This window comes from Nomascus leucogenys, chromosome 2 (assembly GCF_006542625.1).
Source record: "Nomascus leucogenys isolate Asia chromosome 2, Asia_NLE_v1, whole genome shotgun sequence".
Taxonomy (NCBI): Eukaryota; Metazoa; Chordata; class Mammalia; order Primates; family Hylobatidae; genus Nomascus; species Nomascus leucogenys.
Window position 1 is genome coordinate 146,748,516 of NC_044382.1, and position 288,358 is coordinate 147,036,873.

The following is a 288,358-nucleotide window of genomic DNA, read 5'->3' on the forward strand; positions in this document are numbered from 1 at the left end:
AAGATATGCACACATGTGTATTTGCATATGTAGGCATGTATGTATCTATCCATATAATCTCATATTTTAAAATAAATCTAATACACATATAATCTCATGCACAGGTGTAAAGTTCATTTAATCACTAAAAAGTGACAATGTGCCCAAAACTCTTCTAAGCATTCTATATATAGATAAAAATCTCATGTATATATGTATATAATCTTATTTAAATACATATTTCATATACTTGCAAAAATGTAATATACCTAACACACACATATACAAAAATCACATTAAGTCTTTAAATAGTGACTTTATGCCAACAACTGTACTAATAATTGTGTATAATAATGACATGTCATCTAATTTACATGACTCATAAAAAAGATCCTGCAAATATATATATATACATGAGAAAATCTCATTTAATCATTAAACAGTAACTATATGTTAGCAACTGTTCTAAATACTATATATACTCATTTATATATAAATCTCTAATGCAAATTTCATTTAATCATTAAAAATGACTGTAGGCCAATAACTGTTTTCTATATTATACATTATAATTTTAGATTTCAGCATCATTTATATACTTAAACTTTATATATATATATATATAAAAGTTCACAAATATACAGACACACAGACATATACACAGGTGTGTGTAACTCTGTTAACCCTTCGAAAAGTCCCTAGAGGCAGGCATAGTTATCCTCAAAGGCTGAGCAAAGCCAGACACTTGGCACCTGTGATAATCAGGTGTATTAGTCCGTCCTCACACTACTATAAAGAAGTACCTGAGACTGGGTAATTCATGAAGAAAACAGGTTTAATTGAGTCACAGTTCAGCAGGCTTAACAGGAAGCATGACTGAGAAGCCTCAGGAAATTTACTATCATGGTGGAAGGTGAAAGGGAAGCAAGCACCTTCTTCACATGGCGGCAGGATAGAGAGAGAGCAACTGGCGATGTGCCACACAGTTTTAAACCATCAGATCTCATAAGAACTCACTATCATGAGAACAGCATAGGGAAAACCACCCCCACAATCCAATTACTTCCTACCAGGTCCCTCCCCCAACATTGAGAATTACAATTCGACATGAGATTTGGGTGGGGACACAGAGTCAAATCATATTACCAGGTCTCAGCTGGGCTCCTGGAACTCACACTTAGACCTGCTCCCACGAATCCCAGAGGCACTCCTGCCTCATTTATGGGCAATTCTAGTTTTGCAGCTGCTTGGGCTCAAAGTCCCAGGCTCACCCTTGACCCCTCTCTCTGACTGACTCCACAGCCCATCCACCTGCAAATCTTTGCCTTCAAAACAGACTCAGGGTTTTGCTCCTTTTCACCACCTCAACCACCCCACCTCTGATTAAATTCAAGCCTCTGTCGAGGTGCAGATGGACAATCCCAAGGGTCTCATGTTACTGACCTTGCTCCTGCCATCACTGGCTTTTGTCTGTTTACATGGAGGAAATTTTTGAAGCACAAGTCAGCCCAGGCACTCCTCTCTGCACCCTCCAGGGTCTCCCATCTCACTTGGAGTGAAAGCTCAAGTCATTGTCACAGCCCACAAAGCCCTACAGCATGTCTGTCATATGGAGAATGCCACCACATTGAAATCACCACTTTCTAATGCCTGGATAATTTCTAGATGTAATTTGTGTATCTCACATTTATTAAGAAGGGTTTGTTAAGAGGACTCCATTAGAGAACTGTGCTACCCACTATTACACACACACAACCATAAAGCAAGAAAAGAGGTCTCCCCTTTCATCTCAGGTTGAAGGATGCGGCCTTACATATACCTCCCAAAACTTGGAGGACACAGTAGATTGGTGTCTGACTCATGCCTGAGAAATCCCTTGCATCAGTTTGGACAGATGATGCATGAGTGTTTCCCATGAACCACATGTGGTGTGGCATGGCAAAGAACTGGCCTGGGGACTGTCTTGCCCTAAAGGGGTCAACAGAGATGAACTGGAAAAGCTGACAGTGGACAACCAGACTCCTAGGGGCTGAAGGAATAGCTGATGACATAGGGTTCATCTGGCAATTATAGGGGACTGACCACCATCAACTGAGGGAGGTCACTAAAACCTCATACAATTTCACTATGTGAGAGAGTCAGGTATAAACACCTAAGAGGCCCAGAGAATGAAAAGCCCCATCTGTCAACAGCACCAGTCACAGAAGATCTTTCCTGCTTTTCCCAATGCAGAAAAGGCAGCAAGGATCAGAGACACTTTAAATGAAGTTGGGAGCAATGATTCTTATGTGGAAAATGGTCATTTTTGATTATTGAATTGAGACTGTGTTTGTGACTAGTAACTCTTACCTATGAATGAGAGAAAGCTCCTGAAACCCATCAAGATTTCATTCAGGGTTAGGGAAGGACTACTCCCATTAAACAGACTTAAAGGGACAGTGAGAGGCAAATCAAGTTGCTTTTGTGATTGCACTCCATTACTGCTTATTCAGTACACTGCTTCATCACTTAATTACTGATATATCTGATGGATGTGGGGTCTCAGCCCACTTCACTCTCTTTGTTCTTAACTTTCTTGGGGGAGGGGTTCTTTCAGCGTAATGTCACATCAAAGCTAGCAAGTGAGAGATAATTGAAATAAGGAGGGTTTGTCTTATAGATATTATACTCTGAAACATAAAAAAGACCTCATCCAATCTATTGGAGGGGCCATAAGAAGCTAGGAGCAAAGGACCCCTCAGCTATGACCTTCACTACTTAAGATGGAATCAGGTCTTTAGAGAAGGGGAAAACAGTCACACAAAACAACGATAACACCAAGAACAACAGAAAGCAAAAAGGAAAGGGGAGCCAGCAGAGGGAAAATCCTGAGCTCCATCCAATTCTGGCTTCCTCACAGACCGAAAAGTATGGAGAATATGAACAATTAATGTGGCACCATCTTCTAGACTTTCAGTGTTCCTAATTGTGTAAGATGCTCCCTCCAGCACTGTACCGTAGCCATGTCAAGAATCATGGCAGATTACCCACCCTTCTCACATTACTAGACTCCAAGCTCCTGTATGACTGGGGCTGTCTTGAGTAATCTCAAGATTCCCCAGCACCTGTGCAGCTCCTGAGACAGAGCAGGGGGCCCATTAGCCATTATTGAATGGATGGAAGAATGGATGAACAAACAGATAGATGGATGGATGGACGGAAGGATAATGTATGGATGAATGGAAGGATGATATACGGATGGATGGATGGAAGGATGGATGGATGGATAAAAGGATGACAGATGGACGATGGGCAGATGGACAGATAGGATGGATGGAAGAATGACAGAATGACAAGTGGATAGTTGGATTATGGACAGACAGATGAACAGATAGGACGGATAAATGGGTGGATAAATACAAGAATCACAGACGAATGGATGGTTGGATGATGCACAGATGGATGGATAGGATAGATGGATGGAAGGATGGCAGATGGACAGATGGTTGGATGATAGACAGACAGGTGAATCGACAGGATGGATGGAAGAATGGGTGGACAGATGGAGGAACAGAAGGATGATGAGTGAATAATGGATAGATGGATAGATAGAAATGGATGGATGGATAGACGGAAGAATGGCAGACACATGAATCGTTGGATGATGGACAAATGGACAGGATAGTTGGATGAGTGGATGGGTGAATGGATGGATGCGTAGATGGATGGGTATGGGTTGTAAAATGAATAAAATGATGGCAGACAGATGGTCAGATGATAGACAGATGAACAGATAGGACGGATGGTTGGATAATGGACAGCCACATGAATAGACAGGATGGATGGACGAATGGATGGATGGATGAATGAATGGGTGGACAAATGAACGAACAGAAGAATGACAGATGGATGGATGGTTGGATGATAGACATGGATAGGATGGGTGGATGGAAGGATGGCAGATGGACAAATGGTTGGAAGGACAGGCAGGTGAATAAACAGGATGAATAGAAGAATGGGTGGAGAGATGAACAGAAGGATGGTGGATAGATGCATGGATGATGGACAGACAGACGGACAGGATGGATGGATGGAAGAATGGCAGATGCATGGATGGTTGGATGCTGGACAAACAGGATAGATGGATTAATGGATGGGTGGATGGATGGAACAATGAATGGTTGGATGCTGGACTGACAGACTGATACGATGGATGGGGGGAAGGGTAGATGACCTTGTGTAAATCCTTTTCCAAGAATCCCCTATTACCACAAATCCCTGAAAGACTTCCTATCAGTCTTTTCAGCAGCCCTCACAATGTTTCTGAGGCCAGGCCCTAGAAACCAGGGGTCCTCACCAGGGTGCCACTCCTAAGAGCCATATTGTGATGATCAAAGCAATGAGAGCAAGTATGTGAAAGAACTTTGTGTAAGTCCATAGTGACAAACATGTGGCAGCTGGGATTGTCCAAGCTCGAGCTCCAGAGAGGTTTAACTGTAGTTGAGGAGGGAACCCCTGGTACAAGGAAACATTCTGGAAATATCAGGGAAGGGGTAAATGCTGATATCAACCCCCCAAAAAATCACTCCTGTGCCCCCAGTTCTGGGATCCTCTGGCATCAAGCTGTTGCTCCCACCTAGTGACTGTCTTCCTGAATAACTGAAGCCTCCTGGCTAAATCTGGGTAGTTTCTAGGGAGCAGAGGCACCAGATTCAGGTGCCTCTGCTCCCTAGAAACCCAGGCACAACCTAGAAATATCAGATGTCTCAACCCCTAGAAGGCCCCCAAAAACTTCTCTGCTCAGAAACCACAGAATCTACTCGTGAACTTTATGTGCAGCCTGCAAAAGGGGGAACACAAGCAAATGCAGACAAAGTTTCAACCTTTTTATTCAAAGCAGCTTCTCACAATGTATAAATACTGCATATTAGCACACATGAAAAATACAACTTCTAAGGCACCCAGAAATGTGTTCATACACGTTACAGGACCATTCACAAAGAGAGTGTACAATTTGTTCTAGACAGTCAGGATTTGATAAATCAGAAGATTATTATCCCTCAGTACTGCACCCAGTCTCAGTAAATATTTACAACATGGTGAGAAGGGGTCAGCTGTACCTGCTGTATAATTCTATGAAGTACTCAGACTTACAAATATTCAGAACTAGTTAAAGACTCTCCCATGATAATCTGGCAAAATAAAACAAGTAGCCTAATTTTGCAAAGGTCTCGGTGGATTTTGGTGTATGCTACATCCATGATCAAATCCAAACACTCCTAGGGTGGGCTGGATAAGTTTTTGGTAGCCTGCTTCATTATCAGAAGTTTGGTAATAAGCCTTACCAATAGAATACCACTTCTTCAGCATCAATCATTTCTCAACTGGTCAATGGATCAATGATTTCTTCATGAATGAGAATGGAGAGAGAACTGAAGACAATTCTTCTCACACCTAACAGGAATTAGAATGGGTCAATGAAGAACAAAAGGAGGCAGACATTTGGCAAGTGCAGGATTCCACTGTTCAGTATAGACATGTCTGAAAAATTCTTACCCTGGAGGTTCATATTCAGATGGAGGAGTCTACACTGGCCAGATAACCTGGAGGAGTACCAGGCCTCCACTTTTATGATACGGATACAGGCTTGGGACTACACAGCAGAAACACCAACCTGAGATAGTGAGCTTCAATTAGAAACTCATCTTTCAGAGCCTTTTCAATATGACAACGAATCCCCCTGTATGGCCAGCCACGGGGAGCATGAGGTTGGTGGAAGTCAGCAGTTTCTCTGCACCATCAAGCATGCACATATCTGTCTAGATGTGCCCACAATCCATGAAACTCAGGCTTTGTTAGAATAATGGAATTCTTTGGTCCTCGGTTTTATGAAAGGCAATATTGTCACAATCCTGTCAACATCAACACTGGCAAATGACTTCGAGCTGGGACTAATGGCACAGGGACAAATTAAATACTAGATGGGAAACTCTACACTCTCCAAACTTCTAAGAGTCAGCTTCAAGAGCTCCAGCATCAGGCTAGATATAAGAGCTCCAGCATTAGGCTAGATGTTGGATCAATGAGATAAGATTAAGCCATAAAAATGCCAGAGGTGAAGTTGAAAACTAGATATGGGTTTTTCTGACTGCCACACACACTGCAAAAATTTAAAGCAAGTCTCCATCTTAATGGCTGATAAGTTGACTTTATAAATACGTACCAGAAATGAACCAAATAACTTGATTTTAGCCATATGATGGCCCTGGACTACTTTATGTGGACAACCAAAAGGAATAATAATTTCTTTTTAAGTCTAAATTCTAGTTGGTTTTATTAAACTCCAAAAACAGTGCACACACTGTCAAGGAGCTCCATGATTTATGTTCTAGAAAAACAGTCCTGGATCGACATATTCAGTTGATATGTTATATTCTACATCTAGTTTGCCTTTGTCCTGCTAAACTCCAGTTTAGTATGGCTTGATACACATAGTTCATTGATAAGACACTGAGGACACATGGGAATGCTGATTGTGTAACTAAAATTGACTTCAGATTGTCTACACAGTAAGACTCACAGGTAAACTTTGTTAACATCTCTCAGGGAGTGCTGACCTTACCCAGAATGGGTGTTTCCAAGTCATCAACAAGGAATCTGGGGCCAACTGCCAGGGTCAGGAGCAGGAAATGCCATTTGTTCAGAACAAATGATGGACCAGCAGCCTTCCCTATGACCGTGTCTAAACCATGTTTACAGTACGAAGGTGGCTCTGGAAAACCTCTCCTTGGTCTATTCTTATGGCCAAAGACAATCACCAAGGTGTCTCTCTGGTCCCTGCCACCATCAACTCAATCAAACTCTTCGGATTAGCCATGAATTACAGACTGCATTCAGTCCATCAGCATGGCTTACGTTGCATGGAGGAAACAACCCGTATTACCCTTTTAAAATTTTTTTGCAACAAGCTTAAGGCTCTGTTCACAAACTCCATCAACTGCCACACAGCGAGAATTTACGGGGAGGTCTTAAACTACTTATGTAGTTGCAGTGTTGAAAAATTTACTGATCCTAATGGTAAGGCTTATTCACAAATTCAATACATTTTGAAATTATACTTCAAACGCAATTACTTCGAAAAAAGATTAACCTGCTCTCCAATAATATAAGAGTATTATATTCTAATGAAAAAAATTGGCACCAAACCAGTATGCTATTTTTCGAAAGAACAAGTGATATTAATGAAAAATATTGCCTAAAACGCATATCCTAACTTATCACAGAAATATAAAAGTTTATATTTTGAAAATATATACTGTATTAAAGTCTGTAAGCATTTCAACCAAAATTTGCAGAAATAACTAAGCAACACTTATCTACAACAAAAATATACATGCAAGACAACCCCAAATGGTTTCCCTTAAATATCTACAAAGGCAAAGTGTAGATTTTTAAAGATTATACAAAACCATTTACAGAGAATAAAATAAAATACTTAAGAAATCTCATTTAGAGTCTTAAATACTGTGTATATTAGTGAGAGTGTCTAGACTAATATATACAACAGATCTAAGTGTCTGAATACAGAAAAACAGAAGATAAGCAATTCTGCATTTTAAATATTCACTTAGGAAGATTTGAAGATGTTTCTATTTGTTTCTCTCTGTTAAAAAAATTTCCACAGAAACTAGATTGGAAAATTTCATGGATGTGGCTAAATTCCAAATAAAAAAAAATTACAAAATTTTTAAAACAAACAATTAATGGGAAATGCAATTCAGCATTCAGTGAAGGCTATTTTGAAATGTGGATATGCAGAGATACAGTTGCATTGTTCAAAGTCTATTGTGATTATTATTTTTCCATCTTTATACTAAACTTCACATGGGAAAAACATTTTCATGCTTCAGAGAGAACATTTCCTAGTTTAATCTATACCAAACAAGAATGACATTTTAAATCAATTCTCTGCTACTTTCTCATAGCTATCCAATGTCATTCTTACGATTTTGATGGCTGTTACCCAGACATTATTTCTATGCTGGAAGGAGCACGTTAAGTACATCAGCATTAGGCTGTGTCTTCCAAATGGTGAGGAGGTCTGACCACCCTAACAAAAGTTCTGCACAAAGTCCTCTTGGAACAGGGTTGTTAACTCAGATGGTCCCAGAAGATGCTGAGAATGAGCCATCATTGGGGTTGGGGCAGAGAGGGAAGGAGAGTTCTACTGCATGGCTAACAGGACCGGAGGGAGTGGATTGCTAGAAAGGTCTCTGACTAAAGAGGTGTCCTCAATTGCCCCCCCACAGCTATTCTTTCAAACCCAAAGGTAATTGCAGGACGGGGCTGCCAAAATGAGCTGCAATTCCTCAAAGACCTGCCCAGGCTCTTGGGAGTGACTTATGGGGGAAGGTAGGGGAAAATGGTGGAGAGAGGGGAGAAAGGATCCCATGGACAGAGAGGGGGCCCTGGGGTGGAAGATCAAAAATCAAAGTCTGAGCCATATCTCAGGAAAGCTATTAGGATAAACGCTGACACAACCAGAGGTCTGGTATTTTCCATCCCAGATTGATTTGCTATAAGTTACCTGGAATTCACCTACACAATATCAAAACAACTACCCAGAAAGTGAAAAATTCAGTCCACCTGCAGCAAACAGATTTCACCTGCTTTCACCCAATGGTGGAACTGACTGTATGCAAACAACCAAAATACAGACTTTCACCACCCCCATTACACCCAGGAACTGTGAATTAACAGCAAGAATTCCACCTTAGAAATGGTTTCACATTCCTACCTTAATCTTCAGAGATCCTTGAAATGTTTAGAAGTTTGAATTTGATAGTACATCCAAAGCTGAAGCATTTCTAGTTCTTTCAAGCAGGGAACGAAGGTGGACACCGATCTGAAGGAATTTCTAAACATCCCCTTCCATGTCCAACGAGAATCCTGACCCCACTTCAACCGATGCTGAATATAACTGCGCCCAATCAGAAGCTCAAAAGAAAAGAGGGGGCTCTTTCTAATGAGAATTTAGTAGCAGTGAAGACACTGTCTGCCACAATATATAAGAACCAGGGTCATCTAAGGGTTTTGGAAAGCTCACATTTGCTTTCTCAAAGGAGATAAGATCCAGGTAGAGCTGTGACAACAGGCATTTGGGCAAAAGCAGGTGTCTCCCTATAGTAACTCCCTATAGGACAGGTCTGCAGTCCTTACAGGATCCTACATGGACAAACGGGAGGGTACACGGGACTTCAATTCCATCCTCCTCTGGCTGAAGGAGAGGTTTCCCATCCTTCCTGACCCTCATGAACTCTTAAAGGAGACAGGCTTTCCAGGGAGGGAACCAAGGTCATCAGAAGGACCAGTAGTCCAGATTAACTTGAGGGTCACTGCTTAAAGGACCATGTCTCTAGATCTGGTGTAGACAATCAACGTGTTCTTTGAAACCCAAAGCTCAGGGCCACAAATACATTCCACCTGCCCTGCCCAGTGCACCTGATTGCCTGGAGAAGATAAAGGACCATATAGAGTTAGAGAACTGTCACCAGGACTCTCTCTTCTGATCCTGCCTCACCTCCACCAGCTGTGCCCACCTCTTGCTGCCTTATTCCACTCTCTTCAAAGAAGGGCCAAGAAAGGCTGGTGCCCAACAGGAAAAGGGAAGAAGGGGAGGGCCAAGGGCCTCCAGGAATACTCAGGGGCTGTGATGGAAACAGAAAAATCCCTCCATCCTGAGAATCTGAGAATCTAGCTTTCTCTGGGTGCTTGACCCATGGTTTAAACCTCACGCAGAACACACCCCTTCCACTTGTCTGCTCTCAACTTCAGGTTTGTACCTTTCTCGTCACCACTCAAAACCACAACCCCCAACCCCTCCTTCTCTGTAGTTAATCCAGGGACTTGAGTCTGATGGTCTAACAGAGCTGCTGGAGTCCCCTTGCAGCCCAGGGACACGGGGGCAAGGAGATCTCATCCCTGGTCATTGCTCCCTATGTACATAAAAAAACTAGAAAAAAAAGATGAGTCATTTCAGCTTCTGGGGGGAAAAGATTCAGACCTCCAGACAGCTCAGCAGAGTGGGAACTCTTCCCCAACCCCCTGGGAGGCCAATACCAGAAATCACTGATCACATGGAAGCAATAGACTGCAGAATCCAAGTTCAGTTATTTGCCCCAAAGAAAAAAGTCTTACTCTAGACAATACGCTATTCCCAGGTAGGGACTATCCCCACCCCCGCCCGACATGACACAATTTGGGACTGGGTCTGTTTCAGGATCATTCAGGCTGAGAAGGCCCTTTATCTCCTTAAAGACGGCAGAGGGAAGAAAAAACTCTCCCAAGATGTCCCCTAAGGACAAACCTAAGGAACTAGTATTCTATTATTATAGCTGAGAACCGTTTTACACAGAGGTGCAGCGCTATTCCTTTTGTCCACAGAAATCCTTCTGTTTCCATCTCTCTAAACTTTATTTCTACATGGTTCATTGCTAGAATGCACCAAACGGCATGAACCTTGTGTGGGATTTGGTCCAGGGCAGTATGAAAATAGTATCTGTGTGAACAACAGACATCACAATATATAAACAAAAATAAATAAATAAAATAAGTCCAAGGAAAGAAAAAACATTTCCCTAGTAGTTTGTTTTTGCAAAACTAGCTTTACATATAATACACATAAATTATCAGAATTTCCACTTACATTGTTTTAAAAATATATATTTAACAAAACATTTCTAAATGTACAATATCTGGGTTTCTAAATCACTCAATTGGGTTTTAAGACCAAGCCCTAATAGTCACACAGATTTGCGTCGGAGAGGAGACTGAAGCCAGGTGTGCACAATCATTTTGCTCATTGGTCTAGAAATTCCCTAAGATTGGTCGTCCTCTGACACCCGATCTAAACACAACCAGAGAGAGCCATGATGGCCAAGTCTCCAAGTCAGAGGCACTGTGTAGACACAGCCTGAGTCAGAAGAATGGGAAAGTGGTCTTCCCCTTCCTGGACCGCGATGGTGCATTTCAGCAAGTGGGGAAAGGACAGTGGCGCTTGGCGGAACCCTGGGAAGATAAAGCCCGGAGAGCTCTCTGGCCAGGTAGGGCAGGGAGGTGGGGGAGGCCAAGTATGCTGCGTTTTCCATCCATTACACAAAATCAAACCAAGAAGGAGCAACCAAAGGACACGAGAAAATGGACACAACCCTAGGCATAAACAGACACCTTGACAAACTCCTTGGCCGGGGCAGACACTGTGCTCTGGTTTCCGAAACACAGGGCAGAGCTGGAAGCTGGGGGCCCGTGAGCTGGGGCCCCTCAGACTTCATAAATTTTGTCCTGCAGGTAGCTGAAAAGGGAGTCAAGGCCTTTGGAGGAGCTCCAGAGCTGCTTGAGCATGAGGCATTCCTTCTCGTTCACGTCTTCCAGCACGGATTTCAGGAAGCTCCGCACAAGGCATTTGGACTCCTCTAACACCTGGAGGGAAACAGACAGGCCTGATTAGCCGGGCACCAGGGACTCTGCTCCAGAACTAGGTACCTGGCCCATGGGGCACTGGCCAACCTCCCATACTCACAGCCAGAGAAGGCTGCCTCCTCCATCCTGGGCCTTCCCAGTTCCATGTTTCCAGCACGGCTATGAACGGATCCCAGACGTGTCAAGACATGGAGCCCTGAGGCCCTGGGACGGCTCAGTGGGGTCCAAGTCACCCCAGACCACTAGAGGCTTGCCTGTTACCCAATGGTGACACAAACACAGAGTCCTTTTCTGTAAGTGTCATGAAAAAGTGTGGGAGACACTGTTTTACCCTCCTGTGATTCATTTTCATGATCTGTTGGCAATAACTCAAGGATCACTGAGAACACAGAACAAGACGATGAAATGAACGAATGGTTGTCACAGTATCCGTACAACCCGCACTAAGAGCAACGCCCCGTGTTCAGGCTACAATGTTAGTAATCATGGTAGTAACAACTAATAACACTCAAAGCTATCACCTTCATAATCATTATAGTAAGGAGTAAAAATCATAGGAATGAATAACAATTATCACACCCATAGTAATAATTGTAGTAATGAGTAATAATGATCTTAGTAATCATGGTTATAAATGTAGTAGCTGCTGTCCACAGCTACGATAAATGATCATAAATGATCTATGATTATTCATTATTACTAAAGTATTATGTATATACACATATTATGTATTATATACATTATATATACATAAAAACACATATGTATTTAGGTAAACACATGTATATATGTATATACACTATAATATATACATATATTATGTATATGTATAATATATAATTATCTGTATGTATTATATATTATATAATATATATATATTATGTATATATAGTATTAATCCTGCAGAGTTATTACTAAGATGATTACTACCATCATCATAGTAATGAGCAATAATCATACTAATGAGTAATAATCATAGTAATAATTGTCACAGCAAAGAGCAATAATCGTAGTAACAATAGTAATAATAATCACAGCAATGAGCAATAATCACAGTAACAATAGTAATAATCATAGTAACAGTAATCATATTAATGAGCAATAATCATAGTAATGGTGTTAGTAATGAGCAATAATCACAGTAACAACAGTAATAATCATAGTAGTGAGTAAAAATTCATAGCAGTCATAGTAATACTAATCATAGTAATGAGTAATGATTGTAGTAATATTTGTAATAATAATAATGCCACTATGATCACCATTATCCAACAGGATCTAACAGAAATACGTTTCCTGAATTCTTTCATTTACTTCTCATGATAACCCTGCAAGTAAGCAGTCTTTTGATCCCCATGTTACAGATGCAGAACCCAAAACTCCATGATGTAAAGTGGCCCAGAGCTGCCTGACTACTCAGGGGTAGAAGGAGCAGGAAAACCTGGTCTGGCTGATTCCAACAGCCATGCTGCAGCTGCCGCCCTCTGGCAGAGGTATGGCCAGAAGTGAGGCCTTTGCGCATTCTTTGCTGGCCTCCACCAGCCTCTCCTGAAATGCCTTCAAACAGAAAGAAGCAAGATGGCAGCTCCCTGGCTCCAGCAGACTGGGAGGGGCTGCACCCTCACTCCCCTGCCTGGGCTGGAGGCTGCAGGTGGTAGCATGAGCTGCCAGACCCAGCTGGCTCTTTCCCCCTGGAATGGCCTCAAAGAGCACCAACTCCCAGAGGCCATGGGCTTTACTCTGCTGGAGTAGTTCCATTCTTGGGAAACACCCCCTGCACTCCTGAATTCACAGCTGTTGGCAGCAGAGACCTCCTTGCAGTATTCCTTGTCCTAAGAGCCTGTCCCCTCAGGTGTCCTTCAAGAGTTGGTTTCACCTGAGCCTCTCTTCCCTGCCAAACAACAGGTCAAACCCCTCCCTGCAGCTTGCAGGCCAGTCTCCCACCCTCCTTTTCAGTCACATGTTTCCTAGCATCCCCGTGCCACCTGACCGCACACTGCTGCCTACACTCCCTGTGGATTTCCTGTCTTGAGTACCCTCACTCTTGCCACTTCCTCTGCTTAGAATTTCTACCTGTCTCTCCATGAAGTTAACCCCAGGGTGATCAACCACCCCTGTTTGCCCAGGACTAAGGGGCATATGGTTTGCCTGTGTCCCAACCCAAATCTCATCTTGAATTGTAGCTCCCATAATTCCCACATGTTGTGGGAGGGACCCTGTGGGAGATAATTGAATGACAGACGCAGTTTCCCCCACACTGTTCCCCTGGTAGTGAATAAGTCTCAAGAGATCTGATGATTTTATAAGGGGTTTCCCCTTTCGCTTGGTTGTCACTTCTGTCTTGTCTGCCGCCATGTAAGACATGCCTTTGGCCTTCCGCCATGATTGTGAGGCCTCCCCAGCCACATGGAACAGTGACTCCATTAAACCTCCTTTTCTTTATAAATTACCCAGTCTCGGGTATGTCTTTATCAGCAGCGTGAGAACAATGGGGTTTCCTAGGATGCAGGATTTTCAGTCCTCACACCAGGAGAGTCCCAGACAAGGTGGGACAAATTGGTGACCCTAGTCATTAGTAAAATTAAAAGAGAATCCACGTGAAGAGATCAGCAATGCCCGTGGCCCATGTGAGTGTTCACTAACAACCTGGGGGCTGCCACCCCCTACCGTCACCCTCACCCCACGGGCACTGTCTGTTCAGCTTGCAGGGGGCAGGGCTTAAACACAGTAGGTGTCAACAGTCACGGATGAGGCCCAGCAGGAGAAGCATGACAGCCGGGTGTGAATACAGGCAGAGGGAGACAAAGAAGGGAGGGGCAAGGGTCTGGCCCCAAAAATGCACACAGCAGCTCCCTGTTTCTCAAGCACAGAGCGAGTCCTAGAACCTCAATCTCCCAAAATGCCTCTCTCAGCTCCGGAACCGGCCCTGGGGCTGCAGGAGTGGCCTTGTCTCCACCTTCCCACAGGATATTCGCCTGCTGTGCTCTGAGTGACTGTTACCAGATAAAATCAACACTTAATTAAAAACCACTGCCTCTGTGGAGGTGTTATTTGTTTATGTATTTTTCAGTGCATCTTCAAACAGTGACATTTTAATGTGCCGAGCAGTTGGTGGACAAAAGAAATGAAATAGAGGCATGGTTTGTACAGCTTTCTCTAGTCATCTCTGGATGGGTTCAATACTTTTTGTCCCTACTTGCCTTTGCTTCTCATTTCTTTGAAAGCTACAGATGTTTTGCGCTTTTGCGCGTGTTTAGGACTTTATTTGAAAGCAGTGACGCTACCCTAGAGTATCCATCTCTCCTGTGGGGTTTCTCTGCCTGGAGATGATGGAGAATTTGTAATGATGCTGACTGTCTCCCTCTGATTGAAGCTGTCAATACTCAGAAAAGGCATGTGTTAAATTGCAAAGGGTCTTTTGCTTATTCCCTGTGCGACCTCTGGCAAGTCACTGAAGCCCTCTAAGCCTTGCTGTCCTCATCTGTAAAATGGGTCTATCATAAGGACAAGCACACAGGAGGCGCAGGAACTCACCACGGCACTGCAGGATGCCATCTCCTTGACCCGCAGCATGACCTCCTGGCTGAACGTGGTGGGCCAGAAGACCTGCGACACCAGCCCCCTGCTGCAGGCCTCCTGGGCAGTGAGCTTCCGCCCACAGAACAGCATCTCATTGGCCTGAAAAAGCAAAAGCAGGTGAAGACTGAGGGCCTGGAGGTTCACCCATGCCCCTCAGCTGGTCCAGGGCCTGCCACCTGCAACCATCTCAGTTCTGGAAGGCATCTCGCCTTCCAGATCCTTATCTTATTTTGGGGTCAGATAAGCTTTGGGAATTGCATGGAAATGTTTGTGTCCATGAGCAGAAGGTCCACAGCTTTCATTAAATTCCCCGAAGGAGCTGTGTATTTACTGTGACTCTGTATGCCCCACGCCCCTCCCCATTTCTGGTGGCAGACCCATGGGCATGGGTTGTGGGATGGGTACATTTCAGAGCTGATGACCAGCCGTGATGACATCATTGACACTGAAATGTACCCAGCCCACAACAGCCCAGGGATAAAGAGAGGCTCCCTTCTAGATAATAAAGCTCAAGTGGGGTTTCCAGCTGCAGGTGTGGCGGAAAAGTCTTTCTTCCTCTTTGACTGCAGGCTAACATCAGTGAGCCCAAGGACCATCCATGGCTGTGTCCCGGCCTGTGGAGAGGTGGGGCCACAAGGAAAGGAGAAATAGGGGAAGAGAGAGAGAGAGAGAGAAATATTAAGAGAAAGAGAGAGAGACCTGATGGTACTTGAATTCCCCAGCCCTGTCTCCCCAAGGGAACTGCCACTTCTGCTTTCCAGCTGGGAGAACCATTAAGCTCCTTTTTAAAAAATTAAACTGGTTAAAGCGCTTCCATCACTGGCAGCCAAAAAGGTCCTGAATGACACCACAATACCCAAGCAGAGATGTGCATCTCTCCCAGCAGCTCAGGGCTGGGCAAGGGCACTGCCCAGTCGTGAAGGGCAGACAGCAACCTTCCCTGGGCTCTGGTGACCTGGGATATCTCTGTACCACACTCCCCAGAGAATTTCCTTTTGCTTTGAAATTCACAGCTGTCATACAAGGTCTGGGAGGAGCTACATAGATAAGGTCCTAGGCACAGACAGAGAACATGATAGTAATAAGCTGCAACTGACAGACTGTGACTGACAATTAGGGCATAATGGTCAAATCCATGTGATAGGGTCCGCACGGCCGGCAACACCTTCCCCACCTGCTCTTCTCTCCTGCCTCTATGTGCTAGCTGCTCTTGGGTTGGCGTTGAAATGCCAGGCACTCTCAGGCCTCCAGAGCTATGCGTAAGTTCCCCCACTTAGTTCTGGTTGTCACTGATAGTTCATGATGACCCACAGGACAATCTTTCACACCAGGGTGGAGGGTAATCTTTTATGTCGATAGTAAGTCTTAGCATATGCTTGCTTGGTTCAAGATTTGAACATAAATGGAGGACTTGATGCTTTCTGAAGAACACCTCAGTCAAATGAACTCAGCAGAAGTTTGCCGGGAGAAGTGGCAAATGGCCATATCTGCTCCAATGAACCTGGATTCAGATCCACTGGAAGCTAATCCCTGGCAGGTGCAAGTTACAAGGCGAGGCCTCCATTCATACGGAAAGGCTCCTGGCCACCTCTCAGACACCATATCCTGCAGTGCCCTCTTCGAAGAGAGAACTTAGGGGTATTATACAGAAGCCTAAGGATTCAGAGAGAAAGGGGATTCTTGGGCAGAGGTAGGGTGTCCCTGCTGAAATTAACAAACAACCCACTCTAGAGCTAAGAAAACAAGAACATAAACAGAGTTTAGTCACTGATGTGTGACTGTGGGCAAGTCACTTAACGTCACAAAGTCTCAATCTTCTCTGCTGTGCAAGAGGCATCAAGACAGCACCAAGCTCCCAGCACAGAGGCAAGGTTAACTGAGAGGTGCTTAGAACAGGGCCTGGTATGTGCAGAAGGGGTAGTAGAGATTTGCTATTTTTGTTATGGTTGGTGATGTCATTTTCAAAACAGAACAAGGAGGAATATGAAGGAAGGAAAAGGGACACTGCTTTTCAGCCTCACTATTGTAACAAAAGCAGGACTTGAGAGATGAGAAGAATGGGCTTGCAGGCCCTCAGATGGAACAATGGGTGATGGAACTGCAAAGGAAGACAAGAAATCCAGTGTAAAAGCCCCTGCTCTTCCACAGGTGCTTGCCCAGGTGCAACAGTCACAGTCCTGAGAATGTGCAGACCTGCCTCAAGAGCATGAGAGTAATGTCAAAAGTGGTTGTTGACCTTCCGACAAAATCAAGATGTCAAAAGAAACATCCTGGAGTCTGTTCCTAAAAAGGAACAATTCACAATAGCCGTGGGGTCACAATGGACTGTTCTCTTTTGAAGAGAGAACTTAAGGATATTATCCAGAAGCCTAAGGACCCATAGAGAAAGGGGAATCTTGGGCGGAGGTAGGGTGTCCCTAGTGAAGACCCATAAAATTCACAAACAACCCATGCTAGAGCTAAGAAAACAAGAACATAAACAGAGTTTAGTCACTGGCATGTGACTCTGGGCAAGGCACTTAACGTCACAAAGCCACAATCTTCTCTGCTGTCCAAGAGGCATGATGACAGCACCAAGCTGCCAGCACACTTTGCAGGGCCGGGAGGCAGCACTCGGCCTTTTCTCTGGGGTTGCAGACTTTGGCCCTGTCACCTAAGGGGTGCTTCTCTAGCAGTTTTGTGGGTCTCCTGTGACCTATGGCATCTACTGGCAGATGCCCCCAGTGGACCCTGGGCAGACCTTTCTGAGACGGGCACAATGCAGAAGGCCCAGCACCCTCCCCGGCGTGCCAGGCTCACAGGAGCCAGTGCCATGGCCTCATCCCTCGCCCTCTCCCCACCATCCTCACCAGGCCCCAGCCACACTGACCTGACCACTCTCAACCCAGGGCCTGCCAGGCCCACTCCCTGCTCTGTTCTGCCATTCGTGCATCCTCTGCCTGGAATTCTTGCGTCTGTTCAAATGTCACCTGTTCAAAGGGGTCCTCTCTGAACAAGGTGGGACCTCCTTCGAAGACACAGAGCTGGGGAATAGAAGGTCTGAAGAGCAGGGTTTTTGTTCACCCCTGGACTCCTGGTGGGTGTGGCGAGTCGGGCACTTAGTGGATTTGCAGTATTTGAAGAAAGGGAGAGGAAAAAGGGAGCTGACTGGCTAGAGGGGGCTGGAAGGAGCGGACTCCCTGAGAACCTTCTGAGATCCAGCTGGGACCCGTGCTTATAAAATAAGGATTAGCCCATAAGAGCTGAGTTCAGAGCTCATGGCTGCTTTGAACAGCAGAGGCTGCCTGAGAGTCCACAGGCGAGGAGCTGTCATAGGAAGTCCAGACCCAGCAGCACGGCACCTCCAGCACCTACTCGGACCAGCTACACTTTCTGAACCCCTCCCTGGTCCTGACAGCTAATCTCAGATTAACCCCTCAGATGTGGGACCTATTTAATAAGAGGCTGGGTTCGGAGCACAGACAGTGGAACCAGCCAGTTCATGCTCAAATCCCACAACTGGCATTACCACTGCATGCCTTTAGACAACTCACTAAACCTCTCTAGCCTCACTCTCCATATCCGCAAAATGGGGATCACAGCTGTCCTGCCTCACAGGGGCGTGGACTGCGTTGACAGCCCAGCCCAGCACGCAGCAAGTCCTTCCTATGTGCCAGCTGTCATCACTGCTCTCCCCTGTCCAGACTTGCTTCTGGATGTTGGTGCAGAAACTGACCACAGCTTACAGTGGACTCTGCCGCCTCCGTTGGACAGTGGCTCTGTCTGCCCCACCTGGTGACACGACTTCTCTGAGCTTAACGTTCCATCTGTAAGATGGAAATCGCAACTGTTTCCACATGGGGTGCAGACTGCTTTGTGTTTACTGAATACCTTTCCCTCTTCTTGCTGGACATGCGCTGGGCTACGTCTCCCGGCCTCCCTTGCAGGCGCATGTGGCCAGAAGCTGAGTCACGGCCAATGGCACATGAGTGGAGGTGAAGATGCCCCTGCAGGCCTGGCCCATGAAGCCCTCCAGGGTGATGCTTCTTGCTCTCTCTTCTCTCCCATTGGCTGGAAGTGAGGGCACATTTACTGGATGGGAGACACCTGGGTCCCCAGATATTGTGGGTGGCTCCTACACCTATGCTGGACCACGCAAGAGTAAGAAGGCAAGTTTTGTTGTTAAAGCCACTGAGACTGTGGGCTGCTTGTTACAGCACCCAGCTAATCCTAAGACATGCCTTCAGGGGGTTGGAGTGAGGAATAATTGAGACACCATGCAGAGTGCATGGTCCATACACTGACATCATCGCCATCTTCTCAGGCCGGGCTACACCATCTGGCACTGAAGGCATGAAGGATATGAGGCAGCCAAGCCAATCCGCAGGCTGACAACACCCTCAGGTTTCTAGCCCCATGAAAAGCCCCTAAACCCAAGGCAGAGGAAGTATCCTGCTGGGACCCGAATCCAGGTATCACAGGAGGCTTACCAGTGCGACGCCCAGGATCTGGGGGAAGGTGTAGGAGGAGCAGCCAGCAGGCGTGAGGCGGATGGTGGCATAGGGCGTCTGGAACCAGGCCTTCTCACTGGCCCACACGATGTCACAGAGGGGTAGGATGGAGGCACCCAGGCCCAGGGCCGGCCCATTGATGGCCACCACGATAGGCTTCTTAAACTGGATAAAGGCCTTCACAAAGTCCCTGGGAGAGAAAGAAGATCCTCTTGAACAGGTGACTACAGCTTGCTAAGCCCCATTGGAACCCTTGACTCTCCCAGGTGCTGTGAGGAGCACCCTCAGGTCGTCAGAGGTGAGAGGTGCCAAGCAAGGGCCTCATTGCCTGGACATGGAACCACCAGCTGTCAGATTTTCTGAGGTATACTGATGGGGTCACTGCATGTCCTTGTTTGCTCAGATTGCCCCAGTTCATGCCCCATGTCCTAGCACTGCACCCAGTTACCACCTCCTTCCACTCTCAAAAGCCGTGGCTTAGACGGTAAGTTATATGGGTACCCTATATATTGACAGAATTTGCATGTATCCTAAGGAAGTCAATCTTAATGTTAAGGTGAAGAACCAGGACCAAAGGGAAGGTGTAACAGGGAGGCATATTTCAACTCAAAGAGAGAAAGAATGTTCTAACATCTCTGGCCAAAGGTGAATGGAGTGGCTTCGTGGGGTATCAATTCCTCATTCCTGAAGGCATTTGCATTTTAGCTCGATGATTATGCTGGGTGATGCTGTAGAGGGACTTCAAGCTTCAGATGGTGGGTACATGCTAGGATTGATGACATTTAAGATTTATTTCAAAAAGCACACCTAGGATGGTCTGATTCTGAATTACCTGCAGGGATGCCACACTCATCAAGGGTGGTTCTAAGATGCTGAATATGTTAGGATGGCTCTGACTAAAATTGGGCTCCCTGTAGGCAGGAGCTAGAATCATGGCTACAAGACTGGGCAATATTTTCTCTCCGTGCCCTTCTGCACTGAGCAAGGCATGTACCTTTACCAATTACACAGAGCCATCAGCAATGACCTCTATTTCCTTTGCCTCAGAAGGCTTTTTGCCTTTTCCTAGTTGCTATGTATGATCTATAAAATTTTAATATTCATCTGGACATGGAGGAAAGACACAAGATGTCTAGTAAAGTCTGCATCCTTCATTACTTTCAGAGGGAAGATTAGAAACTATAAGAACTCACGAGAATAAAATCCAAATGCCCATGACCTTGGTCTGACCTTGGCCTGCCTCAGCTTACCTCTCCAGGTTTCCCTCACATCACTCTTGCCCTTGCTCACTGTGCATGAGCCACATGGGCCTCTGAGAGTTCTTAGAAAACACCATTATCAAAATTTGCAATCACCGTAACTAATTATTTGCTTGTTTTTGGATTCTTCTTCCCCTTTAGCTCCTTAAGGACACCCAGAGGTCTGCTTGGGGCACTGCTTGGCTTCCATCAATATTGGAATTAGCACTCAGTAAACAGCTGTTGAGCAAATACATGAGTCTCCCAGAACAAGAACAAAGACTGCAGAGGTGTGGCAATGGTGAACCAGCTCTTTACCAAACCTGTTTTCCCTCTTCTTCCCAGGTCTGCTGGCCAGCCACATTTCCCATCTCCGACTGCATGTGGCTGTGGCCAAGTCACCAAGTGCTGGCCAAACAGGATGTGAGCAAAAACCCACCAGTACCACTTCCACGTGCACACCAAACCTCCCACCATGGCGTCCTCCAAGCCCATTCATCTTGTGAGCACAGTAGTCTTGGAAGACATTTCCCGAGCCACAGGATGGAAGAAGTATAGGTTCCTGAGTCACCACTGGGAAGACAGCCACAGGCTGATGGTGACATCTATTTTAGGTTTATGTATGTAGCAAGTACATTTCTATATATGAGGTTTACTTGTTACAACAGCTAATACTTAACTAATACAAAAGTCGAGGCTGGGCACGGTCATTCACGCCTGTAATCCCAGCACTGTGTGAGGCCGAGGTGGGCGGATCACAAGGTCAGGAGTTCTAGACCAGCCTGGCCAATATGGTGAAACCCCGCCTCTACTAAAAATACAAAAATTAGTTGGGTGTGGTGGCAGATGCCTGTAGTCCCAGCTACTTGGGAGGCTGAGGCAGGAGGATCGCTTGAACGCAGGAGGTGGAGGTTGTAGTGAGCTGAGATCCATGTATTCCAGCATAGGAGACAGAGTGAGACTCTGTCTCAAAAAAAAAAAAAAAAAAAAAAAAGTCGAGCTGATTTATCCGTTCTCAATCAATACTGTTCCTTCCCCCAACTCTTATCAAAAGTTGTGGACATCATCATGATATACTGGGATCAGATTCAACTGCGAGAAGTCTACTTAATGTTCTGCCGGGGTAGAAGGTATCTTACGATCTATGTAAGTCATCATGAAAGTACATGCCTCTGACTCATGCTTGAGGCATCGCACTCCCTGAGATGGTGGAGTTAGCTCTCAGTCCCTGCTGGCCCCCGAAAGGTACCACTTCAGACAGGGAGTTCTGGCTCCATGACTTCTGAAGCTTGGTATTCCAGTGGCCCATCTCCTGACATCATTCACTTCCTAACCCAATGGTGAGGTTTTAGGTTAGGTCACTGGTTTTTCCAAGTCCTTTTCACTGAAAGCAATCTGGGGTCTGCGGCGGATATGGACTTTTTTGTAGAATCCTTGGGGGTTTGGATGACTTTTGTCAAACATCCCATTTCTGAGTGACCTCATACAATTCCAGAGTCTTAGATCTCACAGGTGGGAAGGACTTTAGGACTCATGGGGCCGTAACTTCCACTCGGTGCAGAATTCCCTCCATAACATTCCAACAATGTATCATTCTGCCTCTGTTGGATGTTTTTAATAAAAGAGGGTCCACGTCTGTCAAGACAGCCTCCCTGCCGTGGGTCTCCTGTAAGCCTCCCTGATACTGTTGCCACATCAGCTCCATCAACCACATGACATCCTTCAGGAATGGACTGCAGCCCTTGTGACTTTCCAGAGCTTTCCTCTACAGGACCCCAGAGCCTTTCACTCTGTGTTTTCCAACCTGAGATCCGTGCAAGGGAATCAGGGACGCAAGAGAAAGGGGACAAGGCGTGCAGAGCTCTGACCCTCCACCCCAGCCCCTCCTGTGTCATCCAATCTGCCTCGCACTTCATTTCCTTGATATGAAAATGTCACCTGACATTTAATGAAGGCCACCCCCCATCCTCTTTCTCTCACCTCGGGCAGTAGATCTCTATCACTGGGAGCCAAGCAGCAAACAGGATATTGCATTACGGGCCCTGCAGCTCACATATCTGATCCTTCTGTGATGGTGGGGCTGCATGGGGAAGATTGTACGCCACCTTCCCCCACATCCAAGGCCATCAGGCTGACCTGACCCGCACATCTTCCTCTGCTCTACCCAAGCCCTGTGGCTTCTGCCTGACAAAGCTGCTGGGCTGCACTGACGTGGCAGAAGGAGCAAGAACTTCAGAATCTGAAAGAGTCAGAGTGAAGTCTCAGTTCTGCCCCTAACTAATGGTGAGACCTTGGACAGGGTGCCTGGTCTCTGGAGCCTCATGTTCTCCCTCTGTAAAATGGGAAAATCAATGATGTTGCCCCAGATAGGGAGTTGAATGAAAATCCAAGGAGACGGTCCATGCAGGGTGCTAGCCCAGTGCTGACATGCAGGGAGCACGCAATCCCTGCTGCTATTATTATGGGTAGTGCATCTGCTGGGGAGGGTGGACAGAGTCCTCATTCAATTCTCAAATTGGTCTGTGATCCATTCTCCTAGGCTACAGGTGACCCAGAAGCAAAATTCTGCTCACAGGAATGTCTCAATTTCCCCTGGAGCAATCGGCATTTCTCTTGTGACCCAGTTACCCACTCCCTTTAACGAGAGGCATGGAGGAGAACCCTCCCCCAGCCAAAGGTCAGAGCCAAGACAGCCAGTACAGGACCAACCAGTGACCACCATCCTGGGGCCCCCAGAGAGGTCCCCAGCAGGCCACTCCTTAGTCTCCAACCCACCCGTTAGTCCAGGCGCCCACTCCCTGGACTTATACTCAGCTTAGCTGTAAGTCATGGCTGGAACTACCAGCAGTAGTGACAACAACCGTAATAATAAGTCCAAGTACATATTAGTGCCAGGAATAGCCCAAGTGTTTCACATAGAATATCTTTTTATTCTTTATCCTAGCAACACACCAGTGAGGCCAGTACCATCATTTTGATTGGTCCCATTTTCTGGATGAGCTAATAGGCGCAGAGAGATCCATGATATACCCAAGGCTCCACCACCAGCAAGTGCAGAGGCAGCTTTGAGCTCAGGCAGCCTGCTTCCAGGGGCCACGTGGGCAGCTGCTAGCCAACATTTGAACGAGCCACCTTGTCACCTATGACAAGTTCAAAGGAGGCAGACTCTTTTCGGGATGGATCCTGGAGAGAGGCTTCTGAACAAACCACCTGAGCTCTCCCCAAATCTGCTAGTTCATTCATCAAACATTTGCAGAGTGATGAGTCCCAGTCACCCGTCTCGGTCACATGTATGCAAGTTTTCTTTAGGCAAGGATGAGGAGGGGGTGAGAGTACCGCTCACGGGGTGCCAAGGCCATGTGGCATGCCTGGTCAGCCCTACCAGGAGCATGTCCCAAGAGAAGAGATGGGGGCAGTTCTGTGTCCAAAAAACGTTTCGGCCCTGCTAGATTTTGAAGGAAGTTCTTTCACAAGAGATTTCTTGTAAATATGCTAATACAGCTAGAAAATCCACAGCAGCAGGCACAGAACTTGCAGTACGAATCAGGCTCCTTTCAATGACAGTGCGCTTCCCTCAGGACACCCCTCTGGAAATCCACAAAACGTTCTCTGCAGAATGCTTCGCTGCCTCCTTGTGTCCCCAACTCCAGAGTGTGGCCTCCGAGGCAGCACTCCCGAGTTGGGAGAGTTGGAGATGCCTTAAAAGAGTTTGGTGCTGATGGGCGAGCCACGGTCTCTTTCTAACCGCGGGAGCATCTGTCGCTACACAGCCACATCTTCTGCACCTCCATCCATCTTCACTCATGATTCTCACCTTTCTCATGCCTGTATCATCTCCCGCCTCACACTCATCCCCTTAATAACCACCTTTTCTCTCTTGCATCAAAATAAGAATCTTGTGTTTCTCTTAGTGCTCTCAATCGGTGGTGCAGAAATCTGGTTAGCACATGGTGGATGTTCTCAACCCTGGGTGCACCTGAGAACCACCAAGGATGATTGACATCCAAAGATGCGCTGGCCACACCTCAGCCTAAATAACTCATAGTCCCCTGGAGGTGTTGTCAAGCATCTCGGTCTTGGGAATGCTCCCTTGGGCCTCTCTATGCTGTCAGGGCTGGGAACCAGTGGTCCAGTGAACATCTCCTTTCCCACGCCCCCATCCTTGCCAGTTCATGAACTAGCAACTTCTGCTCCCTTTGAAGCATTGAGAAGAGTTCCTCCTGCCTCCACCATCTTGCCCTGTGCTCTGCCTAAGGGGAGCTCACTTGCCCACTGAGATGGCAAATGTCTGAATTTCACTGGCCATGTTTCCCCAGAACTACTCAGCTGGGAAAGTCAGGAGCCAGTTTGGGCCCCAGGCCCCAGCCATGTTCTCCTACAGCTGATGTTTTCAACCCCATCTGCCTCTGACACCTCTTTCTCCAAGAATTTCGTTCTCAAGAGTCCAGAGATGCATAGATATCATGCTGCAGACCCCAATGGGTAGATGCTACGGGGACAGGAGAAAAGGTTTTGCCCCTCAACTTTGATACATCTAAGACACAAATGCAGGGACAGGCCAGGGAGACACTTCCCTCACCAGAGAGACTGGGCGTGCAAAGCCACAGGAAGGAACCATTCAGTGGGGCTCCGGAGAAATCCGTCATGAGACCTGGCCTCCTGGGTACCCTGTTTCTGTTCAGCTTCCATCCCTTCAGCGACCCAGCTACGATACCTTATTTCTGCATGCAAGAAGGACCCCCATGCCCTCCTCACGCTGGGACAAGCCTCATCACCATCAGCCCAGGGCTGGCCTGGGGGTCCCATCTTGCCTGCAGCTGTCCGGGCTAATCTGTTAATGGACCCCATCCAGCAAAGGTGAACAGCTGCCCACCAGAAGGGCAGCCATTGAGGATACTGGGCGGAGGTCAGGATGGGCCCTTGCCTAAGAGGAGAGCCTGAAAAGATGGGGCTCTTTGAGCTGCTAATGATTTCCTTCCAGGCTGCATTGGTGTCCTAGGGAACAGTCACCACAAACTTGGGGGTTTAAAACAATCAAAAGGTCTTCTCTCATAGTTCTGGAGACCAGAATTCCAAACTCAAGGGGTTGGCAGGGCTGATTCCTTCTGGAAGTTCTGACAGAGAAGCTGTGTCAGGCCTCGCTCCCAGTGGCTGGTGGCTGCTGGCCATTCTTGGAGTTCCTTGGCTTGACACTGCATGACTCTAAGCTCTCCCTTTTCTGTCACATCACCTTCTCCTCAGCCTGTGTCCCCTCTTATGAAGTAAGTTCTCTCTGCGTCTGGAGCCCACACTCCAATCCAGGATGATCTCATCTCGGGACTCTGAACTTAATCACATCTGCACAGAGCCTTTTTCCAAATACGGTCACCTCCACAGGTTCCAGGGATTGGTACATGGACATATCTTTTGGGGGCCACACTTCAACTCACTACAAGGGGTCTGCATGCTAATGAGCTGCGCGTGCATGGAGTGAAAACTAGGGGCTGTGTCAGCCAGGATTCCCTGGGCTTCTGGAAATCCAGCTAATGCCTCCAGTGAAATGTGTAAACCAGACAAAGACCATGATTGACGCTCCACGGGTCACAAAAATGGGGACTCATTTCTCTGGATGGGCTCTGGTGGCCTCATGCATGAGGAGAGAAGCACGCTGAAAATCCTGTGGTCCCCCTTTGACACATGGAAAGGCAGTAGCGAGAGGGCATAGCTGGGACCAGACAAAGCGCAAACCGTGTGGGCACAGCCAGGAAGCCTGTGCCTCCCTAACCACATCGCCTTTCACACAACAGTGCTCAGGCTCGTCATGTCTCTTCTGGCAAGAACTCTGCAACAGGAAACACACGGGTATTTTGGAGCTGGGCCTCCAATGGCTGCTTCACCCTGAAGAGGGACTCAGAATTCCACACACAAGAGCAGCCAGCATCACCTCTTGGAGACAACGCAATCCCTCAAAGCCCCCTATAGCCACGTGGGAATCGGCCTCCCTCTGTGTGGCACTTCCACAGAACCATGGAGACTGGAGGCCCCAGAAAATCCTTGACTTGTGGCCTGAGGCTCCGTGACACCATGTGGAATAAGTGTTCCTTCTCATGTGACCAGGGACATTCCTGAATTGTGACTTGTCTGATTCCTAAGCAAGATACAGCAGCCCCCGCCAGGTGAACACTGGGTGACAGCTGTAAACCAGCTAAACAGCCTTAGTGTCTAGAAATGACACTCACTTGCTTTTGATATACTGATAAAGAATGGGGAAATAACTACCCTTCAGTGTCCCAAAAGGGTACTCATTGTTGGGACTGGATGTCACCCCCAGGATCCCAACTTTTGCACAGGGGCTATTAGAAAGGGGGAAATACTCTGTACCCCGTTGGGTCTGCAAATACACAGCTGTCCAGGGAACACCTCCATCAACCTCCCCATTGCTGAGCTACGGCAATGCTGGGACATACAAACAACCACACAACCAGAGACTCTCCCCGTCAGGCAAGGGGCGGGAGCAATGTGGATAACACATGGCCACTACCAGACTCAGGCCTTGATAGCAAATAAAAAATCTTTCTGACCAAAAGAATGAAAGTGGGATCTAACCTAGAGAGCAAAGCATCCCTAATTTTGGCAGGACTACGGTTATAGATAAAAATATAGGATGCCCAATAAAAATTTGAATTTCAGATAAACAACCAACATTTTAAAAACGTAAGCAGACCTTAAATATTGCACAGGATATACTTATGCTAAAAATAAAATTCCTGGTTGTTTGAAATTCGAATGTAACTGAGCAGCCTGTATTTTTACTTGGTAATCCTAGGCAGGACCCCAAGGTGTGGGAACAGGAGCACAGCTCACCTGATGGCTTCTGCAATCCGAGTGCTCTCCTTTCGCCGGTCGCTGGACAACCGGCCAATTAGGTAGGAATAATCCAGGCCGCTGCAGAACACGCTCCCTACTGCGCTGAGGAGCAGCAGTTTGCTGTCATCTGTGGCTGCGTTGCAGAGCGCTCGCCGGACTTCTTTCATGATCTGCCGGCAGAGATGAATTTGCAGGAATGTTAAGTGCCTATCCTGTAACCCTGGGGCTTTCAGACTGCAAGACAGCCAGAGGCCTGACCCCCTGAGGGTAGAGGCCAGGGAATCTGCTTCTGCCTGTGCGGGGAGCCTCCCCTGAGTACAAGCATGAGTCCAGAACAAGGAGAAAAACACTTATCATAGCCAAAGCCCTCCAGCACCATCCCTGGAGAAGGCAGAAGAGTGCTAATAAGGAGGCAGTGTGGTCACTGGCTGCAGATCTGGAAGCCTGGCCTGGAGTCACTCAATCCTTGGTAAATCTCTGCAAATCTTGTTCTGGCATTTGCTTATTTAGCCCTTTACAAGATGTGGAAAAAATCCGTGCACAGTCCAAGTGAGGGATGTAAGCCATCTCTAGATGACTCAATTTAATTATTATACATCCTAGCTCATCTTTCATCCAGCGCATACCCCGCATGGCTTGCAGATGCCACATGGCAAGTGGGCTTTGGCATCAGATCCAGGCCTGGGTTCAACGTCCTACTGGTGTTCCAAGCCCCTGGTCCAAATTCTGGCTCTGCAACTTACTAGCCATGGGACCTGAGCCATGCTGGTTATTCATCCTCAATGTCCCCATCTATAAGTGGGTGGACCCACTCTCAAGGCCTCCAGTGAAGAATAAATGAAAGGAAAGGTTATGCTATGGCCACCTGCAGGTTCACATTCCTGGGAGGTAGTGATGAACGGATAAAAGGCATTTTGTTCCTCCTCTTCATGCCAGTAAAGGTGCCATCTGACATGGAAGAACCGTGCTGGCCACCCTGCCATCATGGGACAAGTTCCCCTTATCCCCTGCGTGGGTATCCTGCATGTATGCCCTACGATTTTTAGGACTCTATGACCTTGTCTTAGGCAGGTGGAGGGCAGGACAGAATTTGGGAGACAGACACAGGTGCCCTCGGTAAGTGGTAAGACCAACAAGTGCTACCTTAGCAGTGAACATGTACTGCAGGCCAGGGACCCTGCTCCATGGATTCCAGCCTCCCCAGCACCAGTGAGTGGGCACTATTCTTACTTCCAGACTGGGGAACAGATGCCTAGAGAGGTCATGACACTAGTCTAAGGCCACACAGTTGGTAAGTGTTAGAGGTGGATTTGAGCCCTGGCCTGGCTCACACAATTCCTGGTCTATGCACTTTGACACTGCAAATTCCCATTGTCTGGCCATGGCCTTCCATTCATGGAGAAGGAGAGGAGTCAGCCCCAGAGCAAGCAGCCAGCCCAGTGGCGGACAGGCAGGGGTGGGGCAGCTAGGAGAGCCCAGAGCTCCCAGTTACGACCCTGCAGCCTTCTTTGAACATCTTACCTGGGCCAAGCTCATATTCACCTAATCACCTTTGCACGTGCCAATATCCCCACCCCTGGTGGGGTTGCCCAGGCTCCTTGATTCTGAAAGTCCTTCTATGACCCACCCTATTCTCCTCCCCCTATTTTCCCTTGCCCAGCACCCCCATTTGTTTTCTTCATTTATCATACATTTACCTGTCTAACCTACTACTTGTTTGTTTCCTGCCTTTTATTTGTCCACACTTGCTCAACTGTTATTTTAATAAAGACAGGAATGGAATCTCTCTTATTCCCCACTGTGTACTCAGAGCCTAGCACAGTGCCTGGGGTATGGTGGACACTCAATATCTGCTTGTTTAGTCACACAGAAACTCCCTCCTAGCCCTTTTTGTCACCTTCAGAGGAAATTAGGCAGGCTGCCTTCTCACCCACCTAGAAGCTTTTACAAAGCCAACTCAAAAGGCACCTGTGAAAACCATTTAAAAGACTGTAAAGAGTTTACCACCAAAAAGTTTGCACCCCATGAAGGCTAACTATGTTTACACTCTTCAAAGGCACACAGCCGGGCTGTTCAGCTCCTCATCACATGAGCAACTATTTGTGGATGAGCCTGAAGGTTACAGAGCACTTGCCCATGAGTACTTGCACCCCCAACCCCTTGTGAGGTGGACATTACTATTAGCTCCATTTTATACAAAGGGAAACTGAGGCTCAGGGAGAAAGGTGACTTTCTCAAGGAAACATGTCAGGAAGTGGCAGAGCCTGCGCCAACAAACTGGCCGGCTCAAAGCATCCTGCTGAGATGGTACAGGCTCTGTCTGCCCCAAGCACTTTCGAACTTCACTGCTCAAAGTGTGGTCCTTGGAACAGCAGCATCACACCCCTCAGGAGGCGGCCAGAAATGCAGAGTCTAAAGCCCCAGCCCAGACGTATTACAGGGGGTTCCAGAAGGTCAACATGGGCCTCTGGGGCTACAGTTGGGCAGAAGCTCCACTTCCTCCCCAAACTATCTTGGGTGTTCTGAGGTGAAATCATTAGCCTCTCCTGGTCTCCCTATTTGTAAAATTCAGAGCTAACTCAGATGAACCAACAAACAAGATGCAAGTAGACTGCTTAGTGCAGTGCATGGCACGTACCCTGCAAGATGTCCCCTTTTATATACTGACCCTACAGAACAGGTCAGCTTCTGCCCCAAGCACTTTCAAACCTCACTACTCAAAGTATGGTCCTTAGACCTTGAAGCAGCAGCTTCACATTCCTAGGAGCTGGCTAGAAATGACGAGTCTTGGGCCCCAGCCCAGACCAACAGGATGAGTTTCTTCATGTTCACGGGACCTGCAGGGAATTCATATGCATGTTATTGTTTCAGAAGTGCTGCTCTACGACGTGAACTCACTTAACCTTCTGGGGGAGTCACTTGTTCAAGCTCCATTTTATAAATGACAAAATCAAAGAACAGTGACTGTGAGAAGTTTGCAAGTACGGGGTGGAGCTAGACTAGGACTCGGGAAGTCAGAGTTTAGGGCCCATGTCCTTCACCGCAGGCTAGGCTGCCTCTCAAAGTATCAGGGCTTTTCATCTGAAGACCTCCACATGATAGCAGTGTGGCTATGGGAGCAGGAGGAAATGAGCTCTGTGGTGCCCAGGGGAAAGCAGATCTTATCCCCTCCCAGACCGTGTATTCTAGGATGGAGCCAGGGTCTGAAGCTGAGCTCCTCCCACATGCTGCGTTCTGAGGCCCAAGCATCATCCAGACCCTCCAAGTCTGTGTACTGACTGAACCAATCCCCCTCACAGCCGTGCACACTCCCCGACTCCTTCCAATCACAACCTTGCAGCAACACTGCGCATCTTGACTACACAATGTCTCCTGGGTGCCTGGTATTCGCAAGGACTCAAGGCAGTGTGGCCAGGCTGAAAAGGTATAGGCTTTGGAGACAGGAAGCCTATGATGGAATCGGCTTTACCACGAACACACTCAGCCCTTCTAGTCCTTCTGCTACCTGTTTGCCATACCACAGTCAGGACAAGCCACTCCAGCAAATAATTTATTTTTGCTGTAGGAAAACTCTCCCATGAGAAGCTAAAACTCCAAGCCTGCCCTGTATGTGGATTTCAAGTTCTGAGTTACCACACCCACATGGGGAAGAATCCACAAGATAAAAAAATTAACACAGAAATTGGACACAGGCTAGTAATATCCCTAAGGTGTCTGATGGAAATGAATGTAAAAGTACTCTGGGGAGAAACTGCAACCCAGACCGCATGGGAATTACACAGGAAAAAAAATCCTAGCAGAAGATGAGCTCACAATCAAAAATCACAAAACACTTGGGAAATACAAGTTGGCATACTCAGCAAATGAGTGGATTACATAACATGACTTCAAGTAACAGAAGGATCCAAAAGAGACTGTAAAATAGGGATGTTTCAAATAATCACAGAGAGGAAAAGAGACATGAACAATAAGGAAAGAACAGGAGAATATGGGGAAAAAAAAGATCTCAGGAGAAAAAGAAACTTCTGGAAATGAAAAACAAAGTCATGGACATCTGCTGAGATCAACAGCAGATTAGGTGGTGCTAAAGGGAGCATAAATTAACTGAAAGACCTGAACTAACTGACCAAAATGTAGCACAGAAAAACAGAGACGGAAAACATCACGGAGAGATTAAAGACAAGAATGTTAAGATTTAACATAGGTGCTGTAGAGATTCTATCAGGAGATCACAGAGGAGAAAGTCAGTATCAAAAGAGATAAAGGATAAGAATTTAACAGAATTGATGAAAGATCCACTAGTTTCCTATGGCTGCTATAAAAAATTACTATAAATTTGGCAGCTTAAAATAACATAAACTTATTATCTTATAGTCCTATAGGTCAGATGTCTGATGCAGGTTTACTGGGCTAAAATCAAGTTGTCAGCAAGATTGCATTCCTTTGTGGAGGCTCTAAGGAAGAATCATTTTCTTGCCTTTTCCAGCTTATAGAGGCCACCCACAATCCTTTGTTCATGGCCCCTTCCTCCATCATCAAAGGCAATAATGCCCAACTGGGTCTTCCTCACTTTCTCAGTTTGTGTCACTCTGACAGATTCTTCTGCTTCTCTCATCTACATTTAAAGACGCTTGTGACACTGAGCCCATCCAGGTAGTCTAGAATACTCTTGATTTTAAGGTCAGCTAACTAGAAGCCTTAATTGTATATCTGAAACCTTAATTCCCCCTAGCCATGGAACCTAGCATAGTCATAGATTCTGGGGATTTGGACATGAATATCTTGGGGAGAGAGCTTCTATCTACCACAGACTTGAATCCTAAAATTTAAGAACTACAACACAAAGCTAAGCAATAGAAATAACAATACATGCATGCACAGACATATCATATTTAAACTGCAGAACATCAAAGACAAAGCAAAACCTTAAATACATCCAGAGGAAAAAGAAAGCTTACCTACAGAGGGCAAATATTTGACTGGAGGCAAATTCTACATAGCAAAAATAAATTCCAGAAGGTAGCAGAATACAATTGTCAAGGTGCTGAGGAAAACAACTGTCAACAAATTCTTCACTCAGCTAAATTCACTTAAAAGGAAGGGTAAAAATTAGGCATTTTCAGTCAAAGGATGTTTACCATTTTTAGACCCTCACTAAAAGAACTAAAAAGGAATGTACTTCAAGAAAAAGAAACTATATTCAGAAAGAAAAACTGACGTGCAAGGAATAATAAGCAGCAAAGAAACTGGTGTCTCACACCTGTAATTCTGGTACTTTGGGAGGCTGAGGCAGGCAGATTGCCTGAGCTCGGGAGTTTGAGGCCAGGCTGGGCAACATGATGAAACCCCACCTCTCCTAAAAATACAAAAAAAAAATTAGCCAAGCATGGTGGTGCATGCCAGTGGTCCCAGCTATTCAGCAGGAGGATGGGAGGCAGAGGTTGAAGTGAAATGAGATCGTGCCACTGTACTCCAACCTCAGTGACAGAATGAAATCCCATCTAAAAAAAAAAAAAAAAAGAAAGAAATTGGTGAATGTGTTGTTGATATAAAAACTGACTATAAAAATCATAATACCGATATTCATTAATTTGAGGGCGGGGTTGGTACAGCGTAGAACTGTAGTAGCAGGCAATAATATTGTAGTGGATGAGAGGTAGGAATGACTCGAGTTAGAGCATGTCAAGGTTATATTCAGAAGTGGTGGAGGTAATTACTCTTAGCCTTTGCTATGTGTATATAATTTACGGATAACGTCTTAAAAATACATGAATTACAATGAATGCGGAGGAGGATAAAATACAGAACACCCAATCACTGGATCGCTAAAACAAGAGCAGAAAGTACATAGTGATAGAAAACAAGGCATGGTGTGTGCCTGGGTGAAGCTTAGAGTCTAACAGAGGAGATGATAAGTGAGCAAACTTCCAAAGGATCATTATTAAAGACTCCACAGGCATCATCACAGTGTATGGAAGTCAGGGGGATACCGGAAAACACTGTTTTTCAAGGTTAAACTTTTAAAAGAACTCCCATTTCTTAAGCACCTAGTAGTGCCAGGAATTGCACCAGGTAATTTCCATGTAATATTTTATTCCAAACAAAAATCTGGTAATGTAGGAGATGGTATCTCAACCTTGCAAGTGACACCATGAAGGCTCAGAGAGGTGCAGTAAGATGTCCAAGGTCACACCAACAGTAAGAGGCGGGACCCTGATTTAAATCTCATGTTAACCACCCTTTACTTTCTCCTACTTCACACTGTTGGATGATTTTTTTAAATGGATAGGATTTTAGTGTTTTTTCACAGGGCTAGATGTCAATCTCAGTTGAGAATCTCCAGGCCTGTGCCCTGCTGGAAGGATGGAATAAGCACATTCCAGCCTATCCGGATATAAGCAACAGATAGTCATTTTGAACATCAAAAAAGTTCACAGGCCACTATCTTGTGGGTCCTTTAATCCATCTGCCTCCAGAAATAGATATACTCTCACCTATATATGAACTCTATTTCTCTGAGAGGCAAATAAAAAAAAGAAACCCTATTGTAAAGAGGTGAACTGAAATTCTATAGATGACTCAGAGAGTAGCCACTCTAGCTAAGGCCATACTTACTTACTTGTCAATTCGTTAAGCAAAAATACATAAAAGACCAAACAAAACAGCCATCTCATTTATGAATTAAATTGAAAATAAATTTGCATTTTATTGATACAAAAAGTACAAACTATACTGTTTTTCATTTTTAAAAAAGTTATATCTAGTTTATATCTCTTTCCTTTTGGTGTTGGTAATTCAATTTGGACAGATGGCTAAGATTCTACCTTCTTGAAAGACCCCAAATTTTATAATGTAACTGGTTCATTTAAACTAAAATGTTCTAAAATTAGTCCACATTCTCTTTCCTTCTTAAACAGAATATACTGTATGCACATAACTACTTCTCAATGGTCACCTGCTGGCCTAAAACAGAAAATTCCTCTTAGAGCCTTCTGGGACGCGATTCTATAACAAACAGTCCCAGACTGCTATGCATTTTGAAGTCCTAAATATGTCCTATAAATTCATTGCCCTCATTATGCACTTCCTAGCTGCCACTTGCACCTGCTATTAGTTGTCTGCTGGAGAGAAAAGACTCCCCCTCTATGACTTCTAGCTTCGGATCTGGCGTGGGTTTACAGCCAGACAACCAAATTCATTAGAATGTAATGTAAAAGAGGAATTAACCAGGGTCCCTTTCTGTATACTTCATCTGTACCTGCTGAAATCCAGTCACACCAGGCCTATCTCAAATGCAACCACCTTCAAGGTAGATTTCCCCATACCCTAGACTAGATGCACACTCTCCCTTCTCCCAAAACCCTGAATACTTTAAATCCTTGTTGTGATTCTTCTGACAAACTCCCATGTAGAATGTGCACCTCCTTACTGTATCTTGCCTTCTGTGTGATTTAAACCCCTTGTATTCACACTCTTCTGTAACCCCCTACCCTCAAGAGAAGACTGGACCTAGCAACTGGCTTCAACAGAAGATGCCAAAAAGATGGCAGGTCACCTTCAGGAGGAGATTAGGTGACAAAAGGATCATCCTCTCTTGCCTGCTTTCTTGGAGTTCTTGCTCTGAGGGAATAAAGCTGCTTTGTCGTGAGTAGCCCTCAGAAGAGGCCCACATGGCAGGAAACAGATGCATCCGACAACCACGTGGGTGAGCTTGGAAGTGAATTCTCCTCCAGTTAAGCCTTCATGTGAGACTGCAGCCCCAGCCTCCATTAGACAGCAGCCTTGTAAGAGACCTTGAGCTGGAAGCATCCGGCCAAGCCATGCCCAAATTCCTGACCCACAGCAATTATAAGACAATAAATGTGTGCTGTTTTAAAATGCTAAGTTTAGAACAATCTGCTACACAGTTATAGATAACTAATATAATCCCACAAGAGCTAAAATAGTATACTTACCATCTTTATATCCCTTGTAGCACCTAGTCCAGACCCTTTCATATAAAAGAATTTAAAATATATTTACAGAGTTAAGAGAATGCCAGTCTTTACCCCCAAGAAGTTTACCGTCTAATGGAGGAGAGGGAGGATATCAGACATTTAATAAGTTACCCCACAAATACATGGAGACTAACAACTGTGATAAGACTTGTGGAAGTGATGGCCGAGCTGAGACCTGAAGGAAGAGCAAGAGTAAGTGAAGCAAGGAGGAAGAAAGGCCTGTTCCAGTCAGAGCACGTATAAAGGCCCTGGGGCAGGTGTAAGCATGAAAGCAAGCCAGGTGACTGGGGTAGAGGAGGACAGGTATGTGAGGTGGGCTGCATGATGAGGCGGGACTGCACCACACTGAGGGTTCTGACTATCAGCCAGGGTAATCAGGAGCCATTGACACATTTGGTTGGGGAGGGGTGTGCGTATAAAGGGTTGACTTGGCCACAGCTGCATTTCTGGAAGATCATTCTGCCTGCCTTATGCAGAATGGATTACAGGGCAGGAAGCATGAAAGTAGGCAGACTTATGAGAAGGCTAATTACAGTAGTCCAGACAAAATAGCCTAGTAGCGGACTATAATGGTTATGGTGGAAAAAGAAGTAAACATACCATACGAAAGAGCTATTCAAGAATAAAGGTGAACCAGCCTTGAGACAGGTTTGGACGTGGGGCCATGACAAGAGGGGTGTGAAAGGGGACTCCTGCATGTCTGCTGTGTTCCTGGGAGTGGTGGTAGGATTGTGGGCTGAGGCCAAAGGCACTGAAGGAAGACCTGGAGTCCTCTCCCAATGGGGAAGTGGATAAGCTTTCAATCAAGGAGACTGTGTCATCTGTTTCACTGACTCTTTCCTTAAGGGGCATTTCTGTTCATCTCCTGACTGCTGTATCTCAGACAGGAGAAATATTACAGCAAACCCACTAGCTTCATAATGCACACAGCAATGTATGAATTTCTGCCCATGAGGCAAATCCAACCAATGTCACATATACAACTAGAAAAAGCAATTTAATTATAACCATGAAAGTGGTCACTTTCTGGTTCCTCCATTCACAAGCAACGCAATGTCTGCTGGTGGATATTAAACGGCCTCTGCTTCACATTAACAAAGATAGGAAGATTTATTAGATACCTCCTGTATGCCAGGTACTTTGTGGGCCCCTTTGCATACATTATCTCTAATCTCGCCAGCAAAATACTGTAAAATTTCTATAAAGGAGGAAGCTCAGAGCAGCAAAGTAACTTCCCAAGGTAAGAGCATGGCAAGTTGAAGGCAGGATTGGAACCCAGGTCTGCTAGACTAAAACGTGTATTCCTCCTCTTGCACAGCCTCTTCATTTCAGTAGGACCTTCATTAGGGGCTGCTTTACCCAGTCAGCTGGCTCACCCACATACTCAATCTCCTTCAGTTGTTGAGACAGCTGAGAATACCAGATCAATAACTTTGACTGTTTTCCTCCTGTTCTGTAAGCGACCGACACTGATTAGGAAAGGAACCCCAATTAACCAAGCCCACAGCTAAGGAGGTGAGAACCTGTGCACCTTAAATTACTCGAGCACAGCATGTTTTCCATGACGAGTCCGCAACAGTTACCACCCAGGGCTGCTCCACAGAGGGAATGAACTGGAGACTTCACATGTGTTCAATTTGTTGAAAGAAAATGCAGTGCCTTTTTAGAACATGCTTTTAGAAAGTAGTGAAGCAGAAAGAATCTAGGAAAAACTGGTCTGTGTGCAGATGTCATGAAGAGCTTAAAATAATGAGGTTTCCAGGTGTATAAACACACGAAGAGCTGCTTTCGGGGCAGGCTGCAGGATCTGGGCTTCTTTGAACCCTACACAGAGGTCTACACAGCAGAGAACCCCAAGGATGCTTCTGTTATAGGCACAGGAGGGAGAGGCCCCCAAAACACCATGCTCAGAGAAGGGACAACACACAACCACCACCCCACAACCCCAAGGCTTTAGCCACAGTGCTTCCCTCACCACTTGTCAATCATTCCAGATGGCCACGCCCCCAACCCTGTAAAAGAATCAGGGTCGGGTGGAGCCAAGATGGCCGAATAGGAGCAGCTCCGGTCTACAACTCCCAGCCTGAGCAACAGAGAAGACGGGTGATTTCTGCATTTCTGTTTGAGGTACTGGTTTCATCTCACTAGGGAGTGCCAAACAGTGGGTGCAGGACAGTCGGTGAAGTGCACTGTGCGCGAGCCGAAGCAGGGCGAGGCATTGCCTCACTCGGGAAGCACAAGGGGTCAGGGAGTTCCCTTTCCTAGTCAAAGAAAGGGGTAACAGATGGCACCTGGAAAATTGGGTCAGTCCCACCCTAATACTGCGCTTTTCCAACGGGCCTGGAAAATGGCACACCAGGAGATTGTGTCCCGCACCTGGCTCGGAGGGTCCTATGCCCATGGAGTCACGCTGATTGCTAGCACAGCAGTCTGAGATCAAACTGCAAGGCAGCAGCGAGGCTGGGGGAGGGGCGTCTGCCATTGCCCAGGCTTGCTTAGGTAAACAAAGCAGCCAGGAAGCTCGAACTGGGTGGAGCCCACCACAGCTCAAGGAGGCCTGCCTGCCTCTGTAGGCTCCACCTCTGGGGGCAGGGCACAGACAAGCAAAAATTCAGCTGGAACCTCTGCAGACTTAAATGTCCCTGTCTAACTGACAGCTTTGAAGAGAGTAGTGTTTCTCCCAGCACGCAGCTGGAGATCTGAGAACGGACAAACTGCCTCCTAAAGTGGGTACCTGAACCCCGAGCAGGCTAACTGGGAGGCAACCCCCAGTAGGGACAGACTAACACCTCACTCGGCCGGGTACTCCTTTGAGACAAAACTTCCAGAGGAACTATCAGACATCTGAATTTGTGGTCTCACGAAAATCCACTGTTCTGCAGCCACCACTGCTGACACCCAGCCAAACAGGGTCTGGAGTGGACCTCTAGCAAACTCCAACAGACCTGCGGCTGAGGGTCCTGTCTGGTACAAGGAAAACTAACAAACAGAAAGGACATCCACACCAAAAACCCATCTGTACATCACCATCATCAAAGACCAAAAGTAGATAAAACCACAAAGATGGGGAAAAAACAGAGCAGAAAAACCGGAAACTCTAAAAAGCAGAGCACCTCTCCTCCTCCAAAGGAATGCAGTTCCTCACCAGCAACGGAACAAAGCTGGACGGAGAATGACTTTGACGAGTTGAGAGAAGAAGGCTTCAGATGATCAAACTACTCTGAGCTATGGGAGGAAATTCAAAACAATAGCAAAGAAGTTAAAAACTTTGAAAAAAAATTAGACAAATGGATAACTAGAATAACCAACGAGGAGAAGGGCTTAAAGGAGCTGATGGAGCTGAAAGCGAAGTATCGAGAACTACATGAAGATTGCAGAAGCCTCGGTAGCCGATGCGATCAACTGGAAGAAAGGGTTTCACTGATGGAAGATGAAATGAATGAAATGAAGTGAGAAGGGAAGTTTAGAGAAAAAAGAATAAAAAGAAATGAACAAAGCCTCCAAGAAATTTGGGACTATGTGAAAAGACCAAACCTACGTCTGATTGGTGTACCTGAAAATGACGGGGAAAACGAAACCAAGTTGGAAAACACTGTGCAAGATATTATCCAGGAGAACTTCCCCAATCTAGCAAGGCAGGCCAACATTCAGATTCAGGAAATACAGAGAACGCCACAAAGATACTCCTCGAGAAGAGCAACTCCAAGACACATAATTGTCAGATTCACCAAAGTTGAAATGAAGGAAAAAATGTTAAGGGCAGCCAGACAGAAAGGTTGGGTTACCCAAAAAGGGAAGCCCATCAGACTAACAGCTGATCTCTCGGCAGAAACTCTACAAGCCAGAAGAGAGTGGGGGCCGATTCAACATTCTTAAAGAAAAGAATTTTCGGCCGGGCACAGTGGCTCATGCTTGTAATCCCAGCACTTTGGGAGGCCGAGGCGGGTGAATCACGAGGTCAGGAGATCGAGACCACGGTGAAACCCCGTCTCTACTAAAAATATAAAAAATTAGCCAGGCGAGGTGGCGGGTGCCTGTAGTCCCAGCTACTCAGAGAGGCTGAGGCAGGAGAATGGCGTGAACCCAGGAGGCGGAGCTTGCAGTGAGCCGAGATTGCGCCACTGAACTCCAGCCGGGGTGACAGAGCGAGACTCCATCTCAAAAAAAAAAAAAAAAAGAATTTTCAACCCAGAATTTCATATCCAGCCAAACTAAGCTTCATACGTGAAGGAGAAATAAAATACTTTACAGACAAGCAAACGCTGAGTGGTTTTGTCACCACCAGGCCTGCCCTAAAAGAGCTCCTGAAGGAAGCACTAAACATGGAAAGGAACAACCGGTACCAGCCCCTGCAAAAACATGCCAAATTGTAAAGACCATCGAGGCTAGGAAGAAACTGCATCAAATAATGAGCAAAATAACCAACTAACATCATAATGACAGGATCAGATTCACACATAACAATATTAACTTTAAATGTAAATGGGCTAAATGCTCCAATTAAAAGACACAGACTGGCAAGCTGGATAAGGAGTCAAGACCCATCAGTGTGCTGTACTCAGGAAACCCATCTCACGTGCAGAGACACACATAGACTCAAAATAAAGGGAGGGAGGAAGATCTATCAAGCAAATGGAAAACAAAAAAAGACAGGGGTTGCAATCCTAGTCTCTGATAAAATAGACTTTAAACCAACAAAGATCAAAAGAGACAAAGAAGGTCATTACATAATGGTAAAGGGATCAATTCAACAAGAAGAGCTAACTATCCTAAATATATATGCACCCAACACAGGAGCACCCAGATTCAGAAAGCAAGTCCTGAGTGACCCACAAAGGGACTTAAACTCCCACACAATAATAATGGGAGATTTTAACACCCCACTGTCAACATTAGACAGATCAACAAGACAGAAAGTTAACAAGGATATCCAGGAATTCAACTCAGCTCTGCACAAAGTGGACCTAATAGACATCTACAGAACTCTCCACCCCAAATCAACAGAATATACATTTTTTTCAGCACCACACCACACCTATTCCAAAATTCACCACATAGTTGGAAGTAAAGCTCTCCTCAGCAAATGTAAAAGAACAGAAATTATAACAAACTGTCTCGCAGACCACAGTGCAATCAAACTAGAACTCAGGATTAAGAAACTCACTCAAAACCACTCAACTACATGGCAACTGAACAACCTGCTCCTGAATGACTATTGCGTACATAATGAAATGAAGGCAGAAATAAAGATGTTCTTTGAAACCAACGAGAACAAAGACACAACATACCAGAATCTCTCAGACACGTTCAAAGCAGTGTGTAGAGGGAAATTTATAGCACTAAATGCCCCAAAGAGAAAGCAGGAAAGATCCAAAATTGACACCCTAACATCATAATTAAAAGAACTAAAAAAGCAAGAGCAAACACATTCAAAAGCTAGCAGAAGGCTAGAAATAACTAAAATCAGAGCAGAACTGAACGAAATAGAGACACAAAAAACCCTTCAAAAAATTAATGAATCCAGGAGCTGGTTTTTGAAAAGATCAACAAAATTGATAGACCACTAGCAAGACTAATAAAGAAGAAAAGAGAGAACAATCAAATAGATGCAATAAAAACCGAAAAAGGGGATATCACCACCGATCCCACAGAAATACAATCTACCATCAGAGAATACTACAAACACCTCTATGCAAATAAACTAGAAAATCTAGAAGAAATGGATAAATTCCTCGACAAATACACCCTCCCAAGACTAAACCAGGAAGAAGTTGAATCTCTGAATAGACCAATAACAGGCTCTGAAATTGCGGCAATAATCAATAGCTTACCAACCAAAAAGAGTCCAGGACCTGATGGATTCACAGCCGAATTCTACCAGAGGTACAAGGAGGAACTGGTACCATTCCTTCTGAAACTATTCCAATCGATAGAAAAAGAGGGAATCCTCCCTAACACATTTTATGAAGCCAGCATCGTCCTGATACCAAAGCCTGGCAGAGACATAACCAAAAAAGAGAATTTCAGACCAATATCCTTGATGAACATTGATGCAAAAATCCTCAATAAAATACTGGCAAACCGAAACCAGCAGCACATCAAAAAGCTTATACACCATGATCAAGTGGGCTTCATCCCTGGGATGCAAGACTGGTTCAACATACGCAAATCAATAAATGTAATCCAGCATATAAACAGAACCAAAGACAAAAACCACATAATTATCTCAATAGATGCAGAAAAGGCCTTTGACAAAATTCAACAACCCTTCATGCTAGAAACTCTCAATAAATTAGGTATTGATGGGACGTATCTCAAAATAATAAGAGCTATCTATGACAAACCCACAGCCAATATCATACTGAATGGGCAAAAAATGGAAGCAATCCCTTTGAAAACGCACACAGGACAGGGATGCCCTCTCTCACCACTCCTATTCAACATAGTGCTGGAAGTTCTGGCCAGAGCAATCAGGCAGGAGAAGGAAATAAAGGGTATTCAATTAGGAAAAGAGGAAGTCAAATTGTCCCTGTTTGCAGATGACATGATTGTATATCTAGAAAATCCCATCATCTCAGCCCAAAATCTCCTTAAGCTGATTAGCAACTTCAGCAAAGTCTCAGGATACAAAATCAATGTACAAAAATCACAAGCATTCTTGTACACCAATAACAGACACACAGAGAGCCAAATCATGAGTGAACTCCCATTCACAATTGCTTCAAAGAGAATAAAATACCTGGGAATCGAACTTACAAGGGATGTGAAGGACTTCTTCAAGGAGAACTACAAACCACTGCTCAATGAAATAAAAGAGGATACAAACAAATGGAAGAACATTCCATGCTCATGGGTTGGAAGAACCAATATTGTGAAAATGGCCATATTGCCCAAGGTAATTTATAGATTCAATGCCATCCCCATCAAGCTACCAATGACTTTCTTCACAGAATTGGAAAAAACTACTTTAAAGTTCACATGGAACCAAAAAAGAGCCCGTATCGCCAAGTCAATCCTAAGCCAAAAGAACAAAGCTGGAGGCATCATGCTACCTGACTTCAAACTATACTACAAGGCTACAGTAACCAAAACAGCACAGTACTGGTACCACAACAGAGACATAGATCAATGGAACAGAACAGAGCCCTCAGAAATGATGCCACATTTCTACAACTATCTGATCTTTGACAACCCTGACAAAAACAAGAAATGGGGAAAGGATTCCCTATTTAATAAATGGTGCTGGGAAAACTGGCTAGCCATATGTAGAAAGCTGAAACTGGAACCCTTCCTTACACCTTATACAAAAATTAATTCAAGATGGATTAAAGACTTAAATGTTAGACCTAAAACCATTAAAATCCTACAAGAAAACCTAGGCAATACCATTCAGGACATAGGCATGGGCAAGGACTTCATGTCTAAAACACCAAAAGCAATGGCAACAAAAGCCAAAATTGACAAATGGGATCTCATTAAACTAAAGAGCTTCTGCACAGCAAAAGAAACTACCAGCAGAGTGAACAGGCAACCCACAGAATGGGAGAAAATTTTTGCAACCTACTCATCGGACAAAGGGCTAATATCCAGAATCTACAATGAACTCAAACAAATTTACAAGAAAAAAACAAACAACCCCATCAAAAAGTGGGCAAAGGACATGAACAGACACTTCTCAAAAGAAGACATTTATGCAGCCAAAAAACACATGAAAAAATGCTCATCATCACTGGCCATCAGAGAAATGCAAATCAAAACCACAGTGAGATACCATCTCACACCAGTTAGAATGGCCATCATGAAAAAGTCAGGAAACAACAGGTGCTGGAGAGGATGTGGGGAAATAGGAACACTTTTACACTGTTGGTGGGACTGTAAACTAGTTCAACCATTGTGGAAGTCAGTGTGGCGATTCCTCAGGGATCTAGAACTAGAAATACCATTTGACCCAGCCATCCCATTACTGGGTATATACCCAAAGGACTATAAATCATGCTGCTATAAAGACACATGCACACGTATGTTTATTGCAGCACTATTCACAATAGTGAAGACTTGGAACCAACCCAAATGTCCAACAACGATAGACTGGATTAAGAACATGTGGCACATATACACCATGGAATACTATGCAGCCATAAAAAATGATGAGTTCATGTCCTTTGTAGGGACATGGATGAAACTGGAAAACATCATTCTTAGTAAACTATCGCAAGGACAAAAAACCAAACACCGCATGTTCTCACTCATAGGTGGGAATTGAACAATGAGAACTCGTGGACACAGGAAGGGGAACATCACACTCCGGGGACTGTTGTGGGGTGGGGGGAGGGGGGAGGGACAGCATTAGGAGATATAACTAATGCTAAATGACGAGTTAATGGGTGTAGCAAACCAACATGGCACATGGATACATATGTAACAAACCTGCACATTGTGCACATGTACCCTAAAACCTAAAGTATAAAAATAAATAAATAAATAAATAAATAAATAAATAAATAAATAAAAGTATTTCCCTGCCACCTAAAAAAAAAAAAGAATCAGGGTCTATTTCAGCCATTAATAGTAATAATATAATATAATAATAATGCAATCACAATTTCAAGAGCACAGCACCTCCCTCCCCACCCCACTTCCTGTGCCTCCCTGATGGTACGGGGTACACTGGGCAATGCTAGGCTATTCTGTTATCCCAATGTGAGTGAGTGGCCATCCCTTGACTTCATCCCCTCAAACATACTCTTCTCATTAACCTCCCATTGCTATTATGAAAAAGACAATCCAGGATATTGCAAAGACAGAAAAAGGGGTCTTGGAGTTAAATGTCTTCAGTGGGCCTGGCACTGGGATAAACAGAAGAGACAAAAGGGCGGAGAAGAACAGAACCCCTGCCCTCCTGGCACCTACTTGGTTAAGCTGTGAGACCCTAGCCCAGTTGGGTTATTTAAGCCTAAATTTTCTCATCTATACAATGTGGATCATAACAATCCTACATTAGAAGGGAGGTGATGAGATGACATGAGATAAATAGCAAATACAAGGAACAAAGAGCCCCTGTTCACGGGCTGTCATCACTGTTTTCACTATTTAGCACTCTACTGCCCTACCCCAGGCATCCCGTAGGAAAAGGCGGCTTCCTGGAGCATCTTCCCAGCTTTGTGCTGTCAAGAATCTGTTCCCTTCTCCCGCCATGTACCCTGTATTTTGAATGATGTTGTCAATCTCACTGCATTAAGTATTCATTGTTTCCCTATTTTATTCACCTAAGACATAAGCATGATTAATATTTAAAAAGTAACGTAGAAAAAGCAGTAAAATAGACTTCATCAAAAATTAAAAATTTGTTTGTTATAGGGCACTATCAAAAAAGTAAAACATCAACTCTCAGAATAGGAGAACATATTTTCATGTCATATATCTGATAAGGGCTTACTATCTAGAGTATATAAAGAATGCTTAAAAGTCAACCATAGAAAGAAAAATGACCTAATTTTAAAAATAGGCAAAGGATGTGAATTGAAAGAAGAGATAAATGACCAATGCACTCATGAAAGATGCTCAACATGACTAGTCATCAGGGAAATGCAAACCAAAGCCACAATGAGACACCACCTCACATGTAGTAGTATTGCTATAATAAAAAAGACAGACGTAGCAAGTGTTATCGAGGATGCAGAGAAACTAGAACCCTCACATACTGCTGGTCAGAACATAAAATGGGGGAGCCACTGTGGAAAACAGTTTTTGCAGTTCCTCGAAAAACACAGTTAGCAATATGACCCAGCAATTCTAAGAAATGGGATAGATTTGAGAAAATCATATTAGAAATTAGAAATATATCCAAGAAACCTGAAAATATATGTACACAGGAAAACCTGTAAATAACATTTGTAGAAATATTATCCATAAAAGTCAAAAGGAGAAACAACCCAAACGTCCAACAAATAGAAAAGCCGATAGAGAAAATATAGTCTATTCATACAATGGAATATTATTTAGCCATAAAAAGGAACGAAGTATGGATACACGCTACAACATGGATGAAACACGAAAACATGTTAAGTGAAAGAAGCCAGACACAAAAGGCTACATACTGCACGTTTCCATTGATACAAACTGTCCGGAATAGGCAAATCTATAGAGACAGAAAGTAGATGAGTGGTGTCCAGGGCATGGGGGAAAGGAGAATGGAAGTTACTATTTCATGTGGGTGAGGTTTCTCCTTGGGGTGATGAAGATGTTCTGGAATTCAATAGTGATGATGCTTGCACAACCTTGTGAATATATTAAAAATCATTGAATTGTACATTTTAAAAGGGTGAAATTTATGGTATATGAAATCAATCTGTCTCAATTACATATATAATATGTAGTAACATATATATGTATTATGAACTGAGTGAGATACATTAACTGAGTGAATTATATCTGCAGCAAAGAAATATGGCATGCTGATGACAACAAAGTATAGCTGGAAAAGCCCAAGATGTGACGTTTGGATTCTGGGTCGGCCCCTTGGCTAAGTCTATGTCCATGATCAGTTCAGTGAGTCCCTCTCCCCATGGTCTTCATCCATAAGATGAGAGGGTATCATTACATGGTCATAAAGATCAAATGGGATAATATATGTAAAATGATGAGCAAATTGCGCCCTGCAGTCAAATTTTTATGCATGCTGGTTCCCGTCCTCAGCTCCCTGACGGAAGGAAGGAGAAAGCCAATGTCCCATTCTGAGTGAGAAGGAGCCACAGCCCAGCCTGCCCTTCCCTCTGGCCGCCACCCCTTACCTCAGGTGTCAGGGCATTGTTATCCGAGGTCTGACTGGACAGCAGGATGTGTGTGAACCCTTCTTCCTTCCGCACGACGATGTCTCGAAACCGACAGTTGCTTTCATTCTGGCGGACACTGTACCTGAGCCTCTTGTCAAAGACGTAGTCCTTCTCTGCTTCCAGCTTCCTCTTCACCGGACTGTGCAGGTTCAATCCCCCGTTGGTCAGAGCAGAGCCTTCCAAAACCAGATAAACAATGTAAGAAACTGAAATGGGCCACGATCCTAGAAGGACGTGATCAGAGGACGTTGGGATTTCCAATGGAAAGGTTTCGATGTGCTGGGACACACCACCTTCTCCCTGGTGCCACCCTCTGTTCTAGGAAGAAGGAAGGTGAAGAGACAGGTTGAATTCCTGCATCTCCAAATTCAGAAGAGGACCTAGAGGGCTCTTTGTGAAGGCCCTGTGCGGTCCTCTACTCTCTTCTCCCACACATCAGCTTCTGCTGAGATTCCTTGGCCACAGGGAATCCACTGGCCACCCTGAGAGGTAGCCCTCTCCACTGGTGGATGCCTATGAATGATAGGAAATTATCAATAAGAGCAAGACCAGTGGCTAACCTTTATCCAACCCGTACTATGTGCTAAGCACCATCCTCAAACACATTCATGGGCATGACCTTATTTAATATGAGAACCAGAGATGGGGCTCTGGGACCCCCCAGTGCTTCCTCGGGGGCTGCCTTGAGATGAGAGGGGTGTGTACCAAGCAGGCAGTGTCCTTAGGTCTCTCTCTTCCTCTTGCAAATCAATTACAATGGCTTTGCATTTTTCTGTTTCACATATTAACATTCACAAATGGCCTGAAAGTGCCCTGCTGAAAAGGTTTGCAAACTAAAAATAGAATGACCCAGATGTAAAATGGTTCCCAGTCTCCGGCCTCACACCAGATACATCAGGAGCTCCAGGAAGTTCTGAAGAGAGCAAGGCCAAGCCAACACCCCCAAACCTACATTGGAAACAGATGTAGGAAGAGGCTCAAATGTGTGTTTTGAAAACACTTTCCAAATACCTCCATCCAAAAAAAAAAAAAAAAAGAGAGAGAAAGAAGGAAGACACAAAATACCAATATCAGAAATGAAAGAGGGGGCATCACTATTGATCTTATAAATCATGCTACTATAAAGAACACATGCACACATATGTTTACTGCAGCACTATTCACAATAGCACACACTTGGAACCAACCCAAATATCCATCAGTGATAGACTGGATTAAGAAAATGTGGCACATATACACCATGGAATACTATGCAGCCATAAAAAAGGATGAGTTCATGTCCTTTGTAGCGACATGGATGAAGGTGGAAACTATCATTCTGAGCAAACTATCGCAAGGACAGAAAACCAAACACTGCATGTTCTCACACACAGGTGGGAACTGAACAGTGAGAACACTTGGACACAGGGCGGGGAACATCACACACCTGGGCCTGTCATGGGGTGGAGGGATGGGGAGGGATAGCATTAGGAGAAATATCTAATGTAAATGAGGAGTTAATGGGTACAGCAAACCAACATGGCACATGTATACATATGTAACCTGCACGTTGTGCGTGTGTACCCTAGAACTTAAAGTATAATTAAAATAAATAAATAAATAAATAAAAGGATAATAAAGAAATACTAAAAAAACTGCTCTGCCCATGTATTTGATAACTTAGATGAAATTTCTTTAAAGACACAAACTTCCAAAATATACACAAGGAGAAATACATCATCTCATCTGAATAGGCCTATAAAAAAAGAAATTGAAGGAATTTCTACTAAAGAAATTGAATCCATAATTAATAATCTAACAAAGAAAGCATCAAGCCCGAAGAATTATACCAAACATTTTTGGAATAAATAATACCAATTCTCCACAATCTATTCCAGAAAACAGGTTCAGAGGAACACTTCCTAATTCACTCCATGAGGCTTGAGTTGCCCTAATACCAAAGCCAGATAAAGACATTACAAGAACACAAAATAGTAGACTGATATCTCATGAACACAGATGGAAAAATAAACTTCAGCAAAATATTAGCACATCAATGTATAAAGGGAATTATATGCCACAATCAGGTATAAGAAGCTCGTTCAGGATTTGGGAATAAATCAGTGTGATCCACCATATCAATAGGCTAAAAGAAGAAAAACCATATGATCATATCAATTGATGTAGAAAAAGCATCTCACAAAATCCAGTAGAAAGGGACTTCCTCGTCCAATTGTCTCTGTTTGCAGATGAGATGATTGTGAATCTAGAAAACCCCATCGTCTCAGCCCAAAATCCCCTTAAGCAACTTCAGCAAAGTCTCAGGATACAAAATCAATGTACAAAAATCACAAGCATTCTTATACACCAATAACAGACAGACAGAGAGCCAAATCATGAGTGAACTCCCATTCACAATTGCTTCAAAGAGAATAAAATACTTGGGAATCCAACTTACAAGGGATGTGAAGGACCTCTTCAAGGAGAACTACAAACCACTGCTCAGTGAAATACAGGAGGATACAAACAAACGGAAGAACATTCCATGCTCACGGGTAGGAAGAATCAATATCATGAAAATGGCCATACTACCCAAGGTAATTTACAGATTCAATGCCATCCCCATCAAGCTACCAATGACTTTCTTCACAGAATTGGAAAAAACTACTTTAAAGTTCATATGGAACCAAAAAAGAGCCCGCATTGCCAAGTCAATCCTAAGCGAAAAGAACAAAGCTGGAGGCATCACGCTACCTGACTTCAAACTATACTACAAGGCTACAGTAACCAAAACAGCATGGTACTGGTACCAAAACAGAGATATAGAACAATGGAACAGAACAGAGCCCTCAGAAATAATTCCACATATCTACAACCATCTGATCTTTGACAAACCTGACAAAAACAAGAAATGAGGAAACGATTCCCTATTTAATAAATGGTGCTAGGGAAACTGGCTAGCCATATGTAGAAAGCTGAAACTGGATCCCTTCCTTACACCTTATACAAAAAATAATTCAAGATGGATTCAAGACTTAAATGTTAGACCTAAAACCACAAAAGCCCTAGAAGAAAACCTAGGCATTACCATTCAGGACATAGGCGTGGGCAAGGACTTCATGTCTAAAACACCAAAAGCAATGGCAACAAAAGCCAAAATTGACAAATGGGATCTAATTAAACTAAAAAGCTTCTGCACAGCAAAAGAAACTACCATCAGAGAGAACAGGCAACCTACAGAATGGGAGGAAATTTTTGCAACCTACTCATCTGACAAAGGGCTAATATCCAGAATCTACAAAGAATTCAAACAAATTTACAAGAAAAAAACAAACAACCCCATCAAAAAGTGGGCAAAGGATATGAACAGACACTTCTCAAAAGAAGACATTTACGCAGCCAAAAGACACATGAAAAAATGCTCATCATCACTGGCCATCAGAGAAATGCAAATCAAAACCACAATGAGATACCATCTCACAGCAGTTAGAATGGCGATCATTAAAAAGTCAGGAAACAACAGGTGCTGGAGAGGATGTGAAGAAACAGGAACACTTTTACACTGTTGGTGGGACTGTAAACTAGTTCAACCATTGTGGAAGATGTGTGGCAATTCCTCGGGGATCTAGAACTAGAAATACCGCTCGACCCAGCAATCCCATTACTGGGCATATACCCAAAGGATTATAAATCATGCTGCTATAAAGACACATGCACACATATGTTTATTGCAGCACTATTCACAATAGCAAAGACTTGGAACCAACCCAAATGTCCATCAATAAGAGACTGGATTAAGAATATGTGGCACATATACACCATGGAATACTATGCAGCCATGAAAAATGATGAGTTCATGTTCTTTGTAGGGACACGGATGAAGCTGGAAACTATCATTCTCAGCAAACTATCGCAAGGACAAAAAAACCAAACACCACATGTTCTCACTCATAGGTGGGAACTGAACAATGAGAACACATGGACACAGGAAGGGGAACATCACACACCAGGGCCTGTCGTGGGGTGGGGGGAGGGGGGTTGGATAGCATTAGGAGATATACCTCATGTTAAATGACGAGTTAGTGGGTGCAGCACACCAACATGGCACATGTATACATATGTAACTAACCTGCATGTTGTGCACATGTACCCTAAAACTTAAAGTACAATAAAAAAAAAAAGAAAAAAAAAAGAAATGTATGCAGCCAACAAATACATGAAAAAAAGCTCATCATCACTGGTCATTACAGAAATGCAAATCAAAATCACAATGAGATACCATCTCATGCCAGTTAGAATGGCAATCATTAAGAAGTCAGGAAACAACAGTTGCTGGAGAGGATGTGGAGAAATAGGAAGCTTTTACACTTTTGGTGGGAGTGTTAATTACTTCAACCATTGTGGAAGACAGTGTGGCGATTCCTCAAGGATCTAGAACCAGAAATACCATTTGACCTAGCAATCCCATTACTGGGTATATACCCAAAGGATTATAAATCATTCTACTATGAAGACACATGCACATGTATGTTTACTGCAGCACTGTTTACAATAGCAAAGACTTGGAACCAACCCCAATGCCCATCAATGATTGACTGGATTAAGAAAATGTGGCACATATACACCATGGAATACTATGCAACCATAAAAAAGGATGAGTTCATGTCCTTTGCAGAGACATGGATGAAGCTGGAAACCATCATTCTCAGCAAATGAACACATGAGCAGAAAACCAAACACCGCATATTCTCACTCGTAAGTGAGAGTTGAACAATGAGAACCCATGGACACAGGGAGAGGAACATCACCCACTGGGGCTTGACTGGGGGTGGATGGCTAGGGGAGGAATAGCATTAGAAGAAATACCTAATGTAGATGACAGGTTGATGGGTGCAGCACACCACCACGGCACGTGTATACTTATGTAACAAACCTGCACGTTCTGCGTATGTATCCCAGAACTTAAAGTACATATTTTAAAAAAATCCTTTAGTTCCTAAAAAGCACAAACTTGAAAAAAAAGGGAAACGAAAGGGACTTCTTCAATTTGGCAAAGAACATCTACAAAATACCTACAGATAACGTCATACTTAGTGGTGAGAAACTGGATGCTTTGCCCTTAAGATCTTAAATAAGAAAAAGATGTTCTCTCTTTTTTTCAACATCACACTGAGAGTCCTAGCTATTGCAGAAACATTTTTTAAGGGAAATAAAAGCATATAAAGTTTGGGAAGAAATAAATAAAACGATTTTTGTCCACAGATGACAAGACTGTCTACATGCAAAGTACGAAAGAACTGGATTAACAAAAAAAGAAAAAAAGAAAAACAACTACTCCTGAACTAATAAGCAAACACTGCAAGGTCACAGAATACAAGGTTAACAGACAAAAGTCAGTTACTTTTGCACATACCAGCAATGAGCAACTGGAACTTGATGTTTTTAAAAAAAATACTAAGTTTTAGTATTCCATAGTACAATAGAGAGATTATACTTAACAATAATTTATTGCATATTTCAAAGTAGCTAGAACAGAAGAATTGGAATGTTCCCAAAACAAACACAAGACAAATGTTTGAGGTGATGGTTATCTCAATTACCCTGATTTGATCATTACACACCATATGCAAGTATCTAAGTATCACATGTATTCCAAAAATATGTACAACTATTATATGTAAATGTTAAAACTTTAAAAAATATTGTTTATGACAGCATCCAAAACAGGAAATACTTAGATATAAATGTAACAAAATATGTACAAGATCCATATGTGAAATATTGTAAAATTCTGATGAAACAAAGAAAATCTAAGTAAATGGAGAAATAGTCTGTGTTAATGAACTGAAAGACTCAATTTTTTTTTTTCTTGAGACAAGATCTTGCTGTGTCACCCAGGCTGGAGTACAGTGCTGCTATCACAGCTCACTGCAGCCTCAACCTCCCAGGCTCAAACTATATTCTCTCCTCAGCCTCCCAAGTAGCTGGGACTACAGACATGCCGTAACACACCTGGCTATTTTATTATTTTTCACAGAGACAGGGTCTCACTATGTTGCCTAGGCTGGTCTCAAATTCCCAACCCCAAGCAATCCTCCCACCTCAGGCTCCCAAAGTGCTGGGATTATAGGCGTGTGCCACCACACTTGGCCAAGACTCAGTATTTTTAACATGTCATTTCTTCCCAACTTGATCTATAGACTCAATGTAATCCCAATTCAAATCCCAGCAAGCTATTTTGTAGATATTGGCAAACTGATTCTAAACTTTATTTGGGAAGGCAAAAGACCTAGGTAATACTGATGAGTAAGAATCCACTTGGAGGACTCACACTACCCAATTCCAAAACTTACTATAAAGCTAAAGTAATCAAGACAGCGTGGTGTTGTTGAAAGAATAGATACATGCATCAATGGTATATAATAGACGACCCAGAAATAGATCCACAGCAATATACTGAGGTGATCTTTGGCAAAGAAATAAAGACAATTGAATGGAAAGAGGATAGTTTTTCTCAACAAATGGCACTGGAACAAATGGATGTCCATTTGAAAGAGGGAAAAAAAGAACCTAGACACAAACCTTGTACTTTTCAAACAAAAATTAACTCAATATGAATCATAGACCTAAATGTAAAATGCAAAATTATAAAGCTCCTAGAGGATAGTACAGGAGAAACCCTAGGGAACTTGGGTTTGCACTGAGTTTTTAGATATGACACTAAAAACATGATCCGTGAAATAAAAAATTGTTAAATTGCACATTACAAAGAATATAAACAAAATAATTTCAATAATTTTAAAATGGGCAAAATATCTGAAGACACACCTCAACAAAGAAGTTATACAAATGACAAGCATTTTGAAATGACATTCACCATCATTTTTCATTACGGAACTAAAGCAAGGAAATTAAAGCCAGGAGATACCACTACACACACATTAGATTAGCTAACATCCAAAAACCCAATAACATCAATAGCTGGAAAGGATGCCGAGTGACAGGAATGCTCATTCACTGCTGGTGGGCATATAAAATGGCACAGCTACTTTGTAAGACAGTTTTGTCTTTTCTTAAAAAGCTAAACATAGTCTTCCCATACCAACCAGCAACCACCATTCCTAGGTATTCACCCTAATGATGTGAAATCTTATAGTCACAAAACAAAACCAAAACACAAAAAAACTGCAGCTTTATTCAAAGCACCAAAAATTGGAAGCAATCATTGTGTCCTTTAATAAGTGAAGGGATAAACAAACTGTGGTACATCCATAATATGGAATATTATTCAGCAATAAAAAATGAGTTATGAGGGAATGGAGCAAGATGGCAGAATAGAAGGCTCCATGGATTGTCCCCTCCCCCCTGCAAGGACATCAAGTTAACAACTGTCTACACACAAAAAAACTACCTTCATAAGCACAAAAAATCAGGTGAGCACTCACAGGACCTGGTTTTTAACTTTATATTGCTGAAAGAAGCACCAAAGAGGTAAGAAAAACAGTCTTGAATCACAAATGCCATCCCCCTCCCCTCCCCCTGCAGCAGTAGTGTGGTATGGAAAGCATGTTTGTGCACTGTGGAAAGGGAGAGGGTAGCAATTGTGAGGCACTGAACTCACTGTTGCCCTGTTATAGCAGAAAGCAAAACCATACCAAACTCAGCTGATGTCTACCCACGGAGGGAGCATTTAGACCAGCCCAAGCCAGGGCGGAATCACTGATATCCCAGTGGTCAGAACTTGAGTTCCTGCAAGTCTTGCCACAATGGGATAAAGTGCTCTGGGGCCCTAAATAAAGTTGAAAGGCAGTCTAGCCCACAAGGACTAGACCTCCAAGGCCAATCCCAGTCCTAACTGGGCCCAGAGCCAGTAGACTCAGCGGGCACACAACCCACTGAGACACCAGCTGGGGTGTCTACGGGAATGCTGGTATCACCACTCTCCTAACACCAGACTGCACACCTAAAGTCTCCAAAAGAGATCCCCCCTTTCCACTTGAGGAGAGGAGAGAGAAGAGTGGGGAGGACTTTGTGTTGCATTTTGGATAACAGCTCAGTCACAGCAGGATGGGGCACTAGTCAGAGTCATGAGGCCCAGTCTGCGCCAGAAGGGAACCTGCTGCCTTCAAAGGAAGGATCCCATCTTGGAAGGATTCATCACCTGCTAACTGAAGAGCCCTGAATAACCAGCAGCAATATACAGGTACCACGTCGAGGGCCTTGGGTAAGACTCTGAGACTTGGTGGCTTCAGGTAAGACTCAGCACATTCCCATCTGTGGCGGCTATGGGGAGAGATAAATACCTAACTCTTCAATTCCCAGACACACAACATCTACAAGAATCAAGACCATCCAGGAAAACGTGACCTCACCAAATAAGGCACCAGGTACTAATCCTGGAGCAAGGGAGATATGTGACCTTTCAGGCAGAGAATTCAAAGAAGCTGTTTTGAGGAAACTCAGAGAAATTAAAAATGACACAGAGAAGGAATTCAGACTTCGATCAGATAAATTTAACAAAGAGATTGAAATAATTAAAAAGAATCAAGCAGAAATTGTGTAGCTAAAAAATGTAACTGGCATACTGAAGAATGCAGCAGACTCTGAATAGCAGAATTGAACAAGCATAAGAAAGAATTAGTGAGCTTGAAGACAGCCTACTTGAAAATACACAGTCAGAGGAGATAAAAGAAAAAGGAATAAAAAACAGTGAAGCCTGTCTACAGGATCTAGAAAATAGCCTCAAAAGGGCAAATCTAAGAGTTATTGGCCTTAAAGAGGGAGTAGGGAAAAAGATGGGAGTGGAAAGTTTATTCAAAGGGATAGTAACAGAGAACTTCCCAAGCCTAGAGAAAGATATCAATATCCAAGTACAAGAAGGTTACAGAAAACGAAGCAGATTTAACCCAAATAAGGCTATCTCAAGGCATTCAATAATCAAACTCCCAAAGCTTGAGGATAAAGAAAAGATTCTAAAAGCAGCAAGAAAAAAGAAACAATATACAACGTAGGAGCTTTAATACATCTGGCAGCAAACTTTTCAGTGGAAACTTTACAGGTCAGGAGAGAGTGGCATGACATATTTAAAGTGCTAAAGGAAAAAAACGAAACAAAAAACAAAACACAAAAAAAACCTTTTACCCTAGTATAGTACATCTGGTGAAAATACCCTTCAAACATGAAGGGGGAATAAAGACTTCCCCATACAAACAAAAGCTGAGAAATTTTATCAACACCAGCTCTCTCCTACAAGAAATACCTAAAGGAAGCACTTCAATCAGAAAGAAAAGGATGTCAATGAGCAATAAGAAATCATCTGAAGGCACAAAACCCACTGGCAATAGTAAGTTCACAGAAAAAACAGAATACTATAACACTGTAACTATGGGATGTAAACCACTCTTATCAAACAGAAAGACTAAACAATGAACAGGTCAAAAATAATAACTGCAACAACTTTTCAAGACATAGTACAATAAGATATAAATAGAAATGCAAGTTAAAAAGCAGGGGGATGAAGTTAAGGTATAAAATATTTATTAGTGGCCGGGTTTGGTGGCTAACGCCTGCAATCCCAGCACTTTGGGAGGCCGAGGTGGGTGGTTCACTTGAGGTCAGGAGTTCGTGACCAGACTGGCCAACATGGTGAAACCCCGTCTCTACTAAAAATGCAAAAATTAGCTGGGCATGGTGGCGTGCCCCTGTAATCCCAGCTACTTGGGAGGCTGACGTGGGAGAATGGCTTGAAGCAGGAGGTGGAAGTTGCAATGAGCCAAGATCTTGCCACTGCACTCTAGACTGGGTAACAGAGTGAGACCCCATCTAAAAACAATTATATATTTATTAGTTTGTTACTTTCTTTATGCAAATAGTGCTGTTATAAGCTTAAAATAATGAGATATAAGATATTATTTGCAAACCTCATTGAATTAGTCCGTTTTCACGCTGCTGATAAAGACATCGGGTAGACTGGGAAGAAAAAGGGGTTTAATTGGACTTACAGTTCCACGTGGCTGGGGAGGCCTCCGAATCATGGCGGGAGGTGAAAGGCACTTCTTACATGGCAGTGGCAAGAGAAAATGAGGAAGATGCAAAAGTGGAAACCCCTGATAAAACCATCAGATCTCATGAGACTTATTCACTATGATGAGAACAGTATAGGGAAAACTGCCCCCATGATTCAAATTATCTCCCACTGGGTCCCTCCCACAATTATGGGAGTTATGGGAGTACAATTCAAGATGCGATTTGAGTGGGGACACAGAGCTAAACCATATTATTCCACCCTCAGCCCCTCCAAATCTCATGTCCTCATATTTCAAAACCAATCATGCCTTCTGAACAGGCCCCCAAAGTTTTAACTCATTTCAGCACTAACCCAAAAGTTGACACTGCAAAGTCTCATCTGAGACAAGGTAAGTCCCTTCTGCCTATAAGCCTGTAAAATCAAAAGCAAGCTAGTTACTTCCTAGACACAATGGGGGTACCGGTACTTGGTAAATACAGCTATTCCAAATGGGAGAAATTGGCCAAAACAAAAGGGTTACAGGGCCCATGCAAGTCCAAAATCCAGCACAGAAGTCAAATTTTAAAGCTCTAAAATGATCTCCTTTGACTCCAGGTCTCACATCCAGGTCATGCTGATTCAAAACGTGGGTTCCCACGGTCTTGGGCAGTTCCACCCCTGTGGCTTTGCAGGGTTCAGCCTCTCTCATGGCTGCTTTAACAGGTTGGCAATGAGTGTCTGCAACTTTTCCAGGTGCCCAGCACAAGCTGTCAGTGGATTTACCATTCTGGGGTCTGGAGGATGGTGGTCCTTTTTTCACAGCTCCACTAGGCGGTGCTCCCACAGGGACTCTGTGTGGGGGCTGTGAGCCCATATTTCCCTTCTACACGCCTTAGCAGAGGTTCTCCATGAGAGCCCTGCCCCTGCAGCAAACCTGCGTGGGCATCCATGCATTTCCACACATTTTCTGAAATCCAGGTGGAGGTTCCAAACTCCAGTTTTTGACTTCTGTGCACACATAGGCTCAACACCACATGGAAAATGCCAAGGCTTGGGGCTTGCACCCTCTGAAGCCATGGCCCAAGCTGTATGTTGGCCCCTTTCAGCCACAGCTGGAGCAGCTGGGCCACAGGGCACCAAGTCCCTAGGCTACACACAGCAACAGGACCCTGGGCCCAGCCTACAAAACCATTTTCCCCTAGGCCTCCAGGCCTGTGATGGGAGGGTCTACTGTGAAGACCTCTGGCATACCCCGGAGACATCTTCCCCACTGTCTTGGGGATTAACATTCAGCTCCTCGTTACTTATGCAAATTTCTGCAGTTGGCTTGAATTTCTCCTAAAAAATGAAAATGGGTTTTCTTGTCTATCACACTGTCAGGCCACAAATTTTCCAAACTTTTATGCTCTGTTTCCCTTTTAAAACTGAATGCTTTTAACAGCACCCAAGTCACCTCTTGAACGCTTTGCTGCTTAGAAATTTCTCCCAAGAGACACCCTAAATCATCTCTCTCAGGTTCAAAGTTCCACAAATCTCTAAGGCAGGGCCAAAATGCCACCAGTCGCTTTGCTAAAACATAACAAGTGCCACCTTTGCTCCAGTTCCCAACAAGTTCCTCACCTCCATCTGAGACCACCTAAGCCTGGACCTTATTGTCCATATCACTTATCAGGTTTTTGGTCAAAGACATTCAACAACTCTCTGGGAAGTTCCAAACTTTCCCACATTTTCCTGTCTTCTTCTGAACCTTCCAAACTGTTCCAACCTCTGCCTATTACCCAGTTCCAAAGTCACTTAAACATTTTCAGGTATCTTTTCAGCAACATCCCACTCTACTTGTACCAATTTCATGCTGCTGATAAAGACACTGGGTAGACTGGGGAACAAAAGAGGTTTAATTGGACTTAACAGTTCCACATAGCTGTGGAGGCCTCAGAATCACGGCGACATGTGAAAGGCACATCTCACATGGCAGTGGCAAGATAAAATGAGGAAGATGCAAAGGTGGAAACCCCTGATAAAACCATCAGATCTTGTGATACTTATTCACTACCATGAGAACGGTATGTGGGAAACTGCCCCCATGATTCAAATTATGACTTCAAACTATACTACAAGGCTAAAGTAACCAAAACAGCATGGTACTGGTACCAAAACAGAGATATAGACCAATGGAACAGAACAGAGCCCTCAGAAATAATTCCACACATCTACAACCATCTGATCTTTGACAAACCTGACAAAAACAAGAAATGGGGAAACGATTCCCTATTTAATAAATGGTGCTGGGAAAACTGGCTAGCCATATGTAGAAAGCTGAAACTGGATCCCTTCCTTACGCCTTATACAAAAATTAATTCAAGATGGATTAAAGACATAAATTTTAGACCTAAAACCATAGAAACCCTAGAAGAAAACCTAGGCAATACCATTCAGGACACACGCATGGACAAGTACTTCACGTCTAAAACACCAAAAGCAATGGCAACAAAAGCCAACATTGACAAATGGGATCTAATTAAACTAAGGAGCTTCTGCACAGCAAAAGAAACTACCATCAGAGTGAACAGGCAACCTACAGAATGGGAGAAAATTTTTGCAATCTACTCATCTGACAAAGGGCTAATATCCAGAATCTACAAAGAACTCAAACAAATTTACAAGAAAAAAAAAACCCCATGAACAAGTGGGTGAAGGATATGAACAGACACTTCTCAAAAGAAGACATTTATGCAGCCAAAAGACACATGAAAAAATTCTCATCATTACTGGCCATCATAGAAATGCAAATCAAAACCACAATGAGATACCATCTCACGCCAGTTAGAATGGCGATCATTAAAAAGTCAGGAAACAACAAGTGCTGGAGAGGATGTGAATAAATGGGAACACTTTTACACTGTTGGTGGGACTGTAAACTAGTTCAACCATTGTGGAAGACAGTGTGGCAATTCCTCAAGGATCTAGAACTAAAAATACCGTTTGACCCAGCAATCCCATTACTGGATATATACCCAAAGGATTATAAATCATGCTGCTATAGAGACACATGCACACGTATGTTTATTGCAGCACCATTCACAATAGCAAAGACTTGGAACCAACCCAAATGTCCATCAATAAGAGACTGGGCTAAGAATATGTGGCACATATACACCATGGAATACTATGCAGCCATAAAAAACAATGAGTTCATGTCCTTTGTAGGGACACGGATGAAGCTGGAAACCATCATTCTCAGCAAACTAACGCAAGGACAGAAAACCAAACACCGCATATTCTCACTCATAGGTGGGAAGTGAACAATGAGAACATCTGGACACAGGAAGGGGAACATCACACACCGGGGCCTGTCATGGGGTGGGGGGAGGGTGGAGGGATGGCATTAGGAGATATACCTAATGTAAATGACGAGTTAATGTGTGCAGCACACCAACATGGCGCATGTATACATATGTAACTAACCTGCATGCTGTGCACATGTACCCTAGGACTTAAAGTATAATTTAAAAAAAAAATTATCTTCCACTGGGTCCCTCCCACAATATATGTGAATTATGGGAATACAATTCAAGATGAGATTTGGGTGGGGACAGAGAGCCAAACTATATCACTCAAGCCAAAAAATATATAATGAATACACAAAAAATAAACAGTAAACTAAATCATAACCAGACAAAAATCACCTTCACTAAAGGGAAGACAGGAATGAAAGAAAGAAGGAAAAGAAGGGCACAGAATTCTCAGAAAACAAATAACAAAATGGCAGGAGAAAGTCTTTACTTATGAATAATAACATTGAATGTGAATGTACTAAACTCTTCAGTCAAAAGACAGAGTGGCTGAATTAAAAAACAAGACCCAGGCCAGGCGCGGTGGCTCACACCTGTAATCACAGCACTTTGGGAGGCCAAGGCAGGCAGATCACGAGGACAGGTGATCAAGACCATCTTGGCCAACATGGTGAAACCCCATCTCTACTACAAATACAAAAATCGGCTGGGCACAGTGGTGTGTACCTGTAATTGCAGCTATTCAGGAGGCTGAGGCAGGAGAATTGCTTGAATCAGGGAGTCAGAGGTTACAGTGAGCCAAGATTGCGCCACTGCACTCCAGCCTGGAGACAGAGTGAGACTCTGTCTCAAAACAAACAAACAAACAAAACAAAACAAAAAAAAACCCAAAAAACAAGACCCAATGATCTGCTGCCTATAAGAAACATACTTCACCTTTAAAGACAAACAGACTGAAAAAAAAAAAAGGATGGAAAAAGATATTCCTTGCCAATGAATGCCAAAAAAGAGCACCAGTAGCTATACTGATGTCAGACAAAATATACTTCATGACAAAAACTATAAGAAAAGATAAAGAGGGTCATTATATACTGATAAATACGCAAAAATCAATAGCATTTCTATATGCCAACAGCAAACAATCTGAAAAAGAAATTAAAAAGTTATCCCATTTACAATAGCCACAAACAAAATTAAATACCTAGGAATTAAGTTAACCAAAGAAGTGAAAGATCTGTACAATAAAAACTGTAAAATACTGATGAAAGAAATTGAAGAGGACGCCAAAAACTGGAAAGATATTCCATGTTCATGGATTTAAGGAATCAATATTGTTAAAATGGCCATACTCCCCAAAGTAATCTACAGATTCAATGTAATCCCTCTCAAAATACCAACACTATTCTTCAGAGAAATAGAAAAAAAAACAAAATTTATATGGAACTGTGAAAGACCCAGAATAGCCAAAGCTATCCTAAACAAAAAGAACAAAACTGCAGGAATCACATTACCTGAGTTCAAATTACATTACAGACCTATCTTTATATCTTCAGCAAGAAGATACAAAATTTTAAATATATATATAGGCACCCAACACTGGATCACCCAGATATATAAAGCAAATATTATTAGAGCTAAAGAGACAGACCCCAATACAGTAAGGGCTGTCGACTTGAAGACTCCACTTTCAGTACTGGACAGATCTTCCAGACAGAAAATCAACAAAGAAATATTGCACTTCATCTGCACTATAGACCAAATGGACTTAATATTTACAAAACATTTAATCCAATGGCTGCAGCATTCTCTTCCTTAGCACATGGATCATTCTCTAGGACAGGCTACATTTTAATTCACAAAACAAGTCTTAAAACATTAATAAATGGAAATATCAAGCATCTTCTTCTCTAACCACAATGGAATAAAACTAGAAATCAATAACAGGAATTTTAGAAACTATACAAATACATGGAAATTAAACAATATGCTACTGAATGAAGGAATTAAGAAGGAAATTGAAAAAATTCTTGAAACAAATGATAGTGGAAACAAAATATACCAAAACCTATGGGATACAGCTAAAGCAGTACTAAGAGGGAATTTTATAGCTTTAAGTGCCTATACCAAAAAAGAAGAAAAACTTCCAATAAACAACCTAACAATGCATCTTAAAGAACAAGAAAGCAAGAGCAAACCAAACCTAAAATTAGTAGATGAAAAAAATAATAAAGATCAGAGCAGAAATAAATAAAATTGAAAAGAAGAAAATACAAAAGATGAATGAATCAAAAAGTTGTTGTTTTGAAAACCTAAACAAAATTGACAAACATTTAGCCAGACTAAGAAAAAAAGAGAGAAGATCCAAATTAATAAAATCAGAGATGAAAATGGAGACCTTTTAACTGATACTGCAGAAATTCAAAGGATCATCAGTGGCTACTACGAGCAATTATATGCAATAAAGTGGAAAATCTAGAGGACATAGACAAATTCCTAGACACATACAACCTACTAAGATTGAACCACAAAGAAATCCAAAACCTGAACAGATCAATAACAGGTAGCGATATCACAGCCATAATAAAATGTCTCCCAGTAAAGAAAAGTCCAGGACCCAATGTCTTCACTGTTGAATTCTACCAAACATTTAAAGAACTAATACCAATCTTACTCAAAGTATTCTAAAAAATAGAGAAGGAAGAAATACTTCCAAACTCATTCTACAAGGCCAGTATTACTCTGATACCAAAATCAGAAAGAAAAAAAAAATCGAAAAAAAGAAAACTACTGGCCAGTATCTCTCATGAATATTGATGCAAAAATCCTCAACAAAATACTAGCAAACTGAATTCAACAATATGTCAAAAAGATCATGACCAAGTGGGATTTATCCCTGGGATACAAGCATGGTTCAACATACACAAATCAATCAATGTGATACATTGTACCAACAGAATGATGGACAAAAACCATATGATTATTTCAATTGATGCTGAGAACGCATTTGATATAATTCAACATCCCTTCATGATAAAACCCTAAAAAACTGGTATAGAAGGAATATACCTCAACATAACAAAAGCTACATACGACAGACCCACAGCTAGTATCCTGCTGAATAGGGAAAAACTGAAAGCCTTTCATCTAAGATCCAGAGCACAACAAGGATATCCACTTTCACCACCATTATTCAACATAGTACTGAAAGTTCTAGCTAGAGTAATTAGACAAATGAAAGAAATAAAGGGCTTCCAAAGTGGAAAGGAAGAAAGCAAATTATTCCTGTTTGCAGATGATATGATGTTATACTGGGAAAACCACACCAAACAACTATTAGAACCAATAAATTCAGTAAAGTTGCAAGATACAAGACCAACACACAAAAATCAATAGCATTTCTATATGCCAACAGTAAACAATCTGAAAAAGAAATTAAAAAGTTATCCCATTTACAATAGCCACAAATAAAATTAAATACCTAGGAATTAAGTTAACCAAAGATGAGAAAGATCTCTACAATAAAAACTATAAAACACTGATAAAAGAAATTGAAGAGGATGCAAAAAACTATTCATGGATTTAAAGAATCAATATTGTTAAAATGGCCATACTACCCAAAGTAATCTACAGATTCAGTGTAATCCTTCTCAAAATACCAACAATATTCTTCACAGAAATAGAAAAATACAAAATTTATATGGAACTGTGAAAGACCCAGAATAGCCAATGCTATCCTAAGCAAAAAGAACAAAACTCCAGGAATCACATTACCTGACTTCAAATTACACTACAGAGCTACAATAACCAAAACAGCATGGTACTGGCATAAAAACAGATACAGAGATGAATGGAACAGAATAGAGAACTCAGAAACAAATCCACACACCTACAGTGAACCCATTTTAGACAAAGGTGTCAAGAACATACACTGGGGAAATGACAGTTTCTTCAATAAATGGTGCTAGAAAAACTGAATATCTATATTCAGAAGAATGAAACTAGGCCCCTATCCTATCTCCTGCCATATACAAAAATCAAATCAAAATCGAAAAGACTTAAATATAAGACCTCAAACTATGAACCTACTACAAGAAAACATTGGGAAAATCTCCAGGACATTGGTGTGGGCAAAAATTTCCTGAGCAATACCCTACAAGGACAGGCAACCAAAGCAAAAAAGGACAAATGGGATCACAGTAAGTTAAAAAGCTTCCACACAGCAAAGGAAACACTCAACAGAGTGAAGAGACAACCCACAGAATGGGAGAAAACATGTAGAAACTATCCATCTGACAAGGGATTAATAACCAGCATATATAAGGAGCTCAAAGAGCTCTACAGGAAAAAAATCTAATCCAATTAAAAAAAATTGGCAAAACATTTAGACATTTCTCAAAAGAGGACATACAAATGGCAAACAGGGATATGAAAAGGTGCTCGACATCACTGATCATCAAAGAAATGCAAATCAAAACTACAATGAGATACCATCTCACCGCATTTTATGTAAAATGGTTTATACCCACAAGACAGGCAGTAACAAATGCACGAGAGGATATGGAGAAAAGGGAACTCTCATACACTGTTGGTGGGAATGTAAATTAGCACAACCACTATGCAGAACAGTTGGATAGTTCCTCAAAAAACTAAAAATAGAATTACCATGTGATCCAGCAATCCCACTGCTGGGTATACACCCAAAACAAAGGAAATCAGTATATTGAAGAGATATCTGCACTCTCATGTTTGTTGTAGCACTGTTCAAAATGGCCAAGATTTGGAAGCAACCTAAGCATCCATCGACAGACAAATGGATAAAGAAAATGTGGTACTTATACACAATGGAGTACTATTCAGCCGTAAAAAAATGAGATCCTGTCATCTGCAACAACATGGATGGAACTGGAGGTCATTCTGCTAAGTGAAAGAAGCCAAGCACAAAAAGACAGACATTACCTGATTTCACTTATTTGTGGGATCTAAAAACCAAAACAATTGAGCTCATAGAAATACAGAAGACGACAGTTACCAGGGGCTGGGAAGGGCGGGGGGTGGGGGAGGTGAACTGGTTAAGCAGTACAAAAAAACAGAAACAATGAATTAGACCTAGTATATGACAGCACAACAGGGTGACTCTGGTCAATAATTAATTTACACTTTAAAATAACTAAAAGAGTGTAACTGGATTGTTTGTAACACAAAGAATAAATGCTTGAGAGGATGGATACCCCATTTTCGATGATGTGATTATTATGCATTGCATCCCTGTATCAAAACATCCCATGTACCCATACATTTATATACCTACTATGTAACCACAAAAATTAAAAATAATTCTTTTAAAAAGTTAGCTATCAAGCCACCAAAGAAAGAATGAATAGTAAATGCGTATTACTAAGTTAGGGAAGCCAGTCTGAAAAATCTACATATGATTCCAACTATAAAACAGTCTAGTAAAAGCAAAAGTATAAAAAGGTAAAAAGATCAGTGGTTGCTAGAGGTTACAGTGGAATAAGGGGAAGGTCAAATAGGTGAAGCATAGGAGACTTTTTAGGGCAGTTAAAACTACTCTGTATGATACTACAATGGAGAATACTAGACATTAAGCACTTGTCAAATACCAAAGAAATTTACAGCACAAAGAGCGAATTTAAAAGCATGCCAATTTTAAAATGTCATTTAGGAGGGCACGGGATCTCAGGGTAGAATGTGGAATGTGACAAAAGAATCCATCTGAATTACATATGTATAAAGCATACTGAAGGGGTTAGGGGAACATGGTGCCGACATAAATAACTTTAGAAATGAGCGGAGTTTGTGAAACTAAAGGCAAAATAAACTCTACGCAGCACTGTACTCCAGTTGAAAAAGTTGATTCCCATGGCGGTAGGGGCTAACAATTCTGATACTGTTATACTTGTATACTGGAATTGAATGATTAAGTAAATGGATTGCAGATGGTGGGACTTAGGTTTTCACTGTGGGAGTTGGAGTTTACAGATAAGCAAAAGGAGAAGGCTAGAATAATCCATGTGACCATGGGTTAGAGTTGCAAATACCAGTATGAACTCATTTTTAGTTTGATGCAGATAAAGATGGCTGCATACAGAAATATCTATAGATAAGGGTATATACACAGGTTAGTATACCCATGTGTATTCCCATGCTGTCTCAGCTGAGAGGGCCCAGAATCAACGACATCCCAATAGCAAAGAACATACCTGGGGCACAGATACTAGTTTCTAACACGATTCTCAATAAAAGGACCTAGGAAACTCTGGAGCAATGGCTGACTCTGTAAGTTTATAAGTGCCAGAACAGAAGGAAGCGCTCAAACAAAGCAAAGCAACAACAAAAAAATCTGCCGCAATGATGGAGTATGTCAAAAGGACACATGAGCCACCTAAAAGAGCTGTTAATGGCCAAAGATGGAACAATTTGAGCAACAAAATATAGTAGTACTGGATTATATCTGAAAATATAAAATTACTATCCATGAGTCCATAATGCTTTAAATAAATGATTGAACAAATAAACGCAGAAGAGACAAATCTTCCATGCATTAGAATTCCCGATAGTTTGTGTAAATATTCCAACCTCAAAGCAATGGAGTATAATTTCCGATTCCTGAGTGAGCGCCATGCACAGTGACTTCCATCCCAAGAGCACAGTGTGTAGAGGGGAGGCAAAGTAACCATACAGTGGAGAAACCTGACATGCATACCTCAGCCAGGTGATCACAGTCTACATCAACAGTGACAGGTCACGTTCATAGTCTTTATGAACTATAGACCTGATAGGATGCGATGAGAATGGCACTTACCCTCTGGGGTCCCTCCTCCCGAAAACTCACAACCCCACTCTAATCATGAGAGAAACATCAAACAAATCCCAACTGAGGGACATTCTACAAAATACTGAGCAGCTCTCCTCAAAACTCTTTTTATGACCATAAAAAGAAGGAAAGCCTGAGAAACTGTCAGCCCAGAGGGGCTAAGGAGACGTGATGATTAAACGTAATATTCTCTGAATATTCCCCAAATGGGACTCTGGAACAGACACTAGGTAAAAACTAGGGAAACCCAAATAAAGCATGAACTTTAGTTCATAATAATACTTGAATACCGGTTCACCAGTTTTAACAATAACAACAACAAAAATCATACTAATGTAAGATGTTAATAGGAGAAACTAGGTGTGAGCTATATAGAAACTTGCTGTATTCGTGTTCCAATTTTTCTGTGAACCTATAACTGTTTAAAAAGTGAAATTTGGCTGGGCGCGGTGGCTCACGCCTGTAATCCTGGCACTTTGGGAGGCCAAGGTGGGCGGATCACCTGAGGTCAGGAGTTTGAGACCAACCTGATCAACATGGAGAAATTCTGTCTCTTCTAAAAACACAAAATCAGCCGGGCATGGTGGTGCATGCCTGTAATCCCAGCTACTTGGAAGTCTGAGGCAGGAGAATCGCTTGAACCCAGGAGGCAGAGGTTGCAGTGAGCCGAGATCTTACCATTGCCCTCCAGCCTGGGCAACAAGAGTGAAACTCCGTCTCAAAAAAAAAAAAAAAAGCAAACAAACAAACAAAAAAGTGAAACTTATTTTAAAGAGTATTTTAATTTCTTATTTTTCTTCTTTTTATTTTTTTAACTTCTGTGAGTACACAGTAGGTGTATATATTTATAGGGTACATGAGATGTCCTGATACAGGCATGTAATGTTAAATAAGCACATCATGGAGAATGGGGTCTCCAGTGCCTCAAGCATGTATTCTTTGAGTTACAAACGATCTAGTTACACTCTTTAAGCTATTATTTCAAAGAATGTTTTAGAAATTGAGCTCATTAAAAATGATGACAATGCTTCCCAGGTGATTCAGACATGCAGGCAAGCTTGAGAACTTCAGCCATGGTTCTTACACTTGCATGTACATCAAGATCATGGGAGGATTGTGAAAAATAAGCCTGCTCCAGGGTCCAGGCTTTGAGAGCCAGGATCCAGGCAACCCAGGAATTCCTCAAACCCCAGGAGCCACTGTGCTGTCGAGTGTGAGCCGTCTTCCTCATGCACGGGGCTGCCCCATGCTTGCATGCCGATGGAAGTCGGAAAATCTCCTGGACTCTCACCATTTCTGCCAATGAAGTGAGTGACCACCCCGTGCAGGATGGAGCCACATCTCACGATGTCTCTGCTCAGCCGCGGTGATTTGGGGAAGAAGGGTGCAAGGAGACAGAGACAGGCACTGACTATGTGCTCAGCACTCTGCCGGGCTGGGATGGGAAAAAGTCACCGCAGAGACTGAGACTCCGGAACCCAACCAGAAGCCCGGCCCTGGAGGCCAACCTGCCCCATGCCCCTCCTAAGGAAGATTACTCTGTGTACACAGCCTGGACAGGCTCCGTGTTCTGATCCTCGGCGAGCAGGATATGAGGATCAAGTAAGATAACATTTAAAGAACCAGCACACAGTAAACTAGGAATAAATGATGGCTCTTATTTGCTTTATAATCATCATGCCCAGCTTAGCACAACATCATTCTGGTAATATTTGCTGTCTCTCTAATAACATAATGTCTGAAGGTAAGGCCACTGGCACACTCATAGGCCGGCGCTGCGTAACACCCGTGGCACCTAGAAGCCCACAGGAATCGCCCCTCTGCATACAGGGGCCTGGGTCCACCTCCGGGTGGGCTCAGGCTCATAACTGGCATTGGGAGTCTTGGAATCTCAAGGACCAGGCCTAAGGCAGGGACCAGAAAACGCTCCACCGAACCCTGCTACATGCAAGGCAATGCTTCAGACATCAGAGCTGCCCGGCACAGAGGTGGGCCTGTGCCACCCACAGCTTCTGTGAAGCCCCAGTTTTGTATTGTTCCCTTATCAAAAGCAATCAGGCTTTGTCAAACATCAAGATGCAGCTCCTGACACCAGGTAAAATGATTCAGTGAACTTCAGAAAGTAAACACGAGTGTCTAATTACAAGGCTTGTGTAGAGGGAGTTGTTTCTTCAGGGTTAATCTCAAACCCTCAGCAACTCAGAAGGCCTTCCTAATCAGACAGAGCTGGCTGCGGTTTCTGCAGTGGCCCAGGCAGATCCAGGGCAAGTTCCCGTTCATGGAGGCTTCACCTCATGGGAGCTGCTCTCGGTGGGCGCAGGCTCTCACCAGATGCCCAGAGTCTGGGGACATCCATCCCTGCTGGGGCCAGGCCAGGACGGAATAAAACCCTCCTGCCTCCCAACTGAGTCAAAGTGCTTATGAACAATTGTCACAATAAGAAGGATTCAAGGGTTACCTTTTCTGAGCAGCTCTAAGGCTCGGTGTCAATTATTGAACAGTCTTATAAATTTGCCATTCTAGTTAGTCCATTTTACAGATAAGGAAAAGTGAGTACCTTGCTGGAAGTCACAGAGATTTTAAATGGAAAAGCCAGGATTGGAGCCAGCCATCTCCTCATTTTATTCATGCATTCGAAATCTAGTTATGTGCCACCTCCTATGGGCTAGGTATCTACCAGGTGATGGGGATCCAAAAGAAAGGAGAGAAATAGGGTCTGTGCCCTCATGGAGCTTGCTTTGGATTGGGGAGATGAAAAGTTAACAAGTAACTAATACCTAAAAAAATTACAGATTGGAAAACAATAGGGTGATGTGATAAAGAGTGATGCAGGGAGGGGAGGTGTTCGTGAACTCAAATCTCACGGTCTTTCCATTAGCACAACAGGGTGGAGAAGCACCCGAAGAGACAAGGGCCCTGGGGCCATCTCACCAAATAAGCCATGAAACTATCAGAGGCAAAGAGACCCTCCTACCCTCTGCCAGGACACTGGGCTCGCCTCTCCGATAAACTTAGAAAGATGCAACACCTCTGAGCCAAGCAGGGATCAGAGCCTCCTTGAGTACTGGATTCATACTATGTGTAGTTCTGGATGCGGGGGGCTGAAATGGGCCCTCCCTCCAGGAGATGCAGGGGAATGGTGCCTCCAGAGCCCCTCAGACTCTGCCCTCTCACTGAGCAGTCCTCGAGGTCCCTCTCCTCCAGGGGCATCATGCCTCCTGAGTGACTGCAGCAAGCTGGCAGGGAAGATGCTGTGAGAAACAGAACGTGCTGTAACGGCGGAAACTTACGGCTCTGCAGTCAGAGGACACGGAAATAATCCGAGCCCTACACTCGCTAATGGGAGAAGCAAGGAAGCCACACGAGCTCTTGAGCATTGGTCTCGTTGTTCCCACAAAATACGAGAAATCAAATTCAATCTTACTTAGTATCCTAAAAGGTAGGGGCTAAAAGTACCTACTTTTCAGGGCTGTTTTGAACTCAGTCACTTAAAGAACTGACCTGGGGTCAATAAAGTACCCAGCATACTCCAGGCACTGCTCCAATGTCAGCTGGAGGACACCAAGGCCTTCAAAAAGGAGGAACTAATTGGTGAGTGTCCCTAATCATGCCTCTCCTACTCCCAACCCCACACCCAGGCCTAGGCCAAAGATAGGCATTCCAGGCACAGAGGGGACTAACCGCCCTGATGAGCCCAAAAGCCAGGGTGACGCCCAGTTGGGGGCACTGCCTGCATTCGGATCCCACATCCCCCTCATGGGCTGCAGAGCTGGGCAACTTGCTCACCTGTTCTGTGCCCCCACTGTCCTGCGTGTGAAATGGGAGGGCAGCTGAGAAGTAAAGGAAATGGTGCATACTACATTTCTGGAAAATAGGAAAGCCACCATCATGCTAGTTTCGTTCCTTCTGTTCTCCTCAAGACTTCCAACATTCCCTCCTTTAGGGTACAGAGGAGTATCTCCTATGAAGAAGGCTCCATAAACTTACGTGCTGACACCGTGCCTCTGTTCCAAACACACAGAAGCGACAGATAAAATACAAAAGGAGACAGTCAATAAGGTGAAGCTGGGCTCACAAACGAGATAATCATCTCTGTGTATGAGACACAGAACATTGACACAAAGCAGTCAGTGGTGGGGGAGAGGGGAGGGAAGATGTGGGCTCTTCAAAGGCAACAAGGACTGTCTTCCCTGCAAGATGGGAGGGGGAGCCCAGGCTCAGAGCTGGAAACCAGGGGATGGAGTGAGCTGTCCCCGCTGAAGGCAGGAAAACAGTAACCAAGGGATGTGATACCCACAGCTAAGGCTTTATTAGGATCTCAGGACCAGGTGGAGGTGAACACAAAACTATTAGAGAGAGAAGGAGCGAGAAAGGAAAACAAAACAGAAACTTCGTTCTTGAAATGAGCGTGCACACCAAAATTCCAAAAGTTGTAGACAGCTCACGCTTAGAAAACAAGCCAGCAAAACCAATACTCAAAACATGAATTACTCCAAATAAAATTAAATTAATACCATGAAACAAGGCCTTTAAAATAGGAACATTTCAAATGCTCAGATGCAAGAAAAACATTAATTTAAAATAAACAAGAAATGACCAAACAAAAGCAGACAAAGGAAACAAGGACAGCGAATAGGATAAAGAACTAATTAAACAGCAAATGACGAATTGGGAAAAACAGTTGTGTATCACAGATAAAAGGCCAATATCCCCAATTGTAAAGAACTTTTAAACGCTGAAGATAAGAAGACTAAAAATTCCTTCAGGAAAAAATGAACAGAAGACAGAACAAACAATCCACAGCATTACATAAAAATGGCCCTTAAATAGAAGAAATGGCTCCAAATCCACCCAAAAGAATACTGCACATTAAAACTCATAACAAAGAAAATTAAAACTACATTGAAATACCATTTCTTATGCATCTTATGCTTGGCAAAAATTCAAGACCTCGACAACATACTCTGCTACAGAGAATGTGGGGAACCAGGCATTCTCTTCATTGTGGGTGAGATACAGAAAGGTACAAGTGCGATGGAAAGGAATTTGGCAGTATCTGACAACACTGTTTATGCACTTACTCTCACGAAACCCAGCAATTCCACTTCTAGAAATTTAACAGGAAAACTGTACCTCCAATGGTATAAATATATATATGCACAAGATGATTGTAGCTTTATCTATAACTGCAAAATATTGGAAACTACCAAAATGTGCAAGCATAGACTGGTGAAATAAACTATGATGCACCCACGCAATAGAATACTATGCCACTCTAAAAAAGAAAGAGCTATCTCTATGAATATGGAGTGATTTACACAATACACATTGCAATAAAGAGAAGAAAGGTGGAAAAGTACTTTACCTTTAATGTAAGAAAAAGACGGGAAAATAACATAAATTTGCTTTTTTTTCCAAAAAAAAAAAATCACAAGAAGAATAAACCAGAAAACAATGAAATTGATTATCACAAGTGGTTGGCAGGGAAAATTGAGTAAAAGGGATGGGGAAGAGACGACCCTTCTCTGAGGATATCTTTTTGTTTTAATTTTTGGAAGTATGTTAAAACATGTTAAGATATAAAATAAAAGCAGTAAAGATGAGAGGTGGAAATAAACCAAATGAAAAGAGAAAGAAATAAACCTAATAGTCTTTCAAAGGAATAACACAACCACATCAAAAGGGGAGAGGGGAAGAACAAATATAAATAACTTTTGGATATAATATTATGAATATATAACAGATAAATCTTGAAATCTTCTTAGTGTGTTTGCTTTTCACTGTGGTAAGAATGGAGCAATTCTGGGATTATTTTATGGGTAGTTCAGGATTTAGAAAATGGGTAAATATATGATATTGTGGAGAAATAGGATTATCTCTACGGAAAAAGGCATACAAATATGGGATGCAGAGAGGCAAGGAAGAATCCAGTGAGGTTAAAACAGATCATAAGTATTGGTAAGAATTCATGATTTTAAAAATTATATATATTTCCTAGCTCTGTCAGCTGAAAAGGCTTAGAAGAAATGAAACCCAAATAGCAATGAGCTGTGTAGATCCCACATGTTGGTTTCTAAATAACAATCCCACTAAAATAAACAAGGGCTCCTAGAGAAATGGCTGCTTCTAGGGCTTGGGCAGGTAAGGTATACGTTGTGCTAGAAAATCTTATTGTACCTAAAAGTAGGAAGTGATCAAAAGAATAGCCAGGCATTGCAAAAGGGCATATAAGGCAGCTTGAAGGGGCTCCCACTGGCCAAATCTTGGATGTTTTCAATAGTAAAATAAATAACGGCAGTAATAGATTATAAACTGTCACATAAACTAAGTATCCTTGAATTTGTACTCATGATAGAGGTGATGGATGGATGGATGGATGGATGGATGGATGGATGGATGGATGGATGAACAGACAGATGAGATGGATAAGAAACAAGGAAGAGCATCATATCAAGTAGTTCAGTGCATAACCTAAATCTAATCTTGAAGAAATATTAGACAAACTCAGTAAAATAACTGGCTTGTATTCTTCAAAACTGTCAGCGTCATTAAAAACAATGGCAGACTGAAGAACTGTTCCAGATTAAAGGAGACTACACAGACATGGCAACTAAAGGCATCATGGAATTCTAGACTGGATTCTATATCGGAAGAAATAAATATCTAAAAGACATTATTGTGGTAATAGCAAAAAAACTGAATATGGACTAAAATAAAAGTATTGCACCAATGCAAAATTTCTTGAATTTCTTAACTACATTGTGTTTACTTAAAAGAATATCCTTTTATAAAATATCCACACTAGATATTAAGGGGTAAGGAGGCATAACATACAGTCTACACTCAGATGGTTCAGAAAAAGAATAATTTGTATATAGTTTATATAATGTGTATATATTATAAATATGTGTGTCTATATACATTACAGACACACACAGAAAGAGAGAAAACAGTTTAAAAAAACCAGTTAATCAGAAAATGGGTCCTTCATAGTTTTCTGTAAGTTTGAAATTATTTCATAATAAAAAGTTAAATATATTTTACACATAAATATCCTGCAAATAAGAATCAAAGTTCTATATAAGGGATAACTCTAAGAAAAGAATAGCTGAACATTTTGTAGAACTCAAAAAGAAAAAGTTCTCAGTTTGAAAGAGCACTCTAAGTACCAAGCAACATGCACAGACAAATAATATTAATGATAAACTGTAGAATTCCATGGGTAAAGAGTTCTTAAAATAAAGCATAGACAGAAAAATCATATTGTCAAAAAGGAATGGCAGACTGAAAACAGCAATAACAGAGGCTTGAAAAAATGAGCTAATATTCATCAAAATGCTGAGAGAAAATAACTGTCAACCAATTTTCTACCCAGCTAAAGCAGCATTTAAAGGACCACATAAATGGGCATTTTCAGGTGCTCTAACATGAAGAAAATTTATCAACCACAGACTCTAAAACAAAATTAAGAGAAACTTAGCAAGTCAAAAATTTAATTCAGAGGAAGACACGGGTAAAAAAATTAGATTTTTAAAATTTTAGTAAATGTAATTACTGGCTGTGAAAATAATAATCAGTGGTGTTTAATAATGTTGGGTGTATAAAATAATAGTAAGACAGGGAAGAGACATGTTCAATGACCACTGAAAGCCAAGCAGAGGGAGGCAGCTTGCTAAATTCAGTAAGAGGACATATTTGTTAGAAAAAGATCATACTTTAGTATGTGTGCTAAAGTTTGAAAATACAATCTACAGCTAGCTTCTGAGTCAGCCCAAGGAGAAGGAATGTATAAAATATATCATCCAGTGAAAAGCATTAAAAGGTCAGAAAATAGAAATGAGAGAGGGAACAGAGAACAAGAATGGGTAAAAATAAAATGCTACCTAAAATAGGAGAAATAACCCAAATATCTCAATAATTCCATTGTTCTGTGAACATATTAAACTCATATTAAAAGACAGAGATAATCACACTGGATAAAATAATAAAGGTGTGTATAAGATTTCCTGAGGAAAACTCTGAGACAGAAAGAGGGATCTCAACTCAGCTAAGAGGGGAAGAAAATCCGCCCAATCAATAGAGAAATGCCAGAAGGATCCCAGGGGAATCAAGAAATGGTGCACAGTGGTCTATATGCAGCAACAAAAGGGTGTCAGGGAATTCACTGCAGTGTGCAAGATACAGAAGGAAAGATAGAAACTTGTCATCAACAGATACAGGGGCAGCTGCCCCTGAGCTAGGGGTAAGCTGTCTGAGAGGGCAGGAAGTGGAGGGCTGGGGTTGGGGTGAGGCCACAGAGCATGAGACAGACAAGGACAGACCATAGGGCACTTCTACCATGCAAATCAGTTTTCAGAAAACACAGCCACTCCTGGCAGGGCACAAGAACCATGTCCAAGTTTTCCACCAAGAACATTTCAAACCCCAGGTACAGAACACCACCACATTCCCTTCAGGCATGGAGGAAGGGAGGAAAAGTTTAGACAGATCGCCGAAGGGTGCTATCGCCAATTGAGGGATGCATTATCCATTCTGGTTCCTCACTTAACACAGCCATCCTCAGAAACCAGGGTGGCTCCTTGACCATTATGGGCAGCTGGAGTAGAAGTGATCTACACCTGCCCCCACAACAGTGTGAAATGGAGACTCCAAGTGTCACTTTGGCATCTTCCCCAGAGTCCTTTCTCTCAACCATGCAATACTCACAAGTTGCTGAGTGCCTACTATGGGATTCACACAGGTTGTCTCATTCCATCCTCATCACAACCCTGTAGGACACTGTTTGCATCCCCATTTCATGGATGAGAAAACCAAAATCCAAGGCCACGCCACTGGGAAGTGCCAGCATGAGGGTCAAACTCCAGCATCTTGACCAAGCTTGATGCTGGATTCGAGCATCAAGACACTGAAACTAGCCCTGGTCTCAGGCCCTCCTCATGGTGTTGGTTCTGATGGATGTTCTGCTTTTCTTTTCCAGAGCCTAGTCTTTGCTGAACAAAGGAGGAAAGAAAATGTGGATGCCACACCTGATTCCTGTGTCATGTGATGCTTTACCAAGCAGAGCTCATTTCACTATGTTATCATCATCCATACACCTGCTTGAAGACCCTACCAGACTGTGGCCTCTTGAGGGATAAGCCTGAGATGTATTCAACCTTTGTGTCTGCAGCACAGAGCGCAGTGCCTAGAAGACAGCACATGCTTAACCCAGTGTTCATCCAATGACTGGATGAGCAAACAATCAGGTGGGGGAACTCACTCCAGCAATCACAACACACCCCACGCCAAATTCTTAATAATGTTCCTAGTATGTTCCTAGTGGTGCATTCCATATTCACCTCACTCACAGATCATGAAGCCTCCGTGCGTCAAACATGCTTGCAAACCTTTGTATTGGCCTCACACGTGAAAACACTTGTTTTCTGCCATCCAGTTGATCTCACACCTAGATGACTAACTCGTATTTATATCACATCTGGCGCTCTGAGTGAGATCTCACCTCTCAAAGACGCCCAAGGAGAGAACACAGCATGAGTGCTATGAATTTTCCTGCCATTGCAAAAAAAATAGTAACACCTTGTGTGGCTTGAGACATCAGAACACAGAAGGAAGTTAGTGAGACCAGAGTCATTCTCCCTCCTGGAGAAAGCACCCTTCCTCCCTTCCCCACTTGCTACAAGTCTCCTAGTTTTTGATGGAGCTCCCGGGATATCTCTTTTGCACATTCTTCCAGAGCAGTGCATCTCTCTTCCGGTTGTTTGTACACCCTTCTTTTACACTCCTTATTATCCTCTCCCATGTTCATTCAGTACATACTTAGTGAGTGTTCACCAGATGCTTAGCACCTGGGGTATACTGATGGGCAGAACCAGACATGGATCTGCCTTCAAAGAGCTTACAGTCTGATTCAGAACTTCCTGCAATGATGAAAGTGTTCAATATCTGCATTGTCTAATACAGTAGGTGGAATCCACATATGGCTATTGAAATTTTAATTTTTTAATTTTAAGTAATTGAAATATAACTCTAACCACCTGTGGCTGATGGCTACCGTACTAGACAGTGAAGGGAATCACACTGCAGGAAAATCATCATGGATACCTTCCATATCTTGACAAGGCTTCTCTCAAATGTCTGGCTCCCTCCTCACCCTCAGATGGATTCTTAAAGGCAAGGGCTGTTTTAGTTATTCGTATACCTTCAGAACCAGCGGAGGCCCAGCACAAAGAAGGACACAAGTCATTCTTTGTTGAATAAATGAATGAGTGAATAAATGAATAAACACTAGACTTACAATGGAGGGCCTACAGAAGTTCTTACCTCTTAATCAAAAGACATAGAGGAAAAAAGTAAAAGGCTGGAAGATAGGATAAAAAAAATTGTGGTGTTGGGGGTCTCCTTCTAGCCCCCTAAAAGACACAAGTGCAAAGCACTTTCCTTCCAGTCCATTCTCCCCAGTGTTCTAATCACTCTTATCATCTTGGGAAGCAGATACAATTAACAGAGAGAACAGATCAACCCAGGGGCAGTTCAGCTTGAGCACTTCCCGTTGTCAATAGTGTCAGCAGGTGAGGTGGAGGGAAGAGTTAAATAAAAGAGAAGACTCATCAGTTCTACAGTTGAGAGGAACCAAAAGGAGACTGCAGGGTGAAGGTGTTCCAGCTGCAGTTCTGAGAAGAGAAAGTAATAGTTCTTATGCCTAAGCCCTGTTTCCTGAGCTGTGGTTGACTCGTAAAAGATCTGTCCAATGTTGGGGAGTGTTCTGGCCTGTGAGGAGAACAGTACAATGGTACAAAGTTAAAGTGTCGAGATCTGGTTGTGTGGCAACACATCAGAAAGAAATAATGCGTTGCCATCAGAGGCAGCAGTTCAGGACAGCAGTTAGGTTCAGTAAGAGTGGGGCGGGTGGGGGAGGTGGGGTGCCAAGCATGGTGGCTCATGCGTGTAATCCCAGCACTTAGGGAGGCTGAGGCAGGCAGATCACTTGACGTCAGGATTTCCAGGCCAGCCTGACCAACATGGTAAAACCCAGTCTCTATTAAAAATACAAAAATTAGCCAGGCAGGTGGTGCACACCCATAATCCCAGCAACTTGGGAGGCTGAGGCAGGAGAATCACTTGAACACGGGAGGCAGAGGTTGCAGTGAGCCAAGATCACGCCACTACACTCCAGCCCGGCTGACACAGCAAGACTCCATCTCAAAAAAGAAAAACAAAAAAAGAGTGGGGAAGGGAGGTTAGAATCTTTAAAGAGGGGGAGTAGAAGGGCTGGAGTTGGAAAACCCCTCCGATCACTCCTCCCACTTGTGCTTAGAGATGTGAGGCCAAAGGGCCCAGCATGCACCCTGAAAGCTGCAGGTGCATCGTAATCTCATGGCCAGTCACTGTCTCAGCCCCTAGTCCCATGTACAGACTCCTTGCTCTCAGGACCTGAATGCAACAGCAGGGCTCAAATTCACAGGTGCACTGAAGAAAAAAAAATCTTAGCCACAGTTAGCTGTCATCTGGCATGTTAAAATTATGCCCGATAAAATCCATACACTTTGAATTTTAAGAAAGTTTAGGTTCTCAAATTGTCTAATCACTACATCCAACACCTCCACGTAATCTTATGATGTTCACTGTCAGATGTCTAATTTTTTTTTTTTCTGAGACGGAGTTTCATTCTTGTTGCCCAGGCTGGAGTGCAGTGGCATGATCTTGGCTCACTGCAACCTCCGCATCCTGGGTTCAAGTGATTCTCCTGCCTCAGCCTCCCAAGTAGCTAGAATTACAGCCACCCACCACCACGCCCAGCTAATTTTTGTATTTCTAGTAGAGACAGGGCTTCACCATGTTGCCCAGGCTGGTCTCGAATTCCTGAGCTCAGTCAATCCACCCATCTTGGCCTCCCAAAGTGCTGGGATTACAGGCGTGTGCCACTGTGCCCCGCTTAAATGTTTTAAACAGCACTGTAAAGCATGAATTCAAAATACAAAACTAACTTGATTAAAAGGAACTTTTTCTACAGATCAAATCATGTCTCCTGCATTAAGATCCTCCAAGGCCAGGCTGACTCCAAAAGCTCTATCATGCCAGGATCCTGGTATGTGGCAAAATATTCTGTAGGGTATCCAAGTATAAAGTGATTTCCTTTAAAATTCATTTTTGTCACCTTTTCTTGCAACTCCTCTGCTCAAAAGCTCACGTGCCTCCACCATCTGGCCTCATCCTGATTTCTGGCCTTAACTCTCACTCTTGCCCCTTAAACACCTTAACTTCCAGGACTGCCTGAGGTTCTCTGAAACTGAGTTTTCCACCCTCTGAGCCATTACTTCCTCTGTTCCCTTAGCCAGGAATGTCATTTCCATCCACCTTCACACATCTAATCCTCCAGGGCCACTTGAAATGCTTCTCTTCCAGACAGCTGTCTCTTCCTCCCCAAGCGCTGGGAACAGCCCACCCCCAGGGCTCCGGTGTCCTGGGCCTTCCTGAGTTCGCATGCTCAGCTTTGCAGCAGGTCACTGGGGACCAGCTGATCCCTTAATCAGCTTAATAAGCTGTGAGTTCTTTGGAAGACATGGCTGGTCATCTCCACAGCCTTAGTCCCCACCACATAGTGAGTGGAAAGCAAATGCCTCTTTACGTGAATTGTAGGGAAGAAAATGATCTCAAAAGGCTAAAAATTTTTTACAGTTTTCCAAACATGATGTAGCTCTCTTCTGGCCTCCCAGATAGCCCTGTCCTTCAAGAAGCAGAAAAGCAGCATTTAGGAATGTAGGTCTCAAGCCAGGACAACTAGATCTGAATCCTGGAACAGCCGCCTACTGACTAATAGACTGTAGGCAAGCTATTTCACACACGTACACCTCAGTTTCCATATCTGTGAAATGGGAAAGGTAATGACCCTCCCTGCTAGGATTATCTGAGCTACTGCCAGTGCTAGCAAGAGGGTTTGGCTTAGCAAGGACTCAGTAAATGTTGGCTATTGTGACATGGTATGGAGATTGTCAATGTATCTGTCATTTCCCCATTTGTTTGTTTTCTTCCCTAAACTGTGTCTTGTCTTACTCATCATACCCCCAGAACGAGGCATGCTGAGACCTGCTTCTAGGTATACAATACTAGCTCACAGCAGTCATTTAATAAATATTTCATGAAGAAATCATAAATGGCATTTATTAATGATGCTTGAAATAGATGTTATATATTTTCTACAAATCTTCTTAATTAAAATATAGTTCCTACTGTCCAGAACACTCTCCCCTCTCCTCTTTGCCTGACCAAGCTCCATGCATCCTGCAGGTGGAAGCTGCGTCTATAATCTCCTTGTTTCAGTGGTATCCACGTTCACATAGGGCACTCCCATATCTACTCACAGTTCACTGGAATATTTGGCTGTTTCCTCAGTTCTTCCCACAGGAATATGAGTTGGGCTGTATCCTCAGCACCCAATGCCATGCCTGGCACACACGAGGGCTCAACAGATCTTGTGGCCAGTTGTTTCTCATTCACTGCCACCAAGTATTAGGTTGGTGAAAAAGTAATTGCAGTTTTTGCCATCAAAAAAAAAAAAGGCAAAAACCGCAATTACTTTTGCACCAACCTAATAACACGAGGTGTTACTGGTGGAAGCCAGGCCAAAGGTGGAGATGTCTTGTTAAACCTCCAGGAACTCAGGACAGACCCTCTTTCTGCCAGGGTGGTGAAGTGAGAGGATATCGGGAAAGGAGCTGAAGGTGGGAGAAGCTTCCAGAGCTCCACAGTAGAACAGAAGAAGAAAGAACAAACTGGGAGGCAGAACCTCCAACTCAGCGGCACTGTCACCAAGATGGCAGGTGGAAAACTCAAGACTCTAACTTCCATGGAAAAGTCACAAAAGTAACAAGAGTCCACTGTCCTGCAACCCATTCTTTGTGACGTGGCAACAGGCACCCAGAGGCTGTCCCTCTTGATTTAGCCTTGCTGGCTTATGCAACAGAATAAAACATAATATCCTAGGATCAATGAAAAAGCAAAAGGGCAGCCTGAGGGTGGGGTAGAAAAGCACATTCTTGAGCAAATCAGGAAGCTCCACCTGAAGCGGAGTCTGACAAAGGAGAAGAGAAATGAAGACTCATGAGGCGCCAGGACCCACCGCTTCATCCTTTCTGGCAGGCTTGCTATTCCCATACTACAGAGGTGAAAAGTGAGGCTCAAAGCTGGTTAAGACCTGCTTGGAGATGCTAAGAGGCAATGTTTGTATTTGAACACATGGAGCCTCTATCTCCAAATCCCGTGCCTGCTCTTACCAGTTTCTTCACCTCTATGCTACCTGCAAAGTGAGAGCAATTTTAAAGGTGAAATCTTACAATCCTTCCTGTAACTGGGACTTCTATTAAGAAGTCCACCAATTTCATGTCCTATGTTACCATCAAGGCAGGTCATAAATTACATGAGTTGGGCACTTGCTCACTCATAGCAAAGAACTGCACAAAATACAGAGGCTGCAGCCCAAATGAGATGCACCCTGCTGAAAAGAACTCACAATGCCCTTGATGGGGGAGGGAGCCTGGCACTTTATTAAGAGTCCACAGTGACTTTGTGAATATGAAGGGAAGAGGAGCATAGCAAGTAGGGCCATCGTGGCAGTTGAGGCAGATGAACCAATGGGAAGGGAATCCTGTCACTGCTGTGAAGAGCCCTGACAAAAATACGGGCTCTCCAGGACATGTTACCATGAGCAAGGGCTGTGAAGCCAGCACCCACGACAACTCAAGGAGAGAAGGAGAGACTGGGCCAGGGGATGGGCAGCTTTGACAGATGTCAGAAGGGTTTGCAGTGGTTGGACCTGGCCTCAGGACCCTCATCTTAAAGCAGAACTGGCTCCTTAAGTCCTCTCTTTCATCTATTCATTCTCTCACTCATTCATTTCTTAAGCACCTGCTAAGTGCCCAGCATTGTTAGGTGTTGGTGACACAGCTGTGAGCAAAAATGGAGACCATCCCTCCCCTTGTGGAGCTTCTGATCGAGTGAAAGAGGCAGAGATTATGCGAATAATCACTGTGATCACTACAAACTGAGGTCAGTGCTGTCAACCAAGAAACACCACTCCATGTGTGCAAATAAAAACGGAAACTGAGCTATGCTGGCAGTCAGCAAAGGTTTCCATGGGGGAATTAATGCTTGAGCCAGACCTGCAAGATGAGCAGAGGTTACTACTCACGTGAGGGCTCACAGCAGGAGGCATTCAGGCACAGGGAGTCACACATGCAGAACACAGAGAAATGGGGTAGGCTTCCATCTATCTGATTCTTAAAACAAATCTGACTACCCGAGGAATTCCCTGGAGCTCAGTCTCCCATGCAGGCTGCTCTAGAATTGGCTGGACTGCTGTATTCTTTGTGATGTGTCAACAGGCACCCAGAGGCTGTCCCTCAGCTCTATGGCCTTGTACATGCTGTCATCACCTCCTGACATTCCTGCCTTTTTCCTCAGTCATTTCGGCTCATTTTATCAGATTCCACTTATGTATCATCTCCTCCAAGAAGGCCTCAATAATTCCTTCCCCTAAGCTGGCTTCGCTGCCCTTACCTGTGGCCCCACAATATCTTCTGCATGTCTCCATCGCAGCATGAGGTATTGCAGTTATTCGTCTAAACAGTTCCTGGTACATGGCAGCTATTTTATGAGTACTGGTTAGCATACATTGGAAAGGATTCACGTATGCGTACCCTATGTAAAGAGATTTTAAAAACAAATAGGGAAATACAAAGACCCCAGGTGGAAAAAGGGGGAAAAATTGAAATAACGGCTAATATTTATCATATGTCTACCACAAGCCAGCTAATATGTTAAGGGCTTCCTATGAATGAATTCGCTTATTCTTTATCCCCAACCCATGAGGTATGAACATCTGCATTTTATAAATGAAGAATCTGGCCCACAGAGGCTGGGTCATTTGTTCCAGGTCATGTGGCTGAATGCCCCGACTCGCCACCACTGTTTCCACAGCAGGATGGCACCCGGGCAATGCCGAGGGAGAGACACAAGTGGCAGGAACATGAGAAGATGCTCACCCTCATTTAGAAACTAAAATTAAAACAACAGGGCCTGGAAAAGCATTACAAAGACTGGCCCTAGCCAGGTTTGGCAGGAGCAGGTCCCTTTGTAGGCAGCCCAGATGGCCAACACAGAGGAACAGTTAAGTCCCTGCACACCGTAAACCCCAAGCAGCCAAAAACAGGGAGGCCATTCTACATGTCCCGACTCCGAAAGAGTTCCAAGACAGGCTTTAAGTCAAAAAACAAATTGCAGGACAAGGTGTTCTCACCACCTTCAGTCTTTACTCAGGATGTCAACTTGGTGAGGCCTTGGATAACAGATAAATAAAGGATAAATGAATAGACAGACAGATGATAGACAGATATATACACATCTATACATACATACATGGAGAGGGAAAGAAATGGGATAATTCCAGTTCATCACTCAACAAAAAAAAATTTAAGTAAATATGTAATATATATCACATATATAATACATGATATGTAATAAATTACATAGATTTAATATACATAAATGCATATATATGTGTGTAAACTTAGAGAATAGTCCCAAAAAATCCACAAGCAAACATTAACAGAAGTCACCTCTAAATAGGATTTGGGAAGGGAGAATATGGAGACTTTAACTTTTAAAATGCTTATATTTTCCCCAGCACTTCAGGAGGCCAAGGCAGGCATTTCACTTGAGGTCAGGAGTTTGAGACCAGCCTGGCCAACATGGCAAAACCCCATCTCTACTAAAAACACAAAAATTCGCCAGGCACGGTGGCAGGCGCCTGTAATCTCAGCTACTCAGGAGGCTGAGGCAGGATAATCACTTGAACCCATGAAGCAGAGGCTGCAGTGAGCTGAGATCATCCCACTGCACTCCAACCTGGGGGACAGAGTGAGATGCCATTTCAAATAATAATAATAATAATAATAATAATAATTTAAAAATAAAATAAAAACAAAATGCTTATATTTTCCATATTGTTTGAATTTCTTACAACTCATGTATTTGTAACTTTAGAAAATAAAAAGAGAAGAGAGGAAGGAGAGGAAAAAGAAAAGAAAAAAAGAAGAACATTTGAGGGACCTACATATACCACACTGATAAATTTGTCTCCTCTCTCTTGAAACCACTCTAAAATGGCAGTAAAAGATTTTTTTTTTAAGTATTAAGCAAAAGTAAAGGAGAAGACTCAACAGTGGGTGCCACATTTCTGCACATTGGAAGGTAATGGGAAGACGACAGGCCAAGGTGACCGGCCTCGCCGGGCAGAGGAAGCATCCAGCAAAGTGCCAAGAAGGGGAAGCAGACACGATGATATATCGACCCCAAGGGCCCCACAGCCCAGGACTCAGAGGCCTCACGGACGATGGGAAGTGGCTCTGGCTTCACTGTAAGGCTCAGGACAATGGTCCCCAGAACCAAGTCAGAAGTGGCTCTTTAGATGTCCCCCCTCCACCTCACTGCCGTCTTGTGGGGACAAGGAGTCTGCTCAAGCAGATGGTGGGAGGTGGTGGCACAGATCTGGGGCAGCAGGGAACAGACAGGTGCACGAGTGGAGCCATCAAAGCCAATCAGAGGTCAGAGGTCAGTACCTGGGTCTCACTCAGCCAGGGGATGCCAGAATTGGGAGCTAGGACATCGGGAGAGGCCAAGAAGGAGGGTTGGTGGGCAAGACAGCTAAATCTTATCCTCTGGCTGGCTTTGTAGCCTCAGGCAGGTGCCCCCACTGCAAGCAGAGCCTGCGTTCTCCCTCCCTGCATGGTCGCTGCAAAAGCTCCCTGTGCACCTGTCCAAACTTGGACAAGCAGCCTCCAGAAATGAGCTGAATATTTCTGCACACATGGGCTGTGGTGACACATGGCTCAGCCTTGAGAAGGGTGAACACACACCATGAGGGGCTTGGCCGCAGAGCGGCCATGACCCTGCCCAGCCAGACACATCCTCTGAGAAGCTGACTCGGTCCTGGGAGACCACCTGATCTCACCCATCTCCAAGCAGGAATCCCTCTGCCTAAGTCCACCCAAACAACCCATGACACGGGGCACAACAACCTCATGAAGTTGCTCAAGCCACTGGTGGGCAGATTTATTAAACTGGAGTATTCAGAAATATGTTTTTGGTCTTTTCATTTCCTGCCTTCTTTTCCCTCAACAAAAGCATATAACAAACCCTCACGTGAAACAAATAAAACAGGAGTGCTATGGTTTGCCTGTGTCCCCACCCAAATCTCATCTTGAATTGTAGTTCCTATAATCCCCAGGTGTGGTGGGAGGGACCCAGTGGGAGGTGATTGGATCATGGGGGCGGTTACCCTCATGCCATTCTTGTGACACTAAAGTGAGTTCTCATGAGATCTGATGGTTTTATAAGGGGCTTTCCCCCGTTGGCTCAGCACTTCTCCTTGCTGCCACCACGTGAAGGATGTGGTTGCTTCCCCTTTCGCCATGATTGTAAGTTTCCTGAGGCCTCCACAGTCCTCTGAAACCATGATTCAATTAAACCTCTTTCCTTTATAAACTATCCAGTCTCGGGTATGTCTTTATTAGCTGCGTGACAATGGACTAATACAAGCAGCTACTGCGGCTGACGTGGAGAAGGGAGCGCTGGAGTCCACCCACCCGGCTTCTCACCAGGAGGCCCTCAGAGAACCCCAGGGCTCCGTGGACGGCAACATCTTACTGACACGAGGTGAGCAAACCTATTTCCAGGCTCATTTTGCCCCAGGGTCTCGAGTTTCTTTCTGGGACAGGATGAAAGAAGGAGAAGCCGTGTTGCAATATAAGAAGTGCGAATCGAGGCCTCGAGGCTGGCGCTCCCAGGAACACCACACCAAAGTCGGGTTGCACACGAGGAAGACAAAAGGGGCTCTATACACAGGGGCTTGCCTCACCAGCTGTTATTCCACCCCCTGGAATAATATGAATATCTAAAGAAGGCTGCCTCAGGATTTCGTCTCCTGGGTTCTCCTCTTCTAACCAGTCTAGGGTTGTGACTTTTCTCTATAGCATCCCTGACCCCAGTGGAGGCTTCTCTCTCCTGCCCCAGCCCCTACCAAATCTCTTTTCCTTGGTGTTTCCCTGGAGTCACCCATACCCTGGGCTCCTTATTAATAGCTCTCCAGCGAGCAGACAGGTGAGTATAGGTAGTAGAGGTGTCTGGGACAGCCCTTAATGGAGAATGTCTACCAGCCAAGCTGCCCAGTGGGTTTAAAGAGGGTGGGACAGAGGTAGGGACAAGCCAGAGGAAGGCCAGAGTGGCTGACATAGGGGCCAGAACCAGACTTTGATATTTCTGCCAGTTCATCAAAAATTTAGGACCAGTCTTTCCATGGATGACCTGCATTAGAGTGGCTGCCACAAGTACAACAGGGAGTTCCCTGGCACCCAGGCCCCTCCTGCACCTGGCCCCAGCCTGCCTTTCAGCTGTCGCCCGAGTCTTTCCCTAAGCACACCAGCCCCTACCCTAAACGCATCTTCTCGCCAACCAGCAAACATGCTCTGGGCTCTCCTCCTTTGCCATACCATACCTCTTCCCTGTGTATCTGAATTCTCTCCAATCTCAAAAGACAGGAGCGAACCAACCACAAAGAGGAAGTTACAAAGAGTACTTGAGCATGCAGAGAAAAAGCTCAGCTTCTTCTGAGTGGAGACTAAAGAAATGCAAATAAACGATATTGAGGCTCCTCTTCCCCTTAAACACACACGTCTGGCAAGGCAATGACAAAACTAGAAAATTATGCCTCACTGGTTATCATTATTCTTTTTTGGATGGGGTTAGGAGCATATGGCAAAATTAGCTGTATAATCCTGCCTCTGGGAATCTAGTCCACAAAAATAGTCCTGAAAAAAATGAGAAAACCAAAGACGTTTAGACCTAACCTAAATGTCCAACAACAAGAGACTGGCTACATGAGTCAAATATTGCACAGGTTAGGTATACCTTATCCAAAATGTGTGGGATCAGAAGTGTTTTGGATTTCTGATTTTTTCTGATTTTGGAATATTTGTATTATACTTACCGGTTAAGCATCCCTAATCTGATAACTGAATGCTCCAATGAGCATTTCCTTTAAGCATCATTGTGATGCTCAGAAAGTTCTGGATTTTGGAGCATTTCAGATTTTGGACTTGGGGACATTCAACCTGTATATCCTTCTGAAAACATACAAATGGCACTATTAAAATTCCAACATGAGGAGTTGCCCAATGCAGAAATAGATGGAAACAGACATATGCTATATTGAGAAGAAAAATCAACATGCAAGTGTTTTCATACAAAATGTTCCACACACACACACACACACACACACACACACACACACACACACAGAGAGATGAGTAGAACAGGCTTTTCCCTGTGTGTGATTAAGATCTAATGATAAAGTCAGATATCACAGGATAAGGTTATGTAAGAAAGCCATTTAAAAATGCCCAGGAAAAGAAAGACACAAAGTAATAAAGGACAGAAAGAAGGAAAGAAGCAAAGGAAAGGAACAGGAAAAGGAAAGGAAAGGAAGAAAGAGGACTACAATTCTGGCTCTACCTTGTTACCATCCGGAGGCTTCAGGCCAGTTGCCTAACTAACTTCTTAAAGCCTCCATTTCTTTAGGTGTAAACCAGGGATAAAAAGACAACCTACTTCATAGAATTGTCAGGGTTAACAGAGCTGCTAAATGTAACATCCTTAGCCCAGCAACACCTGACTCATAGCAAAGGCTTAATAAATATCTGTTGTTGGTGCCATTGCTGTTATTGTCATTATTAACAGCAGCTCATTGGGCACTAGGAAGGCTCACACTGGCTTGTATAAAACACTGCCATGCAGTAAGTGTGGTACAGAAATGCATCCTGCGATTAGATAAGTGTTTTGTGTCTTGTAGGAGCAGCTGCTTGCTCCCATCTCTAAAATCAACAAGGAGGGCCGGGTGCGGTGGCTCACGCCTGTAATCCCAGCACTTTTGGGAGGCCGAGGTGGGTGGATCACTTAAGGTCAGGAGTTCATGACCAGCCTGGCCAACATGGTGAAACCCCGTTTCTACTAAAAGTACAAAAAAATTAGCCAGGCATGGTGGCATGCACCTGTAATCCCAGCTATTCAGGAGGCTGAGGCAGGAGAATCATTTGAACCTGGGAGGCGGAGGTTGCAGTGAGCCGAGATCATGCCATTGCACTCCAGCCTGGGCGACAGAGCAAGACTCTGTCTCAAAAATAAATAAATAAATAAATAAATAAATAAATAAATAAATAAATAATTTAAAAAAATCAACAAGGGAATTTAAGTCAACTTCAACACTTGCCAGTTATATCGAAGTCCACAGCAAGTAGATTATTTCGTTTAAACAAAATAATTATTTCACTTAAATGAAATAATCTACTTGATGTGGCTTTTGCTATTTCTTCTAGCATTGAAATAAACTTTGACAATTAAGGTAGTTTCCTTTACAATGTATAGGTATGCATGTGGGCTTACCTGAAATAATTTTAATAAGCTAGATGACAAAATTAACATTTCCTTGTTAACAGCAGGTTTCTCGCCTATTCAAGCATACAAACCCATATGCATACCCCTTCTTCCCCTCAAACTCTCCTAAATGCCTGTGGTGGGATGAATAGCAAATCCTTAAAGATCTCATACCCTAATCTCTGGGACCTATGAATGTGGTACCTGACATGGCAAAAAGGACTTTGTGAATGTGATTAAGTTACGGATTTTGAGATGGGAGATTATCCTGGATTATCTTGGTTGGTTCAGTGTAATCACTTGAGTCCTAGTAAGAGGGAGGTAGGGGGCTTGGAGTCAAGAGAAGGAGATGTGAGGATGGATGCAAAGGCTAGAGAGATGAGGGACCACAAGCCGAGGAGTCCGTGCAGCCTCTGGAAGCTAAAAAAGGCAAGGAAATAGATTCTCCCACAGGGCCTCCAGAAGGAGAACAGCCCTGCCAATGCATTTTAGATTTCTGACTCCAGACCTATAAGGCAAGAAGGTGGTGTTGCTTTAGGCCACCAAGTTGGGAGGAATTTGTTACAGCAGCCATAGGTAACTAATACGGTGTCCCTTGGTTCACTAAGAGCACCTCGATTTCCCACATGGGAGCCTGGGTTCACGAGTGCGCACTGTGGTTCCATTCCAGCTCCACCTTCTGTGACACTTGGACTAACTCAAGCAATACACGTGTCTTCTTTAAGCATTAATTTTCCAGTGTAGAAATGGGGGCTGTTGAGGAAATTCAATGCACACCTTCTGGGAGAGCATTTAGAAGGCTCCCTTGCACATGGCAAGCAGTAGGGAAACGGTAGCTGTTATTTTTCATCCTACTTGCTAGCTTCTTTTTCTTCTCCTCTTTTTTTAAAACAAAAACAGCTTTACTGAGATTTATTTTACATACTATAAAATTCACCCATATAAAGTGCACAATTCAGTGATTTTTACTGTGACTTGCAGAGTTGTGCAACTGTCCCCATAATCTAATTCAGGAACATTCTCATTGCCCAAAATGAAATGCTGTACCCATTAGCAGTCACTCCCCACTTCCTCCTCCCCTCAGCCCCTGGCAACCGCTAATCTACTTTCTGTCTCTACAGATTCACCTACTCTGGACATTTGATATAAATGGAATCATATCATATGTGGTTTTGAGGTTCATCCACATTGCCGCGTGTGTCCACTCTTCATTGCTCTTTATGACTGAATAACATCCGTCGTCTGGAGAGACTACATTTTGTTTATCCATTCATCAGTTGGTGAAGATCTTTGTCCTTTTTTTGCCATTTCTTCTAGCACTGAAATAAACTTTGACAATTGAGGGAGTTCCCATTACAATGCATAGATGTGCAGGTGTGTGTGTGTATGTGTGCATGAGTGTGTGATGTGTACATGTGTGATGTGAATATGTGCATGTGTATGTACATGCATATATGTGTGTGTGTTTTAATCTAAGGCCCTAAGGAAAATCACCAGGACCAGAGGTTCCACCTCCCTGGAATGCCAACTCAGTGTCTCTAATACTACTGAAGATGCCTCAAAGGGAGGCCCAGGGCTGTTGGCCAGAACAATGCCCTTGGCATCTGGGAAAGGTCTGTTGGCTTCAACCTGAATCCCTGAAGTACCTTTCTGCTTTTACAAAACTGGTCACAGACCCCCAACAGCTTCAGCATCACCAGACCCAGCATCACACCCAAATTCCTTCCCTCAGTGTTGTGTCTTACCCTTGCTGAGCCTCAGTTTCCCCATCTGTAAACAAGGTTAATCCCAGGTAACCTTGTTATGTTGCTATTTTGTTAAACTGCTACATCAGAGAACCACTGAGGAAATTAAATCACATTTAGTAGATCAAATACAAAGAGGTAGGCTTTGCCTGCAGTAGGAACTCAACAAATGTTAGCTACCATTGCTGCCATCACCACCACCACCACCACTGCCACCATTATCATCATCATTCATGAAGACTGGCTGCTTTGTGTGAGCAGTCAGGGTGGAGGAAGGCCCTGGGGTCTACCTCAATGGGGAGAGTGGCTGTTCACCGACATTCGTAGGTGAAGTTTCCTTATTGTTTTGGAATGCTCTACAGACACTGTACCCCCTTACTGCTTGCTCCTGGGGGGATCGCTTCCACTCCCCCCCTGCACCCTTCTTGGAAGTCCCCTGATGGATCGCCACGAGCAAACGGTGCCTAAGACTTTCCTAAGGACATTGAGGGAGGAAAATGACAGCTGAGCAGGTAGCAAAAGCAATTAGTTGGTTTCTAAACCTTGGCAGTGGTCAAGACTCCATCATCCTCTTCTGGGCACCAAAATCAAATCCAGAACTCAGGAGCCAAGTGGGGAGAATCGATTCTCCCCTTGCATCTGCCATGGGTCAAGTTGCTCCTGGTTAAAGAGTCGGATTTCCCATCACAGCCCGGCACTTTCCATGTGCATAGGGCGGTGGCCAAGTTGGACAGGGTCTTAACACCACCACATCAAAAGGTTTTAAGTTAGTTCATTAGCACACGTTTCTTACTTGCCACACTGTGAAAGACAAAAGATTAAAAAACCCTCCAGTTTTTGTTGTTACTGATTTGGAAAAATCATCTGCTTTTAAAAACTGAAAAGGTTAGTGAAAGTGTTTTGGCCTGGGGGTGGGTACTTGAAGTGCGTCAGGAAGAACAGCTGGGCTCGGGGAAGTGGATACATGGATACCTGTGCTGACAAGAGGCTGCCCCGAGGACACCCTTCCTGACCTCTCAGCGGTTCACCGGGTAGTGTGGGGCCACTGCCGATGACACTCAGAGCCTTCCTGAACCAGTTTCCCTGGGCCTCTTCTGGGACAAGTTCCACACCCAGAGAAGCAGTGGTGATTCTAAAGGTAATGAACTGGGGTCAAGTTCAGGGCGAGGAATGAGATGTTTCTGAAACAGTTGTAGTTTTGAGGAAGTATCAAGGGAACTATAATAAGCCCAGAAGGTTATTCAGGACTTTCACTACTGCATTCTGAAGTGAGATCGACTCGTAATTTGCATTTCTCCTCCTCTCTTTGTCTGGTTTGGAAATCCAGGTCATACTGACCTCATCACAGGAGCTGGGAGTATTTTCCCATTTTCCCGTTCTCCATAACCATTTGGATAAGGGAGGGGTTATCTGCTCTAGAATGTGTGGTCAGATGATCTATTCTAGAATGTTTAGATTTGCCTGCAAAACCCTCTGGGCCTTGTGTTCCTCCTTTCTTACTTCTTCCGAGGACTTTTTAACAACCAATTCAATTTCTTTCTTTCTTTTCTTTTCTTTTTGAGACAGAGTCTCGCTCTATTGCCCAGGCTAGAGTGCAGTGGCACAATCACAGCTCACTGCAGCCTCGACCTCCTGGGTTCAAGTGATCGTCCCACCTCAGCTCCCTGGGGAGCTGGGACTACAGGCATGTGCCACCACACCTGGCTAATTTTTGTATTTTTTTAGAGAGACAGGGTTTTCCCATGTTGCCCAGGCTGGTCTTGGACTCTTGGGCTCAAGCTATCCACCGCCTCAGCCCCCCAAACTGCTGGGATTACAGGCGTGAGCCACCACTCCTGGCCCAATTTCTTTAATAGTAATTTCTCTCTTCAGGCTTTCTAGCCCTCCTTTAGGCTGCTTTGTTGAGTTGTATTTCTCTATGGAAGTGATGATGTTATCTAGGTTTTCAAATTGAGTGGCATGGAGTTAGTCACAGCGTTTCACGCTCAGAAGCACCATACCCATGTATCAATAAACAAGGAAGTGTCGGCCGGGCGCAGTGGCTCACGCCTGTAATCCCAGCACTTTGGGAGGCCGAGGCGGGCGGATCACGAGGTCAGGAGATCAAGACCATCCTGCCCAACACGGTGAAACCCCGTCTCTACTAAAAATACAAAAAAATCAGCCGGGCATGGTGGCGGGCGCCTGTAGTCCCAGCTACTCGGGAGGCTGAGGCAGGAGAATGGCGTGAACCCAGGAGGCAGAGCTTGCAGAGAGCCCAGATAGCGCCACTGCACTCCAGCCTGGGTGACAGAGCGAGACTCCATCCCAAAAAAAAAAAAAAAATACATAAAATAAAAATAAATAAATAAATAAACAAGGAGGGTGTCAAAGAAGTACATCCCGTACCACCAAGCACTCCTGACCCTCCCCCAGTCACAACATGTTTCTGTCAGTAATCAGGGCTTGGGGAAATTTTACTGCCTGGAAACCAGCTGCGCCGTGGTATAGAGGCCAGCTCTATAGTTAAATTTGCAGTCAAATTGCCTGAGTTTCTCTCCTAATCCCAACCTGGACACTTGTAACCTCGGTCTCCACCTGAGAGGTGGAAAAACTACCTCTCAGGACTGCCATGAAGATCACACAAAGTACTTTGGAAACTCCAAGGCCTCATCTCAGGGAAGTACTTATACTCTTAAAACTTTCAACCTTACAGCTTTTCATTTCACAAACTTTCCCTTTACAAAGTCTTATGAATGTCAACTCCAGATGCAGAGCATAAGCACTTCAAGTTTCCTCAATACCACTACCTGGCAGGGACAACACCATCTGCATTTTCATCTCCACCATCTTGGAGCTCATTAGTCTAGAGCAGTAGTTCTGAAACTGGGGTCACTGGACCAATAGTAGCGTCTAAGAACTTCTGCTGGAGGTGCAGATTCTCAGGCTTCACACTACACCTCCTCAATCAGAATGCTGAAGGTACACCGAACAGTCTGTGTTTCAACAGGCCCTCCAGGGGATTCTGATGCCGGATCCATGTTTGGGAGCCCCTAGATTCTCAAAAGCCATAGGCCACTTCCCATTGCTTACACTTAGTTTCCAACTGCCTTTAAAACACGGTTCTCTATTATGATCAATAAAGGGAAAAATGATAATCATTTTGAAAGAGTGAGTAGGAACAGATAAACAAATGTCCTAGAAGTGAAAGCTGAGATCATTTTAAAAGATCAATGGAGAGAAAATGGCAAATGTGTGTGTGTGTTGTGTGGGATGACTCGCTTCAATGGTAGAGATAATTCTGCAAACACTGAATCATGCAATGTGTGAGATGCAACGTCTGTGCAGAAGACAACAGTCATCAATACACAAGGAAAGGATCTTAAACGTCCTTTGAGAAATGTGGACATGGGGCCACAAGACTGGCATCAACAGTGATGCTCATCACCTTCCTGGTAATTTGGAGAACGCTGCAAGTCTTTATGCTATTCTAGGACTCAAAGAGAAACGATGGTTCCTAGTTAGGGACGTTTCACAGGTTAAAGGCTCATGTGAATCCATAAAACACCGATGCTTTGGCCTGTTTAGATGAGTGCTAAGCAGTTCACCAAGGCAGAACCACAGCAAGGGTTAGCAAACCCACCAGCTTTTCTGTACCGATGAAACTGGCGTAGTTCTAGAAAAGAGAGAGAGAGATGCCTAGTAGAAACTGCAAGCAAGGCAGAGAAACTATGTCAGGTTTTAAAACTTTGAAGGACCAGATCACATTCCTTCTCACAAGCTTCAAATCCAGGGAGAAAAGATGGACCTACCAACAAATGGATCTATGAACCATCTCTTACAACCAAACACATCTGCTGGAGCTCCTGTATACACCTGTGGCTGCTACAATTCAGCATTAACGTGCAAACCCACCCCCTCCAGCCCCCTGAGATCCTGATTCATTCAATAGGGATAGAGCCCATTTTAACAAGCTCCCCAAGAGATACTGAGGCAGATGGGCCCCGGACCACAAAGCCAGTACTCATTACCAGAGAAGAATCAGAATCAAGAGCAGTGTAGAACTGCTGCACATGCCCCACAAACACTGCTGGGGAAAAAATGCAGTCTGAAACCAAAACACCACCCGCCGGAGCCCCAATTTAGCATTTGTTCCACAGTAGATCAGGGAAGTCAGCAGTAAATGAGTAACATGTTACATAAGTTGCTGTTCTGTATGCAGAACCTTAACTCCCCAAAGAGAAGTTAAAACCATATAAAAAGCAACAGCCCACCCCCAAAACAAATGCTGTGCAACTGCAGCCAGGATCCCCCATCCCCTTCTGCTGGGCTAAGATGAGCCCTCCTTTGTGCTGCAAACCTCCAGGGCTCACCCTTGGGCCCCTGGAGACTGGATCCTTTAGTCCAGATCAGGGAAGGTGAGGTTAGGGAAGAGGGTAGAAGGAGGACATTCAGGGTTACATGGGCATGAACACTGGCTTCAGCGAAGCTTCCCTCTGGCTGAAAACACACAGGGAAACACGTTTTGCTGGACTACACCTCTGGCCTGTTGCTGAAAAATTCTGGAACCACAGCATCCCCCATCTTGGGTCTTGTCCAGGAACCTCAAACCACTCTCTTCAACATTCTCCTTCTCTCTCAGGCAAGGATTCTCAGTCTTTTCCTCTTCTCAGTTCCCCCAGACCTGGCTAACAAGCTAGTTCTGACTAGAAGGTGAAAGGCTGATAGTGACTGGGACAATTATCACACGAGTGACCACAGAAGATGTCACTGCACGTATGGTGAAGTCATGCACATGTATGTAATATGTGTTACTCCTTCCATGGAGCCAGCCTCGGGCACCTTCTCAACATGGGGCCAGAGGCCGGCATTCCAACTTCCTGGCAAGTTTCAGAGGGAAGCTATAAGTTTCAGAGGGAAAAGTCCATACCTATCCCTTCATTACTCTGCTTCAAGCACCCAGCATGCAGAATAACTCTTAGGAACTGATCAAAAAATCAGTATTGAATTGAATTAAATTGACACCTGAAGTGAAACTTCAAGGTCCCACCCCCCACACATTTGGCCACAAAGCTCATCTCAAAATGCAGTAGAGTCACCCAGGAAGGTTGTTACAAGTCCATCTCCTGGGCTCCACCCCAGACAGGAAATCAGAGTCCATGGGATGTGCATCTCTCATCAGTTGCCAGGTAATCTAATACATGCAGAATCTGAGAACCAGTGCCTTAACCTTACGGGCACCAACGCTATGGGATGTGATTAAGCAAAAGGGCCCTTTTGAAACAGACAAAACAGAACAAAATAGAGGCTAGCATCGGCTCAAGTGGGAGTAGAGAACATACAATGTCAGGCAAACATGAGGAAGATAACAGATCAGAGAGACAAGAAAGGTCTAGAATAGCATTTTGGAGCTAACAGGACTATCAATGGATCTCAAAAGGTTGGCCCTCACCTGTTTTCCCTGCTTGTGGGGTACCATGCCTTATCACCAGATCATGGACCAGGTGGCATCAGCAAAGCCGAAGGGTAAAGAGCACAGAGCTGGCAGCTCTGCCTCACCGCAGAAGGTTGCACACCACAAAAGGCACACCCTCATGTAGACCTCTCTACGAGTTCGGCTTCTCTCCTCCACACTGCAGACTGTCAGCTACAGTCAGCAAATCTTCCTCCCTCATGCTTTACTCTTCGGGTTGCCCCATATGAGCAGGGCAGGGGGTTGCTAACAGCTGGAATGCAGGGAACCCTGCCAGAGCCTTGGCCCTGCACCCAAAAGGCCACAAAAGCTCCCCTCGCCACCCTTCCTGAGACAGGGAAATCCGCCACCGCCAGCAGCCGTCACAGCAACATCAAACACGGGTGTTTATGCCAAGCCCCATTTACACGAGCCCACTTCTCCCCGAGAGATGAATTTTTAAAACAAACAGCTTTTACATATGTTCACAGGCACAGTCACGTCAGCGTCAGGGATCCCCAGACGGAAACATGAGTCAGTCTGGGGCAATGATGCTAAGTAAATCCTGTTTGGGTGAAATTCCTCTCTCTGGAGAAAGAGGAGCCTCAACACGGATTGCTCAGATTTCTCAGCAAGAGTCCCTAAAGATGGCAAGCTCTCACAGGGGCACAGCTCTGCACATTCTGGACTCCAAATCTACCATCGTCACACTGAGGTGTGTTGGCCTCATCACCCCAACCCTCTGTGAGCCCTTCTAACCATTCCCCCTGCATCCCAGCACCCCTGTCCCCACACGCACCCTGGTTTCATCACGAAATCTGATGGCCCTGCCCTCTTGGGCAATGGTTGTCCACACTCCTGTAAGATTTCTGGACATTCCAAGGCTTGGGTCTCTGGCAGCCAAAGAGACAAATGCCACCAGGTAGACACACAGGTGTCTGAGAACTGAGGGACTGCATGTAACTGGCACAAGCAGCTAACCTGAAAGACCGACGCCATGAAGGACTCAGGTAAGGAGCAACGTGACTACACAGGAAATCTCAGCTTTTGGAGCGTGAACTACGTGGGTCATTACCTCCTATTTCCTTAATTTTGCCTATAGAGACTTTGGAAAAAGGAGGAATTCCATAACCTAACACAACATATGCAGGCTGTGTTAGAGTAAGAGGGTGCCAACCGAAAGAATTAGTGCAGGATGAGGTCAAGACAGTATATAGGACCCACTACAGTCTGAATGTTTATGTTCCCCCAAATTTCATATGAAGAAATTTAACTCACAAGGCAATCACAGCATTAAGAGGTGGGGCCTTTAGGAGGTAATTAACTCATAAGAGCTCCGTCCTTGTGGATGGGATTAGTGCCCTTATAAAAGAGGCTGATAGGTGCTGCCTTGCCCCTTCTATCATTTGAGGACACAGAAGGCACCAGCTAAGAGGAACAGGCCCTCACCCGATGCGGCATCTGCTGGTGCCTTCATCATGGACTTCTCGCCTCCAGAATTGTGAGAAATTAGATTTCCATTTTTCATAAATTACCCATTCTAAGTGTTTTGTGACAGCAGCCTGAACAGACTAAGACAGGACCTAATATAGGCCAATCATCCAACCTAGAGACAGCAGAAGGGCAAGAGGCTCCAGCATAGGCGCTGGCATGGTGAACTCCAAGTCCACACTGTGTCTGAGAAGACGGCGTGGACCCCAACCCAGACCCCACCTCTCTGGGCTACACTGCTGGGCGCATGATGAGGCTGCAAGCAAGGGCTCTGCACCATGCCCTGGGAGGCACTGGCCCACTGAGGACACGTGTCTTGGGTCCTGGGGGTGAGGACTTGAGCTGCCCTCAGAGAAGTGGGTCTAGAGGGGTTACCATGGCCTTGGGCGTCTTGAAGTACAGTCTGGAACTTTGGACCCATTCCAGATCTTGCAGGAGCATCAGAGGCTTAGCCTCTCCACATGCATGAGGGTCTGTAACCAACACGGGCCTATGACCGAGTCCACAAAGCTCTAGGTAAGAGAGATGAAGGGGGAATTACTGGCTAGCTAAGAGGCAGGGATGGAGGTGGGGGTCTTATGTATGTCCCTAGGCTACAATCAGAGCTCCCCTTTCGCCATGGCCAGAGCCAAACCCAAGAGAAAGAAAAGCTACAAACCGAGCCCGTTCTCTGCCAGCGTGGCGTGGTTCACGTCACATTCGCCCACATCTTGCTCTCCAACGTGATCATTCAAATCCAAGCCAGGCTGATGGGACCCGTTTCCAAAGTGCCTGTCATCCTTCTCAGAGCCGGCGTCCCCATTTTCCATCCCGTTCTGAGACTTTTTCAGGGGCATTATTTGCAAACCACTGGGGGTAGTCCTGTAAGACACCGTCTTGGCGGCCCTGTCGCCTCCTGCAGGAGGCTTGCCTGAATACGCTTTTTTTGGCTTGGCCAGGGGAGGGTTAATTCGCTTCCGTTTATGGGAGGTCCCCTTGCTCCTTCCAGGATCCGAAGTTCTGTGGGAGAGTTTCTCAACCGACGGGCCTCGACCGTCACGCAGCAGCTTGGAGGTACTGGACTGCTTCCCTGACTTGATCCTCTTGTCCTTGGACATGTGCAGCCCATTGAATTCATCAATAAACTCTTCACAGTGCAAGAGGTGGTGCTCCGGCTCCCACGTGTCCTCCGTGCTCCCATAGCCTTTCCATCGGATAAGATACTCCCATTTTCCTTTCTTGTTCTTCCTCTTGTCTACAATCCTTTCAACCTGTGATACAAGACAAGACGAGAGGGTCAGAAAAGAGAGAGAGAGGGAGGAAGAAACTCAGTTCCAAGCAACAAGAACAGCATAAAGCCTTTGGGATAGAGGCATCTACCCTAGCCAGGGGGTGAGCCATGAGCCGTTCAATGCCAGAAGCCAACACTGGCAGGAGGGTTCAAGAAGGCTGGTTTATTTTATGACATCACTGTATGGAACCCAAGGCACATGCAGTCATTTCCCGTGAAGACTCTAGATGCCACGCCCAGCTGGTGGCAGCCACATGTCCATCCAAACTTACTTTTATTTGAAATTGCCTTGCAAGCTTTCACAAGAGATCTTTATTCTTTTCATTGCACCAAAGTAGACACAGGCTATTAAAGACCAATTTGATGTGAGTTCTTCATCCTTATTTATAATAAGTAACATCTATTGAGCAATTACATGGGAGGTACTATGCCAATGTATCCTTACTTATAATAATACCAATGATCAGTAACATTCACTGGGTGCTTATGAGGCAGACACTATACCAAATGCTGGGCATAGACTCTCCCATCTCATTTTCTCGTGGACAACAACTCAATGAGGTAAGTATTTTTCTATCCCCAATTTATAGTCAGAGAACGAGGGCTCAGAGAGACCAAGTAACTTAACCAAGTTCCAGAATGGTAAGGGCAGAACTAGGGTTTGAACCACTCTCACCTCAGACCTACTCTCTTACTCACTAGGCCATACTAACTCTCTTAACTGCAAAAATCTTCCACAGTGACTAAAAAGGACTTGAATTGAAAATGGCCAGTTCTCCCCACACAGCTCCCCGAGCTGCGCACAGCTAGGAGGCAAAGAGATAGGTAACATTTGCTGAGTACCTACTATGCACCTCACATGCCCCCATGGGTGTACACCACTATTACTTTTCCATTTGATAGATGAAGATAATGCATATAAGGCAACTCGCCTACCATGCACAGCTCGGAAGCGGTACTGGTGGGATTTGAACCTTTATGTGTCAGGCTCTAAAGCCATGAGCTACTGTCTACATGTCTTCAAAGGCAAGAAAACCTCCCTTGTCTTTATGTAATCCCATGGAAAAACACACTTGGAAAATGCCAGTCCCGATGCTAATAACTGTTGTATTTAACTGAAGGGTATGTGAGGGTTCATTTAGTATTCTTTCAACTTTGCTGTAGACTTGAAACTTTTTCAATTAAAAGAAGGTGGAAAATTCCCAATGTTATACCCCCTAAATGCTAAATTTCAATGAAAAAGTAAGCTGTTATATTCAAAAGTTTATTCTACTTCAATGTCAATATAATATGCTTTCCTAGAATGGAATTTTGACCCAATAAAATTAAGTCGAGTGAGGAATAAGCCTCTGAAACTTATAAAAAGAAAAATAAAACAGGTGAGCGAAGGTGAGTACAGTCATACTTGATAATTGTGGAAGATGGGTAATGAATACATGGGGTAATTTATATGGCTGTTTATGCTTGTGTGTTTGAATTTTAGTATGTTTAGAATTTTAATCCTAAAAAGTAAAAAACTTTGAAAAGTGGGATCGTCTCATCAATGGCTTTTGTACAACAGAGGCTATGCAAAATAATTAAACCACTTTCTTTGCCTTGCACTTCATAAATATGCAAATAACAAGACTATACTGCCTCTTTATATTACTGCCTCTTCATAGACAATTTAAATTGTTTCCTTAATTGATTTATCTCCATCCAAATTGGCTATCAAAATTTGTTTCCTTGTTTCCTTATTAAATGTCCTGTGAAGAGATCTTTTAGATTTATTAGACAATTTTTAGATGTAATACACAAACTCTGTAACATCTTTTAAAAAGTAAAATCATGCCTAACTAATCCAATATCCAACCTTTGGGTTAAGCAATGGGGTTACTGAGTATTCCTTTGTAATAATGCTTCAGAATGCCAAGGATTTCTGGAAGAGCCTGCAGCTTTGCTCATTTTGTGAATATTGTAGGTAGAAACTCTCTACAGGTTTACTGAGGGAGGAAAGAGAGCAAGCAACCTGGCATTGCCTGAAACAGCAGCAACTGTGAGGACACCAACTTAGGAACAGCAGCAGCGCCCAGATATTTCCTGGGAGCTAAGGGATGTGGCGTATTCTCACGGAAGCCTCCAGCTCTAGAAAATATATGCTCACTTCCCAGGATGGAGAAATTTCTTCCCCAGGATGAAGTGGAGGACAAATAGCCAACACAATGGATGAGTGAGTGGATGGATAGATGGATGGATGGTGGGTGGGTGGCTGGGTGGATGAATGGATGAATGGATAAATGGATAGATGGATGGTGGGATGTATGGGTGACTAGATGGATAAATAAATGAACAGATGGATGGATGGATGGATGGATGGATGGATGGATGGATGGACAGATGTGGGATGGATGAAAAGGTGGGGCAAGAGGTGGGTTCATAAATGGATGGATCAAAATGCCATCAAAATGGCATTAGTAAAATATTTAAGAACAGAGCTTTGTAACAAAATGATCTGTTTTAAACCCCTTGCTATTCCTCTTATCATATGTTCTGGAGCAAGTTACTAAACCTCTTTGGGCCTCAGATGACTCATAGAGCAAGGCAGAAGTAACAGCACCTATCTCTTGGGGTTGTTGTGGGAAATACACAACTATGTAAGTTTGCATTCCACAGTAATCTTGCATAGACTCCTGTGACCACAAACCTCAGTGGTGTCTAAAGACAGAATGTTCCTCCACCTTTCAGAATATGACCCCTTAAAACAGTCAACTCCTCCCTGGGAAGAAGAGAGAGTAGACCTACTTAGATAAGTCCTTCCATGTATGGAAGGTGGCTATGCATAGCTGGGCTGCATGAAAAGCTGAGGGTTAGCAAGGGTGCAGGGTCTAGATGGATATTTGGAGCCACACCGGAGGCGGAGCTTAATTTTGCTCCCTCCAAATTACTGAAGGTTTCAATCACAGAGTCATAGGTAGCTTTATGGGGGACATCAAGGCTAGTTCTTCTACCTCTGGTCCCATTCACAAAGCCACTGGGTGGCTTGTCAATAACTTCTACTTAACCCAATACCAATGATGAGCAGTATTAACAGGACCATCTCTAATAGCCTGCTATGTGGAGAAAGACATTTGGCTCTGTCACTTTCTATCTGATGACCTTGCGCATGTCACCCCACCTCTCTGGCCTTGGTGTCCCCATCTGTAAAATATATAATAATAAAGAAAAACTGAAAGAATTAAGATACAGGAAAAGTATCACTACAAGATGAATGGATGACTCTGATACATATGAACTTCAGTTGACAAAACTGCTCTTATATATGGTGTTTCACCCCCAATTTAAAAAAGCAAACAAACACGAGGTTTTCGTAGGTTCAGAAAACACTGCTTTTCCTGAAACACTGGAATAACCACAAAAAACTCAGGGGAAAGCTGGCTCCCAAATACCCCAGCATACTTTGATCTCCAGCATCTCTCGGGACCTAATCTTCTATACGTCTCTGTGTAGGTTTCTGACCCTCTTTTCCTCTTCTCAGGAGCACCTCAAACAGAACGTGAATTCTAATTTGTTTTGTTGATAAAAAAAAAAAGCCCAAGTTGTTTGGGGCTTGACTTTGCGTATCATTGCAACATTCTCTCTCTGGGAAATCCCTTCTTTTTAAGCTTCCCCAAACCTCCTGCACTGTCTCATAACTCCTCACACCCAAAAAAAAAACAAAAACAAAAACAAACAAAGAAAAAACAGAGAGCTGGTACCCCTGGTCCTGGCAGCTCTGTCTCTTGATGCTCTGCCCCTACTCTACCTAGGCAGACCACTTGCTTTACCTGAAGCTCAGTCCTTCCAAATGGAAACGATAATCAATTCTCTTCCCTTTATTTGCACATATGAATGAATGAATGAATGATATTAGAAAATCCTGTGTACACACCCCTACCAGCTTCTTTTCTCAAAAATAAGCAATCTGAGATGCTGAACTATTCCTAAGAGTTCAATCAAATCATTAACATTTACTCTCCATGATCCCAGCTAATGTGAGACTCTGCTCTATTGCAGGTGGCGGGCAGGGAAATGCTGATGCAATTATTACCGGTGCCAGGATGCCACCTGGATGGCTGTCTCAGTAGGATTAATACTGATGACAGTCATCTTGACTGGTACATGCATAGTTCCAGGAAATGTGTAAATCACTTTCAGGTGTTAGATTTCATCTTATGCATAGCCTTCCAGCTAGACATCATTCTCATTTGACAGGGGAGGAAACCGAGGCTCAGAGAAGGTAGGTAACTTTCCCTTGATCACACAGTCAGTAGATGGTTAACCAAGATTTGAACCCAAACTCATCTGACTCCAACAGCCTGAGTTCCTAGCCACATCTTGCCAGTGAGAAGCTATTAGAATAGGGCAGGGCCAAGCAAAGCACGAACCATTGGAACAGCAACAAGAGGAACGGATACTGAGGAAGGAAACGGTTTCACGGAAGTGACGCATGCAATAACTCTTCAAGGATCACTGATACGCGAGGCACCAGTGTGCAACAAGAAACCTTGCAGAGCGCCATCATGGCTCACGGGCTAGTGGGAAACACAGTCCTTAAAAGAAGGAGCACAACATAATACGTAGTAACAAATTACAAAAAGTACTTTGGGCCGGGCACGGTGACTTTCCCCTGTAATCCCAGCACTTTGGGAGGCTGAGGTGGGTGGATCACCTGAGGTCAGGAGTTCAAGGCCAGCCTGGCCAACATGGGAAAACCCCATCTCTACTAATAATACAAAATTAGCTGGGAGTGGTGCCTGTAATCCCAGCTACTCCGGAGGCTGAGACAAGAGAATCACTTGAACCCGGGAGGCGGAGGTTACAGTGAGCCAAGATTGCACCACTGCACTCCAGCCAAGGACTCGTACTCTAATGGCAAAGAAGAAGGTGCTGTGAGAAACAATGACAGCGGGAACGGAGCTATTTCAAACAGAACAGTCATGAAGGCTCCTCCAAGAAAGGACAATTTAAACTGAGAGCAAACTCAGCCTGTAGAGATGAGAAGGACCGGAGCAGTGAGGGCCTTCCAAGCAAGGGAGACCACCCCCTCATCCTCAGCCTTTCCACTAGCAGGCTGATAACATACCATCACTACCACCTAACACTGATTTGGCATGACTAAGGGCCAGCCGCTGCTGCACTTGATCCCTATACATTAACTCTCCAAAATAACCCAGCAAGGTAAGTAATTTTATTTTCTTATTTTTTATATAGAGGATAAAACTGAGGCACCCAGAAGTTATGGACTTTGGTAAGCACAGGAGAACTAAGACTTGGTCTAATGCATCTTGGCTCCAAATCCCATGCTCTTGGCGGCCACATTACACACACCTCTCATGGTGCAGTGGGCCCAGCCTGACCAAGGCTGGCAGCCTATCTGCAGCTTCAGGCTCTTCCCCTCAACTCCTACCAATTTCCTTGGAGTCCTGAAGCATCCTTCCATCACTTCGGATTAGCCTCTTGCGCTGGCCTCTCCTAGAGCCCCCATCATGCCAGCCACGGGGCCTCCTCTCCCTCTGCTTCAATTCTTCATTGGTCCAAACGGAAACTGACTCATCACCAGTCATACTCGCCACCCAAGATTCCCACCAAACCAGCACAATGTATAAAATTACAATCGCTCTGGAACCTAGGATTACAATCAAAGATTTTGCAGACAGCTGAAGGGATATCTTCCCAACAGATGGCAGTGGATTGAGAAATTTTGGGTTTACTAGTACATGTCTCGATCTCTGGAAGCAAAAAGCAAGGCCAAAAAAAAGAACAGGGAAAGAACACATCCACACCTACAGCCTCTGCCCAGCCATACACCAGAGCAGCCATCCCTGGTCAGAAACAGCTCATTCCCTAACTCTGTACCTCAAACCCCACATCCCTGAGGACCTCTCTTTCTGCATCCTTTCAACATCCTGAGACAACTCCCTTGGGGGCAGAAGAGCAAAGGCACCCCATGGTTACAACTTGGGGTAAGAAGTCCTCGGGAAGGATAAAGAGGGCAAGTTCTGGGAACAACTTGGCATGGGCTATTTAAAGTCCAGAAGACTTAGATTGCTTCAGATAATCTAGCCGGAGAAGAAGGCAATAAAAACAGCAGGTTTTTCCCACCCAGTGCAGCAAAACTACACAAGGGAAATGGCTGCCAGACCAAGAAGTTTGGCTCAGAGCCATGTAAACCAAGTTAGATTCTGGGCAAGGGTCTGACTGGGGGACTCTGTGGCATCCATGTGGTGAGACAGACCAACAGGAATTTCCACATCCATTCTGCTGGAAAATACTATGCCTAGAGAGGCCTCACACAAAATTAGTAATAGCAGCATCACCACACAACACGCTCAAACACATTTTTAAAACATAAGAACATGATCATAACTAAAACGTTCTCAGTACAATCACACCAGTGAAGAGTACTACTGTATATTTTTGAATAGTATTTGTGGTGTGTCTTCCAATACTACACAAAATATGACCTGTTTTTAAAAGACAGAGAAGAGATACACGATGAAATGAAACCAACAGGTTGAGAAGGACGCTGAAATGAAAAAACGATTCATTTACATAAGAAAGGATGTAAAGGAATCAAAGAGAAAATGCAAGCAAGGGAATAAAATTCCCGCTGGAACCAGGAAAAGACAGAAACAACATGCAGGAAATCACACCAGCGACATAGACAACATACTCGAAAAGCTGTCCAAGAGAGCAGGAGAAAAGGACACAGAAATTTTAAAGAAAGCACTAAGGAAAATGAGAATAGATACCTAGAAGAGTTAATAGAGATCCACCCAATCTAAGTCCAACAAAGAGAAAAAAATCAAGACAGGATGGAAACACTAATCAAGTCATAATAGAAGAAATCTATGTCCTAAGTCTGCAGGTCAAAAGAAGATTTCAGTGATGGGGGAAGGAGAGTTTGAGAACACATCAACTTTATTTCTACCCACGCACCTTCTTCATTTCAAAAGACTGAATAATCTGCCTCATCCCCCAGCCCTCCCCCATCCAAAAATCAGGCCAACTTCAGAACATTACGTTCCAGAACACCCGTTGAAGCAATAAATATGCTGAACTCAAGAATTCTATAGCCCAAGTGGTCCTTCAGATGAGAAGGAGGGAGGAAGATATCTCATGTCTTAGAGGACAAAATATGAATTGCCCATTTAAAACATGACTCAAACAGGTACTTCAGAGAACAATTTTAAACCTAAATTTTTAACGTAAAACTGGAGAAGGTGTAGTAGGAATACATATTAGGATTAATGCTATGCAACGATACCAAATAAATATTTGGAGTTGAGGCTTAAGTAATCATTGTAATTATGACAAATTGAAAGCAAATATTAAATGATTTTCAAAGCATTACTTGCAATATATAATGTGAAAATAGAAAGCAAAACTATAATAATGTGATTTTTAAATGCCAAGTTAAGATAATGAGTACAGGAAATGGTCAAACATGAAGAAGAGTGAAAACTTAACTGAATGATGCCTGCCTTTATCACTAGAGTAACATGTTTGTGTACACTGACAAAACAATTACTTTCAAGAAAGAACACACGCCCATAAAGTGACACGATCAATGATCAGAGCACTTTTACTCATCATAGACAAAACCTGGAGAAATGTAAGTATTTTAACAGAATAAATAGACCATAGCATATCTGTGCAGAGAAGTACTACTCAATAATAAAAAGGAATGATACACACAACAATTTGGAAGAAACTCACAGGCATTACGCTGAATGAAGGGGCCAGACTCAGAAGACTACACACCAGGCAAACTCATCTATAGTGATCGAAGCCAGATCAGTGGCTGCCGGGTGTGGGGGTGGATGGCGGGGTGGGGGTGAGAGTGACTGCAAAGGCCATAAGGAAACTTTCTGGGGAAAAGGAAATGTTCTATAATTGGATTTGCATGGTGAGGTATACATCTGTCAATAGTCACTTTTACACTGAAAATGTGTGTTATCATATATAAGTTACGCCTCAATAAAGTTGTTTGGAAGACACACACAAAACACATAGAAATAAAAAGAGGAAATATACATTTCACATCAAATGAGAAGATGGAAATAAGGTCTATATTGCAAAAGAAATTGTATTAAAGCATAAAAGACAAAAAGCATTAAATAAGACAGCAGAAATGAGGCCAAAGATATTATTTACAAAAAAAAAAGTCCTGTGTGTGAATAATAACAGCGGCTTAATTCGCCATTTCCAAAAACTAGAAGCAACTATATTCTTCAACAAGAAAACAGATACACAAACTGAAGTTCATCCGTATAACAGAATACCACTAAGAAATTAAAAGGAACAAGCTATGGGTTGACACAGCAACATAAATGAATCTTACATTCAGGTGCCAAGGACCAGAAGAAGAGGGGATGATTACAAATCGGCTACCCAAGATAATCTTTGGGTGATTAAACTGCTCTGCGTGGTCCTGTGGGGGTGGATTCATGACTGTACATTTGTCAAAAACCACAGAGCTGTAGACCACAAAAAAAGAGTGACCTTTTCTGTATGCACTTTTTTAAAAAAATCAGCCAAGGTGTCAGGGGCTCCCAAGATGGAATTCATCCAGTGACAAATGAATCTCACTGTATTACAGATGTATGATACAACCTAAATACAAGAGACAGGGAAAAGGAGCTGACCCAAGTAACTTTAGAAAACCATGTTTTAATTGGACAAAATAAAGACAAAGTACACAAATACCGTACTCTAGTTCGGCAGTCCCCGACGTTTTTGTCACCAAGGACCAGTCTCATGGAAGACAATTTTTCCACGATGGGCGGAATGGTTTTAGGATGAAACTGTTCCACCTCAGATCATCAGCCATTAGTTAGATTCTCATAAGAAACATGCAACCCAGATCCCTCGCGTGCACAGTTCACAAGAGTGTTCGTACTCCTATGAGAATCTAACGCCACTGCTGATCTGACAGGAGGTGAAGCTCAGGTGGTAATGCTCCCTTATCCACCACTCACCTCCTGCTGTGTGGCCTGGTTCCTAACAGGCCACGGTCTGGTACAAGTCCATAACCAGGGGGTTAAGAACCCCTGCTCTAGTTGGTAAAATTGTTTTTCACAGAGGTACAAAGAATTAAAAAACGACCTTACACATACACTAGGTTTGAGCAAATATGTAAATAATTGATAGGAAATGAAACCCAGGTTTCTCACTGGCTGAAAAAAAAGCTATAAAAAGGCTAAAGGAGAAGATCAGAATAAACACTGGAATACTGAATTGGAATAAGAGATATCAGTATAAACTCATGTTTACTTTAATACATTTACACATTTAAACATGGAAATATAAATATATGTATACATGAGTTAGAGCACACACATATTTCCTACATCTTTCCTCTGAGAAGACCAAGAAGCAGTCACACCCTAGTATCAACGAGCACATCCAGCAACACACATCATGGTTTCTTAATATCACTCTCCAGTGAAAAAAAACTAGGGCACCCTAGGAAAATGCCTAATTCTAGGGCTGGGACAGAAAACATACAAGATGACCCTAGAAGATCGGAGAGTGCTAAAAGATATGAAAGTGCTCCAAATAAATAAATGAACCCACAATGATGGGGATATATCAAAAGAGCCAAATGAAAGACCTTCCCACGGCCAAAACTGGAACAATCTGAGTAACAGAACAAAATTAAGCAACATGCTCCTGATAATAAGAGTAACCCGAAGAATACATATCCCAAAGAATTATAACCCCAAGAATAAATATTCAAGAGTCCATCTGATATAAACAGGTGAATTAATCAGCAGTCAGCCAATTATGGCCTGTGGGCCAAATCTGGCCAGATGTTTGTTTTTGGAAGTAAAGTTTTATTGGGACACACCCATGTCCGTGCATCTATGTAATATCTGTGGCTGCTTTCACAATACAACAGTAGAAGTGAGTTGTTGTCACACAGAGTGTTCAGCTCACAAATATTTACTCTGGCCCAAGAAAAAGTTTCCCAACACTTATCACTATAGAAAACCACAAAACCAAAGATAAATAATAAAAGAGGAAGAAAGAAAAAAGGCTATACAAAACAGCCACAAAGCAAACGACAGGAGTAAGTCCTCACCTATCAATAATAACACTGAATGTAAATGGATTAAATTCCCCAGTTAAAAGATATAGAATGACTGAATGAACTAAAAAAGCAATACCGAACTACATGCTGCCTATAAGAAATTCACTTCACCTGTAAAGACACACACAGATTGAAAGTGAAGGGATGGAAAAAGATATACTACACAAACAGAAACCAAAAATGAGCAGAAGTGGTTATATTTATAGCAGATAAAATAGACCTTAAGTTTAAAAACTGTAAAAAGCAATAAAGAAGGTCATTATATAATGATAAAGGGATCAATTCAGCAAAAGGAAATTACAACTGTAAATATGTATGTACCCAACACAGGAGCATCCAGATATATAAAGCAAATATTATTAGATCTAAAAGGAGGGACAGACCTCAATACAATAATAGTTGAGATCTTCAACACACCACTGTCAGCACTAGACAGATCACGCAAGCAGAAAATCAACAAACACCAGCTTTAACCTCCACTACAGACCAAATGAACCTAATAGACATTTATAGAACGTTTCAATCAACTGCTGCAGAACACATATTCTTCTCATTAGCACATGAAGCATTCTCCAGGATAGACCATACATTATGCCACAAAAGAAGTCTCTACAAATTTTTTAAAAATTGAAATCATATCAATTATCTTTTCTGGCCACAATGAAATAAAACTAGAAATCAATAACAAGAAAAACCTTGAAACTGTACAAATAATTGAAATTAAGCAATGCGTTCCTTAACAACCAATAAGTCAATGAAGAAATTAAGAAGGGAATTTAAAAATTTATTGAAACAAATGAAAACAGAAACACAACATACGAAAACCTATGGGATATAGAAAAGCAGTACTAAGAGAGAAGGTAATAGCAATAAACATCTACATCAAAAAAGTAGAAAGATTTCAAATGACCTAATGATACATCTCAAGGAACTAGAAAAGCAAGAAAAAAACCAAACTCAAAATTAACAGACAAAAAGAAATAATAAAGATGAGGGCAGAAATAGGGACTAAAAAATACAAAAGGTCAATAATACAGTTTTTTAAAAATATAAAATCAACAAACCATTAGCTAGACTAAGTAAAAAATAGAGAAGACACAAATAAAATCAGAAAAAAAAAGAAGACATTACAACTGATATTATCGAAATACAAAAAATTCTTAGAGACTATTACAAACAACTATATGCCAACAAATTGGAAAGCCTAGACAAAATGAATACATTCCTGGACACATACATACCAAGATTAAACAGGAAATACAAAATAGAAATAGGAAACCTGAATAGATCAATTAACAAGTAACAAGATGGAAGAGTAAGAAAAAAAAAAAAGCCTCCCAACAAAGAAAAGCCCAGAACAGGATGGCTTTACTGCTGAATTCTACCAAACTTTTAAAGAAGGACTCTAAAATTAATTCTTCTCCAAGTCTTCCAAAAATTTCAAGAGGAGGGCCCAGGCATGGTGGCATGCACTTAGAAACCCAGCTCCTCTGGAGGTGGAAGTGAGAGAATCACGTGAGGTCAGGAGTTCAACGCTGCAGTACCCTATGATTGCATCTGTGAATAGCCACTACACTCCGGCCTGAACAACATAGTGATATTATGTTTCTTAAAAAATTAATAAGTAAAATAAAATGATAAACTGAAGGGGAGGGAATTATTCCAAACTCATTCTATGAGGCCAGTATCATCTTGACACCAAAAGCAAACAAGGACACAACAAGAAAAACAAAACTACCGGCCAATATCCCTGATGAATGTAGATGCAAAAATCCTCAACAAAGAATACAAGCAAACTAATCCAACAACACATCAAAAAGATAGTACACCATAATCACGTGGGATTTATCCCAGTGATTCATATATGGCTCAACATACATTAGAAAATAAATGTAATACATCACATTAAGAATGAAAGACAAAAACCATAAAATCATCCCAACGGATACAGAGAAAGAATTTAATAAAATTCAACATCTCATCATGTTAAAAACTCTCAACAAATCAGGTATACAAGGAACGTTCCTCAACATTATAAAGGCCATATCTGACAAACTCACAGCCAACATCACGCTGAATCAGGAAAAGCTGGAAGCTTTTCCTCTAAGAACTGGAACAAGACAAGGAGGCAGACTTTCTTTGTTTTTTTTTTTGGCATTCTTTTTATTTTATTTTATTTTATTATTATTATTATACTTTAAGTTTTAGGGTACATGTGCACAATGTGCAGGTTTGTTACATATGTATACATGTGCCACGTTGGTTTGCTGCACCCATTAACTCGTCATTTAACATTAGGTATATCTCCTAATGCTATCCCTCCCCCCTCCCCCCACCCCACAACAGTCCCCGGAGTGTGATGTTCCCCTTCCTGTGTCCATGTGTTCTCATTTTTCAATTCCCACCTATGACTGAGAACATGTGGTGTTTGGTTTTCTGTCCTTGTGATAGTTTACTGAGAATGATGATTTCCAGTTTCATCCATGTCCCTACAAAGGACATGAACTCATCATTTTTTATGGCTGCATAGTATTCCATGGTGTATATGTGCCACATTTTCTTAATCCAGTCTATCGTTGTTGGACATTTGGGTTGGTTCCAAGTCTTTGCTATTGTGAATAGTGCCGCACACTTTCACCACTCTTACTCAACATAGTATTGGAAGTCCTAGCCAGGGAAATTTCACAAGATAAAGAAATAAGGGGCATCCAAACTGGAAACAAGGAAGTCAAATTATCCTTGTTTGCAGACGACATGATCTTATATATATATAAATCTAAAGACTCCACCAAAAACCTCTTAGAACTGATGATTCAGTAAAGTGGCAGGATACATGATCAACAAAAAAGTCACATTTCTATACAATCATAACAAACTAGCTGAAAAAGAAATCCCATTTACAGTAGCTACAAAAAAAAAAAATACCTACGAATAAATTTAACCAAGGAGATGAAAGATCTCTACAATGAAAACAATAAAACATTGGTGGAAAAAATTAAAGATGAGACTAAAAAAATGGAAATACATCCCACGTTCATGGATTGGAAGAATATTGTTAAAATGGCCATACTAGCCAAAATGATCTGCAAAGTCAATACAATCCCTATCAAAATACCAATGACATTCTGCACAGAAATAGAAAAAAAAAATCCTAAAATTCATATGGAAACACAAAAGATCCCAAATAGTCAAAGTTATCCTGAGCAAAAGAAACAAAGCTGGAGGCATCACACTACCTGACTTCAAAATATACTAAAAATCTATAGTAACCAAAACAGTATAGTACTGGCATAAAAAAAGACACAAGATTTCATGGCTAAGACCTAGAAAGCACAGGCAACAAAAGCAAAAATAGACAGACATGATTATGTCAAACTAAAAAGCCTCTGTAAATATTGCAAAGGAAACAATCAACAGAATGAACAAATAACCTGCAGAATAGGACAAAATATTTGCAAACTACGCATTTGACAAGGGATTAATATCCAGAATATACAAGGAACTCAACACAAGAGCAAAAAACCAAACAGCTGAATTAAAAAATAGGCCAATGATCTGAAAAGACATTTCTCAAAAGACAATATACAAGTGGCCAATAAACATATGTGATACGGTTTGGATCTGTGTCCCTGCCCAAATCTCATGTTGAATTATAATCCCCAGTGTTAGAGGTGGGGCCTGGGGGGACGTGATTGGATCATGGGGGCACAGTTCTCATGAATAAACTGCCATGCTCCCTTGGTACTATATAGTAAGTTCTCACAAGATCTGTTTGTTTCAAAGTGTGTAGCATCTCTCCTCCTCTCTCTTACTTCTGCTCCTGCCATATAAGATGTGTCTTCTTCCCCTTCACCCACTGCCATGATTGTAAGTTTCCTGAGGCCTCTTCCCAAGCAGAAGCCACTTTGCTTCCTGTAGAGCCTGCAGAACCATCAACCAATTAAAACTCTTTTCAAGTTATGCAGTCTCAGGTACTTCTTTATAGCAGTGTGAGAATCAACCAACACAATATGAAAAAATGCTCAGCATCACTAATCATCAGGAAAATGCAAATCAAAACCACAATGAGATAACATCTCACCCCAGGTAGAATGGCTATTATCAAAAAAACAAAAACTAACAAATGCTGGCAATCATGTGGAGAAAAGAGAACTTTATAAACTGTTGGTGAGAATGTAAATTAGTAAAGACATTATGGAAAATAGTAAGGAGGTTCCTCAAAAAAACTAAAAATTTAATATCATATGATTCAATAATCCACTACTGGGTATATATCCAAAGGAAAGAAAATCAGTATGTCTAAGATATACCTGTACTCTGATGTTTACGGCAGCACTATTCATATTAGTCAAGATATGGAACAAACCTAAGTGTCCATCAACAGATGAATGGATAAAGAAAATATGATATACATATTTATATACAATGCAATACTATTTAGCCATAAAAAAGTATGAGATTCTACCATTTGTGGCAACATGCACGAGCCTGCTGGACATTGTGTTACGTGAAATAAGCCAGGCATAGAAATACAAATACCACTAGTACTCACTCATATGTGGAAGCTAAAAAAGTTGACCTCATGGAAGGAGAGAGTAGAATAGTAGTTACTAGAGGCTGTTAAGAATAGCACGAACAGACGATACGGAGAGAACTTAGTTAACAAATACAAAATCACAGCTAAAGAGAAGGACTAAGTCCTAAGGTTCTACAGCACTGTAAGGTGAATATAGTCAAAAAATTTTATTGTGTATTTGCAAATAACTAGAAAAGAGGATTTTTACTATTCTCAACACAAAGAAATGACAAATGTTTGAAGGGATGGATATGCTAATTACCCTGATTTGATCATTACACATTACCTATATGTATCGAAATATCATACCATATCCCATAAATATGTATAATTATTATGTGTCAAAAACTTTTCTTAAAAGGCTGAAATGTATGTAGAAAAGCAAAAGAACTAGCATACCCAAAACAATTTTTAAAAAGAGCAAAGTTGGACAAGTTACAGTGCCTCTGCAAAATTCCAGATAAATTAGAAAGTTAAACAAAAATCTAAGAACATATCAAATACAAAAAATGCGTTTTAAGACTTACAGTGGAGAAGGTCACTGAAACAAAAATCTCATGGCCATAAAGAGTGACAAATTTCACTAAATTAAAATTAAAATTTTTCATTACATAAAATACATCAAAAATAAAATTAAATGACAAACAATGGACTGAGAAAATATTCACATTTGCAACAAACGAGTAACATCCAGAATATATAAGGAACTTCAAAGTCGATTAAGAAAAAGAAGTAAAAATGGGCAAAGAAGCAGAATAAGAAATACAAATTCAAATAAACAAAAATGGATATCAACATATTAAAAAGAGGGTCAAGCTCATCACTAATCAGGGAAATGAAAATTAAAACAGTGAGAAAGATCAGCAAAATTTTAAAAGGTTGCTAATATCCTATGTTGTCAAGGATGTGGGGATACGAATAGCTACATATGTTCTTAGCATATGTAAATAGATATACCCTTTAGGGAAGGTAATTTAACAGATATGTATACAAACTAAAATGTACAGCCTTCTCTCCTCCTCCTCCCACACACAGTACATAGGGTCACATCATGCTAGCTTTCTCTTGCCAGTAGGCAGGAAACAGAAGAAATGTATCACCTCTGAACAGAAAGGTTTAATTTCCTATTTTTTCTCTTCCCTGCCACAGCAACAGTGCAGGCCATGAGTTGCAACGCGATGCAGCTAAGAAACAGTTAATTAAGCCTTCAGCAGCAGCCTGGGTCTCTGAGGGACTCAGTGGGCAGAACATCCCACCAAACACTGTTGGACAGGTAGCGTGAGTGAGAAATAAACCCCTGCGGTCTTAAGCCACTGGGAAAAAATTAGCACAAACCTTTGAACCAGCCATTTGGCTTTTGAGTATCCATCCTCATAAAACCAATTCTAAAGGGAAAAAAACAATAAACAGGGACTCTATCAAAGTAGAACGGTTACATAGATCAAGACAGAGCTATATGTCTTAATATACAGTATGACCCCATTTATGTCAAAATATGCACATGCAAATATATAAAGGTCTGGAATAATTCACTGTTAATCTTCTATGGCTATTGCCTAATTATTAACAATGGTTTGCTCTAAGGCAGGGAGTGAATGCAGGGGAAGAGGCCACAAAGAAGGTCTTTCATTTCTATCCAAATTCTTCTGTAAAGCTTTTTTTCAATGAACATTATTTACAAAGTATCTATACCGTTTTTAAATCAATAAAAATATTTTTTAAGTTAATTCAATTTTTATATTTAAAAATGACCAACCAGAACACATCATGGGGAAAAATGAGCACATTCCAAAAAACAACCAAAAAAACACTTAATTGCAAATGTTAACTTTCACGAGAAATATTGGAAAACTACAAGAAGATAAACCACAAAATTCTACTGAGATATTTTAAAGGGCTGAAATGAATGGAGCTGTATGCACCATGTTTCTGGATGGGAAGTCTTCATATATTAAAGCTGTTGGTTTGCAACAAACTGATCGATAAATGTAATGCAGTTTACAATCAAAGTCCCAATGAGTTCATTTTCAGAACTTTACAAAATGGTTCTCAAGTACCTCTGGGAGAATTAAACAAAAATAGCCAAGAGAGTTTTGAAAAAGAATAATAATGAGAAGGCACTTCCACAATAACATACTAAAATAGAATATAAAGCCACTATCCTTGTGAGTGTAGCATTAGGACAGGAAAAATAAATCAACTGAGCAAGAAAGCAAGCTGAAAACATTCCTTCATATATTAGGAGATAAAATCTGAAACAAAGTAGCATCAAATATCAGTGCCAAATAGCAGAATTATGACATAAGTGGGATTGGGGCAATTATACAGGAATGTGGAGAGAGAAACAAACCCCCACTTCACAGTAGAGGAATCAGAGTTTCGGGGTTTTTCGAAAATTAATTCCAAGAGGGTCCAAGAGTCAGAAGGCCTAAAACACACACACACACACACACACACACACACACACACACACACACACAAACTATAAAAACTTAGAAGAAAACAAGACAGAGGTAGACAGCAATCTCGTTTTTTGTTGAAAGATATCCCATGTTCAAAATAATATTTTGCTCAGAAAAGCACGTTCTGCACATGTATCCCACTTTTTAGAAGAAATAAAGAAAAAAGTGTATAAAATAGAAAAAAATTAAGTGGCATGAAGTAAAATAGTAAAAATAATCAAGAAATATATAAAGATCTCAGGAATATCATTAGGAAAAGCAGACAGGTCTGGACACAGGGGCTCATGTCTATAATTCAGCACTCTGGGAGACCAAAGCCGAAGAATTGTTTGAGGCCAGAAGTTTGAGACCATCCTGGGCAACATAGTGACACCCCATCTCTACAAAAAATTTAAAAATTAGCTGGGTGTGGTGGCTCATGCCTGTACTCCCAGCTACTTGGGAGGCTGAGGCTGGAAGATCGCTTGAGCCCAGTAAGGCCAGGCTGCAGCAGGCTATGATCGCACCACTGCATTCCAGCCTGGGTGACAGAGTAAGACCCTGTGGACAGGTAAGGCCACAATATTAGGAAGCTAGCCTGGCCTACTGGAGGATGAGTAGACACAAAATTCGGTAGCCAAGAGCCAGCACTGCACGCCAGAAATGTGGGTGAGGCCATCTTGGACTTTCCATCCCAGCTGTATGAGTGAGCCCAGATGAAATCAACAGAGCTCACCCACAGAAGCCTAAGAAATAATCAGTTGTTATTGCTTTTAGCCACTAAGTCCATAACTGATATAGCTTGACATAAAAGTTTATTAGAGCATTAGCTCAATCATGTGGAATATATATACACACACGAACCTAGGAAAAAAGATGAGAAGGAAATGTTAACAAAAATAGGAAACCCCATTAACAGAATTATCTCAACCATGTAGAATATACATATACACACACACCTGGGCAAAAAGAGAGGTGGAGATGTTAACAAGAATGTTATCTCCAGGGAGCAGGATTAGTGTTAATTATCTTCTTTACACTCTTTTGTATTTACAAAGTTTCCTTTTATGAACAGATAAATATATGTGAATAGCATTATATTTTAAAGATCGATTTACCTCCCCAACTAGACTGTGACCTCCTTGATTGTAGAGGCACTGTTTTTCGACTGTGAACCCCACGGCTGGTCACATTGTAGAGGTACAGTCAATGCTGGATGAATGAATGAACACGGAAAGCTTCAGGCTTATCCCCAGATTCAGGATTGGGCTAGAGCTAACAACCTTGTCATTGCTCCCTGGACTTCCTCTAATGTGCATTAGACCAAACCTGGTGCCCATGAGTCAATGACCACCCAGCCACTCTGCCCTTACAGCAGGTGTCCCCATCACCCTGTGCTTGCTCAGGCCACAGGGCCTCCCTGTGGGGTGCTCTAGCAACCGATCTGGTTACCATGCATCATACTCTGGCTCAAGGAGAGAGACAAGTGACCCAGCCCCTCCCAGAACCGCACCTGGTGGTCAGGGTCTTCTCCACGGCTATTCCTGGGTACAGGCTCCCCTGAGTCCTGCCGGCTACCAGGACCCCTACTGCAGGGTCCTGCCCTCTTGACCTCTGATTCCAGACCACACCTGGCCTTGCCTGCTCTTGGATGACAAGCCTCACCTGCGGAACCACATTAGCATCAAACTTTGCACCCAGGTAAGCAGAGCAGCCCCCTCCCTTCTCTTGCCCAGCTGCTCGAGGCGGGTGCGCCCATCACCACACTGCATACTCACTTCCAAAGTACACACAGGGCAACAACTGAGTTACAGGATAGCAGAAGTGTGCATGTTGCTGGAAGATTGGGAGGTGAAGGTGACCAGTAAAACCTCCAACACCTGAGTAGAACAAAATGTCTGTTCGTCCTAGGAGGTCAGTGAGGTACAATAGATAGTGCTCTCTGAAACCTCATTAACCAACTCCTTTCTTTCCTTTCCCACCCTCATCCAAGCCAGACACTGCTAATCAACCACAGCACCCTCTCCTAATCAGCCCAGATCAACCCAAAATGCATAGCACAGAATTTATACAGAAGCACTTGGCAAATTGATATTCTTCTTCTTCTTTTCAATGCAACACTCCAGGCAGCCACAGCTACTCTCTCAGAACCAAGACCAAAGATGGAACGTGATCGTTCATTCAACAAATGCTTATCAAGTGCTCATCACATGCCAGGCACTGCAGGAGACACCAGAGGTGCAACGGTGAATAAAAACAAATGTGGCCCTCATGCCCATGAAGCACACAGTCCAGGGGGAGAGCCAGCTTCTAATACATAATGTCACCAACCAACATTAATGGCAAACTGAGATAAGCACTCCAGAATAAAGGAACGGCACTCGCCACCATTGTGTACAAGATAACTGACCTGGTCTTGGCAGTCAGGGAAGGCTCCTTGGAGGAAGTGACATTCAGAATGGAAGGAAGAGCTGCCACTGATTGGAACAGGGCATGCGGGAAGAGCTCAGGGAGAAGGGAGTTCCAGTTAGAGGGAACAGAATATGCAAATGCTCTGAACCAAGGAGGAGTGTGGTCAGTGGTCAGTGTGAGGAACAGAGAAAGGCCACGTGGCTGAAGCCAAGAGGGACTGGGGCACGTTGAGAGATAAGAGTAAGAGGGAAGAAGAAAACAGACTCTGCTGGGTCTCTATGGCAAGTTAAGAACCCTGATCTCATCCTGATCCTAAGTGCAAAACAAGCCACCCAAGGGTATGGCAGGTGGAGAAGTTGGACAAGGTAGGGGCTCCCTGGTCCAGGCTTGACATGCTTATGGTTCAGCTAGGAGCTTGACCTCACTAGCTGAGTTCCTCGTGGGCAGATGCTCTGTTTGACTCATCCCAACAGTTCACCAGTGCTTCATCTATGCTGACTTCAGGAAATGCTTTATTGCTCAGCTATTCCTCTGAGATGCAGGGTCCGGATCCGAATGCCCACCAGGGCAAAAGGGAGCACCAAACATCCAGGACCAGAGGTGGCATCAGTTTCCTCTAGCAGGACGGCTAACACCTCCTTTCGGCCTGGTTCTGCCTTGGCAGTCTTCCACAGGTGAGACCGTCCCTCAGGGCCAGGTGGCTGGGAAAGCAGGCAGGGAGATTCCTGTCTTCACCCTGGCCAAAGGCCACTTTTGAAGAACTGTGGGCAGATGCTAGAGTCCTAATGTCATGCAGATGCAAACTTACCCCCAAGAACTCCTCCACCTGCCAAGCCCGCTGCAAGAACCCACTGCTTCCTTCTAGGGAGCCCATCTGCTTTTAATAATGTTCTAGAAGCCTCAGCCCAGCTGTAGAAGGCACACTGAGGGAACTGCAGGCAGGTCCCCGGGCAGAATCTGTTCTTCCTATTCCAACAAAGATCTGTTTGCAGGCCTTTGTGCTATTATGAATATTTTCCACATTTCTTTCAGTAGAACTGGCATTACTATAATCCAATGGTCAGCAAACGTTTTTGTGAAGGCCCAGATGGTAAATATTTTAGGCTTTGAAGGCCACACAGTCTCTGTTGCAACTACTCAACTCTGCCCTTGTCATGCAAACACAGCCACAGACAATACATAAGCAAATGTAGCTGTGTTCCAATAAAACTTTATTTATAAAAACAAATGGTGAGCCAGCTTTGGCCTGTGGCCATAGTTTGCCAACCCCCATATTATAATTTCTCCATTCCATAGTTTATCTCTTCTTTTCATCCATAAACATCATAAAATCTTTCTTCAAGTTATCCCATTTATTTACTAGGGGAGAAAAGCATATATTGAGCATCTACCGCATGCTGGACACTCCAAGGCAGTAGAAGGGTGTAATTTGAACATCACAGACATGGTCCATGTTCTCATGGAACTTAGCATCCAATGTGGAAGACTAACGGAAAAGTGTTCACTCTTCTCTACTCCGCATCTTGCCCTCAAAATAACACCTAATCCCCAGCCAAATGACTACACGCCAATATCAAAAGCTACTAAAAATTCTGCAAAACATTTTAAGAAGCATAAATCAATTACACCCGTTAGCTGCCCCTTGGCTGCAGGCCAGTAACCTCTCGAGAACTTCAACAAGTTTGTGAAAAATGAGTTGCCCTCCACCCTCACACAAGAATGTGAGCTCAAAAACAGGAGGGCGACGCTGGACCCATCTGCTCAATGCTGGCGGTGAAGGGCTCAAGCTCGGAAACAAGAAAAAGCTGAGCTTGAATCTAGGCCTCCACCCTATAAAACCATGATCAAACCATTTTTGCCTCTCTGAGCCCCACTTCTCCCATCTGAAGACTGGGAATCATGATCACATTGTTGCATGTTGCAGGGATCAAATAAGTTGATGTTTGGAAGGAATTCACGACTGAGGCTGGCTTCTGGTAAACAATTATCACTGAGTTACCATCAAGCCTCTAGGGGCAGCCCCAGGGGAAACCATCCCCTCCTCCTGCACAAAAGTGACTAGCAAGGGTGCCAGAAATGCTCCACAAGTGTATAGGAAATGCCGAGAAGAATGAGGTTGAGTCCAGGGACCAGCTGGAACATGGAAGACAAAGAGGAAAAAATAAAGGAAGTAGAGGCAGGTTTGGGGCTGCTGCCTCCCAGTCTACAAGGCAAGAGTACACAGTGGAAAATCTCCATCATGGGAAGGCACAAGATAGGCCAGTCTCATTCATGAGAACAGGGGTAGATATTGGAAGACCTGGCTCTTCAGTTACACGGCCAAGTGACTCAGGTCAATCACACCTACAGATTTGTCTGCCTGCCCATAAAATAAAAGTCTTGAATGGAAGCAGACATTTTCTACCCATGTTCTGGGAAGCCCTATAGATTGATGAAGGCATCAGAGGAAGTCGCCTCAGAGCATGGGGGTGCAGTGAACACCCCACGTCCAACTCCCTGCACCCAGAACCTGCCCCCTAGGATTTGGTATAGCCATCATGGTTCTGCCTGGTATTGCATTTCATGCTAATAAAAGAAAATTTTTAGACAATAAAAATAAGTGAGAGCTAGGCACATTGGCTTACACCGGTAATCTCAGCACTTTGGGAGGCCAAGATGACAGGATTGCTTGAGGCTAGGAGTTCAAGACTAGCCTGGACAACACAGCGAGACCCCCAGCTCTACAAAAAAAAATTAACATAACTCAGCCTGGGGCTGGCGTGTGTCTGTCCTGTACTTGGGAGGCTAATGCAGGAGGATCACTTGAACCTGGGAAATCAAAGCAGTAGTAAGCTATGATTGTACCACTGCACTCCAGCCTCAGCGACAGAGTGAGATGTTGTCTCAAAAAAAAGAAAAGAGGAAAGAATAAATGTGAAAAACCTTGAACAAGACCATCCTTGTTCAAGGATCCTTCCAGAGGGCTCCTTCTGGCTCAGTGACTGTAAATGCCCCAGTTGGGAACGCAGCATCCAATGGGTCAGAACACGCAGCTTCTTTGGGTTGGCATCACCAAACTGCAAATGCTTTGGTGGTGTCTTTCTGAGTGTTCAGATCCAATGCTTAAGTCATAATCCCTTCCTAGTTTTTAACAGAATCCGTGTCTGTTTGTAAAAGTGTGGCCAAGTCCAGCATCCAGAGAGGCAGCCTCATAAGTGAGGGGAACAGAGTTTATCTGAACCCTGGCTCAGGTCAAGGGTTGGTGCTTCAAGTGACCTGTAATACAAGGGCACAAGTGTTTCATCACTGTACACTGGGAAAATTCCAAAAAGAGACCGTTGATGCCTCTTAAACCACAAGTTTTTTTCTCTCCAGTAGGGTGTTGGGTTACTGAGGCTAGATCACCTTAAGTATATCCAGAAAGAAAGGCAGGATGCTTTTTCTACCAGAAGAGCTCAGAGGATCACACTCCTCAGGGGTGGGGCAAAGAGGATGCCCTTTCCCCCTTCATGCCCCACAGGAGGTTGTAGAGGATGGTAGGTCTAAGGAAAAATCCAGGACTGGGATGGAAGGATAGGAGGAAACTCACATTTACTCAACAGGAAGTGGAGACGTCAAATCCATTATCTTGTCATATGGTTTGGCTGTGTCCCCACCCAAATCTCACCTTGAATTGTAATAATCCCCACATGTCAAGGTCAGGGCCAGGTGGAGATAACTGAATCATGGAGGTGGGTTTTTCCCATACTCTTCTTGTGACAGTGAATAAGTCTCACAAGATCTGATAGTTTTATAAAGGGCAGTTCCCCTGCACAAGGTCTCCTGCCTACCCCCATGTAAGACGTGACTTTGCTCCTCCTTGCCTTCTGCCATGATTGTGAGGCCTCCCCAGCCATGCGGAACCGTGAGGCCATTAAACCTCTTTCTTTTATAAATTACCCAGTCTCAGGTATGCTTTATTAGCACCATGAGAATGAACTAATACATCTTGGTACAGCCACAGCCCTCCCTATTAAGAAGCCAACCCCACTCCATTTTGAGGATGAGGCTCAGAAAGGATTTCTGTCAAGGAGAAAACTCAACCTGTCCTACCTGGATGCAAAGGGCATCACTGTACCCAGGAGGCAATCAATAAATATCAGCTGGTAGTCAAACTTCCTTTTAAAAATGAACAAATAAATAAAAGACATAGGGTTTTTGTGTTTTTTCTTTTTTTTGGTTTTTTTTGTACTTATATGCAGAAAGTACTAGAAGCTTATTCTGTAGTTCAAGTTATTCTCAGTTCCAAACCACAGAGATAGAGCAGACAGGAATCTGGTAATGATGAAATCTTTATTATAAAGTTGCTGCAATCCTCATAGAAAATATTTAAAGATATAAAAAATTGCTTATTATAAAGCAACATGAGGCAATTACCTATCTACATTCCAAAAATAAAAATGTTCTTCTGGCAACAGAGCTCCTGTTTGCAAATTGAACAGAAGTGTAAGGCGCCAGTCAGACAAGAAGAAATACAAATAGAAAAGCACAGGCAGGACTGCCTTCTCCTGTTTTGAAAATACAAATTTGGCCAGGCCTGGTGGCTCATGCCTATAATCCCAGCACTTTGGGAGGCCGAGGGGGCAGATTATGAAGTCAAGAGATCAAGACCACCCTGGCCAACATGGCGAAACCCTGTCTCCACTACAAATACAAAAATTAGCTGGGTGTGGTGGTGTGCACCTGTAGCCCCAGCTACTCAGGAGACTGAGGCAAGAGAATCGCTTGAACCTGGGAAGTGGAGGTTGCAGTGAGCCGAGATCGTGCCATTGCACTCCAGCCTGGGCAACATAGCGAGACTCCATTTCAAAAAAAAAAAGAAAATACAAATTTGTTCCAACACAATTTATATATTAGGGAATAATTTGAGCATAATGCAAATTTTGCATTTGCTTGTGCACAATTTCGTCCACGAGAAGCACTACATGAATGCAGTAACCTGAGCCATGCAGGAATAAACAAGACACACACAGACACACACACACACACACACACACACACACTACCTCAAACACCCATGAGCTCCCCCAGTTCACCAAGCGAGCGTGTTCTGGACCACACTTACGCACAACTTTCAGAAAAACCTATTTCACAACCCCACAATAATTACTAGACCTTCTCACACGTACTTCCACAGGCCAACTTTCAGTCTTTTTAAGGTAAAGTGCCACATTTATTGTAGGAATTATAGATTTCTTAACCATCTTGCACGTGCAAAACTATACTACCATCCCTTTTTTTCACTGAGCCACTGACAACATTCTTGATTTTGTACCCCAATCCTACTTTTTCCGTAAGCCCTATTTTTTAATTACATGATTATGGACAGCAGGCTGATTTTTTTTTTTTTTTTTAACATGGAGTTTCACTCTTTCACCCAGCCTGGAGTGCAGTGGCGCTATCTCGGCTCACTGCAACCTCCGCCTTCCTATTTCAAGTGATTCTCCTGCCTCAGCCTCCTGAGTAGCTGGGATTACAGGTATGTGCCACCACACCTGGCTAATTTTTATATTTTTAGTAGAGACGGCGGTTTCACCATGTTGGCCAGGCTGGTCTCGAACTCCTGACCTCGTGATCCGCCCGCCTCAGCCTCCCAAAGCACTGGGATTACAGGCGTGAGCCACCATGCCTTGCCTGGCAGGCTGATTTTTAAGAATGTTCAAGTCACATTATAGCAGAACTTACTGGTAAATGTTCTTACATGGCTTATTTAATTTTTAGAGGAAATACACAGTACTATAAATTGGTACAACCCTTCCAGCAGTCACATAACAATATTTACCAAGTTATGTCCAAGTCTGTGAACCAAGTAATTTGAGAGAATTTACTCTAAGGACATAATTCAATAAGAAAACAGAAAGATGATGTGCACTAAAGTGTTGATTGTGACACTGACGTGGATGTGCGTGTTTGTGTGCATGTGTGCAAAGCCAGCAAACATTTCAACTGAAAAGACTATGTAACCAAGTAGTAAATAACTATAGTATATTGTTCAGTGAACAGAAAATAAAAATGTGTGTAAACAGGTTAACTGTATGAAAACAAGGACACAGAGGACAATAATGATTTTAGTTGTATTGTCAGGATAGGATTGAAGGTGATCTATTGTACATCTTGAAAAAATTCCTTAATGTTATAATACTGCTTTTACACACACACACACACACACAGAACTGTGTTTAAATTTTTTTTAAAGCTAAGTCACCAAGAAGTGTTTCAAATATGCTAATTTTCAGTTTTGTTAAAAATCAGAAATAGTTCTTCACTGCATATCATATACCCAGCACAGTATTTATTTCGAGATGTGAAGGAAGTAATTTGAAATTTTAGTTTCATGAATACATATTTTTGTAACAGTACAAATCTGAATCCTGAACTACAGCTGGTAATCTTCAGTTTGTCACTAAAACTAATTTGCAGCCCTGCTGCTTGCTGTAAATATGGAAACAATAGTCCCTTTGCAACTCACAAACATGCAGGGCAAAACATACCAATAGAAAGTAAAGGTTGTGCTACGTGACTGGCAAACTGGACAGTGCTTGCACGCAGGCTGTGTTATTGGGTGAAAACCAGGTGGGAGGATTTGTTTCAAGCGGCGCTGTTACCAGGAAGACAACTTTCTGGACAAAGCAGATGGCCAACAAGAAGTGGGGCATTTTCACATTAACAAAATGAACCGCCTAATAGATTCTGTGAACAATATAAAGTACGTATCTTGAACCATTTGTGTCAGAAGCTCCAAGTCAGCCCAGTCTCCCAGGCAGGGAACCAGACGTTGACAGCTTGTGGAGGGCTGCGTGCACACCTGGCAGGGGGCAAAGGTGGGACTGCTTTGAGTGCCTAACAGAGAGTCCTGTTTTTATTAACACTTGAAGTTAATAAAAGAGTTGATGTTTCCCATATACAAAAGCTTTCTCCTCCTCTGAACACGCAGGATGCAAAGTGGGAGAGAGCTCAAGGTTTGGATCCTGACAGCCCTGGTTTTTAATTTGAGCTACATGCTGGGTGACCCACAGCAAATTCCTCTACCTCTCTGAGCCTTCCTTTCCTCTTCAGAAACGTAGGGATAACAGTCTGTCTCCAGTGGTTGTTCTACGGATTAAATGTTTGAAAAGGCAACACACCTGGCCCTAAGAGGCGCTTAATAAATACTCAGTAAATCTGAAGCATAGTGTTTCAAGGGACACTCCTGCCACCTGTACTCCCAATCCTGGGCCCTTGTCTGATGTCCTAAGCAAGAGCATAATGCCCTGGCTGACCACACTCAGTATGGCACTGTGGAATAGAGACGTCAACGGGACCCTGAATTGTCCATTATCCAACCGACAGGGGAGAAGGACACCTCGCCTAACCCACTCCCACCATCCAAGCCATAAGTATGGGGGGGATGAGGCTGGGAGGTACGAGAGAGAGCAAGTTCTAAAATTTGTTCCTTCACGTTAAAAAAAAAAAAATATATATATATATATATAGCTATATAGATATATACATATATCTCCAAACCACTGCTCACTGTGATTTAACTGAATGCAATTAAATTTGTGTGTTTTTAAAATAATGTCCAAGGAGTCCCTGAAACATAGCCACTTGATCACCTGGAGACCATGCATGAGACCCCCAGTGCAAATTATCCCTGCTTGGTGTCCTTTGTGTACCCTTACAAGTCCCCCCTGGTCTATTCATCAGTGTCACGACATTTCTGGTCCCTGGCTGCTCTCCGTGTCGGCTGGGCCTCACATCTCCCTGTTTCCTCTCCACCACACCAAGAAACTGAACCCTCTCAGACATGAATGAGGCAAAAATGAGCCCAACCCCAGCAGCAGGATGGGGCAGGGGCGTCTCCTTCCACCACGTGGGAGACATGGGTGGCCGGAGGCAGAAGGAAGGAGGACGCCATAGGTCTCTGCGAGGTGCTTGGAAAGGAAAACCAAACCACAATGGCCCCCAAAAGGTGCCTACGGGTAACACAGCCCTGAGCTACAGTGTACAGCTCTGGGATGAATGGGAAATGCATGGCTTAAAAACAATGCAGTCAACAAAAAGGACTGTGTCCCAACGCCATTAGAGATAACATATCTGCTTCCTTTCATCTGATGTATGTAAGATGCATGACTGGCTCTGAATTTTATATCCTCTGGGTGTTGCAAGCTTAGTAAAGCCCAGCCCAAAGGGGTACCAGCTTCCTTGACAGCAAATGTGGACTTCCTGCTAGTACCCAACAGAAGGGACAAGAGGAAGGAGGAGAGCCACACAGATGTCCAAAGTCAAATGCACCCCAGGTCCAGGTTGTGGCTTCGCTCATTGTTTTCAGCTGCAGACAAGAGGTGTTCCAAGGTGCTCAGCAGCCCTGCTTACTTATACAAGAACATCCCTTCAGGGACTGCGTTCCTTGAGGGTATGGCCCATAATCTGCTGCAGTCTATGGCTTTTCCTGCCTCTCCTCCTGCTCATAATGCCCTGCGCAATGTGTGCTACACTGCAGGCATTTAATAAGTGCTAGGTGGCTGGAAAGATAAATGCACGGATAAATGCGTAGCTGGATGAAGTTACAAAACAAGCTATGAGAGGCTCTGAGAACAGTGCATTGGGGGAGAAGTCAGCAATCATTCAAGAGACTCAATCAGATTGTCACGTGCCATTTGTAGACACACCTCCAGAAGACTGGTAGCATCTTTTAGTTAAATCAAATGGCTTTTCAGATGCACTGTCATCACAGCCATAGGTTACTGTTCAGGATGTTCCACTGGGATATTAAAGCTTAGCCCAGAGCACCAAAGGTCCCTCTGAACCTTTGATGAGCTCTAATCAAAGATTCCTCAGTGGGGGATGACTGGCCTTGACACAATCTTCTCTACCATCCTATGGCTGGATGTGGGTATTTTGCACAGATGAACACATTAAGATCTCCTGTCTTCTAATAATGTGACCTTGCTCCGCTTCCCATCAACTGGTAGGGTCTACGCCCCCTCCCCTTGAACCTGGTGGACCCTTGAGACTGTCGTGGCCATAGGGAAGTGACCCTATGTGACTTCTGTGGCTATATCATAAAAGTGACATTCATTTCCACTCTGCTCTCCTGTGATGCCCATTCTTGGAACTCAGGAGCCATGCTGTGAGGAAGCCCAAGCAAGCCCTCATGGAGAGACTACATGCAGGTGTGCCAGCCGACAACATAGCTCAGGACCCAGCCAGGAGCCATGATCAAACGGCAGATGCCAGAATGAATGTGCTTTCAGATGAGTCACCTGTCAGCCTTCAGGTCTTCCCAGCAGAGGTGCCGAACACTGTGGAGGAGAAACAAGCCATTCCCACGTTCCCTGTCTAAATTCCTGACCCTCAGAACCTGTGAGCATTAAAAATTTTTTAACACCACTAATTTATAGGTGGTTTGGAATATTTATATATTCAAATATAAACTGGAATACTGGAACTTAAGCATTGTCCCAGTCTCACAACCCAGACCCCTTAGCTTGACCCTTGACACTATGCTTCCATCCTGGTATCCCCTAAACTGCAAGGTGGGGGGCCCTTTCCTCCTGTACCATCAGATACTTTTTAGGGTCTTACTACCTAACATCAATAAATCAAGAAAAAAAAAAAAGCTGCAACAGAAGATTTTGAATGTTCCCCACACAAAGAAATGATAAATGTTTGAGGTAACAACATGCTAATTACCCTGATTTGATTGCTATACATTGTATACACATACAGAAATATCACTCTATATCCCATAAATATGTACAATTACTATATGTCAACTAAAAATAAAAGAGAAAAATAAAAAATTTTAAAATAAATCAAGAGGCTGCTGGCCACCGGGCTGGTTACCCACAATTTATATATCTGTTGTTGTGTCTCCTGCAATACATAAGAGTTCCCTAAATTTGCCACAAGTTCTGGTCACCTCAATAAAGCCAATGACCCTATCCCCGACCCTAACTTTCTCTGCTCCTACCCCATAAAATCCCAGCATACCTTACATCAATGCCATCCTAGAGTCCTGACAAGAAATATCTCTGCATTCTACACTCAATCCAACCAGCTCCAAGGCTCCTGAGGGTTGCTCAGTGACAGGATAAATTACCCAAAAATAAGCTACCAACGTGTTTAACCAAAAGCTCCATTTTTGGAGATCAAATGAAAGGTGAGCGTTTACAAAGCTCCTTTAGTGGCCAAGCAGATTTCTCGAGCAGAATCAATACAGTGTTTCCATCTGTCCCCCCCAAGTAGAATGTAGTCAAAGCCTCAGACCATGACCAGAGCTGTGGAGTCACTAAGGATCAGAGACAGAATCCCCAGACAGAAACATCAACAGACACTGACAGGGTAACTAAGCTCATGCAAATGAGCGGACGTGCCTTACTTATCTGGAGAAGCAACTGGAGATGAGATCAAAGTAAGTGTAACTGCAGTACGGTACACAAGCAGAACTTCAACTCAAGCCATGGATCTAAGAATGGCCATGTGGGTCAGATCAGCAAAGAGGAAGAAATGTTGTGTCTGGCTCAGGCGCTGACATGGGCTCCACAGCACATGATACAGTTCTGTGTCCTTGGCACTGGCCTGAGGATACAGGAATCCTTTGGGACCCGGAGTCATGATCCCACCATAGTCGACAATGATTGAGGGCTCTGGAAGACCATAACCACCATCAATACCCCAACTAATCCAGTTATCCGAGGGGAGGAGCCATTCTGACAACCAGAAGGCACTCATCCTTACCTCCCATATCCAAGATTTGCAATTTTATCTCCTGAATCTCTTTCCAAGGCATTTACAGACACTCACGGTTCTCCAGTGGCACTGCCCTGCTGTAGGACACCAGCTCTCACAGCAGCCTCCAAAGGAAAATCCCTGCACCCCTCTGGCCTCCCTTTTCTCCACTCTCACATTGCTTCCAGAGGAATTTTTTTTCGTAATGAAAATCTGACTGTGTCCCCAACTCTCTCTCCCTGTTTAAAACCCTGTACTGCTCAAATGAGAACATGTAAAACCATTAGTATGGTCTATAAGCCCTGTACAGTTTGGCATCTACCTGCATCTCCTGCCCCTTCACCTTCCATCTCCTCGTCACTCTCTGCCCTGCAGCCACTCTATGGAATCATCCATGCCCCCAAACCTCACCTCAGTGCCTGGCCCTTGTGCCCTGGAAAGTCCTTTCATTCCCCATCCCTGTTCCTCTAACTCCTACCCACCCCTAGCTGGAAGAAGAAGTAGACTCTAAGCCAGACTTCCTAAGCCCAAAACCCAGCTCTGTCGCTGACCTGTGGTTACACCCTTGGGCAGAGATCTAAATTTCTTTATGCCTCAGTTCCTCATAGGGATGATAATCATTCCTCCTTCATGGGATTATTATAAGGATGAAAAGTTAGCCCATGCAAATCAGGTAAAAATAATTGTAACAAGGCCTGGTACATAAAAGGAATTCAGTGACCGTTCACTCCTTATTCATATCTCAGCTCAAATATCACTTCATCAAAGAGAAGCCTCCTCTGTGGCTCCCCACACTAAGATTCCCTCATGAAATGATATTTCCTTCGAAGTACTTACATCATAATTATACATCCTTTAGTGGGACTACTTGATTAATGTGTATCACAAGAGCAGGATACGTGTCTGGTTTTGCTCACACTATATGCCAAGACTTACCACAGCTCCTGACATACTGGATGACTGGGTAGATGAATGAGTGGGTGGGTGGATGGATAGATGGGTGGATGGGTAGGTCGATGGATGGATGGATGGATGGACAAATGAAGGGATGGATAGCTGGATGAACAATGAGTGAGTGGATGGAGGGATGGATGGATGATAAATGGATGAATGGATGAATAGATGACTAAATGGATGATAATGGATGGATGACTGAATGAATGGACAGATAGATGGATCAATGGATAGATGATGGATGGATAGATGGGTGGATGGATGGATGGATGATAGATGGATGACTGGATGAACAGATGACTGGATGGATAACAGATGGGTAATTGAATGAATGGACGGATATATTGATGGATGGATAATGGATGGATCGATAGATGTGGATGATAGATGGATGACTGGATGACCAGCTGACTGGATGGATGATAATGGATGGGTGATTGAATGAATGGATGGATAGATGATGGATGGATGAATAGATGGATGACTGGATGAATAGATGATAGGATGGATGATAATGGATGGGTGATTGAATGAATGGATGGATAGATGATGGATGGATGAATAGATGGATGACTGGATGAATAGATGATTGGATGGATGATAATGGAGGGGTGATTGAATGAATGGATGAATAGATGGATGAATGGATAGATGATGTATGTAATGTATGTATGTATGGATGGATGACTGGATGGATGGATGGATGGATGGATGGATAGATGGATGGATGGATGGATGGATGATTGAATGGACAGATGGATAGACAGATGAAAGGACAGATGATGGATGGATGGGTGGATGGATGAGTGGACAGATGATTAGATGAATGGATGATTCGATGGATGGATGGATGGATGGATGGATGGATGGATGGATGGATGGATAGATGATTAAATGGATAAATGGATGGACCAATGATTGGGTTGACAAATGGATATATGAATGAATGAATGGATGGATGGATGGATGGATGAATGGATGGATGGATGGATGGATGGATGGAGAAAGCCCTGCTGACACACAGTGTGATGACTAGCCATTCTTGCTATTCAACTTGAGGCCTAGCAGCTTCACCTTCAGGACCTACCCAGAGTCCTAGACTGCCTTGTAGTTCCTCTATGATGATCTTGAATATCACCAGTCCTCTTTCCTACATCATTATTATTCTTACAAAAAGATAGCAACATGGCTACAGGGGGCTGGATATCCTAGTGGCATTAAAGTAAGAAACTTCAAAGACAACATACTGAACACAGCCACTGCCACCAGGGAAGGCAGATGGAGACAAAGGTAACCTTAGCTGGGGCAAATGACAGCCCCCAGTCCTCTTCCCAAGATTCCACTAGGGTGAAGACTGCTTTACCTCTTTAGGAACCATGAAGAGAAAACCTCTGTGACAAACTGGAGACTGAACCAGACACCTTCTCCAGTCTCCTCCACGATCTGGGAGGCAACAAGTATTCATGAGATCTGCTAGGGGCATGGAGCAGTGAAGTGGACAGACAAGGCCCCTGTCCTTGGGAAGTTGGCCAGGATATGTAAAAGGCAGACAGGAAATAAATAATTAAAATAAATGAGTAACTAATTGCATGTGTGCAAAGCAAATACTGAAGCCAGGAGGACTCCCCATAATATGCTAGAAATTCCCTGGCATGCAAAATGTGACAAAGTTCCTAGAACAGTTATCCCACGTGGTTTGTGGAAGCAAAAGCAGGGCACATTGAGCAGGCATGTCTGTTTCTAATAAGTTTCTCCACTTGCAAGGTCAAGGATGCTGTGAGGCACATTCAATGTGCATCTGCTGTCTGTCTCACGCTGGGTGCTTTCTCAAGCAGTTACCAATCATCCTGACAAACCCAGGAGGGGCTATTATCTCCACTTTACGGATGTAGCAACTGAGGTTCAGAAGGGTTAAATCAGAGTCCAAAGGCCACATGACCAAGCCAAGAACAAAACCCAAGACTGTCTCCCAAGCCCGTGCTCTTTCTGCTATACCAGGCTGCACAGGGAGTGAGAAGTGAATTTTGTTTTGTCTTCACACAAAATTGAAGGACTAATTTAAAACAAAACATTAATGTGAAATCTTCATTGTCAAAATCATCTTACAATAAAATTCATGACTTGTTTAAAGATGCATGGCAAACTCACATAATAGTTAAAACTGAACTATTACCTCATGTGCACAATCCCATTTAATCCTCACATCAACCCACTGAAGGGGAGGTTAGGACTATCCTACCTAATTTACAGGTGTGGAAACTGAGGCTGTGAGAATTAAAGTGCTCACCCTAAGAGCCAAAAGTTGAACCCAAGCCTGCCCACTCTGATGCCTAAGATCTGCATCACCTGGCGATATTAAAACAGAGCTGACTTACTGCTCCATGACCAGGCAGGCTGGATGGCAGCCAGGCTCAGGAGCTAGAATTGGCCACTATGGGAAAAGAATGCAGCTGAAGGAGCTGGAAGTCCAGTCTGGCAAGTGTAACCTGACACTCAAGGCTAGAGCAGCAGATGGTAGGTGGTGACCCAACAGACACATGGATAGTGGGATGGAGAACCCAGAACAATGGGCCAGAGGGAAGCATCTGGAAATCCAGCACAGCCACACCTTTGTTGGAGACAGAATCCCAGTCCCTAAAAGAGGTACTGACAAGAGCAGGGGAGGGCCTGGGGTCTGGAGACACAAGGAGGCCACTAAGGAGGTAAGGACTTAGAGCCAGGGAACAACGTAGGGATCCAGAGAGCAGAACCAGTAAACCAGATAGAACTGTTCTTGGCAGTAAGTCCAAAGTTGTCAGAACTAGGGCATGAATTCTGGGCTTGACGACTTAATGCTCCCAGAGAATTGGGCAGCAGCTCCTGAGATTCCCCAGGGACTCCTTGGAAGTGAACATTACTCATTCATTCCTTCAGCAAGTATTGAACACCTGTTACGTGCCTGGCCAATGCAAAGCCCTAGAGACAGAGTGCTGAGCAAGACAGACACAGACAGTCCCGGACCCCCGTGAATGCAAAGGCAATGTTTCTCAAACTGGAGTCTGAGGATCCACAGAGGTACCTATAAAACTGAAGATTCCCAGGCCCGGAAAGAGGCTAGGAGCAGGAATCTGTGTGGGCCTTGAGCAAGTCTTCTAACTGCTCAGTGCCTCCGTTTCCCCATTTGTGAATGGGACTAGGAACACGAATGGCCCACAAGTTGCTGTATTAAGTGACTGCACTCAGCACAGGGTAGGGGCTTGACACAAGCCAGGATCATCATGATCTTCATCATTTTAATTTTCTGCATCATCATGGAGGAATAGGGCTTCATTTTAACAAGACCCCTCGTCATTTGTGTGCACTAAATTTTGAGAATCACCAGATAATTTTCAGCTCTGCAGGCAGTTCCTGCTTCTACAACATGGGGCCTAGCCAACAACTTAGAATTGAGACAAACAAGTATCCATACCTTGGGTTGCCCAGGAGAAAACAAGGCCACCCAGGACACCAATTCTGAACCCCATGTCTTGTCCTCTCTCCTGTGAACCCAGACACAGTGACAGGAAACAAGGAGGCTGTCGCCACCAAGCTTCACACTATGCAGTCATGAAGACAGGAAGTGCCTTGTTCACAGCCCGTGTCTGTCCACGCAGGGATAATGACAACAGAATCAGCCCAAGGTGGTACCAAAGACTTTGTTGGGACCTGCCTTGGTTACCTGCTGTCCAATCCTGGCCCTCCCCTGGCATAGAGAGGCCAAAGGCCCTCCTCTGTACCCAAACCCTGATCATCCGGGAAGGGATTCAAATCTATCATTGATATTCCCTGTGGCTGGGTCATTTCCCAACAGTGTCCCCTCTCCCATGCCTTGACACTGTAAAGCCACCAGCCTTTAGTGGTTGAGCAAATAATATTTAGGCAGAAATGGGCAAGTAGAGAATGAAAGTGGGAACATAAGAATTTGAGCCATCTCTCAAGCCCTGAAACTACACAATATCCACGCAGATTCAGGAGGGGAACACCTGCTTAGAAGGCCCTTCTTCTAGTTCCCCTCGTGACTCCCCTCTCTGTGGACATGCCTGGATTCCATGCTGAATCCTGGAAAGCACCTATAGTCATCAGCACTCTAAATGCCAGAACATCAAGGAAGCAAAGAGACAGAAACTCGGCACTGGGTTTTGCCATGCAGATTTGATGTCAATTCCTGCCATGACTGTGAACAGTCACCATGTGCTATCCAATGACCAGGTAGAGCAAACAACCTATTCTCACAAATGCCTCTGACAAACCTTGTCATCAGTGTCATTTGACTCCAACAGGAAATACTCTAGAAAGGAGGGTATGCTCTTCTACAGAGCAAGGACACTGTTCTCTGCTGACAACTCTTTAAACGTTGAGGGGATTTTGCTCAGGAGTATCCGCCCCCATTAATCCCTTCAACGTGGCTTCTGAAACACGACGTGGCTGCTGGGAAAACATGTCCCTGGCACTTCTTCCTGGGATTCAGGGTGCATTTTCCTCTTGGACCAATGTACAAATGAGTGTAGGCAGCAGCTGATAATGCCACTCATTATTACTTTCATTCAGCAGCATTAATGAGTGAAGATTTCAGTGGGCTGGCCTGGGAATCCTGCTACCACTTGTAATGTTGTTTCTGGTTTAAAAATAAACCCTGAGAGCCATCCGCTTCAGAAATTGAGCATGTGTGGTTGCTGAAAGGCTTTATTTAGAGTCACAAGTGGGGTAACTTATCTTAAATAAGGGAATAGACTAAAATAACCAAAGAGAACCCACATCATTTTATTATAAGGAAGTGGCTACAGAGAAAAAATAATGAGCGCATCCTGGAGAGACCCTAAGTGCAGTAAACACATTTCTGCCAAGACCCCAGGAAAATGTCAGCTCCTCCCTGGCAGTTAGGAGCTTCTTTCTCAGTGCCCCCAGTTCTTGACCAAAGCAAGAAGTACAAAAATCCCAATGCTACTAAGAACAACCAATGACAGAATAAGAGTGCTAAGAAACCAATCACTGTCATTTGCTAGTTGTTTGCTGTCTGCACATGTTAGATATTTTACTTGCAGTAATTTATTTAATCCTTACAACAGTCCTCTAAGGTGGTGACTCATTCCCATTTGATAGCTAAGAAAACTGAGGCTCAGAAAAATTAAAGGGTTTTCCTGAAGTCATGTAGCAAACACACACTGGGGCCTGGATTCAAAATCATCCCTGATTCACAAGCTTCTTTTCCAAGACATGAGCAGGTCTGGGCAGCAAAATGCTATCAGATGGGGGAGTCCTTCCATCAGTGACTATTTGGGAGACTGGCGATCATGACCCTCCAAACTGCTTCTTGAGCTCTGGGTTCTGCCTTGTCTGCAGGAGCCCAGTCATCCTTTGCAAAGCCAAGCTGCTGGTGACCACTTTCTTCCAAGCAGGTTTACATCTAGCACGTGATCCACCATATTCCACTGATTCTAAAATATACACAGTTTCCCATTTTATCATCTCTGTAATCAGGAATGAAATCAAGCATGCCTAACAATGGCCCAGCTCGGCCACCCTTCAGCTTCTCCAGGACTGAGCAGCGACCACAGGGACCATGGAAGACACAGCCGCTCTGTGCCCTCCCCAGTGACCATCCCCATCCTTCTCCTGATGCCATGCAGTCCCCACAGTTCCTTTGCCCTGTCCACCTCTCCTCAAACTCACTGAACCTGCTGGGCTACAAATGCAGGGACTGTATTCCAGGCACGGCAAGGAAGAGGTCCTGGCCACTACCCAGTTCTGGTGTCTGTTAGCTGTTATAGAATTCTCAGGAGAGACCCTTCTTTGAGGAAGAAGTGGTTATGGACCCCTCAGGAGCTGATAGAATGTCTAAAAGGGCTCTATAAACAAATCAAAATAAAAATTCCCAGTGATAAGGAAGCATTAAGTCATCATATAATAGAAGTGTTTCTTCTAAAAGTACAATGATTCTTAATCTTGGCTGCAAAACAGACTCACCTAAAGAGGTTTTTAAATACTGATAAAAAAATAAAGAAGAAAATGGATAAAATGAATAAATAAGTGAATGAAAACACCAGTGTCCACCCCCTAAATTACAGATGTTATTGGTCTGGAGCAGGGCTGGGCACTAAGACGTGTGAAAGCTCACTAGGTGATTCTATTATTCAGAGGTACATAAAATAACAGAGCATCTTATAATCTATAGTGTCTTAGAGTCAATGAAAGCAAACACAGTGCTGAGTCCTGAGAATTTACCCAGGAACTCACCCTGATCTCCCAAACACTTCTCAGCTCCTCTGGATGAGATACGTTATCGAGCCAACAACAGCAAAGTCATCAACAATGGAATGGGCACACAAGCTGCATGTATATTGTTTCTGTAATTGTCAGAACATACCTAAGCCTAGTTTTCTTAGGCCCATTTTACAGATTAGAAAACTGAGGATCCAAAAAGTCAAAGTTGCCCAAGGTTACAGAGGAAGAAATTGACAGACATCTGAAGACCAGGCCCTTTTCAAAACCCTACACTGACTCTCCAAGATACTGTGTTCCTTCTTTATACAGGGCTAGGAGCTGGAATTCAAGGATGGATGAACCACAGTCCATGCACTCTTCGATTTTATAATCCATGCCAGAAGACAGACTAGGGCCTTACTCATGAGCATACTTGGTGCCCTAAGCTTCCAACATAAAAAGGGTTGAGTTCGCAAGAGGGAAAATTATTCTTGACTGGCGGATTCGGTCCCCATAGAGGAGAAGACTCGGGACTTGGCCCTTAGAGGGTAAGGACGATTTCCACAAGCAGAGCAGAAGGAGAAGACACAGAGGGGCCGTGGGGCCATGATCCTTTTCTGCTGCAGGGTGAAGCCTCTGAACTGCCACACTCGGCAGGGCGCTTTCTACAGTCCCTGTGCACTATGTACCCACCACAGGCACCTCCCTGGGCTAGCCATTTGCTTCCAAGTGCACTTAGGTGTGCGGCCTAGGCCCAGGAATTCCTGGAGAGAGAAAACGCAGCCCCAAGAAGCCATCTCAAGGCATCTCCTCTCAGGAGCTTTTCCTCCTGGCACAAAGGCTGCATTCACCTATGTATGGCTCCTACACAGGGAGCTGTGCCCAGAAGGGTTGTATTAAGTAAACCCTAGTTTGGCATCAAGTCCGGCTTCGGCCTTGCAGTGCTGAGGAGCTGAGATGAACATTCAATTTACAGTTTGCATTCTGTCTGTGGCTGAATCTGGGGTGCAAGCTGGGATGTTTCTAAGTAAGAACCCTAATTCCAGCTTCTAAACTCCAGGCTCCCCAAATGCAAACTCTCCAAGCGTCAGCCTCACCCAAGAGCCACCACAACCCAGGCGAGACTGACCCCATGCCCCAGCACACTGATCTTATCCCAATGAGATACTAATTCCACAGGATAGTCCTCATGTTCCTTAGGATGAAGTCAGCAAACCATAGCCTATAAGCTGCATCCAGCTGATCAGCTGTTTCAGTAAATAAAGTTTTATTGATAACACATCTGTGCCATTCGTTTACATACTGTCTATAGCTACTTTCAAAACTGTAGAATTGAGTAGTGGTGACAGAGACAAAATGACCTGAAAAATTGAAAATATTTACTCTCCGGCCTTGGTAGAAAAAGTCTACCAATTCCTGCTGAAGAAGAAGAAACAGAGGAGAGGGAGGAAGAGGAGAAGGAAGAGGAAGAGGAAGGGAGAAGGAAGAGGAGGAGAAATGGGGGGGAGGAGGAGGAGTGGAGAAGAAGAGGAAGAGGAGAAAAGGGGGGAGAAAGAGGAGGGACAGAAAGAGGAAGAAGCAAGAAGAGAAAGAGGAAGAGGGGAGGAGGAAGAGAAAGAAGATGAAGAGGAAGAGAGAAGGAAGAGGAGGAAAAGAGGAAAGGAAGGAAAAAGAGGAAGAGGAAGAGAAAGGAGAAGAAAGAGAAAGAGGAGATGAAAAAAGAAGAGAAAGGAAGAGGAGGAGGAGAGAAAGAGGAAGAGGAGAGGAGGAGGGGAAGGAAGAGGAAAAGAAAGGAAGAGGAGGGGGAGAAAGAGGAAGAAGATGGGGAGAAAGAGGAAGAGGAGGGGAAGAAAGAGGAAGAGGAAAGAAAGGAGAGAGAGGAAGATGGGAAGAAGAAGAGGAGGAGGAGGAAGAAATGGAGTAGAAGGACCTAGAGAAATTATTTCTGTCTTAGCGTTGCTATCAGGTGGCTCTTTTTCCTATGCCATTAAGGTTCCCTCTCTCAAAGAAAAAATCTGTAAAACTCTGGAGCTATTCCACTCCCTGCAGCATGAAGATCCTGACTCCTTGTCATAGTTCATGAAGTCTCATAACACTCTCCACCCACCTCAAGCACATAACACACACATGACACACATGTGGCACTTCATGACCTGGCATGAACTATATCAGTGTGTCTTGCCTGTAATATTGTTTTATGAAGACATTGTTTCACATACATAAACACACACGCATTTGTGTACTAGGCCCATGATACAACATAGATTTCTTTCCATAGTTCACAGTCAAGACAGTTTGAAAGTCATGACACTAACACTGTGAATTACATCTCAGATCCACCCAATTCTCTGCATCACCAAGTCACCAAACCTCTCACCCAGACCTTTGTGGCAGCTTCCCACATGGTCTTCTTGTCTAAAGTCTTGACCCATGGCCAATGTGCTCTTCATAGGGTGGCCAGGGGAATCTCTTAAACTGTAAAGCCAACTCTGTAAGACCCTGTCCTCAAACCCTTTGGTGGTTTCCCACTGAACTAAGAATGAAATCCATACTTCTGAGCAGTCTGCTGAGGTAAGCATGGTCTAGATGCCACTTGCCTGCCCCACTCCTGGACCACACTTTAACTGAGTCACCTTCTATTGGTTCCAAGGACATGTTCTGTTCCTTCCCACCACAAAGCCTTGGTGGGCATTGTTCCCTTTCACTGGAACACTCTCAACTTCCATACACCTGTGCAACACATATACATACACACACACACACACACACACACACTTTGCCTCACCAACATCTATTCATTCCTTCAGTCCTAGTTTAATGTCACTTCCCTGGAGCATCTTCCCTGACATCCCTGACATCTTAGATAAAATTGGAGACCCTCATACTTGAGCACCCTTTTCTATCCCTTTACGACACTTATTTCAACGGTACTTAGCGATTTGTGGGATTCATGGTGACGATCCACCTCTACCCCTAGACTGCAAGCCCCATGTAGCTGGCTCTATGTCTGTCCTGTTCACTGCTGTGTCCCCAGCATAGCACCTGGCCCACAGTAGACGCTCAGGAAACATTCATTAGATAACTGAGTCTACAAATCTCATCCTACAGTCTACGAATCTCAGTCCACACATTTCAAATTCTTACTTTCATGTCCAAGAACTACACTTAGTTGCTGTGGCCTAAGCTACATGCAGAAGTTCCAGCAGTCCACAAGAAATTCTGTTTGACTGATCTGAGAAACCCTAATCCAGACTGAATTGAAAAAACACTTGGCATATTTTGCTCCTGAAAGCCAGCCAACCACAGTATGAGCAACGTGCTTTAGCGACAAGCACACTCCCTGCTATTCAAGAGGACTGGAATCTGAATTCTACGACCTGGATGAGGGAATCCTCATTTTTTTCAAAATCTCACTTGTTACAAATATTATTGGTGCCATTCAACCCACAGCTTCTAAGACATTGGGGCATGAAGCTTTCATCTTCTGAAGTGGGATGACACTTAGTCACTCACCTGCTCTTAAAAAGGCCAACTGTTAAGTGTTCCTTAGAATTTATTTAAGCTTCCTCCATTATGTATGTCTGAGTCACAAAAAGACAGTGACATCTATTTTAAGTTCAAAAATAATTTGCTAATCCAGAAAATAATGTCAGGTTTGATGAAATAAGATTGCTCATGAGTTCAAACGGTTGAAGCGGGATGATGGGTTCATAGGAGTTCAGTATAAGATTCTACTTTTGTGTACGTTTGAAATTTTCCACATACACGTTGCAAAGGGATTTGAGGAATACTTTGAAACTCAAATCAATATACATCCATAGGTTTTCTCCCAATAAGAAGCATTTGTTTTTAAAGCCAACAATGAAATGAAAGACTTCATAAAAAAAAAGAGACTGATTTTGGCACAACAAACAACTGTATAAATCCCGCTGTAATTTACTGTAACATTTTACTAAAATAACATTGAATTATGAAGGAATTTCTAATTGCTATGTATTTTAAAACTGAAGTTCTATTTAGAGCAAGTTTTAAACAATTAAAAATTTAATCCCAAGTACAAAGCTTGACACTCAATACATATTTACTGAATGAAAGATCAGCCAAGCCATCTTTCCTCATTAAACTGCAACTATTTGTTAGCCTAAACACAAAGAAAAAGATGAATAATACCTAGCATTCAGTTCTTGATTCTAATATCATTCTCCAATAAAAGGAGCAAGAGCTTCTTAGAAAAATGTTTGAATCTAGGGTTGAAACATGGAATATACAAAATGAGCCTGGAGCATCCTGCAGTACCAGAAAATAAGGAAGTATCAATAGCAACAACAACAACAACCACAAAACAAACAAACAAACAGCTAAGCATGGTGGCTCATGCCTATAATCCCAAAACTTTGGAGGCTGAGGCAGGACGATCACTTGAGCCCAGGAGTTCGAGACTAGCCTGGGCACATAATGAGATGCTGTCTCTACAAAAAATTTAAAAATTAGCTAGGCATGGTGGTATGTGCCTATAGTCCCAGCTACCCAAGAGGCTGAGGTAGGAGGACTGCTTGAGCCCAGGAGGTAGAGGCTGCAGTGAGCCGTGACTGTGCCACTGCATTCCAGCCTGGGCAACAGAGCAAGACCATCTCAAAAAGAAAACAAAAACTACTAGTATCTACCACTAAAAATAATAATAATAATAATATCTACTAGTAAAAAAAATACCAAGTAATATCTACAATATCTATCACTAAACAATATCTACTATGAATCAGGATCTCAGTAATAAGAGCAAGAGTCTGTGGCATTAGATCCAAAACCTGCCCCAACCCCATGTTCAGCTCTATGTTATATGATCGCTACTATAGGCAGTACAGCGAAGACAAAGGAATTCTCTCTCCCCTTAGCTCCCAGTCTAGGGCTCTAGTTGCACTACAGGAGGGAGGGAAAACCACAGAAGCCCCTCACTCCCTCCCTCTGCAGCTCCATGTTATTGATGCTTGGGCACAGGTGACAGATTAGGGATCCCTTCCCCAGCCCAGCTCGCATTTGTAGGACAAGGACTCTACTGTAAGCTTGATAGGGGAGCAGAATACTGGGGCTTCAATCATCTCCCAACCCAGACTGTTTATAGGGTAGAGGTTACAGGCATTGGAGGCAAGCTGAGAAGACTAGAATACTACCACCCTTTCCTCAGTGCCCGTGCCTAGAGTGGAAGTGCCACTTCTGGTAATGTGAGCTTCTGTTCCCAACCCCAGCCTCAGTGCAGTGGTGTAAAAGTTCTGCCCAAAGGGAAAGAGGCCATAAAAACTGGCAAGCCTAAAGCTATGCCTTAGGGAACCAAGTTTATTTAGAACAGGACACAGATTAAGATCATACTCAAGGACTCTGCTGAAAACAAAGGAGACCCTGGTGGCTAAACAGTTAAGAGGGAACTGGTAGCTCCATGAAACCAGTGAACACATGAAGTGGCAAACCAGTCATAAGCTTAACAGAGAGAACCAAGGAAATCAAGGAGGGCTCTCCTAGGATCATTCTTATCCCCAAGAAGCCAGAAGCGTGGGCATATGCATTAGGTTGCACATACTCAGGACTGCTGAGAGCCACATGTGGAGCAAACCTGAAAGCATTTCCCAACCTGGATGCATTGGCAAAGAGCAGGGGCCACATTAGTTCAACGAGTTGGAGAACAATCTCTGATCAACTGACTGAACGATAAACTATAATGACCCTAGTCTCCAAGATACATAAAAATCTAATGATAGAGCATGAAAATCTAACTGGTTAAAGGGGCATAAGCACAAAATTTGACCAATAAGTAGTTTATGTCGACCCAGGGGGAATCCCTAGGAAATCAGACTAAAGGATAAAAACAAGGGGAAAATGCTGAGTAAGAACATCAGAAGCTGCACACTGCAGGGAAAATAAGACTTTGAAGAATTCGTTCAACCTAGTCATTAAATAAATAAATACATGACCAAACAAAAACAACAACAATCCCTGGCTGGGGTTGAGGGAGCAAATCAGTATCCAAACTTCCTACAATATATTATCTAAAATGCCCAGTTTTCAACCAAAAATTGCAACACATGAGAAGCAACATGAAGGTATGATAAATACACAGGAGTGAAAAGCAAGCAATATAAATCGTCTTTGAGGGAACCCAGATGGTGAACTTAGCAAAGACTTCAAAACAGCTGCTATGAATATGTTCAAAGAACTTAAGGAAAGCTGCTTAAAGAATTAAAGGAAAGTATGATGACTATGATACATCAAATAGAAAATATCAATAAATACAGAGAAATTTAAAAAACAAATGGATACCTTGGAGTGGAAAATACAATCACTAAAATGAAAAAAATTCCTATCAGGGATTAACAATAGATTCAATAGATTTGAGTTAGTAGAAGAAAGAATCAGTGAACTTGAAGGTAAGTCAGTAGAGATTACACAATCTGAAGAACCAAAAGAAAAAAAAAGTTTTAATGAACCAAGCCTTAGAGAAATGCGGGACACCATTAAGCACATCAATATTTGCATAATGGAAGTACAAGAAGGAGAAGAGAGAGAAAAAAGGAAAGAGAAAATATTAAAATAAATAATGGCAGAATACATCTTTGATAAGAAACACTAATTTATACATTCAAAAATCTCAGTAAACTCTAGGTGAAACAAATGCAAAGATGTCCACAACCAGACACAGCATAGTCAAATGTTGAAAACCAAAGATAAAGTGAAAATCTTTTAAGCAGCAGAGAAAACGACTCATCAAATACAAGGGAATTACAAGAATATTAATAGCTGACTTGTCATCAGAAACAGTGGAGGCCAGAAAGCAGTGGGGCAACATATTCAAAGAGCCAGAAGAAAAAACCCTTAACCAAGAATCTGATATCTCACAAAAATAACTTCTAAAAATGAAGGCAAAATAAAGACATATCCAGATAAGCAAAAATTGAAAGTACTGTTGTAAAGCAACACTAAAATAGAACAAGGCAAACTCTACAGCTAATTTTCTAACTAAGGAGATTTACAAGTCTTCAAAAATATTCGACTAATATAAAAGAAGGTGGGGGGAACAATGTAGAGAAAGGACAAAATAGAAAACAAACTTTAAGATAACAGAATTAAGCCTAGCCATATCAAAAACAAAATTAAATGTGTGTGATCCAAACACTTCCATTAAAAGAGTTTATCAAACTGAATAAAAAAGCAAGAACCAACTATATGCTGGCTACGTGGAAAACACTTTAAATGCAGAGACATAAATCAGCCAAATTAAAAGGCTGGAAAAAGATACGACATGGTACTACTAATCAAAAGAAAGACGGAATGACCATTTGAATATCTTCAAATGTACATTTCACAGCAAGGTATATCACCAGGGAAAAGAAAGGTAATTTCATAATAATAAAAGGGCCAATTCATCAAGAGAACATAAATTTAACATTCAGGCACCTAATAACAGAGCTTCAAAATACAAAAAGCAAAAACTGACAGAAGTAGCAGACAGATCGACAATTATTGTAAAAATCTTAAATATACCTCTCTCAAAAATTAATGGAACATGTACCCAGAAAAATAAGTATATATAAAAAATCAAGATATAGAAAAATCTGAACACCACTATTAACCAAAATGGCATGAAACCAGGAGGCAGAACTTGCAGTGAGGCAAGATTGTGCCACTGCACTCCAGCCTGGGCGACAGAGTGAAACTCTGTCTAAAAAATAAAAATAAAAATAAATTTTTTAAAAAATGAAAAAACCATGTATCAAATTTGTGAGATGTTGATAAAGCCTATATTAATAAAGAAGAAAGGTCTTAAATTCTACCTTACCTCAGATTCTACCTTAAGAAACTTTTTTAGAAAAAGGAACAAAATAAACCCAAAGAAGCAGAAGAAAAGAAATAATGATGATCAGAGGAGAAATTAATAAAATGGAGAACATTAACATGATTTTAAAAATCAAGGAAACCAAAAGCTGATTCGATGAGAAAAATCAATAGGGAAAAAAAGAGAGATGCCAAGTAGTATCAGGAACAAAGGAGATAACATTACTACAGATTTTCAAAATACTGAAAGAAGAATCAGGTGATATTATGCTTTTGGCCAACAAATTTGAAAACTTATATGAAATGAATAAATTTCTAGAGTGACACAAAGACAGGGCTCACTCAAGAGCCTAAATAGATAACCTGAACAGCCCTAATTTACTAAAGAAACTGAATTTGTGGCTTAAAAATCTTTCCACAAGAAAAACTTCACTGGTGAATTACACCATTCACAAAAAAAAAAAAAATCTACACAAACTCTTCTAGAAAACTGAAGAGAACATAACACTTCCCAATTCATTCTCTTGCCACCAAAAATTCAAGATATTATAAGAATACTAACTACAAACAAATATCTATTATACAAATAAATGCAAAAGCTCTACAAACAAGTTTAACAAATATAATCCAACAATATATAAAAAGGAAAGTACATCCCGACCAAATGGCATTTATCCCCAGAATGCAAGGCTGGATTAACATTCAAAAAAATCAATGTAATCTGCCATATTAACAAAATAAAGAAGGAAAATCATATAACGAACTCGACAGATACAGAAAAAAAATGACAAAGTCCAACATCCATTCTTGATTTTTTTAATTTCAGCAAACTAGTAACTGAAGGGAATTTCCTCAACTTGATGAAATGCAACTCCAAAAAAACCTATACCAGCATCACACTTAATGGTGAAACATAAATCAGGAATGACAGAAGGATGCCCTCCTTACCACTTCTATTCAACATTTACTAGAGGTTCTACTCAGTGCAATCAGGCAAGAAAAATAAATAAATGGCACTCAGGTTGGAAACTAAGAAGTAAAATTGATTTTATTCCAAGAAGACATGTTTGTCTATGGAGATAACTGGGTCAAGTCTTTTAAAAAAGCAACTAGAACAAATATGGAAGTTTAGTAAGGCTGCATGACAGAAAGTTAATATACAAATATCAATCATATTTCTGTATGATAGCAATAAATAATCAGAAATTGAAATTTTTAAAAATACTATTCACAATTCATCAAAATATATGAAATATTTAAGGTTCAATCTGATAAAATATATGCAACACTTATATATATTGAAAACTATAAAACATTGTTGAGAAAAAATTCTAAAGACCTACATAAATAAGAAGACCATGTTCCCAGGTCATAAGCTCAATATTTTTATGATTTCAATTCTCCAAACTAGTCTATGAAATTAACACAATTCCAATCTAAATTCCAGCAAGTTTTTTTGTAAAAATTGATAAGCTGATTCTAAAACTCATACGGATATGAAAGGAACCTAAATCAACAACAACAAAAAAAACCTCTGAAAAAGAAGAACAAAGTTGGATTGCTAACCCTACCTGATTTCAAGACTATTACAAGGTATAGTAATCAAAACAGTGTGATACTTGTGTAGAAATCAACAAATAGACCAATGGAATAAAGAGTCCTAAATTAGACCCACACATATATTGACAACTGATTTTGACAAAGAAGCAAAAGCAGTTGAGCAAAGAAAGTACAGTCCTCTCAACAAATGGTACTGGAACAACTGGCTATCCATACAGAAAAAAAACCAACAAACTCTAGTCCATTCCTCACACCATATACAGAAATTAACTCAAAATGGATCATAGGTTTAAACAAAACATCTAAAATTCTAAAACTTCTATAAGAAAATCCTTGTGACCTTGGCTTAGGTGAAGGTTTCTTAGATAGGACACCAAAAGCACCATTCGTAAAGGAAAAAAAGAAAACATTGATAAACAGGACTTCATCACAATTAAAACTTCTGCTCTTTTGCTTTAAAAAAAAAAACCATTAAAAAAGGAGAAGTCACTGACTGAGAAAACAATATGTATCTGATAAAGACTTGTATCTAGAGTAAAGAGCTCATAAAACTCCATAATAAGAAAACAACTCAACTTTTTTTAAATGAGCAAAATATTTGAGGAGATACTCCACCACGGAAGGTATACAGATGGCAAATAAGCACATAAAAAGATCTCAACATCAGTAGTCACTAAAGAAGTACAAACTAAAACCACAACGAGTTACCAATATACACCTATAAAAATGGTCAAAATTAATAATACTGACCATACTAAGTGTTAAATGTGGGGAAACTGGAACTCTCATCCATTGCTGGTGGGAATGTAAAATGGTACAACCACTTTGGAAAATAGTTTGGCAGGTTCTTAAAAACTTAAACATATATCTACTATATGATTTCCCCATCCCACACTTATGCATTTACCCAAAAGAAATAAAAGCATATGTCCTTACTAAGACTTGTGCATGAATGTTCATTGCAGCTTTATTTGTAAAAGCCAAAAAGTGGAAACATGGCACATATCCAGCAATGAGTGATGGGTAAATATGTTGTGATGTATCTAAGCAATGAGCTATTAGTTAGATATAAAAAAGAATGAATTACTGATACACACAAGAACACGGATGAATCTCAGAGTAATTATACTGAAAGAAGCCAGACAAAAGGGAGTACACGTTGTATGACTGCATTTATATAAAATTGTGAAAATGTAAACTAATCTGCACTGGCAGAAAACAGATCAGTATGGTTAATGAGGGTAGGAAGGAGTGGAAAGAGTAGATAGATTACAAGGAGGCAAGAGGAAACACCTGGAAATGATAGATATGTTCATTAGACTGACAGAGGTGACAATTTCCCAGGTAAAATATGTCAAAGCTTACCAAATGTTATGCTTTAAATATGTACAAATTGTTGTACATAAATTATACTTCCATAAAGCCATTAAATAAGTATCCTTCAAGAGACAAGAGAAAATAATTGACATGCAAAAATAAGAACAAGATGAAATAAAAAAGGAATATTCACAGAACCAAAAAATGAAGCTCTTGAAAACTAAAAACATCAGCGCAAAAGCAGAAGGATTAGAAGATGAAATTGAGGAAATCTTCTGAAATATAAGACAGTAACACAATCAGAAGGAATACAAGAGAGGAAATGCAAGAAATTTAGAGGACCAAGAAATCCAACAGCTGAATAACAGAAGTTCAAAAAACTGAGAACAGAAAACTAAAAAGGAGGAAATCAATAACATAATTCTGAAAAATTCCCACAACAAAGAATATGTATTTCCAGATTCAAAGAGCCCACCAGGAATCCCACACAATGACCAAAAATAGACCTAACCCAGCACATATCCCTATAAAAATTCAGAATGGGATTTCAAAGATAAGATTGTGAAATTTTCTGGGGAGGAAAATAAAGTTTTACAATGGAAGAATCAGGAATCAGAATGGCTTCAGATTTCTCAACAGCAACGCTGAACACCAGAAGCAATGTTTCAAAATCTTAACAAAAATGATTCTCAACCTAGAATTCTATACTTAGCCAAATCATCAATCAGATGAGAAAGCAGAATGAAGACATTTTCAGAAATGCAAAATCTCAAAAGATTAACTTTCCATCTAACTTTCTGAAGAATCTACTTGAGGATGTGCTCCACCATAACAAGGATATAAATCAACAAAGAGCATACATGAAACCCAACACATAAGAGATGCAGCACAGTTAAAAAAAAAAAAAAAAAAAGGCAAAAGGATCCCCAAGCTGATGGTGAAGGGGATCCAGGGTGACAGAGATGCACTAGGCCTCAAGGAAAGTCAGCCCGGATTGAAACAGGATAGAAATTTTTTGGCCAAGGATAGTGCAAGGCTCTGTATTCACAGCCACTTTTCTCTCCAGAATTAAATAGACAGGCATAATGCAAATTATGAGAGTCATCATTTTTATTGACGAAATCCATAATGAGGACAGTGTGTGGATGGCACTGAATAATGAGAACATGAAGTACCACATTTCACTGATGCTGAAAACACTTTTTTCACATTTTAACATCTCTGAAATCAGGATACATTCTACAATTGAGAGAGTATCATAGTTTAATTGGCGGCACAGTTTTCTGTCTTAGTGGGACCTCTTATCTTGGGTTCGGTGACATATGGTATGTCCCTTGCATAAAAAGTTACACTCAAGTTTGGAGGCCCTTTCAGTCATCATCTTGGAAAGAGCCTTCTGATCGCCATAGGTTGCAATACCGAAAAAAACACACTGTCCCCAACAAGAAAAAAGGTTTCTCTATAAACATATAAGCTTGAATATGCACGGAATATCCTTGGAAGGAAGTTCACAAAACTGGTAACTAACTCTAATTATGTCTGGGAGATGTCTGAAGGAAACTACTTTCCCTATTTACCCTTTTGCTCCTTTTGAATTTTGTACCATGAGCATATTTTACCTACCAAAGAATGAATACAAGTTTAAAATACCTGAAATAACTAAGTAGATTAATGTATGAAAACATTTAGAAGGAAGCCTAAGAATCCAGGCATTACGTGAGATTTGAAGATGACTGAATTGCCAGACAGTGGTGTAAGAATTTCCTTTTATTCCATTTGTTACCAAAAACACTAACCTCTCTTAAGGTCTGTACATTTTCTTTGGATTGGTTACACCCCTCTCTAAACAAGGGTCCCTGGGAGAAGTATAGAGTTAGGAGGAGATGAAGAAGTTGGATTCACAACATCACTGGTCAAAAAAGCTCTTAAATATTACTGCAGTATCTCTGTTGTGTGCATTTCAAGTTACCCAAAGAATCTCAAAGGGGCCATAGTTGCAGCCGGCTGAGGAGTGGTCAGGGATGGAATGAGTTCGAAATCATTTTCTATATCTTGTAGAAGCACTGTGAATAGTTTCATAAGGCTGTTTGGGCTTGCAATGGCTTTGTCCTATTCTAACATTCCAAAAATGTTGAAAATTCTGGACATTCTCCAAGGTTCCCTGGACAGGTTTATGGAGACTTCCTTGGAAACATCTGTGTCCTCTTTTTATATACAGTAGGAAGCTGCAGTTTTTAAGTCCCATCACCCTGGGGACATCACCACTATGCCAAGATGGAGAAATGCCTATCTGAGCAAGATGAAATGAAGTATCTTGGATGTGCCTTTTCTCAAGTGCTTTCTCAATAAACTCAAGTAAAGCAGTTGTCACCACAAAGGAAACTGCCCTTAGGTGCTCTAAAGATAAAGTAACGCAGTGATGCAACTGTCAAGATGTTAGAAGAAGCTCTTCTAACAGATCACAGATCCAGCGATTGCCTTTAACCAGAACTACCGCAAAGGCTCCCAACTAATTTTCTGCCTTCAATCTCCTTCCTCCAATCTCATCTCCACTCAGAAGCAAGGCTGAGCTTTCTACAATATAAATTGTATTGTCTTATTCCCCTCTTAAAACTCTGCAATGACTCCCCAACAGGATTAAGTCTATTCCTCATGGCAAGACCCACAAGGCCTTTCAGAAATTGTTCTGAATGGGAAACTGGCTTTGCTAACTAATCATTGCCAGGAATTAAGGTAACAGATTAGCAAGTCTATAAAAAGTTACAGTCAATGAATTTAGTAATACCAAGACCCCATACTTCCTTTAGATACTTGGGTGGGCATCTCACATCAGTTATCTTCTGATGGACTATATTAGGAAATCCCATCATGCAAAGCTCCGTATTTCAATAGAGTTACCCGGAGACTTTATTTGGCCAATATATAAGTCTTGTTGCATATTCCTGGTTGGGGGCCAGGGAAAGACAAGGAGATTTCAAGTTAGAAGCATGGTAGCCACGCTACATGGAGTAGGACTTCGGGGTCATAATCATCTTTGTGTCCATACCATGAAGTTTTTGAGGAACACTTTCCATAGGCACGAGGTTGAGATAGTTAAGACAGATCCATGAGCCATGAGGACAACACTAAAGACTAATGCATTGAGGGTGATGTAAGATTTGGAAACCAGACATGGTGTGGATCTAGAGTAGCTGTAATTAGAGGACATCTATGTGGAAAGCAACTGGAGAGAAACTCAGAATAGGATAGCAGGTTTGGGAAGGCAGCTAAGGAGAAGCCTTTCTCCTAGGGAGTCAGCCTATTTGACAATTAAAGGCATGGGGCTTCAACTCACTCATTCAAGGGGGTTTACTGCATAAGCACCCACTACGTGAAAGACACTGTGTTGGGCCCTGGGAGCACAGATATACCTGCTTAAGCTTAGGAATGTATTCTAGGAAATATAGGTGTTGAATGGATCACTGCCACATGCTATCACACATTCCCTCTAGAACTGGTTCCTAATTTTGTAACCTGGTGCTACGGCGTCTTCAGTTTAGAGCTAGAAGTCATAATGCACCTGCCACCACGATATGGTCCAATGACTGACAATCCTTGTTCCTCCCAGGCTATGATGCTGTTGATGCCCCTCCATTCAAAGGCTTCCTGGTGATCCCTGAGCACTGAGCTTCCTCCTCTGTTTCCTTCATCAATTACATGAAGGTGCCCTGTGTCAAATCATCACAAAAGCCACATTTATCTCCCAACCTTAACTTCTTCCTTGATACTTAGTTGTTTCTCCCAGCCATGCCTCTTGCTCACCTCTGTTCACCCTCAAGGGTGAGCACTTCTCAGAAGAACACAAAATAATGGCAGAAAAAGAGATTCCAATTAGATAAACAAAGTGAGATGAACCACAAAAGTGAGAAACATCGCAACCAAGAATAGATGATGCCCAAGCTACTGTATTTGCCAATAAGCCACAAAGAAAATTCATATTGTCTCTACTCCATATTACAATGAGTCTTTACATATATTATTTAAAATTTTTTCTGACAAAAATAAAGTACAGTCTGAGTGACATCCTTATAGAGTTTAACAAGTTTTCCCCTTCTCTATGCATCAGTTTCCTCGTCTGTAAAGTGAAGTTAATAATAACTACCACATTATCAAAAATTAATGACCTAATTGATGCAAAGCACTTAGTTACCTGCCTGGCACAGAATGGGCACTCATTGAATGCGAGTGATTAATACCATCCCCATGTTTGATACTATCAGGCTCCAGTGATTTGGCTAGAGGGAAGGGAGGGAATTCTCAGAGGCAGCCCAGACCCCCAGGAAATGGCCCCCAGGCTGCAACTAGAGCTCTGGGTGTCTATTCTAGAAGATCACCAGGAATTTTTGTGCATAGACTTTTTTTCTCAGGGACCACACAGCAATAATCACTGGACTCTCTACAGAGTACTCTGAAGCCATGGCAGTGCTTTCAGACCACCTCTTCCATTTGCATTGCCTCTCCAAAAGAAACCTGCAGTCATGGAGCTGCAAACAGCTCCTACTTTCAGAAAATGTTTTGGTCCCTGACCAGCCTCCAACACAGCCTGTCCACATCCAAGGCTGCAGAGAGCAGGGCAAGGCAGGGAATTCGGAATCACAGAGACTTGGGTCTGCACTTAGTAGCTCAGGGGCCTCAAGCAGGTAATTACTCCTCACCCCAGGTGGCTCCATCTGCTGGACTAAGGGTCACCTTCCCAGCTTGTCCTCAGTAACCAGCCTTTTATGACATAGGCCAGTGACCTTGAGACTGTGGAACCCCCAGCTATCACAGCTGGCAACAGGCCCAAGGCCACTGTGTGCAAACCTCCATCTCGTGGGTTGTTCATCAGCTCCTGAATCTAACTGCAAATGGTGACACATCCCCACCATCAATACATTTATAATTCACACGGTTTCAGAGCCCTTTAATGAACATTTTCTCATTTGTCTGTTGTCATTTCTAACAGCAAAGCATGATACATAACCATCATGCACAGAATACTAACACAAGTGACTCCCTGCATGAGTTTAGTTTGCAACACTGTCCAACACACAGCATTCAACAGACCAAGCACTTATTTTCAAGTTACTAATTTTTAATTTACGAAGCCCTTATGTGCCACATGACAGTGAGCAAGAGAGGTACAAAGCTGAACCCCAGTCTCTTGAATATGAGGGGAAGCTGGGAAGATATCAACAAGTAAACATGAACTTGTATACAATGTTTGAAGAAGGAGACAGGACAGCAATGTGGCTGAACAATGAGACTGTGGACTCAGATGTCTGAGTTCAAAAAGGAATCTTAGAAAATAAGGCTGGGCACTGTGGCTCACACCTGTCACCCCAGCACGTTGGGAGGCCGAAGTGGGAGGATCACTTGAGTCTAGGAGTTCAAGATGAGACTGGCCAACATAGTGAGACCTCAACTCTATTATTTATCATCAAAAAATATTTTTAAAAATCTATCAACTTACAGCCCAATTAGGACTTCCTTCAATTATGTAGGAACCACTTGACGTGGATAAGGACTTGTTACCCAGTCATTTGAACTGTTCACTTGCAAATGGATTTATTATCTAATCATTGTTAACAACCCCAGTATTTCCATTTATCCTCTCCTCGGTAGGAGCCCTGGAAGTTTATATTACATGATGCGTCGTATTCAGATTTGGGATGGCTGAGAACTCTGCCTTTCTTTCGTTACGTGGCAGAAGGGCTCCTGTGGAAAGAGAAGACAGGGAAAGAATTTGCTTCATGCCCCCTTCGCAGGCAGATCAGTTTCAGTAGAGCCTGTAGGAAAACTGAGGATCTTGAAATTAAGCATCACAAATCTATCCATGCCCCCAAACCAAGTGTGCTTGTACCCACCAGCGTGTGAGTACCCCATTTAGACTGCTGTTCCACAGGATGTTGAACTCACAGAGATGTTAACGCTTTTGTAGAGGATGGATTTGCTTGAGTTTCCTTTCTGGTATAGTGGCTTTCACTTAATGTGCTGCTCTGTGCTAAGTGCCTTACAGGTAAGGTCTCACTGAGTCCTTGGAACAACCTTAAGAGGGAGGAATCATTATCTCTATTTTGCAGACGCAGGGGTTAAGGGAAGTGGCAGCAAGCAAGTACCAAAGCTGGGGTTCAAACCCAGGGCTGTGAGAATTGCAGAGCCTGAGCTCTTCAGCCACTGTATTAAACTGTACCTTGCTCTAGGTACTGTGACCATGGCTCTTCATACCGGATGTTGCCTGGACTGTTGTTGCTGCTGTCGCTGCTGCTGCTGGTGGTGGTGGTTTTCTCTTTGTCTCTTTCTGGGCAAGTTTCTTCAAAGCAGTGGTTCTCAAATTTTGGTGTGCATCAGGATCAGCTGAAGGTTTTGTTAAGACACAGATGGCTGGGCTGCACATCCAGAGTTTCCGACTCAGTAGGTCTGGAGTAAGGCTAAGAATCTGCATCTCCAAGTCCCCAGGTTTGGGAACCACACCTTGAGAACCATTTCTCTAAAGAATGCCCAGCCTCATGGGAGAGATTCTCTTTTCTAATGCATTTAGGGACTGGTTGTTGTTGCTGTTGTTGTTGTTGTTGTTTTATACTTTCAGTTCTGGGATACATGTGCAGAACGTGTAGGTTTGTTACATAGGTATACATGTGCCATGGTGGTTTGCTGCATCCATCAACCCATCATCTACATTAGGTATTTCTCCCAATGCTCTCCCTCCCCGAGCCCCCAATCCCCCGACAGGCCCCGGTATGTGATGTTTCCCTCCCTATGTCCATGTATTCTCATTGTTCAACTCCCACTATGAGTGAGAACATTCAGTGTTTGGTTTTCTGTTTCTGTGTTAGTTTGCTGAGAATTATGGTTTCCAGCTTCATCCATGTCCCTGCAAAGGACATGAACTCATCCTTTTTTATGGCTGCATAGTATTCCATGGTGTATATGTACCACATTTTCTTTATCGAGTCTATCATTGGTGGGCATTTGGGTTGGTTCCAAGTCTTTACTATTGTGAACAGTGCTGTAATAAACATACATGTGCATCTGTCTTTACAGTAGAATGATTGATAATTCTTTGAGTATATACCCAGTAATCCCATGTCTATTTTTTTTTAAAAAAAGGAATTTTAGGAAACAAAAAGAAATGAGTACTAATGCTACATGCTACAACTTGTAGAATTAGAAAATATTATGCTAAGTGAAAAAAGTCAGACACAGGAGACTATACATTGTGCCAGTGTATTCATATGAAATTCCAGAATAGGCAAATCCGTAGGCATAGATAGTAGATTTACAGTTGCCAGGGCTACGGTGGGAACACAGGAATAGGTGGGTGATAACTAAAGGGTATAGCATTTCTTTTTCAGGTGATAAAAATGTGCTACAATTAACTGTGGTGATGTTCCACAACTCTGTAAATACACTAAAAATCACTGACTTGTACACTTCAAATTGGTGAGTCATATGATATGTGAACATGTCTCAGTTAAGCTTTTTTTTTTTTTTTTTGAGATGGAGTCTCGCTCTGTCGCCCAGGCTGGAGTGCAGTGGCGCAATCGCGGCTCACTGCAAGCTCCACCTCCCGGGTTCACGCCATTCTCCTGCCTCAGCCTCTCCGAGTAGCTGGGACTACAGGCGCCCGCCACCATGCCCGGCTAATTTTTTTGTATTTTTAGTAGAGACGGGGTTTCACCGTGGTCTCGATCTCCTGACTTCGTGATCCGCCTGCCTCGGTCTCCCAAAGTGCTGGGATTACAAGCGTGAGCCACCGCGCCCAGCCCAGTTAAGCTATTTTTTAAAGGTAACTTTGGGCAAATTATTTAACTTCGCCAAGCTTCAGTTTCCTCATCTATAAAGTGGAGATGATGATAGTGGCAAATTTCTAATTCTTGTGAAAATTCATAGGAACAACTTTGTAAAAAAGGGCTATGTGCTTTGACCACTATTATCTTCAGCTGTAAAAGATCAGAGGAGTATTTCACAAGGTGAAAAAGGTTGAAGCAACCTGATTTTCCATCAGTGGATGAATGGATAAACAAAACGTGGTATACATACACAATGGAGTATAGTCAGCCTTTAAAAGGAAGTAAATTCTGACATATACTACAATATGGATGAATGCTGAGAACGTCATGCTGAATGAAATAAGCCAGTCATGAAAAGATTGTATTATTCCACTTATCTGAGGTCCGTAGAGTATTTTATTTCATAGAGACAGAAAGTGGAATGGTGGTTGCCAAGGACTGGGGGGAAGGGGAGAATGTGGGATTAGTGTTTAATGGGGACAGAGATTCAGTTTTGCAAGATGAAAAGAATTCTGTGAATGGACAGTGGTGATTACTGCACATCAATGTGAATGTACTTAATACCTTGGAAATGTACACTTAAAAATGGTTAAGATAGTAAATTTTATGTTATGTGTATTTTATCACAATCTAAAAAAGAATAGAATGGGCAGATGCAAGAGCTAAAGAAAGAAACGTCAGTGGGAAGGAGGGAGAAATTTGGAGGTGTCATAGGACAAAAGATCAGGAGCTAAGCCCCAGCAGGGCAGATTCACACAGCAGCTGGGCACCAGCAGTCCCAGGACAGCACCTAGCACACCAGAGAGACCCTGGCACTGCCTCCCAGGAGTGTGCTGGCATCATCCTGCTCTGCCATCCACACCGCCACCCACACCAGCCTATGGAACAAGACGCACCAGCTCAGAGCTCAGGTGTGGGAGCTGGAAGCCAGAATGAGTCATAGGAGCTCTGCTCTCAGACAGAAAGAGAGGTCACTGCCTTACTCCCTGCCAGTCAGGGAAAGTCCCCAAAAACAGAAGCCTCACATTGGGGACCTGCTGTCCACAGCAGGCCAATTACAGCCCAATTACCTGAAATGCTGGTCTGGGCTGTAGCAACAGAGCAGCCCAAGTCTGTGGAGCACAAAGCTGAGTCACGTACATTGATGCCCAGGATGAAACGACTTCGGGGCAATGTCACTGTCTTTGCTAGGGTCTTCCCCATGTGGCTGTGGAGGGTGATGGGTGCCAGAGGAGGGGACGGGTGCAGAGAGAAATTACAGAAGACAGAAAAGCTACTTATAGGTCTCTAACTCAGAAAAAGAGGCTGACTAAATTAGGCAGGATTGACAACCACACGGACAAGTTTGTCAGTTCAGTGTTCCTTGCTAACCTTGGGCAGTCTGTGGAATGAGCACGTCCAGGAAGATGCACCAAAAACCAGGGTGGATGAAATTTGCCACTTGATTTCCCCACTACAACTTCCATCACGTAGCCCATGATCCTACTGAGATATATTCTCATTCTTTATTTTCACTTCTACAGTGGAGGAGGTTGTGAAGTGAGTATAGAAACAGCCAGACATATGAAGAGACATATGTATTTGAGAAGCATTTAGAAGGCCTAATCCAAAAGTACAACTATGACCACCCACCCATCCAAGTTCTGTAGTACACAAAATTTCAGCACTAAAAATTCAAGCCTGATGTCCAAAACCATTATTTTTAATATCAGTTTAGAATTTCTAGCCAATGCAATAAGGCAGGAAATAAAAATGAGAAGTAATCTATACAAAAGAATCTCTAAAATATTATTTGCATACATAGTCATATACCTTCACAACCCAAGAGAATGAATTGAAATACTTTAGAATGAATTTAAAAATTCAGAAAGATGTGTAGTTCCCAAATACAGATATAATCAACAATCAGCAATAACCAGTGAGAAAATAGAGTAGAAAAAAATTCTATTTATAAAGGCAATGAAAATAGAAAACGCCTAGAAATATATTTAACAAGAAATGTGCAGGATTAAATGAAGCAATCCACAAAACTTAACTGTGATACATTTAAAAAAAAAAAAGGTTTTACCAAATAGAGACACTTCTATATTTGCGGATGGGAAGTTTCATTACTATAAACATGTTAATTTTTTCGACTTAAAGCAATTTCAATCAAAACCCCATCTGGATTTTTTAAACTTGACAAGTTTATTTTAAGTAAATAACAAACAGGAATAGCCCAGAAATTTCTGAAACAAACAAACAAAAAAAGAATTGAAGACTTCTACTGCCAATTATTAAAAAATAAAGCTACAATAAGGTAGTAAGTAAGCACAGACAAAAAACTGAATTGCATAAAAAGCCCAGAAACATATATATATATATAAAACATGTACTAAATAATATGTGTGTATAAGAATTTTATATATAATAAAACGGTATTTTAGATTCTAGATTCAATAAAGTGGAATTTGGATAACTGGTTAAGTAAAGGGAAATTATAAAATGCCTACCTTATATCATTAACCAACATGAATCCAATTTACCTCAAGAATTAAATGTAAAAAAAATGCACACACACACTTGTGATTTAGAGACAGACAAGGTCTAAGCTTACAGAACAACGTAAAAGCTTTTATTACATAAATATTTTAAATTTTCATATATCAAAGAGTGTCATAATCTAGATTTTAAAAAAACATTATGGGGAAAATATTTGCAGCATAGGTGGTAAAGTTATTTTTAATACTGAAATGAATTCTATGCTCTAAGAAACAGATGAACATATTAATGGAAAAGGTCAGGAAAAAAGAAGTGTGTAGGAGTAATAGATGATATTTAAATAAAATAAATAAAACAAAAGATATTTAAACAATAGATATTTAAATTCACCAGTAAACAAATAAAAGATATTTAAATTCACCAGTAATAAAAGTATTGAAAAACGAAACAATGAATTGGCAATTTTCACAAAATTGGCAAAAATTAAATAATTGCCCAGCATTGGCAGATGTTCAGGTAAAATGGGCATTCTCATACGGGGGAGCTGTTAATGTTGGACTAATTTACAACATTCCTGAAGGACAATTTGGCAACGCCCATGAAAAACATTTGAAATAGTTACATGTTTTGGTTAGTAATTCCACTTTCAGAAAACAGCCTAAGGAAATAACCAGAACTACGTGCAAGGTTTCAACATCACCACGTTATGGGAACCATGTGCACTTACTAAGCACAGTTGTATGCTTCAAATGGATTGTGTATTTTAACCCTTTAAAAAATAAGAAAGAGATCCTAATGTAATCTCTACTTTTACAGATGAGAAAATTCAGATATACAGAGATCAAGAATCATCCAACGTCACACAATACGAGGTGGGGACAGAATTCAAACCCAGGCAGTATGCCTACCTAGCCCAGACTCTTAACCACTAAGATGTCACAAAAGAAGCATAAATATCAACAGCAAACACTTTAACACTACCTAATGTCCAACAACAAGGATTGATTAAACACATTCTGGAACATTCACTTGACAGAATTAATGGATGGATGGATGGATGGATGGATGGATGGAGGATAGATAGGTGGATGGGTAGAAAGGGTGGATGAATGGGTAGGTGAGTGCATGGATGAAGAGATGTATGGATGGGTGACAGGGTAGGTGGGTGAGTGAGTGGGTGGGTGGATAGATGGATTGATGGATAGATGGGCAGACGGATGGACTGACAAATAGACAGATGTATAAATGAAAGACTGGGTGGTTGAGTGGATAAATGAGTGGATATATGAATGGGTGCGTGGGTAGATGGGTGGAGGATGGATAAAGAATGGATGGACGGATGGATGGATGGATGGATGAATAAATGAAGGACAGGCAGGTGGATGGGTAGATGAATGGGTGGATGAATGGGTGGATGAATGGATAGGTGAGTACACAGATGAATAAATCTATGGATGGGTAAGAGGGTGGGTTGGTGGGTGGGTGGGTAGTTGTGTGGATGGCTGTATGGAGGGATGGACCGACGGACGGACCAATTGATGGTCTAAATCACAAAACCTTCCTTTGGTAGCATGTCGTCATTTTTGTTTCCACTTACATGTATCGGACATCAACTTCATGGTAGGCAAACCTCCAGGTTCCATGTTAAGCCCTCAATAAAACAAGAAACAATTACACAGCAAAACCCAATACTTCTGCTCCCAGAAGTAAAACCTTAAATGGTAAGTGCAGACATTGTGAGGGAGCCCTCAACCCAGAAAGTGTTATCTTCTTAAGTTCTTAAAATCTCTTTGTTTTATAAAATAGAGAGAATTCAAAAGAAGTCACAAAGTGTGAAAGTCTTTATTTGAAGTCTGAATCTCAAGGAACCACAGACAAAAAGCCCAACAGCTGTCTGCATTGACTCATCAGCTCTAACAGAAGCAGCAGCACTTCAACCTGGACTGGGGTGTATGAATGGGTCAGGAGAGATGTTTCTTTCTGTAGCCACAGGTCTCACCTACATCCCAGTGAAGCGGCATTGGCATTAGCCCCCAGAAACCCCAGACATTGTGAGCTCTATCTTAATTTATTGTCATCTTAATCCAAGCAAGATGATTTTCTCTGGTTTTTCTTTGTTTTTTGTTTTTTTGTTTTTTGGGTTTTTTTGCCCTTTTCATTTCAGTCCATCAAGATTTTCTATAATACACACTGCATCAGTTCAAATTATTTTAGTTTTTTTTTTTTATTTAACCCCTTCAAAATCAATTAAGAAGGAAGCTAAGTAAGAACTGAAAGCAACATCCTGGTGACCAGAAGAAATGGTGCTGATAAAGTGCCTGAACACAGGCTTGGCCCCCAGTAAGTGGTAAAGAAATCAGAGTTAGTGGTTGCGGTGGTGGTGGGACTGTACTATTCCTCCTGCCTCTTCTGCTGTTTCTCCAAAGGGAAAAGGGAACCTCCCTACTACAGTGAGTCATATAGATACCTGATACTCATTCACTCATTTATTCACCCATTTAATATGTTCAAACCCCGAGAAATTAGGTATCATTATTCCTGTTTGGAAAATAAAGAAACTGAAGCACTGAGAAGTTAGAGCAACTCATCAAAGCTACACAGAAGCAGCAAAAGATTGAGATCAAATCAGTGAGATTCTAAGTCCAGAGATGCAGAAAAGGCGGGAGCCCTGGGGAACACACTCTGGGTCTGGTTAGCACATGTGTACTGCTGACATCCTGCTCCCTAGGCCTGCTCCTCTTTGCCTTTGTTTTCACCTCCCCATTCCCTGTGCAACTCTATTAACCACAGCACAGCTCTGGAAAGCAGACATTCCTTTCCCCTTCACACATTGCATCCTTTAACACCAGCTTCACACTGACACCATGAAGATATCCTTTCTGCAGGAAGCCCTGTTCAGACCTCCTGACCTGAGAAAGCAACAAGATGATGACCAAAAGAGGGAAAAAAATAAATTAGCATGTAGGAGCACCCTATAGAAGGTACTTTATTTCCATCATTTTATTTAATGCTCCCAACAATCTTACAAGAAAATGTCATTGTCTTCAAAATACAGGTGAAGAAACTGAGGCTCTAGGGGGTGAAGTAACTTGCCCATGTGATAGGTAATATTCCAGCTCTGTAAGACCTACAATCAAAGGCCATGTAGGGGTCTCCACCAAACTAAGGTTTTAGTGGCATGGCTCAACACAGCAAAAGAACTTTCTGGTCAGGCTCTCTTCCAGTTGACAGAGGAACAGAACGGTAATGTTATCTCTGTGACAGCTGGCAGCATGTCCCTCGGGAGCAAGAAGGGGACAGTCTTGCATCCCCATCCACAATCCTCCTGCAGTGAGCTCTGCAAGCCTAGCAGTAGGAACCAGTGCCACTGAGCCACCTGTCCCCCCTAGGCCTGGGATGCCTCTGCCAACAGAAACCTAAGGGTCTCTCTGATGCCACAAATGTGAAAAACCCCTGACCTACAGGGTGAGTGACAGATACAGGATGACAAAACCATGGTGCTAGAGGCCCTCCACCGAGGAAGTGCATTCACAACACTTTGATCTGCAAAACCACTCCCCCATGCTGGCGGCAGGTGCTGCTAGCACCCTGCGAGTTCAACAAACCAATCAAGGTGACAGGTTCAAGCAACCTGCCCGAGGGTCCCCCAGCTAGAATGCAGGAGTCTGAGGGTTTTTAACTGAGACCTTCTAACTCCAAATCCCATGTTCTGTCCATGACACCAGCCAACCTCTTTTGTGTCACCTGAGCATCTGGAAAAGCTGATCACCATTCCCTAGACCATTCCACTAGACAGCCAGTGACCATGCAACCAGGAGCCAAAAGAAACACATAAATACTCAAATACCCACAGCAACAAGCAGTCCAGTAGACTGGAATCAAGAGTGCCTGCAGTACATAATCCCAGCCAGACACTTACTAGCTGCGTGGCCTTGAGAAAGCCACCAGACCTTTCTGTGCCTTCAATTCCTCATCCCTAAAACGAATATAAAAACAGTACCCCCTTCACGGAGTTGGCGTGAGGATTAAAACACTTCAAATGATGGCTGCGTACTGTAGGAACACAGTGAGTAAATGTTAGCTGTTATAATTATTGTTGTTATTACTACTGCCACAAACAGATGACAGTGCACAAGTTATCAACCTGGAGCAAGAGGTGATTTCTGCCCTAGATTTAGCCTTTGGTAGCAAAATACCACAATGGTAGCATTGCTCTGTGAGGCCTCTGGAGACATTTGGAGTCAATTCAATCCTACCTATGACCAGGACAGCCTGGAAGGGTTTCTCCAGCGACCTTCCATTTATGTTTGTCCCTCTTGCCCCAGAAGACAGGGAAGGGCAGGGGGTACCAATGACACCACTGGTTCACCCACAACAAGTAACACGTGGCCATGACCCAACTACACAGCCCTGTGACTGTCAGGATACTCCCTCCCGCTGTCAATCAGCAAGCCTGCTGCAGGCACAAGGTAAAGCTCGCACTTGTCTCTATTATCCACACACAGGTCCTTGGAATGTAAAGAGTGGATGGAAAGGAAGTAAACCTCAGAAGACTAGCTCTGTTCCCAAGACCTTCCTTCTCCCCTGGGCTCCAACAGGTACCTGCACAAAATGCTGCACTGTACCTGCGTGAAAATAAGGGCAATTACTCCCCATTCCCATGACAATCTGCAAATGATGGGGGACTAAAATCTAACTCTGTCTGAGCAGAAGCACAGGCTGAGAGCCTAATAAACTGATACCAAATTATCCTATCCTGCTGACCTGGGGAGATCCGACTTTACAATCCCAAGCGCTATGAATTCAGTAGTGAATTGTGCTGTGGGAAGAAAAAGGCTTCTTTAGACAAGCTCAAAATGTTCCATTTGGCGCCGACTCCAGTAGTGACCTCTTGTTCTCTTCTTACAGCCAGATTTCTGAAGTGCGAATTCTAAGCAATTTTCCTTCCATCCTCTCAAGTGTTCTGGAATCTTCTGACTGTTCTAAATCAGTACTGAAGACAGGAAAAGTAACCCCAAGAATGTAGGGCAAAGGAAGCCAAGTGCCCAAGACAGACTGGGAATAATTCCTGGCTCAGACAGCCCAGGCAGGATCTTCCCTTAACAACTAGACAATCCAGGAAAGAACACTACCAGGTAGTTTAGAAGGCCCCGTTTTGCAGGTGTGAGGGTGTGGGGCAGGGGGAGAGACACCAGTGGGGCTGCAGGAGGTTCTCCAGCAATATGGCACAACATAGAGACCACTCACTAGGACACTTTGCTTTTATCACAACCCATTACTGTTGGCTGAGCTTGCTTAAAAAACTGAGCAGATTTTAACAACTTGTAGACTTAACTTAAAGTCCAGATTCCCAGCTTCTCTTTTAAAAAAAAAAATTAATAGAACTGCAAATCGGCAGCCCTAGGACTATATTCCAATACGGTAAAAACTGGCTGGATTTCAACAGCCACCACCTCTCCTGGGTTTGCCACAATCCCCACTACTCCCTGTTGTGTCCCCAGAGCTGAGGGTTGGCTGCCATTTGTCATCATCTGTGCACTGTCAGTTTTCTTATGGCATAGAAATCTCTCTCTGTACTCAAAAGAAAAGCAGCAAAACAAAATAAAATAAAACAAAAGATAGAAAGGCCAAAATAAAACAAAACAAAATTTCAAGAAAATTAGGGAAAGGCCCACCACCTGTCCATGTTCCTTATCTGCACGAACCATCCCATAGTGAGGATCTCAGCATATAGCATCTGAAGAGTCTGGGTTCAAATCCCAGCCTGGCAGTTTCTTGGGAGGGAGGCCTGGGGTAGGTATTTAACCTCTCCAAGCCTCAGATTTCTCCTTATTAAAAGGAGAATAACAATACCTATACCTCATAGGGTTAGGGGAAGGATTTAAGAAAATATCACATGCAAAGGACTAGACACAAGGCCCGGACCTATTACGTGCTTAATAAATGCCAGGGATTGTTGTTACTGATGTTGTCGTGAATAGTGGTAGGGGTGGTGAGTAGTAGCTGGTGGGAACGGGGTGGCAGTTTGCCCTCTGGAGTGTCCCTTCTAGCATCAGGATTGGGCTTTCTCCCCCCTCCCAACTTCAGAGGCCAGAGAAGCATGTACCAGACAAAAGAGTCACAGCCACAACCAAAAGCTATCTTCACAGACCCCTCTAGAACCAATGAGTAAGTGCCCTAGTTTCTTTGCCTTGTAGCCACATACACCCTGCCAAGTCTCATCTCCGTTTCCTGCACACACCTATTTATGGCTTCCTCTGGTCCTTCTGATTGGAACCCTTCCTACCTCTGCCCATCTGGAAGCCCTTATTCACATCTGAAGACTCATTAGACATCAGTACCACAAAACCTTTCCTGAATTCTCAGGCAGGATTCTTAAATCCATTCTATATTTGTTCATTTTCTCCACTAAACCATGAGCTCTTTAAAAGCAGAGCACAGTGAACTCTGTGACTCCAGCCTCGACCCTAGTGACCAGCATGTTACACACAGAGAACACCAGTTCAGCCATGGAGCCAGTTCACACTCACACGTGATTCTGGTAAGATTAAATAATAATAATAATAATAATAATAATAATACAAAGAAAAGAGCATAGGCTTGGGGGCCAGAGGTGTAGGTCTGTGCCCTGGCTCGGCCTTTAAAACTCAGGTGAGTAGGCCGGGCGTGGTGGCTCATGCCTGTAATCCCAGCACTTTGGGAGGCTGAGGCGGGCAGATCATGAGGTCAGGAGATCGAGACCATCCTGACTAACACGGTGAAACCCCATCTCAACTAAAAATACAAAAAATTAGCCGGGCGTGGTGGCAGGTGCCTGTAGTCCCAGCTACTCGGGAGGCTGAGGCAGGAGAATGCCGTGAATCCGGGAGGCGGATCACGCCACTGCCATCCAGCCTGGGTGACAGAGTGAGACTCCATCTCAAAAAAAAAAAAACTCAGCTGGGTGATGTAGAGCTATTCACTCAACCCTCAGAGCCTCAGTTGGCACAAATGGAAGATAGGGTTAATAAGAAATATTTCTGAAGAATTCTTGTGAAGAATAAATAAGATAACTATTAGAAAAACAAACCAATGCATTATTACCAGCATCCCTCAACTACCATCTGGGCCAACACCACAAGCACCACCAACAACAACCTCATCCTCATCTCTACCCCTAACTTAACAGTTGATCCCTGTCGTTGAGCTGCCCTTGTCTCTCATTCTTCTTACTCCCAGTTCTGTCCTGAGAGCTCAAAGGGACCCAGTTTGGGCATCGATACCAAATTAGCTCACCTTGATATAAATCAATCTATCAAAAAAAGAAAAGTCATAGAAGCGGCTAATTTTACATTCCCTCTGTACATGGTTGAATATTACCATCAAGAACATTGAGGATAGAGAAATATAGTCAAAATATAAGGTTAAAGCTTAAGCTGTAAACTGGATATACACTGTGGTTCTAATTGTACCTAAATAAAATATATACAGCAAAACAGAGCTAAAGAAACTTGACCAAAATGTTAAGAGTGGGGAATGACTACGGGTGATTCTTGTGTGTTGTTTTTATTATTATACTTTTAGTTTCCAATTTTCCTCTGGTATTCTTATTTTAATTTATGATTAAAAAAACAACAGAACACGACTGAATACCTAGCAATGTCTTATTTAGGGCACTCAATCATTTTTAAAATTGTTGAAAACATACAAAAGTTATTGAAAATGCATAAAGCAGTTGGTGATCTGCCTATCGTAGTCATAACTTTCACAATAACAAATGCAAAACATGGTCTTTTCAAATGTGCCTGGAATGTTTACTGAAAAATTTTAACAAGTCCTAGTCCACTAGAAATACTCAATAAATACCAAAACCCAGAAATTAACCCCCTATTTAGTCTGCCCAGAGAACAATGAAAAGCAAAATCAACAGCTAAAAGATTAGGCAAATTATTTATCTTAGCAAAAAAAAAAATAATAGTTAAAAGATAAAGCCTCAGACACCCCAATAACTAGCTCTTGGCTAAGGAAGGTAATCCAAATTATCAGCTACCTACAAAATAAGGACAACAACTCCCACACACACCAAAATGTAAGAATTCAGCTGCAGCTGAGTTCAGGGGGAAAAATAGCCTTATATGAAATTTTTTGTAAAAAAAAATTAAAAAACATACATACATGCATATACATACTATAAAGACACATGCACACATATGTTTATTGCGGCACTATTCACAATAGCAAAGACTTGAAACCAACCCAAATGTCCAACAGTGATAGACTGGATTAAGAAAATGTGGCACATACACACCATGGAATACTATGCAGCCATAAAAAGGATGAGTTCATGTCCTTTGTAGGGACGTGGATGAAGCTGGAAACCATCATTCTCAGCAAACTATCGCAAGGACAGAAAACCAAACACCACATATTCTCATTCATAGGTGGGAATTGAACAAGAAGAACACCTGGACACAGGAGGGGGAACATCACACACCAGGGACTGTTGTGGGGTTGGGGGAGGGGGGAGGGATACCATTAGGAGATATACCTCATGCTAAATGATGAGTTAATGGGTGCAGCACACCAACATGGCACATGTATACATACGTAACAAACCTGCACATTGTGCACATGTACCCTAAAACTTAAAGTATAATAATAATAAAATAAAATAAAACCCACCCAAAAATACATTACCAAAATTATTAGAGAGGAGGGAGAAAATCTGACTAAGCTAATAATCAGAAATTAGAAAAAGTAGCCAAAGAACAACTATGAAGGGAGAGAGAGTGCTATGTCCAAATGATTTTATTAATAAATTATTTCAGGCCAGGCACGGTGGCTCACACCTGTAATCCCAGCACTTTGGGAGGCCGACGCGGGAGGATCACGAGCTCAGGAGATTGAGGCCATCTTGGCTAAGTGAAACCCCATCTCTACTAAAAAATACAAAAAATTAGCCAGGCGTGGTGGCGGGCACCTGCAGTCCTAGCTACTCGGGAGGCTGAGGCAGAAGAATGGCATGAACCTGGGAGGCGGAGGCTGCAGTGAGCCGAGATTCTGCCACTGCACTCCAGCCTCGGCGACAGAATGAGACTCCGTCTCAAAAAAGAAAAAAAAAAAATTTCAAACTTTCAAAAGAGAATGTAAAAAGCTGGTCAATTGATTTTAGATTATAGAAAAATATAATAATCTATCAATCTATTTTGTGGCTTGCTAAACTCTGATTCCAAAATCAACACATAATTCAGGAAAACAAAACCGAAAACTTTAGACCTCCACTTCTGGCCAAAACTGAGCAACTTTTAGGAAACCAATGTCCCTGCCAAGAGGAGGAGAAAAGCTGGTAAGTTACTTCATCTGTTCTAAGACATTCAAGAGCTGCCTTGGCAGCCAGGACTTGAAATGCCAAAAATCCAGAGGAAGGACTTCATGGAGGTAACCTGACACTTAGCATTCTGGTGTTCTCCCTTGGGTTTTTGCCAGGTCTTGAGTATAGCGGTAGATGCTGAAAAGCCTGGCAGAAACATAAACAGAAAGCCAAGCAGCACGTGGCAGCTAAGAGGAGCTTTCAACAGTTTTACAGAGCTGAGAAGACAGAAGTTGTAGCAAGAGCCTATCAAGGCAACCAAGACTTGAGGATCGAAAAGCTAGGACAGAAGAGAAACAGAGAACTAAGGCACTATGCACCTGTTTTTCCTTCAAAGTGCTCGATGATTCTTAGTGAAAGAAGGATAAAAGGCGGAAGTGTTGAGCAGAAAGAGGCAGGAGAGCTGAGCTTACTTTTCAGAAGGTTCAAAGTGCTGAGGAAATGAATTTTGGAACTCACGACTTGCCCAGGCAAAAGTAAATACTCAAGTCTTTCACTTAGGAAGAGAGGGATAATCAGAGATAGCTGAACCTTACAAAGACTGAAAACCGGCTTCCATCTCTGATTGAATTGAAGTGATCTGCCTCTTCTTTGCCTGCTGCAGGACAGGATAAATTTTCTCAGGAGATAGGCTGAGTGAATGCTCTTTGTAAGAAGGAAACAACCACCCATGGCCTGAAATTGAACCGAAAATTACCAGGCACACCAAGAAGCAGGACCAAGTGTCAAAATAAACCCACAGAAGATATAAATACTAGAATTGTCAAATATAACCTTTAAAATAACTGTGAAATAGATAACCATGTGGAGAATTTTAGCAAAGCAAAACTAATCTAAAACCAAAAAAAAACATAGTAACTGGAATTAAGAACTCAAAAGATAAGTTTAACAGCATATAAAACACATATAGAATTAGTAAAATGAATGATAGGTTAGAAGACAACATCCAGACAGAAACAAGGAGAAAACTTGGAGAGAAATACGAAAAAGAATGTAAAAGCCATGGAGAACTGATGGGAAAGTCTGTGTCTGTGTGACTGGTGTCCTAGAAGAGGAATAAAGAAAGAACAGAGTAAAAGCACTCTGTGAAAAAAACAATTACCAAGAATCTCCTTAAAAGAACATCAAGTCACAAAATCCCCAGCAGAATAAATTAAATGGTACCTAGAAACACTATAATAAAACTTCATAAAAGCAAAGACAAAGATAAATTCTGAAAAGTACCCAGATAAGAAAAAAAGTCACATTATCTTTAGAAAACGAAGAGGGAGGAACAACAATAAAACTGACAGCTGAGTCCTCAATAAAACCAACAGAAGAGCTGAAATACAATAAATGCCACTCAGAATTATTTGCCCTACGGAAATATCCTTATAAAATGAACACACAACAAGTGAGTGAATTTGTCACCAAACAGTGGTGTCTGATAAATGTTTAACAAAGCGGGAAAGCTCTGTCAGTGTTTGCTGACGTCTGTGGTGTAAATACTCCCACTGTGGCTGATGTCAGCTGCCAGTGTGACATCACTGAATGTACAGATGGAACAAGATGTGCACAATCAATTCTCAGAAGCTAGTGCAGCACACAAATGTGGCAAACAGAACCAGAGGGAATTCCTCAGGAAGAAGGAAATCTATCCCATATTGAAAGCTGAAATGCAAGAAAGGATGAGGGGCAACAGAAAGAATATGTGAGTTAATCTAAATGAACGTTTGTTGTGCTAAATAATTAGTAATAATGACATGTGGCCTTCAAAATAAATGAAGAATTAAAATGCATGACAACATTAACACAAAAGGGAAAAAATGGTGTAATGCAGTCAAAAGTTTCCTAAGGTCTGAGAAGTGGTAAAATTCTAATTTACACTTATCTTTACTAAGTCAAAGAAACAGAAACACACATAAATGGTCAATCATTTATTAGAAAGAGGACAATGCAGTAAGGAAAGAATGGCCTTTCCAAGAAATGGTAAATTCCCAACTTAAAAAAAAAAAATTTAATCTTGACCCCTACACCTCACACCATGTATTAAAAAAATCAATTCCAGGCCAGGTGCAGTAGCTCACACCTGTAACCCCAGCACTTTGGTAGGGCGAGGTGGGCGAATCACCTGAGGTTGGGAGCTTGAGACCAGCCTGACCAACAAAAGAAATCCCATCTCTACTAAAAATACAAAATTAGCCAGGCATGGTGGTACATGCCTGTAGTCCCAGCTACTCAGGAGGCTGAGGCAGGAGAATCATTTGAACTGGGGAGGCGGAGGTTGTGGTGAGCCAAGATCGTGCCATTGTACTATAGCCTGGGCAACGAGAGCAAAACTCCATCTCAAAAAAAGAAAAAAAAATCAATTCCAGATTCATTACCTCTCTAAACACAATATATAAAACAATAAATCTTCCAGAAGGTAACATACCAAAGCGCCTTCATGACCTTCAGATAGAAAATGTCTTCTTAAACCAGGACTCCAAAAAGCACTGAACATAAAGGAAAAGACTGATAAACTAGAGTCCATTAAAATTAAGAATGTCTGCTTATCAAAAGACACAATTAAAAGAATAAAAAAATACACAGATTGTGAGAAGATATTTATAATACATATTTCTTACAAAGGATTTGTTTCCAAAATATATAATCCACTTTGTCAAAAGCCAGGGTAAATAACCAGGTTTGTGGGAAGAACAGATGCAGGAGACACAGGAGAATGAGCTGCAATATGATGGAAGCATGCCTTACCGAACATAGGGCCCCGTGCTGAGAACATTTTATGCATCATCTTATTTAATCGTCACAATAATCCTTTGAAGGAAGTGTAAATTTTAATCCGTATTTCACAAACTCAACACAATCCTACTTTGCACCGTGTGCCCAAGAGTCACCACTGTGCACACGGAAGGGGACTGAGATGCTTGGTTAGAGAGACAAACTGATCAATCCTTGCCAACCAGTGATACACCAGCAAAGGAGGTGAATATATCATGGTTCACCGGGGAAGAGGAGCTGCAACCAATAGGTGGACTGAGCCCAAGGAGAGATATCCAGAATATATGGCTTTCTGGGGGCTGGGTGGACAAGAATCTAGGATTTGGAACAAACAAGAGATTAAGCCACAAGCAAAGGCCACCCCAATATCAGAAATTAGGAGATGTTGCTATTACAAAACAGGAATTTCTGCAGAGGGACTTTACGGAGTTTGGAAAATACACCAGAATCCGAGAACCATCAGACCCATTATGCTCCATAAATTGTGGCCTCACGCGGTCAAGAGTAATACTGTAGATGAAGACAGTCTAGTGTCCACCCTCCTGGCTCCACAGCTTCTCAGTGCTGTGACTCTGGACCAGTTGCTTAGCTGTTGTAAGCCTTACTTCCCTTATCAGTAAAATGGAGATGGTATTAACTCCACATCAGGGAGGATTCCATGAGGGAATACACATAGCACACCTGACATAGAGCATGAGCTCAATAAGTTATTAGTTTGAGCTTTTAGAGTTGCAAAGGGAATGTGATGGGGTTTGGCCCTCTTTTCTTCTAAAAAATTAATAAACTGGGGAATCAAAGGGCTCCCAGGGGAGCTCCTGTATCAGGGAAGGGAGCAGGGTATCGGATGGGAAGGTAGACATTTGCTGTTTCAGTGAGATGCCCCCATGACTTACCAGGTGAAATATCATTAGGATTTCACTTCTGGAACTTGGGCAATCACCCACCAACGCAGCCTGCCCTTTAGCTGAATGGAAAGAGCAGGTGCTTGCGAGCCAAACAGACTTGTGCTTAAATCCTCAACCAGCCGCTGACCTTGGACTTCAGCCCACACTTCCTCTCTCACAGCCTTGATTTCCTCATCCACATTCTATTTAATGCACACACATATTATAAGATGGCAAAATATGTGACATGTCCATCCTGGTTACTCAGCAAATGTCAGTTTCTCCTATGTGGCAGTAGGGACTCTAAGAGGCTACATTTGGAGAATGGAGGAAACCTGAATCTTAGCCTTTAATTTACCAAAGAGTCTGGACATCTTGAATCTATGTAAGGTGAATAGGAAGGGCTTCCTTGCTCCCTCACCTAAGAGTCCCCCTCAGGAAGAAGAGAAATCAGTGGAGAACCAGAGCCCATACTCGGCACTTCAGTTTGTCTGCAGAGAGACCTGACATCCTGTGGAAAACAACTCTGAATACCTGCAGCCAAGAAATGGCACAGCTTCCCTGATGGCTCACAGGGCCAATAAAGAATCTGGCCAAATCTATCAAAAGCCTAGAAAATATCCTTACCCTTTGACCTGCTCATTTTGCTTCTAGAAACTTATCCCAAGCAAACATTTGAGATACTTATCCTAAGAAACTTATCCTAAGTATCTGAGATAGAGAAAAACACAAAATGCTCATCACAGAGTTATAAAGAAATCACAGACAACATTTGACAACACCAACAGCACTGTACAATGCAAAAAGTAGACACTAACTTAAATTATGGATGTAACTTAATGATAATGTATGAATATTTGTTTCTCCAATTTTATCAAACGTACATCACCCATAGAAGATGTTAAAACAGTGGAGACTATGGGAGCAGGGGGAGGAAACACAAGGGAACTCTGTACTTTCTGCTGGAATTTTCTGTAAACCTAAAACTGCTCTAAAATAAAGTCTATTATACTCTTAGTCATTTAGGAAAGATGCTCCAAAATAACTACCGGGTCAAGGGGTAAAGAAATGGAATTACAAATTAGCTAGAAAACAGCAATAATGATAATAACAAACATAATAATTCATATTAGTGATATGACCAAAACTACAATCGTAAGAAAATTATTAAATGATGTTATTATTGAATAAGAAAGGATAAAAATAAATGCACCAGTGGTCCAACTTGAGAAGTTAAAAAGAGAACAACAAAATAAAAACTAAGAAAAACAGAAATGAAGCACTAACATAATTAAAAGTGGAAATTTATTCATTAAAAACCAAATACTGGTCCAACTCAATTCTATGAAAAACCCTACCCTAAACAAATTCTACCATCCACAAACCTCTGTCTAGTCTATTTAAAGAAAATGAGAAAACACAAATACACACAATGAAGAATATTTAACAAGGGAATTTGTTAACAAGAATAAAAGAATATGTAACAAAAAAATGGCAGTAATTCAAAAATGAGAGGAAATTATTTAGAACAATAAATTTGAAAATCCTCAATGAAACAGGGAATTTTCTGGGTAAATACAAATGAACACAACTGACAATAAAAATTAAGAACATCAAATTAACCAAAAGCTATAGGTGAATTTGAAAAGGCTGTTAAGAATGATCTCTGAAGCATGATAAAATGTTTCAGACAACAGTAAAAAAAGGAACACTTTTCCACTCATTTTATAACATTTAATGACCTTGACAGAAAAATCTAATAATGCACACTACACACTAAAGCCACAGTCCAGTGCCACTTAGGAATATTCATTTAAAAAAAATTTTTTTAATTTTCATTTTAAAAAATTTAATAAAATATGTTTTAAATCCACTAGTATAACAGAAGAAAATATACTTCTATCAGCAGAGATTGGTCCCAGAAAAAAAAAGTTATAAATTAGCATTATCGTCATATGAATGAGAAAAAAAAAATCACATGATTTCATTAATTTTTCAAAGGCATCTGACAAGTCACTTCCTGTTTTTAAAAAATAGTCAACTAAGACCAAAAGAACATTCCTAGTCTCAGACTAACAGCCAACATCATACTTATGGTGACATAATAACGACATTCCCATTAAAACCATGGGTAAGACTCCCATCGCAATTAATATGTAACACCAGTAAAAAAAATGCTAGCCTACCAAACAAAGCAAGTAAAAGAAATGAGCTTCAATTACCAAGACAGACAGAGAAAATGACCACTGTTTGCTTAGGATATAATTGAAGTTAAAATATCAACTAAAACAAGAGCAGACTTTAATAACTAAAAGACACTCACAAACATAGCAGGCTATAAAATAAGTATTCAATAACCAATAGTTTATCCTATAAAATTAACAAACAGAAGATATATTTGGGAGGCTGGGGCAGGAAGACTGCTTGAGCCTAGAAGTTCGAGACCAGCCTGGGCAACATAGCAAGACCTTGCCTTCACAAAAAATTTAAAAATTAGTTGTGTGTAGTGGTGTATGCCTGTAGTCCTAGATGCTCAGGAGGCTGACAGGGGAGGCTTGCTTGAGCCCAAAAGTTCAAGGCTGCAGTAAGCTTGATCATTCTACTGCATTCCAGCCTGAGTGACAGAGCAAGACTCTGTCTCAAAAAAAAAAAAAAAATATATATATATATATATATACATACACACATACATGCACATATATTTTGAAAAATATTTGATATTTTATATCGAAATATTTGCCATTTTGATAAATATTTCATATTTATATATTTATTTGACATTTTATATATATGTAACAGGGAAAGGTATATTCACAATAACAACAAAAGCAAAATTGAAGAGAACAAAATACCTAGGGAAAAATGTAACAATATGTAAAATCCACACAAATCAAACAAACAAATTACTGGAGGACCTAATTAGACCTAGGTAAATTACAGACATAAGCCAATTGGCCTATTATAAATGAGTCTATTCTTTCCAAGTCTACTAATAAATACCATTCTGATCCCAGCTACTAAGATTTGATTTTACTTAAAAATTGACTCCACAAATTCATATGTAAGATAACTGGGCTAGTGTAGTCAACAAAACTTTGAAACACAAGAATACAAGGAATGCTTTGCTATAAAAAAAAAATAAACAAATAAAGGAGTTCCAATACAGACGTATGGTATCTAAGCAAGAATAAAACATCAGATAACTGAAAAAAATCAAAAGTCCAGAAATATTAATAGGTCAATGATCTTAATTGTCAGTAAATGTGAGATTTCATATAAATGGGGAGTAAATGGATTAGTCAATAATCGGTGTTAGAAAACTGGTTACACAGTAAGAAAAGAACTTAGCTAAGACATTTTACCCCTATCTTTATACCAAAATAAATTCCAGATAACTTACATATAGAAATAATAATAACTACAATAATAAACAAAAGTATAAAAAACTTAGATGTAAATCTTGAGGTGGTTTTGCAAGGGGTTAGGGAGGTAATTTCGAAGTAGGAATCAAAATCCCAAATGTGTACAACACTGGATGCAGAAACGCTTTTTTGTAGATTTTAATATACCATACAAGTGTGTATGTACGTTTACACACATAAATACAGAAGTTTGCTGCAGCACTTTTTTTTTTTTTTTTTTTTTTTTGAGACGGAGTACGCACTGTCGCCCAGGCTGGAGTGCGGTGGCACGATCTCGGCTCACTGCAAGCTCCGCCTCCCTGGTTCACGCCATTCTCTTGCCTCAGCCTCCCTAGTACCTGGGACTACAAGCACCTGCCACCACACCCAGCTAATTTTTTGTATTTTTAGTAGAGACCGGGTTTCACCGTGTTAGCCAGGATGGTCTCAATCTCCTGATCTCATGATCCACCCGCCTCGGCCTCCCAAAGTCCCGTGATCACAGGCATGAGCCACCACGCCCGGCCTGCTGCAGCACTTCTAATCATATCAAAAAATCGGAAATATTCTAAAATTCCAAAGACTGGTTAAGCAAATCCCAGTACCTCTGGGTACTATAAGAAAATACTAACCAGACATTAAGAATTTTGGTGTAGAAAAATATCTGACCCAGGAAAATATTTGAATAATTGCTAAATGGAAAACACACGTTACAGCATACTAAGACATATAACCCCATATGTATATACCTGGGTATAAATGTAATATCTACAAATCATATATATATATATATATATAATTTGATACATTAATCTACCTATGATATATGTTAGTGTCTCTGAGTGATGGATGTATGGATAATTTCTGTTTGGGGTATATTTGTGCCTTTCGAATACTTCACATTTTCCACATTGAATGGAGATGCTACTTGAAATTTGAAAAAAGGTTAATGTTTTAAAAATTGTGAAATGTGCACAGAAAGTGCACATCCTAAGCAATGTGATTTTTTTGTCAAGCCCTTCAATACGAACTGAACTCAAATGTGTATTCTCAGGAAACAAAATGATTTTAACTATTGATGAGTCATGACCAATATGCCAGTTAAATATTATCTCATTTTAAAACAACAGGCTAAATCAGTGGGCAGGAAAAGTTTCGTGATGACGGATATGAGCGCATCAATCAAATTGTTCTTTTTGGTTTGGGTTAGTGTTTGCTACTTCTGTGGCTTCTCTGAGGTGGAAAAACACACTTAGGAGCGTGAAATGATACCTGGAAGTAAATGTATAACCATAAAGATGCAAGTGCATGAGGAAGAACTGCATTGAGAAAAAGTCAACACACGACTGCATAATAACAACAAATTCAGCAATTGCACAAACCACTTCAAGCCTAACCACACTTGTAAAAGACTCCCTAAGACCAGGAAACTACCAGGGGAATTCTAAGATTCCCTGAAACATGGGGAAAGAGCTTGAACTGTATTTTATTTTTTTTTTGAGGTCCTGTCCTAAATTCTAGGAAAACTGACTCAGACTATTTTGAAATGACTAAAGTTACTAGAAATTACTGTCTTAGGGTAAATTAACTGCAGAGGCATAAAACCTTTTCAGACATTAGTACCCCAGTTTGAAGGCAAATTTCATTTTAAGGAAATGGCAAAAATTTAGATTTATAAATTGGGTGTCACTGTTCACTTTATAAAGATCGTTTGCTATAGGACTCCCTTAAACTAGCAGGCTGCTCTCATGCATGACAATATTATCCAACTTGGGGATGCATTAATCTATCGTGCGAGGCAAGGCACACCTCAACTAGGCAGGAGTTTAACTGCACCAGCAACTGTCCCTAAGAAAGCCTCCTGTTACATACTTGAGAAAGTTCACTGCCTCTGGCTCATTAAAAACAGTGTCAACAGAGAATAGAAGAATGGCTATCACAGACTGTGAAGGGTAGTGGGGGGTTGGAGAGGAGATGGGGATAGTTAATGAGCACAAAAAAAAATAGAATGAATGAATAAGACCTACTATTTGATAGCACAACAGGGTGACTATAGTCAATAATAACGTAATTGTACATTTTAAAATAACTAAGAGTGTCAATGGATTGTTTATAACACAAAGGATAAATGCTTGAGGGAACAGACACCCCATTGTCCATGATGTGACGATTACACATTGCATGCCTATATCAAAACATCTCATATACCCCATAAATATATGCACCTACTATGTACCCACAAAAATTAAAAATTTAAAAAGAAAAACAGTGTCTATTGAGATAATCATGTGGTTTTTGTCTTTGGTTCTGTTTATATGCTGGATTACATTTATTGATTTGCGTATGTTGAACCAGCCTTGCATCCCAGGGATGAAGCCCACTTCATCATGGTGGATAAGCTTTTTGACGTGCTGCTGGATTCGGTTTGCCACTATTTTATTGAGGATTTTTGCATCAATGTTCATCAAGGATATTGGTCTGAAATTCTCTTTTTTGGTTATGTCTCTGCCAGGCTTTGGTATCAGGACGATGCTGGCCTGTGTTAGGGAGGATTCCCTCTTTTTCTATGGATTGGAATAGTTTCAGAAGGAATGGTACCAGTTCCTCCTTGCACCTCTGGTAGAATTCGGCTGTGAATTCATCAGGTCCTGGACTCTTTTTGGTTGGTAAGCTATTGATTATTGCCACAATTTCAGAGCCTGTTATTGGTCTATTCAGAGATTCAACTTCTTCCTGGTTTAGTCTTGGGAGGGTGTATTTGTCGAGGAATTTATCCATTTCTTCTAGATTTTCTAGTTTATTTGCATAAAAATGATGAGTTCATGTCCTTTGTAGGGACATGCATGAAACCGGAAAACATCATTCTCAGTAAACTATCACAAGGAAAAAAGCAAACACCGCATGTTCTCACTCATAGGTGGGAATTGAACAATGAGAACTCATGGACACAGGAAGGGGAACATCACACTCCGGGGACTGTCGTGGGGTGGGGGGAGAGGGGAGGGACAGCATTAGGAGATATACCTAATGCTAAATGACGAGTTAATGGGTGCAGCAAAACAACATGGCACATGGATACATATGTAACAAACCTGCACATTGTGCACATGTACCCTAAAACCTAAATAATAAAAAAAGAAAAAAAAAAAGAAATCACTTTGTACCCAGTAAAACAAAAAAAAAAGAAAAACAGTGTCAAAATCGTTGTATTCCTTATAAGTATCTTCTCACCTAGGCTTCTATTATTGATTGGGGGCTTAAAATCTTATAAGCCAAACAGATCAACTAACTACCAGAGGGGACAGTCCATCTAGAATGCAGGAGAGATGAAATTAGAGCAAGAACATTCAGAGGTGAACAGTTATCCAGGGCCATATTCTGGAAATCATAGAAACCGAAGGTTGCACTCACCCTGACGGTGAGTTCTCTCTTAAAGGGGGAAAAGAAACATTAAGGGCCACTGCTTCTGTGGATTTAATGAGCAAAGGTGACAAAAACCAAATTATTAATACCTGGGCAGTGAAGGTGATGGTAACCAAATGGACAATGTCACTCAGACTTTAGAATGTAGATGGTTGTTAATTGTGAAGAAAAAGCCATACACTCAGCCCCACAAAGGAGAGACAGTACAAGGATGCCAGCATCACCTGGTAGGGGGTGGGGGGTCGGGGGGGGAGCTTCTCAGAAATGCAGATTCTCAGGCCCCACCAGGGACCTACTGAATCAGAAACTCAGCGGGTGAAGCCCAGCAATCTGTCTGAACAAGCCCGCCAGGGGATTCTGGTATGGCTCTAGGTTGAACCGCCTGTGGTTACCGAGCACCCATCTAGTTTCCAATCCTTCACTGAGGACCTGTGTGACTTTGGAAAAGTTATTCACCACTGTGAGCTTCTGTTTTCTCATCTGTGAATTTGGGTTCATCAAAGTATGTGTTTTCATCAAACGGTTGTTGTAAGATTGTAACACACGCAGAGCTTAATAAAGAGCTTGACATCTAGTAAAAGTGCCACAAGAGTGGTGTTGCTGGTGGTCTTGAAGGTTCTTCTTTTAATTATTGACATTCCTGCCACAGCTCTCGAAATGAGTGTTCCCTGGCTCCCACCTCCCTATAGATCAGAATCACCTGCGGAGCCTTTTCAACACATCATCCTTTGCAATTGTTGAATCAATAGATCTGGGAGAGGCCAGGAAGACCAGATTTTATAGGAGCCCCCAGGTCACTGAGATATGAAAGCCCTAACTTTTGAAAACTAAAAATATTTTGAGATTCAAAAGGTGTATCTACATCTATTAAAATATATGCAACTATTATATGTTACTAAAAATAAAAAAAAAGATGCTGGGAAAACTACTTTGGATATTTGAAAGTTATTTATTAAATATAATGGATGTAAAATAACTTATGAATGTTCAATCTAATAAGGGAGAAAATAAAAAAAAAAAAAGACTGGCCAGGCACAGTGGTGCACAAAAATCCCAGCATTTTGGAAGGCCGAGGCAGGAGGACTGTTTGAGGCCAGGAGTTCAAGACTAGCACAGGAAACATGGCGAAACCCCATCTCTACAAAAAATACAAAAATTAGCCAGGCATAGTGGTACACAACCATAGCCCCAGGTAGTAGGGAGGCTGAGGCAGGAGGATCACTTGAGCCCAGGAAGTCGAGGCTGCAGTGGGCCGAGATCATGCCACTGCACTCCAGCCTAGGCAACAGAGTGAGACTTGTCTCAAAAAAAAATAAATAAAAAACAAAAAAACAAAGGCTACATTTATTGTCCAGAAGCACTAGGAAGAAAGTTCAAATGAACTTCAGAAGAGTCGCAGAGTGAAATTCTGACTATACAAATGCAGACCATCACAAGGAAGAGAAGAATGTAAGAAAGCATGACTGTGCAAAGAGGTGAGCCAGGCTTCAACGGGGGCAAACCAAACGTGGAAAGAGCGGAATATGACTACAGTCCATACAAGCAGCACAGCTCCAAAAAGCTTGAACACGGTGGGCAAAGCTAAAACCCAGAAGGAACTCACAACTGCCAAAGTGTCAGACGACATCAAGTCATTTCAGGTCAAAGCGTGATGCAGAGAAGATCACGCCACTGCTTGGAAAAGATGCGGCCATGATGCCAGAGAAAACTACACTTGACCTCATTCATGTATTTCATACCTGCTAATTCACCTACTCTCTAGAAAGTATCTGTAACCCCAAAATCATCCTTTTGGAGCTTGTCCAGTCTTTTGAGCACATGCACAAAGCAGTGGAAAATTCATGTCATCAATTGCAAGTGCCCAGCTGAGGTGAAACAAGGTGACTCTCTGCCTTCTTGTTTGAGCTCTCATAGGGCAGAGACGTGTCCTTTCTGCTCCCTGGTGTCCCTAAATGCAAGAAGACTGTCATGTGCCTAAGGAGAGAATGTGTGTGTTACATCTGTGAGCTTCATTCAAGCATGAGCTACGGTACTGCTGGCCATGAGTTCAATGTTAGTGATCCACAATATATATTTAATAATGTGTCTTTAAAGCGAAACATGCCATAAAATTACGTTATATATTAAATGGTTGACAGAAACATTGTGACCAGAGACTTACAACTGTAGTCCCAGCTACTTGGGAGGCCGAGGTGGGAGGATCACTTGAGCCCAGGAGGTTGAGGCTGCAGTGAGCTGAGATTGTGCCTCTGCACTCCAGGAGGAACCTAACTAACCCCGTATTCCCGCCAGAAGCAATGATTCAGCATTTGCTAATCCAGTGTTCGAGAGCAACTTTATAGAACATAATAAAGGTAATGAGAACCACAAGTAATGAGAATCAACTGTGGCTACTCAACAGCTAACCTATCCCCATTATCTCCAACAAAGAATAGAATCTTTTCATCAGGGCTAGGCATGGTGGCTCACACCTGTAATCCCAGCCCTGATGAAAAGATTCTATTCTTTGTTGGAGATAATGGGGATAGGTTAGCTGTTGAGTAGACACAGTTGATTCTCGTTACTTGCGGTTGTCAACAGCTAACCTATCCCCATTATCTCCAACAAAGAATAGAATCTTTTCAACAGGGCTGGCCGCGTGGCTCACACCTGTAATCCCAGCGCTTTGGGAGGCCGAGGCGGACAGATCACTTGAGGTCAGAGATCAGCCTGGCCAACATGGTGAAACCCCGTTTCTATTAAAAAGACAAAAAAAAAAAAAAAAAAAGCCAGGAATGGTGGCAGGCCCCTGCAATCCCAGCAGCTTGGGAGGCTGAGACGGGAGAATCACTTGAACCCAGAAGGCAGAGGTTGCAGTGAATCAAGATTGTGCCACTGCACTCGAGCCTGGGCAACAGAGCAAGACTCTGTCTCAAAACAAAACAAAAAAACAACAACAAAAAAAACTTCTCATCAGAAAGGGTAAAACAAAGACTAAGAGATGAAGGGAACATCAAGCCACTTTAAAACTAACATTAATCTTGGTTCAGTACAATCTGGAGTCCCAAAATAATTTGCAGATAATTCACTCACCAAATGTTTACTGAAGCACAATGCTAGGTGCTACTGTATCAAAAAACACAGTGGTGAAGACAGACAAAAGTCCTTCCCCTTGGAGAATTTACTTTCTGCTGGGAGACCATAAGTGAGCTTAGAAAATTAACAGATAGTATGTCAAAGAGTTAAAAACTGAAGAGAAGGACAAAACAGGGAAGGGGGTAGAGAGGGAAAGAGGGGTATTGAAAATGAAATAGGGTACCTAGGTAAAGCACTGGAGAAATTAAGAAAAATAAAAGGAATAAGATTATAAATACCCAAAGGACAAGACAAAAAAAATAGTCTTTAAAGACGGTATGATTTAATATGATAAAAGACAGAAGAATTGTGGTAAAGATCAGCATTTGATAAAAAGTAGATAACAAAGTGGCTAGGTATAAGATGAATATATAAAAATCATTTTCCTATATTTCAGCAACAGCATCTTATAAAATATGATTTTAATACATTCTTTACACAGTAGCCTCAAACAGTAGATAGTACCTAAGAACTGTCTTAACAAGAAATATACATGACCTATATAAAGACAACTGCGAGACTGTTCTGAGAGACAGAAAAAGAGATCAGGGAAAATTGAGCCATGTGTCTTATTCCAGGGAGGAAAACCCAAGAGTAAAGTGTCACAATCTCCCCAAATTAAATTTTGGGACTGATGCCATTCCAATCCCTATCTCAATGGGAGGACAGGAAAAAAAGTCTTCCAGGATAAAAGCAGTGAAAAGAGACAATCATTATCAATACTAAAATCTCTACAATAAAGGCTATGTTGCTGGAACAAGAATGAACAGACAGACAATGGGAAAGAATACAGAGGTGAAAAACATGCTCAGGTATGTTAATAAACTGTCATGACACACTAGCATCAATGGTATTTAATATACGCTGTAGGGGTCATCTCCAACCATGGGTAAAGAAGTTAAGTAAATAATAATAAATAAATGGGTCTGGGTCAACTGACTGGTAATATGGAATAGAAAGAATTTAGTTCCTCATATAATATGCCTGAATTAATTCCATACTGATTATATACCAAGAAACACTAAACGAATCTTGCATAGATGATTTCCTAAAGCTCTCTTGGTATTCATGCTTGTCCATATCCCACAATGAAACAAATATTTATTCAATCCCTGGATGGCAGAACACGTGTAAGTTTAAAGGTTATGACAGAAAGGATGAAAGACTAAAAACTGTAAGAACAATTCTTTAACAGCAAAGAAATTAAATATTTTCAGCAGATTTGACAAGGATCTGAAATTCCTAACATAAAAAGCATACAAATGTATAAGAAAAGCGATTATACCTCCAATTAAAAAATAATAGGTACACTGGAAAACAGTCTGGCAGTTCTTCAAAGAGTTAAACCAGAGTTACCTAAGACTCTGCAGCTCCTAGGTATAAACCTAAGAGAAATGAAAGCCGATCTGCACACAAAAACTTGTACACAGATGTTCACAGCAGCATAATTCATGATAGCCAAAATGTGAAAACAATCCAAATGTCCATCAACAGGTAACTGGATAAGCAAAATGTGATCTATCCATACAAGGGAATATTAATCAGCAAAAAAAAAAAAAAAAAAAAGGAATGGGTGCTGTGGCATGTGCTGTACCTGTAGCTCTGGCTATCTGGGGGGCTGAGGTGGGAGGATCTCTTGAGCCCAGGAGTTTGAGACCAGCCTGGGCAATATTGCAAGACCCCCATCTACAAAAAAAAAAAAAAAGGAATAAAGTACTGAGACACGCAACAACATGGATGAACCTTGAAAACATTATGTTAAATAGAAAAAACCAGTCTTCTATTGTATGATCACATATTGCATGATTCCATCTACATGAAACGTCCAGAATACGCAAATCCATAGAGATGGAAAGTAGATTAGTGGTTGCTTGGGGCTAAGGGATGAGGAGGGTTGGGTGGCATACAGTGACAGCTAATGGATATAGGTGTTTTTTGAAGGAGAAGGGGAATGATGACAACTGTTCCAAAACTGATTATGGTAATGGCTGTACAATTCTGTGAATATATTAAAAACTACCAAATTGCATATTTTAAAGGGATGAATTGTACAACATGTGAATCACATCTCAATACAACTTTTATTGACAAAAAAAACAGAGAAGGTTCACAAAGGAGGGCATTCAAATGGCCAATAAAAGAGAAAAATTTAACCTCTACTACCAAAGAAAAATACATTTGAAATGATAATCCGTTTTTCACCTAAAATTTACTGAAGGCTAAAAATTTTCATAGTCACATGCAGTGTTGACCAATATTCAATGAAAATGGCATTCTCCAATGTTGGTTGCGAAAATAAAACTTAGTTTCACCTTTCTAGGGGAAAAAAACACTGTAATAAGTATCAGAAGTTTTTTATAACAACCCAATCCCAATACAACCCAATGAGGCAGGCACTACTGTTACTTAACTCCCTTTACAAATGCAGAAACTGAGGTTCCAAGAGGTGCAGAAATTGTCTGAGATGACACAACTAATAACGATGGGACTGACCCCAGACAGATCATATATCTAACTGCCAATTCTAAGCTCTAGAAAATGAGGCAAAGCTGCCTCTCCAAAAAGAAAGTGTAAAAAGCAACATCACAAAATGGAGAGTAGCATTTAAAAGGAAGAAAGAAGTGTCGGCCACACAATCCTTGCAGGTGTAAATCACAACAAAACACTGGGTAAGCACTGACTGTATACTAGGCACTGGTTTTTACAAATACTGACTCATTTCATTTTCACAGCAGCCCTAAGAAACAGGTACTATTATTGCCCCCATGTTGCAGATGAATAAACTGAGGCACAGAGAAGTTAGAAAGCTTGCCAATGCTGACACTGGTCATTGCAGACCTGGGCTGCGAACTTATGAGTGTGGTCCCAGAACCTGCACATTGCTCACATGCACACACACACCATACTGCCTCTCAAACTCTCCCAAACAGCAGTGACAGATAGAAGAACGTCAGCCCTCCACATAGTAGAACTTTTCCCCAACTATACAGCAAATATGTAGCCAGATTTTTCCTTTGATTCTCCAATTACCAAACCACATCAAGGAATACCCCAACTGCATTTTTGCACAGAATTTTTCAAAGAAGTCTCTGAGCCTATTTTACTTTGGAGACACTAAATATACTAAGCTGCATTTCTCAGGGAAGGAGAGCTTAATGTCAGTTATTACTTTTAATAGGTATTTAATGCAATAGTGAGAATATCTGCAGCCATTTACTCTGGCATGAGGCTTTCACTGCGTACAGATCCCCCCACTAAACTTCATTTACAAAAAAAGAAATGATCTAAATAAGGGGCCATCAGGTGGTCATAAAATATGAGTACCTAATGGAAAATCATTTGCTTTCTAATCATTTCTTTTGTGCTCAAGGCATCCCAAAAGACTTTTCAGACAGTGAACAAGGTAGACAAGGCATAGAAGGTGGAAGCAGCCAAGGCTATGCACGCTATAAAACCACGTGTCTATGCAGTCAGAGGATGCTGGAGAATGTAACTGAAATGCCAGCTTGTGGCAGAGTAGTCATTCTGCCAAAATTCACTGGGTGCCTACTATATGCCAGGCACTGAACAATCTCAAGATTTTGCTAAAAAGTATGAAAACGAGCTGTGGTTGAGTTGTCACCAAGTCGCACCAGGTTCACTGTGGAGTGTCACAGTCTCACCTCTGTCTCCTGTGAATATTAGTGAAAGTAGCTTCTCTGGAGCACCTTTATGGATGCAGGGCTGTATGAATACTGAGCTCTTAAAATGAATTAACCCAGGTAGTCTTCCTATCAATCCTGTTTGTTAGACCATTTCTACTCTTCCCCGTTCATAAAGCTAACACCAGGATTCTGAAAGGCAAAGCCCATTCCCCCATTGCCACACCAGTAACAAGAGAAACAGCTTGAACCCTAGACTGGACGACTTCACAGCCCATGTCCTTCTTAGTAAGTCAAACAGCCACACTGTGGCCAATGAAGGGAAACAGAACATACTAGAGATCCTGACAATATCCTAAACTTGGAATTCTGCTCCATTCCCTCTCTCTCTCCCTACTCACTGGCCATCAGACCTGGCTTCTAAATATCTCCTGAACTTGGTCCACTCATCACTATCCCCAACATCAACACCTCAAGCGTGTCTCACCTGCACTAACCAGTGTCCATGTGTCTTAGACTATTCAGGCTGCTATAACAAAATACCATAGACTGTGTGATATGTAAACAATAGGAATTTATTACTCACAGTTCTAGAGGCTGGGAAGTCCAAGATCAAGGCCCCAGTGGATTCACGGTCTGGTGAGGGCTCGTTCCTCCCAAACACTGCTTCTAGCTATGTCCTCGCATGGCACAAGGGGTGATCAAGGTCCCGCTAGCCTCTCTATAAGGGTACTAATCCCATCTATGTGGGCCCACCTTCTAATACCATCACCTTCAGAGTCGGATTTCAACATATAAATTTTGGGAAGACACAGCTTCCTGGATGAGAAGGAAGTAATCTGGCTTCCTGGATGAGATGCAGCATAACAGCATGGGATTAGGCTGCCTGGGTTCAGACACTGCCTCCTCCATGCTGTACTAGCTTTGTAACTTAGTTTTTCAGTCTTTCAATGTTTCAGTCTTCATATCTGTAAAAGATGCTGTAGGATTAGAAGACATAATGCAGATAAAACACTTAGAAGAGAAAATGGCATTATTAATAAGTATCTGCAAATATTAGCTATTGTTATTAGTATTATATTATGTACAACACCTATCAAAAACATAGTTCTGGCCACCAGCCTCCTACCTCAAAATATTCAAAGGCTCCCTTTTACCTCTGAATAAAGCCCAAACTTCCTAGTATGGAATAGAATGGACTTCATCAAGCAGGCCTCAAATACCCATCACGTATCATCAACCACAGTCCCCCAGTCCATGGGCTACAGCCATGCCCACAGCCAGTGGCTCTACATTTCACAAGTAAATGAAAGAAATGAAGGAATTTCAGTGCCTAGGAGCACCTGCATTCTGGGATATGATCGCATTCTAATCAGCTGTCATTTATTACATCATTATGTGATTGAGAGGATGGGTCAAAAGGCTACAAGACTAGAAAACTATTAGCAAAAGCATGAGTTAATGGAGGTGATGCTGAAAGCCAGCATCTATTGAGCACTCACTATATGCAAGTAACTATACTACAGCTTAACAAGCATTGTCTCAACTAATTCTCAAACTATAAAAGGTGGGTATTATTATCATCCCTTAGTGTTGGCCAAATAAAAGAAGAGTTACTCTATCGCTGGCTCCCAGTTAGGACAGCCAAGTCCGTTAGAGAATGGACCCTGCACCCACTGATATTAGGTTGTCACCATGAACATAGGGAGGAACCTTCAGTAGACAATGTAAGCTTCTGGTCATGTCAACAGGAAGTATAAACTTCTCCCAGCTCCCTTCCTCCCCAGCCTGAAAGATCTGAACAGGAAACCAGTACTTTTATGGGTAGAATCTCAGTTCAACTCCCAATACTGGGCAAATAGCACGCCTTTATATAGACAATAAAACTAAATAATAATAATAATAAGGTACTTGCAAAGATGAAATTAAAGAGACTAAACTGAAGAAGAATCAGATTACTCATTTCCTAGTACTAAAAATAAAATCAGACTTTATAAACTACACAACATGTATTCTTAATGATATTGAGAATACACACCCATGAAATGGAAATAAAGGTTTAACAATAAGAGGACTACACAACTTTAAAATGAAAAGGATTTTTCTGCTCATTTACGTTAGGAAGTGTCAGGTTTTACAAAAACAACAAAACTACTTTGCAAAATAAATGGAGTTAGCAATGGTCACTGCAGAAAACCCAATGTGTTAATTAAAAGACTAGTTAAAACAATTGTCTGAGAATTAAGGATGAAGAAAAAATGATAGGCAAAATGACAGAAATATAAACAGTATATCTAGAAAAACTAAAATATATTAAGCCATGCAACATGAGTCAATAAAGTAATAATCAACGGTATAATTCCGAAGGACTTTACTGCAGATTAAAAGATCAGGTACCAAGTTATGTTAAGGAAAACTCTATACCCGGATATATACTTCCAAAAATTATGTATTTAAAAAGTAAAGAAGAAATCTTACAAGAACCAGAAGGAATTATTCATTTTTTAAATCATGTTAGCATCAGACTTCTCCTCCACACCATGGTTTTCAAAGAAATAATATGCAACAAAATCTTCACAACCAGCCAAGCTAAATATTGTATGTAGAAAAACAAAAGAAAAAAATACACTTTCTATTTTCAGATCTGCAAAATCCCAGAAAGCCTATCACCCATATATTTTTCCTGCCCACAAAAAAATAGAATTATACCACTGACTACAAACTGAACTGAAACAATAAATTCAAAACTCGGACAGATGTACCATAAAATAATTCATGATAAGCAAAGATAAATGTAAAATTTAGACTTGATGTCTAATTCTTGTCAATCTCACTATATAAAAGCTAATTTTTAATTTTTTTAAATAAGACATATAATACTTTTAAATCTAAAAATATACAAAATCCTGTTATGCCATCAAAAACTAGGGAAAAGATTAGACACAACCACTAAAGATTTTGTCTCATTCTTTAAAAAGTAAAATAGAGAAAGAGAACAAATTAAACAATTACCCAGCCAAGATCTGGGAGAAAACAGAAAGCCTGGAAATTAATCCAGAATCGGAGCCACTGGAGGACATTTTCTAAACCAGAAGAGTCAGCTGAAAGGTGACAGAAGTTTGGGAATACTGGGAATACCATCGGGACCCTGAAAGGCTGCACTCTAGGAGTAAGGGTAAATGGTAAGTAACCCAGCCTCATAAAGACCATTTCCTAGTTTTGATTCATCTGAATTCCCCAGAAAAAAAATCTCCATCTTTGTAAGTGGTTTAAGATGATCCTATATTTCTCCACTGTCTGATAAAAGCAGATGAAAATCCAATCTATAGAAAGTAAAACCACACTAGGCCTCAGTTCAGTTCTACAAATATTTCTTCCAAATGCAATGTCAAGTATACAATCAAAATAAAACAGACATGTGTGACAAGAAGATGAGAACTGGCAAAAATAGCCCAGGGTCTACAGGGACTCCAGATGTTGAAATGGCAAACACACATCTTAAAATAAGGATGCTTATTATGTCCAATGAACCAAAAGTCAACAATGAAATTTCGACATACAAATGAAAATTGGCCAGTGCACTAGATCACGCCTGTAATCCCAGCACTTTGGGAGGCCGAGGTAGGTGGATCACTTGTGGTCTGGAGTTTGAGACCAGCCTGGCCAACATGGTGAAACCCCGTCTCTACCAAAAAATACAAAAATTAGCCAGGTGTGGTGGTGCGCACCTGTAATTTCAGCTTCTTCTGAGGCTGAGGCAGGAGAATCACTTGAACGCAGAAAATCACTTGAATCCGGGAAGCAGGGATTGCAGTGAGCCAAGACCACACCACTGCACTGCAACTTGGGTGTCAAAGAGTGAGACTTCATTTCAAATGCAAAAAAAAAATGAAAACTAAAAAACTGCACGGCAGATTTCTAGAAGTAAAAAATATAATGCCCAAAATTAAAGCCTCAGAGAAACAGTTTTAAGACAAACTAGACACTGGAAACCAGATTTAAAAATTAATGGATTATGTAAACTGAAATAAGAAGGAAAGACAAAAACTGCTTAGGAAACAAAGAGGATACAACGATGGAGATTAACTGCATATGAAGGCAACACCAGAAGAACCAGGGAGAGTAAGGAGAAAGAGGAAATGGCTGAGCATTCCCCTAAATTGATGGAAAATATCAACCTCACAAATTCATGTAGCCCCACAAACACCACAGCAGCTAGAAGACAATGGAATGTCATCTTCAATCCACTAAGGAAATAACTGCAGTCCGATAATTCTTTACTTCATGAAAAAACATCCTTCAAAACTAAATGTGAAATAAAGCTTTTTTAGGCAAATAAAAATGAGGAAAAATTTACTAATGGTAATAAAAAAGAGTGTTCTTTAGAAAATAATTTCAGGTAGAAGGCTGGACATGGAGGGGGAAGTAAAGACACAAAAATGAAAAACTGGAGAAAGTCAAAAGAATAATAACAATGTCCAATGGGGCTTAAAATATACAGAAATAAAACACTCAGAAACAATAGCACTTAAGACAAATGTGGATAAACTGGATTAAAGATGTCTAAGGTCTCTGAATTGTCTGGGAATAGCGCAAATTGCCAATTTTATTTTATTTATTTTTTTTTTTGAGACGGAGTCTCCCTCTGTTGCCCACGCTGGAATGCAGTGGCATGATCGCGTCTCACTGCAACCTCTGCTTCCCGGGTTCCAGTAATTCTCCTGCCTCAGCCTCCCAAGCAGCTGGGACTACAGGCACGTGCCACCATGCCCGGCTAATTTTTGTATTTTTAGTAGAGACGGGGTTTCACCGTGTTAGCCAGGATGGTCTCAATCTCCTGAACTCATGATCCGCCCACCTTGGCCTCCCAAAGTGCTGGGATTACAGGTGTGAGCCACCATGCCTGGCCCAAAATGCCAATTAAAATTAGAATTTAACTCAAGTATACATATTGTAATTCCTAGAGTAATCACTAAAAGAAAAGAAAAAATAACTCAGAAACTGGAATAATGTTCTCAGTCAATAAAAAGTAACGCATGAAAGTAGAGATATAGGAACATAGAATAGGTGGGACAAAAAGAAAGCACACAGTGCAATGGTAGTTTTAAGCTCAAATATGTGCATAATTATATTAAATATAACTGGTCTAAATATTCCAGTTAAAACACAAAGGTTATCAGATAGAATTTTTTAAACCTAACTGTATGCTATTTACAAAGATACATGTAAAACATATGCATACAGAAAAGGTGAAAATAAAATGACAAAAAAAGAAATGCTCTGCAAATTTTATTAGAAGAATATGATGTAGCTGTACTAATATCAGATATTCTTTAAAGCAAAAAATTTGACTAGAGTTAGAAAGGGGAATTTTTTATAATGGCAAAAGGATCAATTTCCTACGAACGTAGAAAAGTTATAAATGTGTATCCACTTAATATCATAAAATATATAAGGCAAAAATTGGCAAAACTATACCAAAATACAAAATGTAAAAATTGACAACATTTCAAGGAGAAATAGACATATCCACAATCAGAACAGAGATTTTTCACACACGCCTCTCAATAAATGATAGAACAATCACACCAAAAATGCAGCAAGGTTAAATATCTGAATACACAATTAATATAAAATACATAATCTTGACCTAAAACACACATAGAATGCTGTGCCCAACAGCTGCATGCATGAAACATTTATAAAAAGTAGCCCCATACTAGGTGATAAGGCAATTCTGATACATTTTAAAGTATAAATATCACAGTATGTTCTTTAACGATACAATTGAAAGAACAATAAAATAAAGATGACAGAAAAACTTCATGTTTGAAAATTAAGAAATATACTTCAAAACAAAAATGGAAATTAGAAGTGTTTTAAACTCAATAATCATAAAAGATTACATATTAAAACTTGTATGACATACTTAAAGGAATGCTTAAATTAAAATGCATAGTTTTAATTAATATATTTAGGAGCAATGGCAGGCTGAAATCTAATGAACTAAACAACCATGTCAAGAATTTTTTTTGCGTGATGCCTCCAGCTTTGTTCTTTTGGCTTAGGATTGACTTGGCGATGCGGGCTCTTTTTTGGTTCCGTATGAACTTTAAAGTAGTTTTTTCCAATTCTGTGAAGAAAGTCATTGGTAGCTTGATGGTGATACAAGGCTACAGTAACCAAAACAGCATGGTACTGGTGCCACAACAGAGATATATATCAATGGAACAGAACAGAGCCCTCAGAAATGATGCCGCATATCTACAACTATCTGATCTTTGACAAACCTGACAAAAACAAGAAATGGGGAAAGGATTCCCTATTTAATAAATGGTGCTGGGAAAACTGGCTAGCCATATGTAGAAAGCTGAAACTGGATCCCTTCCTTACACCTTATACAAAAATTAATTCAAAATGGATTAAAGACTTAAATGTTAGACCTAAAACCATTAAAATCCTACAAGAAAACCTAGGCAATACCATTCAGGACATAGGCATGGGCAAGGACTTCATGTCTAAAACACCAAAAGCAATGGCAACAAAAGCCAAAATTGACAAATGGGATCTCATTAAACTAAAGAGCTTCTGCACAGCAAAAGAAACTACCATCAGAGTGAACAGGCAACCTACAGAATGGGAGAAAATTTTTGCAACCTACTCATCTGACAAAGGGCTAATATCCAGAATCTACAATGAACTCAAACAAATTTACAACAAAAAAACAAACAACCCCATCAAAAGGTGGGCAAAGGACATGAACAGACACTTCTCAAAAGAAGACATTTATGCAGCCAAAAAACACATGAAGAAATGCTCATCATCACTGGCCATCAGAGAAATGCAAATCAAAACCACAGTGAGATACCATCTCACACCAGTTAGAATGGCCATCATTAAAAAAACAGGAAACAACAGGTGCTGGAGAGGATGTGGAGAAATAGGAACACTTTTACACTGTTGGTGGGACTGTAAACTAGCTCAACCATTGTGGAAGTCAGTGTGGCGATTCCTCAGGGATCTCGAACTAGAAATACCATTTGACCCAGCCATCCCATTACTGGGTATATACCCAAAGGACTATAAATCATGCTGCTTTAAAGACACATGCACACGTATGTTTATTGCGGCACTATTCACAATAGCAAAGAGTTGGAACCAACCGAAATGTGCAGCAACGATAGACTGGATTAAGTAAATGTGGCCCATATACACCATGGAATACTATGCAGCCATAAAAAATGATGAGTTCATGTCCTTTGTAGGGACATGGATGAAACTGGAAAACATCATTCTTAGTAAACTATCGCAAGGACAAAAAACCAAACACCACATGTTCTCACTCATAGGTGGGAATTGAACAATGAGAACTCATGGACACAGGAAGGGGAACATCACATTCCAGGGACTGTTGTGGGGTTGGGGGAGGGGGGAGGGACAGCATTAGGAGATATACCTAATGCTAAATGACGAGTTAATGGGTGCAGGAAATCAACATGGCACATGGATACATATGTAACAAACCTGCACGTTGTGCACATGTACCCTAAAACCTAAAGTATAATAAAAAAATAAAAAAATAAAAAATAAAAAATAAAAAAAATTAAAAAGTATTCATCATGGCAAAAAAAAAAAAGAATTTTTTTTTAATAAAACAAGCACAGAAAAAGTAGAATGAAGAAAATAATAAAGATAAGAGCCTCGGTTTAGTTCTACAAACAGATAGGTTTATAGAAGCAAGGAAGACAATATTAAGAACAATCTTTACGTTTATGGGAGCTCTGGGGTGCTGGCAGTGCTCTATAAGGTGAAGAGTTGATAATGAAACAGGTATTTACTTTATGATTCATTAAAATGCATATTTATAATTTTGGCAATAAATACATAAATATATAAAAGTAAAGGAAGAAAAACATACAAGGAAAATAACAGAAATCAGAAGTGACAAAAACAAAGAAGATTTATTCGATACATAAACATAAACAATGGAATACTATACAGACTTTAAAAAGAAGGAAATTCTGTCATTTGCAACAATATGGATGGAACTGGAGAACATTATGCTAATAACCCAGGCACTAAAAGACAAATGCTATGTGATCTTACTTATATGTGGAATCTAAAAAAGTTCATCCCATGGAAACAGAGAGGAGAAAGGTGGTTATCAGAGAATGGGTGGGGGAGGATGGGGGAAGGAAAGAGGTTGATCAACAGGTGCAAAGCTTCAGTTAGACTGAAGGTATGTGTTTTAGTGATCTACAGCACTGCATTGTGACCGCTGTTAATAACAATGTATTATATATTCCAAAACTGCTAAAATAGATCTTTAACGTCCTTACCACAAAAAATGATAAATTGGTGAGGTAACAGATATGTTAATTAGCTTGATGGAATCTTTCTGTAATATACATATAGATCGAGACATCATACTGTACCCCATGATAAACATAATTATTATTTGTCGATTAAAAATAAAAAATAAGTGTAGCAGGAGGATATTATTTGGGGCAAATCTGAAGAGTATTCTCAACACTTCATAAGATGAAACAGTACACTCAAGGTCAATAGGAAGGTCACAATGAGCAAAGCACAAGAAAGAAAGGTAAGAGTAGTAAGATATATGAAGAGGCCAGGATAGGAAGGAGAAAAGGCATAGAAACTGACTGAACTTCACTAAATATTAAAAAAAAGATTGCCTTATCACCAAGCAGGACTTACTCTAAGACACAGAACGTTAGCCTTAAGAAATCTGTGAATAGATTGTATCATCAAAAAGATTTATTTCTATAGAAGGAAATATTACTCCAAATTAGGTAACTATATTACATCTTCATTTCTTGAACATATAATTACATATATTCAACATAATTATGTATGTTCAAGAAATCAGGAAAACGCCCATGTATAGTCTCTTTCTGAAAGAGCTACTATAAGAAATACTTCACCATCTTGAAACAGAAGTCCAAGAAAAAGAAAACAATGGAATATATAAAACTATATCATAAGTGAAGATATAAGTAAATTTATATTTAAATCTAAATAATTTTCATTATTTAACTATTATACTTGAGGAAATGTTAAAGATACAATGCCTAAGGAAGTAGATACGATACAAAACCACAATAGCAAAAAAAATCTGTATATACAGTTCAAATAATTAAATTAAAAGTTACAGGAAAGGGACTAGTAGAGAAGAAATAAAAAAGTGTCTAAGGAGCTTGCCTTTTTCAAGACGTGGGGCTGTAACAATTAATTAATTCTAGACATTGGTAGAAAAAAATAGCTTCAAATATGTCTGTAAAGGATTTCAGAACAGCCATTACAAAAATAAGAAGCACATATATAACTACCAAAACCCTTAAAGAAAAAAGAAATAGCACAAATAATCCCAAAGAAAGGAAAAAACGAAAGAATGATCAACAAAAATATAACATATAATGTCATAAATAATTTCAAACATATCAATATTTGCAATAAATATTTGAATGGAAACCTATCAAATATATCTAGAACGAGAACCTAAGACTTCAGACTAGCTCTCGTCTTACAGCAAAGCCAATAAAGATCTACAGAATTTACTTGATATAGTACTTGATAAGCTTTATTTAATAGGTATATATCTATATCTTAATTATTAATATATATTTATTTATATAAAATAAATATCAACTTTTGTGCTCTGCAGAGGCTTTGTATGTTTCTCAAACATCAAAATATCGGTCATACATTATTAGGTCACAAAAATTCAGTAACATTGCAAAAGGAGTTACATATATGTCATAATCTCTGGTCATAAGGCATAAAAACTTGAAGTTATATGCAACAAAAAACAAACAATAATATTAATTTGATGATACAGCAATTTAAAAACACCCTCCCACGTTAATTCTTCAGTAAAAGAGCAAATTAGCAACTGAAAGTACATTTTACTTAGAAAAATACATATCAATTAGAAGAACACAATGAAACTTCTGTAGTTTCTCTTTTAATTTTCAAACATCAAATGTGAAAATAAGTAAGTTAAGCACTCAATTCAACTAGCGAGAAAATTAAAAACAAATTAAGCCTGAAAAGAATAGATATTTTGGAAATAATTTGGTGAATCTGTTATAATCTAGAAAAGCTGAATATACACTAGGACTCAGGAACACCACAGCTAAGAATTTATCTTCAATAATCTTTGGCACGGATCTACTAGGAAGGAGCTACAAAAAAATATTCATAGCAGCCCTGTTTGTAATATCAAAGCATGAAACAAAGCAAGAAATTGAAATAATCCCAAAAGTCTACTGATAATGGAATGTATAAATGAATTCTATACACTTCCATCCGTCTTTTATTTATATATTATATACTGTAATTTTTGTATCTGTATATATTATATATTTTAATATTTTGTATATTTATATTTTAACGTACATTTGTATATTCTTATAATGATATTAACATGGATAAATCTTAAAAGCATAATGTTGAGTAAAAAAAGCAAGATGCGGAAGAATTCACACAATTTGATTCCGATTTCATGAATTTTAAAACCAGGAAAAATCAAACAACGTATATTTTAGGGATGCATACGTATATATTGTAAAACCTTTTTTTTTTTTTTGAAGACAGAGTCTCCCTCTGTCGCCTAAGCTGGAGTGCAATGGCGCGATCTCGGCTCACTGCAACTTCTGCCTCTCGGATTCAAGCCATTCTCCTGCCTCAGCCTCCCGAATAGCTGGGACTACAGGCGCACGCTGCCACGCCCGGCTAATTTTTTATTTTTATTTTTTATAGGGACGGGGTTTCCCCATGTTGCCCAGGCCAGTCTCGACCTCCTGAGCTCAGGCAATCCATCCGCTTCGGCCTCCCAAAGTGCTAGGATTACAGGCGTGAGTCACCGCGCCCGGCCTGTAAAATTATTTTTTAAAGTCAAGAAAATAAGCAGAAATTCAGAAGAAGAGTTAACCTCTTGCAGAGACGGAGGGCGTAAACTGAGAAGGGGGCACACAGAGGACTAGAAAGACGTCCGTTTTTAAAACTATGTGTCTAGTACACTCAATATGATTATTAAATTATACATATATACTTTTGTTTGCATGTTATCTAGTTCATAATTAAAAGTAGAAAAAAGTAAACAGATGAAGGAATGAATGATAAGTCAGAAGCACTAAAACAGAGCAAGAAAAGACTGCAATGGGAAAATAAAGCTAAAAATTGATTTTACAGAAAAAAATTTAAGAGACAAGCTTCTGGCAACCCAAAAAATATGAAGAAAAGAGAAAGTACAAATCTACAACCTTAGGAAAGAGATGAAGGGTATAACCAAACATAAGGAAGAGATATTCTGAAAATACATTTTGTACATTTTCAGATAAATGTTAAAATAAGAATAAAATAAATGATGTTCTTACTAACATAAACTATCAAGAATTATTAAAGAAGTGAAAATATGAAAAAAATCAAATCACGGAACATGCTGTCAAAATTGTCCCAAAAAAATACAGACACACAAAGTATCATAACCAACTTATTTCTTTCATAAAGCATTCCAGAGAAAGCTTAGTTGACATGTTACATAAGCTATTCCTAAAAACAGGAAAAAAATTAACCAATTAATCTCAGAAAACCAGCATTAACTTGACATTAAAAACTTGATTAAATTACCACATACGAAAAAAGAGATACTCAATACTAAAATTCTAAACACTCACAGCTGCTGGCTGAAACTTAGCATAATACTAAAATAAAAAAATGTATTATCAAGTGTGTGTGCTACAAAATGTGGAAATTTTTTAAAAACCTGTTACTAAATTATATCTAGTGATAATGGGGAAGAGTATATGATCACCCCAGTAAGTATCAAAAATGAATGTAATAAAATGTAATATCCATTCCTTGTTAAGAAGAAGTAAACTAGCTGTAGCAACTTTAACAGGAAAAATAATATCTACTTTATATCAATAGCCACTTCTTTAATTCACGGTGAAACAAAAAGCAGTTTTATTGAATGAGAAACAAGAAATATGAATACTGGCTATCACACTATGATTTAGCATTTCTGAAAATTCTAGCTAATAAAATAAGAGTAGAAACATATATAAAATTATAACTAACAGAAAGACAGGCAAGATGATATAATTTAAGGATGATGTGACTATCTTAAATTCCAAAAGGAATTGAATGATAAAACTCTGTTCACAAAGGCAACAAAAGTCTAAACTGTCTAACAAACTTAGGATCTGTATCAAGAAAACCAGAAAACCTTCCTAACACATATAAAAGAAAGTCTTTTGGGGAGAAATACTATGTTCTTGAATCATAAGACTGGGTATCACAGAGGTATCAACTTTATCCAAAGTTATGTATAAGTTTAGTGCAATTAAAAGAAGTACCTCATCTGAAAACTTTATCAACAGAAATAAACAAAAAATTTTGAAAAGAAATGGACTTGAATTACCAAATAATAAAATGTGTTCTAAAAGCACAATAATGGAAATTGTAGAACAGAGTAGAATGCCTGGAAACAAACTCATACTAATAAGTTACAATTTCATCAATGACAAATGTGACATTTCAAATCAGAGGGAAAATAATGACTCATTTAATAAGTGAACTGAAACGAAAGATTGACAATCACAGAGACCATATCCCTACTTCACACAACACAGCAAAACAAATTCCAGCTATATTAAATTTCCACTAAAATGGGAAAAATTATGCCAGAAAAGACTAAGAATAAAGGCTTACATATTTTGTCATGAGGATAGCCTTCCCCTCACTCCAAGGAAGGAAAGTAGGAAGCAAAGAAGGAAGGAAGGAGGAAGGGAGGAGAATAGTGAGACGAGAAGGAAGCACAAAAATATACGTTAATCTGTCATAAAAGTTTAAATTACTCTCCTTTAAAAAATCCACAATAGCCAAAACGAACAGCTATTCAAAATGAAAAATAAGTATTTTTGTTAATGTATGTGACAGATGAGAATTAAACCCATCAATGGTTTTAAAAATCTTTCTATGTCAGTAAGAAATGAAAAACACCTCTCAAGTTGCATTTTTTAAACAATAATACAAGTAGTGCTGAGAGCCTCATGAAATAAACATGTCTGTTATTGCTAGCAATATCCTTCCTGGATGGCAAGCACATCATTTCTGGAGAGTAATTTGACAGTATTATCAAAAGTCTTTACCAAGGGCATACTCATTGACCTTCCACATCTAGAAATTTATCATAAGAAAATAACAGCAATATATACAAAGATTTGTAGAGAAAGCTTATACCCCTGTTTAAAATACTGAAAATTTCAAAACAAACCAAGTATAAGATCTGATATACTAAAACAAAGTGATAAAATAGATGGTACAGCATATTAAAATTATGTTATAGAACACTATTAAATAAATTAAGGAAATACTTATAGTGTTAAAAACAGTTGGAAAAATTGTATGACCAATAATTGTATATATGTAGTTAATATATACACATTTGGAGACTCCTTACGTAAGTGTAAAGACAGACTAGAAGGATATACATCAATGTTAATGGTGAACACTGCTAAATTAACAAATTATGAGTAAAATGTGTTTTCTTTTCTGTATTTTCTATATTTTTAAAATTTTTGATAGTGAACATGTATCTACTTTATAATCTGGTTTTTAAAATATACTTATTAAGAAAGCATATAATGAAGGGAAGAAAATCAGTTAAGATAGTAGAGAAGATGACACATGAACACCTATGACTGTATCTGATTTCAAACCTCCAGACCCAAACTTCATATAATCTAAGGACCTGAAAACAATCTTATAAAGAAAGTTGTAAAACTGTGACCAGAATTTTTTTAATCATGAAAAATAAGGCTTGCATGCAGAACAGAAGCACTCTGATATTACCACTCTACAAACTTCTAAGAAGATTTCTGTGAATTCTTCGTAAAAATTCTAAAATGCGTTTTTTAAAGGTCAGATTTTGGGTGTATACAATAATGTGAAGTGATTTATCAATAACAACATGGCACTACTACAAGCAAGCCCTTCACACCAATCTCATTTCCTCCTATAACAGGATACGCAAGGCTGTACATAAGGAAAATGATACAGATACACAATATCTTTTTTTTTTTTTTTTTGGAGACAGAGTCTCATTCTGTCACCCAGGCTGGAGTGCAGTGGCACGATCTTGGCTCACTGCAAGCTCCGCCTCCCAGGTTCACATCATTCTCCTGCCTCAGCCTCCCAAGTAGCTGGGATTACAGGCACCCGCCACCATGCCTGGCTAATTTTTTTGTATTTTCAGTAGAGACGGGGTTTCACCGTGTTAGCCAGGATGGTCTTGATCTCCTGACCTCATGATCCACCTGCCTTGGCCTCCCAAAGTGCTGGATTACAGGCATGAGCCACTGCGCCTGGCCCAGATGCACAATATCTTAAAAGCATTTGACAAAATTGTCCACATCAGCTCAAATACTATTCTATACTACTATCAACAACATAAGGCTAACATCAGTAAGAATAGCAGACTAAGGATCTCCAAAAATTCTCTCTCCTCCACGAATGCAATGAGAAAACTGGAAAAAAAATGTGTTGGAATCAACTTATTCTGACCTGTAGATGTTAATCAATCAAGAGGTATTTGTTCAAGAAAAATGGCTGAATCTCAGTAAGAACAGCAAGCTTTGTGATGTCTTAACTTACCCCATTTCATGACTGATACTCACTTTGTCCAAAACACTTCTCTATGTTACCTACGGTAAAGCCCAGAAATAATAAGCCCCCATAAAAAGGAAAGAGGATCCAAACAGTTTTTCAAAATAACTTCAATAGGCTAAAAGCAGCAGAGTGAAATTTAACATAAATCATTACACAATACACATCAGAAAACCACAGAAAAGAACATGCTAGAAAAGGCCCTACATCTGTTACTGCGAACTGTTTGTATGAAAAGTCTGAGAAGTTCTAACTGACTTCAAGATTCCTATAACCCAACCAAATAACAAAACGATTTTTTTAAATACTAATATTGTTCAATCCATCAAGAAGATATAGCAACTATAAACATATGTGCACCTAACAACAGAGACCCCAAAATATATGAAGCAAAAAACTGACAAAATAGGAGGGACAGACAGACCATTCCACAATGGTTGGAGACTTCAATATCCCATATTTAACAATAGACAGAACAAATAGACAGAACAGTAAGAAAACAGATGACTTGAAGAACACTGTAAACCTATTAGACCTAACAGATACATACAGAACATCCCACCCAACAACAGCAGAGCATACATTCTTCTCAGGTGCACGTGGTATGTTCTCCTAAATAGAGTACAAGTTGGGCCACAAGACAGGCTTTAATAAACTGTTTAAAATTTGAGAAAAAAAAAAGGAAATCATACAAAGTATCTTTTCTGACCAACATGGGATAAACTAGAAATTAATAATAGAAGGAAAACTGTAAAACTCACAAATATGTAAAAAATAAATGGCACTGTATTAAAACAACCAATGCGTCAAAGAAAAAAATCACAAGGTAACTCAGAAAACATCTTGAGACAAAAGAAAACAAAACAGACTAATACTGCAATATTTATGAAATGCAGTGAAAGCAGTGCTCAGGGGACATTTACAGCTGTAAACGCCTGCATTAAAAAAGAAAAAAAAAAGACATCAATAACCTAACTGCACATCTTGAGTAAATTAAAAAAAGAGCAAATAAAACAAAAGCTTGTAGACAGAAGGAAATAATAAAGATTAGCATAGATAAAGTAGAGAATACAAAAACAACAGACAAAATCAAAGAAACCAAAGTCTATTATTTGGAAAGACCAACAAAATTAATAAATCTTTCACTAGACTGACTAAAGAAAAATGAAGAAGACTCAATGAGAAATGAAAAAAGAGAAATTACTACAGGCTTTACAGAAATAAAAAGAATTTTTTAAAATGCTATAAATAATTGTACACCAACAAACTGTATAACCTACATGAAATGGGAAACACAAACTAGCAAAACAGACTCAAAAATGAACAGAAAATCTGAATAGACCTATAACATGTAAGGAGATTGAATCAAAAGCCCCCCAATGAAGAAAAGGCCAAGACCAAGACTTCACTGATGAATTCTACCAAACATATAAAGAATGAGCACCAATTCTTCTTAAAATCTTCTAAAAAGCTAAAAGGGAGGGTATACTTTCAAGCTCATTTTATCAGGCCAGCACTAACCTGATCCCAAAGCCAAAGACACAAGGAGAAAAAAAAAAAAAAACTACAGGCCAATATCCCTGAGAATATAGATGGAAAAAATTCTCAACAAAATTCTAGGAAACCAAATTCAGCAGTATGTTAAAAGGATCACACACCATGACCAAGAGAAATTTATCCCAGGAATGCAAGGGTGGCTCGAAACATGAAAATCAATAAATGTAATATGTCACATGAGTAGAATGATGGAAAAAAACACACAATCATCTCAACTGACAGAGAAAAGGCATTTGAAAAATTCAACACCCTATTATGACTAAAAATAAAATTTTGAAAAACTAGGAATAAAATGAAACTCTCTTAACATCATAAAAGATAATTATGAAAATGCACAGCTAACACCATATTCAGGTAAAAGACTGATAGCTTTTTACCTAAAATCAGGAATAAGACAATGATGACCATTTTCTCCACTTCTGTTTAACACAGTACTGGAAGTTCTGCCTTAAATATGACACCAAGAGCAAAGGCAACAAAAGAAAACACAGATACAGTAGAATTCCTTAAAATTACAATCTGTATGCATCAAAGGACATTGTTAAAAGAGCGTGAAAAGACAACCCACAGGAGAGAAAAAAATATTTTCAAATCATGTATCTGAAACTCAACAATTCAACAACAAAAAAACAAACACCTCAATTTGAAACTAGGCAAAGAAGTTGAAAAAGTATTTCTCCAAAGAACACATACAGATGGCTAAGAAGCACATCAAAAGGTGTTCAACATCATTAGTCACTTAGGGAAATGCAATCAAAACTTAAATGAGATAGCATTTCACAACTACTAGGATGGCTATAATCAAAAAACAGACAATAACAAGAGTTGACAAGCACACAAACTAAAATCCTCATACATTGCTGCTATGGATGTAAAATGGAAAATGGTTTGGAAAGTTTCTCAAAAAGTTAAAAATAGAATTACCATGTAACTCAGCAACCACTCCTACCTACACAGCCAAAAGAACTGAAATCAAGGATTCAAACAGATACTGGTAAGCCAATATGCACATCCACAATAATGGAAAAGTGGAAACAACCTATGCCCAGCAATGGATGAATGCATAAACAACATGTGGTATATTCAAAATACCATGAAATATTATTCAGCCATAAAAAGGAGTATATTAGAACTCTGATTTAATGAGTCAGATTACATGCTACATACATGTAATACATGCTACAACATGGCTGATTACATGCTACAACATGGCTGAAACTGAAAAACATTAGGCTGTTTTAAAAAGCCAAATAGAAAAGGCCATATGTTATACAATTCCATTTTTATGAAATATACAAAATAGGCAAAAGCCACAGAAACAGAAAACAGATGAATGAGTGCCCGGGGCTGGGAAAATAGCAACTGATACTTAATAGGCATGTGGTTTCCGCCACATAAAAAATGAACATTGAAAATGTTCTGGAACTAGACAACATTTTGAAAGTACTAAATGCCATTGAAATGTACATTTAAAATGATTAAAATTGAAAATACTATGTTATACTGAATATATTTTACCACAATAAAAAGTAGTAAATATATATAAGTACTTTTGACATCAAAAAATTCTAATACAACCATTAATACACCTATCCTGCTATTTTTCTTTTCTACTTTCTTAATATTTTTGCTTCCATTTAAGTTATTCCTTCTTTATGGTTTCCTTTCATTTTGTTGTTCTCTTTCTAACTTCTTGAAATGAATGCTGAATTTACTCTTCTTTGTTTTTAATAGACATGTTTAAAGTTATGAATGTTCATCTGAGTACCACTTTAACCCATTATCCAGAAGTTCTAAGACTATTGTTTTCATTCATGTTATTTTTAAAAAATATTTATTCTGCAATTTAAGCTCTGGTTTTTCATGAGACTAAATTAACTAAAAATACAGTGTCCAAATTATGAGAAGTGAACTTTGCTGATGAACCGAGAATTATTCTCAGTAACACATTTAAAGTGGGATCTTAAGTTGTTTAGAGAACATCCATGAGAGAAAACCAGGAGGGGAAATGGTTAAGAAACATACCAGGATAAGAGCAGGAAAAAAAGATAGTGATGCTTAACCTGAAGGAAAAAGGTCTGCATTTCTAGTAGCCCAGAGCTTTCTGGAATACTTGAAAGACCTCCACAAACACCTCTTATGCTCTAGGTGCTGGGGACACAGCAGTGACCAAGACAGATGTGACACTGTCTTCAAGTATATAGTCCTTAAATAGTACAGAAACAGTTGACTGATTACAATGATTAGTGCTGGAGAGAAGCTGGGCTGCCCCAAGAATACATCACAAGGAGGTCTATCCTGGTCTAGGGGTCAGGGAGGCATCCTTAGTGAAACTTTAGAGCTCAAAAGGGTAAGAGGAAACCAGGCAGGGCCAGAAGAGACAGCACGAGTAAAGGTCATGAAGCAAAGGATAGTTGCATGAACTAAAAAGAGTCAGTAAGTTTGGTACACGGGGAAGAAAAGGGGGAGTGGTGTTAGCCAAGCCTGGAAAGGTAGGCAAGGGCAAGATCACTGGTATAGAGGACTTTTGTCCAAGAGTGATGGGAGGCTACTGAAGACTTTGGGAGAAAGGGACATGCTCATAAAGCATATTCAAATAGGAAGAGGGGAAGCCAAAATGGTTTCTGTTTGCAGATGACATGATTGTATGTTTAGAAAAACCCCATCGTCTCAGTCCAAAATCTCCTTAAGCTGATAAGCAACTTCAGCAAAGTCTCAGGATACAAAATCAGAGTGCAAAAATCACAAGCATTTCTATACACCAATAACAGACAAACAGAGAGCCAAATCAAGACTGAACTCCCATTCACAATTGCTACTAAGAGAATAAAATACCTAGGAATACAACTTACAAGGGATATGAAGGACCTCCTTAAAGAGAACTACAAAGCATTGCTCAAGGAAATAAGAGAGGACACAAACAAATGGAAAAACATTACATGCCCATGGATAGGAAGAATCAGTATCACGAAAATGGCCTTACTGCCCAAAGTAATTTATAGATTCAATGCTATCCCCAAGAAGCTACCACTGACTTTCTTTATAGAATTGGAAAAAACCACTTCAAACTTCATATAGAACAAAAAAAGAGCCTGCATAGCCAAGACAATCCAGGGCAAGAAGAACGAAGCTGGAGGCATCATGCTACCTGACTTCAAACTTTACTACAAGGCTACAGTAACCAAAACAGCACGGTACTGGCAACAAAACAGAGATATAGACCAATGGAACAGAACATAGGCCTCAGAAATAACACCACACACATACCATCAGCTGATCTTTGACAAACCTGACACACACAAACAATGGGGAAAAGATTCCCTATTTAAAAAATGGTGTTGGGAAAATTGGCTAACCATAGGCAGAAAACTGAAACTGAACCCCTTCTTTACACCTTTTTCAAAAATCAACTCAAGATGGATCAAAGACTTAAATTTAAGACCTAGGATTTATATCCTAGAAGAAAACCTGGGCAATACCATTCAGGACATAGGCATGGGCAAAGACTTCATGTCCAAAACACCAAAAGCAATGGCAATAAAAGCCACGATGGACAAATGGAATCTAATTAAACTAAAGAGCTTCTGTGCAGCAAAAGAAACTATCAACAGAGTGAACAGGCCACCTACAGAATGGGAGAAAATTTTTGCAATCTATCCATCTGACAAAGGGCTAATATCCAGAATCTACAAAGAACTTAAACCAATTTACAAGAAAAAAGCAAACAACCTTATCAAAAAATGGGCAAAGGCTATGAACAGACAGACACTTCTCAAAAGAAGACATTTATGCAGCCAACAGACATATGAAAAAATGCTAATCATCACTGGTTATTAGAGAAATGCAAATCAAAATCACAATGAGATAACATCTCACACCAGTTAGAATGTTGATCATTAAGAAGTCAGGAAACAACAGATGCTGGAGAGGTTGTGGAAAAATAGGAATGCTTTTACACTGTTGATGGGAGTGTAAATCAGTCCAACCATTGTGGAAGACAGTGTGGCAATTCCTCAAGGATCCAGAACTAGAAATACCATTTGACCCAGCAATCCCATTACTGGGCATATACCCAAAGGATTATAAATCATTCTACAACAGCAAAGACTTGGAACCAACCCAAATGTCCATCAATGATAGACTGGATTAAGAAAATGTGGCACATATACACCATTGAATACTATGCAGCCATAAAAAAGGATGAGTTCATGTCCCTTGTAGGGACATGGATGCAGCTGGAAACCATCATTCTCAGCAAACTATCACAAGATCAGAAAACCAAACACCGCATGTTCTCACTCAGAAGTGGGAGTTGAACAGTAAGAACACACGGACACAGGGAGGGGAACATCACACACTAGGGCCTGTGGGGGGTGGGGGGCTAGGGGAGGGATAACATTAGGAAAAATACCTAATGTACGTGACGGGTTGATGGGTGCAGCAAACCATCATGGCACGTGTATACCCATGTAACAAAACTGCATATTCTGCACATATAACCCAGAACCTAAAGTACAATTTAAAAAAAAAGAAGAAGAAGAAGAAGAAAGTGACATGCTCAGAACTACCTTTCCAAACAGTCACTTTAAATACATTGCAGGAATAGATGACAAAGAGGAAATGCTGGGAGTCTAGTTAAGAGATTATTGTTTCTTCCAGAAGAAAGAAATGAGTGCCTTGAACTAGAACGGCAGCAGGGGAAATGAAGCCAGCCAGGAAATGGAACTGAGAGGTCTTGGGGACTGAATTCATTGTTCCTCAGGTAGAAACTACACAAGAAGGCAGACTTTGGTTCAATTTATACCAGAGCACTTCCAACAGCCAGTACTTCCATGCCAGAATGGAAGAGACTGCCCTTCAAAGCAAAGCACTCCCTTCCTTAGGAAGTTTCCTAGGAGGTACTGGGTGATCATAAGGATACATACACTGGGTGAGAAATTAGACTTGACAGCATCTAACACATTCTGAACTCTCTTGGTTAAAATCAACAGAAGTGTCTGGTCACCTAGAAAATTCAAGGTGAAACACCTAGGACAGATATAAAATATGTTCATTCTCTCTCTCCTCTCTCTCCTCTCTCTCTCTGTGTGTATGTGTGTGTGCATTATCTCATATCTCAGTTTTCCTCTCTATTCCAGTTGAGTTTCTCACAGGAAACTATCATGGTAAATTACCATCAGTGTTTTACTGCTTGTCATCAGGTGATGAAAAATAATTTTATATATCTCTTTCTAGTCCTTTGTATTTCTTTACATATTGAAGTAAATGGTTTTACTTAACTGAACATATTATCTTAATTTTAGTAAAGATTAGTAATGTGCATGCTCTGGTAATATTTTTTAATGCCAAGCATGCAGGCATATTTGCTAGAATCTGGGATTATCTGCCTTACCCATGGGAAGTCTAGGCATCCTGAGCACAAACCCAAATAACCAAGGCATCACAGTCCACCAGGTACAAAACTTAAGTACAGTACATGGCAGTAAAGGAAAAGTTTCAGAAACATTATCCTGCCAATTCCAACCGTGCAGGAATGCAAGCACCATGCCAAATGAAAGAAAAAGGAAAAAAAAGCACATGAAAAAAATGCACTGACGCTCATAAATATGCTAAAAGGACAAAATTAGACTGACCAAGAAATGTTACCAACTGCTCTCAAAATCAGAGTCTTCTCACTGCTAAAGTTGATTAAAAGCCAACCAACACGAAGAAGACCAAGACCTAAATGGTTTCCACCATCACAATTACTAAGATGTGCAGAGTCATCACTTTTTGTGAGTCAGCATGGCTTAAAGTAGTATTGACAAACATCCATTCAGACTCAAAAGAGATGCTTTCCCATCCTGATTAACTCATTCACAAGAACTCCTTTACATACCAACACCAAAGCTGCCCTGTGCAATCCCTCCCTTGAACAAGACAACAGACACCTGTTTTTATGCCATAAGCATGGAAAATCAGGAAGATTTTCTTTTTCCTTTTCTTGTTCTTAGTATAACACTCATTGACCTATACCTGGGATTCTGTGGAAAGCACAGGTGCAAGACAGTTCTATGATAGAAGTGTCATCTACCAACAAAAGGACAGAATTTAGAAGGAAAAGCATAGGCATTTTATAATATATCAAGAGATGATTAGAGGCACCTAGGATGACTGGCTTAAATGTTGGTTCAACTGTCGGGTGGCTGCGAATTAATTCATGAATCATAAAATGGAGATAATTCTAGTACCCATCTCATAGAAAGGATTAGATGATAACATACAAGTGGAGAATTTACCATAGTGTCTGGCACATATTAAATGCTATTATTACTGTTTTTACTATGCCCCCATCAAAGGACTAATACCCAGAATCTACAAAGAACTCAACTCAACAAGAAAAAGAAACAAACAACTATGACTGTTTTGTTTGTTTTCAACCATTAAAAACTGGGCAAAGGACATGACCAGATATCTCTCAAAAGAAGACATACAAGTGGCCAAAAAAATATGTTAAAAAATGCTCAACATCACTAATCATCAGAGAATTCAAATTAAAATCACAGTGAGGTATCATCTTACACCAGTTAGAATGGCTTTTATTAAAAAGTCAGAAAAAAACAACAGATGCCGGCTTGGTTGTGGAGAAAAGGGAACACTCGTACAATATTGGTGGGAATGTAAATTAGTTCAACCTCTATGGAAAACAGTATAGAGATATCTCAAACAGGTAAAAATAGAACTACTGTTCAACCCAGCAATCCCATTACTGGGTATCTACCCAAAGGAAAATAAATCATTACATTAAAAAGACACCTGCGGGGCCAGGCTCGGTGACTCACGCCTGTAATCCCAGCACTTTGGGAGGCCGAGGTGGGTGGATCACAAGGTCAGGAGTTCAAGACCAGCCTGGCCAACATGGTGAAACCCCGTCTCTACTAAAAATACAAAAATTAGCTGGGCATGGTGGTGGGCACCTGTAATCCCAGCTACTTGGGAGGCTGAGGCAGAAGAATCATTTGAACCTGGGAGGCTAAGGTTGCAGTGAGCCAAGATCACGCCATTGCACTCCAGCCTGGGCAACAGAGCGAGATTCCATCAAAAAAAAAAAAAAAAAAAAAAAAAAGACAACTGCACTACTATGTTCATCACTGCACTATTACAAGAGCAAAGTCATGAAACCAATTTAAGTGTCTACCAGTTGTTGACTGGATAAAGAAAATGTCCATGGAATATCATGTACCCATTAAAAAAAAGAATGAAACATATCTTTTGCAGAAACATGGATAGAGCTGAAGGTCATTATCCTAAATCAACTAATACAGAAGCAGAAAATCAAATGCTATATGTTCTCACTTGTAAATGAGAGATAAACAAAAGGTACACGCAGACATAAAGGTGGTGAAAACAGACACTGGGGACTCCAAAAGGGAAGAAGATGTGAGGGGGGTAAGGGTTGAAAAATTACCTATTGGGTACAATATGATGGGTAGACTAGAAACCCAGCCCCCACCAATATACATGTAATACTTATGTAGCCAACTAGCACATGTACCCCAAAATCTAAAATAAAATAAAATAATAGCAAACGCTATTATAACTGTTTTTTACAATTATTTTGAAGCATATTCAAGAAAAATAAGAAGTATCACTTCAACAACCTTTTTATGCAACACCTAGGATCAGAGATGAGGTTACTCCAAGAGATTACACAGCAATTCATTAAGTCAATAAGCTAACAGGACTTACACCAGCTTCCCAAAAGCCAATACCACAGATGTGGCTACACAAGTCCCGAGGGGGTGGTAATAAAATAAAGAAATACCTAAGACAGCAAAGACTTTGCCATCTCTGCCATGTGTGATAATCAAGGTGCAAAAACAACCTTTGTCTACACAACACTAAAATATACAGCAACTAAGAGAAAAAAAGGGTTTACATTTTGAAGAAAGTCGATATATTTTTGCATCCTAAAGGCAGCTATTGTGTGGCTCCCTTCCTCTTTATATTAAATACAAGATCTCACCAAAGTCTGCTTCAAAGCTCTCATATATACCATATTCCTCAAAATGAATGTGGTTTCAGGTGGCAATACAGACAAGCAAATTAGCAATGTAAATATCAAGACATTCAAATTTTATCCTTCCTTCTTAAAGTTACAGGTGCTTTGGATTCTATTACTTGATCTGACTTCCAACAGTTCACAGATGAGTTTCGATTTCCAGGAAAAGTTTAGATATAAGGTGCTCCCCATAATATCAGTCAGTCAGTGGGGGTAGGTCTCGGCCCCACTCTTGATCACTAAGAGAGATAAACAAGACTCAAGGCTGTGCTGAGCCTCCCTGCCGTCCTCTGCTAAATCTTGCATAAGAAAGCGATAATGACGTCAAGATTTTCAAGGAGACTCTCCAGAATAGTCCAGGAAGATAGAGTCTCTGTCTCATGTCCAACACATTTAGATTTCATTGAAGGCAAATCACCAGTTTTAGCATCTCAAGCATTTGTCTCCTTCAACAGAGTAAATGAGGCCCTCACTTTTGATCACCTGTTAGAGATCTCAGTGAAAGACTAAACAGAGGACTTCAAAACTCTCATCCAACATCCGAGAGTTCTGCCAATTCCAAGATTCAGCAGTCCTCTCAAAACAAGATTACATTTATTGATAACACAAAGCTGGATGCTTTCGGTGAGTTTGGCTTATAGGAAAACAATGTCCCATTATTTGATCCATAAAGACATAAGAAATACATTCAAGAATTAAGGAAAAGTGAAAGATTGAAAATGCCTTTAAGCATCAGACCAAAGAGACTATAGAGATATCTGAGACTATTCCAACTTTCATATAAATGAAAGATTGAATATATTAATTCTTTCATTAAACAGATTGGTTTTTGAGTCTTGCACTGTGCTAGGTGCTACAGATGAAACAAGACAGACAGGATCACTACCCTCACAAAGCTTACAATGTAAGTGGGAGATATAGAAAATAAGATACTACATATTCAGCTGAGTGCTATAACGAGAGAAGAAAAGGGTTCTATAGGAGCCCAAAGAAAGGGTGAAAATCTCCTGATAAGCTGAGGAAGCTTGCCAAGAATAACACATGAGCTGAGATCTGAAGTGAGTATGAATTAAACAAGCAAAAATATGACAAGGATTGGTAACGGAGAGTGTCCCAGTCATTTGGAAGGATATGATTAAAGGAGAGAGCACGGAACATTCAAGGAACTGAAAATAGATTTATCTGGACTGAATACATGCTGTAAACAGAGAAATTGGAGGAGGTGAGAAGGAGTCAAGCCACAAAAAGCTTATATATCACTTAAAGGCATTTAATTAGGAAAGAAACATAATAAAACGGACATTGTTGAAAGACTCGTGAGTACAGTCCAGCGAAAAATGGGAGTAGGAAGGGCTAGATGCAGAAATATCAGCTGGGAGGTACTAGAACGACCCAAACAATGGGAGTTTTCTCCTGAATTAAAGTGGTGAGAGTGAGTATTAAGGAAAAACGATGGAGTCAAGAAATATGCAAGATGCTGATTCAATAGAACACACATGGCGTCTGGGCAAAACAAAGGAGGCTGCACTTCCACCTTGGGAACATTTGGATGGGGGTGCTACTGAGGCTAGGAATCCAGAAGGAAGATCCTAACTTCAACTTTTGATATTTTGAGTTTAAAGAGGCCATGTGAAGTTAGATAGATAGTTCCAGAGCTCGGAGAAAAATCCAGGCAAATGTCCAAGACTTGGCAATCATCCATACAATCACTATAGTACAATGAAAGAACAGAAGAACCCTGGGACAAAACCATGAGAAACTGTAATGTTTAAGGAACAGGCAGCAGGAGATGAGGACACAAAGGCAACTGAGAAGTGGAGGGCCATTCTAGGAAAATATTTCAAGAACAAGAGGTGGCGACCCAAAAGAAGTGACAGCCTCTGAAATATTTACCTATACGTGATCCTGTGCTGTGTGTTGCATGGGGAGTCAAAGGAACCATAAGCATGCTCCTAACACACGGCCAGTCTATCAGTTCTCACACCCAGGCTGCCACAAGAAGCTGCAAATGACAAGTGAGGTTTTCAAGGGAAGCACTAACAACCGAAAGTACAACCAAGGTGACAGGACTGTGTTCTGGGGGATCCAGAGTAGAGAGACTCACCCATCAGTAAAGGGGAAGAAGGGATGGTGTCATGGATAATGTGATACTCCATCCAGGTCTCCTTTTCACGGTGAATGTGCCCATCCCCACAGCTGCTAGGAATATTGCTGCTGTGCTGCTAAAAGCTCACAGATGTGTCCCTCAAAGGGAACTGCCCTCTGCCACAGGTAACTGCCCTGCCCAAGTCTATACCCCTTCCCATGGAAGAGCCTACCAGCAATGACTGGTTGATGCTGGGATATAAGGGCCCAGTTCCCTTGCCTCAATATGGGACATTGCTAAAGGGCCATTACAGCTCCAGAGCTGCCCAGAGGATCAGCTGAGATCTTAGTTGTAACCTCATTGCAGAGCAGCTTCGCCATCTGTCCTAGCCTGCTTTCCACCTTTCCTTACAAGTGTGTCTCCCAACAGCACTTTTCAGTAAACCCTCTGGATACAGTTCTCCATTCCAGAGTACTTGTCCAGGCAACCCAATCTAAAACGGATAGTATATATCAAACTAGGGCTAGAGTGGAAAGGCAAAGGTGCAAATGGCAGAAGCAAGTGCAAACCACAGGGCGGTCTTTGTGCGTGCTCACTGCGAAAGGGCCTCTATCACATGCACACCTTAACAGAGAATGTCCACTCTCAATCCAGTCCTCACCCATGATGAGGGACAATGGTTTAAATATTTCAATTGCTTTAAGGCACTTTTGTTACCTAATAAATCTATACAAGGTCTAGTGGAAGGCAAAATGGAAACCTGAATTTCAAGGACAATCTGAAAGAATGTTCTTAGAAAACAGAGGGACTAATGCCATACAGGAAGCACTCAATGAAGTTCACTGCAGGAAGGCTAAGGTGGCCTGGAAGCACACGTTTCAAACATTTTCAACCATTCATTCAATGAATATTTACTGAAAAGCTACAAGTCCAGCAAAGTGCCACAAGCTTGGAATACAGCCTTGGATAATACAGACATGGTCCCTGCCCTCACCGAGCTTAGGGTCTAGCAGAACACGGTGGAGCTCAGCAATAGAACCATTTCCCTAACAATATGTTTCCAGGATCCCTAACACATAAAAACTGATACATACAATAATTTCTCAGTGTAGATGTCTTTTGTAAGTTTAGCTTATGATACTTTCTTATCACGACATTAACTTCCGAGAATAATAAAGCCTGTTTTCACTAATAGCAAAATTTTTTAATGAGGCCCAAAGATGTAAGCTGCCTTCCTGTAACAGTCTCGGCAGTCAATTTCTTTCTGCATTTGGTTGTTTGGAAATAAAAACACAATCTTTGATTTGCTATGAATGTAATTATAACTGGTATCAGGTTTGGTTTGACCATCTTGTCTTGCAATCTCAGGATATTCTTCATTCTAATTGATCCTGAGTTTGAAATCAGAGAAGGAAATGTCTGTTTCATGGAGAAAAACCTCTAACACACAATATTGTCCCCATTCCTTCTCTCAAATTTGAGTCAGAGAAGAAGGACCCGGTCTTCTCAATAAACCCCAACACTACCTTTTATACAATATAATGATACAAAGTGTTACACATTCCACTGTTATCACATACTGATTATTACACCATGTCTAGAACATTCACTAGCCACCGCCTCCTCAACCTCAAGTGGTATTTGACTGGGGTGACTGTGCTTATAAGTGTATTTGCTGATTTAATTTTATGTGAGGAGACATGGATAGGCCTGAGTTTTTCTAAGAACACTGAAGAACCACTGTTGCTGAAATAGTGCATTTACCAGAAGTTCCAATATATGTCAAAAATAGCAGAAAAAGCCATATTCTGAGGTATGCTCACCAAAAAAAGAAATGACCTGGCTGCACTTTTTAAAATATGGAAAACTTCAATGTGTTAAAAATATGGTATACTAAACCATACACGATTGTTGAGTTTTTTAATTATTACATTCGCAGTGATTTTTTTTTTTTTTTTTTTTGGAGACAGAGTTCCACTACTGTTGCCCAGGCTGGAGTGCAATGGCATGATCTCGACTCACTGCAACCTCCACCTCCCAGGTTCAAGCGGTTCTCCTGCCTCAGCCTCCTGAGCAGCTGGGATCACAGGCATGTGCCACCACAACCGGCTACTTTTGTATTTTTAGTAGACGCAGAGTTTCTCCATGTTGGTGACGCTGGTCTCGAACTCCCGACCTCAGGTGATCCGCCCATCTTGGCCTCCCAAAGTGCTGGGAGTATAGGCGTGAACCACTGCATCCAGCCTCAGTGATAGTTTTAAAGGCATTCATGGCTGCAGCTCTAGTACCACCATAGTTCTAGGTCCATAGCTGAGATACAATAAAAATTTGACTGATGGATTATTAAACAAATGACTACCTTCAAATAAAATTCAAATCCGGCATTTGTATAAGTTCCCATGGCTTGTTAGCCCCCTTAGGACATAATTTTAAGAACACTGGACTAGAAGACAAGGTAATGAAAATCAAGGAGAAAAGTTCCCTGATCAAGAATTTGAGGGGAGGGCAGTGGCCTCTCAGTAGGGGAATTCGTGGTATGGCAGTGTGTGGCCCAGCGTCCCAGTCCCACAAACATATCCCTAAAGTCTCCATGCTGAAACTTCTGTAAGTCACTTATAAATCAATGTGGTGATTGACAACATGAAAATTCTGGGAGAGATAGAATGACTGGAGTCAAGTGGGAATAATTTGGCAGCGGTGGCCTTTATAAGAGAAACTGGGACATAAAATAAACAAACGGCCCTGCAAGGCTTCTCAGGAACCCATTGCTTTTTAAAGACCTGGTCAATGAATGGGCCTCTCACTGGAGCGGTGTGACCTTTGGAGGTAGCAGCTTCTACTCACTGGCTAAGGCTAACTGGGCAACATAGAAGCGTGACAATGAACTGAGGGAAGGGACAAGAAGGGGTGGATCAGGACCAAGAAGTGCTACCCCACAACCCCCACCATTCACCAACCTACCAGAGCCAGGGGCTGACTCCAGACAAGGATAAATTTCAGGCCCAGGATAGGCCTCTCCTCAAGGTCCAGCACCACCATGCCTGCCATCCTGAGCACTCCAGTGTGACAGAACACCCAGGCCTGGTTGAGTTCTTGGAGTTACCAGTTCTAGTTTAAGACCCAGGGCTCTACGCCTGCCCCTCATTACACATGCATACATGTGCGAGATGATGGGGGCTTCTGAAATCAAGGCATTTATTTGAAGAAGTAATAGACTGAATCAGAAGAAGAGTTTTCAAAAATAGAAGAGATCTCATTTTATAGCAGAAGTTCAAAAGATTAAAAGCTTTGTCTAGCCATACACTATTACCAAATGATGGAGCCGTGGACAAGAACGCTAACTGCATCAGTCAGGATTCAACCAGAGAAGCAGAATCACTAGAATATATAAATTAAGAGATTTAGTGCAAGGAATTATCTTACATAGTTGTGGGGCTCGCTAGTCAAGTCCAAAATCCATAGGCTAGGTCATCAGGAAGAGAAAGTGGGAATACTTGGGCACAGGCTAAAGCTGCTGTCCACATCTGGAATTTCTAGCTCTTCAGGGAAGCCTCAGTTCTAGTTTTGAGGCCTTTCAACTGATTGAGTCAGGCCCATGAAGATTATTTAGGATAATCTCCCTTATTAAGTCAACTGATTATGAACTGTAATCACATCTACAAAAGACCTTCACGGCAACACCTAGATTTTGACTGAATAAGTGGAGACTGGAGCCAGCCAAATTGACACATAAAACTGACCATCACATGACTTATCAACAGCACCATCATCTTCTTTCCACCTTAGCCCTCCTCACTGAATGCTGCTGCAACAAATTCTTAATGAACAAAATTTTTGTATGACTACATTATATATGTTCTACTTTTTTCTCCAATTAAAATTACTGAAGACATGAAACACATCTGTTATAGGTCAGCAGGGCTTATGGAAAATCACCTCTTCTAAACATGTAGATCCAATAATCCAAAGTCTACACCACAATCTTTTGTTATACAAGTCATCCAAAGGGGCAGAGAGTGTATAGAAATAGAAAAGTGGAGATGACTAATCCATTCTCCCACTTCACCCTGGATATCGCATTCACTTTCTTTTCACTATCACGCCCAAGACTCTTAGAAGAGTTGCCCATACACGATGTCTCTAAATCCAAAAGACCCAAACTCCTAGACTCCTCATCACACTGCAGTCAAGCCATCCCTGACTTGATTGCAACACACTCTATGGAAAAGATGCACCCCAAGGTTACCAATGACTCACTGGTTATTAACTCCAAAGGACACTATTAACCATCCCCTCTTTCTTAAAATGCAATCTTCCATTGCCTTCCATACCAGCAACACCACTTTTTTTTCTACCTCTCTTGCTACCCCTCATACATCTGATCTTATTTCTCATCTTCCATCTCTAAAATGTCCACTTTCTCCATCACAAGACCCCTCCTCATGTTTACACACTGTTTTTTTTTTGGCTTTAATTACAATCTATATACTAATTATTCCCAATCCCTATCGCCATGTCAAATAGTGCTCCTGAGCTTCAGGCCCACAGAACTTGCTGCTGTGGACATCTGTACCTGGATGTTCAACAAACACTCCAAACTCACTGTCCTTTCCACTGCCTCCACTCCCTTCAACCAGTGCTCATCCCTGGCTTCACCATCCACCTAATGGACTAGAATGGAAGCCTGGAAATTCTACCTTAAGTCCTGTCTTTCCCTCAATCCCTACAGACCATCAATCAAGTTTTATTTCAGGAGGGGAGGGGAAACTACAGCTGAAAATTACATTTTCAGCTACCTGTGACCACATAACTATCTTCAGGCCAATGGAAGAAAGCAGGATTGTATGGAACTTCCAAACAGCTGTTTATGGACAGAATACTCAACTTTCACCCTTCTATCCTTACCATTTTTTTTCCAGTATACCTGGTACTCTCAGAATGCCACAGAGCGTATCATATTAATCAACCCTGTTACTGCCTAACTCCAAACTTTATTTCATGTAAAATAAACCTGTTTTAAACCACTGTTATTGTACATTTTCTATTATATGCCACCAAACATAAGCTTGACTGATATACCAAATGTTGATTCTTTTTCAACCTTTCAACTGCATCCATTCCTCTCCATCGCCATTACCACTCCCTTAGTTCAAGCCACCGTCATCTTGTTTCAATTACTGAAACAGCGTATTAACTGGCTGCCCTACTTCTATTCTTCCTCTTATCTAATCCACTGTTAACTTTGAAGGACAATCTGGGAATATATATCAACAGCATTAAAAACGTTACCATTCATCAAACTACAGTTGACCCTTGAACAAAAGAGCTTGAATTGTGCAGGGGTTTTTTTGTTTTGCTTTTTTTGTTTTTTGTTTGTTTGTTTTTTTGTTTTTTGTTTTTGAGACAGAGCCTCACTCTGTCACCCAGGCTGGAGTGCAGCGGTGTGATCTCAGCTAACTGCCACCTCTGCCTTCCAGACTCAAGCAATCCCCCAACCTCAGCCTCCTGAGTAGCTGGAACTACAAACACATATCACCATGCCAAGCTAATTTGTGGTATTTTTTTAGTACAGACGGGGTTTTTCCATGTTACCCAGGCTGTTCTAGAATTCCTGGGCTCAAGCTATCCACCTGCCTTGGCCTCCCACAGCGCTGGGATTACAGGCATGAGCCACCGTGCCCGGCCTGTGTAGGTCATTTATAGGCAGATTTCCTTCTGCTTCTGCTATCCCTGAGACCACGAGGACATCCCCTCCCCTTCCTCCTCCTCCTCCTCAGTCTACACAACGGGAATGCAATGAAGATGATGACCTTTATGATTATCTACTTCACTTAATGAACAGAAAATATATTTTCTATTCCTTATGATGTTTCTTAATAAAATTTTCTCCACTTTAGCTTACTTTATTGTAAGAATAGAGTATATACTACATAAAACATACAAATATATGTTCATCAATGGTTTATGTTATCAGTAAGACTTCCAGTCAACAGTAGGCTTTTAGTAGATAAGTTTCTGGGAAGTCAAAAGTTATACATGGATTTTCAACATCAAAGGGGATCAGTGCCCCTAATCCAAGTACTATCCAACGGTCAACTTTATACAGCAATTTCACTTCTCAGAATTCATGCTGAAGAAACTAGTAAGATATGCATACAAATACATAATTGTGTTTATGGATGTTTATAACATCAATATTTATAACGGTTTACAAATGGAAACTATCTAGATGTCCGATAACAGGGGATTGGTTATGGAAAACATGGTGCATTCAAGGGAAAATTAACCTGTCATTTAAAACTCATAACGCAAAATAATATTTTAGCATTTGAGAAAATGCTTATCTACATTATCTACATATATATTTCAGTGAAAATAAAATAGGTTACAAAGAACATGTACCCAGTATCTCGATTTGGTTTTTTAAATGACATAAACGTGCAGAAAACAAACCCAGTCCTACTTTTGCAACTACCCCCAAAAGCTAACATTTTAATTAACTCAGATATCACATTAGTATTTACTGAACATCAATTACATGCTAAATATATAAAAATAGTTCTCTTAGATATTATAGTATTTCTTTTTTGCTTTTATTTTTTAGAGATGCTTTCAGAAACAGAAAAGATAATATTCTCAAGCAACTCTGATCATGGTCACATATCCCACCCCCGACAACATCCTCCTAGAGAACACCATCATCCCTATTAACACTTCCCCACTGTACTGTAAAATACTTGTTTTCTTAACTGTATCTCCCACTGGGCTCCTGGAGGACGTGATCATCATTGTTCCCCAAGTGCCTCACATATATTTGGTGGTCTATAAATATGAAATAACAAATGAATGATGGTGCTATGAATTCAACCACACCTATATTTCTTTTCACCATCTGAGAGATACAGAAGGATCCAAATCTTGGTAATCTAAATGCATGCCTCCAATACAAAGATCTTTAATAATCACCAGGCCTGAACCACTTCTTAGCAATTGGCCAGGCTGCAAGGAGCCATATCAACTCCTTACTAGGGCAGCTTAAGCCCCTGAAGAAATTATCTCATGCACTAAGGAATGACCTGACATAAAAGCCTACTTGAAAATAAGCTGATGCCTGCCCAGAGGGAATAATTTAAAATAACTTTCAAGAGGTGGGAGAATCATATACTCATTCCATATTCATCAGGTGTCTTCTATGTGCCAAAGAATCAATCCAATCCAACTGATACCATTTTCTCTGAAGATAGCTGCCTCTTCGAATACTGGTACAGAGATTCAAGAAGTTGTATCACAGACCATCAGTTCTGCTAGTATACGTATTTCTTTGACAGGAATGACCTCAGGTGTGACTGGTAAATACAGGAATGATGTCTGTGTTGGTTCATATGCAATTTTTCCTAGCTTGTTAATACTTTGCAGCAATCAAGGTAAGCACCCTCACAGGGAAAGAGAAAGACTTAACAATGTGTGAAGAGCCCAGAACAAAGCTGGAAATGCACTCAAGTGCCTTTCTTTAACATGAGTAGTGGCAGATTTACTAGCTTCAAGAACCACTATGCTTTCCACTATGTTGACCTCATGGCAAAACTGCAAGAACAGCTATGAAAACATTTCTTCTTATACAGATAAACGAAGATGGCTACACCCTGGATCAGACTTAATTTCAATAAAGTCGTCTCTCCTAGAAGCAAATGCCCTGTGCAATCCACAGAGACAACAGGGAAGCAAAGCTCAAAGTGGAGACGACAAAGGCTGGAACAACTTGCTGAAAAAGTTCCACAGCTCTTTAGTGGCCTGCCTCAATCCTGTTTTTCCCATAAACTCTGTTATTCTTAGTGGTGCGTGATTTTGCAGAATGCCAGGTGCAGATAGAGTCAGCCCTCCATATCCAAGGGTTCCACATCTGTGGATTCAACCAACGGCAAACCGAAAAGATCCAAAAAAAAATGGATAGTTGTGGACACTTCCCTACAGAGAGAGAACTGAGCCACCCCTACACACGGTTTTGCCACCACCAACAGGCCATGAGCTTGGGAAAGAAAAAGACAATAGAGGGTAACACTCAACAGAAGGACAACAAAGGTCACACAAGGTACTTTATATACTTAAACCAGTCTTCTGCTCACTGATTCAGTCAACAAGTAATTGAATGTACAAGCAGGTAGAAACCCAGAGAGAGACAAGAAAACTGAGTGCCTATCCCACTGATTATTTCTTCCTGACACCCAAACATCTTAGCAAGAGATTGACTAGAATCGGGTTGCAAACTCTAAAGTCTACTGGAGCCCAGTGAATGATTTAAGGACAATGGGTGCCTGGTAATAGGGAGCAAGTGGACAGGGACAAGCTAGAGATCATATGCTCCATCTAAAAGTGTTCAAATCGTTTTTCTTATCTATCATTGGGCCAAGGCAAAATGCGTAGGCAGCCTAGACGCGGCTCACAGGCTGCCAGTCCATGGCCCCTATGTTTAGCAGAATATAGACCAGGGCATCTGGCTAAGAAATTTCACTTTGGATCCAGACAGATACCGGACTCTAAGACATAACCCAAAATTTAAAATCACCTTCCTATAAATGATGGCTACAATGCACCAGACGATGATGAGAACTCCACTACAGGAGAAACAAACCAGAACTATCTATCAAGATCCAAGATTTTGGAACCTGAGCTTGATTTCTTATTTCTTCACTATGATTAAAGAGTGCTATTACATAAGCAAAGTTTTCGTTTTCTAGTGTCTTTAAAAATCACGACCTATTCCTAAAAACTGCTTTATGAAGGTTCACTCTTTACAATTTAATTGTCTGAAACGCCAAAGAAAAGGTGAAGAATCTCTACAATCCAAATCACACTTCACCATAAAGGCTAAAAGATAATGTCAGCAGACACACAGGTGAAATATATCAATTACAAACGTAAGAACTCTTAGCCCACTAAAAACGTGGTTTCTTGAGTAGAGACTGGGAGAAGCCATTTTATGTACACTTTAGTATAATATTTAATGAAAGTAATAAACAGGTCTCACAATTTAGAATGAAATCTGTTTTCTTTTTTCCCTTTCAAGGCCAGTCAACATACACTGGATATTCCAATATTTTTCTTAAATCAATATGCTACTTTACCCACACAACAACTTTACAGTCAGAAATATATATGCTAATGTACACTTAGCACTTCTTAATTGTTCTTAAAGCTAAATTTGAACAATAAATTAAATTTCTCAGTATATGTTATGTAATGTAGACACAGGCTATAAAAATGTTGACATTGGTTATATTCTCGTAATGCAATTTAGCCCTTTTAGTAATGACTATGCAAATAATCAGCCATGGGAAAGCCATTTTCCATCTAGTACAATTACCTACTATCACAGAAGTAATTATTATTATTGTCCTCCTTATCGAAATTCTATAAAAACTCTTGAGATACTGAGATAGTTCCAGGGCCACCATGAAAACTCTCCTCTTAACAGACTCATCTGGCAACGACAATTACCAGCGTTAAGGAGGGCAGTTGCAGATGAACATTAAACAAGAAATTATCCCCAGAAGGTTCACAAGTTCTAAACTTTAAATGGGGAAATACTGATGGCTCCTGGTATATCCTCTTAATACCTTGAAGACACAACTCTTCGCTCAGGCAAGGTCAACAACTCTAAGCTGACTCAACCTCAATTCGTAGAAAACCACGATTCCAACCACATCAGTTTCACCCCTAAACAATATCTACTTTTAGCCAATGTCCCCATAGTACTGGTTACACTTCAGGAAACTCAATCAAACCTTCTATTTTACTGTGCTTCAATTTTCAATTTCAGAAATTTTTCCACCATCTTGAAACAGACCAAGGCGCTTGGGTGATCCATTGGCCACATTTGCCGAAGTTCTTCACAAGATCTCTATCCAACTTCACCTTGTCTCTTAGCATAAAGATGAGGAAGGCCACAGGGTAGTGAAGAGGGCAACGTACACCATTCTTTCAAAGAGCTCCAAGGTCTCCCACCCACTCCACCTGAACCTGCTGGCCGGCAGTCCAGGCCTGGGCCTCACCAACTCCAGAATCATTCACGAGACCATGGTCACACAGGAGACCTGTGTTCCTTTCTCCATTCTTCTTCTCTAACACCAGTCAGCAAACCCACCACCTGAAAAAGCTTCAACTGCCCACGAGGGCCTAGAGGAAAGAGCTTCTTATGAATCAACCCTGCAGTCTGTGGTGGGTGGATCATCCTACAATGTCTTATGCAAAAGGCTAATTCTACCCCTTCTGGGTGCTTATCTCAATGGAGCCCAAAGCCTTGAGAACCAGATCGCGTTAACCAATTTATGTTCAGGGAAGTGCAGGTCCAGGCTAACCCATGCGGCTGGTTTCTCGGAGGCCCAGCAGGCTCTCTGGTTGAAGATGGCTGGTCTCTTAACTTCTTTATCCTGAACCTGGTCTTGGCGGCCAACACCTCTGAGGCCATTCCCTCTGGGGAGTGCTGGCTGGCTGTTCCTTGTGTTGTCCACTTGTGGAAAACCCAAAGCAGGAACAGTTGTGTTCCTAAGCCCTTGCTCCCCAGAGGTTCCTCCATTGTTTGAAAGATGCCAGACTAATGTCTTCCTTCGCCACTTTTGGGAAGACATGAGAGTATCCAACGCTGGCCACTACTCATTAGGACCTGGAGCCAGGTATCCACTGAGGGTGACGAGAGTGCTGGGCGCTGGGCTCGCATCCGTGTCCTATGTCCCCATCACTTCAGACTTCCACGTTCTCCTCCCACTCAGGGCCCTCCGCAGCGCCCCCTTTCGCCCCCAGGGAGCACGACACCCGCAAGGGCCGCCCCCACGCCCGAGCCCGGAGGGCGTCCCAGCTGGTGCGGGGGCAGCAGGTGGGGGGTGAGGGAGGTGGCCCGGGGACCCCGGGGAGCGGTTTGGCGGTTGTCCCCCCGAGCCCCCACCCAACCTCCCCCTTCGCAGCCCCCCGGGACCCCGCCTCGCCCCGGCCAGGCTCCGCTCCGATCGCCCGTCCCCCTCCTCCCCCGCGCCCCCGGCCCAGCCCGGCCGCGCACCCCCAGCCCCACACCCCCACCGGCCGCGGCGCGGCCCCCCGCATTCCCAGCACGTCCGGCGCCGACTTTTACCTGTACTTTCTGCACTCGAGGCGGCTCGTCGGGCGAGAAACACCTCCCCGGGACCGCTACCTCCCCCGCCCCGGCTCCGCCCGGCTTCCTCCTTCCCCTCCAAGGCCGCAAAGTAGATGGAGTAAGAGAGTGTGTGTGCGAGAGAAAGAGAAAGAGGGAGCGGGCGCGGGCGCCGCGGGAGGCGGCGGGCGGCGGGCGGCGGGCGGGAGGCGCGCCCGGCCCCCGCCACCCTCCGGCCGCCGCCGCCGCCGCCGCGGGCTCGGCAACTCCGGATCGCGCCCGGCCCCGGCCCCGGCCCGGTCCCCGCCGCCCGCCGCCGCCGCCCGCCGCCGCCCGCGGGCTGGGGCCGGCCCGCGCCCCCGCGTCCCCGTACCTCGTAAAGGTCCCCAGAAGCCATGCCAGGCTGCGGAACTTGGCTCGCCGGTGTGCGCGTCTGCTCGCTCGCGCCCTCCGTGCGTGTGCGCGCGGGGGCCGGTGTGCGCGTGTGTGTGCGCGCGTGTGTGTGCGAGTGTGTGTGGTGTGTTGAGTAAACTGTGTTTTTGCAGAATGACAGGCTTGGGGGCTGCCTATGCGCAGAATCAGAGCGGGCGGCGGCGGGGCTGGCGTAACCGGCAGCGGCGGCGGCGGCGGCGGCGGCGGCACGAGCGCGGGCAGCAGCGACGGCCGCGCAGCGCGCCCGGGAGGCACGGACGCGGCCCGAGCGCCGCGGCCCCCACGACCCGGCGACCTGGCGGCAGTGGCTGCAGCCGGCAACGGCTCGCCCCGGCGCCGCCTGCAGGAAGCCGCCCGGCGCCCGCCGCCGGCCCGGACGCTGCTGCCACTGGGCGAGTCCCCGCCCCCCGGGAGCCCGGCCCGGCCCCCGGGGCGGGGAGGCGGGGGCTGCTGCCCGGCCGCGCCCCGGGGGACCGGTCCCGGAGTCGACGAGCGCTCGGGCCCGCCCCGCCACCCCGGGCCGGCTTCGGGGGCAGCTGGCGGGGTCCCCGGGGGGCGGCGGGCCAGGTGCCCGCCGGGCGTGCCCGATCTGGGGCCGCGAAGGGGCGGCCGGGGAGCCAGGTAGAGGGCTGCGGCTGCAGACCTCAGGGAAGGGGCCCCAGCCGAGCCCCGCCGGCCCGGGGTCCCCACCTCCCTCCTCCACCCGGGAGGGGAGTGGGCGCCGCCTGGGAGACCTGGCCCCTCGGGGCTGCGCGGCCCCTCCCTCCAGGCTGGGTTGTAAGATGTGGAGGCCACAGGGAGGAGGGATGAAATGGCCCATCCAGAGGCACCATGGGGATCCAGGACAGGGGTGGCCACCCCATAAACCCTGGAAAGTCTTTAGAGCCAGGCGTGGCCTTCCCTCAACAACCCCTCTCCCCGCATTTATTCACTCATTCCTTACTCAAACATTTACCAAAGTCAACCCAAGTGCACAGTGTCCCTGGACAGGCAAAACTGGGACCCTGCCCAGAGAGAGTTTGAATCCGCAAGTGAGGAGTGTAATAGAGCACTCAGTTGTTCTTCTAAAAGGTCATTATGCGTGTGACAGGCTGCGGAGCTGGAGTAGCTAGAGAAGGTCTCCAAAACCCAAACCGGTTCCTAAGCCGTCTCTCATGGATGAATGGTCACCCCTCTGCTTAAAGGGTTCTCCTTATAAATATATGTGTATATAGTTACTTCAGAACCTGCAAGGTCAGACTTCTGAAATTGGAGGGAAGATCTTCATCCCCACCCATGAAATGCCTGCCTGGCTCCAGATGTGATGTGTCATTAACTCACATGCTCCCTGGATCATTTTCTACTTGGGAGGCTGTGGGCAGGTCACTGAACCTTGATGGGAGATGGTGATAGTCACCTAAGTGATTTAAATAGAATTAAGGAGAGGATCTATGTATACATGAAGTGGCCTGTCCATCCCAGCAGAACTCAATAAAGGTGATTTGTATCTGAGTCTCAACCTGGACTGCCCTCATGGAGAGTGAGATGGCAGAGGGGCTCGAGAAATTGTTTAATCCAGAGGTTGCCAAACTTTGAAAAGTCACCAAATTTTTTGATCCAAACAAAAAAAAATTCCATGGAACCTGGAGCATGTCTGGCTCATTCCAGGACAAATGGATTTGCATTTGCTGTTCCCTCTGCCTAGACTGTCCTTCCACATTGAATCCATCTGGAACATTCTTGTTCTTCCTGTAGGGGCTTGTTTATCTTTGTATCGCAAGCATCTTCCACTACTCCTGAGAGAGAGTAGGTACACAGTGAATGGTTTTCGAAGTATGCCAATATAACAAATTTTATACCAATTTCTAGTTAAAATCCCACATGAAAATGATGAAGGGAAAAATGGTGAGGATAAGGAATTAATAAATCAGAAAGCATATTTGGCTTAGAAACTGTTGAAATTGTTATAGCACTTCTCTCTTCATATTGATATTTTGCCGGTGGTCATGGTTTTAAATAATAATAGTAATCATAAGCAGTTCTCTATCTGTAGGTAGCAAAACAAATTTTAATGATTCTTAATTTGTACTCACGAATAAATGCACCACCATAGCATGAGGATGTAATTTGGAAGAAGACAAGAAGGAAACTGGGCTTGGAAATAATATACTCAGCCAAATTTGAATATATAATCAGTAGTTTTACAAAAACACCAAAAGCTTGACTTGTACTGGCCAAGTACTCCCTGAGAATGTGAGTGCAGTTTGAAAAACCCAAGTCTAGACAACAGTTGTTTACAGAGTTCACAGAAGAGGATACTCAGTGTGGATGGCCATGCTCAGGAAATGTTTTAGGACTGAAATGGATCTTGAAGACTCATAGAAAAGGAAGGACAGTGTTTTCAGTGAGGAGAAGTCAGGGTAGATGGTAGGCAATTCTGCTATGGGCGGGATATGAGAAGATTGGAAGACTGGTTTATGGAGGTCACAGGACCCTAGATGGTGAATGTGGGTCAGTTCGGAGATACTCTTGAAAGCCAAGCTAAGAAATTTGCTATTTAGTAGGTCAACAGTGGAGAAACTGATGAAGACTTTTGAATCAATCAAAAGCATGTGACTGTCAAAAGTGCGCTGTAGAAAACAATTTCTAGAAGAAATATGGGAAATCAACTGCAGGGTTTGAGGTTAGGGGCAGGGAGACCAATTGCAATGGTCCCTGGTGGTAGCAGTGCAAATGAAGAAGAAAAACTGGATTTGCGAGATGTTCAGAAGGAAGAACCAGGCTAACTTTCATTATGGTTACTCCACCTACTTCCATGAAGCATTCGATTCAGATCAACAGGACTTGATGACTAACAGGATGTGTGTGCATTGAGGACTTGGGGAGGGGCCGCGACTAAGGAAAGGATACAGAGATGACTAAGGTTTTAAACTGAGTGACTGAGTTACCCATCCGTCATAACACAATTTTATTTTGAGCTTACCCCCAGACCATGGCTAGCTTCCAGAAAAGGCAGGTGCTTCCTGAGGGATGAAGGGGGGAAGGGTCTTCACCCACTGTAGGAAGTTCAGCCCAACCAATTAACAGTGAGGCCCTAGGTTCTCCAGATGATAGAGAACTAGTGTTGCTCATGGAGAATGGAAGATAGCTGCCATCTTCCACAAACTGTGGTAGACTATTCATATTGGTCGTAACTGAAGATCAACTGATAGAAAGCTCTAACTTAAAACAAGAGAGTATTTCCTGACTCATATAGACTAGAAAAAGATGGAATTGCTCTCAGGATTGGCTGGCTTCAAGGTCTGAAAGGATATAAAATAGCCTCTCTTATCCTCTCCTTCTTTCTGCATGCTGGTATCTTTCCTGTTGAAGAAAGTCTTCTTCCATGCAGCTGAGAATATGGCACCAGGCCACTCATCCGGGCTTATGCCTCATACAGTATTTCTAAATCCCAGGGAAGGACTCTGTTTGGCCAATGTAGCTCATATGCTGTCTTACTGGTCCAATCACCATAGTCAATAACTGATAGGACACTATGATTGGCCAGGCTTAAGTCATACTCCTATCTATGGGAATAATACGACAATTGGCAGTTTTACCAGAATTACATGATGGGAATCGGGACTGAGCAGAAGCCTAAAGGAATGGCGGAAGGAATACTGAAGCGGTAGGTGTTTACACCAAAACAAATCTGAGACAGAAATGGAACTTAGAAGCAAGGGCAGTAGCTGCCTGGAACGCAAGGCCAGCAAGTGTAATATCCAAGGAAACATCGTATCCACTGCCTTCACAGTGGCATTGAAATGTGGCAATATTCTCCTTCCAGTATTACTTGACACATAATCTTGACCTCCTGTATCCTGTGGTGGCTGAACATGTGGGCTCTAGAGGCAGACAGCCTGGGTTCCAATTCTTGCATCATCACTACTAGATACCTGGTATCAGCCTCTTTGTTTAACATCTCTACCCTTCCATTTCCAAATGTATATGTTATTTATTACTGCATGATGAATTATCCCCAAAACTTAATGTTTTAAACAAAAGGTATTTCTAATTTCACCGTTTGTGTGGGTTGTGGATTTGACAGCAACTTAACTGGGGGTGGTTCTGGCTCAGGATCTCTTGTGAGATTGCAGTCCAAATGCTTGCTAGGACTGCATTGACCTGAAGGGTTGGCTGGGCTGAAGGATCCACCTCCAAGATGGCACCCTCATATGGCTGTTGGCAGGAGGCCTAAGCTCCTAGCCACATGGGTCTCTCCATCGAGTTGCTTGAGTGTTCTCATGTCATTCTCATCTTGGCCCCCAAATGCAACAAAAAAAAGCAAAACTGTCAAAGCTTCAACTCTTTCTAGCACAGAGCAGCTAACGAATCTGATGTTACAGTCTATGCTAAGAAGGCTATTTGATGCACAGATGATTTGCAACATGTCAGGTTGAATAACTGGAGATGTTATCTGATCCACACACCTCACTTTGAAGATGGAAAAATAAGACCCACATTGGGTGATCTGAGAGAGAGAGCAAGGAGGAAGTCACAACGCCTTTGAATATCTCATCTTAGACACCAAACATAGTCACTTATTCTATTCTTTAGAACTGAACCACTAAGTTAAGCTCATACTCAAAAGGAAGCAAATTAGACTCCACCTTTTAAAGGGAGGACTATCAAAGAATTTATGGACATAGTTTAAAACAACCACACCCTGTCTATAAATTGAGGTGATAGATACCCCATAGAGTTGTTTTGAGAATTAAATAAGCTAATCCATGCAAAGCATCTATAATAAGGGCTGAGTAATAGTCCCTGTTGTAATTACAACTATTACCCATTTCAAACTTAATATGAGTCACTAATATCCTTGAATGTCAAAGATTCCTATAGAAAGGCACCAAGTCAAACAAAACCTTCAAACTGAGTATTGTTTTCAAGCTATGCAGAAATTCTTGTTACTAATTAAGCTTTATTTTCAGCATTCATTTGATATATTTTACTTCCACAATAATGTTTATTATTATTAAAGTCATACTTATTTAGTATCTACAGTGTGCTAGATATTATTCTTGTTGAACAAAATAAATAGTGTCCTACTCTCATGGAGCTTATTCTTGTTGAAAAAACAGAGTGTCCTATCCTTATGGGGCTTACAGTACAGAGGAGACAGAGAATAAACCAAGAAAATAAAACACATATATACATAATTTTATTTCAGGTAGTGATGTGAAGTAGGAAGAAAAGTGAAGCAGGTAAAGCGACAGGAACTGAGATGGAGGGTGCCGGGGACAGGAAGGGGTGCTGGCTTAGATAAGGTGCTTAGGCAATACCTCACTAAGGTGGTGGCATTGCAACAGGAATTTGAACAAAATGAAGGAGGACACAAATCAAATCAAAGGGCAGAGAATGTCAGAGAGAGAAAATAGCAAGGGCAAAGCCCTGAGGCTGGAGAAGCTGGGTGTGTTCAAGGTCCTGCAAATAAGCCAGTCTGGCTGAAACCAACTGAGCAAGAAGGAACATGGGAAGAGATAGAGAGCTAACCAAGGTCCGGGTTGGCCAAGGAAAAGAATTTGGATTTCTCCAAGTGACAAGAGAGGTCATCTGGGAGGCTTTGAGCAAAGGAATGATATGATCGGATCACTCAGCTCCTAGATAGAGAATGGCAGGAAGAAGGACAGGGGTGACGCGGGCCACCTTTGCAGAAGTCCCTGAGTGAAGTCCTAGTGATGTGGAATAAGGAGGAAGCTATCAAGATGAAGAGATATAGTTGGGTTGAGGATATATAGGATAATACTTGAGACAAGAGGAAGGGAAAGGAATGCTAAATTTTTAGCCTGAGTATTCAGGTGAATGGAGGTGGTGCCATTTACTGAGCTGAGGACAATGGGTGAGTATTGCATTTGTAGGTGGTATCGGGGTGGGTGAAGGGAAATCAATAGTTCCATTTTCGGATAAGTTAATTTTGAGATGGGAACTCAATATCCAAGTAGAGTCAAGGAGGTATTAGATATGTGAGTCAGGAACTCGGCTGGACATCTATGTGGCTGGGCAGCATATTGATGACAAGGAAAGGATACTTGCTGTGATCACTGGTGGGGTGAACACAAGTCTGAAAGAGGAGAGGCCCTAGGACTGATCGCTAGAGCAGGTTAGCATTCAAGGGTCAGGAAGAGGGTGAGGAAGAAGTGAAGGAGCCTGAGAAGGTGTGAGTGAGACTGGGAACCAACAGAATGTGCTGTCCCAGATTCAAGCGAAAGACAGCAGAATGAACCTTAAATGTTGGTGGAAGGTAGGGTAAGAAGAGGACTGGGATTTGGCAATGTGGAGATGGGTTTTGGTGGTACAGGAAAGTTCAAAGTTAGACTGAAGCAAGTTAAATAGAGTTTTGGCAGAGAAGAAGTGCAGATGGTGAGCACAGGTGACTCATTCAAGGCCTTTTGCTATAAAGAAGCAGAGAAGTGGGTCAGTAGGTGGAGGGGGGTGCCGGATGCAGGAAGAGTTTTTAATATAGAAGCTAGTGGCTGGGCGCGGTGGCTCATGCCTGTAATCCTAACACTCTGGGAGGCCGAGGTGGGCGGATCACGAGATCAAGATATCAAGACCATCCTGGCTAACATGGTGAAACCCTGTCTCTACTAAAAATACAAAAAATTAGCCGCGTGTGGTGGCCGGTGCCTGTAGTCCCAGCTACTTGGGAGGCTGAGGCAGGAGAATGGAGTGAACCCAGGAGGCAGAGCTTGCAGTGAGCCGAGATCGTGCCACTGCACTCCAGCCTGGGCGACAGAGTGAGACTCCACCTCAAAAAAATAAATAAATAAAAAATAAAAAAGAAGCTATTGCAGTATGTTTGTAAAATGATAGTCATGCAATAAATACGGGGAAATGGTTGTGCAATGAAAGGAGAGAATTGCAGGAACAGAGTCTTTGAAAATGCCAACAGAGAGGGGATGTAGAAGTCCAAAGTGGAGGAACTAGACTTAGGAACACAGAGTCAATCGGTATTAGGTTGAATTCTGTCCCCCCAAAATTCATGTCCACCCAGAACTTCGGAACGTGACCTTATTCGCAGATGTAATTAGTTAAGATGAGGTCATTAGCGGTAGACCCTAATCCAGTAACCAGTGTCCATATAAGAAGAGAAAACAGAGGCAGAGGCACACAAAGAGAAGGCCGTCTGAAGATAGACACAGAGATTGAAGTGATGCATCTGCCAAACAAGAAATGCCAAGGATTGCCAGCTACCACCAGAAGCTAGGAAGGGGCAAGGAAGGATTCTTCCCCAGAGCCCTGCTAACACCTTGATTTCAGATTTCTAGCCTCCAAAACTATGAGAGGATAAATTTTTATTAGTTTAAGCCACCACGTTTTGGTAATTTACAGCAGCTGCAGGAAACTCAAACACCATCCATTGGAAGAACAAGCATGGCTGCAGACGAAGTGGCCTGACAGATTGGTGCTCTCTTTCATTATTTCTGTATTCTCCGTAAAATAAGCCATGCAGTCGTCAGATGAAAGTGACGAAAAAAGAGAATGCATCAGATAGGGGAATGTGATTTGCCTGAAACAATATTGATTTGACTGTTGCATCCCCCCACCCCAACACACAAGAAAACTGTTGATAGAACCTCTTTCACTCCCAAAGGTATCCACATTTAAACAACATGTGAATGGTTTTTCTAGTGTTCGATGTTTCAGGACAGATTAAAAGATATGAAAAATCAGTTCAAGAGAAGAGTGGGTTAACTAGGAAAATATAATGGCATTGCTGGAAGGTGCTGAAGGCCCACTGGATATTTGTGGTCATAAGTTAAAGTTAGGCTAGTCAGAGCAGTCAGCATGGTTGTAATTTATCCATTCACAGTCAGCTGTTCAGGGTCAGGCTGAAGGAGATGGGGCATTGGATTTAACCAAGGTTGGGATTTGCCATATGAGGTCAATAGGAGAGATGGGTAAGAGAGTTAAGAGTAATTGTAAGGAAGTTATTATAAATGATGGAATGACGGTTACCAATCTAGCTTAGGCTTCATAAGGAGGGATGTAATGACATGGGGTTTGGGGTGGAGGGGACTACAAACAAAACTGTCAGTCAATGGATTAGAACAAAGATTGTTAGAGTAGGGCCACAACAGCAATGAGAAGGACTCTTGAAATGGTGCTGTCAGTAATGGCAGCTACCACTCATAAGCATCTGCCTGGGCCACCTGCTTTCCAAGTGTGGCCATCTTTTGTTTCTCTCGGCTCTTTTTTTGCCTCCTCCACTTACACTGTAAGGACCTGCTGCTATCCCCCCACCAGGATGGAGTCAGGATTAATGTTCAGAACTTTGAAGACCTGAAAGATAGAGAGTGAATTTGGGATAAGGACTGAGGGATGGAAAAGACCATGGATATTGGGGTTGGGAGAGGGACTGAGAAACAAGGGAGGGAGAGCGAAAAGGAAAGACCTCCCAGAAACCCAACTGAGATTATCTTTGACCATAAATAAAAGGGAAAGGAAAGAAATGTGTTGCACTATTTATGGATTCCAGCAGTTTCTGGTAATGAAATGAATTTGCCATTTCTTCTAGGCATTGAAGGCAGAACTTAATGATTTCATGCATGTTACATCATTTTATCATTTCAACAAGGTAAGAAACATTGGCTTCATTTTATAATGTAAGAAGAAAATTTCATGACCCCTGGGACATCCTCTGGAAAAGACAGGTAGAGCTTCTGTTGCCTTAAGTAGGCCCAGACTCTCTGTTGACTACAGGCTTGAGCAGAGTTCTTTCTTGCACACAGCCAACATAGAAGAGAAAAAATACTCAAGTTGTTGGCCTCGAGCCTTGACTAAGCAATAGTTAAGACAATAGACTTTGAAACTGTGGGGTGAGAGGTGGATGGAAGGTAGGAACCAAGCAATATCAATTTTTTAGTTTCTTGTGTTATAAGAAGAAATAGCTTAGATTTAAGTTTGTGAGCTCAATGCTCATTTGTCTAGGAAGATCAAAATGCAGTTTTTCTTTGTGCACAGTAAATCAGTGACATTACTGTGAAATGCATATGTGCCCATCGAGTGCCTAACTGCTGTCTGTATCAGTTTCTCAACTTTTTGGTCTCAGGATCTGTTGACACTCTTAAATATGATTACAAGCTTAGAAGAGCGTTTATTTATTTGGGTTATATCTATGGATATTCCAGCTATTAACAATTAAACTGAAAAAATACAAGAATACACATACATAAAAATAACACATAAGCACACATTCCATTAACTGTAAATGCAATAAAGTTATCTAGAGTTGCAGAGCTTCTAGAGAACTCCTCTATACACTGGTGAGAGAATGGGCATGAAAAAGGCAAAAAGTCTTGGTACTACTATGAAAATAATTTTGACCATACGGATTCCTGAAATTGCTTCAACAGCCCCAAGTATGCCTGGACCACTGTTTGAGAACTGCAGGTCTAAAGAATCACAAAAAAAGCTGTCTGTGTTATGGGTAAAGTTGCGTCTTTGAAGATGATATGAAAATGTTTCTTTTTTAAATAGAATGCATTGTCCCTACATCTTGGGAGGTGAGGGTGCATATTCTCGTTCAAGCAGTGTCCTCAACCAGAGGAGCCCAGGAACACACAGGAAATGAAAGCATCATTCTTCACCACAAGCATTGGGAAGAATCCTAAGGGAACATAATTAAAGGATATTGGTGAAGTCCTATGGGGGAGGTTTTTTCTTCTTTCTCCTCATTGTTTTTTAAGTATTTTCCCTTCTTTTTACAATGAAAAATTCCAAACTTACGCAAAAGTAGAGCGAATAATACAAGAAGTGTGCATGGACTTGTTACCCAGCTACAAGATCCACCAGTTCAAAGCCATTCTTATTTCATCTCTACTATCCTATTCCCTCACTACACACACTAGATTACTTTGAAGCAAGTCCTAGACATTACATCATCTCATCTGAAAGTGTCAATATTTATCTCTAAATAAGAATTGTTCTCTTAAATGTAACCACGACTCTATCATTACACCTAAATTCACACTAATCCCTTAATATTATCAAGTATTCAGTTGGTGTCCACATTTCTCATACTTTTTGTTGTCTCATGCTTTTTGACAGTTGGTTTATACAAACCAGAATCTATATATCTATTCATGATATTTGTTTTCAGTGTTTCTTAAACCTTTGTTAACCTTTAGGTACCTCATCCCAGCCAACTTTTTCTCGCAATTTATTTGTTAAAGAAGTTAGATTATTTCTCAGTGGTGTCATTTATCATGTTGTTCTCTACGGAGTATTTCCTATATACTGGCAGCTAGACCTAAGAGACTTGATCAGATTTGTGTTTGTTTCGGGGATAAGTGGACTTCATAGCTGGTGGTGTGTGCTTTCATCACAAGGCCTATGTTTGCTTGCCTTCCTTTTTGTAATCTTTGCAGTCACTGATGATCCTTACCTAGATTCACTATTTCAATAGAAGTTGCAAAATTGTGATCATCTATTATTTCTTCCCTATTTATCAGTTGGATACATCTGTGAAATCTTCCCTGATCAACTATGATTTCTCTGGGGCATATTTGTGCAGGAAACGCTGGCCAAATGCTTTATTCTTTTTCTTTATCAGTTCTCCAAACGAGTTGGTTCTCTACCATCCTCCAAAGGATCGTGAGGGATTTGTTTTAGTGTCATTGTGAACTCATGAACTTTAGCACATTTAATGTTTCACTACATTGCCATTGTTCCTCTTCTTTTTATATTTTTAAGTTCCGGGGTGCATGTGCAGGATGTGCAGGTTTGTTACATAGGTAAATATGTGCCATGGTGGTTTGCTGCCCCATCAACCCATCACCTACATATTAAGCCCAGCATGCATTAGCTACTTTTCCTGTTGCTCTCTCCCCACCCCCAGCCTCCCCCAACAGGCCTCAGTGCATCTTGTTCCCCTCCCTGTGTCCATGTGTTCTCATTATTCAGCTCCCACTTACAAGTGAGAACATGAACTGTTTGGCTTTCTGTTCCTGCGTTAGTTTGCTGAGGAGTGGAAATATAAATTATTTCAACCACTGTGGAAGACAGTGTGGCCATTCCTCAAAGATTTAGAACCAGAAATACCATTTGACGCAGCAATCCCATTACTGGGTAGTATATACCCAAAGGAATATAAATCATTCTTTTATAAACATACATGCACGCATATGTTCATTGCAGCACTATTCACAATGGCAAAGACATGGAATCAACCCAAATGCCCATCAATGACAGACTGCATATAGAAAATATGATACATATACATCATGGAGTACCATGCAGCCATAAAAAGGAACAAGTTCATGTCCTTTGTAGGGACATGGATGTTCCTCTTCTTATTGCCCAAATCCTGAGCCTTCCAGCTAGCTCCTGAGCCTTTGATAGCAACCTTGCTTTCTCGTATAAGATACTCAGACTCATCTTAACCATTTCCTCCACGAGACTTAGGGTTTAATATTTCACCAATGATTCCTGGTTCCTTGTACTAAGAAATGATATTAAGATACCATGATGTGAACACCAGGTTGTGGCTATGGGTTGATCATTGTTTCTAGTTGTTTCCAGTGGACAAAGCCCAAAATATTTTGTAGTTCTTTTAGAACTTAGAGTATATCCCACAAAAGATGTCCAGTCAAATGACTTTGTTTTAAAGTCACTTGAAACAACTTCATGCTTGGTTGCATCACCAACTCACTATGTGCTTAGATTCACTTGTTTTCCTTTTGATTTTTAGGGATTACATTTTAATTGTTCATTTTTTAATTATGTGAAACATTTGCATGATTCCAAAATTAAATTGACAAACAAGGTATATTTAGAGAAGTCTAGCTTCCTTCACTCCCCTTGTAGGTAACCATTTTATTTCATGGTTTTTCCTGAATTTTTAATATAAACAGATAAGCACATACATGTATATACCCCCTTTTCTTAGAAAAAAAGTTGGCATGCTATGCAGTTTTCTCTACCTTGCTTTTTTCAGTAAGTAGTATATCCTAGAGATCATCCTTAACACTATTCAGAATTACTCTTCCTTCCGACAGCTGCATAATACCCCATGATGTGGCTGTATCATAGTTTATTCAACCAGTCCCCTGTTGATGGACAGCCTTTTACAATTACAAATAGTACTGCAATAATTAGCTTTATGACTGTGTCTTTTTGAGTTTCTGCTAGCCTATAGGGGGACTTCAATTTTATGCTGAGTAATTTGACTGAAGGAAATGTACGGGTGCCTGATCATTGCAATCTGTTCGGAGAGAGTGTCCAAAAGAACACTGTGGGCAGGGCGTTAGGCTTATTTTTATTTCCGAGAAGTGTGGCCTCTGCAACTGTCAATCATCCTGGTGGGAACCAATCTGGGGATGACAAGTGAGAATTTGCAGAGGGGCGGGAACCTGAAGCTCCACCACGGAAAAGGGCATCAGAGGAAGCCACCAGCAAATAAATGAGGGTGAGCAGACTGTACCAGCGTCATCCCATCTAGGAAGTGGCCCTGGAAGTGCTGGCTGGGGACTCAGGCAGAGGTACTTTAACCTGTGGACTCAGAGAATAACCCAGTTACTGGTTTTAATTTTCTCTGTGTTCAATTTTTCTTGTTTTATGTCAAGATCTTTAGACAAGTTTTGTGAAATGTTACAGCCACATCTCAATTGTGCTGTGGAAAATTCAGAGACAGCTGTGTATGTGCTTGGAATGCGGTAATAAAGCCGAGAGTGACCATGCCTCCTACCCACTGTCCCCAAGGCTTGGACTGGCAGTGACAGCAACTCAAGGGAACACCATGGCTGGCAATTCCAGGAGGCTGATCCTGCAGAAATCCTCATGGACAGAGAATGGTGCCATGGAATTAGGAGATGCTCCAGATTTGGGTCCTGTTGAATGCAGTCATATCCTGATGAAGGCAGGCCACACTAAAGATGCACAGACATGCATTCTAAAGAGTACCTTCCTTCAAAGTAGGAAAAGATTATTGTGTATTAACTGGGGAAATAATGATTAAGTGATCAATAAGCAGGCTACAAAACAAGGAGTCTGGTATACCATTTTCCCAATTAACCATTTATAAAATATAAAATAATTTGTGGAATATAAATAGACACATTGTCTTTGTCCATTTGGGCAGCTAAAACAAAATACCATAGACTGGGTAAACTGTAAACAACACAATTTACTTATCAGTGTTCTGGAGGCTGGGAAGTCCAAGATCAAGGCAGATTGACCTTTTTATAACCATTTTAGAGACTCATTTTCCCAATTAACCATTTATAAAATATAATTTCTGGAATGTAAATAGACACATTGTCTTAGTCCATTTGGGCAGCTATAACAAAACACCGTAGACTGGGAAAACTTAAACAACATAATTTATTTCTCAAAGTTCTGGAGGCTGGGAAGTCCAAGATCAAGGCCGACTGTGTCGGGGAGGGCTCATTTTCTGGTTCACAGATGACACCTTCTCTCTGCATCCTGGAATGATGGAGAGGCAAGACAGCTCTCTGGGGGGCCTCCTTTATAAGGGCACTCATTCCATTCATGAGGGCTCTACCCTCGTGACCTAACCATCTCCCAAAGGTGCCTCTCTTAAAACCACCACACTGGTTATTAGGGTTCAATGTAAAAATTTGCAGAGGGGAAACAAACGTTCAGACCTCAGCACACATCAAGGTGAAAATGATAACAATGAAGTAACAATGGGTAATGGAATCATAAGTAATTGTGTTTCCTTTGTCTTTTTCTGTGTTTTTTAAAGTTTTCTCTATTGAGTACACACTTATTTTGAAATTAAAGTGTTATTTCGAAATAATTTTTAAAATACTCTCAGAAAAAAATTGAAAATGGCGTTAACAGGAAATAAAGAAATGAAATATACATAGGCAATGAACTTAGGAAATAGGCTATTCAAACACACATGTAATAAAAGAAATTCAATATAAAACACACTGAAATATCATTTTAATCAACTGATTATTTTTAAAAATTATTTCAATATATAGTGTTGCTAAGGATGTGGAGAAAATGGCTCATATACAATTTTGGTAGGAAGCTAAATTACTGCTTTCTTTTCTGAAAGGAAATTTAGAACTGTTTATCATACTCCTTAAAATATTCCTACTCTAGGGCCCAGTAATTTAACTTCCACAAAATAGTCTAACTAAAAAAAATCAGATATGTGCATAATGACTTATGTTTTAAAGTATTTATTATAGTTATTTTTAATACCAAAAAACATCAAAACTCAAATGTTCAAAACTAAAGGTTAATATTCTGCAGGCAATTAAAATCATGACCTTTAAGAAAAATAGTTAATGACACGGTGGTGAAGTTCATTATACCTTGTTGAGTAGAAAAAGCAGATTACAAAACAGTATGTCTAGTATCACCACAGTTTTACTTATAAAATTGTGTGCATATGTGTAAAGATGTTAACAGTGATTGAGTCTAGAAAGAGATTTGGGTTTTCTCCCATGGACATTGTTGAATTTTCCAAATGTTCTACAATGAACCTTTAATACATATACACTTAAAACATAGATAAATTTATAGCATTCAAGCATAAGGTTATTTAAACATATAAAAATGCAATGTTTTTTAATTTTTTTTTCTAGACAGAGTCTTGATATGTCTTATTCCATCCTGACATGCTAAGCATTTGGTTTTTTGTTTTTACTTTTGTTTTGAGATGGAGTCTCACTCTGTCCCCCAGGCTGGAGTGCAGTGGTGCAATCTCAGCTCACTCCAACCTCCGTCTCCTGGGTTCAAGCAATTTTCCTGCCTCAGCCTCCCGTGTAGCTGAGATCATAGGCACACGCCTCCATGCCTGGCTAATCGTTGTATTTTTAGTAGAGAGGGTTTCACCATGTTGGTCAAGCTGGTCTCGAACTCCTGACCTCATGACCCGCCCACCTCAGCCTCCCAAAATGCTGGAATTACAGGCGTGAACCACCGCCCCCGGCTGGAAATGTTTTTTAAAAGCAAGATTCTGGAAAAGCAGTCTACAGAGAAGTGATGGGAGGAGGCTAGAACAATCCATGTGGTAATGGACTGGAGCTGGAGATGTCAGTATGAACATATTTCACTTAATATAGATACCGATAGTTATGTATAAAAATATGTATATATATGCAGGTAGGTATACACACATTTCCTTATTCTGTCAACTGAGAGGGTCTAGAAGTAACAATACTCCAGTAGCATTGAGCAAACCCACTGCCCAGATCCAGATTTCTAATACTGTTCTCCAGTAAAAAGAACCAGGGTGTTTTCGCTTTAGAGAAATGGCTGATTCCAGGACTAGGATGGGAAATATCCAAGATGAGCCTGGAACATCTTATGATTCCAGAAAATAAGGAAGTGCTCAAAAATAAATAAACCCACAGTGACGGGGGCATGTCAAAGGAGCCAACTGAAAATGTTGCCAGTGGCCAAAGCTGGGACAATTTAAGTACAAAATAAATGAAGTAGTATTGGATTAAATTCAAAGTATAAAATAAATATTTATGATTCAATAGAGAAATAACTAAATAAGTAAATGGTTGAGAATAGACCATTTTCTTGTGCAGGAGAATTGCAAGTAATGTATATAGATGCTCCAACCTCAAGGAGATTGAGCATAAATTCGCAGTCCTTAAGAGTGGGATGCACACAGTGACTTCCTTCAAACAAGTACAGTATGGAAAGGGTGAGGGGGTAAGCAGTGATAACCTTACCTTAGAGAAACCTGACAAACACTATCTTAGCCAGGTGATCAACACCAACAGCAACAGTGACAAACCATGTGAACAGCATGTACCTTTGTTACAATATGATAAAAATGATATTTCTCTCAAAAACCCATAATCCCAGTCAAATCATGAGGAAAACATCAGACAAATCTCAGCCAAGGGGCATTCCACAAAGTATATAACCAGTACTCCTCGGAACTCTCAAGGGTATCAAAAACAAGGAAAGTCTGAGAAACTGTCACAACCAAGAGGAATATAAGGAGACATGTCAATCAAACGTAATGTGGGATCCTGGATGGGATCCTGGGACAGAAAAAAAGAATATTGGTTAAAATTAAGGTAATCTGAAGAAAATACTGACTTTAGTTCATGATATCAATGTTGGTCACTAATTATGACCAATGTGCCACATTAATGAATGGTATTAATAATAGGGAAAACTGAGCAATATATGGATCTCTCTCTATTACCTTTGCAAATGTTCTGTAAATCAAAAAATATTCTAAGAAATAACATTTGTTTAAAATCAAGGTTCTTAACCACAAAAAAACAATAAAAGCATTTTCATAAATTGACTCTTCAGAATAGGTGGAAGACCATTAAAGGCCAAGTTATTTCTGGAAAAAAGTATTATTTTATTGATCTAAATTAACAGTATAGCTGAAAATACATATTAAGAAGCAGAATATTTTTCTCTTAAGAGTGAATTATTACACTTTTCTGAATGTATAATTATCTACAAAGCTGTAATTTCAATATTCTTTAGCACAAGGTAAGTGAGAAAATAGGGAATTTAATCTGAGAAAAGACACACCTACTAAATAATAAGAAACCCAGGAACAGCCTACCTCTAAAGATAAGCTACTCCAAAATCCAGAAGAAAAATTTCAAAACCTAGCTGATATTCTGAAAAAAGAACAAAAAATAATAAGCTTTTATAACACTAGAGAGTCATAAGGTAAGATTGAGATGAAGAGGCAACAGAAAGATTTATTTTTAATGTAAATGACAGAAAAGATTTCAAGCAAACTTTAAACGCTGTAGTAAAATTAAAATCAACATTGTAAGGCCGGGCATGGTGGCTTATACCTGTAATCCCAGCACTTTGGGAGGCCAAGATGGGCAGATTGCTTGAGGCCAGGAATTCAAGACCAGCCTGGCCAACATGGTTAAACCCCATCTCTACTAAAAACAAAAAAACTAGCCGGGTATGGTGGTGCATACCTGAATCCCAGCTACTCAGGAGGCTGAGGCAGAAGAATCACTTCAATCTGGGAGACAGAGGTTGCAGTGAGCTGAAATTGGGCCACCGCACTCCAGCTTGGGAGACAGAGTGAGACTCTGTCTCAAAAAAAAAAAAAAAAATCAACATTGTAGACAACTGACAGTACATGATGTGGACAGTAAACTACAGAATACTCCCTTTCCCCTTGTCCCTCAGAATTTAGCATAAAAGGACAAAGATTTTAAGATGAAGAAAGAAAATATGATAATTACAGAACATGGAGATTAGAGAACAAAGATATGATAAAAATTATGACTAAAGAGAAAAAATACAACAGAAGCAAAATCTGAAGATATCATAGAAGAAAGTGGTGAGCTGAAGTTTTAAGTTTAAAACCATCTTACACAAAGAAAATAGTCATTTACATGTAAAGACAACACAATAACATTCCCACATTAACAAGAACTCAGAAAATATGCTTTTCATGTGCCTTCTTGTAAAAGAACTTGCCTAACTGTATGCTCTAATCACAATTTAAATATTGGGAATGGGACTGCAATAAACACTGAAATTGGTAAAAATACTTAAGTTTAAGTCGTTTTAAATCTAGTTTTTTGTTTGTTTGTTTGTATGAGACAGTCTCACTCTGTCATCTAGGCTGGAGTGCAGTGGCACGATGTCAGCTCAATGCAATCTCCACCTTCCAGGTTGAAGCAATTCTCCCACCTCAGCCTCCCAAGAAGCAGGGATTACAGGTGCCTGCCACTGTGCCTGGCCTAAGTCTAGTTTGAAAATGGAAAGGGGAAAGTAACGATGTAATAATAATTTGGTACCAAGATGTATGAAGAAGGAGGAAGCGAATTATACTAAACACTTTCTCTCACATGGAAGACAGAGCATTGGGAGCCCAAAGACAACTACTTTGCTCCTGATCCCACAATTAGAAAAAGAAACAAATTTAAAACACCAAAGATAATTCATTACTAGAACTTATGTGCTATATTGGCCTCTAAAACACCAACAAATATAACAGTTAAGTCATTATACTCTACACAGCTTAAGGTAGAAAATAAAGGAGGCAGCAAGAAGTTAACAAACAAAAAACATGAATTAAGGTAGCAGGGGCAATATCTATCATAAGGACCAAGGTGAGTGGGATAAATGCCCAGAGAAAGGCAAAGATTCTTAAATTAGGCCCCCAAAATATGATGGGTCAGAAACAACATGTTTTTCACAAAATGTAAAAGTGATTATAACCTGTCTAAAAAGCAAAAAGTGTAAGAGACATGGTACAAATGTAAAAGGAATATTAGATAAAAAAAATCTAGACAAAAACACTAAATGGAACAAAGGGGGGCATTTTACAAGAGTCAGAGCCATAATTCAAAATAAGGATATGATGCACTATTCAGCAAATACTTACCAATGCTCACGGCTTTTCAAAAAAAAAAAATCATGTAAAACATCTAATGCTAACTGCTACTAAAAGTAAAAGTAAGACAAATAACTTTTTTGGGTTGTTCTATTCCTCAGAATATTCCATTTAAATACATTTTTTAATGTTAGCAATACGAAGAAAAACTGACATAAACTGTAATTTGGAAAAACTCAAACATGCCATTTCTGTTTTAGGCAGGTCAATTAGACAAAAAAAAAATATATATATATATATATATATAAAGGATCTAGAATATTAAAAGTCTGAAAGTTTAATTTTAAAAACAAAAACTACAAAGAATTTTGGGCTGGGTGCAGTGTCTTATGCCTACAATCCCAACATTTTGGGAGGCCAAGGTGGGAGGATCACTTGAGGCCAACAGTTGGAGACCAGCCTGGGCAACATAGTGGCGAATCCTATTGCAAACTGCATATTTGAGGGATCTAGGTTGCGTGCTCCTTATGAGAATCTAATGCCTGATGATCTGTCACTGTTTCCCAACACCAGCAAATGGGACTGTCTAGTTGCAGGAAAACAAGCTCAGGGCTCCCACTGATTCTATATTATGGTGAGTTGTATAATTACTTCATTATATATTACAATGCAATGATAATGGAAATAAAGTACACAATAAATGTAATGCTCCTGAATCATCCCAACACCATGCCTTCCTCCCACCCATCCATGAAAAAATTATCTTCCAGGAAACTGGTCCCTGGTGCCAAAAAGATTGTGGACCACTGACACAGAACACATAATAAAGCGCAATAATACTATAAATAAATCACAGGCATTGCCTGAGGATAATAGATTCTGAGAATAATCCTTTTAAAGCAAATCCCCTTATAAGGAAGTTCAAAATTTTATAATGTGAAAAAAAGTTGCAGTGGAACTTTACCTTGAAAATTCAAACAAAAAATTATCACAGGGAGTCTATTTTATTGCATATTTAATGAAATTAAAGAACTTTTTTTTTTTGAGACCGAGTCTCACTCGTCACCCAGCCTGGAGCTCAGAGGCGTGACCTCGGCTCACTGCAACCTCCGCCTCTCGGGTTCAAGCCAATTCTCGTGCCTCAGCCTCCTGAGTAGCCGGGATTATAGGCGCTCACCACCACGCCTGGCTAATTTTGTGTGTGTGTATTTTTAGTAGAGGTGGGGTTTCACCATATTGGCCAGGTTGGTCTTGAACTCTTGACCTCAAGTGATCTGCCCACCTCGGCCTCCCAAAGTGCTGGGAAAAATTAAACATTGATTTTTGGCATATTTGTTCTGACAAAATTTAGGAGCTCAGGATACAGCCATTCTTCATGTTTGAATCATCAAGCGTAATTTTTCTTAAGAAAAATTAAAGCCTTTATCCATTTCCCAAAGGTCTTTTCGATGATTTTTTTATTTAGATATTTCTTCTCTGAAGCTATCATGTCATCATCTTGTAGATTTTTCTCTTTTAGCTGCATTCTGCCAGATCCTAATTTAACAAAGAAATTTGAGTGATTCCAGCAGTTCTCCAACATCACTTTCATCAACTTCATAAAATTCTCCAGGACCTCTTTTTAATCAAATCTAATGTGTTTGCTATGTTTTGTCAGAAAAATATGCATAAATCAACTAGAGGTTACTAGACAAAGAAATATGACCAGATTAACAGGTATAGGCCCTGGTCTTACTGGTAAAGAAAGCTTGAAGATAAGAGCAATTTTATAAGTAATTAATTCATCAGTGAACCTTTCATGTTACAACAACTTTGCTGCCCTATACAACTTTATAACTATAGGAAGTTAGATATTAAAGACCTCCCTTCATGGAATACAAAACAAATTCTGTCCTACATAATTATGTATAAGAAGATAACAAAATTGCAATGACCTTATTTAGACGTTAATTACAGTGAAAATAGACTATATCAAAACCAATGGAATACAGTCAAGGTGTTAATCAGTGACTTATTTATGGAGTTAAATGCTTTCATTATTAAATAATATGGAAAATAAACTAAGCACTTAACTTTTTTAAAAGCTGGAAAAGGACATGAAATTTAAAAATCAGGAATTAACAAATATAGATCAAAAAATAAATCCAATCTCTAATTTTTTGAAAAGACTAACGCATTCCAAGTCTAGACAAGAGAAAGGAAGACAGGGAAGGAGAAAAAGAGGGAGGACGAAAAGGACGAAGGAAGGGAGGAAGAGAAGGAGGAGGGAAGGAGGCAGGGAAGAGAGAAGCAAGGCAATCACATAATGTTAGGAATGGTAAAAGGTCTCCCAAAGAGATCAGGTTCTGGAAGGCTTAGGTTCTGGAAGGTTTTCAAAGTCCATTTGTTCTTAAATCTAAAGTAACATAAAGAGACTGCTATCGCCATCTGTTGGTAGCAGATGGAGTTGACACCTTTGCTCTGCCTTTGTTCGTACCTTAAAAACCTTGGAAATTGAAATCTCAATATTATTTTTAATTTACAACTTCTGAAATATTTTAAATGGTACAAGATACATTAGAGGCTATGTCAATCAATTTTTAAATCTTGACTAATGGAAAAGTTTTGCTGGAAATAATAAATAGCTAAAATTGGCTCAAGAGTTCATTTAACTAATTGCTTCAATATCATTTATTAATAATTTGACTCAAAAACTCAAAAATCCAAACAGCCATGTAAGAAGTAAAAAGAAAACAAGTTTTCCCCAACATGGTTTAGGACCAATTGAATACTTTTAAGAAAGCAATTAATTCCTATATCCTCCAAACTCTTCTAAAATGTTATTTTAAAAAGAAGATTCTCTAATCAACTTAATAAAATCAGTGTAACTCTGATGCCACAGAAAAAGCTGACAAAAATATCCCTAAAAGAAATTTGAAGACAAGTTAAAATTTAAATATAGATACAAAAAGTCATCCAAATAATTATAGCAAGTTAAATACAACTGCATATTCAAAGAATATCACTGTGTCGTCAGCATTATTTTTAGACATGCAAGGATAGTTCAATATTACAAAATCATCAGTATAATTTAATAACACAAACAAGAAAAAAAATCCTGTGGAGAGCTTGAAGGACAAAAAGAAAAGCCTTTGATAAATTCAAGTGTATTCTTGTTTGAACTACTTGGTTGAAGTACTCTAACCCTACTGCACTAGGGTTAGAGGAATAGTTCATAAATATCAGTAAGATTCCCCCTCCTTCTAAAATCTTTCTTACTCTTGTAAAAAAATTATGAATGAAATAACTAGTTACAACTACTTATAAAATATCATAGGGGAAACTAATTTTGCAAAAGTATCAAAAACTTTTTTCTTAAAAAAATAAATTTGAAGCTTAAGACATGCTTTTAAAAATCTACAAAACTCTAAGAAAAATAAAAAATAGACCTGGACAAAGTGGCATACTATGTTCATGGATGAAATAATATTGCAAACAAATCAGTTCTTTTCTAAATTAATCCACGTATATAATGCAATTCCAACCTATATCTCAATAGGACTTCTTTTTTTGGAATGAATACAGGTTTTCAAAAATTCAACTAGAATAGTAAATAGAGAATACCCGAGACTATTTATTTATTTAGAGACAGAGTCTCACCTTGTTGCCCAGGCTGGAGTGCAGTGGCACGATCTCAGCTCACTGCAACCTCCACCTCCCGGGCTCAAGTGATTCTCGTACCTCAGCCGGGCACCACCACGCCCAGCTAATTTTTGCATTTTTAGTAGAGATGGGGTTTCACCATGTTGTCCAGGCTGGTCTCAAACTCCTGATCTCAAGTGATCCACCCGCCTCGGCCTCCCAAAGTGCTGGGATTAAAAGCATGAGCCACCATGGCCGGCCCCAAGACTCTTTTTAAATGAAGGGAAATAAAGTGGGCCTTACCCTATCTGCCTTAAAAAGCACTAATTGTGCCAGTGCTCAGTGAAACCCAACACAAAGTTTAGGAAAAGGAAGAAGGACCTATTAGAATGTGATATGGGATAAAAGTGGTATCACAGAGTAGTGTAAAAAATCAGGTTATTAACCAATAGTATTGAAGCTAAGTATTTGGAAAAATATAAAGTTAGGCCCTATTCTAAAAATAAGGTAGATTGTACTTAGTTCTGAATTATGACTTGCCTTTTCCATGAGATTACAATTCCATGCCTCATTGATATCAGGCTTAGCCATGTGACTTGATTTGGCCAATGAAATGTGAACAGAAGTGACAAACACCCCAGTATAGTAGAAGTTCTATATGCCATTGCATGCTCCAACTGTTGCTCTTTGACTCTCTTCCAGAAGCTCAGAGTGGAGGCTTCCTCTTCGGTCTAGGTCCCAGAATGAGGCACACCTGGAATAGCACCAAAGGTAACCCTACAGCTAACATGTAAAGTGAGTGAGAAGTAAATCATGATTACTATAAGCCCCTGAAATTTGGGGATCACTTGTTACCATGCACAACCTAAAAAAAGTGTTGAGTGATATAAAAATAGAAATTAGATAAAGTGTCAAAATGAAACTATGAAGTCTCTAGAAGAAAACACTGATGAATATTTATATAATCTCATATCTAGTTAAAAATAACTTGAAAGAGCAACACTTAAATGAAACAGTTTAAAGATCTGGCTACATAAAAGGTTAAAATTTTCATTCTACAAATATTCAGTCAACCACAAATCAAACCAAAAAATTTATTTGCAGCATATGCGCTGTTGGATTCATATGTAAAAAATTCTTACAAGTGAAAAAAAGATGAATGTCCTAAGGTGCTAAGGACATTAATAAAAGACAAGTTTCAGAAAATATAAAAATAGCCACAAAAAATGTTAAAATATATTTAATTTGGCTAACCGCCAAAGAAATTGAAAGAAATATTGAGGCTGCTGTTTTAACTATCTTATTAACGGAGATATAAAGTATGATTGTACCCAATTTTGGCTAAGGGATAGAAAAGAGGAAGGAGGCACCCTCCTACACTGTCCTTGAGGTATAAATTGATATAAAATGTTTTAAAAAGCAACTGGGTAAAACATCAAAAGACTTAAAAAGTGGCTTAGGAAGGCTACTCCTGGAATTTATCCTTAAACATAATTGGATAACTGGGCAAAAAGTATTATACGTCTTGGTGCCATTTATAAGGAAAAATCCAGAAAAGTCTTAAATGCTTCACTAAATTATTATACATTTACAACTGTTAAGGATGATTATGTAAATGTGTATTTATTTATAAGAAAAGGCATGCATGTTTCTCAAGATGGGAAAACAGTTGACCAACATTTTGTTGTATACCATTATTTTTTCTAAGAATATATAGTATATATAACATGTCATGAGCTACCTAATGACATTTCAGCCAACAGCGGACTGCATGTATTATGGCAGACTCATAAGATTACTATGGAGCATATCTAGAAACCTGATATATGGTACTTGATATTGGCACTGCAGGTCAAGTAGGGGAAATGACTGATATTCAGTAATGGTGCTGAAACTGTTGTTTTTCCATGTGAAGAAATGTTTATAAATAAAACTATATATATGCTATCTGTTTGTGTAAATACTGTACACTGATAATTGCACATTGATGAAATCACCTAATGATACATTTCTCAGAACATATCCCTGTTGTTAAGCACTGCATGATTGTATATATATTTAATGTGTATTTTAGTTGTGTTTGCATATTTTTATACATATATAATTTTTAATATTTAACATCTGTAGGAATAACTAGTCTTTGTCAATAATTTTTCGTTTTGTTCATATGCATTTTTGACAACTTCAATATCGTATTATTTATGTATTATGGCAATAATAAAATTTTAAGAGAGTATTCTAAAAGGCTGTGTTGTTTATCCCTATTAGGATCACAGATCCCGGAAAACATAGTGAAAGCTATTGGTTGGCTGGCCATGAAAGTGCACACGTGCAACTACACTGAATTTCGTATAAATTTCCAGGAACTCCTCATTCCTCCCAAATATGATCCATGGACATCTAGATGAAGGACGCTTCGCACAGAAGCAGTACACACTTGATGTTTGTCTACTCTGGATGTCATTAATGTTGGGTCCACTAAGTCTTAGTATCTATAATAAACAAAACCTGTGATTATTTAAGTTAGTGTTTTAGTAAGTTGACAAAACACATCCTGTGAATGAATGAATGACTCCAAGGTCAGTAATGAGAATGCATCCTTTATTCTCCATTATTAGCGACATCTCTGACCTAGTCTCCTGCAGGCACACTCTGGCCCACGTGCTGCTCCTGGTTCCCAAACCACTGCACTGACCTGCCTTTATGAACACTGTGTTCATAAAGTTGACATTCACTGAAACTTCCTTAATTCCCTGAGTGTGCTGCCCCTTGTAGTTGCCACCTATGGGATAGGTAGGTACTATCATTATTTCCATTTTACAGATGAGGGAAATGGGGGTTAGACAAGGTAAGGAATTTTCCTAACATCACACAGCTAGCAGTATATACTGGAAAATACAGAGTGTTTCAGAGCTGATGGCCTGTCCTTCCACAGGAATGATGCAATCCTTACCCAGGAAAGCCAAAAGGAAGGAAGAGATGCATTCTGCCCTGGTCTTGTCTGTCTTCTTCCCACCTTTGAGGCTCCATTTGTCCCATGCTGGGATCTCTGCTTCTTTATTCAGAGATTTGCAGATTTTATGTAACACTGAATTGTCTCCAAATATTTCAAGCTCACTTTAAAAACATCCTTATGGAGACTTCGCTTCCTTTCTGCAAATTTCTAGTTGCCTGTTTTACATGTCAGGAATGGCTGAGTGATGCTCCGGCTCTCTCACCTGAATTTTGTCTTACATCTCTGTTCACTTTGCCTGTTCCATTGTCTTGCCATCTCATTCTTTCTAATGGAGAAGTAAAGGAGGGACTCTGTTCCTTCCGCTACTAGGAGGGTATTGATGTTTGAGGCCCAAACTGAAAACCCATCACCTCCTTCCCACTGCTATAGCAGCGTGAGCCCTGGGGTTCATTATCTAGCCAGTTCACACCTTCTAAAGTGGGGCTCTGAAAGTATCTTAGTTCCCTCATACACAAAGTGTTCTCAAGCCTCCTGAGATCACCCACCAACCAGAGCAACCGCTGTCACTTGGAGGTGCAGTTGAATTCTTCTAATTGTGACACAAACTCTTGAAACTGTAAAAGCTGAAAGATTAAATGAGGTTATAACGCTCGGAAGGTTTTACAAGTAAAAGTAAGTCAAATCAATAGGTCTTTATTTCATATCTATAATGGTTTAGCTCTGCAGGAAGTGTTAGCAGCTATATGAATTAGGAAGAATTTAGAAGACAATCCCTAAACACATGAAATGTCTAAGTAAGAAGATAACATATTTATCCAAATATTTAAAGTGAAATGCTCCAGATATGGGAAGCTTACAGTTTTCAAGAAAAGGTTTTTAGAAAAAATTATGGAACTATTTTAAAGGGAGCTAAATATTTCTTTGCCTTAGGCAGAATATACAGAACATAGATTCACCTTTTCTGTACATCTCTAGATGATCACGAATGTCAAACATCACACTACACTGTGATATGGGGATCCCCTTGGGGATTTTCATGTGTATAGGCTGCCTGCAGCTACACTAAACATCTTAAAGCTACCACTATGTTAACTTCGTATTTTTGCTTTTTATAGGCTTTCTTGGTCTCCTCCTATGTTCCCATCATTTTCTTGCTTTGAATCTGTAAGAATCGAGTTGAATCTTCTCCATTTTAAATTTTCTATAGGCTGAGAAACTGTTTAGCCAAGTTTGGATAAAATTGTATCCAAAGTAAGAGTATACAAGCTACGGGCAAGTCCAAAATCAAGCTGTTCACAGGACCATGTTCTCTCTAAAGGTTCTAGGAGAGACTCCTTCATTTCCTTCCAGCTTCTGGGTGGCTGCTGGCATTCCTGGGCCGGTGGCTGCATCCCTCCAATCTCTGCCTCCATCTTCACATGACCTTCTTCCTTGTGTTTCTATGGGTTCTTTCCTGTTTTTTATGAAGACATTTTCATTGGATTTAGATCTCATCCTAATCCAGTATGATCTCATCTCCAGTTTTACCTAAATTATATCTGCAAAGGCACTATTTCCACATGAAGTTACATGCTGAAGTTCTAGATGGATATAACCTTGGGGTCCATGAGGAACTCTTCCACTCACTGCAGAGATCCATCACCCTCAATAGTTAAGAACAAGAGAAATGTAGAATAAAATCTCAAGCTCCCGGGATGACGTTCCAGGGTCTTCCTATTCCACCCTCAACCCGTATCTTTGACCTCCTGTCCTGCAGCCACACTCTGGCCCACACGCTGTTCCTGGCTCCCAAACCACTGCACTGGGCTACCTCAACACTATCTTTATAAAGTTGACATTCATTGAAACTTCCTTCATTCCTTGAGTGTGCTGCCCCATATAGTTGCCACCTATGAGACAGGTACTATCATTACTTCCATTTTACAGATGAGAGAGGTGAGGGTTACAGAACATAAAGAATTTCCCAATATCACACAGCTAGCAATAAGTGGAACTTGAGTTCAAAAACAGATGGGTTCAGAGCTTGTGCTCTTGACCATGAAGAATAACCTTAGCTTGTTCCTGTAATAGAAAAGACAGTGGAGTTCCCAAAGCAAGACAAAAAGTGGTAGGAGACAGAAAGCCAAGAAGACCAGCACCTGATTAGGTGGGGCCTCATATGCACGGAAAGGTGAAAAGGAATTCTGAGTGTGGTGGGAATCCACCAGGGACAATGAGAAGGATGAGAGCTTAGAAAGGACTATTACATTTGCTTGTTGTAAAGAGAAGTTTCACTTATTCATTCACTCAATTATTCACTTATTACATGAATATTTCTTGAGGAGCTATTATGTGCAGGGTAAAGTTGTACATGGGAAGGATACAATGGTGAGCATGTGGGATGCAATCCTGGTCTTTCTTGAGCTTATATTCTAGTAGAGGAGAAAGATAATAAGCAAGTGATACAGTTTGGGTATTTGTCCTTGCAAATCTCATGTTGAAATCTGATCCTCAGTATTGGAGGTGAGGCCTAGTGGAGGTTTTTGGACCATGGGGGCAGATCATGCATGAATGTCTTGGTGCTATACCTATGAGTGACTTCTTACTCTATTAGTTCAGGCAAGATCTGGGCACTAAGAAAAAGCCTAGCACCTCCTCCTCTCTGTTCTTTCCTGTCGCCATGTAATGCAGCTCCCCTTCGCCTTCCGCCATAAGTGGAAGCTCCCTGAAGTCCTCACCAGAAGCAAATGCTGGCCATGCTTCACGTACAGCCTGCAGAACCATGAGCCAAATAAACTTCTTTTCTTTATAAATTACCCAACCTCAGGTATTCCTTTATAGCAACACAACAGACTAAGACACTAAGTAAGGCATTAAACAAGCCAATACAGGTAGTGATATGCACTTTTTTTTTTTTTTTTTTGAGACGGAGTCTCACTCTGTCACCAGGCTGGACTGCAGTGGCACGATCTCTGCTCACTGCAACTTCTGCCTCCCGGCTCCAAGCGATTCTCATGCCTCAGCCTCCTGAGTAGCTGGGATTACAGGCACGCATCACCATACCCAGCTAATTTTTTTGTATTTTTAGTAGAGACAGGGTTTTACCATGTTGGCCAGGATGGTCTTTATCTCCTGACCTCGTGATCCACCCACCTCAGCCTCCCAAAGTGCTGGGATTACAGGCATGAGCCACCGCGCCCAGATGATATGCACTATTTTAAGAAAAAAAAAAACCTACTATAGAATGGCAGAGAAGAGGGGGAGCAAAACTCCAAACTGTCCAAAGAAGAAACATTTGAACTAAAATGGAGGCAATGAAGAGGAACTAGCTGAGTGATGGTCTAGGGGCAGGATCTAGGGGAAAGTCAACAGAAAGAGACTGAAGAGAAAGTGTTAGGGCTGATTTAGTGGGCAAAGATCCAGGAGGGGGACAAGTTTACAGTACCCTGAGAACAGCAATAATGCACAAATATTACTATTCCAACGGCTGCATTGAAACACCCTTGGTAGGATTGGAAAAAAGATGGATTATTGCCATTTGGACACTCCAGGACTGTCCATTAATACTCCTGACTAATGGAAGATGATAAAGATTGGGCAAGAAAAATGACTCCAGCAAGTGCCTTGGCATCTTCAACTTGTCACCTTTGGCAAGAGGCCTCTTCAACAGCTCCTGGACAGTGTTTGGTAGCCAGGCACTCTCAGAAGGGCAAGGAGACACAGCTAACAGGATCTTTGCAATGCAACAAAATCAAGAGATCTTGAGGCAACAGAAGTCCAAAAGATGACAGAAAATTCATCCAACTCCTGAAGCATGTCATGCCACCAGAAGCCTTGGCAACAGCCCTTGCAACCCCAGGCTACACCACCTCAGTCAAAGCCAACTCCTAACATATCTCCCTTCTCCTGCAGCCAAGCTGGGCAAGAAGAGATTAGACTCCAGCCCCTTGCAAAAGCTTCAAGCTGCATGTGTCACCAAAAGACCTTGAGAAAGTCACAGGAAAGTTTCTAAAATCTACGTAGAAAACATTTGCCCAAGGAGACTTCTGTGACAACGCAGGGCCCACTTTGCAGAACTGGCAGATGTCACCATTGCTTGAGAGTGCTTCTTCTTGACTCAGTTCTGTAAACCAGATGCCCCCTAACACCCTCTAGTTTGATGAGGGCATATTTTCTTTTATTCTCCAAATAAAATGTGTCGAGCTCCCACCTCATGTACTAGAAGAGGTCCTGTGACCTTTCCAGTGCCTCAGAGAGTGGGAATGAGAAAGAGGAGTGGAAGGAGTAGGGCTTACCCTCCTGCGGGTCACCTCTCTTCCCTGCTGCTTCTGAACCCCACCCAGCCTCCTTCCCTCTTCCCCAGCAACTATCCCAAAGCTGTGACAGTGTGTGGCGAATGTTTACTGAGGCTTTTGGGGATAACAGAAGTGCTTTCTTTACAACCACTCCTTCACAGACAGAATGCAGCTAATTTAAAACTGTGTCATTTTCACACATGTCCCATAATGCCTCCTTCATGGGGAACTTCTCGTGGCCTTGGTTTCTCCCCAGAGGCTGCCTATGGCCATATTTCTGGGATCCAATTCTCACACACTGGGCCCTTCAAACCCTCATTCTTGGGCTGCTCACAAACAGTCAAAATCCTTATTTTCTAAGCTGAAGCAGTTGAGCTCTCTCACTGACCCTTACAAATCTAGGTTTTGCCTAGAAGTAGTCAAAAAAGCAAGACAGAGGCATCTTCATCAACCACAAAATCTCATCAAAGTATTTTAGTCCATCAAAGAGCCATTCGCTGCTGATAGCCATGCTCTTCCTCTCTTAAAAGGCAGATTCTCTTTGTTGTTTTTTTTTTAACTAAATACAACGTTTTCTTCCTGCCACACTGCCTCACGATCCTATTAAGAGATATCATGATGAGCACCAGCCATGAATTCACTTCCCCCCACACTACACTAACATGTTGCTTTAGTGAAAATAAACAAAACGAAAATTTAGAAATTAAACTAGGACATTTGGATTCTTAGAAGGGGTAAAACTGCATGGTAGTAGCATACGGTGATGTCCTGGACTCAATTCTATGACTATTCAATGGCTGCAGTGGATCCTCATGGCCTACACAAATTCTTTAAGACCCCTGGGCTAGTTAGCACCCATGCAGTGGTCAACTACATTCCCAAAGCACTGCCCATCTCCCACCATTGTTACAAGCCCCAACTCCATGCCTAGAAATTAGGCAAGTCCAGTACCCCACCATATAAGCCAAGGGAGCTTCAGGTATTGCAGCCTGGATCACAGCCACAGTCTTGGCTTCTCTCACTTTTCCCCTGGTTTTGATCCTCGCTTCCAGTTCTCCAAAATCTACCTGTGTCCTGACTCTGGCTGTGATTCTGCTCTAAGTGCCATACACATCCCCTTCACCACTGACAGATTTTGCTTCCCTGGTTTTAACACTCAGCATTCTTTACTGCAGGGCTTCTCAACCTTGGCACTATTGGCATTTGGGTCTGGCTAATGCTTTGCTGTAGCAACTGTCCTGTGCATTGTAAGATGTTAAGCAGCATCCCTGAACTCTCCCTACTAGATGCCAGTAACACCCCATCATTGTCAAATGTCTCCTGGGGCACAATGTGGCACCTGGTTGATAAACACTGATCTACTCAACTTGCACTTGCCATTTTGCGGCTATGAAAACCACCTCTCAACAGTAAAGCTCTCCAAAGGAAACCAGTGTGGATGAGGTATTGTCTTCATCTGAGTTCTCCTGTGAACCTGGTAAAGTTCTAACTGTCCAAGAAGTGCTCCATCGCGACTTGCCTGAAGAATTCTAAGCAGTTCAAATCCAAAAATTGGCCTGGTCTGGCTGGCCAAAGCCAGAACATATGATTGAACATTAATTTATCCAATTTTTAATATGCTAGCAAGACTCGGTGACTGAATTAACTTTTTCTTCTTTTACTCATATTTGGGGGCTTATACTCAACCCAACCACTGGGGAGCCAGTAGTATCCAGAGGACACAGTTGAAATGAGGCACAATTAGGAAAACTGGGCTGTTTAATATCCATATTGAGTAGCTTTCCAAGTTACTTTCACAAACTTCCCTGCAGACTTGGTTCTAACAGGACTGTTCAAGGCCAAGGGTTTGGTATTTTTTTGGGTCTGGAGGAGTCATCTTTACAATTTTAATATTCCATTAGAATGCCTTGCCTCTAAGAAGGAGAGTCCATCTCAGTCACATCAATAAACTGATCCCAGCCTTTATAAAAATAAGCTTGGATAGAAAGGAAAATGAGAAGACTAAGGTAGTCTGGTAGAATACTAGAAGGAGACATCTTTTAAGGGGAGGACAAGAAAAGGCATGAAAATAGAGAACATGGTCCTACACAAGGCAACTGGCTTCAATGCTATCCTACAATTCTTATTTCCACTCAATGTCTGTTCTAAGGTGGCCACATTTACAAATGTTTACAACCCCACAGTGAGAAAACAAGGTGTATTAGTCCGTTTTCACACTGCTCATAAAGACATAACTGAGACTGGGAAGAAAATGAGGTTTAATTGGACTTACAGTTCCACATAGCTGGGGAGGCCTCAGAATCATGGTGGGAGATGAAAGACACTACTTTCACGGCATCAGCAACAGAAAATGAGGAAGAAGCAAAAGCGGAAACCTCTGATAAACCCATCACATTTTGTGAGGTTTATTAATAATAAGGAGAATAGTACGGGAAAGACCAGCCCCCATGATTCAGTTACCTGCCCCTGAGTCCCTCCTACAACATGTGGGAATTCTGGAAGATGCAATTCAAGTTGAGATTTGGATGGGGACACAGCCAAACGATATCACAAGGGAAAGAAGACAAGAAGCTATCCTGTCTCCAGCAACCTATATATTGTGTTTACATAGCTTTGAGTTTTTCAGATGCCCCAAGATTCTAGAAGGAAGAGAGCTCAGAAAGGAATTACAAGGGGTTTGTAGAGGAAACCTCTAGTTGGTGTTATAAGAATTATTTTGTCTCCACAAATTAGAAAACTGCAAGGTTCTCATACCCATACCTTCTTGAAATTCAAATGCACTTTTCATTCCTGAGGTGGAGAATTTGGGGTTTCTGGAGGAAAATTATTTTTTAATGAAAGCATGAGAAATTAACAGTTTTCAAACAAATTTATTACATATCTAAAGTTCATTCCAACTCCCACCCCAGTTTTTTCACATAATTTCTGCTTTTGTTTTAGATTGAGGGGGTACATGTGCGCGTTTGTTAGGTGAGTATGTTGCATGATGCTGACATTTGGGGTAAGAAACATCCTGTCACCCGGGTAGTGAGCAGAGTACACAATAGTTCATTTTCAGCCCTTGCCCCCTCCTTCCTTCCCCCTCTAGGAATCCCCAGTGTCTATTGTTATCATTCAAAATGGAGTATTTGTAAAGAATATAGAGTTTAGTTAGGAACTATTAGGTCGGTGCAAAAGCAGTCGCAGTTTTTGTCATTACTTTTTTTTTTTTTTGAGACGGAGTCTTGCTCTGTCGCCAGGCTGGAGTGCAGTGGCATGATCTCAGCTCACTGCAACCTCTGCCTCCCTGGTAAAATCAATTCTCCTGCTCAGCCTCCTGAGAAGCTGGGACTACAGGCACACTCCACCACACCAGCTAATTTTTGTATTTTTAGTAGAGACGGGGTGTCACCATGTTGGCCAGGATGGTCTCAATCTCTTGACCTCATGATCCACCTGCCTCAGCCTCCCAAAAGGGCTGAGATTACAGGCGTGAGCCACTGTACATGGCCTGTCATTACTTTTAATGGCAAAACTGCAATTACTTTTGCACCAACCTAATAAAACTCAGAACACCACATTCACTCAAGACATATGAGAAATGGCATGCTAGTCACCATTAAGCCTTTCAGAACAAGGGGAAAGGTCAGCAGGAGGATTGCTCAGCTAGTTCCAGGGCACAAATGCTGCCTTGGGAAAAAATATCTTGTTCTTTCAAAAAAAAAGCATCAGCTTTGAAGATTTTCCTGTTTTGAAATCCTATCAGTTCTAAAAATCAAGATATTTCCTCTAGCTTATTTATGTTAGAAGAACATTCGCGATTGATATTTCTTTTACAAAGGCGTTGAGCATCCTGGGATAGGGAGTTACTCCAAGCTGGCTGTTTGGGCACATGCTTTGCTATTTGCCTTTTTATTTCAGATCCTTGAAAAGAAACTTTGACTCCTTGTTCTGATTGCTGGGCTACACATTTAAGCTACCAATGGCAATGTAAATGACTGCTTATATTTTTAAAGATCCTGATTATTTCTTGTGCAATTATTAGTTATTATTTGAGATTAAATAAAATTAAGGTTTGTTTTTTCCTTTGCAGTGTTCTTCGCGCATCACACTTAAATTAGCACACTCTAATTCAAATACATCATAAATTTTTATGGAGAGATTGGTTCACAGAGAGGTTTAAGAGTATGTCTTCATTTTAAAGGGAAATGCTTACTTTAAAGTTTTATAGACATTGGGCTTCCTGCCTCTTTGGTAAGAAAATAACGCATTGTGAAATGAGTTTTTAAAACAAGCAACTGATTCTTCAACTGTTTTTTTTTTTTTCAGCCTTATCTTTCCTGGTTATTTATGAGCCTGCAGTCATTCCAAGACAGCATTGTAAATAACTTGTAAAATCTGGTGACATTTTTCAGGGTCAAATGCGTACATGTAAATGAAACATGTTCTTGCCTCCGGCAGCCAATCTCCCATTCCTTAATAGAATAGAACCCAGGTGGCACATACCTATGATCATCAGGAACTCACCATTCTGTTGATTTAATCTTCCATTCAACTAATATTTATTGATGTCCTGTTATGTACTACGTACGGAAGACACGGCAGTGAGCAAAACCAGTCACACCCCTTGTCCTCATGGGGCTTACAATGGGGGGAGAAAATTATAAGCAAAAAGAAAATACAAAGAAATACAACACAGAAAGCACAGGCATGAGGAAGGAGGGCATGGTTCTGGGAAGGCTTCTTGGCCAGAGCAACCAGACAGCAAAACAGGCTTGGCCAGGACAGACATGGGCCTGTTACCCAGCTGGCTGATGGTGGAGCTACAAAAGTGCCTTCGCCTCCAGAATCATGGAGGTGGGTACTGAGCCATTTACCCTCCAGTGAAGCCCGTCCTAAAATTAAGTGCTCTCTAACTAAACAAAGAGTTGTTTACATGTTTCTGTAAAGAAAACAGAGGCTCCACCTGTTGCTCACTCTCCTACCCTCTCTCCTGTATTCTTTAAAATCATTAGTTAACCATTTTACTCAGCACACAATGACTTAGAACCTCAGTAGAATCTTATTCTCCAGTGAGATTGGGGTAGAGTAACAGTTGATCACTTAAAATATTTTTAAATTAATAGTTTTTTCAGACGGAGTCTCACTGTCGCCCTGGCTGGAGTGCAGTGGTGCAATCTCCCAGATCACTGCAACCTCCACCTCCCAAGTTTGAATGATTCTCCTGCCTCAGTCTCCTGAGTAGCTGGGATTCCAGGAATGCACCACCACGCCCAGCTAATTTTTGTATTTTTAGTAAAGACAGGGTTTCACCACGTTGGCCAGGTTGGTCTTGAACTCCTGACTTCAAGTGATCCTCCTGCCTCAGCCTCCCAAAGTGTTGCGATTACAGGCATGAGTCACTGTGCCTGGCCTAAATTAATAATATTTTTAAATGGCAACTCATAATTGTATATATTTATGGGGTACAGTATGAAGTTTTGATACATTTATTCAATATGAAGTGATTAGAGCAAGAAAATATATCCATCACCTCAGTTAATTATCATGTTTGTGGTAAGACATTTAAATTTACTGTCTCAGCAATTTTGAAATATACGATTCATTTTTATTAACTATAGTCATTATGTTATGCAATAAATCTCAAAAGCTTATTGCTCCTGTATGACTGAAACTTTGTACACTTGCACCAATACCTCTTCATTTCTTCTTCTCCTTCCCCCAGCCAGTCTCCAGTACCACCCTTCTACTCTCTACTTCTATGAATTTGATTTTTCAAAATTCCACCTATAAGTGAGATGATGTGATATTTGTGTTTCCAAGCCTGACTTATTTCATTCAGCATGATGTCCTCCGGGTTCAAGTGCCACGTTAAAACAATACGTGTATGAAAAATATCATTTTGGCTGGGCGCGGTTGCTCACGCCTGCAATCCCAGCACTTTGGGAGGCCGAGGTGGGTGGATCACAAGATCAGGAGATTGAGACCATCCTGGCTAACACAGTGAAACTCCGTCTCTACTAAACACATACAAAAAAATTAGCCAGGCGTGGTGGCAGGCGCCTGTAGTCCCAGCTACTCGCGAGGCTGAGGCAGGCGAATGGTGTGAACCCAGCAGGCGGAGCTTGCAGTCAGCCGAGATCGCGCCACTGCACTCCAGCCTGGGCAACAGAGTCAGACACCATCTCAAAAAAAATAAAATACAATAAAATAAGTAAATAAATAAATATCATTTTACCTCAAGATACACATATGCAGATTGGTTAGCCAGTGTTTGTAATGGAGAGGCAAGGACTTCTCTGTGAGTATGCACAACTAATTGTAGTACTGTCCAGTAGAACCTCCAAGATAATGAAATGTTCTATACCTGTTGTAATACAGTCATCCCAAGCCATGTGTGGCTCTAGCTACACAGCATCCTTGTTATCTTCTCTGCATAGATCACATTCATATGCCTCCTCTCTGATTTCAGTTTTGGTCAGTTTAAATGAAGTGAGAACATAAAGACAACTGTGATATACTCCAAGAGCAGAATACTCTTAAACTTTAATTTTTTTTCTAATTTTTTTCCAGGTCTTTCACCACACCTAATCTGATTGTTTCCTTTAGCAATTTGCATCTTTTGGGTATTTTGATACCTTCAGTGCCCATCTTCCCTTCCAGCTCCTGCCTTGTTCCTTTCTTGAGATGGGTGGTTTCTTACCTGGACAGAGTGGAGGGTAGATGGGAACAAGTTCCAGTGGACAGTGTCTATGGAGTTTCCTTATTTTGAGTTCAGGAAGAGCCATGGAACCAGCACCTGAAAACCTGGAAGCAGAGATTGCTAATGACAGATTTGCAAAAACAGTGTGATCTGCGGTAGTACAAGGACTCCTGAGGTGAGAGACAGTATCAATCCTATCTGAGTATGTGTGGGATCCATGGCTCTTAGAGGCCACGAAGACACTGAACAGGTAAACTTAATCTTTTGCATCTGTGAAGCTAGAAGAGCACAAAGACACTTTTGCACAGAGGGGCTCTTCTTAGGCCCTCAGCATGGGACTGCTGTCCACCTTCTACCATATACCCTCCCCCTTCCCGCTATGGGAAAAATTCCTTTATCTTCTACGAGTCAGAGGTCAGCCTCCACTTGGGGTCCCATGACAAGCAGATCTCTGACTGTTTTTAACATAACATAGTAAGGGAAACTCAGCATCCAAACAGAGAAAGACCAATCCAAACAAACAAAACACCTGGCCAGTGAACTGAAGATTCTAAAAACAACAAAGAACCAAGCAAATAAACAAGGACACTTAAGGAGAATCAAATGCATACACAAAAAGAATGTCTGGACCTCAGAGATATGATTTCTCCATTGAATAGGGTTGCCAGAATTAAAGCAACTACATACAAACAACTACAAGACAACCCATTAAATTTGAATTTCACATAAATAGTAAATAATTTTAGTATATTAAGTGCCATACTATAGTCAACATACTTACACTAAAAATATATTCAATGTTTGAGATTCACATTTAATTAGTTTTCTGTACTTTATCTGGCAGCTGTTCCATTGAACAATTTGACAGATGAGTTAAAGAGAGAATGGTCATTGGAGAGATATGAACAAGTGACTAGAAATACATTGGAAAAAAATTCTCACCATATGGATCAAGCAAAATGGTGGACAAATAAGAGGAAAGATGAGACTTGGGGCTGGATCCAGGAGACCTACCATGAGCAATGATATGAATTTCAGGAAAAAAGGAAACAAAGGAGAGGGAATAATTATAAAGTGTGTAATACAAAAAATTATTCCTAAACTGAAGAGACCCTGGAGTCTAGAGATTGAAATGACTCCCAGAGTTCTAGACTTGACTGATAAAGGAAAACACTCACTTGGGCATGTCCTGGTAAGATTCCTGAAAGTTTAAAACAAAAACAGAACAAAACACTGACAAGCTAATAAACAGAAAGTACACATTATCTGCAAAGGGGAAAATTGGCATCTGACTTCTTATTGTCAACACTGGAAGCCAGTAGACAATGGAAATGACATTTGCCAATAGCTAAGCTGAAAACAACTTATGATCCTCTACTTATTCAAGATGGTATTCACCCACCAGGGCAAAAGAAGGAAACTGTTAACACACAAGAATGTGCAGAGTATACCACCAGCAATTCCCATCTGAAGAAAAAAATCAAGCAAAGATCTTCAAAAGAGAGTTAGATTGAGACTTCAAGACATAGGGAGATGAGAGGAAACACAACACTGATGAAAAACGAACCTAATATAGACAGGTTAAGTGGATATTCATGGCTACTGGGGGTTATGTAGTGTAAATGCTACATAAGTCTTTTGGAAACAGGAGGGACATACAGCAAGGAAAATTCCAGTAATCATCCGGGACTAAAATCCTAGAGAATTCCAGGAAAACCTAGGAGTTATAGGTGGAGAGGGAGAAGAGACGTAAAAATGTTCCAAGGATCTCATCTTAGAGAGTGGGAAGGGGTGATGAGGAGAAAAGAGGGAAAGGAATCACTTTAGAGGTCTCATCTCCTACAGGGTCAAGGTACACAGGAAGAAGAAGACCATGGTGGAGGAATAATGTGCCTTTCTGGAGGAAACACTGGAATCTCACTTGCAAAAAAAAAAAAAATAGTACATACATGTCTAATGAGCACAAGAAAATAGAACAAAAAATTTAAATAAAACATCTAAATTAACAAGGAGAAAACAGAAGGAAAATAGAATGAATACCAATCCAATGAAATCAGAAAAAAATGAGGAAAAAACAAACAGAAATTGATAATTAAAATAATTATGAATGTAAATTTTAAAGTAATGTAAAATGTAAGACTAAGCATATAGTCTTTATGCTAAAGAAAAGTTAAAAATAAAGGGATGGACAAGCAGACAGCAGGAAAACACAGTGAAAAACAAAGAAGGAAAGGAAGCAATATTACCAAAAAAGATGGAATTTAAGGCTAAAAGCACTAAGCAGTAAAACAGGGACTCTATCACGAACACAATGATCCACATAGATTCTTGTTTTTGTGAAGCTAACTACAGAAGTGAAGGAAAGAGACATGCTCTTGGTACATATGAGAGCTCAGGGAATGAGAATGACAAGCAGAGCCTAGAGACAAAATGCCAGAAGGAAGGTGAACAGTTAGAAATTAAAACTGACATCAGCAAAATGGTGGAATCAGAGCTTTCTACCATCATCACGCCTCACTCCACAGAAGCATTAACTTTAATAATTACCAACAGATAGGAGTATCTTTGGGAAGAGTCCAGTGGAAAAGTTTCAGCACACTATTGGCACAAGAACTCTGAGGCTAGATGCACTGAAGAGGGTAACAAGAACAGTTAACACTATCCATGTCATCTGCCCTCCAGGACAGCACAGCTCAGTGACAAAAAGGAGTTGTACACTTTGACCACAGTTTCTCCCATGGGGGAAAGCGAGAGCATAGTGGTGAATGTCCAGCTTCCCCAGCCTTGCAGGACACGGTTCATGAAGACCACTTCTTTCTCATCTCGGCCAGAATACTGAGGTGAACTGTATGGCTGAGTAGTTGGGAGAGCAAGTTCCTATGAAGAAAGGATGCAGATCCACAGACTCCATCAGGAAACCCGTCCATGAGCCACTTGGGATGCCTTGCTCGTCGACCCCTCTCAACCGACCCACAGGCGCCCCAAACACTGCTTACCCTCAACCCCATCTTCCCCAGACCAGTTTCCCAAGCATGCTCCTGTGGACACCACTACAAGCATCTTACAAAAAGAGCCAGTTCAATTTTGTGGGTTGGAGGAATGTACACAATTTGAGGGTTTCAAGACACCATCCTAGGAAAAACAAACAGGAGACTCTGAGCACCTGGCCTGGCTTTGCAGAGTCAACAGCATGCATACAAGCTTAAGAAATCCCCTTAGAGGGGCTGGGCACAGTGGCACACACCTGTAATCCCAGCACTTTGGAAGGCCATGGCATATGGATCACTTGAGGTTAGGAGTTCAAGACCAGCTTGGCCAAAATGGTGAAACTCCATCTCTACTAAAAATACAAAAGTTAGCTGGGTGTGGTGGCACATGCCTGTAGTCCCAGCTATTTGGAAGGGTGAGGTAGAATAACTGCTTGAACCCAGGAGGCAGAGGTTGCAGTGAGCCAAGTTCATGCAACTGCACTCCAGCCTAGGTGATAAAGCGAGACTCTGTCTAAAAAAAAAAAAAGGAAGAAGAAGAAGAAGAAAAGAAATCCCCATAGAGGGAACAAGAGGTGTACAGTGGGTGTATCCATAGAAAAGATCTAAGAGAGCCTTGAAATTCCTAGCTGGGCTGTTTGGTGGAGGCATTTCTCTCCCAAGGACAGTCAGTAAAGACTGAAGGAGGTGACTACTTCTTCAAATGTGAAGATAGCAACACAAAATGTAGAGAAGCATAAAAAAATCAAGGAAAAGGAGGACAGGGTAGCAAAAAAAAGAAATCAAGAAAACATGACAGCACCAAAAGAACGGAATAACCAACCCCAAAGATAAGGAGATCTGTAATTGCCTGAAAAGATTTTGAAATAATTTCTTAAGAAAACTCAGTGAGCTGTTAAAAAAAAAAAAGCAAGTCAATAATATCAAAAAACAATAAATAAATGAAAAAAGAAGTTCAATAAAGAAATAGAAATCACTTTTTAAAAAAATTCTGGAATTGAAGAAAACAATGAATAAAATGAAAAAAACTGCAATAGAAATGGACAATGGCAGATATGATTAGGCAAAAGAAGTAATCTGTAAACTCAAAGACAGGTCACTAAAAAATATTCAAAGAAGGAAAAAGAAAAAAGAATGAAAAGGAATGAAGAAAGCCTGTAAGATTTATATGACACCATCAAAAGAGCTATCATTCACATTATAGAAGTCTCAGACGAAGGAATAAAGAAAGAGGCAGAGCGCTTATTGAAAAAAACAACGGGTGAAACCTTCCCATATCTGGTGAGACATATGGACATCCAGATATATGGAGCTCAAAAGTCTCCAATCAGGGTTAACCCAAATAATTATTTACCAAATCGTATTATAATCAAACTGTCGAAAATCAAAGGCAAAGAAAAAAAGGATTTTGAAAGCAGCAAGTGGAAAGAGATTCCTCACATACAAGGGAACTCTCATAAGGATATCAGCAAATTTCTCAGCAGAAACTTTGCAGGTCAGGAGACAGTGGGATGACATAGTCACAGTGCTTAAAGGAAAATAACTGTCAATCAAGAATATTATACCTGGCAAAGCTGTCCTTCAGAAATGAAAAAGAGATAAAGACTTTCCAAGATAAACAAAGCTGAAGAAGTACATCACTGCTAGACTTGCCTGACAAAAAATGTGAAATGCAGTTCTTCAAACTGAGACAAAAGAACACTAATTAGTAAGATGAAAACATAGGAAAATATAAAACTCACTGGTAAAAGTGAGTATATAGTCAAATTTGGAACACTAATACTGTAATGGTGGTGTGTAAATCACTTATAACCCTTAAGGTTAAAAGACAGAACTATTAAAATAATAATAGTGGCCAGGCGCGGTGGCACATGCCTGTAATCCCAGTACTTTGGGAGGCTGAGGCGGGCGGATCACGAGGTCAGGAGATCAAGACCATCCTGGCTAATACAGTGAAACCCCATGTCTACTAAAAATACAAAAAATTAGCTGGGCGTGGTGGTGGGCACCTGTAGTCCCAGCTACTCAGGAGGCTGAGGCAGGAGAATGGCAGGAACCTGGGAGGTGGAGCTTGCAGTGAGCCGAGATCACACCACTGTACTCCAGCCTGGGTAACAGAGCAAGACTCCGTCTCAAAAAATAATAATAATAATAATAATAGCTACAATAATGTGCTAATAAATCCAAAATATTAAATGATGTAAATTGTAACAGCAAAAACATAAAATTTGAGGGAAAGGGAGTAAAAGTGCTAAGTTTTTATATGCAATCAAAGTTAAGATGACATCAGCTTAAAATTAACTGTTATAACTATGATATGTTTTATATAGCTTTCATGATAACCACAAAGCAAAAACCTAGAATAGATACACAGAAGATGAAGAGAAAGGAATGAAAGCCCACCACTATAGAAAATGATCATATCACAAAGGAAGACAGCAAGAGAAGGAGAAAGGAACAAAACATCTTTTAAAAAAAAAAAAAAAAGCCAGAAAACAATTAACAAAATGAGAATAGTAAGTCCTTACCTATCATTAATTACCTTGAATGTAAATGAATTAAATTATTCTATCAAAAGACATATAGTGGCTGAATGAACTAAAAAAAAACAAAAACAAAAAAAAAAAAACAGAGCCAGGTAGCTCATGTCTGTAATCTTAGCACTTTGGGAGGCCAAGGCAGGAGGATCGCTTGAGGCCAGGAGTTTGAGACCAGTCTAGGCAACACAGTGAGACCTTTTCTCTAAAAAATAATAATAATAATAATAATAATAATAAAATAATTAGCCTGGTATGGTGGTGTATGCCTGTAGCTCTAGCTACCTGGGAGGCTGAGGCAAGAGAATTGCTTGAGTCCAGGAGTTCAAGGTTACAGTAAGCTGTGATCATACCACTGCACTCCAACCTGGGTGACACATTGAGACCCTATCAAACAAACAGCAACAACAAAAAAAAACAAGACCCCCCCCTCCCCTCAACTATATGCTACCTACAAGAGACTCACTTCAGCTTTAAGGACACATGTAAACTGAAAGTGAAAAAGATATTCCATGCAAAAAGAAAACAAAAGAGAGCAAGGTAGCCATATTTATATCATACAAAATAGACTAAAACGAAAATTAACCAAGAGACAAAGTAGATCATTATATAATGATAAAGGGGTTAATTCATCAAGAGGACTAACAATTGTAAATATATATGTGCCCAGCACCAAAGAACCAAAATATGAAAGGCAAATATGAACAGACACAAAGAGAGAAAGAGGCAGCAATACAATAATAGCAGGGGGCTTCAGTACCCCACTTAGAACAAAGAGTAGATCATCAAGACAGAAAATCAATAAGCAAACATTAGACTTGAACTATACTTTGGACCAAATGGATCCTGCTGTGTTGCCTAGAAGTCTCAAACTCCGGGCCTTATGAGCCACCATGCCTGGTCCTGGTTTTGTTTCTTTCCATTCAGAAGCAGAAGATACATTCTTCCCGAATGCACAGAGAGCATTACCTAGGATAGATCATATGTTAGGTACCTGTCTTAGTCCATTATTTGGGCTGCTAAACAGAATACCATAGATTGGTTAATTTACAAATAATAGAAATTTATTTCTCACAGTTCTGGAGCCTGGAAATTCCGAGATTAAGTCCCCAGAGGATTCAGTGTCTGATGAAATCTTGCACTGTGCTTCACAGATGGCTCCTCTTGCCACACACTCACATGGCAGGAGAAGGTAGCTCCCTTCAACCTTTTTTTTTTTTTTGTAATGGCACTAATCCCATTCGTGAGGGTAAAGCCCTCATGACTTGATCACCTCATAAAGGCCCCGCCTCCTAATACTATCATACTGGGAATTAAGTTTCAATATATGAATTTTGACGACAGCAGCCACAAAGCAAGCCTCAACAAATTTAAGAAGATTGACCTCTATCATACATCTTTTCCAACCACAATAGTACAAAACTAGAAATCAGTAATAGGAGGAAAACTGTGATATTCACATATAAGTGGAAATTAAACAACCTACTCCTCACATGATGATATCAATAGATGCAGAAAAGGCATTTGACAAAATCCAACACCAATTTATGATAAAAACTCTCAATAAACTAGGAACAGACAGGAACTTCCTCACGTTCATACAGAATAAACCACATGCTCCTTAACAACCAATGAGTCAAGGAAGAAATCAAAAGATAAATTTTAAAATGTCTTGAGACAAACAAAAATGGAAATACAATATACCAAACTTGATGAGATGCAGCAAAAGCAGTTCTAGGAGGGAAGTTTACAGCAATAAATGCCTACATGGGGGGAAAAATAAGATCTCAAATGATTCACCTAACTTTACACCTCAAGGTAAACAAAGAACAAACTAAGCCCATAGTTAGTAAAAAGAAGGAAATGATAAAGATTAGAGCAAAAATAAATCAAATAGAGCAGAAAAACAAGAGATCAAGAAAACTAAGAGTTTATTTTTTGAAAAGATAAACAAAATTGACAAACCTTTATCTAGACTAAAAGAAGAGTCAAATAAAATCAAAACTGAAAGAGGAAATATTACAACCAACACCACAGAAATTCAAAGGATCGTAAGAGGCTACTGTAAGCATTTATATGCCAACACATCATAAAACCTAGAAGAAATGAATAAATTCCTAGAAACGTACAACCTATTAAGACTGAATCATGAAACAGAATTTAGAAAAGAGCAATTAAAATCACATGCTCTGTTCTCATGGATAACTGGGAGCTGAACAATGAGAACACATGGACACAGAGAGGGGAAAAACACACTCTGGGGCTTGTTGAGGGGTAAGGTCATGGGAGGGAGAACATTAGGAAAAATGGCTAATGCGTGCTGGGCTTAATACCTTGGTGATGGGTAGATAGGTACAGCAAACCACCATGACGCACATTTACATATGTAACAAACCTGCACATCCTGCATATGTACTCTGGAACTTAAAATTTAAAAATTACATGCTCTGATTAATGAAATAACAAAAAATTATAGAAAATATATAAATAACCAAAAGTAGGATAAGTAAAAATTCCAAAAACTGGAAAACCTTTTACAAGTTTGATTAAAGAAAAAAAGGATAGGGAAATTATATATGCAAGATTCAGAATGCTTAAAAATATTTTAAGAAAATACTACCATAAATATTTTTTAAACTTTTAGAAAATGAATGATTTTCTAGAAATAAGTGTTTATTACCAAAACCACCCCCCAAAATGGAAAACTTGAATAAACCATTATGATGGAAGAAATAAGATGATTAAGTGTCTACCCTTGTACAAGGCTTTAGGACAGCATAGGTTCATGTTTTCAAAATATATAAAACCAATATAATTTTAACTATTTCAGCCAGTAGAAAAAGATAGAAAACTCTTTGATTCATTTTAGGAGTCCAACGTCACATTTAACACCAAAACCCAACAAAGATTTTAAAAATTAAACATAGAACAAGATTTATCTAGAAAAACAAACCTCTTTGTTTTTGCACTCATATTCCATTAGTGTGTGTAATGTTTCATTAAATTATATGAATAAAAATTCAATCAGTCTAAAAAGGATTAGGAACAAATATAACTGACTCTTGATGAGTATATTACACAATTATTGCCAAAATAGCACTGCACAACAAATCACCCCAAAACTCAAAGTTTCTACAACCACAAACATTTATTCTCATGTTCTTGGGTCTACAGGTCTACTGCAGTTTGGCTTGTCTAGGCTGGGCCCAGGGAGTGGCTTTGCTTTAAGCTGTAGCTCAGCTGGGCTGGATTTCCTGCTGTGAGTTTCATTCATATCTTTACCACTTGTCTCTCATTCTTCTTGGACCAATGGCTTCTCAGGGCTTTTTCTTTCCACGGGAGTAACAGAAATGCAAAAGCCAAGCTAAGCCACACAAGCAGATTTAAGGCCTCTCTCCACCTCAAGTCTGCTAGCCTTCATTTGGCCAAAGCAAGTCATATGGCCAAGCCAAACTCAATGATGCAGAAAGGTGTATTCCAACCACAGTGGGAGCAAGTATATTGAATGATGGTCCCAACCACCACAATAAGTCTACAACTCAACAGATGGACGCTGTAAACATAAAACTCAACGGTTGAAAGCCCTAGTATGTAAGTTAAAGAAAAAAAAAAAAAACTAGCTTATTAGCCCCAAATGTTTATCATACTGAGGACAGACAGAATGAAGAAAGATTGTGAAGATTGTGAATTGCTTAAGTGAACAGGGCTATAAGGGCTGCTGAAACACTGCATATTGGGTTGGAGTGTTTCTTCCTCATATATCACTAATTTTCAAAATGGTTATAGATTCTATCTTAAAATGGAATATGGGTATTCATTAAGTATAATTGTGTAAACAATGGCCACTTCATACTGTAAATGACCATGTCTGCCTCCCTTTAAACTGTAAGCTCCTTGAAGATAGAGACCACACCCTTTCAACTCTATGTCCTCAGCACCTAGCATTGTGCCTGGTACATAACAGGCACTTCGTCAGTTCTTGAGTGAGTGAACAATGACCCTCCTCAGCCTATCCAAGGGCTGTGATTGGCGTTAAGGCTCCTGACTCCACTTGGATGCCCCTGCCTTTGGAAACTGCCTCTCCAATCCAGATTTGAGTTATTGGGAGTTTCCAGTTCTATACAGAATGGCTCTCTCTCCATGACCTTAAATCCTGTCTCTTAAGACACCTCGTCTTAGACTTAAATCTGTTAAACCCCCAGATCCATTCTTTCTTTTAGCAAGACACAGTGAGGCTCACTGACTTTTCTTCTGGCCTCATTTCCTCTTCTGATGAATCTGCCTTTCCCTTATCTCTGTCAATTCAATTCAACAGTCACTGAGCACCTAATACATGCCTGACTCTTCCCTGGGAAACATGAAGATGGCACAACCAAAATCTGTTTCCAAAGAAGTTACATCCTTTTATGAGAAATCATTCCTTCAACTTCTAAATAAAATGTCTCTGTTTACATTTGCAACCCTGATTTTCCAGCTATACTTGTTTATTAGGCAGCAAAGAGTTCCCAAAACTAACTTCTTAGTGGTTGTGTAACTAACATTCCTTTCTTCTAAAACAGTCCTAATAGAAATATAATGCATACCACAAATGTGATTTTTAAATTTCAGTAGCCAAGACAAAAAAAGGTAAAAAGAAACAGGAGAAATTAAACTTAATAATATAGTTTATTCAACCCAGTGTATCTGAAGTGTGATCTTTTAGTATATAATCAATATGAAATAATTTTTTCCAGCCTCTACATCCAAGATCATCGATATGAAATGATATGGTTTACATTTTTTTCATACTGTCTTTGAAGTCTGATGTGTATTTTATGTTTCTAGCATATCTCAGTTTGGCCTACCTACATTTCAAGTGCTCAGAAACCACATGTGGCTGCCATATTAGGCAGCACAGTTATAAAAAATCAGTGTATTCCTAAAGAGTTGTGTTGAACAGTTGCTCCCACTCAAACTTACTGATATGGCTATTGTTTCAGATGTACGTGTCTTCATGTTAACTCTGTCACAGAGGTTTGGGTAAAGTTTTCCCATTTATTAATAATAATTTCCTGAGAGCCTTATATGGTAGACGTTTTAAATAAGTTATTTCATCTAAACCTAACTTAAAAGTAGATATAATTATTCTCATTTACAGATGGTAAAATGGAGACATATGGAGGCAAAAACTTGCCTAATGTCAGACAGCTAGAACATATCTAGCTTAAAAGCTTGTATTCTTTCCTCCACAGCAGAGTTCAGCAATTGTTTTCTGTAAAGGGCCAGCTAGCCCCTAGTTTAGCCTTTGTGGGCCACATATTCATTGTGACAACCTCTCAACTCTGCTGTTGTGGTGAGAAAGCAGCCATAGACAATATGTGAACAGATGGGTGTAGTTGTGTTCCAATAAAACTTTATCTACAAAAGCTGGCAGCAGGCTGGACTCAGGCCTTGGGCTATTGTTTGTCAACCCTGATCTACAGCATATCTTTACTTTATTTAACTCTAGCATTTCTCAAGACATTTTGAAAATGATTATTCTGGACAACCCAACAGTCATCATTGTATGCATAAATCTCAGAATGAGATGACAAAGGCTTAAATTTTGAGACAGCTCAGATAAATAAAAAAACTCACTGAAGTCCATTCTTTTAAATAGTATCTTCCCTAATCCTTGAGGTCTTCCTATCCTCAGACCTCACCAGCAGGTGTTAGATTCTCATACCTTCACCCTGTGGTCTACACTGAGTGCTCAGTTTGTACCTATTCCATCACACGTGTTCAGCGCATCGTCAATCTGAGTGTTCTGGCCTCTCAGTTATCCAAAGGAACAACTACCCAGAAGAACTGAAGGTCCTCCTCTGAGAGTCAAACTGTAAATCGAGATGCAGGAACTGGAGCAAAGATCTATGAATTCATCTTAAAGACCCACAATGACTCACAGGCCCTAACATTAAAATATGCCTGACTTGTTGGCAGGACGGATGGATGATTGAAAGATGATAAATCAGTTATGATTGTTGGTAGATAGATGGTTGATAGACAGATGATTGATAATCAATAGATGATAGATCAATTGATGATAGATATATGGTTGGTAGATAGTGCATAGATGATAGATACAAAGATTAGATAGATGAAAGAGAAAGAATATTTAACACCAAACGCAACGAGTGCTCAGCAACAGAAAGAAGAGAGTCACAGGGCAGTATTGGAGCTTTCCATCTCAGTGTCATCTAAGGAGCAGGCTGCCCTTTCAACTATCACAAAAATCTCTGCTGTGAGGCTAGACACAGCAGACCTAAGCAGTAAACTTTCAGTCATACAACCAGCTTCACTTTATTCTCATTCCCAGTCATCTTCTGATTATGCTTTGGTTTCCCATGAAGTTTTTTTTGAACAAAAGAATGTCCTAATCAAGCCTTGGCAGCTGCCTTATCTCCCCAACATGTTTCTTATTATAAACCAATAAACGAGTATCTGTTTGACGCTTTGGTCTCCAACAGCCTTGTTCATATGGCCTGTGATCCTAGGTCAAGCTATCTCCGGTACAAATTCTCACTTCTTAGTCTGCAAAGATGAAGGAGAGATCCTATGGGGCCTTGAAGAAATTTACCAACGTCAATGAAGAACACTTTAGTGGCCTGTTTATTTCCAGAAAGAGAGTTTTTTGGTTTCTGTACACTTTCCTTGATCCGAGAACAACTTTAGAAGCAAGAGAAAAACAAAACAAGAACCCTGTTTATTTTCCGAGTCCCCGTTTTTCTCCGCCTCTGTTCTTGGAAGACTCTAGCAAAACACTTTTCTAGAGTAGTCCTAAAAATGGGTCCACCTGCCCCCTGGTGGCAGACATAAATGGATTCCCCACAGGCTTACAAACCCTCCTTCCTGGACTTTCCCTGCCAGGGGAATTGTTTTCTCTCCTCCTCAGCACTGGGGGGCTCATTTACTTGAATAAGATGAGCACTGGTTCCCCCAAAAGGTGGCCCTGGGTTTCCTGACCTGATTTAGAGGATCTGGCTTATCTGAGATCTGCACTGAGAGCAAGCATGAGCCTTACAAAGAACCGGGAAAGTGAGAGGCTGGAATGCCTTGAGAAAAGAATGAAAGGATTTGCAGTCCACTGAGAAAAACATCTGGAAGACACTTCTCAAATTTACCAGAAAAAAAACATGATCTCAGGGCAAGAATTTGGAGAAGAATGATAATCAGGATAGACCACATTACAATGGCGTAATGACTCATTGGGACCTTTACCAATCCTACAATATGTGTTATCTTTATACTTCCATATCTGTGCCAATCACCTCCCATTAGTCCCTCTGGGTCCAGCTTCTGTGCCTTTCTCTGTCCCATGAGGCTGACCTGTGTGGATTACATCAATGGGCTCTCTTGTCCTCTTGCTTCTTGTTGGGTACAGCCAATGAAAATGATCAGCAGAAACCAGAGGGTTGGAGGAGAATGAATCTGGGCAGTTGTCCTCTGGGCTGTCCCCCTGTGGAAGGCAGCCCTGTATACACAACCACCCTGTGTTCCTACAATGGCTTCCTCACCTCGCCCATTCAGGCCTGGGATGGTAATGCTCCAGGTTGCCACTATCCCCACTTTGGTTCCCTTAAACTCTTCCCATACCTCTATAGGTAGTCACTTTATTGATCTCTCAAATTATCCAGATCACATGTGCCATCTCTTTCCCACTGGGACCCTGACCATATGCCTCTCTGCCGGAAAGTCCCTCTCTGGTCACCTGTCCCTCATTAACTCTGAGACTTCAAGGAGGAGCATAAACATTACCTCCTCTGTAAGCAAGTATGGTAAGGAAGAAAGAGTGTCTACTGCTTCCTACACATGGGGGACTATGCCCCATCTCTGCTCTGAGACCAGGGACAAGTTGTATTCTCTGAAAACGGGGGTTAGGGCACTCACTGGCAGGCTGTCTAGAGGAATATGTGTTCTGTAAATATTGTTCCCATCCCCATGACATTGGCAATGATCACCCATTTCTTTGCTCCCATAGCATTTTTAAGAGCTTAATTGAGGTGTCATTCATATACCATGCAGTTCACTCATTTAAAGTGCATAACTTAATGGCTTTTAGAATATTCAGAGTTGAGCACCTATCACCACAATCAATTTAATAACATTTCATTATTCCAAAAAGAAATCCTACTTCCCTTAGCTGTCACCCTCGCATTCTTTCTCCCTCACTTTACTGTCAGCCCTAAGCAGCCACCAATCTGCTTTTTGTTTCTATGGATTTATCTATTCTGGACATCTCATATAAATGGAATCATGCAGCATATAGTCTTTGCAACTGGCTTCTTTCACTTAACCATGTGTTCCAGGTTCATTCATGTCATTCATCCCATGTATTAGTACTTTGTTCCTCTTTATTGCCAAGTATCTTCCATTGCATGGATATACCACATTTTGTTCTACTCATCAGTTGATGGACAATTGGGTTGTTTCAACTTTTTGGCTATCACGAAGTTGCTGCTCTGAACATTCGTGTATCCCACAGCCCTTTGTAGAGACCTAAAGTAGAGCTCCTCCTACACTGTGTTATATCACTTGCTGACATGTCCACTCTTTGTCCTGTTCCCCACTCACTCAACAGATAGTAAGTTTGCTTTGGGCAGTGTGCATGCAGGAACCCCTTCTGGTATGCACAAAATGTAGCACAGTGCCTACCACGTAACAGACATTCCATATTGTCTATGAAATAATGAATCCAGTCATTCCATCATCTTTGACAGCATCAAAAATATCCATGGCCAGGCCAGGTGTGGTGGCTCACGCCTATAATCCTAGCACTTTAGGAGGCCAAGACAGGTGGATCACTTGAGGCCAGGAGTTCTAGACCAGCCTGTACAACATGGTGAAATGGCATGTTTAATAAAAATACACCAATTAGCCAGGTGTGGTGGTGCACACCTATAATCCCAACTACTTGGGAGGCTGAGGCAGGAGAATCGCTTGAACCCAAGAGGTGGAAGCTGCAGTGTGCCAAGATCACGCCACTATACTCCAGCCTGGGTGACAGAGTGAGACCTTGTCTGAAAAAAATGAAATAAATTAAAATCCATGGCCATATCTGTATCTGACATTTGAAGAGGCAATGGGAAAAAATTCTCTAGCTTGACATTTCCTTCAGCCTTCTATACGTCACAACCTCAGTAACCTCACAATCATATTTTAAAAGCCATTGGCCTCACAGTTTCTCATTACCCAAAATGCAACTCTACTTACAAAGGCCTTTAATCTTTCCTAGTGTGTTTGGATGTTTGGGATATTTTGTTAAACATTTGCTATGCAACATTAACAGCAAGACACTATAGACAAAGCCAATATGAACTTCAGATATAGAAGAGGGTATCTGTCAGCCTCAGTATCCCTTAGAATTAGAAACAGTACTAACTACTCTCCAACACTGGATCTTGATATATCATTGTATATTCAAGAAGTAGAAAATAAAAATTAATGCAGTCTGATGTGCCACATGGATCAAGACCAAAAAAAAGTACAAAAAGACCAAAAAGTATATCCTCCTAAGATGGGAAGATATTGTGTCTGATTAAATATTACATATGGAAAATGGACTTTGTATGAGGTTCTGTATATGATGCACATATGGGATTATTTAGAATGTAATATTGCTGTGATTGAAACAGAATTCCTGAATCCAAATTAGACAAATGTTAAAAAGAAAAAAAAAATGATGTCTCGGAAAAAGACTTGAGCCTGTGGATCAGATGAAGAACGTAAATGAAAATGAAAAAGAGAGATGGGCAGAAAGTGGGGTGGCATTTGGGAAGAGTTGTTGCAGCTGGCAAATAATAAACTCATTTTTGGAAGGATAAGGGAGATACATTGAACCTGTACACTGGAGAGCACCTCAGTGTCCTGTCATCCTGCCATCTTTTTCTGTCTTTATGTTTATGAAACTGCAAGTATGAAACCATCCATGTTGACTCACCTCTCTTGCTTAGAATCTGTGCTGTGTGAAGAAAATATTGGATAATAAGATGAAATTGCTTGTCTGACAATTTCTGAACATTGACTGCTGATGTCAACTGTTGACATGGCAATCAATTGCTCTTCCTGTTTCTTCATACAACCAAAGATGATGGAGTCTACCTGAAGATGCCATAATGAGAAATTAAGAGAGACTACAGAACTTTCTGAAGTTGAAGAGAAAGGAGAAAAGTGCTAAGTAAGCTTCAAAGAAGATTTTCTTGTAAAATAATTTTACAATAAAGGATCACTTAGCCAGAATATCTATGATCTGATCTCTTTCAGAATAATATATTTCCAGTTTTATATATGTTAACCTCAAACAAGCAGAATGGCAAAAAAGAAAAAAATGCATCATAGAACATTATGGGGGACCTACAAAATAGAAAAAAATATATTAGCGTTTTGTTTTTTCTTGAGACAGTCTCACTCTGTTGCCTAGGCTGGAGTGCAGTGGTGCAATCTCGGCTCACTGCAACCTCTGCTTCCTGGGTTCAAGCAACTTTCCTGCCTCAGCCTCCTGAGTAGCTGGGACTACAGGCATGCACCACCACACCTGGCTAATTTTTGTATTTTTAGTAGAGATGAGGTTTCTCCATGTTGACCAGGCTGGTCTCGAACTCCTGACCTCAAGTGAACCACCCACCTCCACCTCCCAAAGCACTGGGATTACAGGCGTGAGCCACCGCACCTGGCCAAAATTATATTAGTAAAGGTGTATATATCCTACAAGAGTTTTATCTAACATAAATGTATCATGCAAACTAACTGAAGAATGTATCAAATATAAGTCATCAACTGCACCCATAAAAAATCTGGACTAACTTAAAAATGGGAAAAATATATCTAAATATTTAGCAACGGAAACACAGCAAATATATTTTACTTATCAAGTGTCATAAACACAAAGAGAATTTGCTTGCACTTGTTTCCTTTAAAGATAATACACACATAAAAATGATAAATTACTTTTTTAAATGAAGTTTTTATTTTCCAAGAAATCTTTGTTGATCTGAAGAGACAGGATTTGATGTAATGGCAGCACAGAAACTGAAGAATGAGATGGTGCCACAGCACTGATGAAATTTTTTTTTTTTTTTTGCTCTGCTTTTCTTTTTCAGGTTTCTCTTCCAGCTTCTACATCTGAGTAATCAGTAATAAGTGACATTTGTTCCATAAAATGTATGAGCTTTCCACAGTATAAAATAGCATCAGGTAAAGGCATCCTTCATCCATCTATTACAACTCTCACCATCACTGATACAGCCCAGTGACGCTCACCATCACCATGGACCATTCATTTCAGGAAATTATTCTTCAATTATTATAATAAATCATTGTTAAATCTAGACAATGGTTTTTAAAAAGGACATAATATGTATATAACAATTCCATCATATACTTTTATATTTAGACTCTCAGATAAATGATCTTCTACTAAACTTCATGAAATAAGAGTTCAGAAAAGATCTACCTCTTATGTTCAGTAGGATATGAGAGAGATAATTTTTATGAAATAAGAACAATCTGACAAACTGTCAACCCATTAAAAAACTAAAATTTAAAAAAGGTCATATAGGAAAAGGTAAAAGAAAGACTTAAAGGTGCCAAAACCTGATTAAATGATGCAGAGAATTAATTTAAGAAACATTAACAGAATTTTTAAAAATCAATTTTAAAACAATATTGAATAAAAGTAAAACAGAAATATATTACAAAAGTTGGCAGATAAATTGCATAGATATAAAGATTCAACAAATGAATGTTTCTGCAGAAAAAAAGAGCAAATAGCTCAAACCAATAATTAAAAGTGTAATCAGAGAAAACCTATACAAATTAAGCATTTTTAATTTTTATAATTATGAGATAACCAACCATATTTCAGACAAAATTGACAAGTGAACATCCATGCCAAAGCATATAATGCTCAATTTTTCTAAGAAAAAGAATGTAAAAGTATCCTTTAGAGTAAACGACCCAGAAGTCAGGGTAAAAGTTGAACTTCTTGACATTGCTGTCCTCTCTGATGGCTTTTATTTCTTTTCTCCACCTTAGTCCTCAGCTACCTCATTGTGACTTTCACTTTTTCCACTGAAACTGCTCTCATAAAGAAAAATCAGAGCCTTCTTGCAACTAAATCTAAAGAACACTTTGGACTCTTGTCTTGTTTGATCTTGTTTGTCTTGTTTATCTGCAACATGTGATACCATTGACTACTCTTTTTGAAAAATACACTTTTCCCTGGGGTGGGAGCAGCCATACCTTCCTGATTTTCTTCCCACCTTTTCTAAGTATTTTTACTTATTCTCCTTTCTTGGATCCTCCTTTGCTCCATCCTTAACATGAGACAATCTTGCAGGTTCTGTCCTGGTTCTTGACTCTATCTACACAGTTTCTCCATGCAACTCCATCTTTTTCCTCAGCTTCCATGGCCCTTGATATGCCAACAACTTCCAACTGCTATCTCCCAGCTCAGTCCTGTCCCACGAACTCCAGATCCATATGTTGTATTTCCTGATATGACTAGACCTGACCTCCAAACTTCTCCCCCTTCTTCTCCCATACTTGTCCCTGTGCCATTATCCCCTATTTCAATAAATGGCACCATTATCTAGTTAGTTGCTCAAGCTAAAAAATCTCAGTTATTTTTCACTCTTCTTGCTTTCTCTTGCAAACACTCAAAAATCTAGTCCTGTTGATTCAACATGTTAAGGATTTTCCACATCTGTATATTTCTCTGCATCCCCACTACTGTCACACCTTTGTCTTTCGAGCCACCATTGTCTTTTTTTTTTTTTTTTTTTTGAGACGGAGTCTCACTCTATCACAAGGCTGGAGTGCAGTGGCACAATCTCAGCTCACTGCGACCTCTCCCTCCTGGGTCCAAGCATTACTCCTGCCTCAGCCTCCCAAGTAGCTGAGACTACAGGCACACGCCACCATACCTGGCTAATTTTTGTATTTTTAGTAGAGATGGGGTTTTGCCACGTTGGCCAAGCTGGTCTTGAGCTCCTGACCTCAAGTGGTCCACCCGCCTCCGCCTCTCAAAGTGCTAGGATTACAGGCGTGAGCCACCGCGCCCAGCCCAGAACTGTCTTTCAACTGGGCTCCTGTAGTAGCCTCCAATCTGGCCTCCTAGCCACGAATCTGTGTCTCGCCCCCAAATCCATTTACTCTGCAACCAGAAAGATCTTTCTAAAATAGAAAACTGGTCATGTACTTACCCACGCCCACTACCCATAGCTATTTAAAATTTTTCATTTTGGCTTTTCTTTTGTAGAAGATATTAAAACTCACATGATCTTATAGAACCCTCCTTTCTGCATACTTTAAGTATCACTCTCCTGTTTGCTTGACGTCCTCCAGTATTCCTTGACGTGGCACCTGCTTCTCAATCATTGCATTGACATGTAATTTTCGCTTTGTCTGTGTTTTTCTCTCTCTCCCACTTTCCATCTCTCAATCTAGCCAATGCTGATTCATCATTAAAATTTCCTCTTTTGCGTTATCACTTTCTCAGGAAGCCTTCTCTTTTCTTCTTAGGCAGATTAAATTATTTTAACAGTATATCCACCATAGCCCCCTTAACCTCGTTAACATTCATCATACTCTTTTTCTTTTTTTCTTTTTAAGAGATAGGGTCTCGCTCTGTCACCTAGGCCGGAGTCCAGTGGTGCAATCACAGCTCCCTGTAGCTGCCAACTGCTGGGCTCAAGCAATCCTCCCATCCCAGTCTCCCGAATAACTGGGACCACAGGCACACACAACGCACCCAGCAAATTATTTTTTTTTAGAGATAGGGTGTCCCTATGTTGCTCAGGCTGTTCTTGAACTCCTAGCCTCAAGCAATCCTACTGCCTCAGCCTCCCAAAGCACTGGGATTAAAGGTAAGAGCCACCGCATTTACCCCATACTCTTAATATTTAATTAATCAGTCATCCACTCACTAAAGTCATTGACTCAGAGCATTAGAAAGTCTTAAGCTATTACCTCTTTTTTTTTTCTGAGACTGAGTTTTGCTCTTCTTGCCGAGGCTGGAGGGCAATGGCACCATCTCAGCTCACTGCAACCTCCACCTCCCCAATTCAAGTGATTCTCCTGCCTCAGCCTCCCAAGCAACTGAGATTACAGGTGTGCACCACCATGCTGAGTTAATTTTGTATATTTTTAGTAGAGACAGCATTTCACCATGTTGGTTAGGCTGGTCTTGAACTCCTGACCTCAGGTGATCCACCCGCCTTGGCCTCATCTACATTTTAAAGATCATTTTGCACTGCCTGGAGACTGTGCATGGGACTATACACTTAGAAAAAGAAGCCGAGTTGTACTAGGAACCATTTTGGGACTCAAATCCCAAGGTACCCCCCAGCTTCAGAACTGATATGTCTCATCTATGAACACTCAGATGAGCAGACACAGGAGGCTAAGGGCAGTTCTCAAAAATTACCCCTTCAATAAAATTACTCAATCACTCAAGATAAGGACATGAAAGAAAGGTAGATTTATGCGAAAAAAGTGTGGCCAAGAAAATTCTGGCCTTGAGTATTCTTATGGGAAAACAATTAAATTTTTTCCATAATACAGGCTTATTCCATTAAAATATAAGGAAATTTTGAGGAATATATCTCATGTAGGGATGTGATAGTCTACTAAATTGTTAAAAATTGGGCAAACTAGAGAACTAAAATAAGGAGATAACTAATGTTTTAATGTCTAAGAATACAGTACCAAAAATTAAAATCATAGTGGAAGCAAAGTTAAAAAGTGTTTGTGATGCAGCAGAGAATCAAATGAGTAGAGTAGAGAACAGATAACAGAATGGCTGGGCGAAGTGTGGCTCATGCCTGGAATCCCATCACTTTGGGAGGCCCAGGTGGGCAAATCACCTTAGGTCAGGGTTCAAGACCAGCCTGACCAACATGGCAAAACCCTGTCTCTACTAAACATACAAAACTTAGCCAGTTGTGGTGGCATGTGCCTGTAGTCCCAGCTACTCAGGTGGCTGAGGCAGGAGAATTGCTTGAACCTGGGAGAGGGAGGTTGCAGTGAGCAAAGATCACACCACTGCACTCCAGCCTGGGTAACACAGTGAGACACTGTCTCAAAAAAAAAAAAAAGAAAAAGAAGAATGATTGTACTAAAAGCAATAATAATAGATATTACAAAAGAAAATTTTATAGACTTAATAAACCACTTAATATTGTAGGTTGGCCAGGCATAGTGGCTCCCACCTGAAATCCCATGCATTGGGAGGTGAAGGCAGGAAGACTGCTTGGGCCCAGGAGTTCAAGACCAGCCTGGGCAACATAGTGAGACTCTGTCTTTGCAAAAAAAAACAAAAAAAGAAAAAAAATTTAATTAGCCAGAGATACTGGCACATGCCTGTAGTTGTAGCTACTCAGGATGCTGAGGTGGGAGGATCACTTGAGTCGGGCAGTTCAAGGTTGCAATGAGGTACGGCTTGTGCCACTGCACTCCAGCCTGGGCAATGGAGGAAGACCCTGTCCCTAAAAAATAAAATAAGAAAAAATAATTTTTTAGATTAGAAGCGTTGACCATATCCTTAGACAACTTATTGAGTAGAACACATCAGGACATCAAATTGAAGAATGGGGGGAAATTCTACAAGAATGCTAACAGAACAAAAGTATTACCTTCAAAGCAATTAAAATCATGTTTGTCTCATGTTCAATAATAAATTCTAAAAGTCGGTAGAGAAATTTTTTTTAATGTACAAAACGGGAATACTATACCACACCAAACTTATTTATGTTTAAAAGCAACAGAAAGATATTCTCACTTTCAAAGATCTGAGAAAAATTTCCATCTAATTATACTATTTTAAGAACAGTGCTTTAAAAAAGACCTTCCTGGTTGGGCATGATGGTTCATGGCTACGATCCCAGCACTTTGGAAGGTCAAGGCGAGAGGATTGCTTGAGTCCAAGAGTTTGAGACCAGCCTGGGCAACATGGCGAAACTCCATCCCTACAAAAAAATGCAAAAATTAGCCAGGCATGGTGGCGCATGCCTGTAATCCCAGCTACTCCAGAGGCTGAGGTGGGAAGATCCCTTGAGCCCAAGAGGCCAGAGGTTGCACAGTGAGCTGTGATCGCTCCACTGCACTCCAGCCTGGGCGATGGAGCCAGACCCTGTCTCAAAAAAAACTTCTCCTGAAAACTCTATATATAATGTATAGTTTTATAGTATTATATATATATATATATATATATATATATATATATATACACTAAAAGAATAAATAACGAAAAAAGACCGATATTGACTATGACTATATTGTTTAGCTGTAACTTCAGCTAAAGATATACAAACGGGTTAACCACTAATGGGAAAAGTGTTATATTTATTGTCTATTTTATTTATTTAAAGAATCAACACCTAAAAAAATAATGAAAGCCCCTAAAAATCCGGGAATATAGGAAGGATTTTGCTTTGTTTGTTTTCAATTCAAAGTTAGTGTTTCTACACTCTATCGTAATGAAAGATTAAACAGTATTACCCGGTTTCACTTTAAGCCTTGTTGAAGTAATTGGTAGCAGACTTGCCCTCCCATCATAAATAGGAAACTGGAAAAGAAGATCGAACAGCTGGATACAGACATTAGACTACAGGCAGTGTGAGGCTGTGATTCCTGTGGGAAGGAAAACACATGAGTCCCCTACAATCACCTGGCTTTCTGTCTGAAGGCAATTCTAGACTCCAGCACAGAGAGAGGGAAAGCAAGGTGGTCCTGCTGAGCTGAGGAGAGAGAGATGAGATTTGGGGGAGGCTAAGGCAGCTGTAGCTTGAAAGACTATATCAGAAAAGAAGAAGTTACACAGAGAAAGAGCTAAACAAATCTTCATAAGAATGCCAGCTACTTTGGAGGCTGAAACAAGAGAATCACTTGGGCCCAGCTACGTAAATCCAGCCTGGGCAACACAGTGAGACACCATCTCTTCTAGAAAAACACACACACACATGCACACACACACACACACACAAAACCTTCATAAGAGTCTCATTGTGTACATTGATGAGTATTAAGCTGTGCATATGTAGGGTCAAACTAGGAAACTCTAAGTTCACATATTCCTCAAACTGGAAGATTTTCAAGTTCCAATCACCAGAATGACAGACTTTGTAGAACTTCTGTATCTTTGTAGAACATCTATAAAGGATAGATATATATATCCTTTACACACACACACACACACACACACACACACATTCTTTAAGATAAAGATAAAATAAATACTTTTTCAGACATACAAAATGTGAGAGAATTCTTCTATAAGAAACCTGTACCACAAAAAAGGTGTAAAAATGTCATTTAAGTTGAAGAAAAATGATACCAGATGGAAAGCCAGATCTACAAAAAGAAATGAAGAGCACCAGAAATGGCAAATATGCAGATAAATGTAAGATTTGTATTTCTTATTTTTAAATTTCTTTAAAAACACAATTAATCAGGCCAGGTGCGGTGGCTCACGCCTGTAATCCCAGCACTTTGGGAGGCCAAGGCGGGCGGAACATGAGGTCAGGAGATCGAGACCATCCTGGCTAACACGGTGAAACCCTGTCTCTACTAAAAAATACAAAAAAAAATTAGCTGGGCGTGGTGGCGGGCGCCTGTAGTCCCAGCTACTGGGGAGACTGAGGTAGGAGAATGGCATGAACCCGGGAGGTGGAGCTTGCAGTGAGCCAAGTTCGCACCACTGCACTCCAGCCTGGACAACAGAGCAAGACTCCATCTAAAAAAAAAAAAACACACACACACACAATTAAACACTTAACACAAAAATAATAGTAATATATTTTGGGATTAATGTATGACATCAGAAGCACAAAGCAAAAGGAAGGAAATAAAAATATTCTGTTTTGTGGTTCTTACATGATATGTAAAGTAGTATATTAATTTAAAATAGACTGAGAAGTTTCAAATAGGTACATAATAACTCAGAGAACAATCTCATTAAACAAAGAATAAGCAGACATAGCATACAAGCTAATAGCAAAGATAAAATAGAATACTAAATAAATAAATAAAACTCAATCTAAGTTAGGAAAGAAAAGTTAGAAATAAAGCAAAAACAGAATTAGAAAGCAAGTAATAAAATGAAAGCAGAAAGAGAACTATATCAATAGTTACATTAAACGCAAATGTTCTAACTATGCCAATTAAAACAGGTATCGGATGAATAAAAAAGAAACCAACCATATGCTACAAGAAACTATATGTCTATAATAAATGAATTTTAAACATAAAGACACAGTTCAAAAGTAAAAGACATACCATACAAACATTAATTATTAGAATGCTAGAGTAACTACATTAATAATAGACAAAGTAGACTTTACAAAAAGATATTTCGCTGGAGATAAAAAGGGTCATTTCTTAATGTCAAAAAGTTCAATTCACAAGGAAGATATAACCATTTTTTAAATGTGCAAAATTACAGAGCTTCAAAATACATGAAGAAAAAAAGTGGCAGAACTGAAAAAAGAAACGAATATGTACATAATGATAGTTAAAAACTGTAGTATTCCTCTCTCAGTGCTTGATAGAGCAAAAAGAATATCATCAAAGAAGTAAGTGACTAGAAAAACACTATCAACCAACCTGACCTGATTGACATTTACACAAAACTACACTCAACTATAGTCAAATATACATTTCCTGCAAGTGCACATGGAACGTAGCCCAGTACAGACCATATGGTGGGCCATGTAAAAGAACTCAATAAATTTAGAAGAAATGAAATCATTAGAGTACATTTCTGATCTGATCACAAGGGAATTAAAATAGAACTCAACAGAAAAAAATATCTGGAAAATCTCCAAATATTTGGAAATTAAACAGCACGCTTAAAAAAAAAAAACCTAAGAATAAATCACCTAGGAAATTAGAAAGCACTTTGAACTGAACAGCAATGAAAACAAAAATATATAAAGATTGTAGAATGCAAATAAAATAATACTTAGAGGAAATTTTCTGGCTTTAAATGCTTTTTTTAGAAAATTTGTTAAAAGATCTAATGTTAATTATCAGACCTTAAAAAGTTAGAAAAGAAGAGAAAATTAAACTCATTATAGGTAGGAGAATGCAAATAATAAAGATAATAGAAGAAACAAATAGAATATGGACAAACACTTGAAATCAATAAAACTAAAATCTACTTATTTCAAGAGGCGAATTAAAATAATAAATTCCAGATTTAACTGATGAAGAAAAAAGAGAAGAAGCAAATTCGAATATCAGCAATGAAAGTGAGATATCAGGACCACAGTGCAATAAAAATAGAAATAAATACCAAGAAGAGCTCTCAAAATTACACAAACACCTGGAAATTAACAACTTTCTTCTGAATAACTCTTGGGTAAAAATGAAGTTAAGGCAGAAATTAAAAAAATTCTTTGAAATTAATGAAAGTAGAGACACAACTTATCAAAACCTTTAGGATGCAGCTAAAACAGTGTTAAGAGGAAAATTTATAGCACTAAACATCTTCATCAAGAGGTAAGAAAGATCTCAAATTAACAATCTAATATTGCAGTTAGAGGTCCTAGAAAAAAATAACAATCTAACTCCAAAATTATTGGAAGAAAGTAACTAAAATCAGAGAAGAACTGAATGAAATTGAGACCCCAAAGTCCATACAAAAGACCAATGAAACAAAGAGCTGGTTATTTGAAAGAATAAATAAGACTGATATACCCTTAGCTAGATTAACAAAGAAAAAGAATATTCAAATAAGTGCAATCAGAAATGACAAAGATGACATTACAACCAATCCCACAGAAATACAAAAGATCCTCAGAGACTATTATGAACACTTCTATGCACGGAAATTAGATAATCTAGAGGAATCGGATAAATTCCTGGAAATACACAACCTCCAAAGATTTAATCAGGAAGAAAGTGAAAACCTGAACAGACCAATAGAAAGTTCAGGAATTGAATCAGTAATCAAAAACCTATCAAACACAAAAATCCCTGGACCAAATGGATTTATAGCCAAATTCTACCAGATGTACAAAAAAGAACTGATACCAATCCTACTAAAACTTTTCCAAAAAATCAAGGAGGTGTGGCTCCTCCCTAACTCATTCTACAAAGCCAGTATCATCCTGATACCAAATCTGGCAGAAATATATAACAAAAAAAGAAAACTTCAGACCAATATCCCTCATAAATGTAGATATAAAAATCCTCAACAAAATACTAGCACACTGAATCCAGCAGCATATCAAAATGTTAAATGAGGCTGGGCACGGTGGCTCATGCCTGTAATCCCAGCACATTGGGAGGCCTGTAATCCCAGCACTGTGGGAGGCCAAGGCAGGTGGAACACTCGAGGTCAAGAGTCACAGACCAGTCTGGCCAACGTGGTGAAACCCCGTCTCTACCAAAAATATAAAAATTAGCTGGGCATGGTGGTGTCCACCTGTAATCCCAGCTACATGGGAGGCTGAGGCAGGAGAATCACTTAAACCTGGGAGGCAGAGGTTGCAGTGAACCGCAATCATACCATTGCACTCCAGCTTGGGTGACAGAGTAAGACTACATCTCAAAAAACAAACAAACAAAAATGTTAAATGACCATGATCAAGTAGGCTTCATTTCTGGGATGCAAGATTGGTTCAATACACACAAATCAATATATATAATTCAGCACATAAACAGGACCAAAAACAAAAATCATATGATCATCTCAACAGATGCAGAAAAAGCCTTCAATAATATTCCTTCATAAAAATCTCAACAGATTAGGCATTGAAGGAACATACCTCAAAATAATGAGAGCCATTTCTGACAAACCCACAGCCAACATCACACTGAATGCGCAAAAGCTGGAACCATTCCTCTCATGTACTATAAAAAGACAAGGATGCCCACTGTCACTGCTTCTATTCACCATAGTACGGGAAGTTCTAGCCAGGGCAAATCAGGGAAGAGAAAGAAGTAAAAGGCATCCCAATAGTAAAAGAAGGAAGTCAAACTATCTGTCTTTGCCAAAAATATGATTCTATACATAGAAAACCCTCAAGACTCCGCCAATAAGCTCCTGGAACTGATAAAGAAATTTCGTAGTCTCGGGATAGAAAATCAGTGTACAAAAGTCAGTAGCATATGCATAGACCAATAACATTCTAGCTGAGAACCAAATCAAGAACACAATATGATTTACATTAGCCACAAAGAAAATGAAATACCTAGGAATTTATCTAACAAAGGAGGTGAAAGATCTCTGCAATGGGAACTGCAAAAATACTGCTGAAAGAAATCAGAGATAACAAAAGTAAATAGAAATACACTCCATGCTCTGCGGCTGGAAGAGTCAATACAGTTAAAATGGTCATACTGTGCAATGCTATCCCTATAAAAATTCCAATGTCAGTTTTCACAGAACTAGAAAAATCTATTCCAAAATTCATTTGGAACCAAAAAAGAGCCCTAATAGCCAAAGTAACCCTAAGCAAAAAGAACAAGGCCAGAGACATCACAATGCCCGACTTCAAACTATACAGCATAGTACTGGTACAAAAACAGGCACAAAGACCAGTGAAACAGAATAGACAACCCAGAAATAAACCTGCACACTCACAACCATTTGCTCTTTAACAAAATCAACAAAAATAAGTAATGGGGAAAGAACTCCCTATTTATTGAACGGTGCTGGGATAACTGGCTAGCCATATGCAGAAGAAAGAAACTGGGCCTCTGCCTCTCACCATATATAAAAATTAACTCAAGATTGATTAAATATTTAAATTTAAGACCTCAAACTATAAAAATCCTAGAAGAAAACCCAGGAAATACCCTTCTCAACATAGACTTTGACAAAGAATTTAACTTAGCCAAGTCCCCAAAAGTAATCACAACAACAACAAAAAAATTGACAAGTGGAACCGAATTAAACTTAACCACTTCTGCACAGCAGAAGAAATTACAGAGTAAACAGACAACCTATACAATGAGAGAAAATATTTACAAACTATGTATCTGATGAAGGACTAATACCCAGAATCTACAAGGAACTTAAAACAAATGAACAAGCAACAAACAAAAAATCTAATTAAAGAAAATGGACTAAGGACATGAACAGACACTTCTCAAAAGAAGACATACAAGCAGCCAATAAACAGGAAAAAATGTTCAACATCACTAATCATCAGAGAAATGTAAATGAAAACCACAGTGAGATATCATCTCACACCAGTCAAAATGGCGATTAGTGAAAAGTCAAAAAAACAACAGACATTGGCGAGGTTACAGAAAAAAAGGGAAATGCTCAGACACTGTTAGTAGAAATGTAAATTACTTCAACCACTGTGGAAAGCAGTTTGGAAATATCCAAAGAACTTAAGATATAACTACCATTTGACCCAGCAATCCCACTACTGGGTACATACTCAAAGGAAAATAACTCATCGTATCAAAAAGACACACGCATCTACATGTTCACTGCAGTGCTACTTACAATAGTCAAGTCATATAATCAACCTAAGTGCCCATCACACTGGATTGGATAAAGGAAGTGTGGTATATATACACAACATAGAATACTACACAACCATAAAAAAGAATGAAATCATGTCCTTTGCAGCAACATAGATAGAGCTGGAGGCCATTATCCTAAGTGACCTACCACAAGAACAGAAAACCAGATAGCACATATTCTCACTTATAAGTGGGAGATAGACATTGAATACACATGAACTTAAAGATGGTAACAATAGACGCTTGGGATCACTAGATGTGAGAGGGAGGAAACGAGTGGGGCATAAGCCCACCTGTTGGGTACTACGCTTACCGCTTAGGTGATGAGATCATTGGGACTCCAAGCCTCAGCATCACACAATTTACCCAGGTAACAAACCTGCATGTGTGCCCTTTAAAGCTATAGTAACAGTTGAAATTTTTATTTTAAAAAATGAGGTATCACTATAGATCCTACAGGCATTAGAAGACACTAAGAGACTATATTAACAGCTTATACCAATATGTGGTGATTTAGATAAAACAGACAAATTCCCTGAAGGACACAAATTACCAAAACTCATGCAATAAGAAACTTAAAATCTGAAAACCCTTTCATACGAAAGAAATTAAATTCAAAATTTAAAATATTTCCACAAAGGAAATTACAAGTCTAGGTAGTTTCACTGATGAATTTTTGCAAATATTTAGGTAAAAAAAAAAAAAAAAAACCAACCTGGCAAAACTGTCTCAGAAAAATAATGAACAAGGGAATACTTCCCACAACATTTTGAGGCCAGCATTACTATGATATTACTCTGATAGCAAAAAAGACATTACCAAAAAAAGTACAAACCAATATTCCTCATGAACATAAAAAATAACTCCTCAACAAATATTAGCAAATCAAGTCCGACAATATATAAATAGGATAATACATTATGGCTGTGTGTGTGCTATATCCCAGAAATACAATGTTGTCTTATCATTCAAAAATCAAGAAATAGAATTAGCCATTTTTACCCGTGAAAAAATAAATCACATGGTCGTCTCAACAGATGCAGAAAAAGCATTTCACAAAACTTAACACCCATGCATGACAAAACCTGTGATAAGTCTAGGAATAGAAGAGAATTTTCTCAAACTGATAATGATAACAAGCATTTAAAAATCACTACCTGGCTGGGTGCGGTGGCTCACGCTTGTAATCCCAGCACTTTGGGAGGCCGAGGCAGGTGGATCACGAGGTCAGGAGATGGAGAACATCTGGCTAACACAGTGAAACACTGTCTCTACTAAAAAATACAAAAAATTAGCCAGGCATGGTGGCAGGCACCTGTAGTCCCAGCTCGGGAGGCTGACGCAGGAGAATAGCATAAACCCGAGAGGAAGAGCTTGCAGTGAGCCAAGATCACGCCACTGCACTCCAGCCTAGGAGACAGAGTGAGACTCCGTCTCAAAAAAAAATAAAAAATAAAAAAATAAAAATCACTACCTACTCTTATACTTTATAGCAAAAGGCCATAAAATTTCCCCCTATGATCAGAAAATGAGCAAGAATGTCTACTTCACAACTCCCAGTCAACATTTTAATGGTGGTCCTAGCCAGTATGATAAGGAAAGAAAAAGAAATAAGTCATAAATCTTAGCGATAAAGTAAAACTGTATTTATCCACAGGTGATATGATCAGATTCATACACGGTCATAAGGAATATATTTTAAAACTTATTAATTTAATTAACATAATTAAGTAAATGTATCAATGTCAGAGGATACAAAGTCAGTTATATTTCAATCTACTAACAATCTGAACTGAAATTTTATAAAGATATGTGTTAAAAACCATGAAATACTTACAGATTTAACAAAATATTCACAAGACTGCTACGGGAAAAACTGCTGAGAAAATGTAAAGAATAGTTTGAGATATATGCCACATTCATGTATTAGAAGATTAAATGTTGTAGTAATGTCAGATCTCATAAAATTCATCTATAGATTTAAGGCAATCATCATCAAAATCTCATTAGGATTTTTTTGAAGAAATTAACAAGCTGATTCTGAAAGGTAGATAGCAATCCAAGCAACTTAGAGCAGTTAAAATTATTTTGAAAAAAGAACAAAGCTGGAAAACTTATACTACCTTTAAGACGTACTATGCAGCTTCACTAATAAAAACAATTTTGTAATAAGAATAGAAGCAAATGGAACAGAATAGAGATTCTAGGAAAAGATTAACAAGTATCAAGTTATTACCAAGCCAAGTCAGTTGGTTTTCCACTAAGATTCCAAAGTTCCAATTTAATTCAATGAGAAGAGGATAGTCTTTTGAACAAAAGGTTCTGAAAGAACTAGAGGTCTATTGGAAATTAACCTTGACCCTTATCTCACATCAAACAATTTTATTAACTCAAGATGGATCTTAGACCTGTTATCTAAAAGATTGAAACTTCTGGAAGATAGGAGAAGTCTTTGCAAACTGTGGAGTAGACAATGGTTACTTAGGATATAGAAGGCACTAAACATTTAAAACAGTTAATAAATTGGGCTTCAACAAAATTTTAAACTTGACTCTTTGAAAAACACTTGAAATCACAAGACACACACTGGAATAAAATATGTGCAATGCCTACATCTAAACAAGTATTTGTTTTTTGGTAGTAAGTTCTTGGATACATGCGCAGAACGTGCAGGTTTGTTACATAGGTAAACTTGTGTCATGGTGGTCTGCTGCACCTATCAACCCATCTAAGCCCCACATGCATTAACTACTTATCCTGATGCTTTCCCTCCCCCAACCCCGACAGGCCCCAATGTGTATTGTTCCCCTCCCTGTGTCCATGTGTTCTCATCTGAACAAATATTTGCATCCAAAATATACAAGGAAAAATTACAAGTTAATAGAAAGAACACAGCAACCCAGTTTTTGAAATGGGGAGAACATTTGAATAGACACTGAAAAAGTTGTACATGCAATAATTAAGTATAAGAAATAATAAGAAGAAATAAAGTGTAACCTAACTACATCTTAACAAACTGCAAAAAGAAGTGCAAACTAAACATAAAGCTAGCTGTAGAAAGATTGGAGCAGAGACGAATGAAGTCGAGAATAGAACGATAATAGAGAAAATCACCAAACAAAGTTAGTCCTTCAAAAAGGCCAGTACAATTTACAAAACTTTAGGCTGACTACACAAAAAAGAAAGAACATACAAATATCTAAAAATCACAATAAAAATTGGGACGTTACTACCAACCTTAAAAAACTAAAAGAATTACAAGAGAATACTATGGACAATTGTACACCAACAAGTTAGATAACCTAGAAGAGACGGAAAAATTTTTAGAAACACAAAACTACCAAAATTGACCCAAGAAGAAATAAAAACCTGAACAGACGTATAGCAAGTAAAGAGATAAAATCAGTCATTAAAAGCTTTCCAACAGGCCGGACACAGTGCCTCATGCCTGTAATCTGAGCACTTTGGGAGGCTGAGGTTGGTGCATCACCTGAGGTGAGAAGTTCAAGACCAGTCTGGCTAACATGGTGAAATGCCATCTCTGTTAAAATACAAAAATTAGCTGGGCATGGTGGTCCACACCTGTAATCCCAGCTACTCAGGAGGGTGAGGCAGGAGAA

The 288,358-nt window shown here is 41.1% G+C and overlaps 1 protein-coding gene and 1 long non-coding RNA gene across 3 annotated transcripts; both read right to left on the minus strand.

Annotated features, from left to right (window-relative positions):
• Positions 1 to 4,823: 4,823 nt before the first annotated feature.
• CDYL2 (chromodomain Y like 2) lies at positions 4,824 to 221,009 on the minus strand. Of its 2 annotated transcripts, none has more exons than XM_030819233.1 (7): positions 220,828 to 221,009; positions 97,337 to 97,928; positions 46,377 to 46,594; positions 27,587 to 27,759; positions 19,485 to 19,695; positions 14,971 to 15,114; positions 4,824 to 11,436 (listed from the first exon to the last, which is right to left on the minus strand). In XM_030819233.1, exons 1-7 carry the CDS (start codon positions 220,849 to 220,851, stop codon positions 11,278 to 11,280), a joined length of 1,521 nt encoding a protein of 506 aa, XP_030675093.1. In that variant the 5' UTR covers positions 220,852 to 221,009; the 3' UTR covers positions 4,824 to 11,277. The 2 variants fall into 2 exon arrangements, with proteins under 2 accessions (XP_030675093.1, XP_030675098.1); XM_030819238.1 differs by lacking the exon at positions 220,828 to 221,009 and adding an exon at positions 220,455 to 220,621.
• Positions 221,010 to 245,385: 24,376 nt separating this feature from the next.
• On the minus strand, positions 245,386 to 256,821 carry LOC100583309. Its single transcript, XR_122385.1, has 2 exons — positions 256,718 to 256,821; positions 245,386 to 247,404 (listed from the first exon to the last, which is right to left on the minus strand). It is a non-coding gene; the product is annotated as an uncharacterized LOC100583309 (long non-coding RNA).
• Positions 256,822 to 288,358: the final 31,537 nt, after the last annotated feature.

Bases quoted from the DNA above. Each gene is read 5' to 3' on its own strand.
- CDYL2 (XM_030819233.1), bottom strand. From the start codon at position 220,851: ATGGCTTCTGGGGACCTTTACGAG. The intron at 27,760-46,376 runs GTAAGGGGTGGC...CTCTGCCGGCAG, and splicing joins ACAATGCCCTGACACCTGAG to ATCATGAAAGAAGTCCGGCG. The intron at 19,696-27,586 runs GTGAGCTGTGCT...TTTCTCTCCCAG, and splicing joins CGGATTGCAGAAGCCATCAG to GGACTTTGTGAAGGCCTTTA.